Source organism: Thunnus thynnus, chromosome 8 (genome assembly GCF_963924715.1).
Source record: "Thunnus thynnus chromosome 8, fThuThy2.1, whole genome shotgun sequence".
NCBI lineage: Eukaryota > Metazoa > Chordata > Actinopteri > Scombriformes > Scombridae > Thunnus > Thunnus thynnus.
The window spans coordinates 32,929,011-33,217,368 of NC_089524.1; the positions used below are offsets into that span (position 1 = coordinate 32,929,011).

The 288,358-nt window shown below is 39.5% G+C and overlaps 1 protein-coding gene and 3 long non-coding RNA genes across 5 annotated transcripts in view; 2 read left to right on the top strand and 2 right to left on the bottom strand.

Annotated features, from left to right (window-relative positions):
• Positions 1-303, bottom strand: part of LOC137188483 (uncharacterized) — a 2,565-nt gene extending 2,262 nt beyond the window's left edge. Inside the window, exon 1 of the long non-coding RNA XR_010929423.1 lies at positions 23-303. This is a non-coding gene — a long non-coding RNA (uncharacterized lncRNA). The remainder of the gene's footprint in view (positions 1-22) is intronic.
• Positions 304-71,056: 70,753 nt separating this feature from the next.
• Positions 71,057-72,592, top strand: LOC137188484 (uncharacterized). Its single transcript, XR_010929424.1, has 2 exons — positions 71,057-71,778; positions 72,317-72,592. It is a non-coding gene; the product is annotated as an uncharacterized lncRNA (long non-coding RNA).
• Positions 72,593-96,281: 23,689 nt separating this feature from the next.
• Positions 96,282-198,535, top strand: LOC137188350 (cadherin-2-like). Its single transcript, XM_067597980.1, has 16 exons — positions 96,282-96,499; positions 101,259-101,400; positions 148,214-148,446; positions 154,824-154,997; positions 157,618-157,773; positions 160,967-161,111; positions 161,254-161,426; positions 162,892-163,029; positions 163,374-163,559; positions 164,947-165,200; positions 169,067-169,209; positions 173,027-173,260; positions 175,048-175,281; positions 180,398-180,537; positions 188,481-188,642; positions 194,416-198,535. Exons 1-16 carry the CDS (start codon positions 96,458-96,460, stop codon positions 194,620-194,622), a joined length of 2,763 nt encoding a protein of 920 aa, XP_067454081.1. The 5' UTR covers positions 96,282-96,457; the 3' UTR covers positions 194,623-198,535.
• Positions 198,536-214,115: 15,580 nt separating this feature from the next.
• Positions 214,116-221,716, bottom strand: LOC137188351 (uncharacterized). 2 transcript variants are annotated; one of them, XR_010929371.1, is made up of 4 exons: positions 221,579-221,716; positions 218,913-219,162; positions 214,889-214,977; positions 214,116-214,222 (listed from the first exon to the last, which is right to left on the bottom strand). It is a non-coding gene; the product is annotated as an uncharacterized lncRNA (long non-coding RNA). The 2 variants fall into 2 exon arrangements; XR_010929370.1 differs by having other exon boundaries at positions 218,913-219,010; positions 221,579-221,709.
• Between the last annotated feature and the right edge of the window lie 66,642 nt (positions 221,717-288,358).

Genomic DNA, 288,358 nt, shown 5'->3' on the forward strand with positions numbered 1-288,358 from the left:
AAATCATATTGTTTCTACCTACCTTATGTTATCTCTGGGTCAGTGAATTAGCCAGGTTTCTGCTGGTTCCATCTTATGGACAGAAGTGTCAGCATGTCATTGCCTCCTACAGGTACACAGAGATGAGTTCTGCAAAAATGTCCTTGTAATAATAGTAATGTCATTTATTGTATAAGGTACAATTATATAGCACCTGCTTTTGACATGTGCTTAGTAGTGACTGCTATCCTGGAGAGAAACGTATTACACTGTTCCACTTCCTCCCCTAGTGTGGAACCAGCACTATCTTGTACAGCGAATACCTCCAGCTAGGCCCGGTAGTCCCCTTTACTTCAACTAAAGTCTAATCAAAATTCCACAATATTTAATATGTTATTCCCCGGCCCATGCCCCACCCTTCCACTATCTAATGTGTAAATTAGTGAGAAACCTTATGAGTAATCCTGCTTACAAACAAATATATGCACAGACAGATAAACAGGTGAAAACATAAACTCCTTGACAGAAGTAGATATATCAATTACTCTGGTATATGATAGTTGAATATCATTTATAGGATTGCACTTCATTTGATAACAATGTACTGCACTACACCAACCTCACATTTGAAGTCATGGGCTTTAGCATGTACAACTGACGGGAAGGACCTCATGTTCTGAACGGACAGAAGTGCAGGTCTGCAATTACATGTTTGGTTTTGCTGTGTATGTGATCCACAAATATGTGTCAGACAGTGTCAAAGACACCTCAAAAGTATAAAATAAGTCTGCCTCATAAATTGTTGCGAAGTTGAGGGTTGGTGGGCCAGTAGCCACTGGCTATCCACTCCATCGTTCCAAGTAGCCTGTCATCCATCACAGGTTAGCTCTGGCATGTTGAGATCATACCATCCTACAAAGTAACATTTAAATCCACTGTAATGTTATGACTGCCAAGGTTAGAATGCTATGTAATATGTTGCATATATAGCTCAGTGGTTTAGTAAAGCTTGCTGACTTGGTGGGCACTATCATGAATAAGTCATTTGTAAATGGTATGAATAAATAAGTGGCAACTGTCCATTCCTCCCCAAAAAAGTTTGCATGACAACCCTGATGTGCGCATTTCTTTGAGACATTAAATTCTTGTGAGAGTTGTTCAATTGCAACACATCTTTTTTGAAACTGGACAAAGGAAATGTTTCAAATAATTACCATTTATTGTGACCAAAGCAACTGCCCTCCCTTGGATCATCCTGGATGCCTCTGGTGGACAGCCACAGATGTGGACAGGCATCTCAATAGGCAAAAGTTGTACTGAAAGACATAAACACATGTGAATTAGGATAATTCATCATTAGCTACACACACACATAAGGCAGTCCGTAACTTACCAAAATGTGTAAGAGCCTTATCCACAACACACCTGGTTGGAGGCAATGGCTAGAAGAAATCAGCACACATGGCATCCCGGTTGTGGAGGACATAGGTTTTGTTGTGGCTGCTGATGTTGTATTCAGCACAGAGGAATGGACACAGGAGGCAGCCTCAGCAACTGACAGCCGCCCAGTTGTTCCCACACTGGCTGCAGGTGTTTGTTGCCATGTTCCCCTGTGCCAGCATGCTATTAACAAGGTCTTTTTGCCCTTCATCTCTCAGAAAAGAGAGCATTACAAGTGCTCCAGGGAGCCAGAGGAGCTCTTTGGTCTGCTGCTGCTTCTTCTAACTTATCATCAGAGCCACTCAAGGAGTGCTGCAGATCTTCCAGAAGACATTCTATTACAATTGTAAAAGAAATACATGGAGTGGCTATAAGAGGCCCAAGATTTTTTTGCCCACTGTTTGATCACTGGCATACAATCTAGCCAAAAACATGGAATTCACATTGTAACAGATAAACTAGTGATAGATAAACTTGTGAATGATGGGTTGGCAATTCCTGATCAACAGCTTCAAAACCTCATATCTCAAAAAAAGAAAAAAAATCAAGAGACACTAAAAATTAATGATTAATTCAGATCAATTCACGTATCCTCATAAAGCTTGTTTTGGAGACTTTTTTTTAGTCCAAGAGTTGACTTTGCAGATACAGAGTACAAGACATTATATGCAGTACATACTGTATATAATAAACTACATATCAGCAGAGACCGTCTCTGAAGCAAAGGTCACTGTTAAATTAGGGTGAGAGGGGCATCAGTCTTACAACGGTGTTCAACTGTAATCCCAAAAACAACTTTTAAAGCAGCATTTATATATATAATCCTTACATTTGTTTTCAGAATACCTGTACACAGTCTACATTCACAGATGATGTTTTGAGTCAGACTAATGACTGACTGACTAATATTTGTTGAGAAATAGAGAACATAATTGTACAGTTTTTCTTTTTCTCTTCTTTTGAATCTTCAACATCAAATGTATGCTTCAGTTTTTGAAAAGAGGTTCCTACACCAAAGATCACTTCTACCAAAACATTTTTCATACTACTCATGTCAGCTAATTCATGCTAGGACCAAAAAGCATTTCCTTATTTTTCAAGATTTAAGATGTTATCAAAGATGAGTACACATTGGTCTGACCTGGTGTAATTAAGCTTGAAATCTTGAAAAATAATGAACACACATTTTGTGGTTTTTTAAGACAATGTACCAAAATTATTATTATTTACATATTTGTGGGCACATTTCATTTCTGCGGTCAGCCTGAACCCAAATCTGTGGGGACTATGCAGAATAGAATGGTTAATTTGTTTAAAACCCCATAGAACTGTAGTAGATTTACAGTGATACATGCAATCCCCGGCAATGGCCTGCACTAACATGAAAGGACTGAAACAATTTAAACATTTAAAATATCGAGAATATAAAACACTAACCATGTCTGGATTGATTCCATGTGACTCTTGGCCTCTGGCACAGCATGTTTCCATCCATATCCCCCTCTGTCCACCTCATTTTCTGTGGTTGTACAGGTGCTGCTGCCAAATCCCCCGAAGGAGGTCAGCAAATTTGTTGTCCTAATGCAAGGGAATGGTTATGGCTAGCTAATATTAGGCTAGCTTGGGGGTGCAAAACTAATGTTAGCTAGCTAAGTTACTTCACAGTGACTAGAGTTATCTAACTAGTAGTATAAAATGGCATAAGCAAATCAACTAAGAGTTGTCGTTCCGAAGTGCATGCTTCGTGGCTGAATTTTAACACTAGAACTGCCAAGGGGTTATTTTTATCTTAAGATAAAATCCTTACATCTCTCAATGCATGACTTTTCCTAAAATGGGTTTGTTAATCTTCTAGTGACTTATGGGGGTGTGGGACAAAAAGAAAAAAAAAATTTATGATCATCTATACCTCGAACCACCGAGGGGTCATTTTACCCTTCACAGAAACTGTTGTATAGTATACGGCAGCCATGGTATCGCTACCGGAGATCAGTTGACATGCAGCAATACATTTAATAGAGAGCAACTGACATGGATATACATTTTCATGAATATTGCACATTGCATGTAGGAGATAAATGTCACTTCCTATGTCCACTATGTGGTGCTAGAAAACACACTCTAAACGTACATTATATTGATATATATCAAATGTAGACCACACACTTTAAATTTCATGTAAACCAAAGGAAGTTTGTAAAATAAGGCTTGCAAGCAGTAAGCAGGCAAGCAGTAAGTAAGTAGTTGCTATAAACATTGCTATATAAGTGGGTCATTAACGCATAAATACATTTAGTAGAGGTCGCCTGACATGCATATGCATTTTCTTCATTATTGGACATTGCAGGAAGGAGTTAAACATCACTTCCTGTGTCCATTATGTGGCACTACAGAAAACCAACTAATTATACTTCATGCTGTATATCATGTGTAGACCACACCATGTAAATTTCATGTAAATCGGATGATGTTTGTCACATAAAGCTGACTACTGTTGTCAGTAGGTGGTGCTATGACTATATTATTATATTGACATGTAGATGTGTTCAGGTCTGGACTCTTATCAAGCATGAGAAATTTGGGGCAGATTGGACAATGTAAAGTCGAGTTACAACAAATTGCTGTTTCATGTTTTGGGCAAAATTGACTGGCACGCCACATCAAGGGCGGTTGATGAAAACTCAAGCTTCACAATTTAGTGTCGCCAAGGCCTTTAGGTGTCACCTGCCGAATTTGAAACTACCAAATTTGTTGAAGTATAACGCCTATAAATGCCTTCAAACTGCAAAAAAATTGTACAGTAAATTTAAAATGGCTGACTTCCTGTTGTACCTTGGGTATGGCTTCAAGAGGCTTTTTTTAAGTCTGGAGATATAACATCTGCCTACCAAATTTAGTACATCTTCATCAAACTTAAAGGTGGAGGCTTTGACTTTGAAATTTCCTAGGGGGCACCCTCAAGCCATTTTTTTTATTTTTCATATCCAAGCCCAAGACGCATATCAGACATCAAGTTACGTCACTTGTGATGCATATGCAAAGTGGCCAACTTCCTGTCTTTTGAACAAATTAAAAAATATATGTATCATGTCCAGAATGATGAGAGCAATGATCCTACTGAATTTCATGAACATCCAAGCACCTTTATCCCAACATGAACCTGCGTTTGGGGGCACTATTGAGACTGCTGGCCATGCCTGAGCCCAGTCACTATAGAACTTTGCAATTTTTGCCAGTTCTGATATTTCTTCTGATATTTGTGCCAATTTTCATTTTCGTTTTCATTTTTTGATCATCCCAAGCCCCTCAAAAATGTAGTGGTGATAGAAAATAATAATAATAACCACTGGACCCTGGCACTTTCGTGCTCTGGCCCTAAATTTTTATATTCTTTAGTGTCAGCTCAACCATTACCAGATCCATGTGAGTTGCATGAGACTGGCAAGGAAATGTATGGAGACCTGTACAGCTGGGACAATGCACTGGGAGAGCAAAGTCACAAAACATCTTGACAGAAGGAGCTGGCCCAACTGCACCCACATGCCACAATACTGACAACTCTCTGAGCATGTTCATGTGTTTGATGAATCATGTGATGCTGCAGCATGTCTGTAACTGTACGGTGGCAGAGATGCCCGGGTGTGGAGCAGGAGGCTGGGAGTTGAGCCTGGCTGACCTGAAGGCATTCACTGCACACCTCTTAGCCAGGGAAGTGCATAATGGGAGGGACACGGACATGGAAGACTTGTGGTCAAAAGAATCGGGTCTTCCCTTCTTCAGCACCACCATGTCAAGGAACAGGTACAGGGAAATCATGCAATACCTCCAGTTCGACCAAAAAGACAGCAGGCACATTACACTGTTGAGTGACAAGTTTGCCCTGGTCAGTGAGGTGTGGGACAGGCTAATACAAAACAGCATTGCCTCCTATAAACCATTGGCAGAAATGACTGTTGATGAACAGTTGTTCTCCACAAAGTCATGCTGCCCCTTTACCCAATACATGCCCCATAAACTGCAGAAATTCGGCATTAAGTTCTGGCTCGCTGCTGATTTGGAGACAAAGTACATGCTCAATGGATATCCCTATCTGAGGAAGGATCTGAGTTGCCCTACAACGCAGAGCCAAGAGGAGAGTGTGGTCTTGAAAGTGATGGAGCCTTTTTTGGGGAAAGGGAGAAATATAACAACTGGCACGTTTTTTACATAACTCCCCCTTGCTCACAAACTCCTGACCAAAAACACCAGCCTGGTGGGCACCACCAACAAAAATAAACGGTCATTGCCCTCTTCTGTGCACCAGAAAGCTGGACTGCACAACACAAAAGTGATGCAGAGCAACACGGCAATGCTCACTATCTATCAGGGAAAAGAGAAGAAGAATGTCTGCACCCTCAGTACCACAAACAAATCAGAGGAGATACGCGGTGATGCAAAAAAGGATCCAGAGACAGTTAGTTCACTATTACAACAGGACGAAGGTGGGAGTTGATGTGTTGGAAAAGTTAATGTTAACCCTCATCCTACCAACATAATTAACATACAAGGACTACTGACTAGGGACCCTGGGGACCCCAAGACCATCATAGCAAAATGTTAACTTATTTCTTCTCGAAACACTATAAGTTATGTAATTAATGTCATCTAAAAAAACAAAACAAAACAGATTGTTGTTATTTCTGGAAAGTCACAGTTAATTTGCATATATAAAAAATATTTTCTTTTAATACAAATTCCAGCTTTTATCCCAAGTACAGTTTTTCCACAAAGCTTTAAAAATGACTGACAGAGTGCTCATACCCCCTCCTGATAGTGTGTGATACAAATTAGGACCCATGGCAAACATGAACTCAATAAATAGTCCCATCTATTAAATCTGCATAGATGTAATTGGTGCTTTAATTGGTCCACCAGGACCCCAGTACATTGGTATTTTTAAAAAGCACTAATTAAAATTGAAACAGAAGACAATGATATGAAGTCATCAGGTACAAATTGATTGAAAAAGTCATGAAAAATTGGAATGATAGAATAATAGATAAATATGACAAAAAGTATACCTCTGGGGTCTGCGGGTACCCCAGTCAGTAGGATTAAGGTTAAGGCAATACTCTGCCTGAGCCACTACCAGAAGATAGCCAGTCACGGGCTTCTACAATATACCGGACATGGTTGCAATGAACGTGTAGGTCCTATAGTGGAGCTGCATGGATACAAATACGACCTGGCAAGTGTTCATCCTCTGCAAGCAGTTACGCAGTGAACTAGGCCAACACAAATACTGAATAGGCCTATCTTTCTGACCATGCCTGAAGAGAAAAGGAAGAATTGTGGTGTAAAACGCAAACAACAAAAATGTGCATGTGCAAAAGTGCCTACGTGCAGTATGTGGACAGTGCATCACTAAAGTCTAAAGCGGGTGCGCCGATTGTGAGTAGTGTGCGTGCGTGAGTGTTCCATCTTTCTTGATGGAAGGGTGGGCAAGGCACAATTCCTCGACTTGATAAGAAAATACTTGTGAGTCTGTTGCTGCATATACCATGAGCTTATCTGGGAATTTTCCAGATACATTCCCTCATCATTTCCTTGCAGTTTTCATGCATACTTTAGTGTTTTTGACTGTGTAGGGAGAGAGAGAGAGAGAGAGAGCTCCATTTCTATATTGCCAATATAAAACAACATGTTATAATCTAAAATTCATTTTTTTCTTCTTCTACAATAATGAAATTATTTAAATATTATTGATGAATTTTCAAATGTATTTGACCTTTTCAATCTGTAATGACATAGCCTAAAGCAATTGTAAATTTAATAAACCCCCTGAACTGAATTTTAAATAGGTATTTTGTCAAGTCTTACTTATTTAAGAAATGATGAAAATAAACAATTTAACTGCTTCAAGAAATTACATCTCTGTGATTGCTGATGCTGTTATGGCCCCCCCCCCCCCCCCCCCCCCCCCCCCCCCACACACACACACACACACACACACACAGTGGTTCTAGAGGGTATTGGAATGTTGGCGGTTCTAGTGTCAAACAAAAACAACAAACAACAAAAATAAGCTCACAACAACAGCAGAGAAATAATGAATGAGAGATGTTTAAGCATTATTGTGCCCGTCAAATCACATGATTTGATAAATAAAATATGCCTCTATGTATGCATAGAGAGAATATTAGATTCCTGACCATTTCTCATTTGAAAATATAGGTCAAGTGTATTCCACTGAAACACATTGATTAAAACTAGGCTATTGAGGAGTATGTTGTGGAAATTTTCTGAAAACACTGAACACACATATGAAATAATACACAAAACACTGCTGGGTTGAAAAATTATTATTGCACAATAAGGAGCCAGAACACACAAAGATTTGCATCAGTTCGTCTCACCCAACAAAACCTTAATCTTTACAGTAGTTACAGAAGGAACAAAGAAATGATCTGTGATTGGTCAAATCATACAAACTTATGGATTACAGCCAATGGCAAACAGCCATGAGATATACATTTACATGCACATGTATGTTCCATAAGAGTCACATCACCTAAAGACACAAATCAGGGAAGAGCCCCAAGCCATATGTGGCCTTCGACCCCTTAACATGTCCTGTTTACTCCATGACCCAGAATATTACCTTCTTGGGCATGAAACAGGACAGAGAAGGCCAGTGGGCCCCTCAACAATAACAAAAGGACATGTCTGTCCAAAGGCAAACACAGAAAGTCACAGAGAAAATGTAATGATCTCATTTCACATTTGTATATTAAAATGAAAAGCCAATCCTTTGGTCTTTCTTTACTTTTACAAGTAATTAGCTGAATTTGACAAAAAGTACATTGGATTACAATTGCAGACTCTACCTTTGACTTCAGCCATCAGCCAACAGAATTTGCCTGTTGTCTGTGGGAGAATCTATACAGCCTACATTAATGACGTTTCAGGAATCCCATTTGTAAATGTCCCCAATGCACACTGTTGTTGACATGTAAAGTTTGCGTTTGTAATATTTTGTATATATATATATTTGTTATATTGTTCTTATTTTGTTGTTTCCTGTGAATAAGTTTATTTTAAAAAGACACTGCATGCATGTAACAAGCAGAAACTGAGTAGAAAAAGGAGAAAACTACAGAAACAGTTACAGAGCATGGGGACAGAAACAAGTAATAAGGATAAACAAGGAGAGTAGGCTAAGCAGGAGTGTAGCTCCAGTCGAGAGTGGCAACAAGCTCTTATGTTGGTCTATGAACTGCAAGGAAACAGAATAAACAGCATTTTCTTGACCGGAACACTACACAATTGATATCTATTGAGAAGCCCTGCATGTCCAAAACTGACGCTAAGCTGCTGAGTGGAGGCAAAGCAGACACAAGTTGGGAATGAGAGCGTGTTGGTCTGAAACAGGCCATTTTAGCTCCTGTCTCTTTAAGGCCCCCATACAGATGGGCCCACTCTGTTCTGATTGGCCAGCTTCAGGAAGCTGCCCTTCAGCAGACTTCTGGTAGCACCGACTACGGCAACAAACAGTAGTGTTCAGATTTCACTTCTTTTTCTCGTTTTTAACTCATAATGTCAACTTCTCAAATCCATCTGCACATGTCGGAGCCCAAATCTGATACAAAATATGAGAGTGGACAATGTGAACAACTTCAGCAACAAAGATTATAGAGTGGACAGAGGTTTATGGACATTTGCAACGAGGACATTTCTACTTTCCTTTCGTCAGGAAAGTAGAAAAAAATTGCAAACAAAGTATTCAGGGCAGCTAAAGCTGGAGTGTGGGACTTTTGTCTTCCCCCTTCTGACAGTGAGAGTAAAGGGCGTGCTTGGCTGTGATGGCCTGACACAGGTATGCAGCACGCTCTCATGCGCACCCAGAATGACAGGCGCACAGAGAGAGCCAGTAAAAACTGATGTGTTTTGATGGTCCAGTGGGCCAAAAACTTATTTTTAGACACCATCCCACCGAGATTTGTCCCAAAACAGTATTCCCGATGGCCAGCATGCACCACTGGCCATAACCTACTGTTGCTGTAAATATATTGATAAATTGTTTTGAGTATCACACAACCCCTGTGAAATGATTTGTTTCACTGTCCGAATTTCATCCATTCGGTCCTATAACATTTGGAAAGTCTAGAAGAGCTGCACAATTAACTGCCAATCAGCCAGGATGGGAATGTCACCCCTGACATGAGATTTAAAAACTTCATATACTGTGAAATACAGAGAGATCTATCTGGCAGTGGCCTTAATCAGCATTGTGTGAACTCTTTTAGTAAAGACTTAAATGTATTCATATTCATTTATATGTACCTGTTGAAACTCCAACAGGTTGTGCTATTGGTAATCTAAGAGGAAGATCTGCAGGCACTATATAAAAAAAAGTTCTTCTACAGTCTCTACATATTTTTTGTCTTCAAGTCTGTTGAAGTCTGTTGCTGAACATCAAAGATAAGGCAGTAAAGGACAGTTCTTTTTTAGTAAAGGTGCAAATACAACAATGAAACTTAATGGGATTTGTACATAAGAACAATAGCAATACAGCAATTTACATGCAACTATGTAATTCTAATGGACTACAATTATTATGGAAAGCACGAAAACAAATTTCATCATAATCTATGTTTTTGAGCTTTTTAGCATCTTTGAGCTCATTGTTTTGCTTTTAGGCACTGGTCTTATCAACTTTGCTTCAACAGGACTCACATTCACCAGATGGACACAAACATGACTCCTAATAAATGATAATGTTGCTCTGTGTCTGCTGAATGTGTGAACAGGCAACTGTTTGCTAACAAGTTCAACATATCAACTTTATAAAGTGATAATGTCAGATGTTGTATTTACAGCTTGTTCTGCTGCCCTCATGATGTTTAAGTAGTCAACCTTATCATGACAAAAGTTCTTCCAGTCCTGAGTTAACCGCTTTGTGTCAAACTTTCCTCCCATGCTGACGCTGCTTGAGCTGCTTGAGTTGCTTTATCTTCAACTCTGGCACTGAGTGTGCCCTTTTGACTCCCGAGCCGAAAAATTGTCCACAAGCAAGAATGTAAATCTGACCCTCCCCTCCTCCTTCAGACGGAGCTGCTACATTGATCAAAGCATCTCAGTGCTGCATACAAATACACTCACAATCTGGCTTAGCAGCATGCACCTGTTCAAGCACGGAAATATCAACAAAATGTCAAAAGTTCAGTTGCAGACCAGACTGTCATGGAGGTAAATTTCAGTTTGTGGAAGCAGATTCAGATTTTTCTGGGTAAGGGAGGTTGCTGAAGATGATGAAGAGAAATGGCTTTGAATAAAACATTACATTTACTGGGATGGTTTTCCCCGCATGAAGATTTCTCGTTCTCTTTCTGCAGGGAACCATGTGAGCAAAGCTGAGCGAGGACAGAAGCACATGGTCTAGTTTGGAGCCTTTTTAAAGATTAAAAAATCAACTTCTGCTTTTAAAACGCTGTTTAAACATTGATAACAAGCGTCTTGAGTAAATCAATGGCTGAGTGATATTAACCTAATTCTCTCTAACAGAAACCCTCTCTGGGAAACTCCGTCTGTTCTCCAACTCTCTGACACAAGCCAAACTCCAGGCTTCTCACAGACATCACAATTGCATGTTTTCAAGACTGAATAAAAGTTTGGAGTCGAAGAAACAGAATAGCAGTGTTTGATGTGACAGATTCGGCTGAGTGAGCTTCAGAGCTGTTCATCTCTGACAGAGCTGTCGCTGTAGAGCCTTGCCCTCCTCCCTGGCTGACACCGATGTGGTAATGAAGCCTGATGCTGAGCCAGGATCTGCAGATCCCAGATGACCCTGCTGTGCAGCATATGGTCGCCCTCACTGTGGCCCCCGTGGCCACTGGCCTGTGGCAGCATGTCACCAGCTGAACTGGGAGCAACGATCATGTGGGAATACTGGGTTTGAGCTACAGCAGGTCTGCTTGATTTTGTTGAGTATAAAGTGCTGCTTTGGTTTTCTGTTACATGTGCTTCTGAGAGAGGAGGATTTAAATGGGTCAGGCAAGACTCCAGTGTTTTATTTTGAAGTCTCAGATATAAAAATGAAAACGTGAGGCACAGTGTTCTCGCTCTTTTGTATCACATCATGATATCAAATCAAGCCAACATTTTTTATCAAATTGCTATACTTGTTTATTAGTTCATTGTCACAGAGAGGCTGCAGTCTATCCCAGCATGCATTTCACAAAAAGGCCTGCTTGTTTTTTGACTGTGGGAAGAAACCACATCACTCATACAAAACATAGAAAGACCGCCGGCAGCTGGTGGATTTAAACCCTTCTTGCTGTGAGGCAGCAGTACTAACCACTGTATTTATGTTCACATGATTATGGATTAGTGTTCTTAAAGAGTAAACTAACAGAAGGCTGAAATACTGTGTTTTGATGCTTTCTCAATCTGAAGCTTCAAGTTTGTTGCACCTGTAACCATGCCCAGCAGTGATGTCACATTATATGGACCACACCCTTGAGTACACTTCTAGATCACTAAAGTTAACCTGTTCAACCGTAAGGCGTTTTTGCTCATTTTTAATTTACCTCATTATATGTGTCACCCAGGCATGCCATACAGTGGGGGGTTTTTTCAGGAAAACTTAGCTTATTCCAAAATATACATGCTCAAGGGGACCTTTAATGGGAAAACATAAAAAAATGAAAGGTTTTGCCTTTATGTCCATAAGTTTTCAACATAGCACAAACATCAATATATAAACAGAAAGGAGATTATCAGGGTTCCATTGATATAAGAACCATGCCGATGGGATATTCTTAGCCTTATTATGTCAAAACATGTATTGAAAGTGCCAAATCAACAAAATACAGAAATCCCATTTCATTGATTTTATCTGAACACTTCTGGTTTCCACACAGGCATGGATGTAGCTGTAACAGCTTTTACTGAAGAAAATGTCATAAATTTGATGATTATGAATCTTATAACTGGAGAACAGTTATAAGGAGCAACTTTTTTCTATGACTTCAAAGTGGATTTACTGATGCTTATCCTTAACAGATCACAGAGAAACTGCCATCTTTGTAAAGGGTAGGTTCCACTGTGTGTATGATTCTGAGATTAAGGAGTACAAATTTTGTTGCAAATTGCATCCCTCAGGCGCAGTAGTGGAGATACCACTGAGGCTGATGGGAATGGCCTTAGTTTTGCAGGTAGTTGGTCATAAACAAAAGTGTTAGACAAACTGAAATCTTGTCCTTATGATGGAGCTAGATGAGAAGTTAATGGAAACCTAAAGTGGTTACAATTCATCCTGACGAGACCATGAATGAAAATTTGGCCCAACCAAGGCCAACTTTAGCCACTTTCAAATCCCTGCTGTTCCCCTGTGCCTTTGACTTAGTGAATTTCTCTACTGTATTATGTGACCACACTATAACTGTATTTTTCGTCTGGATTTTATTTAAATTGTGTCTACTTTTTTCTCATTTTATGCTATTTAATTGATTTTATTTAGTTTCTTATCACTTATTGTTTCTTATCACTTATTGTTGTTTGATGTTTTTGTTGTTCCAATGTATTTCTTTGCATTTACATTAAATTTATTTATTTGGCACTTTGGTTCAAAGTGACAAACAAATGAGGTAAAATCCAAGCTACAGTAGATCAAGGTGAGGCCTTTGAGAATAAGTGACACAAGGCTGCAGGAGCATGAAGTAACACATACTGAATACAAACACACCTTTGCCTACATGAATTCAGCTATACATACAGTTGAAGTAAAAAAAGGACAATATAACAGCCTAGATCATTTGATAACCCTGGTGACATGTGCGTGTCAGCATGTGAGTGCATGGATTTTGCCTGCTACATTAGGAAGTGAAGTTAAAACAGAGGTGCTTGTGTCTTACTACATCTATTTTGGAAGTTCCTCAATAACATCATCCATAACATTATGATAAGCCGCCTCTTTTTGGCCCAATTTCTAGCTGTTGTTCATTTTTTATGAGTTCCATTTGCAGTCTATTAATTCTCATAATCACATATTTCTTGGTGAGTACTTTGCAACACAAGATGAGTTAAATAAACACATCAGGTTCAGTAAAAGTACAATCACATGCTGTCAGTCACCAGAAAATTATTTTCACCAACAGGTCGGTATGGCACCACTGATGATGCAGGATGACATTAGCAAAAACGTCCAATGAATGAGTAACTTGTCCACATAATTTCATATTTACTCCTCTTGATTTGCCTGTAATAAGTCAGTGTCACCATGTGTTATAACAATGTGTTATATTTTTTTTTGATCCAAACCAAATGAACTGGTGTGAAAGAGACCGAAGAAGGCTGCTACTGTTAAATATCCCTTTGAACATTGGCTATACTTGGGTCTAAGTCAACCTACATTATTGTGTATTGATAATACAGAATGTTGAACCAGTAACTTTTTGACCAGACCTCGGCCTCCCTGACCAATTACAATAAATCATACTAAGTATTGACTCATTCGAAATTGGACACCAGGCTGACTAACAGCGCCATATGGATTGGACAGATGTAGGTGCCACCACCAAGGGACATCATGAGCTATTTATATGTTACCCGCTCACTCTCTCATTCACTCTAAACTTCCTGGCTGTGGGCTGTGTAGTCTTAGCGTTAGCAGTGAGAGAGAGAGCATGCAGCAGAAAAATCCACTCAGGTAAATTATTCATCTCAATCCTTGTATCTAATAGAGGAAGCTGGAAGTCTGAAGCACGTGGCCCAACAACAGCTTAAAAAACTGGGATAATATTTGTTAAGATCAAAGTGACACGAGCCAAATTATAATTGATGACACTAAAGGCGGTGACATTGCTTTGCTTAATGATCAAAGACAGACTAACAAGCAGTGCAATCAGTCAGGCCCGGCTGCCACGCAGAGCTGTTCCAGCAGGCTGGGCTGAGGTGATACAGGGTGGGAGCCAACATTCAGGGGGTCTGTATACAGACACAGATATCTAGGCACACGGTTCAAAAATGCATGAGCAGCAGATAAAAGGCCCTGCTCACAGGAGCTCTTTGAATAAAGACAGAAACAAAACCTCTTGGAGGTTTAACAGTTGTATTCCTCTAACACTATAATCTCAATGCTCATACCAGAATTTGACAGGTGTTCATGCTATTTGTTTTCTGCTACACATGAGATATAATTAAACTTTATAGCGCTATGTAGGGAGGCTGAGACACTGCAGCAAAATACTAATATTAAAATCAAAACAGTATGTCAGCGCACACCAGGATACTAGGATAGACACTATTTTATTAGGGGATTGCATTAAAAAGAGAAAATCTGATGAAGCAACCCGGCGAAATGCATAGTTCACTCCTTTTGTTTTTTAATGTAATCCCCTCATAAAATAGTGTCTATCCTAGTATCCTGGTGTGCGCTGAAATACTTTTTTGATTTTCTGTAATTTGCCCTGCATCAGCTGGCACCCAGGAGAGAGGCACTGCTGTGCGCAAGGTATCTTCATTTTTTTGACTAATATAACATACTTCATACTAAAAAATGAGAATAGAGTAATAAACTCGGTAAAAAATAGCACTATAGAATAATCATAAACAGTTGTAGGGTTACTGAACCTGTTAATTATGTAAACATATGCAGCCAATAATTAAACATGCTAAGCATGAGTGGGGAACATGGAAAATGGTGTGGATTAATTAGGCAGAAAGAGAGTTGTGAAAAATCCTCATAGCTGCAAAACAAGACAGGTCATCTTTAGTGCCTTCTGAACCACCCATATGATCATTCATATGAGTGTTCTCTGATCTGCCACCTCAATGATTAAAGTTTGGTTAGATTTAGCCATCTTACATTACTGGATATCTTTTAACCTTGAACACAGTTTTCCCTAATTTTGCCCTCTTGAACCACCAATCATCAGATGTAGTAGATTCACTGGCTTACCAAATATTGGGACCTATCAACCGATACCAGACATTATTTGCTGTGGAGACTGTTTATTAGGCAGTTAGCCTCCAAGCTGTCAACAAACGCCAGCTGCTTGCTGCTTACTAGTTATGCTAAACAAGCCTAAGCACCACCAGCCGGCTAGCAGCCTACCCCAGACCAACTAGTTTGCCTCCAGTCATCCCAAATATGCCTCCACTCAGCTCAGCTAACTTTGTGGACTTTTGGAAATGCTGACCTATTTGTATGTGATGGATGCCATCTAAACATGTCAGTCTGATGTCAACTTTTGGCTTTTAACATTTATATTTCACTGTGCTCTGCAAACTTCTGAAATGTTGCAGGCCTAGTACCCAATTTTTATTACAACCATAACCATAACAACCTTGTAGAAGAGACATGTAGCTCTCTAAGTGTACTACCCTTTACTCTACACAATAATCTGGTGAAGAGTGTTAGGCCTGCTCATTTGTATTCCATCCTTCTCAGGACTATACTTAGGCTAGACAAATTATTCAGTATTCTAACTGTTCTGCATTGTCATCAAATTTAATACCTTCACCCACCAAAATCTGAAATAACCCTCAGTCTCTAAAAGATACAAACAGTCTGGTTACTCCACTGGAAAACTGGAAGTTTACTTCATCCACAAAAGCTCGATCATCTAATATTTTGGTTTCTCAGACAGACCCTGATATTATTGTGTTATCTGAAACATGGTTTAACAAAGGTACTCAGGACTGTGAGGTGGCTATTGATGGTTTAAATGTGTATTGAATAGACAGAACTGGTGGTGGGGTAGCAGTTTATGTACCACCCACTGGCTCTGTGTTGCTGCTCGCATTAAGCTCAAGTCACTAATGCTCTCCTACAGAGTGGCCACTAGCACCCACCTACCTGAACTCCCTCAGTCAGGTTTATGCACCTTCTCATTCCCTACAATTTGCAAACAAATAACGACTAGTCGTACTGTTTCTGCAATATTACAAATAAATAAAAATTTATATGGATTGAATGGTAGTTTAGTTTTTTAATTCAAGCTAAAATCATATCTACTATCATACAGTCCTGTGGTTGGTCTGTTTGATTTCACACCATAAACAAACCACACCAGAGTACACTCAAAATGTCCAGTTGTTTGGTATGAGTTTAATTGATGAAACAGGTCAATCACATCTAACCTGGTTGTATCGGTTCTAATGTACTCTGGCCCATTTGCCAGTGTGGTTTGGTTTGGATGGACTGGTGTGAAAGCTGACATTTGAACTCTTGTGTGCAGTTACAGTCTACAGTCTAAGTCAATTTCCAAGTGAACTCTGGTTCAGTTCTTTGTGGTGCAAACCAACCACAGGATTCTGTGACGGTGTGATTTTAACATTAATTCAAAGATAAATTTACATGATTATCTGTTGGCTGTCAAGACAACAAATCATTTTTCATTGACACATCAGAAAGTGTATCATCCTTATTACTTCAGTGAAATCAGCTCTCTGATCTTACTTCTACACAGATGGAGTCACCTCTCCAAGCTTCCTGCCCGTTGTGCCCCAGTCTCATTGCTGCTCCTGATGGGCATCTCTTCTGCTTCGAGTGCATCGGATGGGATCATGCAGAGTGCGACATGATGCAGCCACCGCCCTGCATGCACTGCTGGGGACTTTCTATGACTCAACACTGGCAGTGGGACCATTTTTGGCTGTGTGACATCTCGCTCCACTGTAACGAGAGCAAACTAGAGGTCAAGATTGATCTTCATGGTGAGGATTATTTCACCGCTTCATCCAGCCCTCCATCACTGCTGAACGTCTCAGCTGAGACTCTCTGAGCAGCCAGGATTTCTTGAAGGTTATGGCCATGGTGGCAAAGTGTGTTGGGCTATCCTTGTGCCCCCCATCCTGCCTAAACTGGTCAGCCACCTTCATGAGGGCTTTTACGGCCCAGCTCAGCCTGCCTGTGTTTAGCCTCTTCTCCCAGACATTTGGCAGTGTGTCAAAGTGTCCTGGAAGGAGCCATTGAAAACAAAGTTACCAGTGGTGGGACTGGTTTGGACTGTCTGCAAAAGTGGTGCAGACCATCCAGGCAGTGAGAGTAGGATCCACTATTGCCTGCCCTGGTGGAAGAACAGTGGTTGGGATTCCAACACTGGTGCGGGGAAAAGAGATTAGACCCCCTGTAATGGGCAGTGGGAGAGGTTCTCCCCTTTCTACAGTATATGATGGAAAAGGGGCTGTTTCATGCTGCTATTGAAGTGTATGCAGCAGCAATTTCCTCCTGTCATGAGGGCTTTGGCGATAGACCTGTCTTCACTCACCCCCTTATGAAATGTTTCTGACAGGGGGTTAGGAGACAACAGCCAGTGATGCATGTCTCCGCCCCCCAGTGGGAACTACCGTTGGTGCTCAAAACCCTAGTGAGTGATTCCTATGAGCCACTGGAGTGCTCCTCTCTGAAGGCGTTGTTATTCAAGACATGTTTGCTGCTTGCACTGACCTCAGCTAAGAGAGTCAGTGAATTGTGTGCCCTGTCAGTTCACCCCAACTGTCTGTTGCTTTGTGGTTACCACAGTGGTGCTACTCTCAGACCAAACCCCTCCTTTGTTCCCAAGAACACAGGGAGTTCTTTTAGGTTGAGAACTATTCAGCTAGAGGCGTTTTGTTCTCCAACCCATGGGGACACCAGAGAGGCAAAATTGCATCTGTTGGGCTCAGTACATATGTTGGTATGTTATGTTGAACGCACAGCCCCCTCTCGGCACACTAAACAGCTGGTCGTGTGCAAGAAGCACCTAGCTAGTTGGCTTTGTGAGTGCGTCTCCCAAGCCTACAGGTAGGCAGGTAAGGACTCCCCAACCATGGTCGAGCGCATTCCACACATGGTGTAGCAGCGTCTATAGCCTTATTCAGAGGGGTGAGTGTCAAGGGCATATGCATGGCAGCGTCTTGGTCTACGCTTTGTCTGTTCATAAGGTTCTATCTCTTGGACATGACAGGCTCCTTTTCAAGGTCTGTGCTTGCAGGAGTGACTCAGGACTTGTGAAAAGGGTGATTTGAGTGTCAGCTGTGGTACACCTGACCCCTCCCCTGGGCAATCATATGCCTGCTTTCTCCCGTGATCCAAGATGACTCAGGGAATGGGGTGTGCAGGGTGTCTGTTGTGTGATTTGTGACCCCTGCAAGGTTAGGCCATGTTTTCACCCTGTTCATGTTCATGTTAACTGGGCTAGGTTGGGCCCCCTTCTGCTCCACTTACACAGCTGGGATTATAAAGTAGTATGAGGGCCACGGAAACTAATCTATAGGTGGTCGGGCTCAGTGAGGCAGTCTGATGATATATCGTGGCAGGGCTCCACCTACCGGACCCATGCCTGTTTGACATAGAACAAAGGTTACAATATTGTAACCCTCGTTCTGTAAACACTGGCAGAGCCTTCTACCTATGGACCCTGCTGCTCCTATGTGGTCCACTGGAGTGGTTTTGGGACATGAGCAGCAGCGAGATGCTGCCCTTTATACTGTGTGAGACACACATAATTGGTAGGCACATCCTGCTTGGCCAACTACGTACATGCAAATTTCAGTAGGCGATTGCGTGCATGCGATTGGAGGAGAGTATTACCCATAGAGTCCAGTAGAGAACTGATAGTATATGTCATTATTTATGATACATGAGGTCCAGTTGCAGTCTGGCTTTAAAGTATTATTGCTCTTTTGCACTAAAAAGTAATTGGACAGCAAAAAGCAGAATATTCCCTATGAATGTTCATTTATATTTATATATTCATGTTCTTTGAATATGAAAGTATGATTTTGTCACTTCAAGGTACAAGGTGTCGTGTTACACAGGTGGCAGCCCTTAAGGAACATATCAGTATCTTTTCAAAGGGGACATTTTCTTGTAACAAAGCATTAACTTTGGGGACATTATTGCTCATTTAGAGGCAAAAGGTGATATGCGTGTATAAATAAACCATGCCAAAGGGTACAATGTGTATCCCTGCAGGGACTAACCCCACCGACAGTCATATAGCAGATACTCTTGTAAGAACATGAACCTGTTTTCTGAGTGTACACAGAGTGAGTATAGTCAGAGATCTTTAACTTGTGTTTTTAGTTACATTTATGCACATCTTAACAAGTGGATCTGTGCAGCATCAGCAGTGATCCAGGCATTACACTAAACTACTTATACGAAAGAACTGGCATGTTCAATTCACAGTTTTTACTCTATCAGTGCAGCTATCAGCATAGCGTTCACCACGTCTTCTCCACACGTTGACTCTACGATCCAACTGCTGTAAGCAGAATCTGGACTCATCACTGAACATAACGTTCCTCCACAGGTTCCAGTACACGTGTTGCTGACACCAGCACAAACAGGCCTGATGGTGAAGGGCAGTCATGGCAGGCCTCCTGGCAGCCCTATGAGACCGGAGATTGGCTGCGTGCAGTCTGTAATATGTGCCATCGCAAAAAACTGACGCGTCCATTTTTTGGCTGCTGTGCATCAATAAAGAAGTGATATACATTTATCTGTGAGTGCTGACGACTTCATTTGTTATTTTTGTGATTACACTTAACTATTCTGGTGAAGAGCTGGGCTGAGCCTGAGAGCAATGCACTCAATTTATGTGCAAGTCAATTTACCCGTGGTCATGAGCTTTGGGAAATGACTTAAAGAGTGAGACTGCAGACTGAGTTTCCTTTGCCGGGTGGCTGAGCTCACCCTTGGAGATAAGATAAGGACCTCAGACATTCAGACTGAGCTCAGAGTAGCTGCTCCATTTCAGACTGAGCCTGGTAGATTGTCTGGGATGCCTCTTGGACGCCTGGAAGGAAACCCCGAAGGAAGACCCAGAACACACTGGCGGAATTATATGGGAATGCCTTAGGGTACCCTGGGGAGAGCTGGACGATGCAGCTGGGGAAAGAAATGTTTGTATAGACAAAAAGCCCTCAGGTGCCCTTCTCCCTCTGACTGGACATGCTTCAGTCGGACGTAAAACTTAGAAACCCCATTGCATGCTATTAAAAGAAACAGTAACATTTTTGAAAATATGCTTATTTTATTTCTTTCCAAGAGTGAGATTTTTTGAATGATAACAATCTCATGTCTTTTTGGGACGCCCAAAAAGACACCACACGCTACTGAGGCTCCTGTTTGTTAAATGAATAAATTGTTAAATTGCCAATATGTCTTGTATCTTCAAACTTCAATCATCCAATCTACCAAACACCAAACAAGAGTCAATGGCAGAATAAGCTGTTTGGCACTGGCAGAGAAGATTTGGCAAATTTTTCATGGGCACAACCCACATACTCAGCTCTGCTGCATCCCACAAACGCATGTTCCTTACAAATGTGGCACCATTTAAAAGGGAAATAAACAGGCTTTCCAATGGTATAAGATTTATTGCCAAGAAGCATTGTTACAACAAAGAAATAATCTACTAAACACAAATTTCCTTACTTTTTGTGCTAAGTTTATTTGATTGGTTTCTGAATGATTCTTTTTTTTCCCTCCTCTGCATCCTCTCTCTGCTAATGCAAATGTAAATTCAAATGAATGAAGCTGTTTTTTTTTCAGTGTTGTCTGTCTGAACACATCCCCAAGCTCATTGATTAACATAGCATTTTAATCCATTCTCACAAGAAATGTAACACCAGCACGGCAAAGTGACTGCGTAGAGCTTGCTGAAGTCTTGTCATCACAGTGAAGTGACCAGGTTTCATATCATCCTGTCTTTACAGAGACCGAGACCATAACTCACTGGTTGTATCTGGCATCAGTGATTTTTAGAGGTGTTGGTAGGTATATTACAACTGACAAAGCCAGGTTTCCAATTTTTATGCTAAGATAGGCTAACCATATCCTAGACATCTCACTCTTCGAAAGAAAGCATCTAACCATGTTTCCTAAAATGTTGAAAACATTCTCTCTGATTAGGAGGTGAGTTGATCAGTGTTTTGGGACCATTGTACTTGATTGGAATTTTATATATTCTGATTAGTGTTAAATGTTTTATGATTTAATGTATCCATTTTCTGTATTTATGTGTTTATCAAGATATTTATTGGATATCTGATTTCATATTCCTTATAATGGTATATTACCTGATGTTATTTTATCAGTTTTACAGTATCCTTTTGATCACATCTGTTTTGTTTCCTTCATATTTTATTTCAGTAGCCTTTTTTAGGTTTTGTAACTTCTATCTTGTATGTGTTGCTGTTATCATGGTCAGAACTCTCCTGTAAAAGAGATTTTTAATCTCAGTGAGGCAGACCATTAGTCTTAGACCTTAATCCCCATGATCTCTTTTGACACATAGTAAATAGTATCAGTGTTACAAGTGTGATGTAAGTTATGATAAACCTGTATGACAAAACAAAAACAAATTAAAATTTCCCAATCGCTTTCTTTCTTTATCATGATTTTATTCCTTGCACACATGAGGATTTGTCCATGTGTGCGTTAAGGCCACATGAAAAGACCCAGTGAGCAGCAAAGTGTGTCTGTGTGATTGCTGTTTGTTCTCTGCCCTTCACAGTACAGCATGAAAGCCTAGCTACCTCCCCGACCCACACATGGAACACATATAATAAACAACCCTGCCAGCTAATGTATTCCACTTTATCCAGTATCTGATAATATCTCACACTGCTGTAAAGCGTGCCCTGCAGCAAGCGCTCTGCATCAGGAGCTCTTGAGTAACCAAACTGGGTTGGCAGTGTACTTTAGAACTTAGTTTCATGGCTCAGGCTGAGACTTCTTGTTTTTACAACTCATAAATATGGAGGAACAGTTGGCAAAATGGGCCCCAAGGTAAAACTGTGGTTGACTTTTAAGAGTGCAAGTTGTTTAGGTGTGAAGACAAGCTAAACCCAAGAGTGTTCGCCAAGATGGCACAATTATAGCACTTGATAAAAAGGTGAATTAATATGCATTTCTTGTCTGCTCACATTAATCGGAGTGTTTAAACAGACTGTGCATCAAATGGGTTCCTCCTTCACAGTATGGGTTATTACTGACAGAGAAGCTGTAGCCAGTATTTTTTTTTTACTCACTGACAGGCAGTCTGGCTTGAGATTATGGGAGGTTTAGCTGCTGTCAGCTGGAAAGACAAAGCATGTGATACAGTATATAGAAACACAGGATAGCTAAGGACAATGGGTATACACTTCCCAATGCTGCCTGAAATCTTTACATGTACAGATATTGTGTGCAGACTGTTTATTCATCCGTCAAAGGCAAACTAAAACACTTCCTGCCACGAGTGACTCACTCAAAGAATCAATCCACATTTTCCACCTGCTGTCCTACATGACTGCAAAGACACTGTGTATAGAAGCAGGTAACATTTAATAAAGAGACATCATTTGATCTAGGCCAATGTTACATTTAAAAGTATGCAAATGATGCATGTTTGTTGCACATTTTTATCACCCTGGAAGGTGTATGCAACATTTCACTAAGATGAAACTGTTTTAACAACTTTTACCATTAGCCATTGTGGTATAATGTGTTGTTACATTGTGGCATACTGGTAGTTGAAATATTTAGTGCAATATTAAATGACATATTTTATTAAAGAAAATGTTACAAAGTAAACAAGAAAAATGTTCTCCTAAATGTGAGAATTTACACAGCATTTTCATATATCTTAGTCAAACCTTTGGTTTCATTATTCATTCGTTATATATTAATTGTGTAAGTTCTGAATGATAGCGACATTCTGTCTGTCTTGTAAAATATTTGTCTGTCAGCCTCAGATTTACACCAACCTTGAATATGTATAACATGACCAGTGTTCAAAGCTACTTTGAAACAGAAACTAGGGAAACAAACTGTTCTTTATTAAGTGGATGTAGTTGAGCTACAGCAAAACTACTCAAAGTAGCAAGCTACATTACAAGCTACATATAGCGCTGCAACTTCCCAACTCTGAGTATTGTGATGATCAGTACCAATCCATCTTTATCAAACCGCGATTTATTTCTATGGTCTCAAAGTGGATTTACTTTAATGTTTATCCTTAACAGCTTATGGAGAAACTTAGTCTCCATCTTTGTGAATGGTAGATCCCCTGATTTTCACAGTGTATGTGTGGTGTCTGCACAGCAAATTCATTGGAGTCAAAATTCTAGCGTTGGGCTATTTTAGAGTGTTGAGGTTCTGGTGCTGGAGGAATCTGAGGAATTACTTCTGTACCAGTGAGAGAACCTAATGTTGGTGTAACATCACAGACTTCATGGTATTCAACACCTGAGTGTTACTTTCAACATATGCAGCAGTCAGGTAGACTTGAAAAATTGACAGCCGCCATTTTCAGCCTCTTGCATTGAGCATGAAAAGCGGAGACTGGTGAGTATATTGAAACCAATTCTGTTTCTGTAGACACTGATATACTGCACATGAGGAACACGCCCTCTAAGCAGACTCCAGAAAGTAGCATAAACAGAACTAATCCGTGTACTGTCTGTGTACACATCCACTCGGGAGTACATCTGTGGCTTGCGTGTACGCCATCTGATGACGAAATTTATGTCATGCGGAACCTTGTGTACTCGCAGACATGGAAGGTATAATTTCATCTTCATGCATTGTTGACTAGCTTTAGACTGGCAGTAATAGTGGAGTAGGCGATGAATGGCTGTGAAACTTAATTGGTTAGTATTGATAGTTTAAATGTTTCAGATGTGACAGAATTGAAAATGTCTCAACTGCTAAGATGTCATAGTGAAAGATCTATCCTTATTCATGAAAAATAATACAAGTTGAAGTTTATGATATGATTTAAAAGATAGGTTTGAGCATTGTTGTAGCTCTGCCATTAAACTCTTCAGTTGTGTTACCCAATCACCTCATATCATTTAATGTATTGTAACAGTATTGTGTATTAACTTAACATTATCTCACGCTTGTTATGGCGTTTTAGATATTTGGCCCAACAGATGCAATGTAAAGTATAGCCTTCAATTACTCTTTTAAATGTTGTATTCAATTTGATGTATTTCAAGAATGAATACTGTACTGTATAATGAAAATATACAGTACTGTGCAAAAGTTTTAGGCACTAAAGGTAAAGTGAGAATGCTTACAAAAATATTGCTATAAATTGTTTTAATTTATCAATTAACTTCTCACAAAGTTAAGTAAACAGCAGAAACCTAAATGAAATCAATATTTGCTGTGAGCAGCTTTGCCTTTAAAACAGCAGCAGTTCCTCTCGGTTCACTTTAACACAGTTTTTCACGGTAACTTGCAGGTAGGTTGTTGTAACCATCCTGGAGAAAGAATGTTTTCTGTGGATTTATTATTTAGGCCATCTCAGGTGCTTCTTCATGTAATCCCAGATTGACTCCATGATGTTGAGATCAGGGCTCTGTGGAGGCCGTACCATACCATCTGTTGCAGGACTCATCATTCTTGTTGTTGCTGAAAATAGTTCTTTATGACTCTAGCTGTGTGCTTGGGGTCATTGTCATGTCATGTGTAAATTTGGGACAGATCAGACACCTCCCTGATGGTATTGTGTAATGGATAAGAATCTAAACATCTAGGGTGCCTAAAACTTTTGCACAGTACTGTATATTTGACTAATATTCAGTAAAGCTTTACAAGCCGCTATTTTGAAGAATTCATTTCTGAAGGTAAACTTCCCAATTGTTATATGACTACCCAGTAATTCAAACTGAGTTTAAGTCATTATACTGTATAATTTAAACACTTTGTCATACCATTTTGTCTCTTAACCTCATCCAGTAGTGAGAGGGTTCTCCGTCACTGTGGACAAAATCACTGTGGAAAATGATTGTGGCACTGAGGCTGATGAAACAGTGTTTGCAGAATTATCTGCTCTGGAAGGGATTTGTTCTGTCATCAAGGACAGTCATGATAACAATGGTAAATTTAAAAAAAAGCTCAGTAATATTTAACAGAATTGGTCATTGGAGATGTAACCATTGCATTGACTTAATTATCTTAAATCCAGTTTTAATATTAGCATATGAAATATTAATATTACACTTGTTAGAAAAACGTTAAACTTGAAATAATGGGTTTAATTGATTAAGTGAAGTATTTATAGCACAAAATGTAGCAGGGCAAAGCAAACGTTTTCTCTATTGATTCCTCATGTCCATGCTGAATTCAAGATTTTATCCAATATTCAACTGCAAATAAGGTGACCTGTTTATATCTTTTGTGATTCAGGTGCATCTCAGTCATCAACCATCCATACCACTATCCTAATAGGGTGGGGGTTTCCACCCATGTGTCATCAATAGCAGTGACAGTGAGATCTCAACGCCACCCAAGTGAATTAGAAGTGATGATGAGGCATTGCAGAGTTCTTCAGCCAGAGAGGTAAGCTTACTGTCTTTATGTCTCCATAAAGACAGTATAAATCATATCTGAATGTTGTTGTTGTCACCTTTTTGATTCATTTTATGTGCTTGAATGTTTTATTGCCATTCAACACACGGTAAGATAAAAAAAAAAAAAACATGTCAATATGAAATCTTGATATTATGTTCACAAAAATCTGGAGTAAGGAAACATTGTGTTCGTTCAAGTTTGGCTTTACTTGATCATCATTACCATCATGCTATAATGATGACTGAAACTAGTTTGCTGTTCTTGGTCTAAATCAGAAATATTTACATTTGCCTTTCCTTTATGTGTATGCTATTGGAATTGCTCATGTTTTGTACTGACCTTCATGTAACTCTGGAAAGGTTCCTTGCGATCCAAAGAATAACCCAATAATTTTGATAGACACAGAGCCATTTCCAGACCATACTGTTTGACCATATTAGAGGTATACATTGTATTAAGTGCCACTGTAATTCATTGTTGTCATCTGTGTGGCTGATAAAACAGATCCTGCTGACAAAACCTGGAGGGAGAAGAGTGCTTGAAGGATATGAAGAGACTGGGGCAGTAGAAGAAGACAGATGGTTAACATTCTTGCAGCACGCATGGTTGAGACTGAGAGGTACGTTGATGATAGCAGGATATAGATTTGACTGTAAGGATGAGCAAAACTGTGTGAAATAGCACAGCTTGCCCCAGCGGTTAGGCAGTTACAGCCATTTAACTGAGCTTTTCTTTTTTCATTTTAAATGAACTCCCATACTGCATGATTACTAAAATTAAGGAAGGTAGTCAGAAATGTGTGGATTTGTCGCTGAATTACCAGTAGTTTGTTACTAGTCACCTTGTTGGATTGTAAAAGAACATCAGGAGAAAAAAACAGCAATGACAGTGTTGGTCTCAACCCTGCAGTAGGCTCATATTACTGCAGTAATGTAATAATTGTCTCATCCCTATGAAGTGCTATCAGGTACTTGGGTAAGTGAGCAAACAGCAATTTTCCTGTTTTTTCTTTGCAGGAGAATCCTACATGAATTACTAAAGAGAAATATGCACTGGGAATTGTCACCTTGTTCCCCGCATTAAAAGACCCCCTCTCCAGGAAAGAATATGTAAGTTGTGTATTTACCTTAATTGTATATTATTTTTAGATTTAATTTTGCATTAAGAAATTATGGTGTCAAGATTACTTAAGGATGCACTTGACACTGTTCAGGGCCCCTTATTAATGCTCAAATACATTCAGTTGCCAGCTTATTAGGTCCACCTAGATAAAATTAAGGCAGTCTAATACAGTCTTTAAATAAATCATCCCTAATGTTGAAAAGAAAACTGTTTTAGAGAGGTACTCTCAACTTTATGGTTATTTTGGACACTGTAGCACTGTGCTGTTGTTAAATCATTATATTATACAGAGAGGTGTTTCAAATATTTTTGAGTACCCTCACTGATATAAATGGGGTGGACAAAATATTGGAAATACCTCCATTATAACATAATGCAATTGAACAGCAGAACAAACAGCCTCCAAAATTGGTTTCAACAAAAACTGAACATTATAACCTTCATGGTGGTAGGATGTTCTGCTGAACTGTTGAAATGGACTACATTAGATTTAGATAGCTGCATTGCTCTCCCCATTCACAGCAGCCATAGCAACTTTGTTTGGCCACATTGTGAGGGGGGATAATATCGCGCGAAAAAGTGGCATGAATGCATACTCTCCATTGCTATTGACATCAGCAATTACAGAGGGATGTCTATTTCAGAATCACCCTAAATCCTGATTCTTCTAATTCTAAATTCTGACTATTCTGATTCCTGACTTTTATTAATTCTCTGAACAAATTGTTAAAAGGGGGTTGCTGCTATTTCCTGATTACGAAGTTGACCTTGTATTATGCTTCTGTCTTTGCTAAGGAACACTTTTATGACAGCCAAAGTGGCACTGGATTTCTTGGAGTGGTTTCTCAAGACAATTCAGAGAAAGACAAAACTTGTGTCCCTTGAGCCGAAAACACAAACCACAGGAGGAGGTGGTCCAAGACAGGGAGCTGCCTGTGATTGGTGGTCAGCTAGATGAAGAGCTTTGTAAAGAAGTCATATCCTTGATGAACCACACCAGTGACAGAGAAATCATCCTGTAGAGGATGAAGGAGACCTTTGAGTATTAACAGTGCTTCATCCACAACCCCAATGAATCACACACTCTACTCTCAGTGTTTCCAAGGCTACTGGATACTATAGAAGGCTGGCAAGTATTAGCATCCTTTTCTGTTACCACATTTCATAGCTAAAAGTTCATCATTTGATTGCCAGATAATGTATATTGAATAAAAAATGTTCTTTTCTCTGTGTTGCTGCAGATAAGTAAATAACTTAAGTGAGAAGATTTTAAGCCTCCTCTCTGGGCCAGAAATAGCCACCAAACTGAACTGAACTGAAGTCTGCCAGGAAACAGCACAATAATGAATCCACTCAGGATCATCTACATATTCATTTATGGGCCATATCAAATGATTTTGAATGCATCAGGTCATACACAATACTTATAATGGAACTTAACACAGCTCAGAAAGCCTGAAGAGGTCATGGGCATTAGGTTTAATTGAAGTTTTAAAAGGGAACATAGTTGTGATTCAAATAAAGCTGACGCCGGACTTTTTTGCAACTTACAGAGTGGGACAGTGATATAGTATCTTTCCTACTGCTCTTATATGTCGTACCACTTCAGCTCATGAAAAAGAAAACAGTGAAGATCAGTGCATCCCATGCTATGGGCATCTAGCTGTGTTTTACAAGGTATGTGCTAAAAGAACACATTACAACGTAACTTTGTCATTTTTTTCTCCCTCGGTCCTGCAGGAGCCTAGAAGAACACCTAGAGAACCCGGAGTGGCATCAGCAGCCATACCTTCTTGCTTCTGGGACCAGCAAGCAGGCCATCAGCACTTTCTACACTGTGATAGATAAGAGGCTCATCTCGTGCCAGGGAACCACCTCTTTGGCAGCCTTTGATGAACTCTTTTAAGTGCACTCCATTTTCAGTGTAAGCTACGACGATGCTCTCATTCCTCCAGACAAGTCTACAGTATTGATGTCGACACCATTAAAGAAAGCCCAAAGGTAAAAGAATTAAGAGCCATGTTCATGAACAGGAGCTAAGAGCCAAGTTCTTGAACAATGTATAGGTGTCACATTTGTAGATCATTGCATAATGCACCTAGTGCATTAATTCAACGTCTTAACTTTTTGCATGGTTTATATCCTGGCAAAAATGTGTTCCTTTTTGTACTCAGTCTACAGCATTTGTGTTGAAACAACAAAAGAAAGCTTAAAGGCAAAGGTATTAGAGCCACGTTCATGAATAGGAGCTCAGAGCCAAGTTCTTGAACAATGTATAGGTGTGGCACATTTCTAGATCATTGCATTATGCATCTAGTACATTAATTCAGCAGCTTAAGTTTTTGTATGAATTGTATCCTGGCAAAAATGTTCTTTTTTGTGCTCAAGAAGGATGTTCATTGCAGTTCAAAAGTTTTGCACGTTTTTGAAATCATTTAAATAGTTGTCATAGCACTGTTAAAGTTTCAGTGTGTAGAATTTAGTGGCATTTAGCAGAACAGACTTGGCAGAAATGGAATATAATATTCATAAGTATGTTTTCATTAGTGTATAATGAAAATAAGAATCACTGTGTTTTTGTTACCTTGGAATGAGCCTTTTATCTCTACATATAGGGAGTGGGTCCTCTTCCACAGAGCCCACCATTTTGCACTGCTATGTTTCTACAGTAGCCCAGAACGGACAAACCAAACACTGCCTTTCCCGTTTTTTGTGGGTTTCATGGCCACCATAGGTTCTCCTACACACTTGGAAGGGGAGAGTGAGGGGAGGGGTAAAATTGCAGGGGAGTAGTGTGGCCAACAATGTTGTATTATCTGATGTTGGAAGGATGGAGGAGTATGTTCATGAAAATCTTAAAGAAAAATGTTAAGTGCAGTGCCTGTTGAGAATCCCAGTAGAAGTGCTGTGGAAGACGTCTTCAGTAATACTTAAAATCCATTTAACCTCTAGCTCTTTTATGCAGCAACAGTGCCAGAATGCTTTGGCTAATTTTTTCAACACTATCTGCTTCTCTATCTTTGATCATATTGCTCCTCATAAAATCAGAAAGAAAAAGTATAATCCTTCTCTATGGCTCAGTGAGCACACTTGGGCTCTCAAGAGACAATGCAGAAAAGCTGAACATATATGGAGGGCTAATAAGTCCCTTGACATCCAAAGGGGTCACATGGTCAACTATCAGACTGCTGTTAAATAGGCAAGATCAGCCTATTTCTCCAGTTTGATTTCCAGTAATTCCCATAACTCTTATTTTTGACTTCGATGTGAATGGTTGCTCCACCCCTAATACTGAACTTAGCCCTGAATTAGCAGAGGAATTTCTAACTTATTTTGTTAAAAAGATGGAGAATATTAGGACTCAGATTGTTTCAGACACATCTGTCCTCCCCTCAAACTGTACAGTGCTGACCCAATTTCAGCCAATTTCCCTCTCAGTTCTAGAAACCACTGTCTCTCATGTTAAACTCTCTTCCCAGTTTGATATGATTTCCTCTTAACTTTTAAAAGACGTATTTTTCCTTTTTCTTTTAAACATGCAGTTGTGCAACCCATGTTAAAGAAACGTAATCTTGACTCGCTAACCCTGAGCAATTACCAACCTATTTCTGAAATATCTTTTTCATCTAAGGTGTTGGAGAAAGTTATTGCCACTCAGCTGATTGCTTATATTCATGTTAACAGCATTTTTGACTATCAGTCTGGTTTTAGAGCTTTACACAGCACTGAGGTGACAAATGACTTTCTCTTTGCTGCAGATAAAGGTGAAAGCTCCATTCTGGTCCTGCTGGACCTAAGTGTGGTATTTGATACAGTAGACCACTCCATCCCCCTACAGCATCTTGAAACTTTGGTTGGTCTAAAAGGGTCTGTTCTCAACTTATTCCGTTCCTGTCTGTCTAATAGAACCTTTCTGTTGTTGTTGGATCTTCTATGTCCCAGTTCACTCATGGCCCTCCTCAAGGGTCCATCTTGGGGCCGTTACTGTTCTCCATTTATATACTACCCTTGGGTCAGGTCATTAACAAGCTTAATGTACAGTACCATTGTTATGCTGATGGAACCCAGTTATATGTCCCATTACAATCCATTCATCATAGCAGCCTAACCCAATTTACCACCTGCCTTTCTAATTTAATTTGCTGGACTTCTCAAACTTAACAATGACAAAGAAGAAATTATCTTATTTGCCACACCCAGTTCTTTCAGTCAGATAGCCTGCAATCTTAGAGCTCTAACATTAAGCCAACTGCAAGAAACGTGGGTGTTTTATTTGATTCTGGCTTTTGTTTTGATGACCAAGTTAAGAAGGTTGTTCAATCATGTTTCTCAAGTTAGTTTAAAAAATTAGATCCTACTCATCCTCTTAGGATATACACAATGTTGTCCATGCCTTTATTTTTTCTCGTTTAGATTTCTGTAATGCCCTCTACACAGGTATTATTTAGGCTTCCCTCTATCACCTTCAATTGGTTCAAAATGCTGCTGCTAGGATTATCACTGGTTCAAGTAAAGGAGGTCTTATAACTCCAATTCTGGCCTCCCTGCATTGGCTTCCTGTTCATTTTCACATTGATTTTATAATTTTACTATTGACCTTCAAGGTTTTACAGGAACAGGCCCCTAATTAGATCAAAGATCTACTAACCCCTTATGCACCTATGCACCCTCTTAGATCAGCTGCTGGTGGCTTGCTAGTCATTCCCAGAACCCGGCTGGTGACGAAGGTTGATTAGGCTTTTGCAGTCCGGGCCCTCAAACTCTGGAACTACTTACCTGCTGAGATTAGGTTTGCTAAATCTATCACTGCTTCTAAGTCTCTTCTTAAAACATAATTTAAAAAAAAGCTTTTATCTCTGTGTGAATTTTATTTAATTTATATTTTATTATTATAGAAAACTGCTATATAAATTAAGTTTATTATTATAATAATTATTATTATTTAGTGACTTAAAGACAAACTCTGAATGGGCAAAGTATTTTAGTGAGAAATGGGGTGTTGTTGAACCAGTGGAAATTCACTTAGGAGTGAAATTTAATTCAAAGAGAAACAAAGTATCTGGAGTATATGGGCAGGTACCAGTAAATGAGTTCATTTTCAAGAATGAGGAAGTCTGTTATCAAGTTAATAAATCTGCTGCTCTAAGTGATTTATACCAAGATTTCTGTAATGGGAAATACTACAGACAACATCCATTATATTTGAGATCAAAAAATGCCTTGCAAATTCAAATTTATTATGATTTTGAAACATCAAATCCACCAGGGTCAAAACAAGGCATTCATAAGCTTGGATATTTATATTTTACACTCTGCGATTTACCACCTCGTCTGAATTCATCCTTTATGAATATCCATCTCATATTTTTACATCTCATGTCTCTTTTTCATTCCCAAGATACAAAAAATATGGCATTGACAAAATACTAACTCCATTTGTAGAGGAAGTACAAGAGCAAAAGGCTTTATGGATAAAAAGAATCATCCTGTGCACATAAACATGTTGTGCACTGGCCTTGGTATTGGGCTTAATGCAAGTCAAACATTATGCCTCATTTAGAACCTCCCACAAATCTTTGATGTTGTCCCAGAAAGTGACAGACACTGGCATCTGTTGATACCGTTGTTGCATCATTAACATCGTATTTTCCCCATGTATTACAGAGGCATGACGGTATTTTTAAAACATCTTATTGAAGAGCATCAACGGTTATTTACAGATTTCAAAATAATTTGATCCCAAAACATCACGTCATGGTCCCTATCCTGAGTGTATATACAAAATTGGTCCTTTATTACGTGTTTGGAGTATGAGATATGGAGCCAAACACAAATTCTTGAAGTCCAGCATTAAAAATGTCAATAACATAACAAAGTCCCTCACCAAGAAACATCAAATAGCTGTTGCCTATCATTGGGAATCACTATCTGCCAAAGGTATTGAGTCTGGGCCTTTCAAAATGAAAAAACTGACTGATGTTGAAAATGGTTATTTGTTTATTTGGTTAATTGATATGTCAAGTGAAATAAGTCTCTCAACTTGGGTTAAACACAATGGTACTGAATATCACATAGAGTTGTTTGCAGAGATTTTGTTAATGAGATGCCAGTGTTCAGTAAGATTCTTTGCATCTTTCTGAGAAATGAATTATTATTTTTTGGTAACAGAAATGAAGACTACATTTGTGGAGTATTTTCATGCGTTTCATGTTGTTGACCAAGTGCATAAAATTTCAATTGTTACACCTCATGGGTTGTGATACTTTAAGCCCTTTGATGTCCAAATGTCTTATGGTACAGACTCATTTTTTAGGTTGTGCCAGGCAGCTGCATTGTATAGGGCAAGCAACAGTAATGAGCAACCTCATGTTTTTGGCAGTTCAAGGTCCCTGCAGGGTTTTTTTTTTTTTTTATGAGTGCTCTGTTTACCAAATATAATATGAAGCCCTTGTTACAGGAAAAAATGAAATTTCTTTCATTGCAGTACCTATTTGGAGTGATTATTGCACATGGGTGGTTGGAGGGCTAGACTTACAGATTGTACATTTTAACTGTAACGATGCCAATTCCAGTTGACCATCTACCCTGTAAGTACATTACATAGACTTCACCACGAAGTGTTAGATGAACACCAGCGCAGTGTTGATCAGTCACTCCATGAGTGTCTCTAATGAGTGAACTTTGAACACTAATCAGTGGTGGTGTTATCCATTATGGTGTTGATAATTTACACTATAAGAGTTTTTTAAGTAACACTGCTGTAGTGTTAATTTAACACTTCCACAGTGGTTCCCATATAAACACTGGGTTGGTGTTATTTGAACTCTGAGAGTGTTAAATTTGCAATTTCAAATTTGCAGTGTGTGTGTTTTGGTTTGAGAGAGTTATGTTTTTTTTGCAAAGTGCAAAGGGTCAAAGTAGAAGTGCATGTGTTCCATCAGGTGTGCGTGAGACAGATGACTGAAAAATGCCCTCTGTATAGACAAGCATTTAAACTCTGACATCTCTTTCAGTGTGGGATTTTTTTTCCATAAAACTACTACAGGCACAGGAAACAAATCTGCTTTTGACAGCTGTATCAGATTTTAATATGTATTTGATGTGGATTTGTGGTTTTGTAATAATAATAGCTGTATCTCTGACTGCTTAATCTTTACAACACTATGGAATTTACTTTAAAGAAGAGAAACCTGATCCCTGACATTTCCTACAAATTTACATGAAACAAATATGTGTTCTGTGTTTTCTGGTTTTAAGCAACAATGTATCAACCACAAATGGCACTTGACAGATGTAAAGTAAGACTATAAAGCTACAAAACATACAGAGCTCTTAGTAGAAGGAGAAAACACAGCCAGCGCCTTTTTGCTAAATGCTTTGCAGCCTTTTGTGTTCTAAGGGTTAATAATGAGCACTGTATACAAACTGCTTTAAAAAGACACTCATCGTGTTGTGTGGTTTAGCGTATGCTCACATGCAGGAGGAGATGTGGAGAGGAGATGAGATCACAAGACCATGATGGTGAGATTTGTGATTCAACATGGTGGCCCTGGCTGCTAGATCTGATTCTACACTTCTGCTTAACTCCAACCAAAAGATTTATAACTTTTTCGTACACTACCAGACATTTTCCAAATAAACACAGGACAACACAATACATTTTCAGAGTGGAGGATTTCATGGAATTCATCGATCATTACTATTACAAGTACGTAATGGAGGAGGAAAGCATGAACCCAGACAACCAGACCAGTAACCTGGCCGAAAGGAAAAAAATGTAGTCTACACCGACAACCTGAACACCACTGACATATAGGTCAGTGTGCTTGAATGTATAAATAAAAGACTGGATGTTCTTGGCATGCTCCACCAGGAGATTAAAGACTTGAGAAAAAACTTAGAGTTCACTCACCAGCAAATAGGCAGAGAGACAATACTGAACTCAAACACTCTATCTTCCTTCCTAGATGGATGCAATACAAAAAGAAAAGAAAACACTGAAGGAGACAGTCCTCAACATACAAACCAGAAATATGTGCAACAATCTCATTTTTTCTGGAATCCCTGAAAGCACAACCGAAAATCCAGAAACCATGGTCAAGAAATTCATGCACACCGTTCTAAAACTCCCGTCAGAAACTGTCAACAAAATAACATTTCACTGCATACACCGACTTGGACCCCACATGGAAGACCGACCACATCCCATAATTGCTACATTTCCAACAGAAATAACTGAAAGAAAGTAAAGAGCAAGGGACGTGAACTGAAAGGGACAACATTCGGCATCAATGACCTGCTCCCCAGAAAAATAATCTCACTACATGGACAATGTGAACATTAACATCTTATACATTAACACTCACTCTCCCTCTTTCTCTCTCTCCCTTCTACTTTCCTCTGTTTTTATCCCTCTACACTCACATGCACAGACACACTACACCACCTCATCTTTCACCCTAGCACTTCCACCTCTGTCTTTTTTCTGTCTTCATCTACCACCATGTGTTTGTGCACTTACAGTATGTTGATGAACCTGTTTGTTGTTGTTTATGTTTTTTTTCCTTTTGTTTGTTTGTTTTGTTTCTTTCAAGCAGACCGACGAATCACCCACTCCATTACACACACCATCTCACTGCATCAGAACTTTGAAACTCACTGAGTCAAACCATGCCGTGTTGATTTACGTTTCCATTACCAGTCTTACTGTGCCGAATTGAGTTGCGCCCGAGATGGAAGCGCACCTGACCCACCTCCAAGCGAGTTGCAGTGAGGTCTTGCCGACCGCGGCCAACCTGTGACGACCCTCCTTCTCCCTGCTTTTCATCATCAAACAGCTGTGTTACACAGCGAGACTCAACTCATGTCTGTGGAGACCAGAGATAAAACTGTTTTTAAGTCTCTTTGTGTTCAGCTCTCAGTATTTTTGTAGCTTCTAACTGAATCTCTGTGGTTTGCAGTTTAGTTTCTCTCCTGTGTTTCTGTTTGTACTTTCAGAAATCTGCTTTATTTTACTATTTCCTGATCATTTTCAGCCATATTGGAGCTGCCTTAAGTTACTGCTGAAAACATTTTCTGCTGCTGTTTCATATTAAAAGCTTTCCACTGACAAACTAACAGAAGGCTTTTATTATGAAGAATTTATCAGAAATGAAATGTGATTATCCACCATTTTACAACCACGACTTTGACCACTAGTCACAGCCATGATGTATACAGCCCACTGCTTTTTGACTGAAGACGTGTCATCAGTTAAAGACACACCTTCAAGCAAGTATCCCTGTTGTAATGAAGATGCAAATACCTGCCGTTCTGGGCTGACTCACCAAGTCAAACCAAGTCAAGCCAAGCCAGCACATGTGTATGGGAAAGGCCTATAAAATGGACAAACCATATATTTTCTGCATAATATAATATAATTCTAAAAAAAGAGGTGTTGCTATTTTGATAAATAAAAATGTTCTATACCAAAACAAAAATACAGTTATAGACCCAGACAGCCACTGTTATTATTCACATACTCATTATGAATGTGAAAATAACAATAGCCGACATTTATGGGCCCAATGACGACAACCCAGATTTCTTCCACACAGTATTCTTACACATCATGGAATTCTCTGACTCAATAATAATAATAATAATAATAATAAGAGAAGACTTCAACATAGTCCTCAAATCTAAACAGATCAAATACAGGAAATAACAACAGGAAATGGCACTCTTGTGACACAATAAAACTGTAGATGAAAGATTTGGATCTTGGTGATTGTTGGTGATCAAAAAATCCATCAGACAGAGAATACTCCTACTACTCATCCTCCCATCAAAGGTATTCCAGAATAGATTACTTCCTAGTCAGTAACTCTGTTATATCACAAATCAGCAACCCCAAAATTTATCCAGTTATAATCTCAGACCAGTCAATTTTAACCTGGTGCATGAAACAGACTCAACCCCACCAATTAGGTGGCAGTTCAACACCTCACTCCTAACAGACAAAGATTTTGACAACTGTCTTTGTAGAGAGTGGACATCCTTCATGGAATTGAATGACTCTCCAGAAACATCACCATCTGTATTTTGGGAGACAGCAAAAGAAATACAACAAAAACTTGAACTCAAACTTAAACACATGAACTCAAAACTTTCCGACTCCCTCACTGAAAAAAGCCACATTGAAATACAGAAAATCAAGTTTCAGCTTTAAAAAATTTCTAATGCAAAGCACAAGACTGAATTATTTTAAACACAATGATAAAACAGGTAAATTTCTTGCCAATCAATTTAAAAGAAACAAAGAAAAAGGACTGATAACAGCAATCAAGGACCCACATGGAAACTTAAATCATAACCCAAACAACATAAACCTGATCTTCTACAATTACTATAAGGAACTCTGCCAGTCTGACAATGAATGCCACACCTCTAGCATCCCCTCATTTCTTGACAACATCGAACTTCCTAAACTATCAATAGAAAAGGCCAACACATTAGACCAACCCATAACTCCTGAAGAACTCAAGAAAGCTCTCCTCTTCATGCCTAACAATAAATCAGCTGGTTCACATGGATATCCCATATTATTCTACAAACAGTTTTGACATCTCATATCTACTGTGTTTTTCAGAATGGTTAATGAAATCAAACCATCAGGAAATATACTACCACACATTAAAACTACTCTCATTTCAGTTCTGCTCAAACCCAACAGAGACCCAAAACTCACCTCCAGCTAAAGGCCAATAAGCCTAATCAACTGCGATCTCAAAATAAGTAAGTAAAGTAAGAAGTAAGAAAGTAAAGCACTAGCCAATAGACTGGAATTGGTCATATCCTATATAATCCACCTGGACCAACAGGTTTTAGAAAGGGCAGACATTCATCCTCCAACATGCGCCATCTATTCAGTTTAATCACCACATCCCAAAGAAACCACTTAGACATCATTATCACATCATTGGATGCCGAAAAAGCTTTTGATAGAGTAAACTGGACATACCTCTTCCTCACTCTTAGATTTGATTTTGGAGAGTCGTTTATTCAATGGATCTAAACACTCTATAATTCACTTTCTGCATCTGTTATTACCAATAATCACACCTCCCAATGTTTTATACTTTAACGAGGCACAAGAAAAGAATGCCCACTCTCTCTGTTACTTTTTGCAATCTTCATTGAACCTCCTCCAACATCCATTCCTCAAAACAATTACATTACAGGAATACAAACAAAACACTTACACCACAAAATTAGCTTATATGCAGACAACATACTTTTATATCTAACAAAACCAAGAACATCCCTTATAGAAGTCTCTAATCATATCTCCAATTTCTAAAAAAATTCAGACTACTCTATAAATTGGTCTAGATTAACAATTATGTCACTCTGTGGGGAAGCCTGGAATGCTGCAATGAAAAAACTACCTTTCACAATAACAAAAGGTAATATCAGATATCTTGGCATCAATATCTCCACCAAGCTGTCAGAGCTATTTCTCCTAAATTTCACTCCATTACTAAAAGCCATTGAGGAAGACCTCAATTCAACTTACCCATTCCTTTGATCGGAAGAATAGCAGCAGTAGAAATGACCATACTACCAAAAATATTTTTCTGTGACCCCAGTCCAACCTACATCACATAGGTTTAACACCCTAGACTCTATCATTAACAAATTGTATTGGAAACATAAAAAAACAAGAATCAGATTATCAACATTACGGAAACCCATAGATGTTGGAGGTCTAGCTGCCCCAAATTTCAGGTTCTACCTGGCAAACCATCTTCAATACATAACAAAATGGCTTCAAACTAATGAACAATCACAACACCCATGAATGGATATCGAACTATATGAATGCCAGGAACTACCAATATCAGATCGATCATTTCTTACACAGTCAGTTAAAAAAACATAATTGTTTCAAAAACCCATTTATAGTAGTGACTCTGCTAAAAATAAGCCAGTAATATTTAACACATGGAAAAAATTAGGTATTATACATCTGGAACATTTATTTGAAGATGACTCATTAATACCACATGAAGTGCTCAAACAGATGTATGATATTGGTGGTAACAGCTTCCTGCAATTCTCATAGCTGAAATGCGGTCTTAATGGTAAAATCATCAGCCTATCAAACAACACTCTTAAAGCACCTCAAATGATTAATCAACTTCAAAAACTAACCTTTCACAGAAAAATCCTCTCAAAAATCTACAAGATTCTGTTAAAAACCGATGACAACCTCACCATTCCAACCCAAAACTGGGAAAAAGACCAAGCTGTTACCACTGATATCAAATATTGGAAACAAATCTGCCATAACACTTTTTCAATGTCCTCAAAAACTAAAATACAACTCATCCAGTATAAAATCCTGTACAGTACACTACACTAAACAGAAAATGTTCGAAATGGGACAACAACACTTTCACACACTGCACACTATGGGTGACTACTATCATTCCACCTGGCTCTATCCCACCCATTCAAACATTCTGGGCAACTTTTATTCAGAAATTATCCTCCACTCTGGGTTGCCGAATTCCAGTCTCCCCATCTGTATGTCTTTTGGGCGAACTCTCCTCAGTTGAACTGCCCCTCAGCCATGAACAGCCAACTTGGATCATCTAACAACTGCCAAGAAACAATTCTACTCAATTGGAAAAATAGACACAACTTCTCAGCATCCCAGTGGCTTTACCCACTATCTGAATACATCACAATGGAAAGACTCAAAGCAATAACAAAAAATCAAGTTAACCAATTCAATTGCCATTGGGCCCCATTCACTCCACTTATCAATTCTATAGACCTAGACCTTGTTATCAACAAAATTACATGAATTATTATTGTTATTAGTATTATTACTGATTTTTCTACATATAGGTATATTTTTCTCTCCCTCTCCTCCTTCTGTCTATTTTTATTCTTATTTATGTATTATTATTAATATGTCATTAATTAACTGATTTGTTTACTTACTTGATATTTATTTTATTTATTTACTTTTACTTTGAGGTTTTGGAGTTGCATCTTTGGGCACCTCAGTAGTCCTCACAATGTACTACAGTAGCCTGGGGGAGGGGGGTCACCGGGCAGGGTGAGGGCAAGGACCGGGACCTCCATCTGGGAGAAAAAAACCCCCTTCAAAACACTTACCACTCTGTCCTGACAGAGCTGGCTCACACTGGAAGGTTTGGGGGCCTGTTCTAAAGAGGGACCATATGAACTGCACACAGACCAGCACCTAGTGAAGGGTAAGACCAGCTAAGTGTGTGACCAACAGGCCCAACCTACCTGACCTCTACCTGAACTCCGGCAGCCTCTGCATTTTCAATGACGATGCCCAAGAGTGCTGCAATCCTGATTTTTTTAAAAATTTCTGTCTTATTTCCTGTTTTTAATTGGTTTTTAATTTAATAACTTCATTCCTTGATCTTCCTCCTTGTTCCTGTTTTGGTTTTTTTTTGGTTTTGTAGATGCACTCTCTCACACACACACACAGACACACACACATGTGCCTTGAACAACTGACCCTCGTAGTGGAACCTGTTATTTGTTTTGTTTTTGTTTGCTTGTTTCTATCTCAGGGTGTTGGTGGGTATTGTCTAGTTCTTGTCATATTTTCTCATTTTATGTCTCTACCTCTGTCCTGTGTTTATGCACTCTGCACCAATAAAAAAAAAAAAAAGGAGAGAAAAAAAACGGGAATGCTCACACGCAGACACCCACTCATATTCAAGGCTGCAGGCTGAAGGAGGCAGGGGACTGTGGGAGGCAGCCATTTACTAGGAAGAGGTTTTAATCACATTCACACAGTGTCAAAGATGGAGAGGCTGGATGTGAGTGGGTGTCTGCAGAGCAGTGCGACACATTGTTAGCGCTTCTATCACAAACACACCTTGTCTCATTAGACAAAAAACACTCATCTGCAGCTTTTTTTTTCAGCAGGTCTATATTAGACAAACGTGTGAGGGCTTACTATATAGGATCATGTGTAAATGTACTCTTCTACTGCATAAAAACAAGCTACACTTTGATTTCTGTTTCAGGCCTAATTTCAGCCTTCGACACTAATTTGTGCTCTTCTCCTCTTCAGCAGGTGGTGGGTGAGGGTGAGTGGGCATGGAGGGTAACAATAGATCAGTGTATGCATGATTCCATTTCCACCCTGTAATGGATGAGACAGCTTGAGAAAATTAAAGATGTCCGCTTCACTGTGGAGGGCAAACTCATCAGGATGAATTACACTGTGTAAACCATGTTTCATGCAGCTGAGTGATAAACAATTTCCCTTTGTTTATCATGGCATCTTTGATCTGAGGGGAACAGTGAGGCAGGTTGCAGTGGTCCGGACAGCAAATACCTGGAGTGAAAGTCAAAAGTGTGGAGGCAGTGCAACTATACTGGGGCTCCATGGAAAAGTCTTCATGAGTAAATATTTAACTCTGCAAACATTAAGCCAGTTGCAGGAGAAGAAGGTGCAGCTCTTCTTGCCCAGGCCTGTTTTTGTCTTTTTGTCTTTTCTCAACTAGTACCTGCGCACTTGAATTATTCAAACCAAGATACCTTCATTTTAAATTCTAGTGGAGCACCAAATATGTCTGAATTTCTATGAAATGTATATGAAATTACCCAGAAGGCATTTAGAATATTTTATATGATAGAATGGTGCAGCCATTAAACATATGGAGTCTTGAGATTAAATATTTACATAGTGTAATGATCATATACCTTAAATGAAAAGCTGGAGTAAGCTAAATGTATATGATATTGTCAGTCTGTAGCCATAGTAGCAAGCAGTTAGTCAGCTGAGAGATGCTGAGAGTCAACTAAGAGACACGGAGTCAGCTGAGATGCTGGGAGACTCACCTGTCTCCTGGATGTCTCGGTTACATCAAACTAATCCAGGAAATCAAGGAGCTTCAAAACTAGGTTTCTCACACACTTGATCAAATAAAGGATGGAGAGGTGGTGGAAAAGACTCTGCTGTGGCAGGGTAACATCATAGGGGATGAGACCTCTCTGCCCTAGTTCCACTCAGTCTCTGCGATTCCCGAAGATCCATAGGTTAGGCTTGGCGCTAAGCCAAGATCACAGGCCTGCTAAACACCACATGAGCAACTGTCTGCAGTGGAGGGAGAGCTCGACCTCCTCCTACCCATCAAGTGTGGCTCCAGCTGTCAAACAAATTCTCAGTGCTTGAGAATTTCCAGGAGACAGATCATCCAGCATCCCCACCGTTCCTTACTCTGGCATCAGCATGTAGAAGCCGACCGATAACTCCAAACTGCCCCACTCCAGTGCCAGAGTTACCAGCTTGCAGGCTCGGGAGACCAACCAGCTGCTTGTCCCGCTCAGATGAGCTCCCAGTCAGGCAGGTGTGCACCATGCCAGCGGGAGAGTGGTTGCACGGGGCCTGCACAGCAATCAACTAGTCCTCGGCCAAATTCTCTGGCATTGTCAAACCCAAAAGCACTGGTTGTGGAATCATCTATGGTCTGACATATCACTCTCCCTCAGGCGAGGACCTGCCACTACCCTGGAGCTTAAGTGTCCAATATTGATGCCAGGATTCCTGATCTTCTACAGAAATATCCTTCTGCTGAAGCAGTCCTCGTCCATATCGGAGTGAATGATCTCAACCTCCAAAGCTCTGAGAACCTCAAACAGGATTTTAAAACACTCCTAAACAATTTACTGGGCTCCTACAAGCACTGTATTATATCTGGTCCACTGCCTTCACCTCACTTTGCAGATGTAAAGTTTAGCCATGTTCGCCAACTTCACATCTGGCTAAAGGGCTACTGCTATGCACTGGGAATTCCATATGTGGACAACTTTACAACTTTCAGGAATAGGCCAGCTTTCTTCCGACGTGATGGATTTAATTAAAATAGACTTGGATCCAATCTGATGGCGATGAACATGCAACCCACAATTAAGTATTATAAAAACAATTGATGCTGGATGAATCCGTATCTTCCTAACGCTGTTTCACAAAGTTTTGATATCCTTGTTATCATAAAGCATAGGTCTGTCAACCAAAAAGCGCACATCCCACTCAGAAATATGAATAATCTATTAAAGATTCGGACAAATGCATCAAGTTCTGCTCCCCGCACAAATACTTAAAATGGCACTCATCAGTGTGAGATCTCTATCCGATAAGACTTTCATTTTAAATGATTTTATTTCATCTGAAAACTTCGATGTTATGTTTTTAACTGAATCTTGGTTGCAAGCCGATGATCATAACCAGCTTGTTGAATGGTGTCCTCTGATTGTTTCAACCAACCTAGGTTCAGTGGTCGTGGTGGTGGCCTAGTCCTGGCATAAGTTTATAGGAAGAGCCTCAAATGTTATCAAATACCTTGTGATGAATTTTCTTCCTTTTGAACTTGGCGGTCTCCATCTGATCAAATATGCCATTATTTATCGCCCCCCAAAACCAACTGACAGCTTTTTAGCAAAACTCCCTGAATTTTTGTCTACTGTTGTTTTAAATTATGACAGAGTTGTTCTTTGTGGCAATTTTAATATCCGTGTTGATGACTCCACTAATGCTCATGCTACTGATTTTTTAAACATTGCCACTTCTTTTAACTTTAAACAGTATGTGTGCGGACAAACACATAACTATGGTCATACGTTACACCTGAATCTGAATATTCCCACACCAATGAACTGGCTGACTGTTTTATTTCAATCTGCTTGTCTTCTCTAAAAATGATTGCACCTCTTAAGGTTAGGTCTAAGTCCTCAGAAAGAAAGCAGCCTTGGATAGACGACAGTATTCATAGCTGTAAAAGGAAATGTAGGAAAGCAGAGCGCAGATGGAAAAAATCTCCAAGTCTCCGAGTACATTACAATATTATGAAGGAGTTATTACACTACAGCAATATGATTAAGGATGCAAGAACACACTATTTTTCAGAACTTATTTCTACCCATCAACATAACCCTAGATTTTTATTTAAGACTGTCAATCAGCTGGTAAATCCAGCCCCTCCTTGTGCCCTAGCTTAAAGTGATGCTGATTGTGAAATGTTTTTATCTTATTTTATTATTATCTTATAATGTGGAGTCAGTTAGTGCCTCTATTATCCCCAATGTCATCTGATGTCCCTAACATGCAACAAGATAGTTTAAACCAGCTTTATCCCATTACCTTGTCTGAACTTTTAGAAACAGTATCATATGAGAGAGTGTCTTCCCGCCCTCTTGATCCTGTTAGACACACTGAGGCTCTGGGTGTGGATATCTGGCACAGCTTTAGAATTGTTTCCTATCGAATAGGAGGTCCTGTGTCTTTGAACAACTATGTTGGTTCATTTTCTTCTGTTAAGGCGTTCAGGTGTGCCTCAGGGGTCGGCTTTGGGACCAATTTTATTGTCTTTATACAAGCTTCCCCTCGGGCACATTATTCATAGACATAATGTCTCTTTCGATTGTTATGCTGATGACACGCAGATATACCTGTCTGTTAGATCCACAGACTGGAATGTTGAGTGTACTTAATGACTGCCTTTGCCATGTCAAAAACTGGATGTCAAAAACCTTTCTTCAGCTGAAGTCAAACAAAATGGAGATCCTTGTCATTGGGTCCCAGTGCATGGCGAAACAAATCTTGCCATCTGCTGGTTCCCTAGTGGAATATATCAAGCCTGTTGCATGGAATCTTGGCATCTCGTTTGATAGTAATTTAAGTTTTGAGCAGCACTCCCAAAGCTTGTGCAATCATGTTTTTATCATCTTAGAAATATAACAAGTGACCTTAATTCACAGAAAGACATAAACAAATGAAAACAATTGGGATGCATCTTGACAATAAATGCGTATACTATTATCATTATTATGACAAAAATAACCACAGCTATGATAGACTAAGAGGTAGTTTGTTTAATTTAGTGTTACCTATGCCTCCCCTAAATACAACTAATTCCACCATTTACTTTGAATCAGTCACCCTCCTAACATTAGCATTAGGATGGGGAATCACATTAACAAATAATGATAACAGAAAAATGTAATCCCATGTATAACTGCCACTTCAACATAATAAGCAATTCAGCACAGAATGTTAGAGGTTACCGTTATCAGGGGAGTAAAGCAGACGCCACTTTCTGTTGACTTTCTGTTCCTGTTGACCTCACTCTTTTCTTCCTACTTGTAAAGTTCGACACTCCAGTTGATGTATGTTGCGATCGCCTTCCCTCTTGCTCTTTTTATCTTTTATGGCAGGTATGAAGTGACTCCCTCCCTCCACCTATTTCTATGACCTGTCTATATATCCATCTTAGTTGTCATTGCTTTTATGATTGCTATAACTTTTACTCTCCTGTTTTATGTCTAATTCTATTTTAGCTTTATTTCCAATTTAACACTTTAATTGTATTTAAGTGTCTTTTTATATTGCCTTGTTGCTTTTACATTCTGTCTTGATGCCTTTTATGTTTTATGTAAAGCACTTTGAATTGCCTTGTTGTTGAAATGTGCTATACAAATAAAATTGCCTTGCCTTGGAGGGACAAAACAGACATTAGTAATGACAGTATCTATAGCTGTCGTGAAGCAGCACACTGTAGAATTGTGTGGATATATAAAGTTTTCACATGTTACTTTCTAATTTAGGTAATTCACTGAACTTTTAAAATCTGCAATGTAGCCTACTGTACAATCTCAATGCAGAGGGACGTGAACTCACATCCTAAACCAAAGTGCAGTCTGTTTACCTGTTTAAAAATATGTGCAAACTGCTGACATTATACTGTAAGACTTGCTATGCTGTGGCACAAGTGTGCTGTAACCATGGTAAAGGTGCGCCATTTTCGCTGTAGGGTTGGACACTTTCAAGTGCTACCGCTGTAACACTCATATGAATAGTTGTGAACAACCTATTTTGTCATTTATATTGGAGCACTTTATGAAGAGTGTTTGTTAAACTGATCTGCTAATGGCTTGGTAGCTTGGGTTTGATTTGGGTCCTGGCTTTGGTCTTTGGTGACATAACCTGGCAGCAAAGAGCAGCCAACGGCAAGTTAAAGCTGCAGTGCAGGACTTTTGTCTCCCTCTTCTGGCAGTGAGAGTAATTACAAAAACACTTGTAAAGCACTCGACATGTGCTTACATCATAGGTTCCGCTATAGCCTGCTCGGTCACTACCATTGCAGCTGTTAAGTTCCCCACCTTTCAATTTTAACTCAGACAGATGTGAGTTCAGGGGGGGGTTGTTGTTTGTAAAAATGTCATTCAGATCTGTTCTTGTCAATCTGGTGAAACTGCAGTCATGGTTTCTGGCAGAAAACAGGTAGGTTTTGGGAACTGTATACTCTGTTTACTCTATGAAGAAACAAAGATAGGTGGTTTAACAATCACGAGACACAGAAAGTCAAAGCTATTCTCCAGTGGCTGTCTAGCGATCCAGCTCAGCCAGACAGCCACTGGACAGCTTTGACTTTTTGTGTCTGTGTTTACATATGTGCACCAGAGAGCACTCATCCAATTGGTCAACATCAAGGAACATGTCGTAGGAGATGTCAAACTAGGCAGGAAAATACAAAAAATTCTGACATGCTAGACTTTTCGTTAGAGTGTCATGGGGCATCCCAGACGCCACATTGTTGTTCTTTGATTATGTCACATCACAACACCCATTCGTCTTTCCAGATGTTCATAATCAGGCCTGTCAGTGGAAATTTGTCGGTGACAACAAAATCGTGTCAAAATTGGGATGAATTCATGCAGTCTGATCCCAGCATAAGAGACCTATGTGGCCAGATATTAGGAGATTTGTGCACACTACAGTGCACATACAAAAAGACATGTTGCTGCGAAATATGGTCACAATTACTCCTGCTCTTATTACAACCCACATTTCATTCTGTCTTTTACTTTATCAGCGTTCTGCTGCAGGGGTCAACACTCATTGTGTTGTTACTATAACCAAGACACAAGAGATGTGAGTTGCATGTTAACCAAACTTTACTGAAGAACCAATCACTGTCAACCTTGTACATGTGGCCAGCATGTACCACCTTCAGCATCATCATCATGTTTAGTCACCGGCTGTTCCTTTCCAATGTTTTGTAGCTAGCAGACACAGGCAAACTTGTTACAATCATATGCACATGTCTCTGTATCTTGATCATCTGCTGCTGTGCCTGTTATGTAAGCTCTTAGCTTAAGGCATCTGCAACTGATAGTTGCCTTGCAGGTCAACATTTCACGTTCATCTGGTACTTTTGTGTTCTCAACAGTAACCTCTGTATTCTTGCAGTTGCAGAGCTGAGTGGCTTTTTTAGAATGACTTCTAGTGGTTTGTGATCAAGTTCAACTTCAGTTTCTTTGCCTTAGACAAACTGATGAAATCTCTCAAGTTCAGAAACTATTGTCAGAATTTCTTTCTCAATTTGTGCATAGAGTTGTTGTGTTTCACTCATGGCTCTTGAGGCATGGTTCTGTGAGCATGGTTTTCAGCTTGGTATAATCTTCTTCATGCTCCTTCTCCCAGTGCCACACCACATCATCCTGTGTAAGTTCTCTGAGCAGTGCTGTATGGTCAGAGAGATTGGGAATAAATTTCCTAATATATGTTACTATTCCCAGGAATCTTTCCATGTCTTTTTTGCACTGTGGTGTTGGCATGTTCTTTATTGCCTCAACCTTGCTCTGGTCTGGGTTCAGTCCATATTTAGATAGAAAGTGTCCCAGATATTAAATTTCCTCAAGTCCTATGTTGCATTTTTCTTGATTTAGTTTCAGGTTCTTAGGCTTGGGGTTCTCTGGATTGTACTGAAACTTGTTTCATTCTCTTATTGTGTTGTTCTTTAGTGTCACCCCTCACCAGGATGTCATTGATGTTTCCACACCATCCAGTCCTTCAAAAACCTGCTTCATCATCCTATGGAAAACCTCTGATGCAGGGTTTATCTCAAATGGAAGACTTAAGAATCGATAGCATCCAAATGGAGTGTTGAATGTGCATAGGTGAGAGATTTTGTCATTGAGTTTGATTTAACAGAAACTAGAACTAGCATCATGGACTGAGAAGTAATAGGCGTTTGCTAGTTTGAATGTGATTTCATCCACAGTTGGAGGCTGATAGTGTTGCAGAATTTAGATCTTGTGGATCAAGACAGATTCTGAGACTTCCAGTTGGCTTGCCTACAACATTCAGTGGGCTCATCAGTTTTCTTCACATCTCCAATTTTTTTTCCATTTTTCAGAGCTCCTCTTTCAGTTTATCCCTTAGCAGGACATGTATTTTTCTTGGAGGGTGTACTTTTGGGACAGCAGTCTCTTCTAGTCTTATGGTGTGTTCTCCTTCCAGGTATCCCAGGCCCTGACAGACATCTTTATATTCAGAGAGTAAATCATCTGTGTTGACTGCTTCAACTCCATTTATTCTTTTTATCATGTGCATTTCTTCAGGCCTAATATTGGCCATGCCTTTCTTTTTAACACAAAGAATGTGAGCACTTGCACCTTTTCATGTGTTTCAATTGCAGATTGCATCTTTGTTTAAATGCAATTTTCTGTCCAGTGTAGGTTGACAGTCTGACTTTTGTCTTTCTCATTGTCTGTGTTTTCCATTTTCACATTGCTGTCAACTCAACTATTTGTGTCATTCTTGTCTGTTTCATCCGAATGGACTACACCACAAAGAGCTCTTTTTCCTCATCAATAGCATCACTTATGGTGACTTCATGCACCTTCTTTGTATTACACATCCTAGCAAAGTGGTTCATTTTTTCACAGTTTTTGTATTGGTTGCCAAATGCTGGACAGTTTGGTGGTGCATGTTCATTTCTGCACCTTTTGCATTTAAACTTTTCTTTTGTATTTCCTTCTTGTGACTTATGTTTCTCTTTCTTTTGTGGTTTGTGTTTTTCTTTTATTACATCCATACATTTACTCACCTGTGCATGCTTATCTTCCTCACACATATGTTTCTGTGGTGCCTTGGTCATTTCCGATGCTTGACAAATGCTTATGGCTTTTTCCAGAGAGATGTCAACTTCTCTCAGCAATGTCTCTTTCATGGAATCAGAATTAATCCCACACATGATTCTGTCTCTAATTAGGGACACCTCCGAAGCACCAAATTCACATGACTTTGCTGTTGTTCTGAGTTCAGTTACATACTGATTGATAGTTATGTCTCCCTGGACAAACAGGGAAAACATGCATTGTTCGTATGTTAAGTTCTTCTTTGGATTGTATTAACTTCAAATGTTGGCATTATGGCCACCAAATCTTGTCGTTCATCCGGATTTGCAAAGGAAAATGTGCTATACACATCACTTCCAGCACTTCTTTTCCAGCCACATGCAAAAACAATGACGACTGTACCATAGCATCTTTTTCCATATAGCCCATAGCTTCCAGGTACAGCGTGACCCTCACTCAGAATGTTTTCGAAAATGCTACCTGACTTCAAGTCAGGTCTAGAAGGTCGTTGTAAACTCTGCATTTTCTGATATTACTGCAGTCCACTCACTTCTGACACCATGTTGTGTTGTTAGTATAACCAAGACTGAAGAGACAACTTTACTGAAGAACTGACCACCAACCAATCACTGTCAATCTTGTATCATTATTCTGCGAAGTGTTACATTATCATGACACTCATTACTGATAAATGTGACTGTTTCCAGATTATCAGCAGGTCTTGTGCCAGCAATCCCCTGCCTCCAGTACTGGAAAAATACAAACAGAGATGGACAAAGATAAATCAAAATGTATTTTATTGTAAGTGCTCCAATGTGACAGAACTCTGACAGAATAGGGTTTTTGATTGGAAAACTGTTTTTTAATTTAAAAATACTTAAATGTACTTTCATGCCATGTTTAAAACTTGATTGATCAGATGTTACATTGGCCATTTACTGTATTTCTCTCTTGTATAAAAATATTTTACATGTTTTAGGCCTTTTTCCAACAGAGTACAATGGCAGAAAGGCATACTTTCATAAATCACAGGCATCAGTGAGATGTCTGTATTCCTGTGACCTCAGGATGTTAATGAAAGGTGAATAAGAAGAAAGACCAATGAATGATGGTAAAAGCACTATATGTGTAGTAACTCAGTGGGAGTAGGGTGGAATGACAGTGGAGATACTGATAAAGTTAAAAGTTTGGGGTCTGAGTATGGCTTCTTTTTAGCAGCAGCTGAGGAGCTGAAAGGACAAAATGTTACCTGACAATGCTGTCTCCAGACAGAATGTTGATATAAGATGATTCTACAATGTTCATGTGTTTGTGCCAGTTCAACACATCAACTTAAAAGGTGATGATATGTCACTATTGTGTTCTCTTCTTCTTTTCTACTGCCCCCAAGTGGCCAAAAAAAAATCAGTTAGCGCAGGTTTAAGGCTTGTAAAAGATTGTAGTTATGGTTTTTAAAAAAAAGCACATTAATTAAGTCTGTGACAGGACACAATTTTCAATCCCTGGCATGAAAGTCAAATGTGCATCCACTACTCTGACCACACCATTACTTTGTGCCTGATTATGTCAAGGTAACATTATTTACTGCAATGGCACTTAATATTGACCTTGGATGTAAGTCATTCGATATGAATGCAGTAACTCCAAGGGATACCACCAAGATTATTGGTCTCGGAGCGTCCCAGTGGCTTACTGGTTAAGATGATGACCATGAATCACCACGTCCTTGGTTTCAATCTGGCCTGGGACCTTTATTTATATATATATATATGTGCAGACATGCATAACCAGTCTGTGACTTTACCTATAACTGCTATATATATATATATATATATATATATATATATATATATATATATATATATATATATATATATATATATATATATATATATATATATATATATATATATATATATATATATATAATTTTAAACTAGTAAAAACAAACCCATTAACCTCAATTTTACTTCTTTTCATGTATACTTCTGAAATGTATCTAACTGCTAGTGAAAATCAGACTGTTCACTTATGATAATAATAATAATAATAATAATATTGGCATTTTATGCCTTTCATTAGATATATATATATATATATATATATATATATTTTGTTGTATATTTGTATGTTTATAATGGAACTGGAGCATCTAAACAATCATTGTAGATATAGGTCACAAAATATAGACAGCAGGAGATTTGTGTGATTTGAATGGCTGCCTTTGGGGTTAATGCTTCATCAGGCATGCAAGAGAAAAAAACTGGGAGGTAAAGTCACAGACTGGTTATGCATGTCTGCACATCATAATGCACATACATTGTGTCTCACTGTGCGGATTGACAGACATTAAAATGGAAGCAGATGTGTTTAGTGAGACGTCAATACAAATACTGTTGTGTACATGTTCTGCAAATACAATCTTCATCACTGTATCTGCTACCAAAATCTCCCTGGAGACACCGAGGGCTATTGAATGCTGCTCCTGCATACAGCATGATCATCACACTGATAAGGAAATACGTCTATAGACACATTCAATAGAACCGAGTTGGACACGTGTATAAACAAATTTTCAGCCAGTGTGTGTGAGGTCCATTAGCCTGATTAATGCTTGGCTTGTGCAATAATCGACAAGAGTGATAATTAACCCACGAGCAAACATTACTCCACAGGATTTATTGATCATCTTTGTGGGGTGTGATTGGGAATTGAAGGTCAACATGTATGTAGCTTTGTGTAAATGAGAAACTACAAAAACAACCAACTCAAGCTATCTTAATATTACAGAGGTAGCACTGTATCTGAATTTCTTTCCTTATGGACAGAAAATGTCTTTTTTTTCTATGTTTAACCATGCTATATAGTCTAAAGCATCATTCATGTGATAGATAAAGAACCAACTTTTTTTTAAAAAGGAGTCTAATATGTCTAGCTTCCTACGTCCTCCTCAATGTAGCCTGCAGAGCCTTGAATGCAAGTGAAGATGTCCTTGCACATTGTGTCTCTTGTGTACTGCCACCTCAATAGCACAGGCTTTGTCAATCACACATTAAAATTAAAGCTTGACATTCCTTTTAGAGAAATGTCTGCCAGACTGCTTTCACTTTCTGGTATGAAGTTCTCTATCACTTATTTGTGGTATGGGATTGCTTTCAAAATGAACAAAAGCAGTAAGGTTAGACACGACAAAGCACAGATGTTCTCAAAGCCAGGGCACATTTTTTTACTGACATCCACTGGCGGCCATGATGGTTGTGAGTTCAGAGTAGCAGCTTCTATCGATCTTAAATGCACATTTATCTGAAGTGGAGATAGTTATTTTTCATTCCTCAGATGCTTCAATAAAACTAATAAGTGAAATACTAGCAAAAAATATCAGAGTAAATTGTGTTCAAGTTCAACATTCAGTATTTTAAGTTGGAATAAAAATATTTAGCCTACTTCAATTATAATTTTACACTAATAAGATAAGCAGGGCAGCAGTATTATTTAATGCGGAGGATCACATTAGCCAGGTTTTCATCCAAATGCAGTGCAAATTCTAACTGAATAGCAGTGCTCATCAAGATTGCAGTGGCTGCACCACATGTGAGCACCAAGTGTTGGTAGTTTTCTTTTTAACACTTAACATACAAACATTGCAAATAATGACAGCACACACTTTATTGTTGACAGTTTGTTTGCTAATTTGAGTGCATGCATTTTGGTTAACATTCTGTCTTTAATATTTCTTGCTTGTGTTAAATCATGTTTTACCTTTTTGCCGGTGAGTCCTCCCGCTGGCCAAAAGAGTCAGCGCTGGTAAAGATGGCCTTTTATAATGTGGCACACAGGAAGTGGAAGAGGCCAACCGGGCCTGCCAGAGGGGGAGTCTGCCTTTTGGGATCCAGTTAACTTTAATTACTTTATTTTATTTTTCTTGCTTTTGATAGTTAGTTTGGTTTTAAAAATGTTTTTTATTTCAATCTTTGTTGAGATTAAGGTGAATTTGTGATGTAGAGTTAATCATTTGTTCCTGACCCCTTGTGTGTCTGTGTAGGCTAGCCTGTGTGTATATAAACCCCCCTTATGTGTCATTTGTCAGGCCTGTTATGTTCAATTCAGGTTGCTGTTTGTTTAGTTGACTTCAATTTGAATCAAAGAGCCCTAGTTTTTGAAATTACTTTCTTCTCGTTTTCCTATTTTTGTATTTTGAAAAAAAATTTTAAGTTGAAATTAAGTTGTAAATAAATTACTATTTCTTTGCTTTATACACCTGGTGTTCCTGAGTCTCAATGCTTGGTCCCTGACAAAGAGAATTAGTGGTGTGAATTCTCCAGTCAGGTGCCATTAAACCATTGCATAAGAAGAGGATGCAACAAGGTGATGTAATTAAAAGAACAGTAGTCAAACCTCAAACAATGGAAATATGGTATTTGTTTTCTTGTATCAATTTTAGGAGTGTTACACAGTTCTGATGTTCACGTCTGCCAACATTTTTCATCTCTTCAGTGGAGCGAAAACTTGAAGTTTAAGTCACATGCTTCATGTACATCATGATTTATTCGCTAAGTCTGTTTCTATTGCACTGTGTTGCATTTTGGTTTTTTTTGATACACCAACTTCCCCACCCATATTTCCCACCCATAGGCATTTTCACTCAGGTTTTGGATGCGCAGATTGAAAATTTGCATAAAACAGGTGGATGGAAAAACATCTTGTGTATTTGCATTCAAGAAATTGAATTCTATGGCCTTTATAATTTTACAAACTGAAATGACATTAACAAGAATCGGGGAGCTTGGGGTGTTATTACTGTTATTACTGCTGTGATTGAGACTTCAGATTACTTTCTCATTGTTTTACTATTATTTGAATAACTATGAATACATTTACTAGTGAAATGCTAAAATTCTAGCTGACTGGCAAAAGGCAGGGATCAGTAGTAGTGTTAAACAACGTATGTAAATTAAGGGGCTAATTCACAAATAAGGGATTGCAGCCGTGAATTGTACATCCGGGAGTTTTGCAGCTGAGTGCAGTTTGCTCTTGTTTTGCGTCTGAGTGAGCGAAGCAGTTTCCAGTGTTTCAGGCTTTTCTCCACATTTCAGCACACAAATTAGTCTGTAATGAAAACTGCAGAGAGCACAAAAGCCTAAAATTGTGTGTCTTTAATTAGCAGAGGTGTGCACACACAGAGCACTCCACAATCACAAACCAACTTCCATGTATGCTGCTTCTTTTACTTCTCTAGTATTTCACATCTATAACATAATCTACTGAATTGTCAAAATACAGCATTTGTGTAATGTGACTCAGGCAGGTCTGAAACTCATTAGATTAATGTCTGAATCTTACAGTAATGTTGTTCAGTAGTCACTGAATGTATCTGGGATTTCACAGAAACATCAGTACAGATGTTCTGTTTGTTGCCCACAGCTGGCTGCAGCATCACGCAGCAGCTAAAACAATAAGTGCGTCTCCAACCTGAGAAAGAGGCTGTGTGCATTTACGCATGCGGCGCAGCACTGGTAACTTCATTAACACCAGATCTTTCTAATGTTAATTTCTAATGAAATACTAAAAGTGAACGCATAATTTATGACCACTTTCAATACGACAACAAATCAGGAAAATATTTGGCAAATCCAACCAAAATGGATTAATAAAAATAAGCCATTCATCAAATATGAAATCAAATATAAATAAAACAATAATTGCATCACTATAAATATCATTTATGCACTAGATAAAGGAACTTTACTCTTCATCTATGGCAACAGCCATCACAAATGGAACTACTTCACAAAGGTTTCACATTGCACAGTGGTACTAGTCAGGGACACCTACTCTCACCCTCTCTGTAAGCCATATTTGTAGAACCACTTGGTGCAACAATACAACAGGACGACAACATCAAGGGAAACATCTGCAACAACACTCATCACAAGATCATTCTTTGTGAAGATGATGTCCACTCCTCTCTGTAATTGACAAAATAGCAACTACTAATACAGCAATCCTTCAAAAAGAAAAACAAATGTTTTTACAATGATTCCATCTCAACCTGCTGCCAACAGGTTCAACTCTTTGGATTCAATAATAATCAAATTGTACTGGTGGTCAGTTTAAAAGTCTTTGATCTGGTGCACCAGGAATCACCCATAAGTCCAGAAGGATGTGTGTCTGCAACTTCTAAAAGCAACGCTAAAATTATTGTTGTTCCTCTATTGAGAACAGATATCTTTAATAATGCATTTTGTTTTCTGATCCTGTCAGTTTTAAACTTTTCCTTCAGTGATGAAACTCGTCTTTGAATTGGTGAAACTCTTCACAACAATTGTTTGAGAAAAGTTCATGTTCTCACTCAGTAGATGGGGGCTCCTGCTCTACTGTTAGCTCAGTTGGTCCTGCTCTCAGACATTTCTGCAGACACACACATCAAACTTTTGAGCCTTCATATTTGTTGGCAGCTTCAATTTCCTGCTGTTTTTCCTTCATAGCACCTTGTCATAAACACAGTGGGTACCAGCACTTTAAATGTGCACCTCTGGTGCATGGAACCAAAATTTAGACTTCACTCACTTATTACCAATGACATTTTGTCATTTTCTGTTTTTTGTTTTTGTTTTTAATATGCCAAATTAAAAAGGAACTGAAAGCTAAATGTTAAAAACTTGCAAGTGAATTATTTATTTATTTATTTATTTATTCATTTATTTATTTTTTTACAGGGGGACATATACCACAGGTAATTTATGGTAGATTTCCAGTCAGAAGTTAGAAGTCTGTCATAGCTCAAAATACATGATGAAAATGTTCTTGCATGATGCCCTGTGTTATTTGGAGTGAAAATACACTAAAATTTTATTAAAATATTTGGATTTGATCAATATGTTTTAAAACTAAATTAACATCTTAACACCCAGTTGGCAGAATGAACTATTTCATTTGCACAATAATGACCCTACCCTTAGTCATCAACTAACAAGAGCACAGATGGTGCTTTAACATTATTTAACTAAATCTAACAAAGCCACCTCTGATACATGATTAAACATGCTAAAGGACACTTCTCCGGCCAAATGTTAATCACACTGTGAAATCCAATTTTGAGTTCCACTTTAACCCACCTAATGAGTTGGCACCAGTATGTAAGCATCTATTAAATATACTAGAGAGCTGGTGTTTACTATTGTACTTCACTGTTGGGTTCAGGCTATAAGATAGATGGCATTCATGACTGTTTCCAGGACAAGCTGGGACCTGATGTGCCAGTAGCTTGCCTTATTTCTGTCTTGACAATGATGGGCTCTACTCAGGCATCAAATCTAGCTAATCTGTCGTGGAAAGGGATGCATCTGTCTGTCTTCAGCCCTATCAAAAACAAACTTTAAATTGACAAATTTTTAACACACTATTTTTAGCCTTATCAAACAGGTCTTTGGCAGGCAAAAACATTTTTAATTAATGATTTAATTATCAACCACAATCTTGATTTGGTGTTTTTATCTGAAACTTAGTTAGGCCAAGATATGAAGCCAAACCCCTCCCATCTTTATTTTATGGGTGAAGCTACAGTGCATAAGAAAAGAGATGGAGTTGGTGTGTTTTATTCTTTCTAGCACAAGCAGATGTCTTATGGAAAATAGGAGTGTGCCCAAATACAAATACGTCATTCAGCAAAGCACAAATAGTGGGTTTTTTTTTTTTTACGAATATTTGTGTCATACAAATATTTTGAAAAATATCTGTTTTCAGGAAGAAAAAAAACCCATGTCAAATACCAGCATGCAGGTCGGTTACATCACTATCTCAATCTCTCTCCTTTTGCTTTGCAGGTCTCAACGAGGGGAGTCACATCCACCTGCTACATGATGCACATTTCCTAATTTGGACATCACTCCTGGAGTTGGGGATGTTCCCCAGAGATAAAGATGAGCTACTGACACATGTGAAGTGCTCCCAAGGGACTCTCCATAACCTGTTGTTCCCCTTCTCCTTTCCACAAAGTTAGGTTGTAAAAAATAGGCAATAGATGAAAAGTGCAAAGCAAGAATCGCCTTTGAAGTTCTTCCCTGCACGCTACACACTGTGCTGTCTCTGTGTTGTGGGTGTATAAATAGGTAGAGGTCTGTCTGCAATAAGCAAGGAGTAAAGTTTGAGCTCAGTAATCAGCGCAGTTGTCTATGATCTGGGAGACTCCAGGTCAAGACCTGGTGTGGGGACCTCCTTCATAAGGTAGTTTATTCATGAACACTTTAATTTTCTAACATTAAAAGTGTTAGAAAAACAAAAACAGGATTTTTAAGCCTCTTTCCACTTTTATTCAAATACAAATACAAATAATTTTGCTGCCTCAACAAATACAGGTACAAATACAAGTACTGGGCTCTCTGCACATCTCTAATGGAAAATTTGCTTCTTTGGAATATGTAACTGTTCAGTTGAATTCCTCATGTCGAGCTGTCTTAAGCATCTACAGGCCACCTAAATACTGTGCAAACTTGTTTTTTTCTGAACTGCTGTCTATAATGTGTATTGACTTTGACTGTGTAATTATTTTTGGTGATTTTAACATCCATGTTGACAACCCCCAGGACAGAGGGACTTACAAATTGTGCTGTGTTCTTGATAACTATGGACTGACTCAGCATGTGACAGAGCCCACACACAACAAGGGGCACACTCTGGATTTAATCATCTCCAAGGGTCTGAACATTTCTAAAGTTGTGGTGACTGATGTTGCTCTCTCTGATCGTTCCTGTGCTTTCCTTGTGATGAATACCTCAGTGCATACACCTGTTCAAACAAAGGTAATCAGTATACAGTACATCAAACACCAGTGAATTCTTTAATCAGACATTTTCTTCCACACCCACCCTCTGTTGGGTTTCAGTCAATTAACTTGCCGGTAATTTCAGCTAATTATAAATGTTATTGACATGTTGTCATTGCTGCCTCTAAGGTAAATGTGGTCTCCAGTAAGAAGAGCTCAATGGAGAAATGCTACACTGGTAAAAATTGAAAAAGGTGTGTTGAAAAGCTGAATGCACGTGGCAAAAAACAAATATCCAGGTTCATTATGACATCTATAAAGAGAGAGACTTTGCATTTATAATTAGGAGTTGAAAGACGCAAGATAGTCTTTAGTTTTTTCACGTTTCTTCCTTGTTTTTGGAGCCAAAGAAGAACAATTTATGGACTAAATTTTAATAGCCACAATAAGACAATACTCTGCTTTAAATAATTAGTGTCTGATTATACCACAAAAAAGCTGAATGACCTCATTATAGTTCTTAAAATAATATCCTTTGGATGGATGTGGAGGATGTGGTGGTGAATTCACACCAGGAAACAGCCGTTATGAGTGCACGAAGTGAAACATCTTTCTTTCTGACAGAACTGACACTATTTTGTGCACCAAGGAGAAAGCGAATGTTAATCTTTTATCACTGCCTGAATGTTGGATGAGACAGCTGAGGAGCAGATGGGACAGGACAGCAGACCTGGAGGCAGATGTTAAGGTCTAACCACACCTCCATTCATTCACAAATGGGCGTAGATTTAGGTATGGACAGTAGGGGCATATCCCTACCAATATCAAGGTGTTGCTGGATTGTTCCTACCAATGTTTTTACTGATCTCAAACAATCTAACTGCTTTAACCCCACCTAACGTTAATGGTAAGATCTCTGCAGAGTTGCCAGATTTTGTGCGTATCTGCAAAAAGGTGAGCTATTATGATATATAGTGATAGAGCAGGAGATGAGGGTATGTGGAGCAGAGCAGGTGGACCCAAACTCAGGAGACTGCAGGCAGAGCAAAGATGAAGAATAACGTCTTTATTCTGGCTCAAGTGCAGGCAAAGTAAAACTGAACTGAACTGATCAACACAGAACAAACAGAGCAGAGCAAAGGATCCAACAAGACTGAACTGAAAACCAGAGGCCTGAACTACGAAACATGTGTAACATACCCAGGATATCTTTTCGTTATCTGGCTTCACTGAGCCTAACATTGCCAATCCAGATAACCAGTACTACAAAGCTGGCTATCAACTAGATCAGTCAACTCTGGGTTTTCCAGCTACAAACGTGTTCATGTGAAAAAGGCGGGGTTGTTAATTATGAGCGACATCATCAGAACCATGAACGATGTACTTCATATGATTCATATGAGATGAAACGGTGATACCAAGTACCTGTGGAAAACTTCTGTTTTAGTGACAGCAAAAAGTCATATTCAACAAAGTGAAATGTAAATGAGCCTGTAATCATACAACAGAATAAGAAGATGTAGAAACACTAGAGATAATTTCCACATATTAAAAGTTGTCTAAGGCTTAAAATACATGTAGGAATTTTTATATATGACTTAAGTGGAGAGTGAGTATTCTTGCTATTTAGTTGGATGATGAAGAAACCATTCTGAAAAAAGAAAGAGGTCATATTATACCCCTTTTCAACAAGTTAACACAGTTCCCTGGAGTCTTAATAAAATGTATCTGACCTGCTTTGGTCAAAATACCACAAGGATCAAGCACCACTGCAGCCCTCTCATCTTATCTGTGTAAATAAACTTTTGCTGTGAGTTAATTGCAACGGATCAAAAGGATGCAGAAATAACTACATCATGATGTTGATTTGTAAAAAGCCTGAATTCATCCTTTGTCAGGTCTGTCCGCAAGAAAACAAGCAAACAACTGTTAAAATTTCTGAATGGAGTTCAGATCGCTCCCTCCACACTCAAAATAACATCATCTAAAGGCATAAATACGGCAGCAATGTTATTGTTTATACACATAGATATCTACATACTGTGTAACTTTATTCTATAAACTCACCAGCATTTAAGATGTTTATTACTGATGACAGCAGCAGAGGTGGTGTGTGACTCCGATGTTAGTTTAGCTCCAGCTAGGTTGAGAGGGGAGATTGAAGATAAATCCACTTAATCCCAAAAGTTTAAAAAACAAGCTGCTCCAGATCAGAGCAGAATTGGGTCTTTATTACACCAGAAGACAAGGAAGCAGTAGCGATGCAGGACTCTTCGGCTCTACTCCCCGACCGCCTCTCTCCTGCAGAGCTCACCGGTACTCAGCAGCCATCTGTCAGCAAGCAGCAGCTCTGTCCCCGGGTCCAGCCCCGCCATACAGGCGAATTTTTCGCTCTCAGCTTAGCCGAGCCTAGCCTTAGCCTAGCTTCGTCCAATGAAAAGAAGTAAGAAGGGGCATCAAATCTGAGTGGTTTGTTGAATCACATGAGTACAGAGCAAGCCAGCCCACACCAAACTGACTGGGTAGTCTTATTTCACAGCTTGTGTGTTAGTAGGCACATCAGAGAGCCAAATACATACACACAAGCACTGAAAAAGTGAGTTTTTCATAATATGGCCCCTTTAAAAGTAACGCCAGACTGTTTCTGCTACGGCAGCAAAGAGTGGAAAAGAAGTTAATGACTGATGAGGTCTATCTGACCCAAATGTTGCATCTATAATCATGGGAGCCAATTAACAGTTTGTGGATTATTTTTCTAATAAAAGACAATCTTTTGTTTTTATTTCCACTTATCATCACACAGTTGTCTCATGTTATTCTGAGCTGCAGTGATGGAATCAGAGTGTAAAATCATCCACACTGTCAGCTGTCACTCTGGAGATAAGTAAACTTTGCACAATTAAAATGCAGCTAAAATCTTCATTACGTGTTTAGTGTCATAAACAATCTCGACATTTGTTAGAAAGCTCTGTTTTAGTGGAAATAGAAAGCCTGGAACAATAACATGTTTCCACTGACCTATAAAAATATATATTGCTCTTTTTTACTTATCACTTTATTGTACCTCAGGACTTTTGTCCATGTCGGGATCCTGTATGAGTGATGACTCTTTTTTTTACAGTGATCTGATTGGTCAGTGGTTGGTTTGTTGACAGGCTGTGATCCAATCCTCTGAAGTTAACCTACTCCGGAGTAGTTTAGCTGTTCACCATAAGTTGCCATGGTGATGAACCCAGGTAAGAAGTGAACCACTGTTGTAGGACTGAAAACCCAGAGTTAAACCTGAAGTTACCTCACTATCCCCAAATCCTGCTTTGTAGTACAGGCCTCAGGACTTCAATATAAACTGAACTAATGAAACAACAAGGAACAGGTTGCAAGACACAAGGGCAGGCTGGGAGCTGATTGGCTGGGGAAGACACAGGGAGCAGGGCAGCAAAAGTTGAGAGTAAAACAGACAATAAAGCAGGGTATGCTTTAGCGTGTGGCTACCTTCTGATTTATGAGTCGCTACCATGGCAACAACACTGGTTACTTACATTACCTAACGTAATGTAACCCCAGATTAGAATATGAGTATAGGCATAGCTATCGCTATTTTACTGTGTTTTCATGAATGTTAATTGTAACTTTTACCTAAAAAGTCTCATTCAGTTTTTGGTTGTACTAAAAGACCCTCTAAGGAGTCAGCTGTTCAGTTTTTCCAGTAAGTACATTTGTTTTAAGCCTGTTTATTGCTAGCCAAAATTAGCATTAGCATTAGAAATATCACAGTTAACCATAGACTGTAAATGCACTGTGCCAAACAATGCCAAATTGCCAAACTCCAGGCTTCAAAACAGTAGTGGACAAACCTATGGGTGACGTCACAGTGGCTGAGTCCATTATTTTTTACAGTCTATGATTCCTCCCAAAAGCAAATTAAGACATCTGGTTCTTTTTTAAAGATGAACCAAAGTGTCAGTAAGAGTTGAACTTAGTTAATAACAGTGTTCTGTAATCAATCCAAACATAAAGACAGTTATTCTTCATATGAAACAATGGTGTCTAACATATTACCGACTTACTGATTTAGGCAAACCCAACAGCCGAGAAACAAAGGAATGGCCTTGAGGCGTAATCTGCATAGTGAAACCGAGATGGTCTGAAAGGAAGCTCATGTTTGGTTAAAGAAGAGCCTGAGGAGAAAGAGAATCTCTCTGATGTGGGACTATTTGTCATCAGGCATTTATACTTGCCTCAAAAGACTGTCTTATGGAATAGCTAGATATTCTAAGCCAGTGCTAGTGTCTGTGATTCTTCTGCCTACAGGGGGAAAAATATATCTTAAGAGCTGTAATGCAAGGACCCAACGGGGAATGGTGAAAAAAAAAAAAATCAATGACAAGACTACTCACAGAAGATAAAAGACTTTATAAGTCCAGTCCACCTTAAAGTCCCCCTCCACTCAAATGTTTTTCTTCCTGTTCCTACGGTTGGCTGTCTGAGCTTCACTGTACAGAATGATGTATGTGCAGAGTTTGACACTAGAAGGCTGTTTTCACATTTATCTGCTGAAAGTGGAGAGTTTGTCTGTTCTGATCAAAAATCTGATTTTTAGGGGTGGGCCTAAGAGCAGGATTTGTGACCTCACAACTAATTTGAAACCCAATCCAGGTCTGATAATTGACTTTACAGTTAAGTAGGAGACATCTTGTGTTCCAACCCAGTCTCACGGCAGTTCGTGAAATAGTCACAAAATTTAATCAATTCGTGTACATGGACATGAATTTTCCACTTTTTTCGGTGCAGGCACGAGAGATATTCCAATTGAATTACATTAGTTTGAAAGTCGTGCTGAGCGGCACAAAAAAATAAAAAACCTTTTCACCAGCCAAAATGCATTGCCGGCAAGTTTAGCACTGATGGGTATTGACGTCCTCAATTTGTGCAGCACTTTTTGGGTGAGGTAGACACCCTGCTTTCCCTGTAAAAAAGTTACCATTTATTTTTATGGCACTTGTCAAAAACCACAGTTACAAGGTGCTTTACAGGTGCACATAAAAATGTAGTACCATTAAGAACAAAAAATTACATAAACTGAGAAATAAACGACAAAATACATCATAAAACCATTTGGGACATAGCCTGACTGATAAAAAACAGGAAATGGAACTTCACCTCACTAAGTAACACTTTTAACAGCAGGCATACAAGCCAAACCAAGACTAGAGAGAGGACTCTTCTTGCTTCATGTGTTCTTACATATGGTGTGGTGGACTGGGATTGGATGTCAGATAGGCCAATCAGGAGTGGATCTGGTATGAGCAGGTGTGTGGAGGGAAAATGGAGGGAAATGATGGTGAGTAAGCAGAGATTTCCGAGACTGATTCCTTTTTACTACCCTCTACCACAAAGTATGACTCCACATGAGTCTGTCTTCCAGGTAAACTGTTGGATGTACTTATACTGAAAGACTTGATGCTCACAGCTGTTTCATTATATGTCGTTTCTCTCTAAATATGCTGAAATAACATGGGAAACAGAAAAACAAGTACGGCACATATTCCAACTGGACAAGATAATATTGCTTCAATACAAAATGAACAGAGAACTGCCTGGTGACTGTGTGGCTCTAAGCAGATTAGTACACACTTAAGGGGCCCTGTGGAGTTTTCTTACAAACAAAAGTTAAGTTTGCATTGTGTTTCTCAACAAAACACATTGTGTGTGTCCTTGAAGATCCTTGAGTGCATCCTTATAAAACTTTTGCAAAGCCAATTTTTAAAAATATTTTAAATAGTGCACTGTTAACTTACATGTAGAGTTCCCACCATGCTCAGAAGAATCGGTGCATTCACCTCATTATATTAAATAATGATGACAGTGGAGGAGCACACTCAATGACAAGAGATCACTTTATTTACAAAAGACAAAACGTTTTTGGCCATCCAGCCTTCATCAGTGCCACAAACATGCAGTAACATGCAACACACACACACAGGTGAGTCCCCTCAAGGTAATTAGCATTGCACCTGGTAAGGCACTCAAATACATGACAAGCAGTGAGCATCCAGTATTGAAACAAGAAATAAGACAGAAACCAATTCACTACGGGGAAATGTGGGATTCTTTAAATGGGTCCACCATTCACTTTTTTCCATATCAAATATTAACAGACATTCCAATAATTATTAGATAACACAGTTAGGTTAGTTGAGTACATGCCAGTTCCCTTTAATTGTGTCCATGTTTCCCTAACTTGTGTCTTTTCCTCGCATCTTGGTTCCTTCTCACTGAAGACATGAGGAGAGATGCGAGGAGAGAGGAAACAAGGAAGCAGACTTTTAGAGCAAAGAGATATCGTTTCCTCTGAAGCAGTGTCTGTTTCAGATGATGGTGGCACAGCAGGATCAGCTGTTAGTCGGCTTTAACAGCTCTGTAGCGACTTTTGATTTAGTTTGCAACTTATGCACTCCCTAAATAATAAAGACGCACAGCCACCAGAGCAGTGTTGTTTATTCTCTGTATGTTCACTTAAACTGACAAACACCATTCTGTATGTGGAGATCAGTCCTGCTCAGACGCTTATTTAATTCAATTTCAGTTCAATTCAGTTTTATTTGTATAGTGCCAAATCATAACAAAAGTTATCTCAGGGCACTTTTCACATAGAGCAGGTCTAGACCGTATTCTTTAATTTACAGAGACCCAACATTCCCCCAGGAGCCCTCTTTAACAGGAAGAAACCTCAAGCAGAACCGGGCTCTAGGTGGGCGGCCATCTGCCATAAATCAATATGATAATCTGAGATTAGATTGTTTATTAATACAGCTTTAGATGACAGAGATTTAATTTAAAGAGTCCACATTTAATTCTCCTATTCTGTTGTACTATTGCAGTGTTGGTGTTAACTTTCATTAGATTTTTAAGAATGAATCCTCTTCTGTTTACTTTAGATTTAATTAATTTAAGTGGTCGGAGGACAGACACAGTTTTTATGTGGTTTTGGGTGGGTAACTGCTCTAATGGAAGCACAGAGAAGCGTGTAGGACTGCAGCTCTGCCTCCTGGTCTCAACTCTGGGCTGTCATGGTTTTGGTCTACTAATAAACTCAGTTATATTTCTAGATATGAGAGCAGCTCCACCCAAAGTGGGATGTACGCCATCTTGCCTATTGTCTATGAAGCCCACATCGTTTGCTGGACACCACCTCGACAGCCAGTGGTTGAATGATGACATGCGGCTATACATGTCATCACTGGTCAGATTAGGCAGAGGCTAACTGTCACAGTACAGAAGTACCTGTTAAGACCACAAGAGTGTGGAGGTTTATCAGAGCTCACTGGGACACTCTTGATCAATAGGACCTCCCATCATTGACGTACATACAAATAGCCTACTGTACATGGCCCAATCAAGCTCCTATAACTTGTTGAAGTAAGATTTGGACCAACCAAACATTGTTACAGTCACGGTCAAATGACTCATATTCAGGAGCTGACAGGAGAAATACAAAGCAATTAAATCAAGTTACTAGAAACAGGTATGTTTAATTTAGGCTACATAAAAGAGACGTACTACAATATAATTTTGACTGGGACACGCTTGCCTACTACGTGGTGGTGCGTGAACATGCACTCAAGTGTTCAAGACTATTAGTGTGGGTACAGGGACGCACCCTGGATTAACTTGTTTCTTGGTGCATTACCATAATAAATGGTTGATCAGCTGAATAGCATGAATGTTGTGTTGGCAAGCCGCCCACACAACAGGGACCTACTTGTAAAAAGAAGTCCTCACAGTAATTGAGTTCAAAATCTGCTTTTAACCTTTAAGGGGAAGGCTATAAATAAACAGGTAGACTGTTGGGCACACTCATACTGATAGACTTAATGCTCACAGCTGCTTTTAGTGTTTGTCATTTCCCCTTATATATGACTCTAGTCCCTAGCTTGAACCTTCCAGAGAGTATATGTATGGGTTGTGTCTTTTCACTCTCAGTGTCTGGTCTCACTTCCTAAACTGAAGTCTAGGTTAGCAGGAGCAAGATGAGGAGTGTGGATTATATAGTTCAGGGCCTCCTGTGCGGCTTCTCGAATGTCTGCTCTGTGCACACAGGATCTGAGTGTCTGGGCTACAGGGTGAGAGACAGACAGAGAAAGGGAGTGTGTGTGTGTGTGTGTGTGTGTGTGTGTGATGGTTGTGATGGAAACCTTTATCCTGAGAAATTAAACTATAAGTGATGATTCTCAGGTTAAAAATATTTTGATTATATTAGAGTCAGTGATGAGAAAGAACAACATATTTGTATCCAAATTATAAAAGGTAAAACTCTAAAATACTGCCTGTGGCCTTTGTTTACTTCAACTGCTGAGAATTGTGCCTTCATCTGAAACAGGCGTGTATTAGAGATAGGCATTTCTTACAAATATTTATTTATAATGAATATTTCATCACATTTTAGTATGACGTCTCCCTGTTTCTGATCTGCTCCTGTTTTTATTTCATAGATAATTTCAAGTTCTAAGACCTTTCTTCCCTCGCCTTTGACATGCAAGATGAGAGCCTTTGGGACCTGATGAAGGAGAGAGAGTGGATTCCATTGACTTTCAATGAAATTCGCCTTGTCACGCATCAATTACTTGTGGCATACAAATCCCTGAAGGGTATTGGCATCCTTCGTACAGACCTAAAACCTGACAACATCATGCTTGTCAACCACAAAGACTAGCCCTTGAGGATGAAACTAGTTGAGTTGTAGTAGTGGTCAGAATGACCATGCAAGCTTATGGATACAGGGCTCGGGGGTGACTTTGGGCCTCCCCATATCTGAAGCTATCACTATGTGGGGACTGGAATGTGTCATGGCATTCCAGTACTTCAGAACCAACCTCTTCCCTGGAAAGTGTGAATACCACAAAATGGAAGTTATCTCCAGGTACTCAGTCAACCTGGAGACCACCTCCTAAGTGCTGGAAAGCACACCTGGCAGTATTTCAGCACGGAGCCCATCAATTCAGGATGGAGACTAAAATCACCTATGGAATATGTGGAGGCAACAGGTGTTGTGGTGGCACTTTTGTAATAAAGACTCACAAGAGAGAAGACGTCTTTGAGTTTTATTCTCACACTTGAAAGCGGACACAAAAACCTTTAACAGTTACAGGAGTTGTCTTAGGCAATGAGTAAGATTTTACTCAATCAAATTTTATGCACTCAGCAGGCAAATCTACCCATTTATTGGAACATTCTGATTGGTTATAACAAGTCGTACTACTCAACAGATAGACATGTTGCATAGCTCTTCATCCGAAAACACCTAACATGTGCCTGTCGGAGCACTTGCATTAGCATACCCTTAAGTGTTTGTACAACCCAATGTTCAATTCAATTCAGGTTACACAACCTTGACCAAATGTCAGCATGTCAGTGTGTTCTGTACTTTTTCCATAGGTGTTTGGATATAGCTATAGATTTAGTCAATGCGGTCAAGAGATTCAGAGAAAATGGTGATGATCATCAGTATGAAGACAGGATGACATTTTTAAGCCTCTTTAACTGGTTGTGGCATCTGGATGCTGGAAGTAGAGTCACCCCCCCAAGGCAAGCCCTAAAACATTGTTTCATTACAATAGCTCACCTGGGAGACTCCATGGATAACAGCTCCTATGCAGATGCTGCCCTTGATTGTATGACCATGTCCCCATTTGATTCTGATGATTCCAGTGACCCATCACTAACTCAAGTGGTGTGTGACTGACTGACAGAAAGTCCCCCAAAAAGTCCAACTCAAAACAGAAAAAATCTGAGGGCATCTGATGGATAATGACAACCAAGGAATTCAAGAGAACAAGAACACAAAGAGTCCAAACATAACAGAATGTCCTGGCAGGATGTGACAAAGCCCCCCCCCCCCCCCCCCCCTCAAGGGACGGATTCCAGACATCCCACAACATTGCCAAGGGACACAGGACAGATGGCCATAAGACGGCCAAAACTGACAGTACAATGGCCAGGACAAAACACAGGTAGCGCTCAGATGGGTGACTAGAGCGCAGGAATCCAAAGAAGCAGTGCTTGGGCAGGGGGCCAGAGAGCATGGGGGAACCAGGGGACTGGCACTCAGGCAGCTGACCAGGACACTGGGAACTAGGGAGGTGGCGCTCAGATGGATGGCTCGGGGGAACAGGAGCACAGCAAAAAGTCTTAGCCAAGAAGCTTGGGGTCAGGACCAAGGGAAAGCTGAGGACCTCTGGTAGGCAACCAGAGGGCAGGGGCAACGGTTGACACCACTCTGAAGGATGACCAGGAGGCAGGACAGACGGCAGAAGTCACTCGGGAGGGTGACCAGGGCACAGGACAGATGGCAGAAGCCCCTTTGGACATTTGCAGCGAAGGCAGAACTCCTCTGGAAGTCGGGCTGCAGGCCAGTGGTGAAGGAAGAACCCCTCTGGAGGCCAGGCAGGAGGCGAGCGGTGAAGGCAGAACCCCTCTGGAGGCTGGGCAGGGGGCTAGTGGCAAAGGCGGAACCCCTCTTGAGGCCGGGCTGCAGGCCGGTCGCGAAGGCAGAACCCCTCTGGAGGCCAATCTGGAGGTCGGGCTGCAGGCCGGCGACAAAGGCTGGGCTGCTCTGGAGGTTGGGCTGCTCTTCATCTTACCTGGTGCGAGAGGAAATTGGAATATAATGGTACAGCCAAAAGACGCAGCGTGACACTGAATATGGAAGCCGCGCACACTGTGCAGCTCATCTCTTTTTTTTGCGCAGCTGGTCTATTTTTTTCTTTACACACAGCTATGTGGCCCTCTAACAGGTACAAACTATAAAGAACTGTGTAAAAACACGAGAACAAACTGTTGAAAAAAATGATTAAGATCAATAACTTTTTGTACCAGAGGCAATGCAACGCAGCAGTGCAATCTTGTGGGTTTTTTACATTGCATATTAAAATGAATCAATCAAATCAATGTGTATCCCTGATACTGTAGTTAAAATCATCTAGTTAATTAATTCAGTACCATTTAATAAAGCCTATGCTTCCAAACCCCATATAACTAACTGCATTATCACTTGGAAAAACTCAATATGCATGCAGTAATGGAGATGGAGTCTGTGTAGCAGGTAGAAAGCCCCGCTCCGCCTCACCCATGTGACGTATTGTGTCCATGCCCAGTGTATTTCAGCTGTTACTGTATGCTTCTTTTTGTCTGTGGGAAGTTGTTGTCACTGAGTAAATTATTGCCCCCTGCTGGTACTTTAGTGTGATACTTTTAAAGCCCCAGTGAGTGTGTAGGCTCTTTGAAATGTGATTACTATGGCAATCCCTAAATCAGTTCATGGTATTTATGGCTGCTGGCACAAAAGATTTGCAAGAGGACTTTTAGTTTTTAAATTGGTATTGAATTCCAAGCAGCATTTAAAATGTTATAAAAGTGTGGTCCTTAAAAGCTGCAGATAGATCCCCTGTTATAAGGACATGACAGTGCTGACTGGGAGGCTGACACAAGCTGACCTGACGGTCTTTATTGCTCTGCTCCAAACTGCCGCTGCTCAGTCAGAGGAACAGCTACAGATGAGAGCTGCTAGCAGAGGAAGCTGTGGATGAGAGTTTAACGGCACAGCAATACCCCAGACCCCATTAGAAGCTATTCAGTGTCAGATCAAGTTTATGTGCTCTGGCCACTTACAGAGAAGGCAGACCATACAGTAAATTAAGTGAAGCTCTCTATAGCTGGGCTCCTAGCTGGGCTGGCAGTGAAGCTAACTGCCATGAATCCAAAGTATTATACCTTCAATCAAAGCACAGTGAAGGATAATAAAAGGTAACTATCTATGCATTGGTTTAGACTGAGCTCAGACTCTTTGTCCAACATGTAATGCTCAGCTGCTTGGCGAGCACACACACAGAGACTAGAACCCCCGCCCCCCCCAAGGTGCAGATGAATGCACCATGCCTGGAGGCAAGATTAGTCATGGCCTTCTCATCTCTTAAGGCTGGTTAACCATTTAGCGCTGCAGCCCCGCAAGGCTCTCTGATAAAGTAGGCCAACTTGTATAGACATTTCAGTGCCATCACAAATCTCCCAGTTGTTGTGTGTGGTGCAGAAAACTGTGTAACAACCATTAGAAAGAAAGAGACAGCTGAGAAAGATGTTGTGATGGTCATAGGTCAATCTATGAAAGACCATTTCTGCCAGAAAAAGAAATGACCATGAAATATGACAAATGACAAAATAACAAAGCTCTTATGTGAGTCAAAATTATGGTATATTAAAAGAGTACTCCACTAATTCAGCGTTGCCCTGCTATAACACTTTTAGGCTCACAATGGACAGTTTTTTAAAAAAAGGATCCAAATTGATGCGGCAGAACCAGATATATCATCTTTTTATTTCTTGTCAAAACCAAAGCCTGCTTTACCCACAATGCAAGGCTTCAGAGGTCCCACACCAACAGATTTTCTTCATTTTCAAACTTGTAGTCTTCAGACCCTGATGCTGACTCAAGTGACATCACTTGAGGCAATTTATCAGTTGCCTCTTGAGGCACAAAAGGCTTTATACTACTTTTTATATATATGCAGTACTCCCCAACAACTGGAAACACATGCTAATGTGTAAAATCAGTGGTGTTCACTTATACTAAGTCCCAATTATAAGATAGTTAGTCAAAAACATGAGTAAGTCAAAAACAAAATGATGATATCATCATTTTGACTAACAGTGACTCATGTATTTTGTATAATGTTACCAGATGCTCTTATTAATATTGCAGCTTTGGTTTCCGCCACACTGCTCAGGTATGTGCAGATAAATACAGAAGTACTAACAATGCATCAGTGTTTGTGTGTGTGTGTTGTTGAGGTAAGCATGCCTTAGAACAACATAGAAAACATACGACAACATAAATAATAGAAACAGAAGAATATGGAGGTGACCACATTTGAATTAAGTCAATAATATATTGAATATATTTTTTGTTTGTTTTTTTTTATCCCAGAGGACATTAAGATGTAATCATGTATGAAAATATTAATGTGTGTGTGTGTGTGTGTGTGTGTGTGTGTGTGTGTGTGTGTGTATTTATGTATGTTTTTATTCATTTAGCATTCACGTCAGCAGCAGCAGTAGCACACAAATAACAATAAAATTAATCCAATTTGCTTTGCCAGTTCCGTGGTCCTGGTACTTTGCATGATGCCTCACTGCTATGGCTTCCTGCTACACTGGAACTGAACCATCTGTAATGGTATTTTGAATGGTATTTTTTCTTTTTTTCTTGTATGTATTTATATTTCTCTTATACTTTTTCTGTATCCACTTTGAACAGATTGTATTTATTTTTTAAAAGCTGATGGTAATGTTGTTTTGTATATTATTTATGAGATGTGATTAATGTGATCTGTAATTCACATGATTCATCAATGGAAAGTTTATAATAAACTGGAAAGAAATTCAGACACCAGCCTAAAACATTTGGTAAGTTTGGGGAATGTGGCATATTTTCATTTTGATGGACCTGCACCAAAGCTCACCATGGTAACTGTGTGTTAGAGGTCTGCATGGTTCCAAAGTTCCAATCCAAAAACCGATCGATGGAAAATCTAACCGAACCTCACATGCATTAATACGTTTTCAAAAAAGAGAGACTTGATCCCCAGAGGACTGGGACACAGTCAGGATAGTTAGACCTGATCAGAAAGAAGGACAGAGAGAGAACAACAGCAGCAGCATGATGCTGTATCAGTTAACAAGCAGCCATGGTGGAAAAGAGCAGTAGTTGCTAGTAAGACTAGTTTATGGAAATAATAGAAAATCCTGTTTTCACCTCCTGCACCAACAATAAAACACTGTTGGTCCACTCTGTGTGTGTTCCATGCTTAGTGTTATAAAAGTTATGTAACCCACAGTAAAATTACCAGAAGTTATCTCTGGCGATGCCACAAGTGGTTGCTAGAGGGAGCTATAGTGCGTAGTAGTGCTATCGATTCAGACTCAGATCGTAGAGAGCAAGAAGCAAAACAACGGAGAAAGAAACAACACACAGCTGCTGCTGAGATAAACGAGTAGAGAGAAATCTTAAGAGTTACACAAGCATCTTTCTCAAGACATTTCGGATTTCATTTCTCGTTTTTTGTCATTTTGTTGATTGTGAGGCCGAAGGATTATTTTGATGTTGGTGTACCTGCTTTTGGATTTAATCCATGAATCTCCGGTGAGTTGACATGCTAAATCAGCATATTAAGCTAGCAGTTAGCCCAGTGTAAACATCCGTTTTGCGTTGTTGTTTTAGATCACTGCGTTTATTTTTTATGTTCTTTACCTTATGAGTACCTTAAACCAATCGGAGATGTTTATATAAGAGTGAAGAAATGTTTTTTTGAGTGTTTTTTTTCTGTTGTGCTACAAAGGAGGATGTAAACATGAGCGGTATTTGACTAGTGACACCGCAAACGCCATTTTGTTTTCCTTCGTATGGTAACGCGGCAGGTTATGACATTAAGAGAGCAGCTGGTTTTACTGTGGCTAGTTTTCACGGAGGATACACAGTTTAATGTGAGATGTTGCATTTAAGTTCAAACAGGGCTGTAAGATTTGTTGTTTTTTTTCTGTGTGCTGTTTAAATATTGTTGATTCACTAATTAATTGAGTTAAGCCATTCATACAGATAAAGTGTAAGAGAAATATGGTTACTGAAATGAACACAATTATTGAACAATAGTGATGAGAGATATTTTCCCCACTGTGTGCAGGTTGTTTTTGAGTCTGAGGTTATTTCCGAGGAGGAGGTCTGGTTTTGCGAGTCAGGATCCATACCAGGGGCAGAGAGTATCTGGCCTGCTTTCTCAACTTACCTGGAATGACAATAACCTTCCTCCTGGACAGATAAGCATATGAGATCTCAACATACACACTACCCAGGTAGCAACAACAACACACACATACACACACCTGAACTGAGGAGAACTGAAAAGAACTTTGAACTGTGGATTCTTTCTACAGACTGATAAACAAAAAGACTAAAACAACAGCAATTCGCTATAAGAGACAATTTGAGTTGAAAGTTTATTTTCTTGTTTTTTGTTGTGTTGTAATAAATTGAGTTGTTTTCTTTAATCCCTAATTAGTTGTGTCCCTCGTTCCTGAGTCGAAACCTAGATGCCTAAGTGTCATAAAAGATCATAGTTGACTATGCATACATGAGCAGTTGAGTATACAGTGTTACAATTACATATGATATTACATAACTAGCCCACCGCATTTGAATTGTAAAAAAGACAATAAACAAACATTAACACTGAAAATACAGTTTTTCTCAATTGTTTGGCATATTTCTCAGAACATTTTTTGAAGTTGCATTTCCCAAAACAGCTCCTACATGCTGCAAAACACTATAGTTAACCTGCAAAAGGCTGTAACTCACCCAAAAGCTTTCATTTATGTTTCATAATGAAGCCACCAAAATGACACAATCCTTTGACACTGTGTCAAACCAAGATGGTCAAAATGTTGAGATGTTTTGTCAGAATGACAGTGGACTCTGTGTTCCTCATCTCTTAAGTTCCAGTCTTGTGTGTCATGTTTTCACTGACACTGAATGCCTGCTGTACCAGACTGTTATTTTTCTGAAGCTAACCGACTGCTATTGTGTATTAAAGTGAATACTCTTCAGACACTGATTTCAACAGTGCAAGGTTTCACATTCCTCTTTGTAAAGTAAAAGAGTTCCTGCAATGGTCACACAACCCACAGTATAACACAGAGCCTACTACATAGTAACAAAATACAGTTACAGTACTGGGAATCAGGAGACATCCTGTCACTCCTGTCTGTTTGGTTGATTCTCATCCACCTCACGCCTAATGCTCTCCCTTCAATGCAACAGGGGAAGAATCGTCTTATATGCCGCAACCATCCTCTGCACACTTCCACTGTTATGTCATCACAAGCAGCATCCACTGCAGCGAGCGAAGACATTTGATTTTGTGGTCGATGATCGTACGCTTTATACCTCCACTTTATACACCTCTGGTGCCCCCGTCCAATGAGCAGCCTCCTCCATGTTCACAAATTAGTAACTCTGTCACCCTCAAGCTTTATAAATGTGTTTTACTATACCCATACTCATGACTTACACCGGTAAGCTAACTGGACAGCATGTGCCATTGGCTGATATAAGATGAACCAAAGTCCTCAGTTTCACCTGACAACAAATCCATCAGTTTAGCAGACTTTACAACCACTCCATATCAATACCATTTATGAAACATGGGCTCAGCAGATTTTTTGCAATTAGTTGGACTATTCTGCATGTGATGACTTACACAATGAAAGAATTCTAACATATTTCAGAGGGTAAAACTATTCAACTGAGAAGAATCATAATCTGTTTTGATCACAAAGACATATACAACCAATCATTGTTCAAATTGTAGACAACTGTACTAAATGTGCCAAAACATTTAGAAATGGTAAAAAGCATGAGAAATGCTCTTTCTGTTGTACACAATTAACAAAATCATAAAAATAAATCACAAGCTATAGTGGGTGTATATAGATTATGAAGAATATTGGGCTATTTCAGCTGTTACAGTAACATTTATAAAATAATTATGATGATAATAAAACAATTACAAAACTTGAACTTGACCTGCGTTTGCAGGAATATTTAAATCCATTTTTTAAAATTTAGTTCATCAAGTAGCGTGATATTTTCACTCTTAGCGATGTGATGTCAAGTTCATGGACACATAGGAGATGTGATCATATACAACAAAATAAAAGGTTAAATGCTAACTTAACATGCCAGAATTAAATCCCCCACCAACGCTCCCTTCACTACTGCAGACTGCACCCCTCAGCCAGACGTCAATACACATAATGTCATTCTAGCAAGTCACTGTTTAATTCAGCCCTAAGGGCAGCACGCAGTAAACTTCAATATGGAACAGAACATAATCACAACATGCTACAGTATAAGCCTATCTGTCAGACTTAGAAAGTCTGCTTTGATGACTGACCTCTGTCTTTATTTTATGTTTTCCTGTGGAGAAGTTATCTGCAGTGTGTTGCCCCTCTTTTACCCACATCTCTGCAAATCTCAGAGCAGGGAAGAAGGCGACCCCCTGGTCTATTTACTGCATCATCACGTAGCCTAGACACCATGTCATCTCTACTGTCACACTTCTGAGAGTGAAAGTCCATTTCTGATTTGATTGTTGTTTGCACTATAGACTGTTCTCACATTGCAGCAGATGTTTTAAGATGTTTTTAAATAGCCTATTTTTATTTGAGATATTTTATTTGGTCTATGAGTGAAGCAGCATCGGTGTCATCAACATCAGGCCTCTGGGGCTTAAGCTGGGAATGTTTTTTGACTAGCCCCAAATCTTTCTGACAGAGGAAAATAATCTATAATCATCAGGATGTGTAATTAATCTAATTCCCGACCACTACCGACGCTTGCTGCTGCCTGTGTGTAGATGTAGTAGAGACTGAGGGAGTGGGTGGTGCTGGGTAACGTCCTCTTGTATACAAGCTCAGTCCATCTGCAGCCCTCTTTGTCTCGGGTGCTGTGTGTGTGCCCATGTCCTCACCTGCACCATGGTATGGACGCTTCATGCTGTCGGGCTCACACAGCAGTATCAAACACTACACCAAAAAGGTAAGGTACACACAAAGGTCCCACTACCAACAGTGCTGCCACCTAGATTTGACAACCACTGGTTTATTCACTATTGTAGCTAAGCTAACCCTAGCTACATATCATTTTTCCGGAGAACGTGGCTAAGCTAATGTTACTGGTACATGGCAACAGGCTAATTAGCATAGGGTAACGGCATTGCCTGGATATAGCTGATTATTAGCCAGCTAGCTAATACAAGCTGCTGAATCATTCAGCTCCTGCTATGTAAGAGTTTATAACATTATGCTACCTTTGTTTGATAGTTGGTCAATGGTCATCATGTGCAGGCCATTCAATTTCAATGTATTTTGTTTTATAGATGGATATACAGATTTTTTTTCTGTAAAGGGAGAGAGCAGACTAGCAAGAGGAAGAAAGAACACAGGTAAACTTTGACAGTAATAATAATACATTTGAAATAAAGTGCCTTTCACAAACTCAAGAACACTGTCAAGTGTAAAAGAAACATAGAATAAAAAGGGACTAGAAATAATACTGTCTGTCGCTGAGGTTCTAACCGGTTCAGTTTGTTGGAGGGAGGTTCGAGGCATCTCCTCAAACTAGAGATTCTGTGGATTCCATAGAAACCACTAACAGCTCCATGGTAAATACCAGTTTTGTGGTGTCCTGGGTGTGTGTCATCATTCGTGCATCTCCCTGTTTGTCAACAGATGAGCATAGACAGTTTTGATTGGTAACTAAGTCATCTTTGGTCTGCCTATACTGTAATTATCTTATCTGTAGTGTGTCGTTAGTTAATAGTTAGTTAGATTTCCATCTGAAGAAAGACTTTGTTTGGTTATTTTTCAAATTGCTGTTGCTGTTTCACTGCCTGTAGATCAGTTTTCACACTTTTTCCCCCTGGGCACACACATTTTCACAAATGTTTTTTTTGATCCCAAACTGATTTGGCAAATTATTGTGTAGGTTAATGAGACAACATTTATCCTGCTTTTAGACCGCTGAACCACCAGCTCACAGTGTTTTATTCAACATGTCTATATTTCAGTGGACTCGAAAGAGCTTTGGCTTCACATCATGCATCCAGATGATTTGGGGACCTATTTTAATCTTCCCAAGAACACACTACCATGTAAAACACTACTAGATTTTTGTTTTGCAGTGTACGCACCCATTGCATAAAGGCCACTACACTATATTTTTTTCTATGTATGTATAAGGATATAGGACACTTGGGGAGCTGGTAACACAATTTGGAGAAAAGCAAAATGGTCAAAACACCTGATATTTCCTTAATGGTTGTTTGAATTCAATCTACTGTCATCAGGTTGCTGGTTTATTTCATTTGTACATCACAAAGTGCTAAACATTACAGCAGTCAAATAAAAATGTAAAAACAGAATAAAAATTAAACACTGGTGCCATGGGTTTGAGAATTCACAGCTTCTCTACAGATGTCCATTTTGTCCGGAGCAATTGTCTTAACATCACTATTAGAATTTCAAATGAAATGTTATGTTTGAAGTATTAATACAATGCAGTAAATTAAATAGCAGTAGTGTTCCAGGCAGAACAGCAGGGACCACCCAAAAAAAAAAAAAAAAAAATTCAGCGTGTGCTCTGTGCGTGCACATACTCTGACCACAGCACCAGATGGTCTGGGCTTAGCCCCAGACCTTGTCAACTCTTAGAAACACCCTTGTGAAGCAGCATAAATCACTATGAGGGGGATAATTTTTTGTCCCCACCAGGGATAAAAAATAATTCAGCAGAGGCAGGGATATACAGACCAGAGGGAGGGGGGGGGGGGGAATCCCAACCATCCCCCCCGGCAAAGCACATCCTGCAAGTAGGAATATATCCTTTTTCAAAGTCAGTGGCAGCCACTTAGCTAACGTGTCTCCTCGCTTCCCGCGCTTGCATCTCATCCTCGCGTCTTAGCTATTCCCAGCAAGGATGCGAGAGGGTTATCCAAGGAAGAGACACAAAGATTGATGATCCTTGCTCACTCCAGCGTCATACCTCTAACTATTCATGACACACAGCTTCTCAACTGTGAACTATCAATATGTAGAAATAATTAAGTAACAGTAACGCCTGCTCCAAAACTGATTATACAGTTAGTTGTGTCTGGCCATCACAGAATGAGACAGAAATAACACAAATAGATTTCAAAAACACGGGATTAGATTTCAATATCCTTTGTGCAAGCACTTACAAGAGAGTCTTCTTGTTAATGGTGAATGCAACAATGAAGTTATTGACAATGGCAGGTTGACACAGAGGAGTTTTAAGTAGGCACACTTCTTCTTTGACGTTTCGTTGATGAGCCTGCGTTGCACCCTCCTCCTGATGGCATAGTTCCTCCACCACCATCTTTCTCTGTTCTAGTGCTGTGGCTTTATTCCAAGATGGACAGCTAGTTGTTAGCCCAAGGCCTCCTCTTCCTTGCTGAACATGTTCCACAATGTCCACATGTCTCAAAGCTGCTGTTGCCTGTTCCACTGCTTTGGCTGGTCTCCATATACATCCAGATGCAAAGGTTAGCGCATTGTTGCTCACTGCTAAATTTCGGGATTCGTTCAGTGTCATCTGGAGTCTTGCTTTTGCACACTTGAACTCCTCCGTGAGACAGGTAAGGCACCATGGAACTCTGAGCCATTTCTTGATGTAGCCTGTGATTCCTCTTTCCTGTTTCTCTACTGTTGAGACTGGGACCTCATAGATTGTGAGGGGCCACAGCACCCAGGGGTAGAAGCCCAAAGTTCTGAAATGCATATGTTAACTAAAATAGGCCACTACAACTATATGTGCCTCAATGCACCACAGTTTAATCATACAAGCCTTATGCATCATTGGAGGTAATGTTACAGGCACCAAGACAAGCATTAACAGCATCGCATAACCTGGCACGGTGCTCACATATTCACACACACACACACACACACACACAGCTGACAGACACAACAGCATCATTAATCAAGCATATGGATAGAGATACACCGGCACCAACATGCTCAGCAACGTTAAAAATGACACCTGAACATAGCCTGGCACAGCGGCCTCATAAACCACACACACACACAGAGATGGCAGTCGCAGCAACATCAGCATAAAATCCAATTGTATACCCAACAAAAACTATACCTAATTAACAATAATCTTGAATTAGGCAATAGGCTACTACAGTCCAAAATTGTAAATTAGTTTACTTTTGATGATCACAGCAGGAGACGATGGGACTTGGTGTTGAACACTGAAATGATTTCAGTATAGTGAAGGATTCAGTCAGTTCTCTTTCAAAGGAGAGCAGGGAGATAGAGTTCAGTCTGTATGTCATCATTGATGCCCTGATGCCAGTTTTTATCTGACTGACAGTTGAAAAGAGTCTTTCAACAGTACAGCTTGTTGCTGCTGAATTAGCAGCCACGTACATGTCGTTACTACAGGGCACTTATTGAGGAGAAACTGGCACAGGAATAGGAGTCTGGGTTGAGAATGATGGCTGAACTTGAGCTGAATTGTCTTCTTTATTCTCCTCACAGCTTCTTTTTGTGACTGCTTTGTTTCTCCATGGTTTTTTTTTATCTTAACTTACATTAAAAGCAGTTAACTTGTGGACAGTAGTCTTCTGTTCCTCTGTGCAATGTGCAATATCTGATCTATCAACATCATCATATGATAAACAAGAAGCAAGAAACAACAATTGTTTTATTTTTATTGATCACATAGTCAGATAATTGAAACAATACTGATTGACTGCTATTCACCGAATGATCCAGCAAATAAGGAAGCCTTCTGATTGGATGGGCCTGAGTGCTGCATGGGCTCACCTAAACCCACCCACAGCTACGCACCAGTAGTCAACGGACAGCTGGGTTTAAAATAACTCATGGCCCCATTCACCAGTAACAGTGGATTAACTGTCAATCCCAGTTGTCTCTGATGAAAGTTTGTGAAAACTACCTGGTAAGTAACCCGCATATTTCAGCAGAGAAGTGAGTAATGTTAACACCAAATTCCATTGAAAAAAATTACAATTTAACATAACAATGACTGGTGATGGATTGCTTGTCAACTAGTAATTTAAGTTACATTTTTACTGAAATAAGTCCACATTTACCTACAAAATAAGTGCCGAATTAATCATTTTATTAATCACTTTATTTTTAAAATATGATCCATGTTGCTTGTCCTACACTTACAAACAAGGTTTATTTTAAATTGTGTACTTTTATAAGGGAGTGTGCCATAAGCCCCCAGTGTTTCAGAGAGGAGAATACTGCTTATTTTTTCACAATTTTGAAACCTTTTTTTATATACTTGGCAAATTTTTTAATCATTCAAATTTGGCTGGGTGATTAATATCACACTTTTCTGTGGTGTGACAACCTTAGAACACATATTTATTATTGCTTTGCGCAGACTTAAAACTATGATGACGCACTATTACTTTCCTGCAAATACTGTGTTGAATCCCAGCAGCACCATGTGGGACACCATCAATCTATCCTATAATGATACACGTACAGTTTAATCTTTTTTAAAGGAAGGGTATTTATGGCATTGTGTTTTCACTGTATGCTTTATAGAAATATATTGTAGAAATACAATCCCTGTTGTTATTGTGTGATGATGTTGTTGAGCTGCAGACATGAGTGGCATGTTACAGCTCAGTAGCTCCTATAATGTTTACTTCTGGCTATTAAATAACATACTCTGTAAAAGCACTGTTTTACACTATTTTTTATGCATTGATTATGAAAGATACCTCATAGAACATATCAAATAATCTTTACCCATGAACCGATGAACATGGGTTGCTTTACACAGAGGAGCAGTGGGCTTTCATTTTCACTTAGTGCTCAGATAAGAGAACCAGTAGTGTAATGATCATCTTCACATGGAGAGGGAGTGGACTATCAACACTTTCCTCTCAAACATCATTGTAGCTGTGTCTGGTAAACAGCAGAAAATTGTGACAGCTTAACATATAAATGTGTAATTTTGTAGCTTGAATTCCACATTGCCAGATGTAAAATATCAGTATGTCAGTATAAAAAAATCCTGTAGCATGACTTCAGAAAAGTAAAGGTGTTTTTCATAAAGTCACAGGACTTGAAATCCACGTATGGACCAACACACAACATATCCAGACACGTTCATTCTCCTAAAGGGATGAAAACAATGTGTTTCATGATGGTGGAAAACACTGGTCATGGCTTTACTCCAAATTCTGGCACAAATGCTCATTTGGGTTGAGATCTGATCCCTTAAAGGCCAAAGTAGATGATTTACATCATGAGATGACAGACAACATATCACATGATTTACACGTGTTTCCTGTGCATTTTCTTAGTATACAGAAATATATAAAGTATCACAAAGCTTATAATGTGATACAGGTTCAGATCAGTGCTGAATACTAGAAAGACTGAACACTAAAAACATTCACAGATCTAAAAGTGTAGGTTCACATCAGAGAGTATTAATGCATCAATGTATCAAATACATGACTTACACACTCTTATCTATATGCACACATACAAAATATCAATTCCACATGATGAGTGAGTCCAGACAGCTCACTGTAACTTCACCAAGCAAACTACCTACAACACATTATATGATCTCTGCTGCATGTTTGTTAAGGAGATAAATTCACACAACAGCCACACAGAGACATTTAACCATCAGAGAAGAAATTAGCGACCAAAGAGACAGAGAGAGAGAAGCTGTATCTGACTCACGTTATCTGACGTCTTCTTTCTTTCATGAAGATGAAGTATCCTTGTCATAACGTCCATTTGTGGCTGTTGGTCAACTTGTTTGTTAGATAACAGAATTTTGTGGCTGCTGGTTAACCAGTCTGATATCATTAGCAACAAAGACAAACAAGCTAACTCTCCTGTTTGCCCTGCTGTTTCCACCAGTTACCTGGAGCACTGAGACTCTGATCAGAGGTTGTTTGTCATTTAAACCCAGTATTAGAACAAGCACAAATGTGTGTTATTTGTATTAGGAAGCCTTGCTTTTCTTCCCATACCAAACTGCTGTATGTTGCAGTCTTAAAGGGCAACTGCACTGCTAATGTAAACATTAGCTTGTGTTTCCAGGTGTTGGGGAGTACTACTGCATAAGTGTAAAAAGCAGTATAAAGCCTTTTGTGCCTTCAGAGGGAGCTGTGTGAAATCTCAAGTGATGTCACTGGAGTCAGCATCAGTTGGGGTTGAAGACCACAAGTTTGAAAAGTAAAAAAAATCTGCTTGTGTGGGGTTAGAAAGTAGTGAGGTTAGCAGACGTCTGTAGCTCCTCATCTCTGATGGAGGCTAGCAGCTCCAGGCTACATTAGCTGCTACTTAACACACTCCAATCTCTGACTGAACTGCTGTCGTCCAGGTTTTGACAAGGCTACTGCACCAATTTTGCTTAGAAAAAACTGTCCATTATGAGTCTGACAATATTAAGGGAGCTTTTAAAATGGTTTAAAAAGGAAAACTACTGTGCCTTTTACAAAGTATCTTCATATGCGGTAGCACTCATATTATTATGTTATTTTTCACTTCTATGACTGTTCTGGCCAGTGTTATGTTTACCCAAAATATGTTTACCCATCACTAATGCAGAGTAGATTCATGCACTTATAATTCAGAAAAGATTGAGATGGAGGAAATCACAGCCAGACAATACAGAATAAGCAAACAAACTGCTAATTTGACTATTCCATGCAGTTAAAATGGTGCTTTTCAGCAACCAGCTGTTATAGTGCTGTTCTACATCATTAATACAATAAAGCATGACTGATGCATCAGTATCTCTGCAGTTTGGAGTTAAGTGACTTGCTGAAGGGTACTTCATTAGTGGCTGTGTGTAGAGGTGAGTGTTGGGCTTCTATTCTTTTATGCTTCTGTTTTGCTTTAAAGATGGTTTGTGTTTTAACTTTTCTCATGAAAGTGGAAAAACATTATGTGATAAAACTCTTTCCAGCCTCAAGTGCCATGTGTCCTTACCATGCAAACACACACACACACACATACACACACACACACTCTCTCCATCAGGGTGTACAAACCCAGCCCATCAGCTGAGATTGTGGTCTAATTCAAGTTGGCAGATAGGAGTCGGGATGAGAGCAACGAGTAATCAAGGAGACAGACGAGGGAGCAAGAGAGAGAGAGAGAGGAGGAGGTAAGTGCAGAGAGAGAGAGAGAGAGAGAGGGCAAACTATAAAACATGAAAGTAGAGGAAGGAAGAAATTTAACTCGACAGAATCTGAGTCGGATTTAAGAGATGGAAGAGAGAGGTTGGAACAGAATTAGAAGCACTTAATTTGCCAAAAACTAAAAGAACCATGCTGCAGTGTGTGTGTGTGTGTGTGTGTGTGTGTGTGTGTGTGTGTGTGTGTGTGTGTGTGTGTGTGTGTGTGTGTGTGTGTGTGTGTGTGTGTGTGTGTGTGTGTGGGTTGTGTCACTGCTTCAGAGATGCAACAACAACTTTACCTAACTGAACCTACTAGTAGGTAGAATGCATTTTGTTAAATTTCTAGTGAGAGATATGCATGTCATTTTCATAATCTTGGTATAATGTATATGTACGGTATATGTGGTGTAATGTATATGATGTTTAGTTTGTCATTTATAACTAAGATTTTTTAAAGTTTGGATGACATGGCTCGTGGAAGGGCATTGCATTGTGGGCAGATTTGGCATGTTCGACTCCTGTTTTAAGTGTGGATTAAGTGTGCTTCATGTTGGCATTTTTCAGATGTGGCCTCCTACCTAGTGGCAGGCTTGGGTATTAATGGAATCCATGTAACAGCATTATGTAATAAGGATACAAAAAAGGTCTCTGTATTCTTTTACAGTTACAGAAAAGAAAAGACGTAATCAGAAAGTGGATTATTAGTAGGAGTATTAGCAGGAACAATTTGCCAATCTTCCATGGTTTGTTGACAAGCCGTGGACAGTCGGCAACAGCACTTGTGCTTGCAGCCGTGTCTCTCGATCTATCACCATGAAAGCGGCAGCATGCTGTTGGCACACCCACTATACCTGCAGGGAGTAGAAGCAGAGCGCTGCACACACTGCTGACCTGCTGTCACGCTGAGAGTAACTCACGTTATAGTAACAGCATGAGAAGACACACTCTGTTGTAGTCAGCACTTGGTTCAGTTTCAGTCATTTGCTAAGAGATGAGATGCTTTGAGCATCAGTCCCATTGGAGAACTGAGGGTGGGAGGACTCACCACCTGGAAGTATTTTCCTCACTGTCAATTCACATGTTAAGGTTTTCTATCAAAGATATGATATTCTAAACATTTCTCACCACGAAAAACACAAAAGTCTCCTGTCACATCCTGCCTGGACTTTCTGTTTGTTTTTTTGGACTTTTTGAGTTCTTTCTTCTGTTGTCAAGTCCTTCTGGTCCTTTCTGATGACGGCGCCAGCTGATGACAGCTGGATCAGCTGTCATCAGCTTTAACAGCTGTAGAAACCTCTGATGGAGTTTGTGTCTGCACACATGTGCACTTTGTTAATACTAATAAAAGGTGCACAGTTATCACTGCCAGCAGCTGTTTCCTCTCTGCAGCCTGTTACCTGTTTAACAAACACCTAAATAAAACAAACATGAATAACAACCTGCATTATGTACTATGTCCTGCTCAGAGGCACAGAACCATTTCTACTGGTAGGACGCGTTTATACTATTTATTGATTCTTTGCATCTATAGCCTATTTTTTGATATTTTGACTGTGAAATCGTTATTTAATAACCCAGAATATGATCAGGGTGTCTTTTGAACACTGGAAAATCTGTATTTGGCTAAATGTTTCAGGAGATTATGTAACTCATATCAAACCTGACGCTCAGGAATTTTCAGCCTCACATGTGACTGAATGGAAATGACGATAAATGATGTAAAATATAAATGTGTTTAACTGTTATTATGGATCAAATTAAAGTCAGAGAGTCTGTCTGTCAACAAGAAACAGTTTAACGGAGGAAATAACATCATGAAAAGAAAAATCTTTCTAATAATGGTTCTCAGACCGACAATTAACAGATTTTTTAACTAGATGATGAATCAGAAAAATAAAACATAAAACTTGGGAGTGATACATGTAAATTTAATCTGTAATCTCTCCAATTCAGTATGAAACTGCAGTGATGTATCAGATCAGGCTGATCAGCTGCAGCGTCCAATCAATAACTGATATCCAGTAAGGAGGCGTGTCCACTGGTAAAAGACTTCCTGTTCGCTCCTCAATCCTTACTCCTCGGAGCAGAAATTAGAGATGTCTGTGAAAATGGCGCACCAAGAACAACTTCCAGTTTAGGCGAGGAGCAACGAAATATCAAATAAGAGACCTGAGATGTACCCATTGTCTTCTCAGCCTATCAGCTCTCAGCCTGCCCCTGTGTCTTCTCACCTCTTCCTTGTTGTCTGATTAGTTTGTATTTAAGGTCTGGTTTTCAGTTGAGTTTTGTTGGATCATTGTTCTGTTCTGTTCCGTCAAGTTTGCTCCTCTCCGCTCAGCCAGCCTCTGTTTTGCCTGCCCAGTCCTTCTGACAGGGTTGTTGCACAAAAAAATGTTTCAAATCTGTGCTAGCAACAATATATCTGCTGTGCAAGAATACAGTTTGAAGCAGAAGCAGAGCAAATCTGCATGCAAGCAGGGGCCATTTGAGTGTGAAGGCAGGGTTTTGAGGGGAAGAATTACAAAATCTGAACATGAAATCAACAAATCATGCTCTCAGATTGAAAGACCATGCTCTTGAATAAAGATAGGAAAAAAGCCTCATAGCTTATTAAGTGTTGGATACAGCCTGAATGTTATTAATTCTGTTCAAACACTACACAACCTTGATAGATGGTTATCACTTTTGTATCAAAATCAGTCCTTCTTAATGAGACTGATAAGAATTTGGCACTGCAAGATTAAATATAAAATATGTCATTTTATTGATTGAATGAATGATTTCCTAAAAAATGTCATGTCTCTTCTTTGTACAGTAGACCTAAGTGCTTCTAGATAACTCCGTTTAATTGATTTAATAATTCTATTACTGCCTCTCAGCTCCTGAATGTGTATTTCTTACAGTCAGCTGACTGTAACCATAATTCTTGTTGTTTATTTGTTCTTCATGTAGAAATTAAATAAGAGCAATAAAGACCGTGAGTTTGACTGAGCTGTATTTGTATTTGCACAAGCTACTTGATGTCCTCCTTAATCAAGCGTGTCCCAGTCCAGTATGCTCTGATAAGCCTCCACATGCTGTGATCTTTACGGGCACTTGGGCACTGTGGCAGTTACAGGATATATGTCACACAATGAACACATGACTACTTGCAAGTCCTGCATGAGTTGATACTGGGAGGGACCCTTGTTTTCAGTCCCAACCTTGTCTCCTAAAAGCTACATTTATATACTATCAATGTGTTTTCCCAGTTAAAATTTCAATGGGAAATGTAATAGTTACCTGGATTAGGTTTACTGGCAACATAATTGTTATTCAAGGCAGTGCTTTGTTTTTGTAGAGGAGCACAGTTGGCAGCACTGAGACAGCAGAGAACAGGGTTCAAGTCTTGAGTCCTAACCCTCATACTTCAAGTTACTGTTGACTTTTTAAATATTAATCAAAGAACACAATCTTTTCCCAATATTATCCAAGGGCTTTGAGTTAGTTAAATATAACCATTACAAAGTTAAATCATGCTTTACTTGCAATGAGTGAATATTGTAGGAAACTAAATGAAAGTCAGTGAAAATTTTGCAGATATATTCGGAATCGACATTTTGCATCTTTATGTTGATTTTAAAAAATGTAACAGTAATGTAAATGTAGTAGCGCTGAGCTTCTTTCAAAACATATCTGCTGTTGCAAGTATGTAAACCATATGGCCACCACGGCTTGAAGCAGAGGCCAATGCAGAAATACTTAAAGTGCAATACCACCAACAGCCTCCTGTTCAAAAAGTCTCAACTTCTCTTCAGTGAGTCATTATGGTCTTATAATAAGTGTGCTGGTGGTCATTTTGGAAATTATTGCCCCGTTCATAAGATTTGAAGACTTATAGTAGCTTTGATGTCTGCTGTGTGGGTGTTGGAATATTGTTGCAATATTTCACTAAGTTTAATGTTACTTGATAACCATACCTACCCTGTTAGCACAATTTAGCTAGAGTAGCTAATGTTAGCCCCAGTGTGCAGCGCTGCAAACGGAAAAGATATAAGCTGCAAATCTGGGCTTCAAACCGGCTCCAATGCAAACCAGTGGGTGACGTCAGACAATGCTACGTCCAGCTTTATATACAGTCTATGATGTAAACAGAATTTCTAGGAACCAAAGTGGTCTGAAGAGAATAGTTGATGAAAATAAAAACAGCATTAGCCTGTACGTGTATTCTATAGCTGTGTATCATATCACCATCATGCCATGTAACTTAAAATATATAAGTACCAGTCAAAAGTTTAGACACACCTTCCCATTCACTTCAATGAGAAAGTGTGTCCAAACTTTTGACTGGTACTGTATATCTAACTCGCATTGCATTGAAGCAACACAGCATCCAGTGTGTTTGCAGCTGATGGTATGAACGCAGGGTGAGGAGAAGACATTAGAGAGCGAGTGGAAAAAAAACAGAGAGGCAGAGCAGTCGAGAGAAAATAGATGTGGTGAGATGAAGAGAAAGAGACGCCTGGGGGGAAATGGAACGATGGGGAAGAAAAAGGCTTTAAGAGAATGAAGGCTGAAGAAATGGAAAGGACAGGAGAGATGGGGGAGAGGATGTCTGAGATAAAGAGCAAGCAAGGGGAGAGATGGACAGATAGACAGTATGAAAGAGCAGCAGAGGGGGGTGAAGAGAAAGGGAGAAAGTAAAGAGGAGGAGAGAGATGAGAGGAGCGAGTGAAGTGGAGGATGGAGGAGTGCAGTGATCAGTGCTGGGCTGCGACCCCACTTAGTGACCAGGCTGAAAGCTTTCCACTTCAGCAGCCTGCTGGCAGTGCGCCTGCTACCACATACACTCACACACACACGCTCTGTGACTGATGCTTACTTCAATACAGTCACACACACACACACACATACACCTTTTCACATCACAACACAGTTTAAAGCCGTGCAGGCAAGATTTTTGGATGAAATCCCAGCTTTCTTATCAGGCCAAATCATAACATCAGGCTCCATCCCATCTCCACTCACAGAGACACCACACATTCCTCCTACACCCAAATGAAATCCTGCTATTGTAGTATGTTCCCAAAGCTGATGAGTCAATATAGAAAAGTGCCAGAGCTGTGGCAGTTTTCTGATGTTACCTTTCAGGAGGTATGGTCATTGAAGTCTTTACAATTCTGTTAGTGCTCTGCCATTTGCCAGTATGCCAGTATGTGAAGCTGCTTTGTGCTTTAAAGTACACTGCAGGCAATAGCTGGGTAAGGTGCAGTACTTTCCATGTTTAGTCAAGTCAAAATCCCTACAGTCTCTACAGAAAAATGACACCAGGCAGAATTTATAACCATCATTATTCTAAACAAATGTCACATAAACTACATGATATGTTGATATCATGAAGAGAATTCACTGCTGACTGATGTGCCCAGCATGTAGCACTTACAGTTGTTACTGTATACTCTGTTGATATGCACGTTAAGGTTCAGTCACACCAGTAAAAGGATGAGTTAAAAGATGGTTCACCAGGTGCCCAAATGAACACTGAGACAGGTTTTTCTTGCTGTAATCATTCCTCTTGTTCATACTGACCACTATGACTGTGTGGACACACTGTTTTAGCCTCCATCATTTATATTGAAAGCACATTGGAAGGGGATCTTTTAATAGTCAGTATGGACAGGAGGAATGATAACAGCGAGGAAAACCTCTTTCACTGTTCCTATGGACACCTGACTTTTAAGACACACTTGAAAAATTGTGAACTTGTCCTTTAAAAGGGTGAGTTTTTGTGGCAAAGTCAATTCATGTCAGTGGAATCAACACTATCTGTATATTTGCTGATGGGAGCAAGGTAAATCTATGCCAATCTTTTGCATCAAGTTAAACACTGGTGAACTCTGACATGCAAATTTGCGCAAATGACCAATAGCAAACAGTCTTCTCAGCAGTGACCATTTAAGGAATGGAAAATGGAGTCCAAAATGCAGGAAGCTATTGAAGCTTACAGTTGTGTTGCTCTGTTTACTTCTATTTAACCCTCCCCTCTGTCAGAGTATGAACTGCTCCACAAAAGAGACATGTTTTTTAGTAAGGATGTAAACAAATATGAATACATATTTTGATATGAGCAGATAATGCGCTGAACTCTCTGAATGGATACAAACACACAACAAATGTCAGAGTCATAACTCAGTCATATCACAACATTCAGATCAGGCAGGATCTCTGACATCCATCCTTTGCTGTGCCACTTACTGGTGTGACTGGGACTTAACATGAGTAGCAGAAGCCAAAATATTTGCCCACTACAGTGCAGTTCTATCCAGCATGAGTACCTCTGACTTCGTCATGCACTCCAATAGTCACAGCCACTCAACAGGAAACGGTTAGACCTGTACATCTACTTCCATCCCCACCCAAAAAAAACAACACCCCCAACCACTATAACCATATCCAAAAACAATGAGGCCGAGTTAGGAGCTGACAGTGTTGAAAAAATAATTAAATACTTTTGAAAAACATTATTCAGTACTTTTGAAAAACATACACAAGACATTACAAAAAAGGTTTAAAGCTGAACGAGTCATTTAGAACATGTGGGACCACTGCATTAATTTATCTATACAGAACTTTTCTTTTTGAAACAGAAGTTTCAGGAGGTCACCACGCATCAATGACAACTGTTCAAGGCCAACAAACTGTAAAGAGAAGATGAGCCATTGCTTCCATTAAGTGTTTGGCCATAGCATAGTCTGAGTTTTTGGTTCTAATTGCAGTTTTGTGTTCATAAATTAGCAGCTTTGGTATTCTTTTCATCTGGCCAATATACATTTTTGAACAAGGGCAGTACAACATGTAAACAATGTTGGTGGAGTCTGCTGTCTATGATGAAAATTTTGACCAGTCAGGATGCTTTAAGTATGTACAATCTGTTGTTCTGGCAGTGGGAACACTTTCCACACTTGCCTGAAAGTTGCCTTTGAGTGACAGTCAGTTGTGGTTTTCAGGCTTCTTGAAAGAGTGTATCTGGTGTATCCATGATTGGAACACATCTTGGTAGTGTTTGTGGGTGGCAAGCTGGTGAGGGATCATGTACTTTGGCATCTAGGGGGGATATTTGCATCTGTTTTGCAACCCCTTGGTCAAGCTTATTGCTTGCAGACAAATTAAGTGACTGGTGACGTCGACCCTTTCCAGGTCAGCGGTTCTGTGAGACAGTCAGCAGAGCAGGGGAATAGGTGGGGATAAACTCTTGATATCAGACATTGATGCTCTTTCCTCAAGTTCAGCCCCACAATGCTAATAGCAAAATCATCAGGATGATGTTAGGTCTGTCCAACAGTTTTGTTCTTTGGGCTGTAATTAACATCACAGTCTCTACTGGAGCTTTGAACCTGTTAATAAAAACCCATCATCTCCCCATATCAGTCAAATCCCACATGCACATTGGTTCCTGTTCCTTTTACTTCATGTCTACAGTGCCTGTTCCTCTAGTTCCTCATCACCAGCACATGTCCACCTGGGTCATATGACTTTTCTTTTGACAAAAATCTATTTAAAAAATGTTTTTGAAAAGACCAAGAATCAGATCAATGGTTTACCACTGATCTCATTGTTACCACATCCATCTATCCACTTTCAGCCCCTTATCTTGATTTAGGCCTTGGTCAGACCTTGCTCTCTGGCCAAATCAACAAATCAAAAACAAAAAAAATAGCGTATACCTGAAGGAAGGAAGAAAGACATGCTTGAAACATGAATAAACAGATAAACAAACGGTGAAAAACTGAGATTAACTTGTAATTACAGAGAGGCTGTGTTGAGCTGACTGGCTAACTAAAATGAAAATAAACCAGAATGCTCTACATCAATAGAACATGTGCTTTGTATGAAGTCTGCACACCCTGCATCTCAGCACAATGTTATTCAGGAGTGGTAAAAAAGGAGCTCTTCACTAAAGTGAAAGCAGCTTACCAGTTTCAGTCAAGTATTGAAGAGCACATGGAATTCGGGGGTGACTTACTGTAATGAAGGCCATTTTTAATCCTCAGAGAGTCAGGCTGTAGGGGCAAGAGCCTTCCACCTTGATAGTACAGTACAACTCTACTCCAACAAAGTTACAAAGGCCACAAAAGTGGTAGGACTCTTTGGGATTGACTCTGAGAAAGTGAGAACATTTCAATGGGCATAGGAGCACATTTGAAACTTGTTACTGTTGAAAATATCTCACTCCAAACACTGTATAATGATGAACAGACCCAGAGTTTATGTATGGAGGGATTTAAATTTATGGTTTATATGAGTGCTGAGTTGGTTGTGTGATGGTTATAAACACTGCGTATAAACCATATAGCTCTATATCTACTAAATTGGGTTTAATTAAGGCTGCTTTAATCAATGTTTTAATAATAATGATGAATCAAATAACTATGGGCCACATCCACAAAAGGATTGCGTGGCTTTTGCGACTGCTAAACCTGTAACCTGCAAATAAGGCAAAAAGATGGCGTGTAATTCACAGCACCAGCAAAGAGTGAAAAGCACCACAAACTGCGCTGAAAAGTAAATATCGTCATGATGCACTTGTGCCATTGGCATGTATTTAAATTAGGTAATATTCATATATTTGGTGCAAAATTGGCCCCTTTCTATGCAAATAAGCCTAGTTGCAAAAGCAGTCTAATTCACAAAGACCAGCGCTAATTGCCACATATAGGCCACAATAGGACCTTAAAACAGGGCAGACTGCAGGAACAGATGCTGCACAATTCACGGTGCTGTTAGCCGCCGCAAAGCAGAAAACAGCTCTAATAAACCCACTGTACACTACTTGCTCAGCATCCAATGACAAACAGACAAATTACAAACTGGAGACTAGCTGGTGAACTTAGTGTAGTGTTTAATGTCAAATCTTCATCTGAAAAGTAACTAAAGCTGTCAAATAAATGTAGTGGAGTAGAAACATAAAGAAGCATCAAATGGAAATACTCAAGCAAAGTAAAAGTACCTTGAAATAATAGCACTTAATTACAGAACTTGAGTAAATGTACTTTGTTACTTTCCACCACTAGCTATTCCACAAAAAGTTCAATTACCTTGTTCAAATCCTTAAAATGACATCAACTCTTTTGCCCCTATTAAAAATCCAGAATCTAAGAATATGTTAATATATTTCATTTCAAGTTTCACTGAGAAGATAGTAGAAGATGTCTTCTACTTCACTGTAAATTACATTCTGCATAGACAAGAGAACAACTGAACAACAACAATGAAGAAGGAGAAAAACATATTTTTGAGTGGAGGGGGACTTAAATGTTTCTCTGTTTGTGCTGAATGTGTGAATAGGTTTGCTAACACATTGATTCCATCGTTATAACAGATAACAGAGGATGAGTGAACTTCTTTCCGGCTGGTTAACTGAGGCTGGTGCTGCATGCACATTGAAATCATGACAGGAAAAAGAAAGTAATTTTCTCTCAATGAAAAACGTAGTCTACCTGAAGCTTATGACAAACGTCCAAAAACAAGCCAATGAGATGCAACAGCAAAACAACAAGCGTTTGGAACAGCTGTTGCGATGCTGTCCTTTTCATTACTTTATATTCATGTAATAAATATACGAGTGTCAATCATATGGTAAGACGTTTTCCACTGTATAATCATTTGTAGAAGGATACATGAAATAGAAACCCCTGTATGATGTAATATACTTATAATGATCTATTTATATAATTGTATAATTGTATATAGTTGGGAGGTGGATGAAATATCAGACACAGTTTGCCATATAATACAGTCCACTACATCACCACCATAACCACCACAACCTATTAATGCAGCCTCAAAAATGACCATATAGCTGAGTCAACACGCAAGCAACTTGGTAAGTAAGGTAACTGGTATTTACCGCTGTTCCATTAGCATTGTATTACATTGTACAGGTGTTTTGTATTTTTCATGTTCCGCTCTCTCTGTACTAACTACAACTATTAGTGTAATGTGCAGCAGTAAACACAGCGAACAAACTTAATTTCAGTGGTTTTCTTCCTCTATTGAATCTTTCTGTAATGTAGTTCTGTTAGCTTTGAGTTAAGTGCATAGAGCAGTAAACTGAGCTAAATAACATTATCCTGCCAACACAGATGAGTTTATTCCTGTTTTCCAGCTTCAGATGTTAAACTCTGACTGGTGTTTTCACTGCACTCAGTGGGCTGTGGCCCTGAATCCACTCTGCCACTCTGCTCCTCCTCTCTGACGCGCTGCTGGATGCAGAGTTACTACTACTCAGCACAGAACTATTTGAAGCATTTGGATGCGTCTGTTTTTCATGATTTAATTTCTTTTCTTGGACCTCTTCAGCACCACCATAACGTTTTTCATGTGAAGTGAGCCAGTGGGTCAGTGTGACAAAAACAATGTTAAAAGATACTTCCACAGAACTGTAGAGGTGGGTGGGGCCAAGGGACCCAACTGAACCAAACTTAGTTGGCTGGGGTGAGGGAGACAGATGAGAGGGAGATGACCGTCACACAGAACCACTCTGGGCCATGCAGCCTGCTTGGCTGGGCCTCTCTCTCTCTCTCTCTCTCTCTCTCTCTCTCTCTCTCTCTCTCTCTCTCTCTCTCTGTTGTGTTTTAGTTTTATTTTTCTATGAGCCAATGCACCAATTTGTGTAGAGGCACTCTGGAAAACCCTGCAGTGCACCCGATGGCCACTCATCCCTAGGGTTCTACTATCAGGAAAAATCTGTTTTTGAGTATCACAGATGTTAGATGTCATCACATTATCATTGTGAAGCTAACAGTGAATGTTCCTCAACAAATGGAACCAACAGGGTTATCTAAGGATATGAACAAATCAATATGTTGCCCTTTGCAAAACAATGTATCATTATCACACATAACAAGACTTTCAGCTGACTTCCTTCAGTGGCCACATCAGATTAGGTGAACATGCAGTTCAAGCCTGATTTATTCTGCTGCATGCTCGTCAAATATGTGTAAAGTCGGTGTTAAGAGCCACACAGTAAATCTGTTTTTATTCCAGTTCTGTGAGGTCATGGTTAAAACTGCACTCCCACTTGGCAACACTTTGAATGTGACGACTGAATAAAATTTTAACAATGATTGTTCTAGCTTAGCATTATAATATTAATGTTGACCAAATTGAGTGTCTTGAGTACAACAACTCCTTAAAACTGCATTATGGGTAACATCCATCTCAATAAAATACTCACATGCCTATGAAAGATTATTATTGGTCATTGTAATTGTTCCTTCTGTCCATATTAACACTTAAGATGTTACATTCTTTTGTTTTTACTCATCAAATGAAAAATAAACCTAAACTTGAACTTACAGGGAACAGTGAAGTTTCATCTCCTGTCAAAATTTCTGAATTTCTAGTGAAGACTCTGACTTCTGTCTCTTCAACTAGCACTAATTAAATAAAATTGAGATTTTGAAAGTGTGCCAGGTCCGGATGTGCTTGGGGATTATTTGGATATAACCCTAATAAGGTTATTTTGAAGCTGAAGCTTTTTTTTAATTAATTGAGTTGTGAGAAAATGCTGCACCAGACAGTGGTAGCAAATTGTCTACCTTAATTAAAATTTCTGGGTATTTTTTTTAGCTTGATTTTTTTTTTTAAATGGCCTATTCTGTTGCTAGTAGTGATCAAAAATATTCTCTACTTATATGTGACATCATCAATGCAGAGCAAAGCATTGTTCACATAAAAAAGTTATCACATTTTAGATCATTAATAAGTAGAATGGGAGAAGAATAATGGCCCCAGGACACTCCCCTGGGGGACACCATGAGTTCTGGTTTTAGGAGTGGATAGGTAGCCTGCTCTCATGTAACAGTGAAAGTGGAGAGGATGAGGTCATATTTGTTTAACAGGAGGAAGGAGAGTACTGACTGAATGTGATGTTAGACAGTGGGAGTCATTCTGCCCCTTGATATTGTTAAGTTTAATTAACCATTGTCACCAGTGTGCTATGTGCTCTACCAAAGACACACATGATCACATTTCAGTATGTAGAGGGGAAATCAGTCTAAACAATTCCTCCAACTGAAACGACAGAGTGCATAATTTGTTACTGTGACACAGAAGCATTCTCTGATCTGATTTTATGATATCAGAGGGATGATATCATTTGTCGGTGCCTTTCAAAACCATTCCAAATCACCAGCCTCACTTCTGCTCTGTCAGTAATAATAATGCAAGAAAACTCATCAGACATTTTTTAAATCATTGATATTAATGACTGTGTCATTGTAAATGTGGTCATACAATATGCAAAAAGGGGCAAGGTACTAAAATTATTGTCCAATCAAATTGTTGCACTTTGAATCAACACCTAGTCAAACAGTGAGCTATCAAGAGATTTTCTACCATATTCAACCGTGTAAAACTGCTGAAATCAAGAGTGAGTCATAACAGCAACACTGGAGCTGTAATTATGTTAAAGGTGTTCCCATTTGATGTAGAAATACAAGTGTAATCATTTATTTCACAAGAAGTTACATTCTCAAAATTACTTCTGACATTTTTGGGAATTGTTCCTCCATTAAATGGGTATAGAATCTCAAGAAAAAAAGAATGGTCAAAATGAATGCAGCATATCCTGCAGAAATATCCTGAAATATCCTTTTAATACCCTTGATTTGTGTTTTCACCTGGTATTAATGAGCATTCTTGTTATCTTGATTCTGCCCGAATTGTGATCATTTCTCAATATGCAAATTATGTAGGCAGAGCTGGCAAACATTAACGAGAAGCAATGCAGTACATTCTCAAGGGACCACTACAATATACAAGGGTCATGTGACAGACAGAGAAATGGGGTCTTAGCCCATAGTCTGGGTCAAGCTCCAAAAATGCTGGATCCTACAATTCCCAAAATGCATCTGATAACATCTTTCTGTTCATCCGTCCTTTGCTTTTAAGCACCCATGATTCTTCAGCTCCATACTTCCAGTTTAGAACATAGGGATTTTTGTTATAAAACGGCTGTAATTATCTCAGATTTGAAAAATCCAGAGTCACCGGAGACATTAAACAACTGTCAACTAACTAGTCAACTAACTTTTATGTGTAAAATTGGTGAGGTTGGCCTTTAAGGAAATATTAGGATTAAACGAAAGTACAGAGTATTTACACAATGTCTCTTTTTATGTGAAACTACTCACTTCAGTACCAGTGAGGACTGAAACAGATCAACTGTACCAGACAGTCAGTGGTCTATGGTCTAACGAAACAAAGCTATTACTGAGTGGCATTCAGGGAAGTGTAGTATCCGCTGTTTTTGGACTTCACCCATGAGTCAGAATATCTCAGCCTCTGCTGCTTTCATTTTCACTTCATTTTAAAACCTGCCTCTGGAAAGTTCCCAAACATTATGAAACTGTGATACTAAATCGCTGGACTGCCCGTTTAAAGAGAAGCGTTTGCTTGATTGTCAGGTGTCTCTGCCAACTACAGGCATCTTCAGGTGCCATCAGGTTTCCTTACTGGTGCCACAAGTGGAGTTTTCTGGCTCCAGTAATTGACAGTATCTCTTCTGAAACTCGGTGGTTGTGTTGCATGTTTTTCCACTTTGGATGGAAAAATATGTATTAAGTGTAGCAGGAGCCAACCATTGACAACTCGTTTGCTTAAAATCACTTAATTGCTAAACTGACTGATTAATTAATCACAAACTTGCTGGTGTATCCCTTCAAGCAGTGATCATATCAGATATGTTTCATATATTCAGTCTCAGTAAACTACCCAAACAACCACCTATAGCCTGTGTGGACTGTCCGTCTCTGCAGCCGGGCTCAGTGTTCCTGGTGTCCGTTAGAGGGCGGCACTGAGGCGCGAAGGGGCCGGCGTTAAGTCAGTCGCAGGCAGGCTGGAGTACCGCTGTGCCGGGCAGATCAGGCAGACACAGAGGAGGGCTGGTGGAGGAAGGAAGGCTGCCTCATGCCGCCGGGGTTTACAGGGAATTAAATATCTGACGTCCAGCGCTGCGCGAAGGACTCTGTCGGTTCTGGAAAGGAGGAATTTATAACTCAACAAAATGCATCTTTTTGGGATTTGGATGCTGATGGCGGCTCTGCAGGTAAAAATATTTCCAATTTTGCACAGAGTCAGCTCCGATTGGCGGATGCTGCGGTAGGCTAGAGCAGAACAAACAGAGACTGATGCCCGTTAGAGGAGACAGAGAGGAGCGCTGCAGGGGAGGGGAGGAGGACAATGAAATTATTATTGACTCTGCATATGTGCTGCTTTTACTCGCTTCAGCTGAGTTTAATTTTTTAAATCTTTGCATTTGTCGACTATACGGGGGCCGACAATAGCTGCTTATATTCACACAGTGGCAGTAAAACGCTGCTGATCCCAGACCTGCTCCGAGTCATTTATCAAACTAACAAGACAAATGCATGTGTAACCGTGTGCTTCTGAGAGTTTCACATGAAACGGCGGCTGTAGAAGCAGAGAAAAAAAGGCATAAACGAGGTGTGTGTGTTGTTGAACACACATCCATCCATCCTGGATGACCGGCTGCTGCTGTCGCCTGTTCCAGCATCTCATTTATGACACAATTCATGTTGCTTTCAGCTGAAATCAGATGGTTGACTTTTGTTGGGCTGTAATCCAGTTTAGCCTGAGTGAATCGAGACCCCGATACATCGTTTTTTTTTTTAAATCTTGTGGCGAGCATAAACCGATCTCCATTTAAAAGATGGCAGTTTTATGTGTCCTCTTATAACCGGGTAGACGTGATGGGACAAGGTTTAAGACGTTTTATGAGTCGTGTCTGGTCCTCAATTAAGCAGTCTATTCAGCACTGCATCTATTTTAATACTGATTCTCAAGCCTCCTCATCCTGTGCTCTTAACCAAATCCATTAAATGTTAAAAAAACACCCTGCTTCTATCATGTTGCTGTTCTGAGCCAACGTTTAAATATTTCCCCTGCTGCCACTTGGTGAAAGTGGACATTAGGCTGATATGTTTGAATTAAAGAAGACTATTTTCATAAGGTCTGAAATCTCATTACTTGGAGGTTTGGCGTGAAGCAAGAAGAATTCCCCCATTTTCAAACAGAGTTGAGTGTGTGTTTGGCTGACAGTCAAGACAGTGATGATGTTTGTATCAAAGCTGTTCAGCACATTCCCAGAAGTAAGAATATAACTTTTAAAGGACCATACCAACATTTTTATGGTCTGTTTCATTTACAAGCAACATGCAACTTCTATTACTGCTGGCCGTTTTCCTCAGTCTACCATTCATTTCAGATGTGTTTTCATACATTTCCAGTCATTTTAGCAACACACCAGACACCAATGGCTGCATGAAAGGCATGGAAACCTGTGGTGTATGATGGGTAAAGACTGGTACTCTGCTTTAGGCGAATCATCAGCACTGTTGTTTTCATGTGTGAGGATTTATGAATCCTTAAGAATGACTGTATATTGGTGCAGATTTCATTTGCCCTAAGCTTGTCAGTCATAAAATGTTATAGCAAAATAATTTACAGCCAATCAGCTCCTCCATTCTTCTCTCCTACACTCAGAAAGACTTCCTCCTCAGTGCCAGTGTATAATCGACCGCATGGATGCAAAGACCTTATAGCCAGCCATTGATTGGAAAGTAGACTTTGACCATACAGAATTCTACGCACATGCTGGACAGTTATTCAATCCACTCACTGAGTATAAAGAGTAGTGTTGTATGAATGTACCTTTTGTGTGTTGACCCAGTCCTGCTACAAGAGATAACACATGTAATCAACAAACAGATGAGGTCTGGGACATGAGCTGGACCGGATGGAATATAAGTCCAGGTGTGTTTAGCTTTCTGTCTGCATCATGGATAATATTCTTATGTACGCCTTTTAATTCCATTGCCAACTGTGCCAGATTAATAATGTTATGTAAGACAGGTATCTCTCCTGAATACACTTACTAATGTGGAATATGTATGGTTGCGGTGTATGATTACATTTTAAATAATATACTTTTAAGAAATATGATTAACTGATCCAGACAACAAAAAGAAGCAGCAGGAGTCCAGCTTTATGAGACTGCATGGAACACATCCTGACACATAGGTTGCTCATAGTTTACTGTGGGGCTGAAATAATTAGCTGATTATGGAGATGAAACAAGTCGATTAATCTCCTACTCATTTGACAGAAAATAAATTGGCAGTCATTTTGATAACTGATGAATTCTTAAAATATTTTTGAAAGCAGAAATGTTGAAGTAGCCTGTAGCTTCAGTTGAGTTAATTGAATATCTTTTGAGTTTTGGACTGTTGATCAGACAAAACAAGGAATTTTCAAAATATCTTCTTGGGTCTGGGAAAATATAATGCACTATGATGAGATTTTATTGACCAGAAGATTAATCAATTATTGAAAAAAACACATGAACTAAGCAAATAAGCAAGGACATGTTTCCAAAATGTTAGGCACATAGGTAACATAAATAAGACTCTGTTGTTTGTGCCTTTAAATAGTGAATTCAGTTCATTTGTGTTAATGGATTATTCCAGGAGAACCAGCAGAGAGTCTACTTCCTCATTTTAACTGATCACATCAGCGGGTGCTTTCCCTGAGGAGTTCCTCCCCTCTGGAAGCTCATCAGTGGGTGGAGTCATTGGTTTGAATGAAAATCTGCAAAACTGTTGGCTCTCCATGGCCATCCCTGGATTAGCCAATCAACAGTCAGTTAATCTCACAATTATAATGAATTGTTCAAGTCTTTTTGTTGGGACAAAACAAACAACCTGAAGATGTCACCTTCAGCTCTGTGAGCTTGTGATGGGAATTTTTCACTATTGTCTGACATTTATTGGACTAAGTGATCAATCAGTGATTCAGAAATAATGAGAATAATCTTTAGTCACAGCACTAATAATAGTACGAGAGTCATTCTTTGTGCCAATAGCAAGGGAGAACAGCTATTGTTCAACTCATCTTCTTTTCTCAATGGGCGACCTGTGTGACAGGTGGAACCTTACAAATGAAATTCTCTAATTGTCTTCAGTATAGGGTTGTGGACGGGAAGCATAGTTGATTCGGGGTCTAGTTCACAATATGTCTTTCTTTTCTTCATGGCTTTCTTTGTTTGTGCTTTTTTGATAACCTGTTCTCCATTAGTACTGTGCAATCTGTCTCCCGCATGAAGCAGGTGCAACTTCATGACATGATGCTGTAGGACATAACCCAACAGATCACCATGCATATGAAGCTGATGCTCAATCCCAAGCCTGTTACCTCTCTTACTTAAAGCATGTGCTGATGGCAGCCCTGCCTCTAATAAAGAGGTCAGGTGGGTTGTGGAGGTTTTCACTCCAAGCAAAGCTTTAGAGGGTCCACATCCATACAGAATGAAGACCAAGAAGGCAACAACAAGAACTTTATTTGTCAGACGAAATCAGCATTTGTAGCTAAAAAGATTATTAGTGTCCTCATTAATCATCCTAGTTAAAGCATTCTTATCTGTATGTGTAGATGTAGATATGATTATGGCAGATTCTGTAATACTTGATGAGACATCAGGACCTGAAACATAAAAGTACAGCAATAAGTGTATGTATGCAATATACAGTTTCATTTTTAATAAACTAGGGCTGAAACTAAATGTATTTTTATGACTGATTAATCTGCCTATTAGAAAATGTCCATCACATTTCCCAAAGAACAGATTCTTCACATATCTTGTTTTGTTTGACCAGCAGTCTGAAACCTCAAAGTAACTAACTAACTACTCTGAATGGATACATTTTTGAGCTGGAGTAGAAACAGCCCTCGCATGACCTCTGGGTCCTCTTCCCGTTTTCTTCCCCATTTCACTTTTGCCCGCCCTCTAAATGTCAGCACTGAAACCTGTGCAGCGTTATGCAGAAACACAGCATCACACCAGAGTCTTGCTATGTGTATTTACTTCCTCCTTCCTTCTGCTAATAGGGGAAGAGATGAAAGCCAGCCGTGCTAAATCCCCCCTCCCCTCCCCCACCTTTTCCAAACATGTCAGGATGGGCAGCGAGGACGTGAGGGTTTAAAGTTTTTGGGTTAAGTGGAAGCAAATCACGGCACCCCTCTTGGCTTCATTGCTTTAATCACAGAGGAACACCGCCACACACTAACACACACTAACACACACTGACACACACTGACACACGCTAGCAAACTACAGCAGATGCTTTTCTGCTGCACTGTGGAGCCGAGGAGCGGGGATATGTGTGTGTGTGTGTGTGTGTGTATGTGGCACAGGAGGTGGAGGGGAGGGGAGTGGTGGTCTGTGTTCGAACAACAGGAGAGACAAAAGTCTAGACGCTAATTATCATCAAAATTAATTGACCCAGTTGTCTCCTGCTCTTCATGGTGATTAATACTGGTCTCTTGGTTTGGACTGGTGCTGAACTGGATTTTATTTTCCCCTTGACAGAGACCATTTTCCTTCTGCTTCACTCTTGAAAGATACAATCCCAATTTAAAAAATGTGGAAAATTTAAATCATTGGTTTGTGCTAATTGCTTCTCTCCTCGTTATTTATTTATTTTTTTTGCCATATTTACCTTCAACCTTAACAACGGCAGAGAGCTCATGTTGCTTCAGTCAGAACTCAGCTTTTATAAAGTAGATATTTTATGAAGAATTTATGATTTGCAAACTTGTTTTATTATCAGCTGTACATGTTTCCAGATTACAAATGGAGTTTTGAATGAGGTTCTGAATCACCCTTCTGTTTGAAGAAGACAAAAAGTTACAAAAGGTTGTGAGGGCATCGAGATTCAGTTGTCTAATGTGCGTGCAGATATCTGAATTTGTTTCTCATTCTCTTTCATCTTCCTGTCTTTTCCTTTCAGGTTGTTGTTCTGGGTGGAGAGGCTGAGGGCTCGTCTAGCAAGCAGGGGTCATTGCCATGCATGAGGGGCTTCACACAGGAGGAATACATCATCGAAATGGACCAAGAGCTGGCAGAGGGACAGGCCGTCTTCAACAGTCAGTGTACGTGCACACACACACACACACACACACACACACGCACACAGACTTGAAGCGAGGACAGCTCCAGTAATAATCCCCTGCTGTTGGGTGGGGGTTGTTTAAGAGTCCCGCTGATATTTGAACCATAATGGAGCTTCAAGAGGACTGACCTTTGCAAAGACTGAGTGTGGAGTAGGATTAGATTGATACACTGAGCCGATACTGTCCCTCTGTTAAAATAAATGTGGTCTAGTCTGTGTTGTCCTTACTATAATTTAAATACTGTGATGAAACACAACTGTGACTGGTGTATCAAGCTTCTTCTCATTGTCTTGTTAAAGCATGGCTGAGTGTTTTCTTGTTCTTCCCCTGAAAGGTTTAGATGTTGGATGGTGGTCTAGAGGTGGTTTTAGAGCGTTTTTATCCCCTGACAAGTGCACAGTTCTTGGGGAATCTCTATTACTTCAACACCCAAGAAAAGATAATGTTATATTGGTGTAAGCATCATGAGTATTAAGAAGTAAACTTATGGAGAACTTCTTGTTTTTCTTGTGGAGCTTTTGATTGATGATCTGAATGCTAAATCTCATTATTTTTTAGCCTGTACCAAGTAGTTTTTATTCAAAATTCTAACTAATGTTTGAGTGTGAGAAAAATAAAATATTCAATCTGTAATGAACTGTCTGAATTAGAAATTCATAGTGTATGTAAGTGCAACAGGCCATGCCTTGTACTCCAGCGGGGGGCGTTCGTTAATTGCATGTCAGTCTGATCTACTCCACGCCCTGTTGCTCTATCAGTAAACTAAGCAATTGTTGTTCTCTTTGTTAATGCAAAACAGAGAAAACTAGCGAGCCGTGAACAGATAATCTCGGCGCCAAACCATCTGAAGAGTAATGTGTGGAAGCGTTTTAGATTTGACACAACAGATGGAAAAATTTTAGATTAAGGTAAGGCTGTTTGCTGCCTTTTTAAAAAATGCAATTTCCTTAACATTACCATAACAACAAACCTGAAGTCAACTGTTAGACACTCAAGTGAAGCAGCATGAAGGAAAGGATGAACGGAACCGTGTCAATTTTACAAAGTAGTTTAGGATTAGGATAAGGTGGGTTGAATTCGAACAAAATTGAATGAGTTCCATGTTAGATCTCATTCATTCAAACTAGATTTTGTTAAAAAAAAAGTGACAGTCCTAATACCAAGAACACAAAAAGAAGGAACTACATGGTCTGGCACAAGATTAAAGCAATAATCCACCTAAAATCTGTCTTTGGAATTTCAAACTCCATGATTGAAAGGTTGCTGCAAAAAGGTTGTAGTTTCTTCATTTGTGGAGAACTGCTGCTGTGGTCAGCTTGAATTCTTGTTGGTTAAAACGGATTCCAATGGTGACATGTTAGAAATATAATGAGCACACAAATGGACAGTGGAGAAGAGGATTATGCTGCAGGAGTTGTTTGAGAAGGTTATATAGATGCTATGGTATTTTTCTCATTGCAGCTTCCAGTTATGATAACTTTTTACTCCCCAGAGTAATTGCTGAGATGTTGGTTTGTGGCAACTTTGCTAAAAGTGCGTCAGATGGGGCAACAAATATGAGCAGTCAGATAATCAGATAGGTTGGGGGGAAAAACGTACATCTAAAAAAAGTGGTTCACATAATCTAGCTAAACTGTCCGTTACGGTCTGGTTGTCACAAAACTGTAAACTCAAGTTGTTATAAATGTTTTCTGAAAGACTATGTAACTCCTGCTGAACAGTGGCCAGTGTGGCAACTACAAGACATTGGTAAATTGAAGTGCAAGCAGAGAAGAATCATAATGTAAGTGAACTGACTCATTGATATCAGTTATACAGCAATATCTAGGCTATCTAAAGTTTGCTAACGTTAGCTAACGTTAGCCACCATAGGCCACTGGTCTTACCAGATAAAGTAAGTCTGTAGCACCAAATCCTTGAGTGTACTGAATTGAACGGACATTTTATTGCATATGAATGAAACTTTTCATTTGCTAGAGGAAGACTGTGTTATGTCTTCTTTCAAATGTTATGTAGGCTCACTGTAAAATAGACTTAGACCCATATAGGTCAAACCCTAGTCTGCAGTAATATGTTAACATGGATTACACAGCCAGTTGTTGTTTACCCGATGAACCAGAATCAATGAGCGTGATATTTCTGTATGCTGTGTGTGTCAGAGGGGTTGGAGTGATCAGTATCATTGACTGGACCTCGGGGTATTAGCAGCAGCCTGATCAATAAGCAGTGTATATTTGTAGATAGGATGAGAGACAGCTCTGCTGAACCTGAATGGTGTTGGCTTTCCCACTGGTGAAGATGCTGATTTGAATCTTACATCTGCGTTTGTTTTTAACAAACCTCGTGGAAGTTAGCTCTACATGTAGTGAGAAATGAAGTGAGTGTCCCAAACCATCAACTGATAGCACGAGTGAAAGCACTGAAGCCCCCTAACACAAATACCGTTAGCACAAAAAAATAAGAAACTAACGTTAGCATGAAATTCCTAATGTTCGACTTCTTTACAAGTTCTGGTTATGTTTGTAAGATCAGCATGTATGAAAATCCTGCTGTTTCCACAAAATATACTAGACACTTCACTGCAGTGTATACCAGCAAAGCTTTAATCATAAGAAACTATGTTGATATAGGATTTAATGAGCGGTGACCAGACGTCCTGGTTTGTCCCGGATTGTCCCAGTTTCAAGCTGAGTGTCCTGAATCCCAACAAATATCTGTAAAACACTAAAATGTTCCGGTTTTCAGCATTCACTACCAAATTGTCTTGGTTTTCACCATAATTAAAATAATAATTATAATATTATACCTGTTTTCAGCGCTTACATAGACATTTATCATGTTTTGTCTCACTCATTATTACCTAACCCAATATAAAAACAGAAAAAGTGCACCACGCATCTGAATTCAACACTGATTTGTCTGTATGTGTGTCAGTCATTTAATGTGTCATTGTCAAGGCTGTCGCTAACCTATGACACTTGCAGCTCTTTCTGACAGTATGCTAATGGTTAGCTGTCATGCTGAAGAGAAAGTCGGTCTTTTCTAAAGAGCTCCAGGAGGTTTACTCCTTCCCATGTAAATTACTCAGCAACAAAAAAGCTGTGTTCTGCACACACACTGCAAAAACGCAGATATAATGCAGATATAAAAGATCATATCAAGACAGCCAAACCTAAGTGGTGGTTTCCCTGAGAGCTCCAGAAATGAAACTCTAACTAAGAAGAAAGACTGCAAAGCGTTAAGTAGGGTTGGGCCAATGGGCGATGCCATTATCCATCGCTGATGAATGACAGTCCTCAACCACTGAAGCTCTACCATCGTAACATCATGATTTAAAAGCTCTCCGTCGTCTTCTGTTCATCTTTTGCGTGGATTACATTACTCTTATTGGCTTCTTACTCACAAAGCTTTTATTGCACTTACAGTAATGCAACAAGTGTGGTTAGGTGTCGTCAAGTTGATCTGGTTCACTGTCTCTCCTCTGCTCCGCTCCGAGGACACATACTCAAACATGCATGGAGCGCTCAGCCCCGCCCACGGTGAAACAGGAGAGGAGAGAAACTTTGCACGAACATAAATGACAACAAAATGCAGTCGACGCTCGGAGCTGAAATGAAATGAGTGCACATTGGGGCGGCTGTGGCTCAGGAGGTAGAGCGGGTCGTCCATGAACATAACTTACATCATAGTATAGTTACAGACTCACACACTCTCCTACCAGGCTCTTGGAAATGATTTTCTCCAGCAGTGAGAATTCATAAGACTGCCTGTTTGTCTTTTTGAGCTCCTTATCATCTGTGACAGTGGTATTTGGCAGCTTGACATATTCCATTTCTGCAGTAGAAACATCAGAAGACTCTTTGGACTCGTTTTCACTCGTCATGAATTTATTTCCTCTGTGGCAGAAAAAAGACGTTACACAAGCCTTCAGAAAATCCTGCACGTTAAACTGGACTAACGAAACTCTTTAGGGCTGACTGACTAACACACTCACTATAAACAGACTTTAAGACACGTACTAGCCTAGCAACATTGAGGCTACAAACAGCCTATAATGCAACACTGTGTGGGAGTTGGTTTTACACCGCTACTTTATCCATTCAAAAAGAATATCTGATGTTATGAACACATAATTGTCTAGAATATAGATGACTCCACTTTTTCAGATGTATTGCCAGGAAAAAAATTCATATAACATCTTATATTTTATATAAAATTTATAAAAAATCTTATATTTGGACCAATACGGTGAACTTTTCGAATGCATTTATTCTTGTAGTAGTCTATTCTTTATAGCTTCTATAGTTTCAATGTCTGTCTTTATTCCAGTGTTGTCATTAACAGGCCGTCATTCTTTATGTCAAGCCTGACAGAATAACTAATGTCCCATCACTTGAGCCACTCACTCAGCAGTGAAGAGGTGATCAGATTGACTTCTGTGGTCGGCTTGACGTGATTGCGTTACCGTGGTAATCTGGTAACCGCGGCAGCTCTTCAGATTGCTGAAGTTAATAGCTAAACATGCACTCTGAGCTAACCCGGAGCTTTTCTTGGGATAATAAACATTTTCCAACTATTACATTTGCAATTCTTGCAGTTTAAGGCACAAAAACAACTTCATGTGTTGATCCTCATATATGCTCTCATACATTCTGGTTTGGTTTCTACTTCCCCATATTTTACTGATGACATCCCATGGAAACCCGACTTTAATTGGACAAAAACTTGTTTTTCTCAGCCTTGTGTCTACACGTGTCTGTATTAGGAGATGTGTGATGATAATCAATATCTCCACACAAATGTCTTGGCCTGCAGTAGCCTCTGCTTATTCTCTCCATATAAGAAATGCCTTGATGTCTGTAAATTGTCACTGTCGAGAGCATTCTGCCTTTTAATATCGTTGAATGGGAATTGTAGTTATTGTGTTGGAGCTTGATTGTGTTAGTTGACTCACTGCAGCACCAAACACAGATAGTTTAGCTTCAGTCTGCTCAGATGAGGGTTATGTTGACTGGAAGGTTGCCAGTTTTATCCCTTGACTGTAAAAATGTCTCACAACCTCTACAGCTGAGAAACTCTTTAAAAGAGGACAGGGCAGCTCCCAGTGTGAACATGTATGTAACCCTGTATGAATATGAAGCAGGGTTATGCTGTTAAGTTTCCCTGGAGAAATTAAGGTCAGAAAGTGACTTTCCTCTGCTGGAATTCATCTGTTTTTGTTGTGATTTTGTGATTTTATTCTGAAGGAATGTATGAAACAATGCTGACCAGCCAGTCTTCTAACCACACCGAATATGTATACGTAAACAAAGCAAGGACCAGGCAAAAATCCTACAATAATACATAGCTGAGATGGTGTGTGTGTGTGTGTGTGTGTGATCACGTTTGTGTGCTTCAGTGGGCTTGTATGGGCTCTGTGAAGTGTAACAAGGCAACAGTGACTGAAGCTGACAGAGCGGCTACAGATACAAGAAGAGAGAGTGTTTCAGTGTGTTTGTCAGTGTGTGTGTGTGTGTGTGTGTGTGTAGGTGAGCTGGCTAAGCAACAAATTACAAGGCCATGTTGTTTATACAATGTAACAAACACTAATTGCTACATCATATGCAGTCAGGATGCTAGAAACACCAAGAAATGATGTTGTCTGTCATTTTCGATCCATCAGTCTGACTTCCTGTGTCTCACATTGCTCACCGTTTATACTTAAATATGCATACAGAGGGAATCATTGTTAGCTCACCAATATGAAGAACACTAGTTGAATCTTGGCCACTGACTTTAAATGTGGCTAAATGTATATGTTGTACTATAATAATTAATGTCATGTAAAATATTAATAGGTAATGCAAAGTTAACAATGCTGTGTTGTCATGATAACAACTTACTGGCCTGCATTAGAGTTCTCGTAATTCTCAGGTTAGCATAAGTTACGTTAGCCTGTCAGTTAGCCTTTTAGATCTGACGAAAGCATTAGCCTTAGTAACGTTTTTCTGTAAGTTGTTATGTTACAGATAGTCACGCTAGCCTGCACTTTAGCATTTGTCAGGTTAGCATTTCGTTCTCGTGTAAACAGTTAATCAATTTCAAATTTTTCAAAATCAAATTTTCTTTTCAATCACAATTTTGTCTTCCAGTGATTATGAAAACAAAATAATTGAGATAAAATGATTATTGTGCTACATCTGATTCGCAATGATGGTCTTGTTTTGTCTTGTATACCGCTTCATTCACAAAACAAGGAAGTACTCTAGTACCAATTTAGGACCAGTTTAGGGAGCGGGGAGGACGTTTCTCTTTGTTTGCCATGAAACAATCAGGAAATAAAGTTTTGGTGTGATGAAAAACTTGACTGGAGTCTAACAAATTTTCATTTTAAGCGTATTGTCTTACAGATGTACTGTAGCTATATTCTTTTTGGTAAAATTAGCTGGTGAACTCATCTTTCTTAGAAAAAAGTACTGTAGTGTTTAAACTGTTGACCCAAACTTCGCTTTAGGTGTCCCACTATTTAATTTTAACGGACAGCTGCCTGCCAATCAGAAGTGAGTGTGTCCAATAGTTACAGTATAAGTTCATTTAGCTATTAGACCAACTTCAGAAACCTAGCTTTTTGCTCCATTTCTTTTTCTTTTTTGTATGTTTTCAAACTAAATAGAATTTTTCTCTGCTTCACCATAATTTCAAAAACACAGTAAGACTGGATGATGATGGATGATAACCTTGCTCTGTTTGTAGCAGGATGTAAGGGACTCACTGAGCTGTTTGAAGATAATTTGGGGGCATGTGCATGGTGTCTTTGCTGGGTTACAATCTGATGGCTCTGGGTGCTGTTAATTATTTAATTGGAGCAGAGGAAAACTGAATTATTAATGAGAGGATGGAGGGGAGAGACATAATTAAAAACAGACAGACAGAGTGTCTGGGGGATGGGTTGTGAGGGAAAGGAGGTTAGAGGTGAGATCAGCCTCTATCAGACTGATAAGAGTAGGAGGAAACAGGAAGTAACACTGAAGGTTATATGATAAAGTCCATTGTTTGGAAATCTGTCTTCTGGCGTTTTTCTGGAGTTCTCTAATTTTATAAAAAGCTTACAGTGATCCATCAAAAAAAATGGTCCAATCCTGATCTTTGGGGTTTTTTTTTTATATTATTACAGATACAATGTCAAGCTGGGTATTGAACCTCAACACAGATTTCTCCTGATTCAGGTCAAAATGTTGCCAATTTTAGATTAATTGTTTGTACAGCTGCTTGTTTTTAAGACATTTAAAATTAGAGAAGTTTAGTTTCTTTTGCTAAACGAAAAAATGGGTTTGTAGAGGAAGATGTTTTTCCTCAATGTAGAGTAAAAAAGTGAAATTGTTTTGGTATCAGCTCAAAACTCAGCTATCTTCCTGGAACTAGTATCAGCAAAATTAAAATTAAAACAAAAAAAAAGCAGTTGAATTTTTCATTCAACACTTACAGGAAACCGCCTGAAAGTATTCGTGACTTAGTCAGGTTTCTGTTTCCGTGCAAAAGGAACAAAAATAAATCTGGGAATGGAAAGTTGATTCAGCTGTTGTCAGTGTTTTAGTCAGTGGATAGTCCCTCCCTGTGTGTGTGTGTGTTTATAATGACTATCTATCTGTTGAGAAAGAGATGATGGTTTTTGTTTACTTTCATAGCTACCATGGAAGTGTGTGTGTGTGGGTCCTCATCCTGTTTGTCATCTTCAGTATGTGTACGTATTTGTGTGTGTTTTTATTTCTCCAGATACAGTATGTGGGTGTGAACATTTGAGCTGCAATACTTTTGCTGTGTTTGCATGTGTGTACAGTATCTGTGTGTGTGTGTGTATGAGTCAAGCTGAGGTCAGTTGCTATCCTGTACTTCCTGTGGAGTGCGGCAGGGCCGACTGCTCTGACCTTCCCATTTTCCCATCCATCCTTCCTATTAAGGCAGTGAGTGTTAGTCAGTGATACGGCCTCATTCAGCCGGCTGCTGGTCAGCGCTGCCATACACAGCCGTGGAAAAACCCCCCATCCCATGAGCCAGTACACACCAAACACATTCATCTCCCCACATCCTCCCTCTAAATCCCCCTCTTTTTCTGTTCTCTTCCCTTTCTTCTCCCATTTCTTTCTTTTCTCTTGTCATGCAGGGGATTACCCTACTTTATTCTAGCCTCATATATCACTGTCTCCCCTCACAGCCGGATTCGGGAAGGGCAGCCGTGATACAGAATGAGAGCTCTCTCTCTTTTTCTCTCTTTTCCCCTTTTCTCACTCATTTGAATCAGTCCCACTCTCCTTTTTTCCCCTCGCAATTGATTCCTGCTCCTGCCGTCGTTTTTTTTCTCAGAGGCTTGTTAACGTCTTAGCAACGGGATGCTCACTGCTCCTAAATGTTTTCACTTCTGTATCTAATGTAACGTAGTGTCTGTTACTTAAAACTTGTTGTTTGTACCATGTCAAGTTGTAAGATAAAATCTTCCAACAAGCTATATATAAATATATATATGATATGTATGATACTGATATACATAGTGATAAAGATTTTGACAAAAAATTTTCACGTTTAACCTGATTAGAATATCTGCTTAAGTAGCTCTTTTCCTGCTATTGATATTGATATATCCCGTCATTTATGACAGAGCACTTCCCCGCCATTGAAGAGATTTGACGTTTTCACTGCTACACCATAGGGGGCACTGTTAGGGTTAGCATCTGACAAGAATAGGTCACCCGGACAAGAAAAGGACCACCGGAATGGAGTGGAAGAGAAAGAAGAGGTCTTTTATGCACGGCTAATGCTACTTGTAGCCTAACGCATGGAGAACATTATGCACCAGCCCACCTAGAAAAATGCCCGGCAAAAGGTTTATGGCTGATCAAGCCTTGGAACTATTGAAATTGATATTCTGCTTGAAAATAGTTGCTGAAAATGACCAACATTCAAAAAAATATAAAAAATGAATGAATGAATCTAGAACAAAATTGTTATTTGTGACTAAAACTAGAAGATTCCCTGTTTACGTAATCATAGAACTGAATAGTCTGAGGTGCTGGCGGTGGCTGGCAACTTTTAAAAATTACTCTGGTGGGGAAAGAGTTAAATATGTGATAAATCAAAGTACTTTATCACATTGATGCTGTAAATCCAATGCCATACAGGCCAGCTCACTGATTTGTGACATTGTCTGCAATGGTCTAAAAGATATTAAAGGGATAGCTATTCGGTAGAAATGGAATAAATCTTTGACAAATCTCTGTCATTTGTCTGTGTATATTGTCATGTCACCCGGCCCTGCTGCCAGCCAGATGGCTGTTAAAATTGATCTAGATGTCTTTAGTGTTATTGGCAATCCCCTGACATTTGGCTTTTGTGCCATCATGAAGCAAACATGTTCACCCACAGTACACACAAAATGTCAAAATCTTAACTGCTGGATTGAAGTGAAATTTACTGGACAGACTAATGCTGTGCTTGCATCATATTGTTCAGATTGTAATTGCGAGCAGCTGAGTGGGAAAAACAGTTTGAGTCAGCCTCATACTTATAATGGTGATACTGGGAATGTCAGACAGCTACAATATCTCCCATGTAGTGAACTACAAAAGTGTTAACAAATTGGGGACCAAATGGCTGTAAAGCCTCCATCACTGACAGTTACATCTTAGTAAAATGATGTACTATTGAGTCAATTCAGCTAACTCAAAATGAACTGTATACTTTTTATTTGTGTCTGGTTTCACATGTTAACAAAATGCTACTGTATATTTAACTATATTATTTCCATTAATGATTAATATATTATTTTCTTGATTAATGGATCAGTCATTTGGTTTACAAAATGTAAGAAAATGGAATAAAATGGAGTAAAATGTTGATCACTGTTTCCCAAAGCCCAAGATGCAACCTAAAATGTCTTGTTTTGTCCCAACCAACAGTCCACAACTCAAAGACATTCAGTTTACTGTCATAGAGGATTAAAGAGACAAGAAAATATTCACATTTACGAAGATGGAACCACAGAATTTTGGCATTTTTACTTAAAAAATGATTCTGTGATTAATTGATTATAAAAATAGTCGGTGATTAATTTTCTCTTACTGTTTTATTAATCGACTAATCGTTGCAGCTCTATATGTAACACATTAGAAAGAGTCAATATAGGATATTAATATGGGAAAACGTGTTGGAATAACAGAATAATAATAAAAGGAAGAGTGACATCAAATTTGCTGAGCATATTAATGCTCCCAAGACAGTAAACCCTTTTCAGTTGAATAACCTCATGACCTTTCCTCTAGCACCACTGTCAGAACAAAGATTGGTTTTGGCCCCACTCAGAATAAGGCTTTAAGAATAGCAAAGCCTTGTACACGTGTTACTGTAAAGTGTCAGGCTTTTATTTCTAATTTCCCCTGTTCCCTTGTTATTGCAAACCCAACTGTTGTCTTGATAAATTTAGTATAATGTTCATTTTCACAACACTAAAACCATCAGTGCAGCAAGAGTCCTGTCAGGCGTCCAACTTTTGACTTTTTCCCCAAACAATGTTAAGCTACCATGACTGAAACTCAACACTTCCTCCAGAATTTCTGCATTAAAAGTGTTCTAGCCTCCCCTTGATAGGAAGGCTTTTAATGTGAATAAATATCAGGAAGTGTTGAGTTGATGGTAGCTTACATCAATCAGGAGCAAAGAAGAAAGAAGGTATACAGTATATCAGTTACACCTATCAAGCTTACCTGAGTAAAAATATCTGTATATTATCATTTCTGCCATGTAAAGAATTGTCTTTAAAATGAAGTACTAACTGACCTTTACATACAATTTTGCACATTTTTTATCCAGTGATCTAGAAACTTATTTTACCAGTGCACTCACTGGAAATGCTGCTGGATCAGAGACAGAGAGAGAGAAATTAATAAATGTAGTAAAGGGGACTGCTGTCAGAGAGGTGGGAGGCTTCTGTCACCACCAATCAGGAACAGTGGCCTTTTATTTTACCGCCAGTGGTCAGCAGGCAGGGCCCCTCCTGTCATAGCCAATCAGGGGTTCATTCATGTCCTCACTGGCTAAAACCAAAACTATCCTCTTTCATCATATCATCATTATCATCATCAATAAAAAAAACACTTACAGTCAGTGAACCATAAACAGGTGGAACAACTCCACGCCCTCAGTCTACGTGAATGTGAGTGTGATGCCTCCTGTTTCGAGGTGTCAGGAGGGTGGCTGTGGTTGGCTGAGATTTTTTATGGTGGCAAACAGGATGTGGCCTAGGCAACATTAAGGTCATGGTCCCATCAATGTAAGGAATATGCTCTTCACAAATTTTTAGAAAGTGATTTACATCCTTATATTGCACAGAGGTAGTAGGGAGAAGGTCTGGTGGATGGTGAGGCCTACAAAGCACTAAAACACTTGTTCAAAGCACACCCTGTATATAAAGATGGACGTAGAGAGTGTGATATCACCCGTTTGAAGGCCAGAGTTGCTGCTTATGGTCAGCGCCATCTTTTCCCTTTGGAGCCAGGAACTTCCAAATAAGGAGTGTGGGGTGCCTTTCACGCTCAGGAAACACACCCCGCTAACTTGGACCCAGGCTAACAATAGCTTCCTGGAAACACCGAGCGGTGCACACTTGGACTAACATCAGTTGCTTTAGATAAATTATGCTAACAGGGCAGGTATCATAATCAAGTAATTTGGTGAAATATTGTGACAATAATCTGACTCAGTGTGAGGCCCGGAGCTGGGGAGAGCAGCAGGTGAGCCAACTGTCAATCACAGCTGTCAATCACATCTACTCCCTGATAAACACCTACACAGCAGACATAAAAGCTACTATAAGTCTTCAAATCTTATTAACGGAGCAATAATTTACTTTCACCAGCACACTTATTAGAGGGTCTGAATTTAGAGATTGAGACCATAATGACTCGCTGAAAAAAATGATTGACTTGGTATTTCTAGAGAGAAGTTGAGGTTTTCTGAATGGGAGTCATATTTAAACATACCTTGGTAACTACTTTGAGTTAGTTAAACATAAGTAGGAAAATCATTCTTTGGTTGTCAGGAGCAGATATTATAGGAAAACTTAGCATATATATTCTGTATAAACATTTCACGTTGACATTGAACAGTCTCGAGTTTGGTCTAAACACGTCCTCTCTGTTATCTTGAGCTTGTCTCAGTCTCGGTCTTGTTGGGGTTTTTTTGCCTTTCCTGTCGCTGGATGTTCTCACAGCAAATTGGAGAATGCTGTCAGTCAGCTGTCAGTTTCTCTTTCTCAGACCCACTGTTCTGCACTGTCATTTAAAAATGTTCCATATTGTTCTCTAGTTTCCCAGCGATGTGGTATGGCAGTAGCCGTATGAGCAATGCTGGTGCTAGACTGAAAAGATGGGGAGATCATGAACCTCATCACAGTTTAACACATTATCTGTACAATTTCATCTCACCACTGAGATCCATCAGCCTCCAGATAAACCCTGGAATATGTTAATATGATCTGTAATGCACACTGTAATTGAAAACATATAGACAGCATCATTTCTAATGCATATTGATTGTATGTGAATTTTTGGGTGGCTGTGTCTGAGCACAAGAAGGTAGTTTCATTGAAAATGCTGCCAAAAGCCTAGATGTTATCATCACTGACATAATAGAAGCATGTAAATGAGGAAGAGTTTTTTCCTGTAGGCCTACAGTATTCTCCTCAGTGAGTGTTTCCTCCGTGTGGTGTCCGAGTTGGACCACTGGTATGCAGAGGTTGTAATTACAGCCTAGCATCCAGGAGTTAGTGACATTTAATCTGAATGGAACGCAGCCATAGTTTTTCTTGTTTTATGCTCATCACTACACCGTTTCTTAATTCCTGTGCATGCGACGGATGAGAGACTGAAATCACAGCTAAATGTGAAGATTTATGGTGCTACAATGAATGGTTTCTGCCAAAGAATGATGAAATTAAAGTCCAGCTCTGAATGAGTGAAAAGTCTCCCTGGCTGAGTTAGGCTGTTAGAAACTACAGTGTGAGGAGTGAATGGGAGGTCACTCTAGTTCAATGAAGCAGAATGTGTATGTATGTGGTAAAACTGGAGGAGTGTGTCTGTGTGTTGGAGCAAGGGGAGCTAAGCCGTGTTGCCATGCAACCATTCGGGCCAATAGACAGATAAAGTTACCATAAACAAATGAGACCATAGTCCAAATGAACTTGAACCATGTTACTTCTACCCACTTGAAGAGGACAAACTCGTTGGAAGTAATTTTGCCATCTGCCTAGTTTTAGTCCTACCATCTGCCTTTAGAGAAATCTGTGAAAGCTCGCTTTGTGCTATAATGATGTGCTCAAAATAAATGAGAGAAATTTTAGAGGTGGCACAAGTGAATGCAAAGATGCAAGTGGACTCATCCTGGGCTATACAAATTGAAGCTATGACAAGTCTGCGTGAGTTGAAAATGTTTAAACTTGAGCGCAAAATTTGAGCATAGCCTGAGGTCTTATGACTACAATTCATGAACATACAAAGGAAAGCAAGAGAGGGATATGAAGGAGAATAACAGAAGTACTGGAGTTCTTCCTCTCAGTGATTCTAAATGAAGTCGATTTTTTCTTCTTCACATTTGAATTTAAAAATAGCATTAATACTTACAGAAAATATATCTTCCAGGAATTTGTGAAAGTTTTACAATACCTCTTCATCTGTAGTGATGATGGTCAAAGTTGTAGCTATTTAAAGCAGCACTAATCAATATTTTTATATTAACAATGGCACAAATTAGTATTTGGAGTGATGGGGAGGTTGTGGTTCCTCTTTTTCCTTTTTCCTTTTCCTAAAAACTTTCTACTGGTTTTCATTGAGAAATACTAATGAGGTGTGGTTAAGCTGTGTGTTGATAAAAAGGACGCGCATCATTATCTAATGACGTGATGAGGCTCAGCTGGGGGAGTGCGACAGTTGAATGAGTGGTGCAAATTGAGTCAACATGAGAGACGCCAGTTTTTGGAAGTGCTACTCAGGACACACTGCAGCTTAATACCTTTCCTGCTCATGGACTTTGGTGGAAAACCAGCTGTTTCATTTTGGAGATCCATCCTCCAATAATCTAAACTGAACTGAAAGGCCTAGACAGAGCTTGCCGCTCTTGAGAGCAAAGACCAGCATTGGTGAGGTGTCTGAGGGACCGACTAACTGCTAACCTGCTAACAGGCCCGCGCACTCGATAAGCTAAACCACCTCCCGGCTATTTCTCTGGTCTTGGAAATCAGTCCATCTATTTCTGTTTCCTCCCTCGTTTTCCCCTTTTTTACACACTCCAGGTTAGGACTATTATTGATACTTAGCCCTTAACTCCTAGACTTGACTAGTCTGTAATATAATTTGGAGGCTTGTCTGGGATATATTTGAAGATCAATAGCTATTAATGTTTGATAAAACCAGTTTTGCAATTAGACTTTAGTTAGTGAGTTACATCCAAGCATTCTGTTTGAGAGAAGAGGCCCAACTGAGTTGAATTCAGCTCGGGAAAAGCTGTATGTTGCCAGGCTTAGAAGTAGGCCACAGACTTATGGTTACAGGCAGAATAGCTGCATGGTGCTAACTTCTCGCTTAAAACAGATGGTTGTGTATGTATGTAAAACTTAGTTAGCTAGAAGGGAAGTTATTGAATACATTTATGGTGTGTTTTGACGTTAAAGATAGGGATATGGGCCTATAGGCTGATGATAACAGGTTGGTTTAGTTGGTTAGCAGATAGCTACTTAGCTAGTTGTGGCTGGTGTTTTACTGGTGTGTGCTGCAAACAGTCTATCGGTTTGTGGTCTGTCTGCGAGTCTGTCTGTCATGAGCAGTCTGTGTAAGGCCTATATTTGTATTGATTTCTGGGAATATAGTGACCTATGAGCTACCTCTTGTCAGAAAATGTTAATGCAGACACCCTGTTAAAACAAACACCAGCACCTATCTGCACGATAAAACAAAAGGAGGAAAAAAATGTGTAAAAAAAAACCCCCAAAAAAACATAAAAGCTGAGCTGCTGGTGGATGAAGTCATCGTAGCATGTATGACATTGTCTAGCCTACAATGCTGTGTGTCTAATATGCAATTAGCCTACTTAGACAAGTCTTGCTGGGTTTAAATACTTATGGCCCATAGAATAATGAATAGATGGGAAATAAGCGCCTTTCTTCCATAGATTATTGCTGGAGGACCCATTGACACTTGTTGTCACGGTGGATGCCAACACATTAGTGGGCTGAACGGAGATGATGTTCGGGTGGTGGTGGCAGACTGGCAGTTGAATAAAATCATATGGCTAATAAACTGCTTTTGTAGTTGGAAGAAGTCATCTCAAGATAATGTTATATGTGCCGATATTTTCATGACTTCATACCACTCGCAGTCGCCATCTTTCTCAGCTTAGCTGCCTGTTCCACCAGAACTACAGTATATCACCTCAATACAACATCTCTGTATCAGTTAACAGAAAGAAGAACATCTGAATTTTTGACCGTTTTGAAAATCATACCCTCAGGATGTCTAAATACCCTTATATACCATAATACAGTGGAGAGAGAGAAAGAGAGAGAAGCAGTGGCCAAGCGAGCTAGAGAGTGGATGAGAAGAGCGAGCAGTGGTGTCGCAAAAGCTGGTGAATGAGAGGAATAAAACATTATTTTCTGATTGTTTCATGGCGGGTTACAAATAAACATGCTCACAACCACACCCCGCACCTCCACACAACCCTGCGGAGGTGTACCACAACACCTGATGCTGCTGCTGCAGCCGCTAATTGCGTTTTATATGTGAATCATGGGAGTAAAATAGAATTACTGTTGTTTCCAAATTTTTTTCCATGTTTTCATGTATGAAAAGACCAAAAATGAACACTGTCAAGGGACTACATGATTACTATAAGCAAATTATTTAATTTGTATAGGAATGATTCAGTCTTGAGCTTTTTGATCCATATAAGCGGTTGATCACTGTAGTCATGATCACTATAAGCAGTTTCCACTGTACCTTGATACTGCCCAAGCCTAGCACAAATGACTATTTGCAATTTGAAAAGCTTTTCTTTCCGTGACCAATCTACTGAGAATTTGGTTCCCCTCAGCTATAATAAGCTTTTTAGTCTCTTTTAGCTCATTGTTTTGGTTGTCTAGACAGCAAAGCTCTGATAAACCCACTGTACACTACCTGCCCAGCACCAAACAGCAGACAGACACAGTTAGAGACTAGCTGATGAACACAGTGGAGCATTTAGTAATGCAGCTCTAATGTAAACCATAATTGATGCTTCCATCTTAAGGTAAAAACAACAGAAAAAAAAACCTGGTGGTAGCTGCCAGGCCAACAATTAGTCTTACAGCCACAGCGGAGATATTTCTAGAGGTCATAGATTTCACTGACATCTCAGACAGTCTGAAGCTACTCTAACTTTTTCCCAGGAGACTAAACCATACTTGACAAATGGCATAAATTAACATTTCTTCAATGATAAATCCAATTTACTTGTTGTAAAAATGGTTTCGCTGAGGTTGAGGTTTATCTTTTTTCGCTCTGCTTTTCTAATTCTATTTATCATAACTCACGTAAAAATACTCAAGACCCAGCTAGACACAGTTATGGACCACAGACTGACCACATAGTGTAGACAGAAAGAGGCCCGCTTTCTCCAGAACTTGCGTTGTGTTTGTCTATGTACTGTATGTGTGTGTGTGTGTGTGTTTGTGTGTGTGCGTGTGGAGATTCCGGGTCTGGTTCTCATTATAATGTCTGTATGTTGAATTGACAAAACCCAGGCAGTGCCACTCTCCACTCCACAGATATGGCTGGAATGTGAGCGCTGTGTGTGTGTGTAAGTGTGTGTACTCCCACGGGTGCTCTTCCAGTTGTGGTTGTTCATGTTCTACTAAATCCTGTCCTCCCATTTGTCTTTCTCTGCCTCCCTCCCATCTCCCTCTGTCTCTCAGCCATTTTCTGTTAAATGAATGATGGCTGCATGCCTGACCTCACATCTGACTAATGAATGTGTGTGTGTGTGTGTGTGTGTGTGTGTGTGTGCATGTATGAGTGGAGCTCATGGTTGTGTGGGTACCTCAGTGTTAGCATGACGGGAAAAATTGCTGTTCATCTGCTGTTTGATGTTTTGCAGAGAAGATGTACTTTTCCACAGCTTAAACTGATGTAGAGTGAAATCATAGAATTTAGGGCTGCAACTAACGATTTTTTTTCATTAATCAATTAATAATTAATCAATTAAGAACTGGCCCCACACAGTCATCCTCTTCTGAATTTCTTAAACCACTGCAGGTGACTGCGTGTTCCACCAATTGTCTCTCAGCTCTCCTGGATGATTTATGAGACAAAGAGAAACCCAGTTTTGCACATATTTAAGGATTAGGCTCACCATGAGCCCATCCATCACAGAGCTAACTTTTAGTACTGTGGTCTCCCTCTGTGCTCCTATCCTTCACCTCCAACAGAGCTGGCCAGTCACATACTAAAAAGGTCTGTAATATATTCCTTGATAAAAACATGCTCTTTAAATGCACTTACATTGCAGTGCAGCAAAGTTGATACCAGGTACAGGAGCAGACAGGAGTCAATCTGATGGTGCAGTCTGGAACAGTGTAATGATACATGTATTAAAAGGGTAAAAGCATGCGGAGAAATCAATGGAGTCTAGCTTATCTTACTCTGGGAGACTGTTGATCCGTTTATGTAGTACTACCAGAAAGACAGGGAGTTTTGTGTTTGTTAAAAGTCCCCTCAGGCGTGTGTTAAAATATATAAAAATAGTCTGTTCAGAACAATAATGTGAGTCTGATATGGTTTTTACACAAAAAAGCATCATTACCAATTTAAAATCCTTAAAATGACATTTATTACTTCTCCCTCATTACAGATTCCTGAATTTATGAATATGCAAATGTATTTCATTTTAGAAGTTGAACTGCTTGACACAATGTGTCTCCTACTTTTTTATGCATACTATTTTTTTTATATAAATAGTATAACATTAACATGATTAAATCCAGTGTTACTGTATGTCAATGACAGATTGTGTGGTTGTTCCTCTTAAAGCCTAAGGTTGGGTTATGCTAAGAACTAGTTTGCATGTTGTCTGAAAAATGTCTGAATGCAAAAGTGTTTATATTTGGTCCGTATAGCCACTTCTGTCAGCTAGTGTACCTGAAACAAACAAACAACAGGACTGGAAACAGATAGTTTTTTATGTAGTCTACACGGATCCATCAGAAATGCCTGGACCAGACCTCATCCCCATCCTGGGAATATTAGGTCTAGATTAGTTTGATTGCAGCTACTTTTTTGATACTAACTAAATATGTCTGTTCAAAAACTGTCTAGTACCCAATGTTGGCATTGAATTTCTGATTTGGTTGATTGATTTGTTTATTCAAGTGTCCTGCACCTTTCTGTTGCCCAGACAATATCAATTGGATCTTTTCAAACAAACAAATCCTCAAGTCACTGTAAAAGGGCAATGAAATACAAAATGACATTATCCTCAACAACACCAACACACATAAATGTTGCTCTTCAGGAATACCTTTATATCAGCCTACCTCAATAGCCAGTGGTAAAGTACCAGTTCTTAACTGAGGACCTTTGCCTTCTCTGTAAATTTCATTTTATATGTGGTTCTGTATAGTAATCGTCTTTGATTTGATTCAAGATTCAAGATCCTTTTATTGTTATTCAGCAAAACATCAGTGATGCAAAGCAGAACGAAATGATGAGCATGGTACCGTTAAAAACACAGTGTATAAAAAACATATATAACGTATAACACAAAACAGTATATAAACATTTGAATGTAGTTTCTAAGCTTTGACTTCTTACAAATGTCCTCATATTGTTCCTTATACATCCTAATCATTTTTTTTGACTGTATTTATGCAGTAAATTATTCCTGAAAATAAAATTCAAGTCAGAAAGAGAAAATATTGCAGCGACCTCTCTCGACTAAGGATAATTGTGTTATCGATCCCAATTAAAAATCTTTTCACTCAGTCGTTCTGGCAACTGAATAAGGTGGTTCCACAACCTCACCATTTCACCTCTCTACTTCACATGATCTGGTCAGATTCAAATTTTTTTTTTTGCATATTTACATAAAAATTTTGCCAATCTTACACTATTGTTTTTAGGCAAAGTCTTTGTATAGCTGCTTATTTTTAGACAACCTTATTGACCATGTTTATATTCCCTAAAATAAGGTATTGAAAAAAATATTTGGTATTTGTACTGATGCACAGGTGTTGCATCGGCCCTTGTGTCAAGGAATTCAAACATACCCAGCCTTACAAGCAAGTATGAGATTAGATTTGAACTCCCTTTGATAAAGATGTTGTAATGGACTCAGCTATTAACCTGGAAGTCATGATCATTTAGTGGCATGGCTTTATGTGGTGCAGTGTATTAGAGACAGAAAGAGACAAACTCCATCAGTCCTCTCTGATGTGTTTATTTGATTCAGACAGGTCTGTGTCTGTCCTGTGACTGACAGCAGCTCTGTCGTACCCATGTGTGTGTAATGCATCGTGTGCTCCCTTGTAAACCCGAGAGAACTCAGCTGTCTGTCTGTGAGTGTGTGCTCCTGTGAGTATGCTAGTATGTTTTTGTCTAATAGTGAGGTAATATAATCTGTAGGGCCTGTCATGGTCTATTAGAGCTCTGCTGCCACCGTCCTTGTCATTGTCCTACCTTAGACTCTGGAAACACGTTAGCACACACACACACACACACACACACACACACACACACACACGGGTATATAGCATAATTAATGTTAAGGAATTCCCAGTCAGACAATTCCACGCCCTTCAAGATGGGAATAGGAACTGAATTCTTTGCCATTAATGGTTTTTATTGCCAATTTAAAAGAAGTGAAACGAAGAAATGTAATCGCACACTCAGACAATGACCCCATTGGACATCTGTTGATTATTTTCTTGATTAATTGATTAGTTGTTTGGTCTCTAAAATGTCAGAAAATGGTGAAAAATGTCGATCACTGTTTCCAAAAGCCCAAGATGACATCCTCAAATGTCTTGTTTTGTACCGACCAACAGTCCACAGCCCAAAGATATTCAGTTTATTGTCAATGAGGACTGAAGAAACCAGAAAATATTAACATTTGACAAGCTGCAAACAGAAAATTTGGAATTTTTCTTTTTAAAAAATGATTCAAAATGATGAATCAATCAGCAAAATAGTTGGAGATTAATTTAATAGATGGTAACTAATCGATTAATTGACTAATTGTTGCAGTTCTATCTGACAGTTAGTTCTTGACCTTGGAAACAGCAGTTAACAAAACAATCTCACCTCAAGGTCCAGTGACTTAGTTGTTCTGGAGGTTTCAAGCTGAATTAATTAATGTAATCAGTGCAAAAGGTCAACAGATTCCAAATGATGAAAAACATTGCGGTAAAGAGTGTGATTTGCAACACGAAATAAACGATAGAGCATGATATGAAACAGTAGATGTTTTGCTATCATTACATGATACATATCATATCATATCACACAGCCCTACCTCAGAGTTTTATGTCTCTGACCGTCTGATTACATCATCCTTTCTGCTGGGATTTAGAAGCCCTCTCTATCTTCCTTTGTTCAATATTTATCTGCTTCAATGGGCAACTGGTTTCCCCACAGGCCTCGCTAGTCAGCTGACAAGCGCCAGCCTGTGCCCTACGTGTGGTCCTGTATTAACTGCTGGAGACATCAGTTGAGGTGGGCAGGACTTCACAAGACCCCCCAAAAATCCTAACCCTAACCCTAAAACGAGTCAGACTCTTCCCTCTATCTTTTCCAACACACACACACACACACACACACACAAATGAGACCGGTTTCATTTTCTAGGTTCTGAGGAAAATTCTTGTTCTCACCTCTGTCACAGTTCATCCGCCCTACATGTTGGAAAATCAATATCGGCAGCAACCTTGGACTTGTCAGTGTTAGAGTTAAGCTGCATCCAATTCACTGCTTCTACCAACCGAAAGAGGTTTCTGAGAATCAGACATAAACAGAGATATCCAGTGTATCCTAAAAGCAAAGACATGGGATTCATTTCTAGAATGTGATGTGATGCTTGCTGGTGGAGGTTTCAGTCTTGGACGTAGCATCCAATACCCAAATATTTTGTACCAGAGTCCAAAGCTAGCGGGGTGTGGTCCCATGTCTGCAGGGAAGGCCTGGCTCAGGGAGGATTACGGGATTGTGCTTGAAGAGGAGGGGCATGGAGGGAGGGGGGGGGGGGGGGGTTGTTGATTTTATGATGATGCAATTTCAAAGCCAGCATTCATTACATCCATAATCCAACTGTGTGGTATATGGCTGGAAACAGCCCTCACCCACATTGTTTGTGTGAAGTCTCTGTGTGTGTGTGTGTGTGTGTGTGTGTGTATCAGATCAATGAGGACGGGGCGACAGCTGTCCTATGAGGATTAGCTGTGTGTGTCTATAGTGTGCATGTCCTGTCGCTCTGAGTTTAGTCTGCTCCTCATAGACAGACAAACAGACAACAGGCTGACTCTCTAATCTTGGCCTCCAGATTTCAGTCATAATTACTTACATGCACTCAAATGTTTATCCTTAACCTTCAGTCTTACAGTCTTCAGTGTAGCTATAAAGTGTGACTCATATAACCTGTCATTAAAGCAAAACTATAGCTCTAAACATAGAAATAGCCTCCAGTAAAAACATCAAATCTGAGTCTTTCTATAGCAGCACAGTGAGGTATAGAGGTCTTAAATGCATGTTTTTAGACATGTTTAGATGGTTTTAAAAATGAGGCTTTGGGCTGGAGCTATGTTCACAACATACTGTATTGTAAAGCATTACTAACTGGAGTTTACTCCAGTTATTCCCCCTAGGTTGACCGCAATTATAGAGGAAACACAGTACTCTGTTGTTATGTCTGCAGTCTGTCTTCGTCTGTTGAGGAAACCTTTGAAAATTTGGCATGCTCTTTAATACCTGCCAAAATTAATACTTGTATAAATGTGTTTTCTTTAGATTGCTTGACAGGTAGAAATCACTGGTAAATGCATGGTGTATGGTGCCAGTGGTGCACTCTGCAAGCATCTGGGATGTTTCCTTACATTGCATGTCCAATGTACTGTTGGACTGTAAGCATGAAACACTTCATGCAGTAGTTTCCAACCTTTCTTGACTTGTGAACCCTTAATGATTTTTGTGATTTTCTGTTATTTATATCCTGTTATAACATCCAATATCTATGCTAAGCATGGTCAAAGTTCCAAAACTTGAGGTAAATGTAGAAATGCTCCCTGCAAGACAAAATCCAGGGCTTCAGTCTGCAGTAAGCTAAGCCTGCTAAGGTTTTTCCATGTGTTGTTCATGTTGTCTCATTTCTATCAAGCTGTAATAGAAATCACCCAAAAATATTGAGGTATACAACAAAGAGATGTTAATTGTAGTGTGAGAGCATGAGACAATGGCTGACAGTGTGTCATGACAGTTGCCAGCCCTAAATTAAAACTGGCTGATTGCGAAATAGACTTGTTGGCTAGTTTGCATGTGAAGTTTGTAGAGGATGACTGAGCTCAGTCTGCTGGAGCTCCAGCTCAGAGAGTTTAGCATGAGAACTGAAGACAGCGTGTCACACTAACCTACATTTGGAATTAAATCTGCCTTAGCAGACTATTCACTTTGACTTAAGCCAACAGAAACTACAAACCAAAAATCAGATCAGATCAAAATTCTGTAGGAAGATGACCAGTGAGTTAAAAAGTCTGCTATGATATTCTGGGATGGGAGTGATTGTTTTTCTTGTTTGTAGATTGATAATAAATGAGCATGATGTGACCTGTGGTTTGCACACTTACCAGTGAATAAAAAAAAAAGCAAAACAATGAAGGATTTGATTTAGTAAGGGTCTAAAAACTGAAGCATGGATTATGATGGATTATGGATTATGTCTCTGACAGAAAATAAATGTGATGTTAAAAGTTAAACAAAACACAAGCAGAGTGTTGTAATTTATTCCAAATGATTCACATAGCAGCGATTACTTTTTGTCCGGTTATAAAAGAGCAAAACAACTGATGGCAACTGGAGTTTAGTAAAAGAATAGAGGATTTACTTAATATATAAAAAATATTCAAACACAATGGAAGTCATTTTGGCTAGGACAAATGGTAATTTTAGCTTTGTTAAATGGTTTTGCAGTAAACTGGCAGTAGATGTAGACTAGGCTGGGCTGCTTCTGATGGGGGATGACATCATTTTACCAGAATGTTTTTTTGGGGTTTTTTTGTGCACATTATTATCATTTATCACAGCACAAATCTGAAACATCAGCAACAAAAGCTGTGTAAAGAAGAGATTTAGAAGCTCTTCTGCATTCATGCCACTTCAGGCATTGTCAGCTATGTCTTTGTGAGGCATTATTAATTAAAACGTGACTCTCCAGTCATCAAGGAGCCTATAGGACATTCACATGTACACAGGCTGTACGAAATCTCTCATTGTTAAAAGTAAAAAAAAAAAAAAATGCTAGGGACAGACAATAAACCAAAAAAATATAGCTCCCAAATAGAATATCTGACAACTGTGGATGTGGATGAGTAGAGTTGGTTGGCTGTGTGAGCACAGTTTGGCATCAGTCAATACAGAACAGAACAAGATGAAGTGAAATGTAAACACTGTCTGAGTTGCGGCTTTGAGAGGAAACTTGAGGAATTTGTTCCATCACCTGACGAACAACCATGTCCAGTGTTTCCCCTAGGTTGACTGTTTTGGGGCAACATTTCTCCATTCTTTGTTGAAGAGCAGCTGAGATTGACACTAAAATGACAATAGCTGGTCCATCATAAAGGTCAGTCCACCTTAAGTGAGCCTGGTCAGGTTAGGCTAACCCATTGTCACTAGCTTCGGGGCTAACCCCCTTCACTTTTCCAGCAGTTGAGGAAACAACAGACGTGACTTTTCTTGGTCTTGAGAAGCTGCAGCTCTGTAGCCTGTACTGTACATTTACTGCCAGATTGAGAACTTACCGCTAACCTTTTCCTCTGCTAATCTCACATTCACTGTCACTTTTCTGCCACTCGCTCAACCACAGACTCTCTACACACACACATTACGCACTGCCCTATTCCTTAACAGAGCTACGCTACTGTTCTAACAGTACTTTTCAGGTAGATGTCCTTTGAAGAAGGAGGAGAGGGAGGATGACTCAAAACAATTCCAGGGTAACGTAGGGTGTTTAGTAGCCCAATGATATTCATGATCGTGTGAAATTTCAGCAGCGACACTTCAGAATTATGAACATAAGGGAAACACTGATGTCACATAACATGACGAATACATGGCCAAAAAAAAAAAGCGTTGACAGAAAATTGGACACTGGACCAGGGAACATTTCAGATGCAGCAGTCTATTACACAAGCATTATTAACTTATATTACTCCATATAGAGGCCATATATGTATGTGATATTAAATCTATTTATTTGAATTAAGCTCATTTGTCAAACTACCTGCTCAGCACCAAACAGCAGACAGACACATTTAATGACTAGCTGGTGACCAAAGTGGAGCATTTAGCAGCTGAAGAGAGGAGGTTGGTGGAGACCAAAGCAGAGCAAATTAGCTGGTTAGCTAAACCAGGCACACTTATATTGATACTATGATATATACAGTACCAGTCAAAAGTTTGGACAAACCTTTAGACACAACTATTCCCTCGAATAAGATAGTGTGTCCATACTTTTGACAACTTACATCTGTCAGGCATCAGGGACATGACTCCAAAGTACCCAGTATTCTGAATAATTATGTCCATATGTGTGTGGAAATTGGGAATTAGATTGGCATGTACCATGTCTGACTTTAATGCAGAGGACTGGAATTCGCCTCCTGTTACCGAATTGCAATAAGTATTTGCCTTTTTTATTAAGATCTGTCCATAATCTTAACAACACCATAGTTGCCATGTGCAGTAACTGTAGGAAGAGAGAATGTTAAAAATGTTGTCATTGAATGTAATCCACAGTTTTGCAGAATCGTCCAAAATCGACATTGAAGTGAATGCTAAAGTTGTGTGTTTTTAGGATCATGATATTTCTATATAAATGTGTATATGTGTGTTTTGTTTACAGCTGGTTCCGCTGCTCTCGAGTGGCGAAAAAAATCAATAAATGCAGCGTTAACTACTGATTATGTTAAATAAATGCTACTCAGATTCATAATCTGTGATTTTCAGCTTACTGTTCAGTACAAAGAATTAGCATTAGGTCCACTGTGAAGATGGAGAATCATTTGCAGAACTGCATTTCAAAAAGTTATCGTTTTATCCTTCATATCCTTGAGATAAATGTGACAATTAATAGCAGTATGGATTTCAGGTCATATTTCCCAGCTGTATTATCCACTGCCTAAAGCACGTCAGCCCCTGAGGTGCAGACACGCTGTGTTTATCACTGTGATGATTCGTGGTGTGTCAGCTCCTTCCAGCGCTGCAATCGATTTCCTCCAGAAACTAGACTTATGTCACTTACTCTGAGGTCATACACACTCATACTGTTTGCATCATACAACCTGATACCAGACTCATTTCTACCTCAAAGATTTCCCTGAAGCGTTTTCCTCTGGGATCTGTGTGGTACATGCTGCACTGCCCAGAGGCAAACGGAGTAGAGGAGAGGGTGTGTGTGTGTGTGTGTGCTCACGGTGAATCTAAATGCCTGTTCCTGGGGTGGATAAAAGGTTTATTTCACATGAAACTCCTTTTTAGTCGACAGATTGGTGCTCTGTTTCCAGGGCCATGTAGAAATTCAAGAGGTGGTTGTGGAGGATTTTGAGGGGGGGAACAGAGGAGGGAGAAGACCTGTGAATGGCTTCATTAACACGGAGGAGGTTCATTAACACCCAGCAGCCCTGCTGACAAGGGGAGCCCCACTGGTAGACTAGGGAGGAACAAGGAGTGCTACGTGTGTGTGTGTGTGTGTGTGTGTGTGTGTGTGTGTGTGCGTGTGTGTGTGTGTGTGTGTGTGCGTGTGTTTGCGTGTGTGCCAGTGAGTGTGTGTGTTTGTGTGTTGGCAGGTGCAGGAGGTGATAATTGGTAGTAGTCTCATGTTTGCCGAGGCACAGATCTAAAAGTGGAGATCTTCACTGTCTCATTGGCTTTGAGATCCCAGATTCCCCCGTGGCTGTCTGTGTGTGTGTCTCTGTCTCTTCTCTTTTCTTTCATTTTTTTTTCTGCCTTTTTTCTCTGCGTCTCTGGTGCTCTCCTGTGTCCGACCTTCTTTCTATCTCTGATGGGATAGACTGACTTGTGTGCCGAATTTAAACAGGTACTGGGACTTGAAGCATGGGGCTGTGCAGAGATGGAAGAATAGATTTTTTTTTTGTAGGAATGTTACAGTTTCACATAGTCGGACTTTTTAATATTAGCATGAAATGTACTCTACGGTTAGGGTTGGGCGGTAGAATGGACATGAATACAACAAAGACAGCATGAGTTCATCAGTCACAAAAAACTTCAATGTAAAGAATAACCTCTGTGTGTCTCACCTAAGATGAGTTGAAGATTTCTGTGTATTTTTATATGATCTTTAAGCACAATAGACATATTGAATTGATTTATATTGTGACATACTGATATAAATGTAATTGTCATCCAGTCCTATCCACAGTTTTCTTCAGCAGGGCTAACTGATGTGCAAAATGAGCAAACTGTTCTGTTATTAATGCATTCAGTGCTGAAACAATGACAGAAAATATAGATAGATTTTGATAGAAATGATAGAAAATATCACCAATTTCAGTAATTAAGATCAATCATTTATCAAGCAAAACATGTTTAAAACTAGCTGGTTCCAGCATATTTTATGTTAAATTATTGTGGGCTTTATCTTACGCCCGGTGCAAAGCGGCGCCAAGCGCGACAAAAGTGTCTTTACTAGTTGAAGACCGACGCAGTTGTCATTTTCCCCTCCAGCGCCCACGTTGTTTAAATAGTAAATGCACTTGCACCCGTCAGAGCGTCCATGGTGTTGGTCTTTAAATGAGGTGTGGTCAGGCGCCTTGTTGGTGCATTGCTATCTTGAGGCAACAGAGAGTGACTGCGCTATTGACCAACAAAACCCTGGTGTGAAGTCAATGGTGCAGTGTTTCACTGTTGTTTTAAGGGCGCATTATCAAGATAGTAATATGCGGCTACACAGGCGGCTGAACAAAACGCGTAACTCTGCTTGTTACACACAGACACGCAGCAGTGCACAAACATGCAAAAGATTACAAATAAAAAGATTACAATGTGAAAGATTATTATTGTGTACATTAACTTGTTTTAAAAAATACATGTCATAATGGTTTTATCAGAATTAACTAATTGCAGTAATGACGGATAAAATTGTCTAATTATTTGACCAAATCGCGGAAAAACATGTCAGTATTTAAACAGACGGATCAGACACAGATCAACTTTCCTGCTGCATCAGTACATGATGACATGAGGAACATATGAGGAAATAAATGAGGTGAAAACAATGATTCAACTAAAGAAGGAAATAAATCTGCACAGCGTCTAGCTGCTGCCAGCAGCAGGATCAGAACCTTGGAGAGCTGATCAAGTCCTGATAACTGTGTATGATGATTCTTCACATGATTAAAATTAATGATTTAATTTGTGAACAATATTGAACAAATATTCTTTAACATTTTTGAGAGTACAGTGATCAGGTTTCCATACTTTCAGTAATTAAAACCCTGCTGATTTGAACTGTTACTCTATTACTGAACAAAATGATTTTAAAGAAACCAAAGCTGTCATTAAAAAATAAACCATTTCAAAAACCAAATGAAAATACATTTGCAATAAATGAATGAACAGGATCTTAAACTGGTGATCTGGGGCCACGGGAGGGTCCAGAAGCAGCAGGGGCCAGTGTGCTCGTTATGGATCGTATGTGCAGATCCGTTTCCTTCTTACTACTTGGCAAATGTGCCATAATAACAGCAATCCACCAAGGTGCAAGCGCACCTGGCTTTTAAAGGGAATCAGAGATGACACTCTGATTGGTTTATTGCATGTTACGCCCAAAACACACTCATGATTAATTAGGAGACTAAGGACAACCCTGTTGAACCATGGGCCTGGCGCTGTGTGACCATTTTTCCGCCATTAAAATAGCAGAAGTGGATTTGGACACACCCTAAATGCACTTGCGCCATGTGCTTCAGACTGTGCACTTTAGATGGTTAAAATAGGACCCTTTGTCTTCTGGATTGTTGATTAGCGATTTGAAGACATCACTGAGCTGTGGGAACTTGTGATGGACATCTTCTGACATACTGTCGGTTAAATGATTCTGGAATTAAGAAAGAAAGCAATAGATGAACTGATAATGAATATAAATGTTGGCTGCAACTCTAGTTGTGTTTTAATATACAGTCAATAACTGCCTTCATGCTAACAAATAAATAAAAAACTAGACTAATAGACTAAAACATATCTACACATATTTAGTAGCATGATAAAAATGATGCGTTTGCACACTCAAATTTCTCGTTCCCCACTACATTTTCCTCCCTGCTCCAGCTGACCAGACAGGAGGCTGGGTGGACGGATCAGCCTTAACATGGCTGCTGTGTGCTCCTCTAAGCCACTCAGCTAATCCATCAGTCTGTTTGCATGTCTAATGTGTGTGTGTAGTGTGATTAGTGGCAGATCAATGCGAGGATTGATCAGAGCCTTTACAAACATAACATTAAGAATTGATAATGAGTGGATATGCTCAGTGATTGTTGTAGGGCTGTTTGCTGACTGGAAAGATTGTATACTGTGGAAAGTAGCCAGGTTCTCATTCTCTCACATTCATGATGAAGAATGTGGCTTTTTAACTAAATAACTGCTGTCCTGAATGTCGATGAAAAAGCTCTGATGGACAAAACATTGAGAGTCTGAAACTTAATTCAAGATTGCAGAAGTGATGGAAACAATATAGATCAAATATATTATTCACCTTGAGAGTAAATGGACAGTTTCTGGAATTGCTCTATTAAAAATGGATTGGAAACACACTTAGTGACTGCAGGTCTAGTGGTCAGTTAGATTTCTCTGGGGGCTATTTTGTGGTTCCGTACTGGCGCTGCTACAATTAAATAAAGAAGTATAATGAAGTAAATCTCATTTAGCTGTGAGAGTCCACCAAGACTATCAGCAGTTGTCACAGATCTGCGCTACAGATATCGATTGTCTGTCCAGGACTGTAGGAATAACAGATGGGAGCTCTGTTTAAGATGAGGCTTTCCTTAAACCACTTCACTATGTACTCTGCCTGCAAGCTCACCAGCACTCCTGATCTCACTGTGTGTGTGTGTGTGTGTGTGTGTGTGCGCGCGTCTGTGTGTTAAATGGAAAATCCACCGTAAAGCAGATTTATATCACATTCATAAAGCAGATTTATATCTCCGAGCAAGTCAGCGATTCAGTGTGATTGTGTTAATTTATGCTGATGCACCACAACACCAAGCAGTACGATACAATACACTGTAACCCAACACAACATAGAGACCCCTCTGTGTGTTGTTTATGCTCCTTGTCATCTTCAAATTCCAGCAAAGTACTGGTTATAGTGCCTGGTCTGGGTTAGGGTCTAAAACCTAGACCTGAACCCATCTTGTACCTACCTGGTAGGATTTGAGACCAGAACTCAACCTGAGACCAGAGGCTTTTGTTTATTTCAAAGTTATATGCTTGCTTTGGAAATGCTTTAACAATAAAAGATGGTTATTCTGATAACGGCAACAGAACAACACAGAGTATGGCCTGGCAGCTGACCAACACATAGCATTATAGCTTCTACTAGCCAGTAAGCTGAAGCTTCAGTAGCAATACACACATTGCAGTCAATTACTAGTATACTAGTACGTAACACAGTAACTTCTCAAAATAATCCATTGTCATATACAATTTTGCCTCAGTCCAAACAGTTATAATCCAGATGAGAACTTTGCTCTTCAAGAGTAGGAGTTGTGGAGGAAGGCTGCCATCACAACAACCATATTTTCTGCTGCAAATGAATAGTACATAATTATAATAATGAATAGTCTTTTCCTATTTTTCATGCAGCCGTTGGTTTCCATTCATTTCATTTTTCTGAGAACATTTAAAAAATGTGCTTTAGATAATAAAGGCATCATATATATACTGAGATTCTGAGATTCTTCTTCATAGTAACACTTTCAGAAGCAAACATCTTACTGTATTACTACAGGACACTACTGTACTATACAATTATAACAATGTGAATACATAAAGATGATTTTGACAGAAATGAAAGCAGACTTAATGTTCACTGTGATGAATTCATTTCATCAAGAACATTTGAAGTGTCTTCAAGTACATTTTTAACCTGCAGTGAATGTAAAGCAGTGGCTGAGAGGCAGGAACAACACAGTCAGCAATCTATGATCATATGTATATGCATTACACATTACACATTCCAAGGAAGTATGATAATATTCATGATTTGTATTTATGATCAGTTACAATACTGTGATATGTCAACATGCATCTCTCACTATTTAAAGCAACGGGGAAAACAATGAATAATGGAAATCTTTGATTCAACTGTGCCAAAAAGAAACCTACAGCCACAATGTTTCTTTAAATTAAACATACTGCTGTCGTAATACTGTTTCTGAAATGATTAAAAATGCATGAATACCAGCAGCAGAAAACAACCCAGTTTCTTTGTAAAGCTGCCTCTCTGCTGGACTGCAGCCATGTGTGAAGTGTGTTTAAGGATAGATTTTTCCTTTCAACACATATCCAAGCGCATTGAGGCTGCCAACTGTTGAGCAGGAAGGCATGGTTGGTCAGTAAATGGATGGACCTGTGAACAGCAGGTGATGATAGCGGTTGAGCCGTGGACCTCTCAGAGGCCGCTAGCTCTTATTGCCTGTGATTCATCTATCAGCCCTGTGCTCTCTTCACATGGTAATACCCTGACAGAGTGTGTAATGCAGGTATGGGAGCTCTGACTCTTTTTGTCTACCACCAGCTCAGCCTTGCTCTGTCTGTGTGTGTGTGTTTATTAGCACCATATTGGCCTTTCAGGGCCGTAGCTGATTGATTTTGCATGCTTCCCGGTTTCTCTCAGGAGGGGTGGCGGTGAGGGATGCAGCCCCGCCCACCGAGGCTAGAGAAAAACACCGGCTGCCTGAGCAGGGGCAGTTGCTAGGAGAAACTGGGGCAATTGCCAGGGGAAACCAGGGTGGCGCTAAGAAACCGTGTACTGTACATTCCACTAGTGAGGGAGTATTGTTTTAAACTCAGGGCGGGGGATACCACATATTTCACCTTTTAGATCATGTAATTTGAATGCTTGTAATGAAGTGATTTTGCAAATCAAAAAGAAAAATAAGACAAACATGGAGGAGTGAAGTGAGATCTGGTAGTACTATCAGAGAGTAGCAATCTGCAGGTTCTTCTGAAGTCTCTAAATGTGATTTAGAGCTCAATTATTAGTTAATAAAAGGTTTATTTAAGCTACATAGCTGGACAATAAATGATATATGAAGATTAGCATGTTTCATTAGCTGCGTAAGTTCAGGTCAGACTTGTAGCCTGGGGCATGTTTAGCCTAGCTTAGCAGGAAGGAGAGGTCTTTGTGGGTGTAACTGTAAACCCATTGTAATTGTGCTCAGGTGGGTCTTGTTCCATTGCTTATTTAATATGTAAAAATAGAAGAATAAAAATGAGACTTTGTGTTTTTTTCAGCTCTTAGCGTAGCAGCATCTTGCATGCTAAGAAATTACAACATTTAAGGCAATGTATTTTTTTCTTTGACTTTTGTTTCATCTATGCTAGCTTTCTTGCTTCTAGCTATTGTTCTAAGCTAGCTAACACATTCCATTCATATCTATATACTGGACTCAGATGAAATGATATATTATTTGTGTATTTCTTTAACTGTAGGTTTCTTTTAAATTTAGAGTCTTGGAATAGTAATTTGTCTTTCATATTATATTAGAGCTGCAACTAATTAATTTTAGGAATTAATCAATGAGTTGCCAACTATTAAATTAATCGCCAACTTTCGATAATTGATTCATTGTTTTGAGTCATTGTTGAAGAAGAAATTTTCTCATTCCAGCTTCTCAAATGTGAAATGTTCTCCTTTCTTTCGTCCTCTATAGTGAACTGAATATGTTTGTGTTGTGGACTGTTGGTCTGGACAAAACAAGACATTTTAGGTTGCATCTTTGCTTAGGTTTGGTTTAGGTTGCTTTGAGAAATGGTGACATTTTTCACCATTTTCAGATATTTTATGGACCAATAACTAACTGATTAAACGAGAAAATAATAATCTACAGATTCATTGATAATGAAAATAATTGTTAGTTGCATCCCTACAATATATCAGAGTTACTGTAACTGCCAGTCAAAGAATTGATGAGACTGAATTTTTTTCTGAAAGATGGGATATATACTACTGCTTAATAATAGGGAGGTGCCTGTAGAGCAAACATACATGTATGCCAGTCCAATGCAGTTATACCCCAATTTAATACCCTTTAATAACCCTCACAAATCATAAATATTGGAGTTGTGTTGGTCTCCACCATCCTTCTCATATGTCGTGAATGTGGCATAAGATATTCAGTTATTATAAGATAATATGAAGTCTGATGACTTAGTGATGACCAGCAACATTTTGTTAAAATGATTCTTTGCAGCTGGCCATGAGTGTACATTGCGGTCAGCTCCATCATCTCTATAGGCATACTGCTACAAGCACATGCTGTGTGAAAGGTCAGCTCCAGTGTTTCAGATAAGTTGTCATTATAAATGACACGGCCTGGCAAGAGCATCTTAATTTAATTTAAATTCATGAAATATTATATTCTCTGAATTCTGTGTGTATGGGTTGGGTTGACAGAGAGGAGATGGAACTTGGCCTCTGGCTTCGCTTCAAAACAGAGTTTATCTAGCAACACCCAGCTGTCACTATGAGACACACACACACAGACACACACACATGCATCAAGAATGCCGCAAGCCTCGAAGTTCAGCAGTGTTTGTGAGTGTTTAACACACAGAAAATTGTTTTGGAAGATTCACTAGTGAGGCTTTAATCTCGTTCAGTTCTCTTTGTTGTCTTTTAATCTTTGCTGGAGTTGGTGTGTGTGTGCATGTGCGGGTTCATTTATGTAAATGTGTGTGTCCTTTTATCAGCATGTGGACTAAGCCTGTCACAGCACTGCCACAGCCGGGCCTCCACACCGTGTCACAGGATTGTGGGTTTGACTGTCTCTGTCAAAATGTCCCGTTCATGACTTAATATTCAGCTATATAATACGTTCTCAAATGTGCCAATCATCACACAAAGGTCACACGGTGAGCTGCAGCAGGTTCGGTGATTCATGTGTTTTCTTGATCAGCAGTCCGAGTCCTTCCTGAATCCATCAGATTAGATGGTAAATCCCCTCAGGTCAAAGTCTACGTCCATCCCAGTTCAATCACCTCAAGCTGACCCTCACAGCAGACACAAGATCAACACACTGTTTGCTTTATTCTCATGGCATTAGTTAATGTTTGTCAGTGTGTGTGTGTGGAAGATTAGCCCCACATCAGTACTGGTGATGATGATTTTATATTTATGTCTTTATATTTATATGAGCTAATTTTAATAATTATCACCAGTGCTGATGTTAATCATTGCTTAATATAAGCAGCCAGCTCCATTAAAGCATTAAAGCACTTGAATTTGATCCTGATAAGAGTTTTCTAAAAACATAAAGGCTAGTAGCAATTAGATTGTAGCCATACATGTGGTACTAAGCGAGCAAGCAAAGATTATTTATATATCACCTTTCACAGACACCAGTCACAAAGTGCTTCACAATCAAAGAGATCAAATCAAATACAATTAAATCAAATCAAATAAATGAACAAAGACATCAGATGAAATATACAAGGGGAACAGAGATAAGAGACAAATTAAAACATAAAATATCACATGCCACCCAAATGTCTGTCTGAACAGATGAGTTTTTAGCTGCTTTTTAAAAGAGTCCACTGTGTCCAAGGACCTCAAGCTTAGTGGGAGACTATTCCAAAGCTTAGGGGCTGCTGACTGGAAAGCACAATCTCCCTGAGTCTTAAAATGTGCCCGAGGTACACTTAGAAAACCCCCGCTCTTGCTGTGGGGGTGCAGAAGGTTCGTAATATACTGTGGAGCCTGGCCATGTTGGGCTCCATCAGTGAGCACCAAAATTTTAAAATGAATTCTAAAATGAACAGGAAGCCAGTGCAGTGAGGTGAAAATAGGTGTAATACGTGACCATCTGTTGGATCGTGTTAAGAGCCCCGCAGCAGCATTTTGGACAGTTTGTAAGCAGACTTCCAGTCCAGACTTACGTATCTGAACTTTCATGGTCCCCAGAAGGGAATCCTACTGACTTTGGTGATCCCAACTTTTCATCAACTTTTCATCAACCAGCAGGTTGATATTTTTGGTTTTGAGTCTCAAAAACCTCCCACAAGAGCGACATGAATAATAGGAAAATATGTTCTAAGTCATTTTGTTTTGAGGTAAAACAAACAGTAAAGTTGTAGTTTACGTGAGAGTCTGGAACTTTTACCCATTTAAAATTTTTAACTCAAAATACAATTTGATTGTAAAGACCTGTACCCGGGCTCATAAGTGGACTGGTAACTGGTAATGCTAGGGCTAACGGAGCCAGTTGGTAACCAGTCCGGTGTAACCACAATATTCAAGATCACTAATCTTGGGTTTAGTTAATCCAGATTCCTTAAAGCTGGAGTGTGGCACTTTTGTCTCCCCCTTCTGGCAGTGAGAGTAAGGGGGGGCTCAGCTGTGATGACCTGACACAGGTATGCAGCACGCTGTCATGTGCACCTCAAACGACAGGTACACAGAGAGGGCCAGTAAACACCGATATGTTTTGATGGTCCACTGGCCCAAAAACATAGGATTCGCCCCATTATGCCCAATGGCCAGTAACTACACCTACTATTGTGGCTGTAAAACGGTGGAATTGTCAAAAATGGTTTTGAGTGTGACACAACCCCCGTGAAATGACTCGTTTCACTATCAGAATCAGATTCATTCAGTCCTATAACTTTTGGAAAGTCTAGAAGAGCCGCCAGCGAGGGAACGTTGCACCCAACATGAGATTTAAAAACTCTGTATACTGTGAAATACAGAGAGATTGATCTGGCGGTGATTCAGCAGTGCTAACCACTGAGCCACCGTACTACACACAAAAGAAGTGGAACTTGCTTGATGAGACAACCTGGCAAACTTTGTTTGTTTTTTTTTAATGGATGACACAGATATCATTTCAAATCAGAATGTAGAGGACTGTGAATTTTCTGTTCAGTCTCACCTTATTCTTTCCTCACCTTGAAAAATTCAACTCAACTTGTTAGCACTTGGCTTCTCAAGTTGTCAGTGCATGTAGAGAACAGGGAAACTCTTGGAAATTTGCATAATGTGACACAGAGATCATTATTGTCAAATTTGAATATTCAAACCATTTCCAGTTGACTGGTTATAATTAAAATCTTGGTTTGGAGCACCTGTATCACCTGCTTTTATCTATTGCTCTGTCTTGTTCTCTACTGCTGTATCTTTATGGTAAACACTTGCTTCCTCCGTCTTCCCCATCATAATGTAAGGCTTGTAGTGAGGAAGTGTGTGTGTGTGTGTGCTGTTCTTTTCAGAGGAGAACTGTTATTGAGCCTTTTTTCCTAGCAAGGTTATTGATCAGATCCCGGTAGCGCATTGATCAAGCTGCTCGTGTGGCACATTGAAGATTGGGGAGGGTTCTTGGGAAATATGCCTCCGTCATTACCGAGCAGCTCTTTGTGATTAGACGCAGGGCCTCCACTCAGTTGATTATACTAATTTATCTCACCGCCCTTCTCCTGCCAGTACTTTGTCTCAAAAATATCAAAAGTTCTTTCACAATTCACAAGACTTGAAAATTTGATAATAGCCTTTTTCAGTTATCAGCCACTATTTTAGATAGCAAATAAAAAAGTAAAGGCTCACTGATGTGTTGAGAGGCCAATATTATGAGCCGATATCTGGCTTTCACAAATATGCTGGTATCAGTACCATTTGAAACAGGCTTATATTAAAGGCTTTCCCTGTTTTAAAAGAATATACTTAATTAAATCTTACTTAAGTAAGAATTCTTTGGTCTCCTTCTGTTTTAATTAGCTGGTAATACAAACTCAATACCTCCTCCATGGTTGCCTGTTATCCTGATACATTTAGTATAATGTACAGCACATTACCGCTGCACTACTTCCATCAGAATCAGTGTGTCATTTTTAAAAAATGCTGTTTAGTCAATGAAACCTAACACTAACACACAATTATCATCTTGAATTTATTGTTAGTGTCACTTTGATAAAATAGTTTACTGTTCAACTGTAAAATAACTTTACTCAGACATATCTTAATCATGAAATATTCATGTTATCTTAATGTTTCTCTTCATTATTTATGCTATGTTTAGGTAAAAAGAAGATTATTATAATGTTATTATGGTTAGGGCCAGGGTAAGGGTTAGGGTTAGGATTAGGGTTAGTATAACCCTAGTATTAATCTCAAGTATCAATATCAGCACCAGCTTCCAATATCCAATATTGGTCGGGTTGTGTAGAAATGATTAAATAACACATTAGAATAGAAATTGTAATGAAAGTGTGAAAGTTATTTAAGCAGCAAATAGTAATCAACCCTGTCTCCAAACAAATTACATTCATACAGTATGCTACTAAACTACAAGCGCACCTATGTTTAGAAAGAAGCTTAATGCCGCCCTAAGTATGCTTCCTGTCTACATAATGAGAAAAGGTTGTTAATTAACATCTTTTTTTTTTTACCTAAATGTCAGATCTTCATTTTTTATGGATATTTAGGCACTTGCAGCACTTGGTTGAGGTTAGGGAAATATCATTGTGTTGGTTTAAAACTGTCTGCAATGACTTGAAGCGCTACATGTTAATTAACATTTAAGTGAAACCATCTTCTCTCACTAACTTTCAGGATCCTCTGCACTCACATCCACCCCGACCACCTCTCTATGACTTCAGTGTTACATAAGCCTGTGAACATAATCCAGGCAGCAATTAATTTTGGTAATGCAACATAATTGAGAGAAACAATTGAATCGTCTGTAAATGTAATTTCTAGGGGACATAGTTGTCACAATAGGATAGAAGAAAAACTGAGTGAACTTCGTCTTCTCTGCAGCAGCTTCGGGTTACATTTCTGTCTTGTTGATGTTGTTCCACATGATCCTGGTTGTGTTTATCTCACTCTGTGATGTGTGGTGTTTTGATGGTTGCGTTGAGCTGCCTGGATATGAGAGGATGAACTGGGAACCTCCCACTGCTGCCCAGCAACATCTGAAAGCCCTGTGCTTAGTTCTGCCCCAGTTCCCCCCTCTGTGGCGGACAGGAGGGGGGGTGTTAAACCAGACAGCTCTAACATCATGTAGCAGCATGAGTGTTTTTGAACATGACCATAGATAATGTATGAGCACTTACAGTACAGTGAGCAGGTAGAGAGCATCAGAGAGAGTGGAGGATGTTAGGGGATGTGTGAGGGGAGGGGTTGGCGGGTAAGCACTGGTTTTACCACTGATTTTACACATGAAGATCAGTTTACTTGTCGTCAGGAGTACTACTCTACCTATTTGCAGCTGCATCATGGGGAATGGATCTCTGCTTCTGCTGCATCCATTTTATCCATTCAGGAAAGTGCAATACGAGGATGATTCCTGATGGTTTTGTACCTTGACTTTCTAGTCCCACTTCCTGGTCACAGTTACCCCTCAACAAAAATGACAGTTTATGATAAGATTTGTTTTCATGAGGTTTTGTATGGATTTTCATGGTCCCCAGATGATGGCTCCTATTGTTTTTGGTGACCCTGTGACCATCATCACCATAAAGAAAGAAATATTAACTGGCTCTTAATCATGAAATTTACTGAGCACATTCATGCTCCCCAGAGGATGAACTTTTTCCACATTGTTTCTTGTGTTTACATCACCTTCAGGGCAATTTAAGGTCAACTTAATACATAAAATCTGATAGCATAAGATTGCTATGTAATGTTCGGATCACATTCATGCTCCCAAGTCATCAACCCTTTTGATTTTAACCCATTCATCCATTCTTGAAGTGCCACCCTCAAGACGAAGGCACTGGCATAGAACTGGAGTTATTTTCAGTGTCTCTTGACAGCCACCAAGACTTCAGACTTCTCTTGTACTTGCAGCAGGTTAGCAGGTTAGATAAACCCTAGTTTATAGGCTGAAATAAACAGAAAATTATCATTTTTTTTGTTTATATGTGAGATCAAATATGAGATAAAACCAATAGTTTTCCTCCTAATATTTCCAAATGACAATACGACCCTCCTGACCCCACAGCCACACAGTCACAGTGAGACCATCAAACAAGAATCATATTTAAATGACATCTAATGTACTTTGTTCCGATGGCTATGATACAATTTGATAGATTTTTGCAGCAGAACTCTTCTATGTGTGCTATTGGTTTTCAAACTTTTTGGGCTCGTGACGCCTTAAAACAAAGTAATTTCCACCCTGTCAGGGTGTGCATATGGTGAACAACTCAGCCAGAAAATGATTTTGCCTTTTCAGCTTGTTTGATTTGATTCATCATCACAGGAGGCCTGGAGGCTGAAAACTCTTGAATATTTCAAAAGAACATGGAAAAAACAGAAAAAAGCGGCATGATGTGAATTTATAAAATTGTTTTTCTATCTCATACAGTATCTCACAGACTCAAGACTCAGACTGAGAACAAGTCAACCATGACCTAAACTGTGTTGCAGGGACTTTGATGAGAATAAAAGTGTGTTCAAAGTATTTCAAATGTGATATGTTATGATATTGTAATGAGACAGGATTTAAAAAGGTCTGATCACTGTAATTCCAACTTCTCAGTGTTTTAGCCTGATGATGGTAGAATGTCAAATGTAGAGCTGCAACGATTAGTTGATTGATTGATAAGTTGCCAACTATTAAATTAACTAAATTTTTTAGGAAGAACATTTCCAAATACTTCGATTCCAGCTTCTCAAATGTGAATGTTTTCTGGTTTCTTTAGTCCTCTATGATAATAAACTGAATATCTTTAGGTTGTGGTCTGTTAGTCGGGACAAAACAAGACATTTGTGGACGACATCTTGGGCTTTGGGAAACAGTGATCGACATTTTTCACCATTTTCTGACATTTTATGGTCCAAACAACTAATTGATTAATTGATTTAATACACAGCTGTTTTACACAGCGCTGTCTTTAGTCTGAATGCAGCTGAGGAGTTCTGTATGTTGCTGAACAACGAGAAAAAGTTGAAAAAGAAAAGCGACGGTTTAATGACAACAGGAAACAGTATGTAGAGTCCCCTTTACACAGCCCATTGAAGGCAGGAATACTGTGCCTTGAATCCGCCTCACTCGTCTGTATAAAAGGTACGGACACGGAGTTGAGGGGCAGAGTTGCTCCACCAATAAGCCGGCTATGGAGGTAGTCAGAGCTGGAGCGACTGACTGTGTAAATGGGACAGCGAGCACAGCAGGACAGGGAGCTGACGCTTTTGTGTTATCAGGCGGTGTGGCGTACAGCTGCAGGGTTGAGCGGAGGTGTTTGAGGGTGTTTGTGCTTTAGAACGTAACCACTGTGAAACAATCAGAAAGTAACGTTTATTGATCTGATTCACCGGCTTCCTCACTACCAGCACTCCCTCTTTTCATTCACCCTCTAGCTCACTCAACCACAGCTGCTGTCTCTCTCTCACTCAGGCTAGGAGACAAACGCCGTGCTGCTTTAAATGTTTGGTAAGATTTGATGTGCAACCTGACTTACAGCTAATTAGCTTGACTCGCTTTTGGAGCCAGCCTCAAGTGGCCATTCAAGGAACTGCAGTTTTTGGCACTCCCACATTGGCTTCATTTTTCAGCCACGGAAGTTGCCGCTTGTGTAGCCATGCATGCTCGTATGTAAACAAACCGACACACTGTTGTGTTGAAGCAGGATGGAGACAGGTCCTGGCAGATATGTAGCACGTTTAGGAACCGATAAGCAGAATCAAAATTAAATTTTTTTAACGATTCCTTTGGAATTGGAATTTTGGAACCAGTTCTAATTTGGAACCGGTTCTCGATGCCCAACCCTAGATATAATGGATTCTTGCTTTCTTTAACAACTCTTTGTTGTACAATTCAAATGGACTTTTCTACTGAGTGCCAATAACTTTCATCACCCTTGTTAATGAGTTTTTCTGTTCGAGGTTGAGAGATGTATACCAGCAAATGAAAGAAAACTGACTCTATAAAACAATGTCATCAGGGATCTGTCAACCTGGAATATGACTAGCTTCCTCAGACAAAAAAGATGCTGCTGCCTTTTATTACTTAATCTCAACATCTTGTCCGTTAATGATAGTGTTTTCAGTAGTTGGGTGGTGACATCTGAGATCAATGCACATATCCTCGGTATTTGTCACATTCGATTCTAAAAAGGCTTAATTATACCAATTCAAAACTAGTTGAAAACAGGACCATGAGACATTTCAGCATTGTTCAGCGGGCTCACTGTAAATGTATCGTCTGCAAACTTCACAATGTGCTGGTTGTCAAACTCACTATGACAGTCATTGATTTACATAATATATAAGAGAGGGGGGAGAGGACAGAGCCTGGGGGGAGACAGTCCATATAGATGCACCAGCAGATAGATGCACCAGCAGTTGGGGCTGTATGGTGTTGAAAGCAGATGAGAGGGCCTTCTAAAACTAACCTTTTCTTTGCTTTGTCATTTAGCCAACCGTTGTTCTGACACTGTACAAAGCTTGGAGCCTTTTTATTGCTTGTTTATTTGTACCACAGTTTGTCCCTCCTTATTTCATGTTTAATCTCCTGTAAAGAGTTTAGTACAGAGAGATTGCCCATCTTAAAAGCATGTTTTTTTCCTTGTTCAATAATAATTTAAGATGTTTGTTCACCCAGGGTTTGCTGTAAGGGTAGATCTTAACTATCTTGTCAGGACAAACAGCGTCCTCACAGTATGATATCCATGAGCTGACAACATCTGTGATTTCATCCAAGACCCGGGATGATTCAGTGAACTCCTCCAGACAGCCTCACAACACCAGTGTGTAGCTTCCTCTGTCCAGAGTTTCACCTTTCTGGTGAGAACTTTCCCTCTCTGTAGGCAGGTGCCATACATTGGAATAAGATGTTGTGATCTGCTTAATGGGGGGAGTGGTATGGATTTATACGCTCCTTTAACTGGGCCATAGCATTGATCTAGTACTTTATAAGTATATACTTCATAGTATCTTCCTTCAAAAACATATTTTTCATGGCTGAACTAAACATTTTAATATGAAAACTCTTGCACAGCAGTACAATTCTGTCAATTCCTGGTCAAACAGGATGCTACACAATCAATCTTTTTGTCATTTATTGAAACATTTTCTGTGGATGAAACAGTGACCAAAGCATTCTATATATGTGTCATCAGGCTCATATCATGTGAACACAAGCTACATTATCATGTGGTGGAAACTGAACTTAAGTCACATTGTGTGCATGGTCCGACACCTTAATAATTACAATAAACAATGCAGTTATATCCACACACACACACACATATACACAATGACTGAATCTCAGCAGCTCTTATCGCTGCTCACCACAATGTTTTCCAGCATCACCATCTCTTAGTTTTCTGTCTCTCTCTCCTCCTGACGTTCTTTCCTCTGTCTGGTAAGTGCTATTTCCATCCAACCATCAAGCACGTTTCAAATCAGGTTTTATAATACCACTAAAAATAAACTGTGAATTAGGTGTGTTTCTATCAGCTGAGGAGAAGGGAATAAATTAGCATCCTGAATGTGAAAATAAGGTAATACAAAAATAGGTACTGATGATCCAATCAACCAATGTATTTGTAAGGTATTCTGTATATTTTGAACTAATTAATGGTGATTCATTAGTGCTGATTAAGGGATGTGTTCCAACAGCAGGTTCCATTTTAGAGCCTGTTATTCCTAGCTGGCAAAATAGCTGTAGTTGCTAAGTAACACATCTTTATCAAATCTTTTTACTGTTTTTTTGTTCGCTCCTTTTTTAATTCCGGTAATTTTAGCAGGCTTCTCATTTTCAGCTGTTCCAGTCACAAACATCAGCAGTCAGCTGTAGCTGTTTCACGTTAATGTCATAAGTAACTTGATCAAAGGCCAAACAGAAACTATTGCCTGATGTCTAGTGTGTTCTCTGCAAGATGGTGTCTGCACTTGTCAAAGATTGCTTGTGAGGAAAAAGAAACATCACTCCGTAACACCAGCGTATGACTATGCGTGTTTTTGTAGTTCAACAAGACCAACAGAGTGAAGAGTTACTGAAACAATCTAACACATCACATCACCTTCAGAATCTCCCAGTTCAACTTTTATGCATATCATATCATTATTGTAACTATTTTTACTGTAACTCCAAGAGTTTTAAATTGGGAGCTCAAGTATTTGGATGATGTAGTCTGTGAAACATAAGTTGTACAAAGTTACTTGACTAAATCTGTCAGGTAATCAACGTTTTCTATCCTCTGCTGTTCATCTTAGTTCCAGGTTGTAGCTTATGTTTGTGAACTTTAATAAGACTAACAGTGGAAACTGCAGTATCTCACTAGTAGGTCAAGTTATTTATGGCTTTAGTTACTTCCTAATGTTAAAAGCCAAACCTAATTAGATTTCATAAGAAATTCAAAAGGCTTCAAAATTGTTACACGGATTCAGTCGGTTAATCAGTTAAGGCCCGAGCACACTGGAAGCGTGAATCGATGCTCCTATGGTGCACTGCAGGCATCAGATTTGAAATTCCATCTCAGGTTTGTCATTTTGTTCTTTGTATGAACCGCTGCAGTAGTTGGATGTAATGAATGAATGAAAAGGAGAAATGCAGAGGAGGGAAATGAAACTGAAACTAAGAGTCTTTATGTCCAAAGTAAATCATCTGTTGACTGTTTGATGCTTATTTATTTGTGCTTTAAAACGTGACTGCCATGAAATAACCAGAATATAACGTTTTATTTCTCTCATTCAGAGGTTTTGTTCTCACTACCGCTCGCTCTCCTTACTCGACCAATGCCGCGCTGTCTCTCTCTCTCGCTCGCCCATGCTCGGCTGATTTGCGCTATCTCTCTCTCTTTTTCGGCTGCAGAGAAAACCGTTTTGGTCGCTTGGTCCTCATTTGACGCTCTAAAATCGAAACAAGGTCGGAGTTGGAGCGTCGAGGCAGTTTGACACGCCGCTTTTACTGAATGTTCGGCCATTAAAAACAATGGGTGTACTTCAAAATGCCTGCGTCAGATGCTTCCAGTACGTTTAGGCCTTTAGTCCACTGACAGAAAAATGATGAAATGATTACTTATTAAGTCATTTATCAAGCAAACATGCCAAACATTATCCAGTTCCAGCTTCTAAAATGGCAGAATTTGCTGATTTTCTCTATTTTATCTGACTGTAAATTGAAAATATTGAGGTTAGAACAAGCTATTCAAAGACATCGCCTTGAGCTCTGCACAATTGTTACAAGCACATTTCATTATGTTTTGACATTTTATAGACCGAATTAAATAAGACTAAACTTAAATAAGACCAAGTAAATAAATTGGTTCTTTGAAAAAGTAATCAAAAGATGAATGTATAAATGGCATCAATCCTAAACTGCAGCCCTGCATACAACTGCAGACTTACACGTTAACAGAGACATTTCAGAGGCTGTGTTGGACAGACATTCTGAAGACATCTGAGAAAATAAAAGCTTTCTTATGCAGTTCCTGCTGGAACCGAGCATCAAAGCATTTTGTATTACTGTATAAATTTTATCAGATGTCTCGTTTCCATTCTCTTTTTCTGATTTGATACTCCATCTTGTCAAAGAAGTACTTGGACAGAAACCAAGCTGCAGCCTTCGTCCTTCCTCTTCTCTTTCCCAGCTGAAGAGGAGGAAGAAGACATTCTGGATGCACTGACTTGTCGTTAATGTGCCGAATGTGATGAGCTGACATTTGCCATTGACAGCTTTGTTCTGCATGAGTGTGCTGTGCCGGCTCATATCACACCGGAGACAAACTTGCGATGATTTCCGGCAAAATGCAGTCACAGCGCCGCGTACCTCCCCCCAGGCTTCACAAAAGCTATTTCCTCTCTGAAGGTAGGCTATACTTGGCAAACAAATAAAGAGGAGAAAATTGCAGGGAGAGTACAACCCTGCTGCTTCTGCTGAAAGCTGTTCCCGTTTCTGCCCGTTTATGGTTTTACTTCTGCAAATCCCGTCTTCAGCTTTGGGATTTACAGGCAGGCTAAACTCTCTCTGGCCAGGTCCATGGATCTTTCCTCTAATGCTCATCTAAAAGCAAGTCAGGTTTTACATGACTTTTTTTCTTCACTCTGATACTCCAGCATCCAGTTTTTTCTCCTTCAACCTCTTAAAACCAATTCTATCCCTTAAATGTCCCCTTAAGCAGCTTTAGAGAAGGAAAGAACTCACTTTTCCTGCACTGTATGGCAGCTCCACATACACTGTACATTCTGTATCTGTATCTGTTCTATGATGAGTGAATAATTCAAACCCAAGACAGCATGTCTTTTTATGGGTCAGATGGAAATATTGGAGAAATCTTGCATGCTCTAAATTCACTTTGACATATTTGGTATCTTGGGACATTTTTAGGTCTTGACAAAACGTTTCCTTCGTAGGATGGCTGGGATCACCCTTTTACCCCCAGTTCACATGTTCACACCTCACACTTGTAGGCATGTTCAGCACTGAACGTGTAATTTACATACTCAGCTCTGATTGGGAAGTTGTTTTCTCCAGTTGCAACTGTACCAGTCAGTTCCTCTAGTAAGATGTTCCCATGCACCACCACTACAGATATTCAGGGTGCCCAGAGGATAAATCCTAATGACTTCCAGGATCCATTGAGGTTTGAGGTAACAAACAGTTGTTAAAGGCATTTGAGGTTACGACTGAATTATCTTAACATCTGTTGGATGGATTGTCATGAAATTTGGTTCACACATTCATGGCCCCCTTGGGATGAATTGTAATAACTTTGGTGATCCCTTAACTTGCATCATCTGGCCCTCTGTTTTGTAATTCAGTATGTGCTAATGGGGGACTAGAGTTAGGGCTGGGCAATTAATCAAATTTTATCTTCAATTACAATTTTGGCTTCCAACAAGTATTAAAACAAGATAATCGAGCTATAACGACTATCGTGCCATTCAATTTCACAGTGATGCTCTTGTTTTGTCTTGTGTTATGAGAAATCCAGCGTGCCCCTTTCCTTTACAGCAGTGTGCTTCCACCCCTCCTGAACAGCCCAAACTCTCTGGGAATCCACATAGTAAGCAAGACTTGAGCATGTTCTGTCAGTTCTCACAGACTGGGAGCCTCGATCAATCAATGTAGATACCGTCAATAAGTTCAAAACACATATACAGCAGATTCTTTCTGTGTAGTCTGTGTGGATTGATATATCTCATAAAATGGAAGCATTTCTGTTCCATGAGTCAGTGAGTATAATCATGTCAAATAATCATGATCTCAATATTGACCAAAATAATCACGAGTATGATTTTTGCCATTATCAAGCAGACCTAGCTAGAGTTAGTCTGTTGAAGTAGAATTGAGAAACACAGCTGGTTAAGGTGGTTTGGGCATTTAATCAGGAGGTATTCTGGGCAAGTCCAACTGGGAGGAGAACTGTGGTAGACCATATTTCCCAGTTGGAGAACGTGGATAGGGAGAAGGGCAACCTTGCTTAGCTTCGTGCTACAGCAACCTGGCAGGAGTGGTGGAAAATGAATTTGGATGAATGTTCAATACTCTAGATACTTTTGGTCTGGGGCTGTTCAAATCAATAAAAATCTTAATGCTACAGCATACAATAATATATTAGATAACAGTGTATATAATAGCTTTGTGTTAACAATTTGTTTTTGTCCCTTTCCTGGTTCAACATGACATTATCCCCCATACACAAAGCCAGCTCCATGAAGAAATGCTTTACCCAGTTTGGTGTGGAAGAACTTGACTGGCCTGCACAGAGCTCTGACCTCAACCCCATCCAACACCTTTGACTGCCAGCCAGGCCTTATCACCCAACATCAGTGTTGGACCTCACTAATGCTTTTAGCTGAATGGGAACAAATCTCTGCAGCCAGGTTCCAGCATCTGGTGGAAAGCCTGAAACCAGAAGAGTGGAGGCTATTACAGCAGCAGATTAATACCCATGGTTATGTCCACAAACTTTTGGCAATGTAGTGCAGATATTGTGTATCTGCTTTTCCTTGATGGGTTGAATAATTCACACCAAAGAGAGCATGTTTTTATGGCACAGATGGGAATATCCCAGATGTCTTGTACATCCTGTAACATACACATTCCTGAAATTCAACCTGACATGTGTGGTATCTGTCTGAAGTCTTGACAACATCTTTAAATAAAATACAATATGTAAACATGAACCCACTGGTGGGCTCAGCAGGAATGGAAAAGTTAAACACCCTGTGAACTTGCTGCTGGGTGTATTTAGACATCTAACCTTATCACAAACACAGCGCATAGCACATCGCGCAGGTGATTGATGTGTTTTTCTACTCAGGCTGACTTCTGTCTCTGTGTCTCTGTCTTCCACAGTGAGCTTCATGAACTGCGGTGGAGGGAAGTTGTGGTTTGAGGTCGGAGATGCGTCTGATTTCAGGATGAGTGAGGATGGTGTGGTCTACGCCCTGCGGCGCCTCAGCCTGGCGGGAAAGGAAAAAGAGGTGGTGGTGGTCGTCTACGCTCGAGACCTGCAGTCCAAACAGATCTGGAAAACCAGAGTGCACCTTCTTCTCCGACCAGATGGCAACAGAGCGGGATCTGAACAGGTAAAAGAGTAGCAGAGGTATAGAAAATAGTACCCATTTAGTTCCATTTGTAATTTTCATAATGATACATGGAGTGTACAAACGTTTATATTGTGAATAACAAGGACAAAGCCTTTCAATCAAGCATTTGGTTTTCAGTATAACATACATTTCCACAGAACTAATTCCATCAGTACAACATATTTAACAAAAATATTGTTTTTATTCATAAAGCATCTATAAGATCATAATCCCACCATTTCCTGATATTCTTTTATTGTGAAAATTCTTCAGGAAGTGTTGACTTTCTTTGACTATAGCTTTAAAGAAACAGAGCAATTAAAAATACAACTGTTGAAAGAAAATAGTATGTTACTTTAAAAGAGAAACTCGGAGTAGCAGAGTGGTGAGTACGACCTGAGCACACCTCAAGCTATTATTTGACACTATTTGAATGCTGATTTTTAATGTGGAAATGTACTCTTGTTGGCTGTTATCCAGGATTTCTTTGACCACTAGAGACACTGCAGTCTTTGCACAAAAAACTGCCTCCAGTCTTTGTGCTTGATTTTCTTAAAATAATTCATTGTGGTCGTCACCATATGCTGATGCTCTGTTGAAGTTTATAAATCTACTTTCAAAAACATTTGATGTAGTTAATGATCTTCAGTGAAGACACATTTCACATGACTACATTTATTGCTGTTTTGATAAAAAAAAAAATTGATTGGCTTGTTTAATTGAAACAGATTGATGTATCAAAATTTCTTTAACAACTTAAGATCAGTGAAGTCTGTAGATGATCTGACTATGTTTGAGGACAATTAGCCCAGTGGTTTCTGATGAGATGTTGAAAATAGGATTTTGAGAAAATTTAGAAAAAATCATAAAATCTGATATTTTTAGAGAAGACCAGATGACTTGAGAGATTAAAATGGTGAAAAAAATCTGACTCTAGGCCAAACATAAACTTGTAGTGGATGAAGTTTGCAACCCACCTGCCAATCTTGGTATTTCTCTGTCTTAGGGTTTTTGCTGCACGAACACTTTTAGCAGAGAACAATAATAATAACAATAATAATAAGAAGAAGAATGAAAACAAAAACAACAGTGTTCCTGCAGTGAAGCTTCGCTGCTTGGACCCCTAATAACTGATTGTTTTGAGTCATTTATCAAAAATAAAAATCCAACATTGTCTGGTTCCAGCCTCTAAAATGTGAGAAATTACTGCTTTTCTCTGTTTATCAGTTTTGGCAAAAAAAGCATCTTAAACTTTTTTGAGAACATTTAGATGAACCAGTTCATGGAAAAAATAATTGATAGAGAAAACAAGCAACAATCAATTAATAAAATGATTATTTTGAGTGCTAATTTGCTTATTAATGCATTGATTAACTTGTTTAATATACCCATGGTTATGTATGATAGTATTTAAAGCAGGGCATTGGGCACCTTAAGCGCTTATTGTATTTATTTATCATATTTTGTTAAGTCTAAAGTAAATGTTAATCATCCACTGTGAGAACACAACCATCACTGTCTCCAGGTGAACACACAGTGCACACAAATCACCTGTCACTGAGTAATTAGATACGTGAATCACCAGTTCATTAACACATACAGAAAGTGACAGTGTCAATACATACCTGGATCTGAGTCTGAAAATGCCAGTGTGTGTGTGTGAACCCTTTCAGAGAGAGAACTGTGATTTTTGACAGGCAGAATCATTAAACAGTCTGAGAATGATGGACTGTTATCTCCCCCGAAGGCCTCAGTAATGTTGGATGAACTATGTACAGATATAAAATCACAGCTTTTCTAGCCCAGCAGGCGTCTGAGGTTGGCCAAGTGCTGATTGCGGAGACAAAGCGAGTCAAACGGGCCATCTGTTAGTTTGTTTCATGTACAACAGTGATAATAAGGCCCTCTGCATGTATTTAGACAAGACACTGGCCTTGATTGGCTGTTCTTCTAAACACAGGCCAGAAATAGCTGGCTGCCATATGCTTTAGCTGCTATCAGCATCGCTCGCTGCAGTCGGTGAGGAGGCGAATCACAGAGAGTGAAAGAAGCTGTCAACAATCCTTCATAAGGAAAACTGGTGAGGGGCAGCCATGGCGGTTAACAGCCAGTCATTTGCCAGGGGAGCAGTGTCAGCACTGTGTCCTTCAACTGAGAGCCAGGACCAGGGTTATTATCAAATGAAACTGAAGACTGAGACAAACAGGCATCACATTTACAGCCCACTAAGCTCCAAATGTCAGTAAAATCATTCTTTGGTTGACAGAAATGGCCACATTGTAAGAACACCTTAGTTATATGAAGTGTTGAGTCTTTCCCATATTATAGAATACGGCAAAGACTAAAAATATTGTCTACCGTAGACCTGCCGGGCACACAGTACGTCTGGTCCCAATGGATAACCTGCTCCACAGCTTCTCTCTAACCTGCTGGCTAAGGCTTTGGACAGGGTTTTGTAATCTGTACAGAGGAGAGACACAGGGCACCAGTTCTTGATATCCTGCAGGTTAAAACAGCCCTACGGCAGGACAGTGGCAGTGAACCTGAGACCAGACTTTCATAAAAAAACATCTAAAAGGTAATTTGCTAAAATATCCCTGAAGGCTTTGTAAAACTCAACAGTCAGGCCCTCAATGCCCTTTAGTGTCCAGCAGGTCAGTTAAAGCCAATTTTTAGATTTGAGGATTTGAATGCGTCCTTGATATCCTGTGGATTCACTCATTGTCTCTAGTCCTACGATATCAGTCTCCAAATCTTTTATAGATCTGGTGATGTCTCATGTAACATTGAGTGTGTGTTTAATTTCAGTCTTTCCATGGTCCCACCACTGTCTAAGACAGGTAACATTACTCTACCTCTGTCTAAAAGCAGTCCAGAAATAACCAAGAGCATTCCTAAACTTTTTACTAAGCGTTAACACTGAATTAAAATGCCAGTATGCACTTTTAGGTAAAACGTTAGGAGTAAAAACATTACATAAAAGCAGGGAAATGATCTGTAAAGCCAACTGGCATGATTTTACACCTTTTAAATATATTTAAATGATGTTTTAAAAACAATAAAACCGGTCAGGTCAGGCTAAGGAGATCTTATCCTCCCTTAGGTAGGACCATTTGTACTGTCTGGATTCCGCATGCATCCTTCTCCACACATCCACCAGGCCATGAGAGTAGACCACTTGCCTCAGAGCATTCTGGGAAGCCGGATGAGGCTCTGCATGGTTATGGTCTAAAAATTCATTTTCATTACAGTTAAAATCCCAACCCAAAAATAAAAAATCCTCTGAGCCACAGCCATTCAATTTGTCACTAACCTAATAACAGCTTCTTCTCTGCGCTGTTGGTTGGAGCGTAGATGTTGATAAAAACAACGATCAAAATGAGCTTTGGTTAAAAGAAACCTCCGCTCTACTATATTACTGAAGAAGCTGGAGTGAAAGTTCTGGAAAAGAGGAAAGCCAGTCCTCCACTGAGTGTTGTCTTATGGTATAAAATCACTTCCCCTTCCCTTTCTCTAGTCCAGTCTGCCTTATTGCGTACATCATTTTGCATTTCTTGTGTTTAATTGCTGCTGTTTCATATATTTTGGCCCTTTTCTGGTTCAATTTACATTCAGACTTCACACTCTAAAAATATCCATTCAATGACAAAATAACCAGTAAGGTAAAGTGCAAAGTGAAGTCTTTCTCATCATCACTGATCAGCTGAGTACAAGTTTCTTCAGTCTAAAGACTTCCTGATCAGTGAGGTCATGTGGAATCATGAGGAAAATATTTGTTTTTTGTTTCTAGGAGAAAAGATTTTAACATTTTGGACGTATAAGACGTTCCGTCCTGGTTACCACTCAGTTTAACAAAGGACACATCACTGCTGTCAGACACACACTCCTCCTCACTATCACTGCTGTCTGACTGCACCTGCAGTCTGTTTGTCTGCACCCACTCTGCTTGCTTTTGCCTCACAACAAACATTTACAACTTTACTCCTACGATTACACAGACATGGAATAGGTTTCCATGCTGCCTCCTCTTCTACCATCTCAGCATCCTCGACCTGTTCGCACCATACTTTCACCTGTCCTTCCTGCCTGTCCTACCTAGGCCTACCTGTGTCTCACACACACCATTTCCATCTGTGCCACAGCAGAAATGCTCTGCAGAACCGGGCCGCAGTACTGGACCACTCGCCACCACCGGTCACTCCACCCGAGCCAGGCGGAGCCGGCTCCCCTTGCTCACCGCAACCCAAACATTACATAACAGACGAGGTAGCAAAGATAATGTTGTCAACCTTCAAATGGAAGTGAGATTTAGCTCCTCATCCCGATCGTTTAAGATATGTAAAATTGTCTCTTGGCAGACACTCCATGTTTCAATATAGGAGATTTACAGCCAGAAAGAATCTTTTTAATAAGAGAAACATCTTCCCTGTGTTGGGAGAGCTCTCTGCTGAGGAACTCACAATTACAATTCGAGGGACGTTTGACATAGTGATCTTGGTCGTGGGCTGCGTCAGTGGCAGCACCAACACAAACATACCACCCTCACCCTCTCTGCCTGGTCCAGGAAAAGGATTTCATGCTGAGTTTGACCACCTCCCTAACAGTCAACCCAACTTCCTCCATGCTCCATGGAAAGCAGTCTGTTCCCCCCTCGAATAACGTTCCGCTCCTGTAGCACCATCTCCACAGTTAGGGTTAGGACTTCTTAGGTTATGGTTATGGTTATGATTAGGCGTAGCAGAGATAAGTGGTTGGGGTTAAGGTAAGCCTGGGGTCAGGTGAAGTACCTCAGAAGACGACTGGTTATGGATAAGGTTGGGTGCAGGTTAAGGTTAGGGGACACACATATCAAACCAGCCAACCAGCGGACCAGCCAAGACACTGGCACAAGCACAACCTCCCCAACCCAACTAAACACAACAAAATACACCAACAATCAACTAAATAAACTAATCACCACACAAAAACTATATGAAATTAAAGCACATGACTGAAAAAGACAGAAAAGATGGAAAACTCACTCCGTAGACCGACTCACTCCATGCTCACGCATGCGCTCAAAGAGACAGAGAGAGAGAGAGAGAACAGCAGTGGTCGAGCAAGATAGAGAGCGAATAAAGAGAGCGAGCAGCGCAGACGAAAAACAAAGCCGTGACTCAGATAAATAAAACATTATATTCTTATTGTTTCCATGGTGGTTACGTTCTAAAGCACAAATAAACACACCCACACCCCCACACAACACTGAAACTAAATATCTCAGTTACACAGCAGAGAAATAGAAGAAAGAATCAACTCATCAGTGGAAGATCAGTGGGATATTCAGGCACAAGTATACATTTCCCTCAGCGTTCCTGGCTCACAGGTCAATGAAGATAAAGAAGAAGAAAAATCAAAGAAAGAAAGAGATATTAGGGAGAGGAATTAAAAATGACGAGAAGAGTAACAGTAAGGAATAGAAACAATAACAACAGCAACACTAAACAGATATGCAGTGAATGATCTGGGTCATATCACTTTGACTGCCCTACATTCATTTTGAACCGAGCTAACATACATTCATGTGAGACAAAGCCTGTTCAAGTCATCCTTTCTTTAGTTGTGTGCAGTTATATTTTTCCAGTGGTGTCAGATCATTTTATCTGTTAATAAAACTACAGAAAAAAAATCAATTCTTTCACTCTTTGACATTAGATCATTTCTTTGCTCTGCTGATTGGATTGATCATGTTTTTTTGTTTAATTTGTTTTGTTTTTAGTTTTTTTGTTTGATGTAGTTGGTAACAGGATTACCTCGCATATAATGACCCTGATCTCTCAATTATTCTTGTTTTGTACATGCTTTTTACAAAGTGTTCTACAGATTATTTATTCTTTACATAAAGGGTGGATGGTACCAGATTTTGTTTATTTCATAAATAGCATTTAATTGAATGAACGACTTATAAAACTGTTGAAAATATCCATCCCTACCTCCGAGGTCATTGCTGAATTTTCCTTGAGCTGCAGGTGAATTCTATGAGAGTGAATGAGCAGCTCTCTTCTTTTTTTCTTTCTGTGAATCCTGCAGTGTACTGTACTGCTCAGTGGCAGTCATGCAGATCTGTGGTTGCATAGGACACACATATACGCACACACACACACACTCACACACACAGTGACAGGTGGTGGTCATTTATCAGACGGACTATAATGAGATCATTAATCCAAGCCACTGGAATGAGGTCAGAAATACCCCAAGTCATCAAGCCGTCCCAGTACGATGTCTCCGCAACTCAGCCGTGCTGTGTGTATGTACGTGTGTGTGTGTGTGTGTGTGTGTGTGTTAGTGTGTGTGTGTGTATCCCAATATACAACGGTTGTTTACTGTCTCTGCAGGTAAAGCCCAGTGATGCAACACTGACTCAGCGGGTACCAGAGATCTTGTTTCCATGGCACAGCGTGGTTGTCAAGGGTGATGGCACTCTAAGGCGGGTGAAGAGGGACTGGGTCATTCCGCCTATCAACGTCCCCGAGAACTCACGCGGACAGTTCCCCGAGGACCTAGTCAGAGTAAGACACACATACATACACACACATACACACACATAGCCTTTCTTACTGTAGCTGTGAGGACCCTTCACTGACTAACCCTAAAGCAAGGAAATAAGTACATTTCATTTTAAGGGAAATAAATTGAGTTTAACAGGAAAGCCAAGAACATTAAAGGCACATATAAACCGAACTGTAATTAAAACAATTAAATGCAATTTAAAAATACAACCACAACAAAATGAAACAAATCAAATGCACAGGAAAAACGGAATGTTTTTTAGTCTTCTTTTAAATGCTAACAGTGAAGCAGATTTAATTCAATCTGACAGAGTATTCCAGCAGCTGGGAGCATAAAAACTAAAAGCAGCTTCACCAACTTTGCATTTAACCCTTGCAACAGCCAAAGGGCATGTACCAGATGACCTTAGAGGTCTGATTTCTGACACGCATGTCAGAGATGTTCTGCGAAGCAAGGCTGTGCAGAGCTTTGGAGGCAAGATGTGAAATTGTATTATTAATTCTACAAAACTGATGTAGAGATCTGAGAACTTATGTGATGAAATTTTCTCTTTCTTGGTAAAATTCTGGAAGCAGCATTCTAAATAAATTGTAGTTGGCACAGTTTCTTAGGTGCACCACTGAGAAGGGCATTGCAGTAGGCAAGCTGAATATAGATAAATGCAAGTTTTTTTTTGTGCATCCACTATTGACAAGTCTCACCTTAGATACATGTAAAGGCAGTTTATAGTCACTGACACAGCCTGAAAAGTAAGATCACCATCAGCAATTACACAGATTTCTGACTGGTACTTATAAAGGACATGGAGGCCAAACATGAACATATCTCTTGCCAGTAAGGCTTGGCACCAACAACAAGAATTTCTGTGTAATTGTTAAGTTGCAGGACATTGCGGGACATCCATTTATTTGTCTTGAATGCACTCAATTAACGACTTAACATGAGTCATGTAGGGTATCTGCAGGTCTTGAAAGGTCTAGAAAAACACTGAATTCAGTTCCCTCAAAAAAATGCCTTAGAAGGTATTAAAAAGTCTTACATTTCATTTACAAAGGTGCTGAATATTTCCTGCTGTAGACAGCAACATTAATTATAACTTTTTTTGTATGTGTTTTTGCGGGCTGTTGGGAGACATTCTACTTCTATAAACTATAAGTGAGACTGATGCAACAGTGAACTGTGCTGCAGGAAGCTGCTTGATAGTTTTTTGTGGAGTTTCAGTAGCTACAGTAGCTAGGAAGTGTTGATTTTTGCAAAAACTAGTATTAATTTTTTTTTAATTGGTTAATCCATCCATCATCCAGGTCAGATGAATTATATCACTAAAAATTATCGTTGTACAGTATATTCCTTGGAAATACTGACAAATATGTGATATAAATATCAACAAATATGCACAATAATTGTAGGCCTTATTGTCCGCCATTCTTTGACCGGTGTGACAGTGAAAAAGCTATTAAATTGCATTCTATATGGTACTATAAAGTCTTTGAAAGTCTTTTAAATTTAATTTGGTGAACACCGAAGAAACTCTGTCATGGAACAGTAACATGTTCAACCAACACAAGACAAAAAATCAACTAAACAGCAGTAGACCAAGAATAGACCCCTGGGGGACCCCGTCTATAATGTCTAACTTTCCAGACATAGAGAACAGGTGCAGAAATATATTACCAGGTAGGATGTAAACGCAACACTGACACAGACAGGCCCATCTACCCACCTCTCAAATCTCTTACAGAAGAAGCTCTGGCAGTACCTGTTAAGCCACACACCATCTCCTGTGGATGTGTGCGCATGGTTTGCAACAATTAGTGTGTGCATACTCACGCAAGTTACAGTACTTCTATTAGCATGAACACAGGTATGAGCAGTACTTCCACATATACCCTTCCCCTCCCAATTCCATACAAAAGCCCGCTGATAACTTTGGTTACTGTTTTCTCTTTAAGAGGATAAGTCAATTATATAGTTGCAGTTAAAACTTAAATGACGATTCTAGTTAAAAGGTGCTGGATTGGATTTTACACTTTTCTCCATTTTCTTTCTTTTTTTTTCCTGTTGTGCAAACATGTCTATGTGTTTGTCAAGACCTGTCCTCACAGTGCTGCCTCTCTTTTCTTCTGTATTAATCTTATGGACAGCATGCAGGATGTTAACGGTGCACCAGGCATCACAGTTTATTTTGACTTCAGCTCAAATCAGGTTTTCTGTAGTTACGTAGCAGCAGCCTCAAGCATTTGCTGAGTGTTGCCTGTGCAAGCCTAAAGTCATACTGACATATGAGACACATCCAGGTCAAACTCAGAAAGTTTAGCTTCACTTGTATTTTATCATATTCTTACCTTTAAATAGGCAGCTGTGCTGACTGGGAGGAGATATTTCCCAAAATACACAGACAGAAGTAGATGCAACAGATGACACAAAAAAGTGAAAAAAAATGCTGTTTATCTTGCGCAGGTACTTTCACATAGAACATGCTTTTTATTCAATTACTCCACATTAAACCACATTAGTTGATGTTTCAGCTCGGTCTTCTACTTTGCCTGTGTATAGTAAATTAACTGTAAATACTTCCCTGCCACGCCCTTTCTCTCTCCTCCCCTCTCTGTGCATCAGATCCGCTCAGACCGGGATAAGAACCGGATGCTGCGTTACAGTGTGACGGGCCCCGGGGCCGATCAGCCTCCAACGGGCATCTTCATCATCAACCCCATCTCGGGCCAGCTGTCCGTCACCAAGCCTCTGGACAGAGAGCACATCTCCAACTTCCATGTAAGACTGTGATAGCTAGGTGGCAAAGCTAACACTGCTCACTGTATGTTTGGATTTATACTGTTTGTTCTTACTGCTGAATCATCTTACCTCTACTGCACCTTAAACACAGAGTACTATGTTGCCAAGCACCTCACAGTGTTTTGGTGAAGACGATGGGAAAATAAACAAGTCCAAATTGTGAAAAAGAAGTAGAAAATCTGGAAAACATTATAGAAATAACAATTGAGCCCTCAAATTGGGTCTAAAAATGAGCAAAGCTGAAGTAAGTGTGCTCACAGTTTATTTTCAGAAACTAAGATATCCTTGTTAGAGAACCACAGGGACCTTGGAGTGTTGTAAAGACACAAAACAGCTCAACATTTTGGGAAATTACACTTTCTTTCCATGGATCGATACCACACTCACATCTGTTTGTTAAACACAAAGCTGGAGCCAGGAGGCGATTAGCCTAGCTTAGCATAAAGAAGCAGGGGAACACAGCAAGCCCGGCTCTGTCCAAACAGCTGAAGCTCACTAATTAACAAACAACATCCTGTTTATTTATTCCATATTCATTCGTAGGTTTCTCTCTTTGTTCTTTTTACATAACCAAAGAGAAATACAAAACATTCACATAGCAGGCATTTATTCTTTAGCTGGTGCAGACCGTTGCTTTTGGGGGTTTAAATGCTAAATTTAGTAACAAATAAGTTAAATAAGTGAATTCCATCGCCAGAAGGCCAGAATGGAGCTTGGCTGTTGTCTATAGTGTGCACTCTGCAAGCAGGTCAGACAAGATCCTTTGGAGGTAAAAGAAACAATGATCAAGAGTGAACTGTGTTTTTGCAGTTTAACATTAGAGTGGTGAGTCTTCTCTACTAAAATAATCCAGCTGATTGCATCACTTTCATTAGCCAGATTCTCATGAATTAATCTCAATAGTTCTGCATCAGGATCAACAGTATTTGGAGCAAGTCATGAAAAATGTGGCCTTCAAAAGTAAGTAGTTCTGTACTATGTGTCTCATCTCTGTTTAATTTAAGTTTGTGAACATTAATTAGCCTTAAAGTCAAAACTTTAGTAATTCTCCCTTTTGATTCAACAGAATTTGATCTTAATTGAATGTAACTTTGGTGACTCACAAATGTTGACAGCCAAACCAACATGTTTGATAAGGAAACAGAAACAAGATTCAGATGATATAAAAATTCAACTGAAACACAACCAAAACACTCATATTTACAGTTCAGATGATTTACCTCTGGGCTTCCTGTTTCACTTGATGGGTGAATCTTCTTCCAGTCTGCCTCACCCCTTCGCTCACATGTCAGCCCCCCTACCCCCTCTGTTTTTATTTTCATCTTTGCTGTCACTCTCTCCTGGAGATATTCTCTCTCATGCACAGAGATGAAGAAGAAATTAAAAAAAAAAAAAGACTCTTGGTGTTTGCTCACTATATCTAATACAGTCACATACACCTCAGAGAGCCGAGTCTAACCTTTTGATCTGAAGGAATGCACACACACAACTCACACAGGGGAGTGGAAATCTGGAGTCGCAGCAGGGTGATTTGCATTTAAGCCGTCTGATGAATATTCATGTGATTGGATGTAGTTGTCAGAGCTAGGAGCTGGGATTGGCCGACATGTTTATGCATGAGGGAGGCTTTGGCTCTTTGAGAGCCTCATACAGATGCTACATACACTGTAAAGGAATGACTTATCGAGGGTCCGAGGCCAATCAATAGCTATATTCAGCATCTTTGACCATGTTATGCTAAATAAATAAATCTTGTTATTCTGCCATCTTAATTGGGAGCATCAAAGACTGAATGACTGAATTATGTTAACTGAAGTTACATAAAAACTGGAAATCTTTTGTTCTTAGATAGATTTTCACTGCTCTATGGAGATTGCTTTTTTGCATTTTTCAGTAGTTTTCATTAATTTGATATTTCATATTATACATTGTATGCACATCAGCTGATTTTAAAGACCAATCTTGATTATAATGTATTCTATTGTGTAGATGACTGTCAGACCTGCAGGGGTCATGCTCTGCTGCACACAACCTTTTTTGTTTGATGTACCCCCACAGCCCAATTAGTTGGGGTCAAGTACTCCTTTACTGTATCTCTTCAATAGATGGAAGTGCCTGCATGGAACCCGTACAAGACAAGACGATTCTGGAATTATCGATATTTAGGCTCGGTCTCTCTCTTTTATTCAGTAGGTTTGGTCAAGTTTGGAGTTGTATTACTAACATTTATGTAGCAGAAGCTGGATGTTTCAATGATTTCTCCATTACTTTATACTTATCAAAGGTTAAATATCAGCTGCACACCATTTTTTAATCCTATTTGTGTTGATTCTTCCCCTAAACACAAATATGTGGATATACTTTATATCTATTTTTTAGCAAATCACTTTTTTTTTCTCTTATTAGCTGAGGCACACCACAATATGTCCAAGTTTTCCTCTTGGGCACCAGCATGGACCCCTTGCTGGGAATCACTGCGCTACTACACAATACTTCCTGATGAACATTGGAAGCAAACACGTATAATAAGTTGACAGAGAAGCAGAAGCACTTAATAATGAGTCATATACTTCGAAGAAGGCACCTTATTTTAGAAACACCAGCTTCTTAAGTATTTAAATGTGTTTGCCACCTAATATTGATTATAATACTTTAGAAACATTAATGGCGTGGCTCTAGGGATGGCAATACTGGTTGGTTGGTCTTTTGTATTACTATGGAATGAATTACAGACATTCATGCTCCCTGTTGTATGAATCCTAATGACTTTGGTGATTGCTAACTATTGGATGGATTGCAATGAATTATGTCAACATTCCCATTCTTCTAGTGCTGCCAACAGATCAAACAACTCTATGAGCAAATACCCACAAAAACAAATCACATTCCTATCAGCCTCAGCTGTACTTTCTGTTTAGTGCTGATTAGCAAATGTTAGAAAGCTAACAACTAGGATGGTATAGTAAACAGTATGCCTGCTAAACATCAGCATGTTAGCATTGCCATTGTGAGCATGTTAGCATGTTGGTGTTAGCAAGAACTGCTGTGCCTGAGCGCAGCTTCACAGAGCCGCTAGCATGGATGGAGATTTCATACTTTTGCCATTTGAATTAAAAGTGGCCCTAACCCTACTGCTTGACCTGATAGGGAGTGTATTTGTGTGTGTGTACAGTTGCGGGCCCATGCTGTGGACCTGAATGGGAATCAGGTGGAGAACCCCATTGACATTGTCATCAACGTCATTGACCAAAACGACAACAGACCAGAGTTCACGCACACCACCTTCAATGGCTCTGTACCAGAGGGATCCAAGCCTGGTACCAACACACACACACACACACACACACACACACACACACACACACACACACACACACACACACACACACACACACACCTTGTCGATTTAGTCTTTGCTTCACTGACATGTCTGTACTGACTTGTGTTGTTTCCCTGCAGGATCCTTTGTGATGACAGTGACAGCAGTGGACAAGGATGATCCAAAAACAGCTAATGGGATGCTGCGATACAAGATCCTATCCCAGAATCCCCAGAGCCCTTCCTCCAACATGTTCACAATTAACAACAAGACTGGTGACATCATCACTGTGGCAGCAGGCCTCGATCGGGAGGTGTGTGTATGTGTGTGTATGTGTTTGGCTGGACATTTTGTAAAGCTCATCCCCAAATCCATATGGAGCAGCTGCTTCTCAGCCTGTGAATATCTTTCAAGCCTGCAGTGTTTCCTACAGTGTTAAGACAGATTGTGTCTCATTTTAGTATATTCTGACATCAGTAGATCCTACCAAACGTCCTTACTCTGTTCTGAGGGCACACTATTTGTACTCGGGCTGCTCGATATTGGAAGAAACTGGCATATCCTTTTTTTCTGTGATATATATTGCGTTGGGAGTAGGTGAGGACTAGACAGCCAGACATTTCTCTATTCTCTGTTTAGGAGCGGCTGATATTGTCACTAAAATGAGAATAGCTGGTCCACCTTAAAGGTCGGTCCACCTTAAGTGAGCTTGGTCAGTTTCCAATGGGCACCAGTGTAGCTCATTTATGCTCCGTCACAAGAGGCTAACTTTGCTTGTCACCTTCGGGGCTTCACTTTAATCAGCAGATGGCAAGCAAGACATGGGATCTTGGCTCGGGTCTTACATAGTTGTAGCATTTATTCACTGACAAATAAACTAGACTGTACATACACTGCACTGCTACGTTCACAGCTATGCAGCTAACATTAGGGCATGGACCAGCCCTGTGACAGTAACTGTTTAACTTTTAACCAGCAACGGGACAAGATGCCACTGATAACAGGAATAAACACGCTCAAAAGCTGCCTCTCAAACTGAACGCCTGCCTCTGGCGTCCAGACGACATTATCTGTGACAGCAGCTGCGTCATGTGCATGTTTACAGGCAGGTGATACACAGACTCTGCATGCACAACAATCAGTGTGCTCTGGTGAAGGGGTGCACTTGATCAGTTTATCAAACAACCAAAACAGGCAGTGATCATTATCAGATAAATTGAAGAAGTGCACCCCTTCACCAGAGCACATCAGAAGTTGTAGCATGACGAATTTGAGTTAATTTTCCTTACTTGACATTGTGCGTCCTTGTTGATTTTTTTTTTCCATTGAAACAATATAATTATCCTTTTTGAGGTCTTGAAAAGGTAACTAAATTTGTGAAGGGAGTGTGCAGAACCTGTTAAATCTAGCAGTCATTAGTGCTCTGAACACACAGCAGAACTGATTGACTCACCAGCTATAATGGTGTTCTGACAAAAAAGGCATTTTACAATTGTCAAATGGCTTTAATTACATTTATATCTAACTATGATCTTTGATATTAATATTTTAATTCAGGCTTGTTTAAAATATATTTTATATCAATCTATAAAAAATCACTTCATTAGCTCCTGTGAAAGTTGTGTGAACGTGAAAAATGGATGGTGGGATGCTTGATCTTTACTTCCTCTCTTCATCTGTCTTACTTGGCCCCGCTCTCTGGAGGAGAAGAAGAAGAGGAAGAATTAAAAGTCCATGTTTACAACTGTTCAGCCTCTTTGTTCTCTGTCTGTTTCTAGAAAGTCACCCAGTACACCCTGATCATCCAGGCTACAGACATGGAGGGAAACCCCACCTATGGCCTGTCCAACACTGCCACCACTGTCATCAGGATCACCGATGTCAACGACAATCCCCCGGAATTCACCACAGACACAGTAATGTCCACACACACACACACATGCACAGAGGAACTCTAATGGCTCTTAAACAGCAAACAGGGGCAAGGCACTGTTCTTCTAAACAGCACTAAAGCTCTCGCAGCTTTTATTGGCAGTGGCAGATGGTGGAGGAGTGAAAAGCCAATGAAACGTCCAATATGTTTGTCTTCCTCAGTAAAATCTAACAGGTTGGGCAGGAAGCGGCAGTGTTTGTAGGAAATGTGGTAATGGCAGTAATTTTTTACCACAGTGTTCATTTATTGCTGTTCATTTTACAGTCACCTATTGATGCTCAGCAGCAGTCATTAATAACAAATCTCTCTTTGTGTCTTGTGTGTCAGTTCTTTGGGGAGGTCCATGAGAACAGGGTGAACGTGATCGTCGCTAACCTGACTGTGACAGATAAAGACCAGCCTCACACTCCAGCCTGGAGCGCTGTGTACCGCATCATCGCTGGAGACCCCACTGGACGCTTCTCCATCCCCACTGACCCCACTTCCAACGAGGGCCTGCTCACTGTGGTCAAGGTGGGCACAACACACTCACACATACAATGGAATTAAACCAATAAAAGTGTAAAAGCATGTTTATACTGATTTATCCTATTTGATGTGCATGTGTTGTGCGTGCTGTTCTCCATTTTGTCCATGTTTGGGGTTTTTTTGTTGTCTTCCAGTAAAGTTCTAGTACTTAAGATTTCATCCCTGGTTCATTTGGCAGCATCTGTGGGTAACAGCAAGTGTGTTTTAAAACTACAGTTCCCAGAGTTCCATTGGACAAGACATGTGTATTGGCCACTGGAAGGTGTATCAATACCTGGAGTGGCTTCCCTGTCCCAAAGGCAACAGAAGAAGCTGGAACAGCTGGTGTTTCTGTTTACAGCACTGTCAAACAAACTACACAATGCTTCATCGCTCCACTTTGTTTTAATAAAGAAGAAAGTCAATAATTGAATTTTTACCATCATACTGTGAGCCACTGCAATCTGATATCATGCTGCAGGCACAGTGCTAGTAGTTTCCATACAACAGCATGCCATAGTACAATGACTGGTTTGCCTCGATGACATGTTGGAAAAAAAAAAAGAAACAAAAATATGCAAAAATTTGCAAAGATGTTTTGTAGATGGATCAAGAGCTAACCTCAATGACAAATACATTGCGTTTGCTGTGATTGCTTCACAATAAAAGCCACCCTGTGGTTTGTCAGTTGAATGCTGTTAATGTGAAGCAACAGCAGTGGGAAATGTTGGGTTTGCATTAGCAGTAACAAATGCAGCACTGACACAGCTGTAGGAGAGGGAGGGAAGCTTCAAACAGCCTAATGTGAGCATTCATTTTGGAATAGGTGTGAATCTCTTGTGCAGGTAGTTTGAATCATGTGCATGAACGGTGGTCTCTGCCACTAACAATGAACACTACAGCACTATATGGAGAGGTATTTATGGAATACAAATGCAATGAATGGCTATTGCAGAACAGTATCAAAATTCGGTTTGATATCATAAAAATCTTAAAGATTATAACTCTAAAGGAACATTTCAACATTTTTACAAATAAGCTTCTGATCCTTCCCAGATCTTTTGTTGGTTCAAGGCACTAAGTGACTACAGGAGTTGAAACAGCTAATTTGTGAAGTAGGTCTTAGATAGAAGATATGACTAATACTAAAATGTTAAGACAAATTAAAATGTTACTGATCAATTTTAGTCTAGATATGTAAGATGTCTTTGATCTGAAAATCATAAAACCATTGCTTAATGGATACCAAAGGACAACTTGCCGCTTAACCTCTGCGCTATGTGTGTAATTTACCCCAGCTAGCACAAAATCTGGCAGTAGGGGAAACTACTAACATAGCCCAAAACTCAGTATAACAATGTGTCGCCTCTTTTCCCTTCCCTTTTCTGTCTAGCCCATAGATTTTGAACTGACCCGCTCTTTCATGCTGACTGTGGAGGCAGAGAACGAGGCCCTGCTGGCCCGCGGTATCCACTTGCCTCGCCAGTCTACAGCAACCGTCTCCGTACGAATCCTGGACATCAACGAGAGTCCGGAGTTCAGCCCCAACCCAAAGCCCATTAAACTGGAGGAGGGTCTACCTGCTGGGTCTCTGCTCACCACCTTCACTGCCCAGGACCCCGACCGCTTCATGAGACAAACCATCCGGTAAAGCACCCATTGCACCTTGGAAGCCATTTCATATATATATATATAAATAAATAAATATTTTGTGATTAAAATAAATAATTCAATTACGACATGTTGAGATGGTTCAAGTAGAGATAAAAAATATCTTTCAATGTCATTTGATATAGATCCTTAAAATACCTGAAGGCCTTTTCAGTTTATCATATTTTAAATTAGCCTTGCATTTATTAAAATTAATTCAGAAGACACTGTCATTGACAAGGTACAGTTGAAACCAAATTAGCTTATTAGTATGTATTTAATACAACCTTGGACACAGTTATAATATGTTTTATCTATTCATACAGTGGAGCTTCATGTAGCTGAAACACTGTGATTAGATTAAAGGCAGAATTAGCATGTAGGGGAAGATGCACCATTCTCCTGCTAGTTTAAAGAGGTATTTTTCATATGGTGGTGACACCTGAGTGTTGTATGTGATGTATGAGGTTGTGAACATGGCAGTGATCATTTAGCTCGTTAAAACTTTCCCGCGACTGCAGGAGTGGTGATATGGCTCATTCTTGGCATGCCAGTCTGGGAACATTAGCTAACTGCGCTACAGGAGCAATTAGCGGTGCTGCTAACAAGCCAATTAAATATATTGCACATCTTTACCCTTTGTAAACTTGTTTTAATTCTAGCATTTCACAAAAAAAGAGCAGTGGAATCTGAGTTTATCCCCAAATGAATGATGTTGAAGAAATACAAAATGAGAAAAAAAAACATCCAACAACTTTATTTAGGAGTTAAAAGTGAAAATAGTCAGAGTAAAATAATTGCCTCTACCTGCTCAGCTATCATATCCACTTTACTAATGATCATTTCAAGTTTCCTGTGTGTGAAAAACATCAGAAAAGACCAACTGTTATGCCCCAAAAACCTTCAGTTACAGAGGCAATGATGTACTCCATAATGACCCCTCAAGGGTTTAAAGAGATGCGTGATATGAATTAAACTAATAAAAATGAGAGAAATAAAGCAAATGGACAGCATAAAAAGTAAGACTTGGAATTGCATGCAGAACCAATATAAGAAAAATAAGAAAAAAACCTCAAGTGTGCAAAATTGTTACTTTAAACCTAGCTAGATTTGTTTATCAAATTTAACAGTGGTTGGTCAGTTATATTTTTAAATAATTAACTTATTTCTGTCTTCACTGGAAAAGCATGTTTAAGGACACTCATCATCTTGGTCACCAACACGCCAATTGGCTACGACCCCCACACATCAGCAGACACTTTGCTTGATGCTCTGCCACGACTGCATTGCAACCATTTTCTCTTTTTGCTAGTTTTACTTTTTGATTTCAGTCTGGTATTCAGCAGTGAAGCACATGATTGGTTGAGGTCAGGTGACTGATCAGGAATGTTCCACCATTTTGCCATAAAATCCTATTGATTGGGTTGTCTGTACAGTGTTTGCCCTAGGTTGACTCAGAACTCAGAAGAGACTCAGCAGCCAGACACTTGTCCGTTCTTTGTTTACAGTAGGAGCGGCAGAGATTATAACTAAAATGACAATAGCTGGTCCACCTTAAAGGTCAATCCACCTTAAGTGAGCCTGGTCAGGTTAGGCTAACCAATTGTGACTAACTTCAGAGCTAACCCCCTTCACTTTTCCAGATGAGACTTTTGGGGAAACAACAGACGTGACTTTTCTTGGTCTTGAGAAGCTGCAGCATTTATTAACTGACACACTGTAGTCTGTACTGTACATCTACTGTCAGACTGACAACTTACTGCTAACCTTTTCCTCTGCTCCGCTCACATCACCGTCACTTTTCTGCCACTTGCCCTCTCCAATCGCTCAACCACACACACAACCACAGCTACATTACTCTTATAACAGTACCTTACACGTAGATACCATTTGAGGAATGAGGAGAGGGAAGATTCTGGGATTTGATGCGCTAGTCGATGACTCAACACAATTCCGGTAACTGGGGTGTTATTGTGCTTGCGCAATGTGCGAGTGTAGCTTGTTGATGTTAATGATTGTGTGAAATTACTCATACTCATACTATGAGTATAGGGGAAACACTGCTGTATGTTTAGGATTGCTGTATTGCTGAATTGTCCTGCTTAGTGTTAGCTGGGAAAGGCTCCTCTTCTCCCTGCCAAGAATAAATAGATGGCTGGCTGATAAAATGGGATATATGTTCCTATAGGACTACAAGTTGTACACTGTTCACTCAGTAGGGATGTGAACACCCTCAATACGCTTTAAAGAGTACTCCACAAATTTAGAATTGCCTCCTATAACACTTCCAGACTCACGATGGACAGTTTTTTAAAAAAAGGATAACTTTCATTACTAATAATACATCTTGACTTGATTCACTCTCCAGCAGAGATGAGGAGATACAGAGAGACTGTTGACCTCACTTCTTTATAACCCCCAGATTTTTTTTTATTTTCCAACTTGTAGTCTTCAGCCCCAACCCACGCTGACTCAAGGGACATCACTAGAGGGAGTTTATCAAATTTCACACAGCTCCCTCTGGAGACACAAAAGGCTTTGTACTACTTTTTTTCACATATGCAGTAGTACTCCCCAATACCTAGAAACACACACTGATGTTTACAATCTGTAGAGTTCCCTTTTAAACTGAAAGTCAGCACGTCAACCCCATACTGTAGTTACTGTTTGATTGCTGAATGCTGGAGTACAGAGCTCACACAGTGAAAAACATCACTGTCCTAATAGATTTTAACTGCACTCTATTTTTCTAGAAATATTCAGTGTGTGGTTTCTCTCCCAATAAGCAGGAGTTGGGATTAGTCTTTTCTCGTGTTGAGATTTCCCTCCAGTGACCGTACTGAATAGCACAATTTAATTTGAGCAATAGGGTGAACATTTGCCTTCTCAATTAGTGAGGGTGGCATGTGGCTCTATGTTGCAGCCCCATTGTGAGATAAAAGCTGATAAGATGGCTGGGTTTTCTATAAACATCTTGTCTAGCAGAAAATGTGTCTTTCCAGATCCTGCAGCAGTGAGCTTACGACAACAACAACCAGACCAGAGTGCAGAGAGCCTGCAGGACTGCTGCTTTTTGTCCCCATCTTTCTTTCTTTTACATCCCACTATTTGTTTCTAAATGTAGTCCTGAAGTCTTTGTAGCCTAGCAACAGCCAATGGTGGACTCACACTGTGTTCACAAAAAACATGCGAGCGCACACGCACACAGACATTAAGCGACTGTATTGTGTACTATAGAGCAGGCCAGGGAGAGCATTTTGGTTTTGTGATTTTTCTTTTTAGTTGCTTTGTGTCTTTTAGTTGGTGTCTGTCCTACATTTATTCATAACTGTGCCTTTCTACTCTTTATCTCACCAATTAAAAATATACAAACTTGACAATATTCCTCATTGATGGGTGGTTCATGGTGGCTTTATGGCAGCCCTGCTAGCATCTGTTGGAAGCTGTGCTAGTTCCCTGTTTATTCACATTATTTCTCAACTGTGTGCCATATTTGATACATGACTATTTCTGCTGTTACAGCAATGCAGTCGTTTCTGAAATACATGGCAAGTCACAGTGATTTGCAAAGCTTCACTCTGTTTTATGGGTATGTTTCCAAGTCTAGAAAATAAATGAGACAGATTTTAAGAAAACACATTTTCAGTGACAAATATATATGTTTTATATAATTGTCAAAGCTGGTAAAAGAAAAATCATTTGTAGTGAGACGAAATGTAAATGAATGAGTTGTGGCTGCCTCGTGAGAGTACTGCAGCCTCCATATATCAGCTCCCCAGTAGCTGTTTGGGCTGCAGCCAGGGAGGCAGATAAAGAAGCCTCTCTGTGGTGGTTTCTCATGCTGTCTCTCTGACTAAATCCAGGTACGCCAAGATGTACGACCCTGCCAACTGGCTGGAGATTGACCCGGTTAACGGTCGGATTTCCACCATCGCCATCCTTGACCGAGAGTCTCCCTACGTCAAGAACAACCTCTACAACGTTACCTTTATGGCTTCTGATAACGGTGAGACACAACGGCTGCACTGGTGTCCTGCAGTAACCCCATCCCCCCACATACAGAGGTGGATTGTGTTCACTGCGCCTCAGTGCTCTTGCAAGAATTGCAGTAGTGCTGGTTACACTGAAGCGTCAGTCCAGCTTCTGCAGAATATCTGCAGTGTTAGGTAGGAAATAGCTGTGGAGCTCTTCACCATTGGCTATAGTTAAACTACAGCAACACTTCACTTCTGTTGAACTACTAGAAAAGACAGCTTACCATACTGAAGCTATTTCACATCAAGAAACATGAACAAAATGACATATTATTACAGATATTATTGTTATTGCACTAAAATAACCAAATGATAAGCAGACTTTTTTCCCCTCAAATGAAAATGAAATTTTATTTAGTGGAATAAAATTGCTTAAAAAAAAAGTAGATACACTACCTTGAATGCTATGCTGTGTAAAGACTACAAGGAAATGAAGTCAAACTTGCAGCAATGTACGCTGGGTATCTACAAGACCCTGAAAAGTCTAGAAGCATCTTAAATAATAATAGTAATATAATACACTTGATTTATATAGCACTTTTCTTAACCAAGTTACAAAGAGCTTAACAGATGGAAGAAAAAAGGAATTAAAAACAGCAATTAAAACAAAAGAAAAACAGATCATAAAACAGAGGAATAAAATGAAGTTACACAAAAATATAAATTGTCAGAAGTGGGATCATAAAACAGCAACATGTCAAACATCCATAAATGCTTTCCAGTAAAATAATGTTTTAAGGAAACATTTAAAAGACACTAAGGATGACCTCATAGGCAAACTGTTCCACAGTTTGGGTGCTCTAACAGCAAAGGCCCGCTCACATTTGGTCACCAGTTGAGACCTACAAATAACCAGCAGATAGACTCCCAGTTTAGCCTTTCAGCTGGAATTAAATCACATTTTTCCTGCTATAGCATAACAGATCTGGTCAGTAAGTTGCATGTTCTGAGCCCTCTATCTATGCAATAACCAGTCAGAATGTAAAGCACTGTTCTATGATTAGCCAACAGTGACAACAACTAATAGCCAGACAGAGACGGAACACAACAAGATCCTCAGACTTAGAACAACAATCAAGATGAGTTTTTTTAGCTTATGTCTGCTTCTCATCTACAAACATGAACACTTTCTTTAATCAAACACATTCAGCCCACCACTCAGACTCTTGGAGGGTAAAGGAGCGTTTCAGATGCATCTCCAGGACATTTTTTTTTTCTTCCTTTGAATAACAAAACATTTACACAATCATTTTGAAGATTACATTGATAGGGTTTTTCACTAGAAGAGCTGACTTTGTGGAGTGGTGTTTATTTGTCCTTGTCAAATTTAATTAATGTTCAGTAAAAAACTGTTTGGCTGTGTTTATTTGTTTGCCTTAAATTTGCCTTAAATTTGATTCCAGGTATCATTAAAATAGTTTTAACAATAATATGACACCACACTAACGTACAGTAGGATGCCACATTAGTATTTGCCTAACAATTGCATAAGTGACACTAAACACAACTTCATTTGTCTTTCTGATGGAATGAATATATATGGTTTTTTCTTTTATTCAGGCTTTTTTGCCATGATGGCACATTCAAGTTGAATACAGGAAACTCTTAATTTGGGATCCTGCACATCATGACACTATGTTGAAGTCAAGTTCTTATTCCACATAATGGGAAGAGGAAGACTTCTTCCTGTAGACAACAGTTTGTACTGTCCATCTTTAATTACATTTCAATACTTTATTCCCTCAATCAAATGTCCTGATCAGGGATGAGATTTCCTAAGGCAGGTTTGTAGGATTAGACAGTGTTTTGGACACAGTACTCCCATTCATTTCTAATGGAGATGTTTTCCTGCCTATTTGGTGCATCATTCCCAGAGTCTCCCTTTTGTTCAGATCACAAATGTGCTTTATAGCCACAGAAACGAGCATTCTCTGTTCAAAGTGGAAAATTGTTGAAGAGGAATGTCATTCAGCAGCAATTCCACCCAGCCCATCCACTCTACCCTGCACCCTCTCCATACAGAGACCCCGCTGTGCTTTGAGCTTCCTGCTAACTGTCTTAGTACATTCCCTGCCCTTTTTGAGCACACACACACTGTAAGGAGCTCACTGATACAAACGCACACTCAGACACAAGGACAAACACACGCAAGCTCATGCAAGAGGTTACATGTCTGCAGTTTTTCAGCAGTCACCATATGCTCACCAGTCACCCACTATTACTGAGCATGCTGTAGTTTATACTGTGTCCATGAAGAATACATTTTTGATTTGCTGGAGGGCATGCATTAATTTCAGAAAACTGATGTAGTGGTCTTGTCATTGTTAATAATAATATGCATAGCTGGAAGGCTGTGCATATTCTGCAGTAGCAGCCAAGCTTGCATACATTATTTTTCAATAACTACATTGTTGATTATCTCCCATATGCTGTGTCCAAAAATCTACTGGGGATGATTTGGTTGTCTTAGTTGTGTATTCTGACGCTTAGCGTTATGAAAGTAGACATTCACTGAAAAAATAAGGCTGGTGATATTGTAAATTTATTGTCAACAAATCCCATGAAGAGACCAAAACCACAATGTGTCAGTCTGTCTCTCAATACTGTCTGACTTCTCTACTCTGTCTGTGGCTTTCAGCCCCAAGCCCTTGGGTTCCTACTGAGGGAGTGCATCCTTGAAAACAGCTCACAAATATATAGTTCCATTTTTAAAAAGGGCTCAGTAATTTGCTAAAACAGCTGGTGACTGTAGTTTTAAGAAAACGTTGCTCAAACAGGAGGAAATGGTGCATTTGTTGGGGACTATTTTCAGAGTCAGAATAATCCACATTTGGTGTTCTAGTGAGTATTTCTGTCAGCAGGACAGTGTGTGTGGGATAAGAGTTAAAATAAACTAGTGTGTGTGTTCATGGTAATGAAGGAACATTGTCAGCCAGTGCAACGGTGTGGCTCATTGATGTGTTTTTAATAGTTTTTGAACAACAACGGAGCTCAGTGACACAGAGGAATAACATATATCAGGCTTTGATACACACGCAATACTTGTTAGTAGAACAATTCGCTGTTGATTTGGGTCTGCTCATGGGAGTTGTTGACTGTAAGAAATATATGGTGTTGAATGAGTTTGGTGACCACCTGACCTATTTGGTAGCTCCACAGTGAGGCCAAATATACCCTTTGGGCAGTACTTTTCTTTCATAACCTTTTCTTAAACTGCTGGCCGGTTTTCCCTGAAATTTTCTACTGATGTCCATAAACCCCAGAGGATGAATACTAATAATTTTGGTGGTCTGACTTATTCTCTGGGATCCCCATCAGGCCGAAATTTCCATTTGGACATAAAAAACATTAAAATCTAATGGGCAGATTGCTATGAAATGTCCTGGGTATAGGCATCTTCCTCAGATAATGAAGCTTTGTCATTGTGGAAACTCCATGAGCTATTGTGCCTCTCTCAGGCCAAAATAACTTTACACATACGATAGCTTTAAGTTTAATAGGGCAGTTAATAGGACCTGTTGTCAAACCATGGGAATAAACACCTTTGGTTATAATGACCCCATTACCTTTTTCTCTACCACAATACTCAATACTAAGTTATTATGTGGTTCATTATGAGTTGTAATGAACAGCATTTACCTATCTTTTTAGAGTTTTCAGGCCAATAGAGAGAAACATTTTCCACCATCTTCCTTAGTAATGCCAAAGATATGAGCGAAGGGGAAACAAGTAGAAGGTGTTGGTATGAAATGGAGACATATTGAACATGTTTTCATTCTGCATGTCCAGGTATCCCACCTGCCAGCGGGACAGGCACCCTTCAGATGTACCTGATGGACATAAACGACAATGCACCACACGTCTTCCCTCCTGAGGTGGAAATGTGTGAGAGGCCAGACCCCAACGCCATCAACATCACAGCCAGCGACCCTGACCTGAACCCTAATGCTGGGCCCTTCGCCTTCGAGCTGGCCAATCGTCCATTAGACGTACGCCGCAACTGGACACTTAGTCGCCTCAGTGGTCAGTATGAGATAATGTGTCTGTGCCAAGTCAGTTTTCCCTGACTTCATTTTTTGTAGCTGCTTAAAGGGAAGAGTAAAATATCAAAATCCTCCTTGTGAAAGAAATGTAGTCATGTGGTTGAGCATGAAAGTACTTTCTTTACCTTTTAAACAGTAGTTTGACTTCACTCAACTTCAGCGTCGCAAGATGCAATTGGGCCGTTGTCATCATGTGGAATTTCGGTCACATGATAACAGGTGGTTGTATATGGTAACCACTGTCTCTGTTAAAATTGCTCTCTGATGTTGGATGGGAATGTCCTCCTTGAACTTTTTTCGGTTGTCCATTGACTCCTGGTCCATGACCTTTGACATATTTCCAATAGAAGCTGTAGTGATTTTGGTCTGGTGTTCACAGACAGCTGATATTGGCTGTTTCCACTTTTGATACAATCTCTTGTCCAGGATTCTTGCTGTTTCACTGATGTAGTGTTTCCCACAGCTCTCCACAGTCCCTGTCAGGGGGGAGTTCTGTCTTTAGGGTGTACCGGCAGAGATCTTAAGGTGTTGGATGGTTTGTGGTAAGTGCTGACTCCCTGTGACTTGACGACTAGATGTCCTAGGGTTCCACATAAGCGTTCCCATTGGGATGCTTCTGGTGGCCCCCACTGAGTTAGCAGTCCATTTTGGTCTGAAGTCATGATGGGTTGTCACCATTCACTCCTTGTACCCCTTGGCCTGGAGAGCCCCCCGGATCTGCTGCACCTCACTTTCCCTGTCCTCTTCACCAAAGTTATGTACTTAAGTCACATGATGACACTTGAGCAAATACCATTTGCTGAGAAAGGCTTTTGGTCCAAAACTCTAGAAAAAGCTATCAAGTGCACCATGAGTTCACAATATTAACCACAGATATGTGTTCCCAAGGTCAAGAATGTATCTCTAGTCTTAATGACTTGAGACTCGACTCATATCTGTCACAAAAGACTTCAAAAGAGCTCTGATTGTATCTGTTATTTGTGTAGCATGTCAGCCAGAACAATAAAGCAGAAGCAGATGATAACATCTGCTGGACTGCTGTACACGGAATGTGACCTGAGCTTGACAGGAGTTTGCAAATCATAGATGGCATGTGGTCTGAGACTCTGAATTAATTGGGGGGAAGAAGAATATGCTAAGAATGTGATAAACCAGAGAAACTACAGGTGATGGTTTGAGAGCCTCAACTGGTTGAGCCAACTAGCATGCAAAGACTGAAGCCAATGTGACCGTTTTGTGTTTGATTTAGTTCCAAGTATACTTCCAAATTTAGACCGGAAACTGTTTTCTCTATTACTGGCTATTGTTTCCAGCCCATTTCCTTGTTTCCATTCAGAACACTATACAAGAAAGAGAAATTAACCAATTTCTTCTCTTAGGTAAGAGCTACATAACAAGGTAAATCTGGGCCCATTGGACCCTATTGAATCAATTACTCTACTTTTCACTTAAATAGTTTGTGCAGGTTACCTCACAGTAACTAATGGATTTTTGTGGGTTCGGGCTTGGCGTAAGGTTTGGGTAAAGTATATTTCTATTTTAGTTAGTATTTTTGAAAATCTGTAGAACTCCTCTCTTCATCAGCATCTACTGTTGAAATGTTTTTGGCAAAGCAAAGAAGCCCCTGCTGCTCCAGTGACCATCATCAGCAGACTTTAGCCATACTTTGCAGCTCCCAGTGTAATTGAATGGAAGGGTGAAGCACGATGAAGTCTGTATCTTTCAATTTCTCCATCTCTCTACTCTTCCATCTTCTGGCACTCTCAGGCGAGTATGCCCAGCTTCGTCTGCGGATCAGCTCCCTGGCCAGTGGAATCTACGAGGTTCCCATCATGATCACAGACTCTGGCAACCTGCCCATGTCCAACACATCCTACCTGCGGGTCAAGGTCTGCCAGTGTGATCACCATGGAGACTGTGTGGACATGGAGCGAATCATCGCTGCTGGACTGGGCACCGGAGCCATCATTGCCATCCTTATCTGTATCATCATACTGCTAGGTGAGCCTCACATGCACACACACACACACACACACACATACAAGCAGACTAGGTAATGTGGGGAGGTGGGTTGTTGTAGAGGCAATTAGTAGGATAGAGCTGCATAATGTTGAACCTGACTCAGAGTAGAATCGAAAGAAGGTATTCAAACATAACAACACAACAATTTCAACAGCAGTGAAACATTTTGAATTGTATGAGTGTGAAAAAATTATTACAGTGTTTTGTAACAGTATTTTCTGCTGTGACTTTACAAACCATGAAAGAAAGAAATGAATGTGAATGAAAATCAAGCTTAGATATAAAGCTTTCAACATTCTGTTGCTGTTTCCAGCGGTAAGAAGTACAATCATATTAAATCTATAGCTGTTGTGGAAGGCTGTATGAAAGCCTGCAGTTTATTTCAATCAGTCCCTACTAAATCTGGAACATAGCCGATGAAGAGTGATTCCACTGGGTTGAAACTTGACTGAAAGAGTAACTAGTGTTGAAAAAAACAATAGAAACACCTCTAACACCAGTACTGCTAACCCTAAACCCAACTGGCTGGATTACCAACTGGGCAGAGTGGGCAACTAGAGGTCCCACACCGTCAGGGTCCCCAAAAGCTCCACGCTGGGTCTATTCATTTTTTCACCATTTGATTATTTGCTTATTGGTTAGGGATACATTTGAACTAACATGAGTCCTGAATTATTAAGTTATGTCTCAGCCCTGTATTGTAGAGGGAGCCTGTGTCAAAACCTAGTTTTAAGTTAATTAAAAAAGTACCATAATTTCAAAGCTTGGGTCTATCAGTTAAGATAACTTCAGGGTTAAGGGCCCTCACGTGAACCACAACATCCCTAGTTTGTTGCATGTCCCTCCCCATCTCTCTTTCCACTCATTTCCTTTATGTCTCCACTGTTGTTGTCCAATAAGGGCCTAAAACAGGAACACTGTACTGACCAAAGTAATGGCTGAGATTTTGGGAATGTGGTGACATTGTAAAAAATAGGTCCAACGTGGTAACAAATGATGATCATGTAGGTTGTAAGCCAGCCTAAAGGTTAGTCAGACTTACTTGGAAGAGAAAACAAAGGTGAACAGTAAAATTACTACCCAGTGTAATCAACACTCACATTTTACAGACCTACTTCCTGCTTCAATGTTCAACTGTACTTGTTCAGTAGGGGCCAAGCAGCATTTTTTTTGCAGATTGATACCTTAACCCAGCCTTGAAGAGGAAGCGAAGGTATCATTTTACTCTATTATTTAAATTTAAAGAAAAATAAATCACAACTTTCCCCCAAATGTGGCAGCCAGCAGCTACAGTAGCATCAGTCACTGTGAGTGGAGCTTGTTTGGTAAAGCATAGGTTTGCCATGGCAGAGATCCCAGGCTCTAATCCCAAGTGTGAGTGTCAAACTGGTTGCAGTTTTTCATGAATTATGTGCTTGTTAACAAGTAGCACTTCATGTGCTTGGACACTGGGCCCCTTATGAGCTGCTTCCTCATAATAATACTACATCACCAGGAGTGGACAAACAAAGGAACTCACTTACTGAGTGCTCAGCTGGGACCATGATGAATGATTATGAACAAGTAATGGCTTTTACTGTACTGGGATTTACTGTATCAGACATTAAATATAAAGTGCATCAGATCATGAACTTTTTTTGAAAGGCTTTGCAAAGACTGTTCAAGTACCTGTTAGGGATGCAATGATTATAGATTTTGTTGGTATATTATAGTAAAAACCACAGCTTCATGATTATTATGCATTAATTTATTTCACAATAGTATGGATGAATAAAATCACATGAGCATGTTTTGTGGCACACTGAGCACATTATAGAATGAGGCCAATTGTGGAGTCTGGCACAAGCAGCAGTCTTGTTATTTTAAATAGACTAGATGTGTTGTCTGTTGTCTGGTTGAAAGGCTGTGAGGCTGCTAGCAGCCAGCCTTCCCTGTTGGTTTCACAGAGGAATGTTACTAATGGTGACAAGCCATTTTTCAAATCGCCTCTCTAGGGTTTAAATTGTCTTCACTTAGAATTTCACTCAGTGTCCTAATGTATTTTGGCCCTTGCAGGTATAGCAGTGTGGGTTTACAAACACGTGCACAGCCTGAGCTCTCCTGCCTCATAAATCAATGCAGATAATATGATCAAAAAGAGAGATTCACATTGAGTTTTAAAAACCACCAGTTGTCTTAAAATGCTAAATAGAGCTGTGTGTTACTGTCATTCTTTAAAATACTTAGTCCCTATGAGGGGATTTCAGTTGTTGTCTGGTGTTGAACTGCAACTGTTTACAACCTTCTTGAAGACATAAGAGAGGCTTTGCAGTTGTGATACAAATCTTGCATTAATGATGGTGAACAAGGTCTCCTGGAGCACCATCTCCTGGTGGAGTTAGTTGATAGTGTCTGAACACAGAGCTAGTCAAGAAAAACACAAATACTGTAAGATGTGTAAGATAAGAGTGTTGCATTGTGGGTATAGAAGTCAGTAATATTAGAATTTCATGAGTGTTTCCAAATGTTGAGAGATGTTTGCTGTCACACAGTACACTGCTTAACACCGCTTAGCCTATAAATGATGTTGGTCCTCACAAGCATTTACTGTCTCAAGAATAAACATTAAATACATAAATCATCTGACAATTAGAGTTTTAGATCATGTAAAATTGGAAATGATGGTTGAAGATTTCTGATGTTCTCTGATGCCTGTCCCCTGATGGACCTTTCAAGAGTTACACACAAGTCAACATACAAGAAAATACTAAACACAAACAGTAGAGCTGGGCGATTAATCCAGTTTTATTTTCAGTTACAATGTTGGCCTCCAACAATTATGAAAACAAGATAATCATCTAAAATGGTTATTGTACCACATTCCGTTTCGCAATGATGCTCTCGATTTGTCTTGTGTTGTAAGAAATCCAGCGCACCCTTTTCCTTTACAGCAGTGCACTTTAACCCCTCCCTATAAACCCAAACCCTCTCTCACTGGGAATCCACATAGTAAGTAAGATGTGAGCAGCCTGTCGGCACCGACTCTGACCTGTGTTCAGGGTCTCTATCCACAGAAACTGCTGTCTGTCAGCTGCAGCTCCTGGGGACAAACTGCCTTCACCAGGCTGACTGACAGCAGAAATTTACTCAACCAAAATAGTTTTCATGTGGGCTCCACGGGAAGAAATCGACAGTGTCTGTATTTATTGATTCATTGATGTTATTTTCCTGCCCACCGTAGTGAGTGAGGGGAATCTTCCTGTAGTGAAACAGGTGGCTCACAGACTGGGAGCCTTGACCAATCAATGTAGATACCATTAATAAGTTCAAAACACATATACAGCAGAATATTTGTGTGATTTAAACAGCTGTCTGTGCAGATTACTCTTCATTAAATGCGACAGAAATAGACTGGGAGCTTAAAAAAAGACGGCCGTCACTCACGCGTGTCTCGCAGTCTGTGTGGATTGATATATTTCATAAAATGGAAGCATTTCTGTTCCATGAGTCAGTGAGTATAATCATGTTAAATAATCGTGATCTCAATATTGACCAAAACAATCGTTATTATGATATTTGCCATAATCAAGCAGCCCTAACAATAAAAATACCATAACAAACATCGTAAAAACCAACAGATGATTCAGCACTAAGTGGCTGATCCCTCTTTAAAATCTGTTTTGAATTGAGTTTAAAATGATCCATTTTGAGTTGTGTTTAGTTGCACACATTGATCCCTGAGCAGAGAACTACAGCTCCCCACAAACACACCCTGAGTTACTGAGCCAGAAACCCTGAGAGGTCTCGCCATGTCACTGAGCAGCTGAGGAGCTGGGTATGAAGGAATTCATGGATAAGTTCAATATTAATACATTTAGCAACATATTACGCTTTTGAAGAACAAGACAGTGACGACATTCTCTTAATGTGCTATGCAAACTTTCACTTTAAAGATTATATGTCATCTTATAAGGGTTGATTGTTGTTGAGGCCATTTTTGACCGCAATGTTGCACAAACACTTAAATGTGAAAAGATCATGGAATGCATATTTACATTTATATTTGTCATGTATAAACAACTTCCAATGCGTTGAAATGCATGTTAGTTGGTATTTGCAACCCTACTGACTATTTGTACATGTTTTCTCATTTTAGATGGTAATATAATATAATACTGAGATATTTCACCCCCCAGACCTGCTCCACACATCGTCCATTAATCTTTCATTTTGGCTTCTGGCAAGGGACGACTGTTGGAAGAAAAAACATATTGACGTGGTTTTCTTAATGTCAAGTGTTAGATTCAGTAGTAAAACTGAATGAAAACTGTGGAAATAGTTCTAGAACATATATACTGTGTAACAGTAGGGAAGTCCTGAGCTGTATTGTAAAGTTAAACCCATTCAAACTTGATCAAATGCTGATCCTTTCTTTGCTGTATGAATTAACTATAATAACTATATTTTCTCATTTTCAGATTGTACTTCATGTAAGCATGGGTAGCTGTGTCTATAGATAAAAAACCTGATTAAGACATCCCTACTTAACAGCATTACCATAATATTTAATAAAAACTTTCATGCTATGCAGAGGATCACTCCTAATTGTTCTTAAGCACCACTGTCGGGCCTAATTTTCAGCTTTGTGTGTAAAATCACTAATGGAGAGAAGGGCATGAACTTTGCTGTAGAAATATGTGCTTCCCAGAAGAATGACTCTACTGATTTAGATGATTCTGCAAGCTTAACCAGCCTTGAGTATCACATAACAGATTTCCAATATATTTGCCAAGCACATTCATGCTCCCCTGAAGAGGAACTGTTTTGAATTACATGATTCCATAGGCTGTTTTGTAGTGCCATGCTGAGGTCACACACTTTTTTTCACATAATAATTGTCAGTACAGTGTTGTTTCCTTCTTATTTGTGAAATGTATCAAACGTTTCAGCTTTTTGGGGTGTCTAGCAAAAGACTGCAGGATGTTGGACCCCTGGAGGCCTCTCATTAACCACTGGATGGTCTCAGAAGACCTGCTATGGAAGCTCAGTGATGTACAGTGAAAACATGAGTTGTCCCCTGTATTAAACAGCATCTTCATCTTCTTTCATCCTGCAGTGCTTGTGCTGCTGTTTGTGATGTGGATAAAGAGGAGGGATAAGGAGCGTCAGGCCAAGCAGCTCCTCATCGACCCAGAGGACGACGTCCGAGACAACATCCTCAAATATGACGAAGAGGGAGGCGGAGAGGAAGATCAGGTACAAACACACACACACACACACACACACACACGCACACTAGAAAAATAACAAGACAATAAAAACGCCCAGGAAGCCATCCAAACTGATCACTCCTGCTGTGCAGTCTTTACAGTTATTTAATTGGTGTGTCACTCCTGATTAGCTGAGTTGACTATAGGTTAGTATTAGGTTATATCTGATTGGTGGCTTTGTGTCGAAGCTTATCTTTAACGCCACTGACGGTTGTGACAGAAATCTGCCTCAAGCTGCACTTACGTTTATCACTGCTAAATAAACAAACATCCTTTTAACAATTCATGCTAACACTCTCCTCCCCCTATCACACCCACACACACACACACACAAACATATATTCTCAGAAAACAACCATAAAAGACACATAATGTTGCCACACAGACACACACTCCCCTTCTCTACAGTTTTCAATCATCTGTCCTCCAGCTAAGATTAAGTGTACTACAAAAGAGGACCTCAAAACAGGATTAATTGCTTTCTGTTGGAGAACAATCCTGTGTCCCTCCACGCAGCTCCTCTGCTGGTGCCAAGCACATAAGCTGCTCCGCACTTCTGCTGGAAAGATGTTTAACTCTGGTTTAACCAGCCGACTCCACTAAGAGCATGTTTTTATAGCAGAGGCTCAATTGAGAGGCTGCAGACTTCTATTGTATATGTGTGAACATATACACACCTGAAGTGCTGTTACACCTACACTTCTGTACTGACGCTCACATAAAGCAGTGTTTGGCAGCTGTAGACTTTCTCAGCTTTAAGGGAACAAAGACTGAGATTGTGTTCCCAAGGCGACATTCAGACTGCCAAAATTGTTTTTTTTTTTTTTTTTACTCATGGGCCACTTACTAGCTTTTCCCAGAGCTTTTCAACCACATCTCACAGTCTTCATCAGCAAACTGAGGTAAGATTATGTGTGTGAACTGAGACAATCACACTATATTTGACATTGTTACATTTGATTTGGGCTGCTTTATAGATAAATCCTGGTTAACACTCCTTACCTAGGATTATGAGAGAGAGCAGGAAAATCAGTGTCTAGTTCATTTAATTGCATTTTCATTGATTTATTTGTAAGGACAACACACATTTATCAAAACTTCTGTAAATGTGTCAGTGTTAGCCAGATGGCTAATGTTCAGCAGCAGTCCTTTAGTAAAATGTTCTGAAACCAGTGTAGTGACAGGTTCAGAATTGACAACAAGATGCTATAAAGACAATAGCGACAAAATAAGCATCCTCAGTTTTGCTGACATGACTAGCATTCTGCACCAGAGCTGAGAGCATCAGAGCAGTGAACAGAAATGAGTTGCTCTGCTCTCTATTTCCATCACAGTTTGTTATCTACTGATGTGATTTTGATATAAGACTGGGTTTGTAAAGGTGTATAACCCGATGTGCTGTTGTTGTACTGGGGGGGGGGGGGGGGGGGGGGGGGGGGGGGCTTCTTGACTGAAGATTCATGTCATCTATAGGAGGCACCTCCCATTACAGTCACTGTTCTGTCATAACAGTTTCAGCTTTGTTAAATAATGTATTTCATCTGGGTGGAACATCTGTGTTATTGCTCTTTTGCTCATGTGGGTCACTTGAAGAGTGAATCTGATATTGTTTCTGGTTTAATCTACACCCACACAAACACTTTTTTCCACCACTTTCCTTGATATATTATACTTGTTTTTATATTTAGACATAATTTGAGGACAGCCAGTTCTTCACTGTACCTCCAAGATGGTGTCACACTTGGCTGATATGAGCAGCTTCTGTTGCTGGCTACTGAGCTTGTTCCTCTGAAAGAGGGATGATTAATTTAGGGGCGTACCTGGAACTGGTAGTGACTGACTCAGCATTAGCTTTTGGTTAAGGGAAGAGGATGAGCTAATATGTTTTGATACAAACCATGTGGAACTAAAAAGCACCCAAAATGCCTCTGAATGTCAGTGAGTTCATCCTAAAACTAAAATTTGAAAACATAAATCAGAACATTATGTACCAAAAAATGGCCATTTCACACATGCCTTTCTTTAATGTCAAGATGAGGATGACATAAAAATATCACTTTTTTTCATATCAGAATTTGCCAGTTGGGTTTTCTTTCAAATACACACATGATCAGAGAGGAATTGTAAGTTTAAATCATATTGAATTCAGTAAGTCCAACATCACAAAATCGATATTTTGTGTACAAAAACTGTGACTAAATACATTCATTAATAACCTTTTTTTCCCATGTAGATGAAATGTTGACAAGGCCAAACTGACTATGAAACAAAAGTGTGACTAAATCTTTATATGTTAAAAAAAAAACTTGCTTGAAATTTTTGAAAATATAATTTTTTTTAAAGAGCATAAAGAGAATACAAAATTACACAAAACTTTCCATGACTTCTTATCCTGAGCATCTTCCTGGTAGTGAGAAGGTGATGGGAAAAAATCAACAGAAGTATTAGGCAGAGATTTAAAAAAAAAAAAACAATATTTCAATCAATATTTGGAGCAGCTGTTGCCACAGAAAGAAAGAGTGTGACATAGTGTCAGGAGAGATGTTCCATGTCTATAAAATAGCTTTAAAAGTTCACTGAGTCTTGTTACTCTATCAGAATTATGTGGGATCTTGACATTATTTGTGTAGGTCTGCAACTTGGGAGCAGGACTGTTCATCAAATGTGTTGTGTACAGAAGGATGCCCCCCTGAGGCCTCAGTAGCCAAGAAAAACATACATTTAAATAAACTTTAAACATAGTCTGCGTTGTGTTGGCTGATCCTGACCAGACTGCACCCATCACTGTCTGATATACTGATCAACAGAAGCACTGCTTTCCTCGCACTAATTTATCCAGAAACAACCGGCTCTCTCATTAAAAAGTAGATACACCAGACTTAAACAAATAATGGTTATAGTGAAACTTTCACAACTCCTCAAATATGACTTGGGATATTAATCATATTTGATTAATAGGTATGACTGCTGTGACATGACAGGCTCTAAGTTCATTTAAATGTATTTATTAATATTCATAATGCTTTATAACAATAATCATAACACATGATAAAGCATTTTATAATGACTTATAATGTCAAGTATCATAATACTAATAGTTGGTGGTCACTCACTGACATTTCTTTACAAGGATCATAGTGTATTGTAAGTGTATTGTAGTTATAATACATTATAATCATGTTATAATGCATTATAATCACTGTTATAATGTATTATAATGTGATTATAAGTTACTCTAAGTGGTCATTGGGTGCTTTAAGTAAAGTGAGAAAAATATCAATAAATCTACGTGTAGTGAAGGAGGGTTCCCACATCAGGTCTCCCAGACCACAGACAGCTATGCTAACCAGTCAGCCAAAGAATTACGCTCCTGGCAAATGGCCAGCTTGTCTAGTCATCCGGGGTCATTACTCTCTAGAGGGCATGGGCATGCACTGTGACACTATGTAAGAACAACACACAAAACGTTGTAAAATTAATGTATATGTTTAACGGGTCATAACAGAAACTGAGCACTACAATTACTGTTGGAGTCAAGGCTACTTGGTCTAGACTAAAACTAGATAAAAATGTCACGTTTTTGTTGATAACTGACTAAACTAAGAAGGATGAACAAATAAAACTAAAATTTACATGGACTTTTGATCTCAGGACTAAGAATAATTGACAGAATTAACACTACACACACTGGCTGTGTGTTTATTCTCTGGACCAATAGCAGTGGTGACGTGTATCTCATAGAGCGTTGTTGTGGAGCAGCCAGTAAGGATGTGGAGAAACAAGTAAGGCTAATGTCTCTTAGGCAATGTCAACTTGTTCTGACATTAAACCAAATTAATGGCAACAGTCTACATGCAGAAAGATCAAATCATAATCTGCTATATAACACTTTAAAATAAGTGTTACACATAAAATGACTGCATAATTCAGTGGTGGGTTTGAGTTAATAGTTTATTTTCTGTGTTCAGACTGTGTACACGGTTCAGTACATGAAAGTAAATACCAGGAACCAACCTTCATGTAATCTCTCTGCAGTAAATATAATAAATAAAATTAGTGAAAGGAAATCTTAGTTTGCTTACAGTAACACAGGCCTTGGATAGTGTCGGGGATCTATTTTATTTGATTAGATTTTCATGTTGGTGGGTTTTTTCATCCACTGACAGGCTGGGTCTTTATTTGTCTGGATTTAAGCCTCAGATAAAAAGCAGACTCAGTTCCCAGGAACACACTCACAAATACGCCTTATTAGACCTTCATTCACTGCAGTTGTTCACTCACCTCTAATCCTTACCTATAACCTTAAATACCACTTTCACCTCAAACCTTTTATTAAAGATTACATAATAAAATGGAATGGAAATGTCTGTTCTCCTGGAGCAGAATATGACTGGTAAATATCACCAGAGGTTTCTGATTAGCAGAGAGTCAAAGTAAAGTAAAGAACCCCTGGACACTTTTCACCACAGACTGCTGCCGTTCAGCATGTTGAGGTTGTGTTCTTGCTGTTTAAAGGTCATCTAACCTGAGGGCCCTATGCGCTGTCACTGCCGTAACAGCAATCTTACAGGCTCATGTGTGAGAAAGGGCTAGTAACATAATAATAAAAGTCTAATGCAATCTCAACTCATTACCCTCATGTTTTGAAAATGCAGCAAAAGACAATATTTGACCATAACACTGGCATCTTTTTATTTTTGGTAAAACTTAATTCAAAAATGCTGCTTAGCATAGATATAAAAACACCAAGGTGGTATATGTGTGTATGTGTCGATAGGGACTCTCAATATGTGTCATTTCATGTTAAAATGGTAAATGGACTGTACTTGTATAGCGCCTTTCTAGTCTTCCGACCACTCAAAGCACTTTTACACTACGAGTCACATTCACCTATTCACACACATTCATACGCTGAATGGGTGCAGGGGCTACCATGCAAGGTCCCAACCTGCCCATCAGAAGACATCTAATCATTCACACACATTCATACACTGATGGCACAGCCATCAGGAGCAATTAGGGGTTAAGTATCTTGCCCAAGGACACATCGACATGCAGACTGGAGGAGCCGGGAATCGAACCTCCGATCTTCCGATTAGTGGACGACCCGCTCTACCTCCTGAGCCACACTGATTGATTTGTGTCACATTCTGAGAATTTCGTCCTAAATTGTTAAAATTTTGAAACAGCCAGTTTTTGGTCTCCAAAGCTCTAAAATAACTTTTGGTGGCCATACTTCTACAGTGGAAATGTCTTGAAACTCAAGTGGTGAAAAAGCATCTGCTGTGTAACAGGCCAAAAAAATCCACTGAAGAGCAATGCCTGTGTTCTTGCATAATTTAACCCATATTGTAAAACTTTATACACTTTATATTACTGCCAACTAAAACACACCATTGTGTTTTCAATTTTGGATGCCTTTCCTACGTCTAAGAAGTCATTGTTTCCTATTAATTTCCATACAAGTATATAAAACTTACAAACACTTTAAACTTGACCTTGAGTTTAATCATTCACCTCAGACACTGTATCTGCTTTTATGTGTATCAGTGTTACCTTATAATAGCGTGGTAATGCAGTCTGGGGCTCTCACTTTGGTCTGCATGTACAATTGTGCGACCACGAACAAGAAAAGAATAGACAGATATCAACAAAAACTAATGGCAGGTAGCCTACTGTAGGACAATACCATTCATTCAAAATATTAAATACAGAGTCCTTGACAAATCCTGTCAGGTTATAGCAGGGCTCTCAGCAGCTCTTCAGTGAAAAGTTTTCTGTTGGTCGGCCATTATTGTGAATAAAGCCCAAGGTCAGTCCACAGCATGCTGTTATTGTCCTGAAAAGACTGCTTTAGTCGATTTCCCTGAAGACCAGAGAGCATGAAATGGTTTCTGGATGGTTGCTGTAGTGATTTAGACACTACCATTTAACATGAACAGATCAGAGGCCGTGACACACACTCCCCTTCTGCCCGGCTGACTGTGCTGATGTGGTGTAAGAGAAGGTGAGAGATGGACTGTGGATGCTAATTAGATCGCATTAGAATGGGGTTGACTCCTCCCTGAGGACGGATGATGCAGGCGAGATGGTAGACGTTGCATCAGAGGAGCTCATGCTGCCCCTTTGAGTCATTGAAATTCTCACTACATCAACTGTTAAATACAGCAGGAACATAAAGGTAGTTAGTGTCAAGTTATAGCTCCATTTACTGTAAGTGTATGTGTGTATGTTCCTCCAAATCTGTCCTGATGAAGATTGTTATTTCCATGAAGCAGTTAAGTCTCTTATGAGTGCTGGCACAACCAGAGCCTGCAAAAATACTGCCATTAGTGTTGCAGTTATGAAGAATACATTATTATGCAATTATAGGTAGATTTGTTGGAGTTTGGTAATGAAGCTGAAGCCAAGAAGCAGATTTTTCTCATTTAGTTTGAGGTACGAATGTACAGCAACCCAAATATGCTGCCAAGGAGAGATTATGTCTCTTTTTAAGCAGAGGTGTTGAAGAGTTGAATTCATGTTTCAGGATGATCCAGAACTCACTGTGTCTGCATAAGAAATCTTTACGGAATTTAAACAGGAAAGTAGGATAGGTTCACAATTCTTTAAGTCCCTTCCCAATGCCTTTTCAATGTGAGTGATGGGGGACATATTCCATGGTCCTCGTTTTGTGCAAAAATGTATTCAAAAGTTTATCTGAAATAATATGAGGCTTCAGATTTAGTTAAATCAAGTGTATATCTTCCAAAGTAACTGTCTTTTTTAGTATAAATTTCCCTCCATATCCCTCCACTGATGCTCAACAGGGAAACAAAATGAGGGCACAACATTGTATGAAGTGCTTTTGATGGCACAAAATGTGGTCAGTTGTTGTGTGTGATAGATTGTCAGGCAAAATCCTCCTACTGTCACTCTCCCCCCATTGCGGTAATCACTCAGATACAAGAAGAATGTGTGGAATAAAAAAGAACATCTCTTGTTCTGCTGTATCTGTTTTGATCTCTCTTTTTTTTTCTTAAAGCAGACTTATCATCGACCAACATTGTATTAATGCCCAACACCCAAGCTGCTGGTGTCAATGTAAATGTCAGACGTACAGTAACAAATGTCATTACAGTGATGTCAAAGATATGTTTCAGGTTATTTAGAAACAGTGTCTCCAGTATATATAGTTAGTCCACAAGAGAGCACTGACAAGTTTATGTCCCACTCACTACATAACATAGCTAGGTCACCAAATATATAAGGAATGCTTATTTACCGAACCATGGGTGGTTTGGACACAAACGCATAACTTGAAGCCTGACATGATGGATTCTCACATGATGTAATGATGTTGTGATCTTGTGAATCCAGCTGCCTCACAAGGTAACATATTTTTATCAATTCAAAAATCCAAAATCAAGTATGGCATTGTCCTCAAACATCCAGCATTAGTCGAGCTAAACTTCAAATTGTGAACAGGTTAGCAAACACTTCCATAACTTTCCTTACCCAATCAACAGAAACAGAACAACTCCTGGTCCAGCAGCTCATAAACAATACCTGTTTTCCTAGTGGTCATGATTTCTGGAGTAACCCTAAAGTTAAGACAGGAAAGCATACAGCAAATAATTTTGTGCATTTCATATGGAAATTTCAGGGCCTTTTTCGAGGAAGGTTCACATGGATTTTCCAGTAATCATTTCTGTCATACAGTCATGACATGGTTTAAGCCTCACTGGACTGGAAACCGGGCTGAAAAACAACAAAGGAAGGTTTAACAGTTCTGGTTCATAAAAGCATCATGTACAGTTTTGAAAAGGTCATGGAATCAGAGATGAGGTAATCCTAGTAGTAATGTGTTTTAAACGCGATGTTGTGAGTTTGAAGTCAGTTGAATGTCTTCATAAACAATTATATGTGTGGCTTTGTGTGTGTGTTTAGGACTATGATCTGAGTCAGCTGCAGCAGCCTGATGCTCTGGAGCCGGAGTGTGTCAAGGTGGGGATTAGACGTCTGGATGAGAGACCCCTCCATCATGACCACCAGTACCCCCTCCGCTCTGCTGCCCCCCACCCAGGAGACATAGGAGACTTCATCCACGAGGTAGTACAACACAGGCTGTGTATGTGTGTGTGTGTGTGTGTGTGTGTTTGGAGAGGGCTGTCTTTTGTCAAGTTAAACCTCTCCACGCAACATCTTTGTGTAAAAATTCAGTGTTCTTGTCAGTTGCTCCTCACAGCTATTTGGAGCCAACCCACTGTAACATTCAAAGACTTTGATTGCACTTAATTAAAACAGAATGAAATGCTCATATTCAAACACAGAAATCATAAAAACGATGCAGATTTCAAATGTATTCAGTGTTAAGCTCAGTAATACATAGTCTGCCTCACTGGTATGAAACAATACACAAGTGTCAGTGATGACGGTGATGATGGTTGGCAGAAGGACACTATATGCAAACTCAAGTTTGTTTAAGAAACAGACATACTGTAGCTAGAGAGAGTGGCACACAGAACAGTGTCTGTAATTCTTAATTAGCTTTGCTAGTGGTCAGGATTAGCTGGCCTCAGACATGGCCACAGCCTGGACACCTAATTGGAGGTAAATCCATTGAGTTTAGTTAATCCCACAGACTGGTTATAGGTCATCTTCAGCCCCTTAAAGGGACAGTTTGGGGAAGTCTTTTAGAGCGTCCCACTTTTTTACTATTTACTGTCTTAATACAGTACTGACATGTCATTATGTAAATGAGTCTTGGTGTAACAATTCCTACTCTCCATACTGACCCTGAAACTGTTCTCTCTAACTACCCTAGCTACACTGTAAGAAATGGGGGCAAAAATCCACTGCCCTTAATCCAGCCCAAAGTTCAGCTGAAGCCAAAATCAGGCAAAAATTTAGACTGTAACTTAGAAGATACGACTCGATGTAGCTAACTCAGACTGCTGAAGCAGCAGTGCACACTTTTTATATGTAAGCTACTATTTGTAACGACATAATACAAATTCCACAATTGAAAATGAGCAGGAAGAAGAAAAAACAGGATCTTCCACTTTTGTGGGACTATAACAACTTCACAGAGTTTCCTTGTCAGTGAAATGTAAACATGATGTTTAGGCATTAGAACAAACTACTGGTGCCATTAAAGGATTTGTGTGGTGCTTTGGTTATGATCTGTCCATATGGGCGTTTGAAGGCCAATTCAGATATTATGGGACTAAAGCAACCAAAACCAGATATTTGCTACCATATATTTAATATCTTTACATCTGATGGTTATACCAAACACTGCTGAGTAAAATCTGCTGATAACGTTCTAGTATTATGTCTCTGTTTAGATGTGTGAGTGTTCAGGAAAGAACCTTCAGGCCTCTGTAAGCTTCAAACTAGTTAGTATGATGTGTTGTTTGACTACGTCTATATGTTCTACAGGATCTCTTTGACAGTTTTTAGCAAAAGTGTTTACAGTGTTACACATGGGTGTATAAGTGAGGTGCCACCACAGTGATAGCGATTTGTCTATTTACCACCTACAACCCAGATTCATCTCTATATGATGAATCCAGGCCACACTCAAAGGCAAAGCAAAAAAGCCTGCCATCATAGCTTCCTCCTGGCCACTGCCTCTCCGTCTCGCTCCAAGAATTCTCTGTCTTTGTAGTCTCAACACAATGAAGTGTTCAAATGGGGATAAAGGCGCACGCTTTTGGACAGTCTCTCCTCGAAGCCATTCATGGTGTTTCACTTGTTTATAGTCATGAAAAGTGACAAAAGTAGCTGCAGAGAGAACAAACAAAGAGAGCCCGAGAGAGAAGGTTGGGTGTGGTTGTTGGATTGTGTGGAGGAATACAGAGATTGTGGCAGACGCCGTTAGACTAGCACTTTGTTTGAAGCATACCTTTATCATCCAACACTAGACTGACTGGACTGTAAAAGATAATTCATAAAAGTTGAGCGCTGACTCCGTACATACGTTTGTGCAGCTCTAGAGAGAAGGTGAACATCCTGAATTTGAAAATATGTTTTCATCAGTTCTGAGTGTGACGCTTAGCTGGATGAACATGACTCTCACAGTTAATCACATAGGCTTCTTGAAGAGACTGAACTCTTCCTGTAACAGGGCCGAGAACCGTCTTCACATCTGGAGTGCATGGCTCCACAGTGGAGAGGCACCTCCGAGGCGTGAAGAGTCATCATTGTCAACGTGAGCTGACGCATGGCATTCTCTGTGCGCTATCTGCTTCCATATTGTTTGTGTGCACAAGCGCGCGTGTGTGTGTGTGCGTGTGTGTCTTTTGGTCGGGGCTGCATAAAGACATCTGCCAAGCGGAGCTATGAATAATGAGCGGGAGCTGTCAGACATGGCAAGCTGATCTAGACAGCTTAATCCGGCAGACATGACAAGCCGATGCTTCTCGCCCTGCCTCTCCCTCTCCCTCTCTGCGTTAATTCTCTCCTCCCATTGAGTTTCCGAGTGACAGGAGCGTCTTCAGTCAGACGACAGACGCGGCCCACAAAACATTTCCACAGCTTATCAGATTTATTGCTTTCATTTCCAACCACTCTGAGTGGTGAGGAAGGGGAAAAGAAACACCCATTTTCTGGACTGCTAGTTTTGGAAAAAAAAAAGTTTGGATGTTAATTGTAGATGGCACTGGAACAGGTTGAAATTCTTAGAGTGAGGTCATTAGAAATTGTGCACGTGACTACGTATGTGTGCGTTTGTATGCGTGGGAAGGGTGGGTGGTTTTAAGTTCAGGCTACGCTGGGTAATCTGCTGAATCTCCTCCTAGAGATAGAGGCAGCATCTGTCCAGCCTGACCCAAATCCTCCTCTCTTCTACGCTCCTCTATAATCCCTCCTTCTCTCCTTCTCCCCCAGCACTCCCTACTGTCCATCTCAACACCCCCACACACACACATGCACACACTAGGCGTATAGCCACGTTTGAAGGGATGATTGACAATTGTTTTTTCTTACGCTGATATTAAGGAAATTTTAACTAACTTACATAAATAAAATGTTATAAATATAATCTCTAGAATCTGAGCCTTACTGTGCATTTAGAGATGTTTTTGGTGGAGCGGCATGTCCGCCCGCTGAGCCCCATTAATCAGCAAGAGTGACGAGTGAATTTCTCTGTTCTCCATATGCCTGCTCACCAAAACTTTGCCATCCCATCGGGACAATGGTGGCTTGAAGGTTAGAGAAGCGAGCTTGTGACCGGAGGGTCGTCAGTTCAATCCCATTGACTGGCAGGGTAAATCTGGGTGGGGAAGGTGACGAAGCAGCACTTGCCAACCACACCCTCCCTCATTGCCACCATTGAGTAAGACCCTTAACCCCAACTGCTCCAGTGGAGCTGCTCAGTGGCTGCCAGATCAGACTGTGGATGTACTGGGCAGCTTCCAGGTGTGATCAGGATGTTCTTGAAAAGAGAGCATTGCTCTCAGAGAAACTCCCCTGAATAAATAAAGGTTAAAAAACATAAGAGCAGTTAACATTATAGATATGATTTGGATTGATTGATTTGGAACATGATGCTGTGATATTGTTGCACCAAGCACAGACACAAGGACGGATGCTGTGATATAACTCTCCCGACTCCCCCCTACTACCGCCGGCCCCTGGCGATCGGATCGCCTATCGGTAATCTCAAGTAACCACGATTGGATGATATGAAAAAAGGAAACAATCACCCAACCGTAGCACACATACACACTCTGGTGCCTGTCCTCTAGGGACTGACGTAAAGGAGGGTAATTTGGAGGTTAGAGATTCTGGCTTTTGATGGGAAGTTTGACATTTTGAATCCTAGTTGTGAAAGTGAATTCTGCTCCTCTGAGATGCTCTGAATGGTTCAACATGGGCAATCAGATCTGGTTTCAGGGGTTTAACGTGGGTCTTACACTGCTCTGCTTTGGTATGAAAGTGTGAACACAGCTTTCTATACTACCTTACTATACAGTTACTATACAAGTATTATAGGATTACTGTAATCCTGCATTAGATATAGTCTGAGTCTTGTTGCTCTCTCAACCATAAATTCAGCTTCTCTCAATCTGTGGCTTGTTGCACCGTCATGTGCTAAATCTCCGATGCAAACGCGGCAATGTCCATTTTTAATGAACTGAAGGTTGACAGCTCTGCTTAGCAAATATTTTAATACAATTTTTGAATTCTCTGGTGTAGAAGTGATGAGTATGGAACTCCAGGGATTAACCTGTGACATCAGACTGATATGACGGTGCATGGTCATTATCCCACATCAAACGCAGGCTCTGTATGTGAAGGTTTTATCAGTAATATAACTGCAAAGCCTCAGCAAGTACTATTGAGGTGTCATAGAGCACCTCAATAGAGCTGATCCAGCAATGATGTGTGGTCATCAACAGTAGAATGGAGTCCTTGAAAAGTCACAGTGAATTTCTGAAAAAAAATATGAGAATGATACAGCCTAGTTAAAATAGAAAATGAAAAATCCTTTTCTGATCCATTTTTACCTTTTTCACTCACAGCAGGCGCACCGGTGGCCTGATGGTTAAAGCGCGTACCACATAATCTTCATCAACCAGGGGACTCTTGTTGCATGTCATACCTCTCTCTCTATCTCCCTATGTGTCCTGTCTCCCTACACTATCTAATGGTCCCTATAAAATCAAATCAAATAAAGGCATAAAAGCCAGAAAAAGTTATTTAATTTTTTTAAAAAACCAGCCAGCAGTAATAAATGATCATAAAGGCCTCTTCATACTCATTGTCACTGAAAAGCTTCACCGCAGCAGGCACAAAGGACCTTCTCAGTCTTTCTGGTGAACACTGGGGCATGAGCAGCCATGCACTAAAGGAACTGTTCAGTCCACTAAAGACACTATTGAGTGGGTATTCTTCATATTTTAGAATGGTCCTCAATTGTTTTTTAAAAGAAGCAGAGCTTTCCCCTCCCTCATTACCACCACTGAGGTGCCCTTGTTGAGCCTTAACCAGTGGAGCTGCTCAGGGGCCAGCAGATCAGACTGTGGTTGTACTGGGAAGCTTCCAAGTATGAATGTCTAACTGAGTGAATGTGATCAACTCTCTCCTGAAAAAGAGAGTATTGCTCTCAGTGAAAATTCCACTGAATATTTTTTTTTTTGTAAATAAGAGCAGTTAGAATAAAAATAAGAAAGAAAAAAACAAGAAATAGTTCTCTATTTACATCAAAGGACCTTAGTTTCCTCAGAAAAAACAATCTGAACTGATGTTGGTATTTTCCATCAAGTTTAGAGTTTTATCCAAATGTACACCCACATATTTGTAAGAATAAGAAAAGAATCCACCTCTTGACCATCAATAAAAACAGGAGTAACTTCCTCCCTCTTCTTCTTCAAATCAATAATCAGCTCATTTGTTGTACTGATATTTAGGTTTAAATAATTAGCTTTCCATCATTTTAAAAAAGAGGTGACACCCTCACTATAAGCTAAATCATTTCCCTTTGATATCAGGCCAATATTCAGTGAATAAAAAGGGAGATAAAACTGATCCTTGCAGTGCTTCATTTTTATATGTGTACAGCTGATTGTAGGCATAGTCATAGGATATCAAAAGGAAATGATTTAGTTTATAGAGAGGAAATCAACTCTTTTATAAAATGATGCAAAGCTAGTTATCTAAACCTAAATATCAGTAAAACAAAGGAGCTGATTATTGACTTACATGGTATCCCCGGATCGACCGTTAATTTCAGATGCGTGTTCACTCCTCCACGTTCTGGAAGTCCAGAAGTAGTACTTTCATCTTCAGCAGGACAAGGTTGCCCTTTCTTGCCACTATCATTTGCCGCTGCGATGCTCTTTGCTCACCTCCCCGTCTCCTCCGTTTTTATTTCCAGGGCCTGAAGGCAGCAGACAACGACCCCACCGCTCCCCCCTACGACTCCCTGCTGGTGTTCGACTACGAGGGCAGCGGCTCCACCGCTGGCTCCCTCAGCTCCCTGCACTCGTCCTCAAGCTGCGGAGACCAGGACTACGACTACCTCGGCGACTGGGGGCCACGCTTCCGCAAGCTGGCCGACCTGTACGGCGGAGGGGACGACTAGCACCCTCAACCCCCACCGACATCACCCACCCCTTGCCCCCACCCGTGCTAGAATGCTCAGGTGGTGGGGTGGGGATAAGGAAAGAGGATATTATGGGGTAAACATGGGGATTTGAATTGGGATACGCAAGCGGCACTTCTGTATTACCACGGGACAGCTTGTAAAGAGACTCGCTGCCTCTTCAGGACAGTTGATGACACTAGGGACCATGCTGACTCCTGGCTGAGAAAGGCCTGGCAGCGGCTAGCATCCAGGCTGATGGACATTATCATCGGGAGCATTAGCAGCCAGAACAGTGCACTCAGTGGGGGATGTTGTCACTATGATGGTTAAGAGCTACGACAGCCATGCTACAGACGCTCATTTACACTTGAATCTCACAGTACAGGAGCACTGGGGTCAAATGTGCCTTTTTGTACATTCTTTTGATTGTGTTCAGTCTTGATTCTGTACATTGCTTTAAAGCTCCCAGTGTTTTGCAACAGCAACTGGAGGAGCGCTTCGCCATGATAATGAGTGTGTGTGTTTTTGGGTTCCACCTCATTACCTGTATGCGTGTGTGTGAGTGTGAGTGTGAGTGTGAGTGTGAGTGTGTGTGTGTGTGTGTGTGTGTGTGTGTGTGTGTGTGTGTGAGTGTGTGTGTGTGAGTGTGTGTGTGTGTGTGTGTGAGTGAGTGAGTGAGTGTGTGTGTGTGTGTGTGTGTGTGTGTGTGTGTGTGTGTGTGTGTGTGTGTGAGAGAGAGAGAGATAGTCATTTCCACAGAGACACACTGGATGGACACTCTAAAGGGCAAAGCCTATCTTGAGGAGCTTTGGATGATATTACCAGCAAAAACATGGCTTCACTGTACAGCTCTGGGTCTTTTTTTTCCATCTGATTCCCAAAATATGTTTTACAGAGATTAGCAGGATCAAATACACTTATTTAGATTTGAGCTAACCAAGTTTTGTATTTTCATGAGAATAATCCCTGAAGTGAAATGATCCACTCACCGGACCTTCTTTATAGCTGCTGTTTTTACATGGAAGACACAACGGAGCACCTTTCTCTGCAATAGTGCAGATATATGTGTTACATCATCTGTGTGGTTTTTGAAGCACATGTCTGTATGCATAAACAGCAAGTTCATTTCACTTCACTGGTCTGGTATTAATGTGACTGACTGCCTGTGTTAACAAAGCCTGCAGAGATCAGAAGTTTTAATTTCCTCTCCGCTCTCCCACACTGATTTTACTCTGATCATTCAACACCACATCACATCAAAGCTTTGATTGAATTGCTATAAAGAATTGCTGGCTTTCAACATTCCTACATAGTCGAGAACATTTAGTGCCACAATGAATTTAAATAGCTTTGTTTCTCAATCCGGGAGGTTCCTACAAGCAGAAATGTTATTTGTAGTGTGGTTGAAATATTGCGGCTATGTCCCTGCTGCTCTTTCACAAATGGGAACTTTAAATGAGATGTAGTTTAGCTTATTTGGAGGATGACAAAATACAGAAGCAAAGTGGTGAAACATAATTTCCATGTATGTGTTTGTGCAGATGAAAGAAAACAGAAAGCAAAAACAGCAGCAGAGTTTCAAGGGGACAAGCAAAGAAAACTCAATCTGTGAAACTGGAGGCAAACAGCAAGATCTCTGAAATGACAAATTACAGTTCCCATCATGAACAGAGTGAAGTGAGTAATGAGTATGACAGCGAGAGCAAGAGTGGATTTGTGTAGGTTTGACGCATTGTGGATCGATTTCTTTTACAGATGCATATGTGTGTTTGGTGACCATCTTGTGAACAGAATATCCAACACCTTTAGTCTGTAATGGTAAACAGGCTCATATAGCGCCATTCGACTCTTCCGACCACTCAAAGTGCTTTACACTACATGGCACACTCACGCATGCTGCCATGCAAGGTACCAACCTCTTCATCAGGAGGAATTCTAAGTATTCTCACACACACACTGTTTGGGTTCAATATCTTGACCAAGGACACTTCGACATGATATGAATGAGCCGGGGATCAAACCACCAACCTTCCGATAAATGGAAAACCCGCTCTACTTCCTGAACCACAGCCGCCCCATAATGTCCAGTTATACAGTATTGTGGTAGACCAGAATGTGAAACAACAAGCCGTCTGATATCAGATAATGAACTGCTAATACATCTTTCAAACAACTATGCCTGACAAACAGAAAATTCAGAAATGGAGTTGATGTAAGTTCACTGAATTTGCTTATTGCACTGGAACAGTTGCATATGTTGCAGCATTTCTTTATTGCTTTTTAAAATTTGGAACCATCTGGAGATATTTTAGCAATGCTAGCAAAAAAATCCATTAATCCAACAGTTTCATTCTGACAATTTCTGGCTAGATTTACATGAAATTTGAGATATATATTGATGTAATATTAAAGGTACAGGAAACCTGATTTGGAATTTTTCCATATCTTTCGTACCTATATATGTATGTATATATGTACGTGTGTTTGTGTACACACACACACATATACATACATACATACATGAATATATGAGACACTTATGTTAAGACACTTATGAGACACTCGTTATGCAGGGGAAAGTTTTGCTGAGATACTATTAGCCTTCCCTCTTCTCTCTTCTCTATTAGCCTTTCCCTCTGTGAAACATCATTCCACATCAAATCATTCCAATAACACAAATCACAAGTGCGTGTAGCTTGTTTAAATATTTTTTCAGGCACAGTTAGTTGTTCATTCTGTTTATCAGTCACATTTTCTACAGTCAGGAAGCATCAGAATGATTGTGTCTGGCTGTTATCATTTTCCAGACTCCTCATCATGACATTCTGTGACAGTCGTAATTTTTGGAAACTTTACAAATAATTTGGTCCCCAGTCTGTTTCTGCGATAAAGACGTACAGAGATGCTTTCCACTTGTTTTCATTTGTCATTAATTTATTTCCTCCATGGCAACAAAGCACGCTACATGAGCTGTCAGAAACTTCTGTAGGTTGAACTTGTATAACAAAACACTTTTAGGGCTGACTAACTCTTAAAGACACACGGTAAAAATGGTAAATGAGAAACTTGGTAGTGTAGCAACATTAAGGCTACAGACAACCTATAATGCAACACTCTCTTAATGTAACAGGCTCTATAGGAGCTGGTACTCTCTCTATTCAATGAGAACATCTGCTATTGTGAATATAATACAACCCCTAAGGGAAAAAAAGACCACAAACATAATCAATGCCTATTTATTTACAAATTCACTATTTTGAGTGTCCTTTACCTTTAAAATCTAATGAGCAGATTGTCATTTAATTTACTGAGCACCGTCATGCTCCAAAGGGGATAAACCCTTTTCATTTTAATGAGCCCAACACAACTCTCAGGACCAATGTTACATATGTATGAATAGCATTTTTTCCTGTTGAATCACAACCTTTGAACCTGTTGTGGGTTTCTATTCATGAAGAGCAGACACTGGTCATACCCAGAGCTGTACAAAAGAGCTGCATATTTTTGCCAGTTTGGTATTCCAAAGCTATTGAGAAGACATGTACAGTAATGCTAGACTCTAGATAGATACCTTCTGTTTTTTGTTTTGCTTTTATCACAATGTAACTTATGCAGCTGATTGCTAATAAAGGGAGTCATCAGTCCTTGTTTTGTAGCAAAGATACTTCTTGATACTCTGCTGTGGTGGATTAAATACAAAAAAGGCAATGTTTCTTCTGTCTGCTGATGATTTGCCTTAGTGTTCTCTGGTACTCTCCAGCTGGCTACTCACTGTAAACTGAAATATGTACAGATTGTATTTTTTTCTCTTGTTGTTCTTTTGGCTGTGGTCTCTGAAAATGACATGCTAATATTCTGAATCCTTGTATATGTGTAATTTGGATTACAAATTAAACATTTTTTGCATGTTTTTATCTTTTCATTATGGGAAAACAGTATTTTTCGGATGTTTTGCAGGCACATTAAATACCAGTCAGACACTCTAACACACACAGTAGAAGATCCAAAGCTTGACCCTGGTTCAGAATGTGTTAGAAGCTCACAGAGATCGCTTGGCCTTCATTCCACTTAGGGTCCTTATCCACGTAGGGTCAGCAGAACAAGCTGTAAACACAACAGTGATATATTAACACCTTATAAACTTGATTGTAAGTTGAATATTCACTCTCCTTTTACCTCTGCTTTGGTCTCCACCAACTCCTGCAAAAAATGTCTATGTCTCTTTAGCTACTAAATGCTCCACTATGTTTATCAGCTAGTCTCTAACTGTGTCTGTCTGCTGTTTGGTGCAGGGCAGGTAGTGTGCAGTAGGTTTATCGGAGCTTTTTCACTGAAAACCACGTTGATGAGAGCTGTGAGACTGAGCCAAAACAGTGAATTTGCAGGCCAAGAAAACAAAACAGTGAAGAACTGAAAGAGGCTAAAACGCTCTATAGAGCTGAGGGGAACTGCAGAGTTGGTGATTTTCCTCCTTGGGTTCGTCAGTACAAGTGACCCCTTTCACATTTAAATGTAGTAATTTAACCCATTGTTCATATAAAAATATTGATTAGTGCTGCTTTAAAAACCAACATTGTCATCACTGAGGTAAAGAAAATAGTGTCAGTAAAGTAATTCACAAGTATTCAATTAATTTAGCATTGCACTTCTATAATGTTTGGGGATTTGTGGGAGTCATTAAAGAAATAATTGTTGTAATCAAAACTGCAGAGAAATCCTGACTTGTAGTCCAAGAATGAGTCAAACTCAAAAAACATTGGATCCAACATTTCCCATAATGCAACCCCATAGCTTCTTTCATTTGGCACTCCCTGCCTGGTAAATGGACACTTCTTGTGAATTGATGCATCCAGATTGCAGGCTTTCTTTTATAAATTTGTATGACACTAAGACATCATCATGTTTTTTTTCTCAGATGACATTTACAACTGTTTTTACAGGATGAGTGTTTACACTCGTGAAGAGTAAACTGATCTTGGTATGTAAAATCAGTTGACATGATAATAACGTTAAAACAAATTTGTTTTAATGCAACTCATTCTGTTGATGCCATTGATGCAGGTTCTGTTGTGGGGAATTAGATTGTAAGGCTGTTGTCTAATCCACACTCCGGAGCAGACGGTGGCAACAATGTACCAATAAGCTGGATACCATTGTGAAACAAAAAGAAAAAGAAGGTTCTGTTATGATCAAGCGGGTTTGAAAAGTGAAGCCAATACGGAAGTGCCTTAAACCTGCATTCTTTCTAATGGCTCGCAGAGGGCGACTCCACTGGCTGCAAAAAGAAGTTTGATTGTATGGAAGTCTATGAGAAAATGACCCTACTTCTCACTTGATTTATGATCCCAGTAACTTTCTTAATGAGTTTATGGTCTTAATCGCTAGTTTCAAGTCTTCAGTGCATCATGATGTTCATTTTGTAAATTATGGCAGACTGAAATAGACAATAAAGCAACATATGCTTTAGGGCATGGCTATGTTGTGATTGACAAGTTGATACCACAGCAACAACATTGATTACGTAATGTAACCATGGTGTAACCCCAGATTCACAGAGTATAGGTGTAGCTGCTGCTATTTCACAGTGTGAAGTTTGGTTGTGATAAAATATCCTCTAAGGAGTCTGATGTTCAGTTTTTTTGGTGAGTACATTTTGTTTTAATGGTTTTATTAATTTATATTTTATTATCTATTTTGCGCAGAAATTAGCATTAGCAACGTGCTAACCAAGCTTTCAGCTAGCGCTATGGTCAGCTTCACCCTCTTGTCCAAATATGGTAATTTCTGGCCTCAAATATCAAACATGGTGACGATCAAATCCAAGATGGCCATGGTCAAATCGCTAAACTCCAAGCTCAATGGCAGTTCGCAAACTAATGGGTGACGTCACTGTGACTACATCCATATTTTTTACAGTCTATGGTTATAATGATCTCTTGCCTCACTTGTAGTTTAGGCCTCTAGCATTAAGTCAGATGGCAACTAGCAAGAAACAATAGATTTTATTTGTTTGTTTATTTTGTATCCCATAGCACAAGGGGATGTTTTCGTTAGCCTTTATTTTTCCCATTACATGGTGTGATTTGCTTTTGAAGTGAGGGATCCAGGGAGTGATGTTTGATCAATACTCAAGTAATGCAAAATTTCGCTGGCCAATGTGCCCATCTGTTGCCTGTTGAGCTGGAGTGTGCCATAAGATATGATTTGAGCCTATTTTTAAAAAGCTAAATGCTGTACCTGTGAGAGTTTCTGACAATCTTTGTCATTGTTTTGTGTTGTTAATTGATTTCCAAAAATAAATGCATACATTTGCATAAAGCAAGCATATAAGAGTATTAACACTTAAAAAAATATTTTTAATCGATTGACAGCCCTAATCAATACATTTGGCCCTCACACAGAGGACAGAGCACTCAGTATACACTGTATGATGTCATTCTAGAGCCCAAATGACCCAGAAACATTTAGATCTGCCTGTGGATTGTCATCATTCATTTCAGGTGGTTGAAAATACTTTTAGAATGTTGTCTGTTTAGTATGAAATACCTCTCTCTATTTATGCAAACAGCTTACAGCAGTATAAACATACAGACAGAGCAGAGACCTTCAGCCTTCAGTTTACTAAATGAGTCATTACCGTTTTTTGTAGTATTTATAGTTTACAATGAGGACTTGATGTGAATATAATGGTTATATGCATCTGTGTCAACTACACTACCCAGATACCCTAACAGCCATGATCTCTGTTAACAATATGATGGTTTGGAGCAATTTAAAAAGTAATGAAAAAGACATCTGGCTGTCTCCTTGTACTTTGGTATACCAGACATTTTAGGCTCAGATATCTCCCAGAGAGGCAGGACTCAAAACCAGCTGAGCACACTCTCCATGATGCTTAGGCTGGAGAGAGTGGACAGGAGGACCTGGTGATTCACTATGCCGAATGCAGCAGACAGGTCAAGCAATACAAAAACTGATGACTTATTCATTACTCTCACTTTTCATACAGGAAAAATACAAATTAACCAAATTGCATCCCTAAAAGCCATGAGAGAACTCAGCTCATTGGTTAGTTGTGTCTAAGGTGGGAGCAAGAACACAAAAACAGGAAGAAGGTCTTCTGGCCAAATACAATGTACTTCATTGTTAGTCATGATTGGATCTCAATTCACTCTCCAGCTGCTAACAAGTGTTGAGTTCACCTATCCACATCACAGTATGCAAAGTGCACCTGGCTACAGAAGCCTCATTGAAAAATCCAGACTCTATTAATATGCAAATATTGTTCATATCAAAAGTTTAACTGCTGGATACATGCTGTCCACTACATCACTGTATAGTGAAATGAAAACACACAGTTTTTAAGTTGCGTACTGGACCATAATTGGCACTAAACTTGTTGTGATGTCACAAATCATGTTTGTAGGTACACGCTGCACACTCAGATTTAAGGTGAGCACAGAGAAACTTTCCCTGTTCAGCAGTGTTAGGATGGCCGTGTTGCAGCTGAAAAACAACAAATACAATACATTGAATAATTAAAATACATTTATACTGCACTACTGTCAAATATTATTATCTTAAACGCAAATGCATTATCTTAATTTATGTTACACATTACATAATATCATAGAAAATCTGAACAGCAGATTAAAGTACACCCCTACACTAATTACAACATGGTATCTCCTGGAACCTTTAACTGGTGTTCAGTTGCCCTGGGGACTTAGCCCTGGAACACCCTAGAGAGGAGACACAATAGGCAGTAGCCCCTACCCACTACCACTTCGTCACGGAGTGCACTCTGTTTGTAGTCACACTCACAGCTGAATGAAGTTCCCTTCATTAAGTTGTAGGGTATAAATACAGTGGCAAGCTTTGGGACGAACTTCACTCTCTCTCCGGTGGAAACAGGAACTGTCGTAACTTTTGTCAGTATGGTTTCCAGTCAGCATCTCTCAGGATCTTTAACTTTCTATAAATATTTATGTACTTATAATAAATCTTTATAGATAGTCAATGGTCGGGAACGACAACAGTTGCCATCATCCACCAGCTGTTGCAAGATGAGAGAAGGAGATTTTCCAGAAGGTGTAGATGTTTTTAAAAAATACATTTCTTGGGTATAGACCACATCACTACATTCCTTGCATAGTGATCTTTTTGTACGTGGTGATGAGCCATTTTTCAGACATGCTATTGAAAAGATCCATTTTTAAAGACCACTTGCTATGATGCAATTCAAAACTGTTTTCCTTCTAGCTTCATTATTCATATCAAATATCCTGGGTTATATTGTCATTTGCTAAATGTCACATGTAAATGGCAATACAATGGTACAGTAACACTGCAAGTATTACTGGAAGCCTGTTGTGCATTAATATAATTTATCTGTGGTAATTACATTTGTGCATAAACGTTAATGAATGTTTTCCCCCTAAAACAATAAATGTGTTTAGTTTTTCCTTTATACATTTGTAGTCAGAAGTATATTTAGCTCCTGCCACTAACTGGGATATAACAACCAGAGGTTGTGAACATTGTTGTCTCTGGAGATATGAAGGATACACAAAGGTACTGTCAAACTTTTTAAAAATGTATTCATGTTCCATTGGAAATAAATTAAACAACTTACAGAAGTTCCTGTCAAAACCAGTTTTGTTTAAATAAAAAATGACACTACTTTCAAACATATAGCTAGACTTCATCATATATAATACTACATATACATATATTATAATACCAAAATTACTCCCAAGCCTCTTTGGTTGCATTTCTTTTCTTTGTAAACATCCTCTCCTTTTGCATTCTTATGTTTATAAGCTGCTTGTTTTTAGCAACAGTTCCTGTAAATATAAAACACCTTACAATCAAATAGACACGTCTGCCGTTTTCTAGACTAGAGAACGGTATATTTGATCCTAAATACAATGTAGCCTTTAAGTTTTTAACATCTGCGTGGCAATATTAAATGTCCATGTTAGTTTGAGCAGTTTACTAGTAAATGTTTGTATATGTTGTTGTACATTTGTACACAGCGCCATGACGAACACAATGGGCGTCGCACATGCTCAGTAAATCAGCATCGATGCAGGCTCGCTGTTGGAGGGTTTTACAACCCACTTCCACTCCCCGCTAGTTGGTTTGGAATGGTACTTAATATGGCGGACCCTCCAGATGAACGTGCAAACGGAGTGGAAGTAGGTAAGGAGAGGGTGTAGGGGCTACTTTGGAAAAGGCCCATCAACAGAGGTAAGTGACCTGAACACACACATTGCACATTATATTATTGCACAATCAAGCAACAGTTAACTATACATTCAGTTAAATCATCTGGGCTTAGGTAATACAACAATGAAAACATTATTCCATGTTGAAGTAACCAAACCAGCCAAACTGAGTGTGTATCCTTTCTTTCACAGAGCTGCCCTTCAGTCAGTTCCAGCTGAGAGGCAGCTACAACGTCTACAAAATACACATCATTAATGCATGTAACAATTTCAATCACAGCCATCCAACCCAACAAGTTTGTGCCTCATTTCCTGTACTAGTGATGTATACAAATTGATATAGTGCTAATCTATGCAGTGTGCTACAGTACTATTAATGAAGAGGATCTTCATTACAAGCAGATAAATGTAAAACAGTCTTCTAGTGTCAAACTCTGCACATACATCATTCTGCACAATGAAGCTCAAAGATCACAGTGAAGTGAGAAGAATAAAAACATATTTTTTGCCTGTAGGTGGACTTTAGGTAAATCATCAAAAATCATGCTGTAAAGTCAGCACGGCCTGTCATAAACAATATTTGCTGATTTCCTAAACTCTAAAAGGGTGACGAGTGCCCGAATACATCATTAGTTTTATTCTCAGTCAGTGCATATAGGTCAGTGTGCTTAAGTAACCAGGTTACTCAGAGAAACCAGGTTAGGTGGGGAATATGTGTGGCTTGCTTATTTGAACTATATTGATGGAAGATGCTGCTTCCTGACTTGACAAATGGTCAAATGTTAAATACAAAGATACATCCCTCTGTAATGATCTCTCCTTTCATCCAGCTGCTCTGCTGTTACTTTCTCTGTCTGCAGTCTTTTGTTATGTATATGTTACTTGTAAAAAGCTGATTAGAAATCCAGTTACACGTATAGATGACAGAGGAATCTGTGTTCTGCAGGAAAAATCAACCTAAAGAAACCAGGTTTCTCTAATCCTCTACCCCAATTACAATTCAACTTAGTGGCGACAGTTGCCCTCAGGGATAGGTGCTAAAGTAGCTTGGGATGGCACTGATTGAAGAGGAGGTAAATATGAGTGTAAGAGATGGTCTCTCAGGTTTTTACCTATTTTATATACCATGAGAGGTTGAATCAGATTCAAGTATATGCCAATGTTTCGTTACTATTTCCTTTATCTGTTCTGCACTCTTAGAATACTCTGTTGTAAATATTATACGGTCATTCAATTTCACTCTAGGTTCATTTTTAAAAAAATCAGACCTAGAGAATCAACATGCATGAGAAACCAACCTAAAGAAACCAGGTTTCTCTAATCCTCTACCCTGATTACAGAAATTGGGTTTCTTGTTAAGAAATCAACTTACTGGAGAAAGTTAACTGTAACCTGGTCACTGAAATGCAAGTAAACACACTGAATGATGCTGCACTGTTTCATTAGGGGAGAAGGTCTCAACCTGCCCACAGATCCTTTGTGGCCGACATACTTAAAAAGATACATCCACCGAATTAGGACTAAAATTGCTGTTTCAATTTCTTTTTTCATCTAGTGATAAAAAATAATAATTCAATTGAATTACAATTATTCTCAATACATAACATTTTGTAATTGGTTCAATTAGGTCATTGCTAAATTGAGCTTTTAGCTACATCATTGACAGAGATTGTATAAGTAATATTATTTGATAAAGAATTTGATCTCTCCAGTACCTGTAAAAGTGCACCTTCTTGAATTTACTTATCAAAAGATGGCATTCGTTCTCATCTGGAGGTTTATGTTATCCTCTAGAACAATCGATCTCTCTCTCTGGTTAATAAGTATTTGTGGTTTCTGTCAAAACTAGCATAAGGCAAAGGTTATGGCAAGGGTCAACAGTGAGGTTCAACCATGGTGTTTTTTTCAGGATTTTTCATGTTTTTTATGTTTCAGTGGAAACTCAGGCCTTTATGTTTTGTTTATTTCTTCGAATTTATTTAAGAATAAAATTGATTTCTAACAATGTTTAGGGTTGTATTTGAGGGCAGATGTCATTTCATTTCTCATTAGTAAGTTAAGGCTAATACAGTTACAGCTTATTTTAATCCTCATCTAGCTAAAGATGATACATGAATATACTGTATGTTCTGTGTTGCACTTGGAGCTTAAAGACGTACTTTATTGGTTTTCAACACATGATAAACAGCAGTCTGCTTCATTTATGGTTAATTGAGAGTCTGTTGTTGTTGCATCGACACACCATTTCTACTCTGTTTATCTGTTTTTATTTGTGAAGAACAAATGGCGCTCTGGTCCAACAAGATAAAGTTTGCAGAATTATAACAGTCTTAGAATTCACACATTAACACTATTGTAGGTTTATTAGACTTAATTTCAGCACTATGCACTGTTCGATTAACATGGCACAACCATAGTTTAATTGCCTATCCTTGTGTGAGGGCAGTATTAGATGTAACAAGGAAGAGACAGGACATGACGCAAAAAGTACGCTGCAGTTGTAATTCAGCATTTTTTAAGATTTTTACCAAAAATAAAATGGCTTTTATTTTATGAGAAATCACAGGAGGTCTTCTCTCCCATTAGCACTAGCTTCACAGTGGTGCGTTAGGCCCAGTCAAACCAGTGCAGCTTAGCTGGCTGTGTTTATCCAGCACCAGCCACATTTGTAAAATATAGCAGCTGTTGATGAGTGGGGAGTTGACTGCTGGAAGTCAAAGACGTCATATTTAAGTTTATGTTCTGCTTGTTCAACAGTTGTTTGAGGAATTGCTATTAAACACATTGGGAGAGGATTTGAATTTCTATTTTTATTCTCAATTCTTACCATTTTGGGACTGGTGATTTTCCTTTGGCGCTGGCTAAAACCTCTTTGGGAGGCACCAAAAATTTCCTCTATGCAGGAAAAACCCTGTATGTAACACTATGAGAGCAGACTATAAATGGGTGAAAGCAGGTCTTATGATAACACTGGTGAAGGCCAGAGACTGACACAGATCCCAGCATTGGTATTCAGTTGAGTCCTCTGCAGCGTCTTGCTTCTCTGTGGCAACTTTAAACCCTCTTCTTCTTCCTCTGGCCTTTTATCTCCAATCCGACATTAAACACACAGAGCGCCTGTGGTTTCCAGGCCCAAGGGCACGTCAGCAGTATCTTTCCCCAGCAGCCAGCTATCCACACAGGCACAACAACAGTGATGAAGGCAGAGAAAACAGCAAAAACCCTTTCTTGAGATCACACACAATTAGACAAACAGCTTCTGTCTGCTGCACTGCCCTGTGTATATGTTCAATCAAAACAACACATTGTGTGTGTCTGACAGTGCATGGGGGTTTTGCAGCTGCATCAGAAAAACTATGAAGCATGGTCCACTGGAGAGTTGACAGAAAGAGAGGAAGGAACAGTGAATTAGATTTCTTACTGTGGCAGAGAAAATTATCTTTTGTAATTGTAAATTATAGTAATAATGGTAATATTTGTGGGTAATACATATAGAATACAATACAATACAAAATAGAAAAGGATTTTTTTTTAATCTAACCCACTGGGGACTAGCACACTACTACATAAATACATAAATATGATATCAAATCCTTAACATTTGTGCAGGTCATCTCCTCTCGTTGGTGTTTTTGCTTGTTTAGTTGCTTAAATTATGAGGTCCACCACTTTGATTTAGACTGAAATATTTCAACAATTATTGGATAGATTGCTATGGAGCTTTGCTCGGACATTCATGGTCCCCAGAGGATGAATCCTAATGACTTGGGTGCGATCCTGTAACCTTTCAGCTAGTGCCATTAGGAGGTCAACATTCCAATAAATAAACCAATACATTGGTTCGGGAAGTTAAACCTCAGCTCTGGATGAACATCATAAACAACTTAATTTAAATATCTAATAAATAGAGGTAGATAACAGAAAACACTTCAAGTCATAATCCTTATTTAATCCATGGGGTGATAGGGTTCTCAGACAGTGGATCCAATAGTGTTCCCTCCTGGAAAGTAAAACATCCAAGTTAACTCCTCTTGGAAGAAGTGATATTTTCTCAATACCAATATATCTTAAAGAGTAAATAGGATGATTAAATTCAACAAAATGTGCTGCTACTGGATAATTCATGTTTTTGCATTTAATAGTACTTCTGTGTTCAGCAATTTGAGTTTTCAGTGCTCTACTTGTCTTTCCAACATATGACTTACCACAAGGTTAAGTGATAAGATAAATGACCGACTTAGTGTGACATTAAATAACTCCTTTTAAAGGAATCTCTTTACCTGTGTGAGAATGTTTAAAACTGTTACGACAGTAAGTATAGTTACACTGACTACAACAACCACAGCGATAGTTGCCCTCAGGGATAGGTGCTAAAGTAGCTTGGGATGGCACTAGAAGAGGAGGTAAATATGAGCGTAAGAGGTCTCTCAGGTTTTTACCTCTTTTATATACCATGAGAGGTTGAATCAGATTCAAGTATATACCAGTGTTTCGTTATTATTTCATTTGTCTGTTCTGCACTCTTAGAATACTCTGTTGTAAATATTATGCAATCGTTCGATTTCACTCTAGGTTTATTTTTTAAAAGATCAGACCTAGAGAATCAACATGCATGAGAAATCAACCTAAAGAAACCAGGTTTCTCTAATCCTCTACCCTGATTACAGAAATTGGGTTTCTTGTTAAGAAATCAACTTACTGGAGAAAGTTAACTGTAACCTGGTTACTGAAGTGCAAGTAAATACACTGAATGACGCTGCACTGTTTCATTAGGGGAGGAGGTCTCAACCTGCCCACAGGTCCTTTGTGGCCAACATACTTAAAAAAATACATCCACCGAATTGGGACTAAAATTGCAGTTTCAGTTTCTTTTTTCATCTAGTGATAAAAAATAATTCAGTTGAATTACAATTATTCTCAATGCATAACATTTTGTAAGTGGTTCTGTCAATGTCCATGATGTAGCTAAAAGCTCAATTTAGCAGTGTAGGTCACTGAGGACATATAAGAGACATCGTACAAGAAATATTATTTCATATAGAATTTGATCTGTCCAGCACCTGTAAAAGTGTACCTTCTTGCATTTACTTATGAAAGGATTGCATTTGTTCTCATCTGGAGGTTTATGTTATCCCCTAGAACAATCGATCTCTCTCTCTGGTTCATAAATATTTTTGGTTTCTGTCAAAACTAGCATAAGGCAAAGGTAATGGCAAGGGTCAACAGTGAGGTCCAACCATGGGTGGTTTTTTTGGAGGATTTTTCATGCTTTTCACATTCCAGTGGAAACCTAGGCTTATATGCAGGCCTATGGTTTCCAGGCCCAAGGCCTCATCAGCAGTATCTTTCCCTAGCAACCAGCCAGCTATCCACACAGGCACAACAACAGTGATGAAGGCAGAGAAAACACCAAAAACCCTTTCCTGAGATCACACACAATTAGACAACACATTCTGCCTGCTGCACTGCTCTGTGTATATGTTCAATCCAAACAACACATTGTGTGTGTCTGACTTTGCATTGGGGTCTTGCAGTTGCATTGAAAAAACTATGAAGCATGGTCCACTGGAGAGTTGATAGAAAGAGAGGAAGGAACAGTGAATTAAATTTCAAGCCAGCTTCTCATCATGTCATATGAGACTTGGATGTAAAAACAAAATCTAATGTGTGGCCATGGTTATTTGTTGGGTCAGAAACAAGCTGCACAAAGTTAAAAGAGTCCATAATACCAGGAAATTCAGTGGCTTTGACGTTTGATGAGAGGTCAACATGAAAATTAAAATCACCACAGATTAAAATTTTGTCATGATTCACAACAACTGAAGATAAAAAGTCTCAGTGAGGAAAATGGCATCCATCCTAGGAGGGCGATACACAACTACACAGAGGAGTGGACTTGAATCACTGGTGTTAAACATCAAGACTTCAAAGCTAGAATAATCATTAGTACCAATGGGAGTGCACTTACGGCACTTTCTGAAAATGACAGCCAAGCCTCCCCCACGGCCATTGCGCTGAGGGGAGCTATAAAAGTCATATTCAGGGGGACAAACTTCCAAGAGCTGACTGTGTTTGCCAGGTTTCAGTCAGGTTTCAGCCAGGTTTCTGTCAAAAATAGGACATCTACGTGGGTGGAAGAGATAAAATCATACGGAATGAAAGACTTATTTGAGAAAGACCTTACATTTAGAAGAGCCAGAATACACAGGGTTGCAGGTGATGAGGAAGCAGGGACACTGTGTTTTATTTAAGAGACGTTATTTTTGCTTTCAGCTTTGCAGTTGCTATGTTGACAGGAAAACTTGTCAGTGGCAATATTCTGAATGGGGAGACCAACAGCTGAGGGGGGTAGTGACAGGTGGGGCCTGTAGGGGGAGTTCTCATGGGAAACAGTACTATGAGGTGGCACGGTAGAAGAAGAGGGAAGTATCGATTGCAGGGCTCACAATAGTGAGCCCTGCAATCAGACTGGAGCCTGTGGAGGCTAAGAACTTTGCTGAATCGTTGTGATCCACAGCCAAGTGTAGGAAGTGTATGATCACCGATAAAATCAAACTTTCCACAGCTGTTTAAAAAGTTTAAAAGTTGGTTAAAATTGATTTTGAATTTGATTTGCTGGTACCAAACATTTGCACCAAGATGGGAGAAAAAGTGCAGCTGAGGCTGTGTTTACACTGATTAGGAGGTACAGTGCAATTTTGGTGTTTATTTTGGCACAAAAATGATGACATGTTATTGAAATCTTCAGAAAAATCAAATAAGTGGACTTTGAGTTACATTTTAATTTGCCAAAGATATGGACATATGTGGTAGCATTTGGTCAACAGATCAGTTATAAATATTTTAGGAACAGAACAAACCATGAGTGTGCCTGAACCTCACTTTGACTCTAGTTTATCATCCAAGCCTTCCCTCTTTTCCTCTCTTCCATTAAGAATATGAACTAATTATTTGATGTCCTTGCGATGTGTGTGTGCAGATGTTTGTGTAGGTATGATACGTAACGTTTCCGGACCTGCTGTTTGGAATTCCCATGTCATTTCCTGCATGTACAATAGTGGTGGAAGGTGTTGCAGTATAGATAGGGTCCAAATAAACCTCTCATCTCTGATGAATGTACAACACAGCTCCTATCTTAATCCTCTTTCCTTTTTCTCTATTGCTGTCTTCCTCTCCCACTTGCCTGTGTTTGTGTGTATGCTTGCAAATGTTTGACTGATATGGGTTGTTGAAAACAGATGCTAATATTTTTCAGTGAAACAGCTGTCATATAATATTTTTTTGCATATTATATTCAACATCTTTTGTCTGTACAAGGAGGAATTTTTGTAGCATGATTTTCAAAATGCAAGTATGGACTTTAGTAATACCCTGGTGATTAATTGAGGGTTGTATCTTTAACTGATATCCAGCTTTTGAATGAATCACCATTTCTTTATTTCCTAGGGACTCAGATCTTCCATTATCCCCCTTTCTTTCCCTGACTGGTGTGTTTTTGGGGGTTCATACAAATATTGCTGTCTCTGGATTGCACATGCCTACCACTGCAACTTTCTGCTGCTACTCAAAGTCTTTCAGCTTTCTGTTTTTCAAGCCAACCACATCCAAAATAGGATTTCCTCAGAGTGCTGTTTTCATCCAGGCCACTGAAACAGCATTTTCAACCACAATGAAAGAGTATAGCTCAAACTATACTTCTGTGTCTGCATAGTATGGAGCTAATGTTTTGTTTCTTTGTCAAGTTTTGGGAGGAAATTAGCTCCATAGCTTGGTCCATGTCTCTGGTGCTTCACGTAAACACCCGACTGTACACGCCAACTGCACTTGTGAACGTCTACCTGCTGACACCCCATTCTGGAGCAGCCCTTAACCAGAACTTAAAGCCAGCAAATGTGTCATTTCTGAAAAGCAACCACTGTAGTCACACATGACAATTACAGGATAATGCTAAGTACTAAAAAGTAGCATACAATCAGTAGACTGACTCAGTGATGTAATAAAGGCCCTGACTGTACTGAACTCAGTAAATGTGTGTTGAATTTCTTATGAATTAAACTTTTCCTTTGTAAGAGGGAGACTGTGTTATGCCTGGTTTTAGAGTGTTCATCCAACTATTGATATGGGTTTTGTAAATGTTCCTTCTGCTGTTAAAAAAATGTTCATGTCTAACAAAGCTAGTCAACTAACCTTTTATTTAAGGGGTCAAATATGTGTATACTGTGAAAGTTGTTTCTCACAGCAATGATCTCAAAGAGATTTATCATCACCTCTGCAGTTCTCCCAAGCTGTTTTAGCTTCGTTTAGTTCAGTGTTTTGGTTTTACATCCCAAAAACTCAGCTCTCATTACTCTCGTTTCCAACCACAGCAGGCAGCTGTTTTCAGTGAAAACAACATCAGTGGTTTGTACAAATACGTAATAACGGCACACTGTATGTTGATGTGTAACTAGTAAAGACCACCAGTGGCTGTGTGAATTATGAATTATGTATCTGTGATTTGTAACCATTTTGAAAGCTGCTGACAGGTGATGATGTACAATGACAATTGACACATTTCGTCATTTAGTTTGGAGAACTTGTCGGATAAACCCACTGTACATTTTTCGATTTTGCAACTAAAGAGACAGATATTCTTCTCAGGAGTTGGTGGAGACCACATAGAGCTAAAAGAGAGTGAATATTGGACTTACATACATCAAATGAACACAAGCACAAATCCAAATTGAAGCTGCAAGCAATGATGAACAGGCCCTAGTAATTGCGTGGGAGCAACAGCCATGGTATCACGACAGGAAGTCGATTGATATGCTCTGAACTGTCAGGATTATCGGACACGGTGTGAATGGGTAAAATATTATTTCCTGTATGCGGTACATGGCGCTGGAGATGACATTTGTGTATATATTTGATGAACTAAGTGTCATTTAGGCTTCACTCCCTGTTGCCCATAGGCAATACTACATAAGTTAAATATTGATACAGCAATACATTTCCAGAGAGCAACTGACATGGATATGCATTTTCATAAATATTGAACATTGCATGTAGGAGATAACTATCGCTATTTGTGTCCACTATGTGGTGCTAGAGAACACCTACTAATTATACTCATGTTACTGCACATCATGTGTAGACCATACCATGTAAATGTCATGTAAATTGGATGATGTTTGTCACATAAGGCTGACTTCCTGTTGTCATGACTATGACTCAATATTGACATGTTGATGTGTTCAGGTCTGGACTCTTATCAAAGGTCAAAGGTCTTTAGATGTCACCTACCAAATTTGAAGTCACTCAGGTTCATTCTGTAGGTGGAGTTTGCATTGCCTGTCAATGGCTTCACTTTGAAAAAATTGCAGAGTAAATTCAAAATGGCTGACTTTCTGTTGGGTTTAAGGTATTTAATTTAATCTTTATTTAGTCAGGCAGTCTCATTGAGATTAAGAGCTCTTTTCCAAGAGAGACCTGAGAACAAGACACATTCATTAGACAAGAACACAATCAGCAGACAGAAACAACACAACTACACAATAAACAAGAAATTGATAAAAACAGTTACAAGAATCATAAAAAACATCAGATAATCAAGCTTTAAAATCTCCAAGGAGGAATATAAGACTTAAGTTTGAGCGCAGTTTGCAGTTCATTCCACTTAAAAAGGTGTATAGTAGCTGAAAACAGTCCTGCCAACATTAGTGTGAACATGAAGGATATCTAATGTTAAGTAGTTACTGAATCATGTACTGTAGTTACTAGATTTAAATGAAAGAAGAGATGTGAGGAAGTTTGGAAGATTCAACAGTAGAACTTTATAGATGAATAACATGAGATGGTTATTTCTTCTTGTCTGTAAGGAAGTCCAACCAACCTTGTGATACAGAGAGCAATGATGAGTACGAAATTTGTCATTTGTGATAAAACGTAATACACTATGATACACAGGGTTTAACTGCTGAAGTGTAGATGTGGCAGCATGACAATAAACAATATCTCCATAGTAAAGGACAGACATGAAGGTTGAGTGCACAATTGTCTTACAGTTGGAAGAAGACAAACCATTAATTCTATACAAGAAGCCCAATTTCATTTTTAATTTCTGAATCAAATGTTGAATATGAATCTTGAATGATAGTCTGCTCTCCAGCCAAATTCCCAAGTATTTATATGACTCAGCAAGAGTAATATAGGTGCCATTTAAACTTTTTAATGGCAGGATAGTCAAAGTCACTGGTGAAGGTGAGAAAAAATACCATGTACTTGGTCTTTTAGCATTTAATGTGATAATTGGAATGCATCAAAGGCAGACTGAAGACGAGTCAGGGCCTGGGCTGGGCTGGAGCCTGGGGTATATAACACTGTATCATCTGCAAAAATATGGACATTGAAGTATTGATTAGGTAGAATGATGTTATTTATGTATAATGTAAACAGCAGTGGAAAAAGGATTGACCCCTGTGGCAACCCATTTCTGATGGCAAGAGGGCTTGACTGAGTACTATCAGCAACAGCAGCATGGCTTCATTTCAATCTATAAACTTTAGTTTATGAAGTAGAATTTTATGATCAACAGTATCAAATGCTTTTGAAAGGCCAATGAACAGAGCTGCACAAAATAGTTTTGTTTTTTTTTATCTAGGGAGGAGACAGTGTTATCAGTAACTGAAACTGCAGCTGTTATTGTGCTGTGTCCCAGGTGAAAACCAGACTGTTGAGGCTGTAGTAAGTTTAGTGAATCAATAAAGGCGTGCAGTTATAAATTTTAGATTTATGACTGCATTTTTAGAAAGTTTAGATATTGGATGGTAGATGTTGAGATCAGAGACATCACCACATTTGTGTAAGGGAACTACTAAGGCGCTTTTCCGTGAAGCTAGAATCATGCCTGTTAAAAAGGTTTGGTTAAAAATTTGTGCTAAATGTGGACAGATTAAGGGGGCACTCAGATGAAGACATGGGTCAAGATTATCTGCACCAGTGTTTTTGCATGCTTTTAACCTAAGCAGAGCTTTGTGAACATCTGCACTGCTTACCAATCTAAAAGAAAATTTGCAGGCAGAAGAAGCTGAGGCCTTGGGGACTCCCTCTGTTGGACAGATGTGGAAATTGTCTACAGTTGAATCTGCAGACACATTATTAAATAAAAGACCAGAGGAGAGGAAATGGTGATTAAAAGCTTCAGCCATGGATGATCTATTGGAAATATGACCATATACTTGTTTGATATGTGGTAGGAGATGTGAATGTGATGAATTTTATAGTGTTCCAAAATTAAGAGGAATTATCAAAGGCAGAGAAAGCTGACTGATAATTTGATTTAGCCCTCCTAATCATACTGGTGCAGATAATTCTTTGTTGCATAAAGGTTAACCAAAGGAGAACCAAGGACTGCATCTATTTTTAATTCTATGTTTTTCATAAGCGGCGTGTCTGTCAATACCATTGAAAGATTGAGAAGTTTTCCAGTGCAATGGCAGGATCAGTAATGGAGAAGGTGTTATCAATGTCAGAGATAGACAAAAAATTTAAAAAATCCTGAAGATTGAAATGCTTGTAATTTCTTGTGGTCATAATTTGAGATTGAGATTTAGGGAGTTTGATGTCTCTGACACAGGCAACGGGACAGTGGTCACTAACATTGAGAGAAAAACTCCAGAGGCAGGGTATTTGCGTGGTCTGTTAGTAAGTATGATATCAATTAATGTGGAGTTAAGAGGATTTTTGAAATTTGGTCGGGTGGGTTTGGCTATGAGCTGAAAAAGATTAAGTTCAAGGCACTGTTCTTTTAATTTGTTAGAGTTGTCAGAGAGCCAGTCCAGGTTAAGATCCCCTATTATTATTAACTCAGAGTAGGCATACAGTGACCAGAGCTTTGCAATGTCCTTCAAAGCATCAAAATGTGCTGGGGGGGGGGGGGCGATGCATACCAACAATCGTCTTGTGCATGTCCCTACCAAAACAGAGGTCTAACACAATATATTCATATTCAACAATAGGTTCCTCGCACTTTCAGTGCTAGGGACCGTTGAGCCATTGCACTTTTGTGCTCTGGCCCTACTAATAATAATAATAACAACAATCATAATTATTATAATAATTGAAGCTGCATGCAGCAATGATCACAGATTGATCGATTGTGGAGTAAAATGATGCAGCGAAACATTTATCAGATGGCAATCGATATATATATTTATCTTCTTAAGTTTTCTGATGATAATGTACTGTTGTCTTTCCTTCAAAGTCCACAACACCATATCTGTACTCTTGCTTTGGTATAGTGGTGTAATAATCAACTGATTCTTGTAAGTTGACGTAAGATGGTACATAAGAACAGACATGATTACTGTGTGGCCGGCAGAGAGTTTCTCTGATTTGAAAACTTAAAAATGCTTCAGTGCACTTATGTTTGTTTCTTCCATCATTCTTTTATTGAAGGTCTTTGAACTTTTCTTGGTCTGCTAGTTTCATAACTTATATGGCTCAGAAAAAGCTGGAGGAACTTAATTAACATCTTTTCCAAGATTATTGGAGTGCATCTGAGGGACTTACCATCTTTTTATGATCAGCAAATCTGAAAAGTGTTGTGAATATTCAGTCGACCAGAGCACATCTTTGTTCTTTCTGCTGCCATGACTGTGTTGGTATGCTTTAGCTGTATACCTCCAGTGATATTTTTTTTCCCCAGGATGGCGAAGTCTTATCTGGCTCTGATTGGCTTACACTGATATTCTTACCCTATCTAATCTCACTCCTCATGCCTAAACCTAACCAACCCAACCAACGAAGGCAACAAGTGCTAGCCAATCAGAAGCAGAGAAGGGCAGGTCATGACTTTGCCATCCTGGGAAAAAAATTTGGCATACCTCCAGGTGTATCAGTTATTCCCTATGAGACCTGTCTAACCCATGCTGTAGGCCTTCATTTTTTATGGCCTACAGCTTTTCAGCTGTCCTATTTGTTTCTAATGCATGTATTTTGATTGTGAGGTTGTGTTGTGTGCTGTTAGCTGGCATGCCTAATTGCCTGTATAGGTATATATAGTTGCGAAGTGAGAAGACTTGCCGATTTTAGAAGGATTTTTTCTTCACTGTAAACTCAAATTTCAAAATTTTTAAAACTTTTAACAATAGCTTAATGTACATCAATGAAGAAATACTGAAGTCTCCTGGATATTTGATTAATACCATATGTAAGTGTTATGGTTATCAGTTTCCACTATTTCCGAGGAATAGTAATGTTGCCCAATGATGATAAAGAGAAATGGACAGGATATCAAAGGAAAGTTATAACTCTGTTATATTTAACTTTCATTGGGTTGTCTGAGAGTGTCCTCTATGTTTTGACCATTCAGTGGTTTCATACAGTGATGTAAAACAGTGATTGTGTGTTGGGCTCTGTGGGTGACCGACACTCAGCACTGTGCCACAAATGGAGCAGTAGCTGCTGCTCTTCCAACTTAATAATTAAAATATTAGCATATCTTTTCCATCAGACATGTGTGCGATGGATGAAAAACGAGCCTGAAACACTTTCTGTGTAGACACAGTACAGTGTAAGGCTGGAATTATGTTTCCCTGAGTTGCACGTAGGTATTGTGCATGGGGGTTGCTCAGAGATGTTTCTTCTATACTTGTATGTACTTGTTTTCATCTCTGCCAATCAACGTGACTGACACAAAGGTCCAGATGATGGGTTATTGAGATTTGGAAGGTGTGCACATTGGCTCCTCTGCAAAGTTCTGTCACCTACCCATAACACCCTTCTCTGCATAGGATCAGAAAGATGTTTACTCTCTGTATCTTCGGAGAAGCATAATTTCAGTTTAACCTCACCCTAACCCAAACCAATCTTCTCTGCAATGCCAACCATAACCTAACCTAAGACATAACCACAACCACAGAGGATACGGGAAACACTACTTGAAAGGGAAACATACTATGATATAAGACCTGTAATGCATGATAAACATGTGCACAATAACTTTAAAACCGAGGCCATGCTGCCTGTTGCAAAGTCAAGTCCATTAACAACCAAACAAATTGAAATTGTATTTTGTTGAAAATGTATTTAATAAAACATAAAACCGACACAGGTGGAGGCTGTAGAGACTTCAGTGACCTGTCAGCAGCAATACATGTCAGTCCACACCTATTATGAGTTATTCTACAATGGTAGCTATATTAGAGTGTGGCTTGCTTAAATAGCTTTAAATGTTCCAATCCAAGCAGGTATGTGGTGGGCCTGTGTATGTTTGTATGTGCCTAGCTGTATTTGTGTTTGGTGAAACCAACTCTGTTCTCATTTTTCTTTTGCAGTACATTTTTTTGTACTTATTTAACTGGGTTGGATGCAGTTTGCTTATTTGATGATGAGGCAGTTGTCTTGACAGAAAACTGGAACTGGTTGACCTAACGTGATGACGTCACATTTGTATACATTATTTATACAGTATGTTTAAGGCACCCACCAGGAAAAAAAAAAAAAGATTTATTTTTTAATTGATTTCTGAATTCATCCAAAATTGTGACTGAATGCAGTGAACTGGTTTGAAACCAAGGCTATGTAATGCCCTATAATTGGCTTCAGCTCACTGTTAACAACACAATTTAAGCTTAGTGATCAGATGTTTGTTATTGTAATAGCAATCGGAGTCATAGTCGCTTCTCTCCTCCAGGTAGAGGTTTTGGTAGGTGTACTTTTGAACTTTGGACAGGGTAGCTGTTTCCCCCTTCTTCCAGTCATAATGCTAAGCTAGGCTAATCATCTCATGGCTCTAGCTTAATACTTGCTGTATGGAAATGAGAGTCAATCTTCTCATTTGTCCCTAAAAGTTAACACCTTTTCCAAAATGTCAAACTAAGTTTTACAATGCGTGTGTATCATATTGGAGGAGTGTCACACTGACTGGACAAGATCAAATTTTTCATGGAACAACCATATTGGGCCCATATATCAGTAAACCTGTGTGTGTGTGTGTGTGTGTGTGTGTGTGTGTGTGTGTGTGTGAGAGAGAGTGAGTGAAAGTGTGAGTGAGAGAAAGGCAGTGTGTATACATACATGCTGGAGGCCAGTATTCTGTCCTGGAGATGAATGTTTAACCCATAGCACCTCATGGTTCACCTTCCACTCACAGCGGGGCAGCAGCTCCTCGCTCTCTATGCAAAGTGAAGAAAGTCATTCAGCAAGAGATGAAACAGAAGCTACATCTCATCACTACTCCTCTGCTGCCTGTGACGGAGGAGGCTGATAACAGGACGTGCTGGGGCTGCTGTTTGGGATTTGGGCCACTCTCTCTTCTCTCGACTATCTAGAGGAAGGTTTAAGAAACACACTCATTAGCATGCTAAGCTGGAAGTCTGTCCATGGCCTCTATGCTTCAATAATCCTTTTTAAAAAGAAAAAAAAAAAATCCCCTCCAGCTCATTCCATTTCTTTTCCCCGAACTTCACTCCTATGTGATGGTCACCACCTGACCTTTTCTATTTTAACACATTTCTGAGGTAGCATGTAATGTTGGTGACCTGCTGAAGCATATCCACCTTCCTCCACTCACCGAGATAAGTGAAAGTGAGATTAAAATGCATCTCTCTATTCACATGGATACAGTCATCAACCTTTAATCTCCATGGCTTTTTGTCTAATATTTATTGCCCTGCTAATTAACGTAAATATAATGACAGTAAAATATAATGGGTTTTCTCATTCTTATATATATATATATATATATATATATATATAGTACATTAATCCTCCCCAGGTGATGAGCCACTTTGAATTTGGTGATTCTGTTCTGTAGTGTCATCCATCAGTAAGATTCAGGTAAGGTTTAGATAAAGGGATGGGTCTGACGATATTCTGCTAACAAGTATAATGTGTGTATCAAAGCCTTGTATATCTTCTTCCTCTGTGCCATAGAGCTTGACAGTTGTCTAAAAACGTTTACCCGTCCACCCAGACCTCCTCCCTCCGACTTCACTTTTGGTATAAATATAGGGCTATTTACCTTGTTCATCTTTAAGTATAATGTGGGGAATTAATAAAACATACAAGTCAAGGAATCGCCAATCAAATCTTCAGTTAATATCTCCTAATGAATATTGTCTGGTCCTGTTTTGGTTTAAAAACTGTAAATGCAATCATATTGCATTTACAGTTACAGTACATTTACTTACATATACATTCTTCACATACTTGTGATAGTGTACATTTTTACAGTGTAGAAATTATGTCTTATATCTTTTTCTTTTGTTATTTAGTATACTTGTGACAAAGTCTTCTTGCGTTCTCAAAGACATCATAATGTCAAAAGAACAGATTATATGTCAACCAGCAAAAGCATCTCCTGCTAACCTGATATAGCTTAATATCAATTCAATGCACCTGAGTAAACTTGATGAGTCTGAATGAGGGCAAAACTAATCAACTTTGTCTTTTTCCACAGTGTAGCATGTAGCTCAGTAAAAGCAGCTCAGCTGTGACTTCCAACACAAGGGCTTTGCATCTTATTAGTGGCCAAAAACACAAGCCTGTCTTAGAGGATAATTAAGAAAGGGAATTCTCACAGTCACTTGGCCTGCTAATGATTTTTAAAGACTCAAGCTGGCTCAGTCTCCTTCATCCCATCTCCTGTCCTTAAAAAGTTTGCTGCAGTGGAAAACTTTGATGAAAAAAAAGAGCTAAACTCATCTGCAGCCAGCTCTCATTCATACTTTGCTAACTATCTGTTTCCACCAACTTTAACAGTCGCTTTCTTTTCTCTTTGCCAGCCATCAGATCACCTCACTCCCACACAGCCCCTATAAAGCAGCAATTAGCAGCACCTCTGCCTGTAATTGGCTCAAAGAGTTCTGCTGGCCTACATTCCTGTCCCAATATATGGACAACCCCTAACACACACACAAATACCATCTGGTCTAGTCATTCTCATCCAACTCCCCCCTTCTCTTATCTTGATTTGTGTGTATTGTGCATATAAAAGACATGGTTAGGATATGGTTAGCCTAGCTTAGCATAAAGCAGGTGAAAACAGCTAGAGGTTTTGGTCTCTGAGCAGGCCAGATGATACCAAACCTCACTGTGATGACAAGACTGTGTTAAGCTGCACTCTGGCATTGTGCCGGGCTGTTTTTCAGCAAGCAAGTTCAAACACCTAACTTCAGCACTAACTGTAAAAGAAAGTCACATCATATGGTGGTTTTCTGTGTTGCTAGGGAAAATGAGCATATGGATTTAATTTGTCATCATTTTACCACAGAATATGAATCCTGCATGAGTGATTCATCACAACTGGCAAGTCTAGTCATGGTTTCAGTTTGCGTTCATGCTGTGTCAAAAACAGGAGACATGGAACTGCACATGTCCAACATTCTAATTACAATTTTAACCAACCGCCATTAACTTTATAGAGTGGATTCCTGTGGAATTTGGAATGCTATATGCATATAACCCTCACAACCATCAAAATTAATCCTTAAAAGTCAACTTCAACAAGTAACTGCGAAATCTTTTGGAGTATGAAAATCCTCTTGAACAGCCATAAAAAGACATCCCAAAACTGTTAACTTTAACATAGTCACAATTACTTTAAGTCTTGAAATTGGGTTTAACTCAGCACAAACGCAGTCTCAAGCAGTACTTTACTCTTTAAGTTGTTCTTTCATTGGCCACACACACGCTTACACAACATAAATCCATTTCTCTGTCTTACTCCTTCGTGCACTTACCTGGTGCTCTTGGAGTCCAGTCCAGCACCCGACCCTCTCTCGCTCTAGTGTGTGTGTGTGTGTGTGTGTGTGTGTGTGTGTGTGTGCGTCCAGCTCCAGCACACTACTGCATGACATAGGAGAGAGCATAATTAGCCAACAGGTAACACCTGTGCCAGACTAACCCTGGTACTGCTCCCATGAGCCACTCCCACCTATCTCTCCCCTGTAGCTGAGCCCACACCATGTTCCACCACCTCAAGTCTAAACTGTAAATATATTACATTAGTTGTGCCTGTTTTGAACTTAGTAGGTTTGTAAGCCATGAGGAAAGGCTCTGTTAGGCTGTACTTGCACACAATGACAATGTTAATATGCTGATATTTAGCATGTATAATGTTTACCATGATCAACATTGTAATTTAGTGTTTTGGCAGCTGCTGATGAGAATGCCATAAGTTTCGCAGGTATCTGGTTGGACAAAATGTTGATCTGCTTGGGATGCTAGAGGAAAAGTCAGAGGATCACTAAGTCATTTGAACACATTATCTGGGAACTATGAATTTCTGTACAAATGCTTGTGCCAATCCACCCAGCAGATATTTCGGTGGATGAGTGAAAACCAGGCCCTGATTATGGCGCTAGATGAAAAGTCAAAATAATATAAATTCATGGCAATCCAGCCAATAGCGGACCAGATATTTCACTGAAAACCAAAACCGTCAGCCTGTTGGTGGTGCTAGAGGAAAGGGGGATCACCAAAGTCAGTACGCTTCACACTCTGAGGAACATAAATGTCTGTACAAAACCTTACATATTACATATTACAGCTGTTTCTGTCTAAAAATAGTAATCTTATGATTATAATCATCATCACTGTATAGCCTTCCAGCTCTGTCACACATTCACCACCACTTTGACCTTTTTCACCTTTTTATGCCTCAAGTCTAATTTTTAACTTAAAAAATGGATTAGAAGTATATAAGCACCATTAAAACACTATGGAAACTAATTTCATACTTGGTCAGACACATACCTTTTAGAACAACAGTGTGATGAAGCATGCAAGAGTTCAGACATGAAGCAGCAGGTTGGTGTGATTTGTTCAAGTGCACACAAGAATTTAAATGTACTATGGTCTTTTGATGTTTTGAAAATATTATCCATATTTTAGAGTTATTTTATTTTTTTTTATTTAATGCAAATAGTAAATAAATAAATAAATATAAATATATACTGTCCCACCTCAAAACCATCATGGACCCACTCTTAGACCCACTCCTGCAATTCACCTACAGAGCCAGCAGGTCTCTGGATGATGCAGTAAACATGGCTCTCCACTTCATCCTCCAGCACCTGGACTCTGCAGGAACCTATGCCAGGATCCTGTTTGTGGATTTCAGCTGCACCTTTAACACCATCATCCTGGCCCTGCTGCGAGACAAGCTCTCCCAGCTGCACATGCCTGACTCAACCTGTGGATTGATCACCGATTTCCTGTCTGACAGGAAGCAGTACGTGAAGCTGGACAAACTCGTCTCTGACTCCCAGACCATCAGCACTACTTCCCCTCAAGACTGCATCCTTTTGCCACTTCTCTTCTCTCTGTACACCAACAGCTCCACCACAAGTCATTAGTCCATCAAACTCCTGAAGTTTGCGCATGACGCCACCTTCATTGGGCTGATCTCTGGGATGAGAACATTGAGACTGCCTAGGGGGGAAACTGACCACCTGGTGACTTGGTGTGGACAAAAGAACTTGAAGCTCAAAGTTCTAAAGACAGCAGAGGTGGTTGTGGATTTCAGAAGGAACACAGCCCCACCCATCCCCATCACCCAGTGTGACTACGCAGTCAACACTGTGGAGTCCTTTTGCTTCCTGGGAACCATCATCAGCCAGGACCTCAAGTGGGAGCTGAACATCAGCAGCCTCACCAAGAAGGCTCAGTATAGGATGTACTTCCTTTGGCAGCTGAAGAAATTCAAACTGCCAAAGTCTGTGATGGTGCACTTCTACACCACCATCACTGAGTCCATCTTCACCTCTTCTATCACCATCTGGTGAACCAACTGCTGCTGACTGCAGGACAGTTGCAAACTGCAGCATATTATCTGCTTTGCTGAAAAGGTGATTCAATGCAATTCAGTTTTATTTATATAGCGCCAAATCATAACAAAAGATATCCCAGGGCACTTTTCATAAAGAGCAAGTCAAGACTGTACTCTACTTTAATTTACAGAAACCCAACAATTCCACCATGAACAAGCACTTGGTGACAGCAGCAGGGAAAAACTCACATTTAATGGGAAGAAACCTCAAGCAGAACCGGGCTCTAGGTGGGCGGCCATCTGCCTTGACCAGAGGAAGAATGAGGGAGGGAAAGAGGGGGAAGAAAGACACAGGGAAGCATAATAACAACAATAATAACAATGATCGTAATAATAGAGATATGACTAGTAATAATAATAGCAATAATAGCCAGGGAAGTTGTCAAGGCAGGACACCCACAGGACCACGCCATCATCCCTGCACCATCTCCATGGCCATGGCCCACGGTTCGGATTCTGGAGTTTCCTGTGAGACGAGAAAGCACAAAAACTCTAGGGAAGACGCCAAGTTAGTAACATGCATTAATGGTACATGAATGCATACAGATGGAGAGGAGGAGGAGAAGAGATGAGCTCAGTGCATCAAGGAGAGTTCCCTGGCAGTCTAGGCCTATAGCAGCATAACTAAGGGCTGATCCAAGGTAAGCCTGGCTGGCCCTAACTATAAGTTTTATCAAAAAGGAAAGTTTTAAGCCTACTCTTAAACTTAGAGAAGGTGTCTGCCTCCTGGACCCAAACTGGATGAAGATTCCACAGGAGCGAAGCCTGATAGCTGAAGGCTTTGCCTCCCATTGTGCTTTTGGAGACTGTAGGAACCACAAGTAAGCCTGCATTCAAGGAGTGCAGTGTTCTAGTAGGGTAATAGGGTACTATGAGCTTTTTAAGATATGAGGTTGCCTGACGATCAAAGGCTTTGAAGGTGAGGAGAAGAATTTTAAATTCTATTCTGGATTTTACAGGAAGCCAATGCAGTAAAGCTAAAATGGGAGAAATATGATCTCTTTTTCTAGTTTTTGTCAGTACACATGCAGCTGCATTCTGGACCAGCTGGAGAGTCTTTAGAGACTTGTTAGTGGAGCCTGATAAGAAGAAATTGCAATAATCCATTTCAGAAGTAACAAATGCGTGGACTAGTTTTTCTGCATCTTTTTGAGACAAGATGTGCCTGATTTTTGCAATATTACATAAGTGAAAAAAGGCAGTCCTTGAAATTTGTCTTATGTGGGAGTTAAAGGACATATATTGATCAAAGACTATTCCCAGATTTCTTACGGTGGCACTGGAGGCGAGGATACTGCCATCTAGAGTGACTATATCATTAGATAATGTGTTTCTAAGGTGTTTAGGGCCAAACACAATAACTTTGGTTTTGTCTGAGTTTAGTGGCAGAAAATTACAGGTCATCCAGGTCTTTATGTCTTTAAGGCATGCTTTCGTGAACTGATTGGTTTCATCTGGCTCCATTGATAAATATAATTGGGTATCATCTGCATGAGAATGAAAATTTATGGAGTGTTTCTGAAAAATATTATCTAAAGGAAGCATATATAGGGTGAATAGTATAGGTCCAAGCACAGAACCTTGTGGAAGTCTGTGTCTAACTTTTGCGTGCATGGAGGATTCATCGTTAACATATACAAACTGAAATTGATCTTATAAATAGGATTTAAACCAGCTCAATGCAGTTTCTTTAATGCCAATTAAATGTTCCAGTCTCTATAAAAGGATGTGATGGTCAATGGTGAATTAATTGGATGCAATCTGCTGTTCCTCCGGGACCTGAGGTGAGCAGGAAAGATCATGGCTGACCCCTACCACCCCAGACATAAACTTTTGGAAATGCACCACTCTGGCAAAAGGCTGAAGCCTGTCAAGAGTAAAACCTCATGACACTACAACAGTTTCTTCCTATCTGCGGCCTCATCAACAAGGCCCGGGACCCCCACTGACACAGACCTTTGCACATCTGTCATCTTTGATCCTACATATAGCATTACATTAACGCAACTTGTATTGTTATTATTATTATTATTATTATTATTATTATTAGTAGTAGTAGTAGTAGTAGTAGTAGTAGTAGTAGTAGTATTGTTGTTGTTGTTGTTAATAATAATAATGATAATAATAGTAATGATGCACAGTGCATATACTGTTTACTCCTGATCAATACATTGTACATTCATGTCACTCTCTTCCATTTAATAATTAATATTTAAACCTGTAGCTGCTCCTCTCACTTAGAATATACTTTACATTTTCCTTTTATTGTAAATTCCTTCTTATTTTTACTATTAAGGATCACTTAATTTTTTTGAATATTTTGACTGTTATGCATCACAACAACACCAAGGTAACTTCCTTGTATGTGAAAACCTACTTTGCAATATAGCTGATTCTAATTCTGATATATGCATACACAGAGCCCAAAGGATTCTAAAAGACAAAAGCCACCCTTGCCACAACCTATTCACCCTGCTGCCATCTGACAAGCGATACAGAAGTACAGTATCCACTACCATGCCATCAGACTACAAAGCAGCTCCTTTTCTCAAGCTGTGAGGCTCCTCAACTCCACCCCATCCTTTGCACCTCTTCTATATATGACACTGCATCTGTGAAATTTGAAATGTCCTGTCATTTTTGGCCCTCTTATGCACATAACATACCATTACCTTTGGACTACCTGCACTCCCACTACTACTACAAGTTTTTTTTTTTGCACTATAACTTCCATATTACATTTAATTTGCACATATTGTGAAAACTTGTACTTGTATGTACAGTACATATGTAACTCTATATTCCTTGTATATAGACAAAGAATACTTTCCTTTTTAATTTCTTCTTTAGTGCTCGTAGAACACAATTTCATGAATTTCATTTTTTGTGCAATCCTGTGTTGTATAATGATAATTAAAATGAACTTGAACCTTGATATGTAGTGCATTGAAAGAGAGATTAAATGGACTGAGCTCATTGTAATATGAATGAATACATATTGATTTAACAATGACCGAATATCATCCTTACATTTTATCCCCTATTATTTGATACTGTGCAGTATAATACTGAAAGGTGTAGGTGGAAATGTGAGCAGAAACAAAGAATGTGAGCACCCTGCAGTACTTCTGTGAGGCAGCAGTCTTTGTAGCTGCTGCTGAATATGATTGACTTGTTCTTCATCTTCATTATTTGTAAGAAGGATCATGTTCATCCCATTATGGATTTAGTCATCTGGCAGAAATTCTTGCAGAATGGCACAAGTCCTATTTACAAGGCCCACTTTACAACCCAGCACAACTCTGGATATTATTTTTATTAGGGGTCCAAGCATCAAATCTCGCTGCTGGAGCCATATTTTATTGTTCTCATACTTCTTCTTCTTAATTGCAGCAGAAACCATAAGACCAAAAGTCATCAAAATTGGCAGATGAGTTGCAAATTCCATTCACATAAAATGACACACATTGACCTCAATGAGTGCTGTAATAATCAAGTTTACGTTTTTGCAATTATCTCGGCTATCTTGCAGTCATAATTCTTAATCATTTTAACCTCTCAATTCATCTGCAACTTTGTTCCAATAGTCTTCTGCTCTAAAAATGTCAAATTTTGCGACTTTTTTTTTTTTTTTCTCAAAATCTTATTTTTGACAAGACCTCAGAAACTGTTAGGCCAATCATCCCAAAACTTTGTCAGGATCATCTATGGACTTCCCTGAACTAAAGTTGTCAAGGAAATTTTGATATGTCAGTCTGTTTTGGAATTATACATTTTTGGACCTGTTTCTTTAAGTTCAATTTTAAATACAAATTAAATAAATCAAAATTGGCTTGAGCAATTGTAACCAAACTTGGTGCACATATTCAGATACTAGGTCTGAGCTTTGCTATGCAGTTTTGGACAATCTACCACTAGGAGAGCAACAAATGCAAAAAGTTTGTATCTCGTAATCAGCAGCATGGATTTGTATGAAATTTGGTTTGCACCATTTAGGGTCAATAATATGTGTCAGTTTGACACATATTTTCCTTCGCAGTATGTCTGTTCGATTTACAAGAATCATCCAAAGTTAGAAATTTAGATGTTGTACTTGGAGATAAAGAAACTGGAGAAAGATATAAGTACAGTGGAGACCGCTTCTAGTGATCACGTCTGTCCGAGTCAAAGAGATCACTACAAGTGGATGGTTATTATAATTTTTTTTTCTTTATTTCTCATGCAGATTACCATCTAATTGACATTTCTATATTCATTATCCTACATGAATATAAATGTAATGAAGCAGACAGCTTCGCTATTTACCGAATTTTGTTGACTGTTTCAAAATATGTGCAGCTGCTTCAAATAATTTACTAACTGTATGCAGAAATCAGTTAATGTTTAATGTCAGCTGCTTTCAGAGTACTATTGACAGACAGAGAGGGGACTGCTGTTTTGAACTGCAGCTGCCTGATAATTGTTGGAGCATCATACTGCTGCCAGTGTTGCTGTTCTTTATCTCTATTTATATCCTTTCTATCCTCGTACCAGACCTGTAAATCACTGCCCACATCTCAAATTTGTTAAGTCATTCATATATGATGTATGTTTCTGCCAACTGGAGAAACAGTTGACCGATTAGAACTTTATACTGCAGGAGGGATTAGGAATGGGAAAGTCATCTTCCTACATACAGTATCAGTCAAAAGTTTGGACACACGTGAATGGGAAGGTGTTGACTGGTACTGTACCTATCTAGCTAATGGCGACAAGAATGGATGAGTCAGCTGTAAGAGTTGTTGAAAGTCCATGCACAAAAATAACAACTCTTAACTCGACAGGATTAAGTCACTTGTGCCTAGCAAACACTACTGCAACCACAGTGTAAATGAAAAACAAAAGAAAATAACTCCCCCTTCCAACAAGAAAACTGTAAACATGAGCAAAGTGTCAGACTGAATGGAACTGGTATGAATAGGCAATTCAGTCTATAAGGCCTGGTCTTTTTGACTTTACTTTAAGTCCCCCTATTTATTTGTATAACACCACTTTATGTATATGCAGTTAAAGTTCTTTAGACTGAGAGTAACAGAGAAAAGAGCACAAACATAACAAGTTCAACAGAGACGGAAAGAAATATATATATTATATCCGAATAATAATGATTAAGATACAACTAACTTATTTAAGTACACTAAACTGACTAAAAAAGTATTGATGATAACATTGTCGCTGCCAGTCTCTTATCAGCAGAATGGCCTGTCCATGCTTTCTGTGCATAAATGCTAAATGCTCTCTAAACATATTTGCAGAAAGCTCTGGAGACCTGAAGGAAGCAGTTGCCTTATAACGTGAGACATCTACTGTGCTTATGAACTGAAAGTGTGTCTGATATGTACTGCGGAGACATTAATAGGTTAACAAGTAACCAATGGACAGGATTCATCGAGGTGCATTAAGACAGAATTATAGTTATCCACTCACCGCAACAAATGTATGTAGATTTTTTCAGATTGAGGTGAGTTAAGGCTCTGATTTTTTAAATTATTCCTCAGACAATAAAAGATGACTAAGTGATGGAATTTTCAATGCTGAGATCAGAATCCCTACATTTTTTATTAAAATGCATTTTAAGTGACCATGACTTCAAATATCCACAGACCTCTATAGTTACCGCTTTGGGTAAGAAACGCAGTAAACAACTAAGTAAACTAATCACTGCTCAGAAGTGGGAGTTGATAGAAAACAGCTATTATAATGACACAAATGAGATGTGGTGAAGAATATCTGGACCCACACACTGAGCAGTGAGTCAGAACATAGTGATTTTTTGATGAAGAGGAACACAAACTGGATGGAAATTGGACGGACGCCTCCATCATCCGCTCTGACTGACAGGTGGCCTGCTGGCTCCAGTACTCTCCTCTGGGAAGCGATTTTGCATTTTTGACTCTTGGAGGATTTGTTTGGACATGGCATCACTGTCTATGAGGCAGTGCAGCATCATAATCTGTTTTGCATAGCGTACAGCAGAGAGAGTGACAGCAAGGATGGGAGAGGAAGGGCAATCTAGGGACAGCTTTGCATTTCTTTTCATGAGAGACATAAGAGGACTGTAGGGCTTTATTGGAACCAGTGAACCAAAGATAACACAAATACTACTTTTTTGCTATTTTCTTTTCTTTTTATAGTCAGTAGTTATCAGGATGGTTGACGTATCAACTTGGTAATGATTTTATAGTGTCTGAATGAGTTTGAATCTCACAGTTTGGATATCAGGTAATCTGGATAATTAGTGGCCACTTTGACACTCAGTACAGACACTGCAAGGATTTTTGATTAGCCATGCTAGTTGCATGGCTCTAGGGAAGGCAAATTTTAGCCAAATGTCAACCAATTTAGTCCTGTCCTCCTCTGTAGTATATGGCTTATTATCTGCAAAATTAATGACATTCCCATCAGCCTCATCTGTATTTTGTTTTTAGTGCTATTAGCAAATGTTAACATGGTAAACATAATAAACATTATACCTGCTAGCATGGCTGGAGACTCTTCTAGATGTAATACTTCCAAAAACAGCATGGACATATGAGAGTTTACATTACCAGTATTTTTGGATTGGTGCTACTGGTAGCTGATATTCTAATATTCATTATTTTATGTCACTATTTTAACTCTATTTACCTCCAGGATTTCACAGAACAATGCTCTGTGTAGAAATTCTTGAATTACCATTGATTTTCTAATTGGCAAACTAAGGTTAAAAGTCTTGTTTTCAGAGCTGTATGCTGTTCAGGTTGTAAAGTACCTTGAGGCAAATTTGTGATACTGGGATATACAAATATAAATGGGCATAACTTCTTTGACTATCTTTAGTCAATTTTTAAACTTCACTGATTTTATTTATTTCCCTTTTTGCAGAGAGTACACATTGGGTTAGGGTTTGTGTTATAGTGATTAAAATCATTGTAAATATCAGCCAAACAGCTAATTTAAAAATGGTCCCCAGGCCAGATGTTGAATCCTCCAGGGTTCTATGAACTTTACCAGGGGCCCGGGGACCCAGGAACTCAGGAACGTTACCTGCATTTCGACCTGAGGAACCTGAGTATAAATTTAGTTCTTCACCCAAAGTTTAGTTCTTCGCCAAAAAATAACCAGCGCTCAGGAGTTGGTACTTTTTGATGGGCTGGGAACTGTGGAATTGTTTTTTCTACAGCAAGACTTAATGTCTGAATCCCCACTATAGTGGTCCCTAGAGGCTAACATTTTCATTACACTCAGAATAAACATTCGGATGGAAAAAAAAAAACCAAAAACAACATACTAATGATTTTGATTTTTGATTTTAGCCCCTCCAGTACTGGAGCTATAAATGTATTGCATGCAAAAGAAACATTTTGTCCTGAGGGTGGGGGTAGAGGAAAGGGTTAATCCTCTGGGGAGTGTGAATTAAATGGTCATATTATGTGTACAAGTGGAAACCTTGGCTTGCTGGCAAAAAGGAGGATAGGTCAAGAGATCACCAAAAATGTTAAGAATCATCCTCTGGATATTCACAGCAAATAACATTTTTGCTGCATTTTCATTTTACAGTTTGGCTAGTGTTGCCAAGATATCTTGTTGTGGACCAAAGTGTTGGACTGGTTTGGTTTGGTTTTATTCTGCCATTTCCATAACAAGAAACAAAAGCACACAGATTCAAACCATCAATATAAAACATGGACATGCAGAAACACAAAACAAACTACATAAAATAAAAACAAACAAACAAAAACAAACTGTAAATGGCATATAAAACAAAATATTAAGCATAAAATTGATGCACAACAAATATAAAGACATTAAATGTTAAAATAACTTATTTCCATAGTGGTTCTGGCCTGCCCCAATCCATGATTATTATGTTATAGGTTCCACTGCTAGCAGGATTGTATTTCTAACCATGGCTGAATTGATCAGCTAAAGGGCATTTCGGCAAATATGAGCTACTGGGCTCTCTTTTCCTCCCATGGTGAATGCAATATGTACAGTTTTCCAGCGCTGGAATACCTGGCCCCAACTAAAATAATGAGCTCTTAAAACTATTTTATTTTGACACCAGACCTTTAGATTACGTGGCTTACTGTGTCCTGTTTTGTTCTTGACAGAGAAAAATACTCTGAACCGGTCTTTACTGTAGACTGGGGTGGGCGGAGAGTTTTCATTTCAACCATACAAGCTTGTAATTGAGATGAATCATTTATCTGCAGCCCATTCTCACTCCCAGCTCGTCACATACTGAGTATGCGGTCATTCTTGACTGCAAGGTTCAGTTTTGGGCCCTGTGCAGTTTTCTTTGTACATGTTACTATTGGGACACCAATACATTTTCCTTTCACAGTTACGCAGTTATATCTCTTTTTCAAGCCTGATGATAATGGCTAACTGGCCTTCCCTACTTAGATGACAAAGACAGAGGTCCTGATCATTGACCCAGATCACCATGCTATATACATCCATGCTATATACAACACTGAGACTATTTTACATGCTTTCATATCATTGCACCAAGATTACAGTAATGCCCTGTTCACCTGAGTTAATACTACTGCACAACTTAAACAACAAACAGACCAAGACAAAGCATTCTTCCCACATCACCCCAATTTAGCATCATTGCAGTGCCTGACCCCCAGTTTTTTTTAGAATAAAGTTGAAAGTCTTACTAATCACAAGACACTACATGGTGGTGCTCCTGATTATATAAGTGAACTGCAGAAAGAGTTGATTGAGAAGACCATGGTCCGGAAATTGACTCAGTAATCTGCTACTTTTAGCTAATCATCTCCTCTGTAGACCTGTTCACTGAGATCTCGACTCTATGAATGAATTAATGAACATGGTGATTGCACAATGGAAGTTTCCTATTCAGTAATGAGACAAGACCAAAAGTAATAGATTACCTGGATGTAGGTATGTATGTGGCCCCTGTCACTCTGTATCATCAAATAAATGAGAGAATGTAAACACAATTACTGTGGAGAATATAATTAATATGACTTGATTATGTACAGTATATGCATCTAGTATTCAGGAGTGCCATCAACTGTGAAATATGATGCTCATAAACAAAAAAAAATCTAAAGCATCTGAAGTATTGTTTTACTGTGATTTTATTGTTTGTTTTCTTTTTAACCATCATGGTTAAAAAGAAGCTCCATTTTCCTGCCTCTTGAAATCATTTTGTACACCCTGCTTTAAAAGTGCTCTAAAAGTTAATTATTATTATTAAATTACAGCCTTATTATATACGCCCATGTATGTGCCTATTTGCATGTAATTTTCCCAATATGACTAATTAGAAAAAGCATAGATTATTAGTCAGTGTATTATTGATCATTTCTGAAATGAATGTGTCATTAATCAAACAAGATGATATCTTCAGTATCAGACAGAACACAATTACAGGAGATTTTTCATTTTTAAAGGAAAACATTGACATCACAGATGAATAGAGGAGATTTTCTCTTGTAAGAATCCCTTAAAGCAGCAGAAAACGGCTGCACGCTGACCACAGTATGAACATGTACTATAGGAAAACCCTTCTATATGTGCTTTAAAGCTTTAAAGTCCCTGAAAGATGGAGGGAGACACATGGCAGGTTCACTTCTCTGTTCCTTTACGCTTGACTTCATTTGAGAATCTAAAAGAACAATTTTATCCTGGCGCGATGTGAACATCTTCCTTCTCCCTTTCATACAGACTTTTTAACATTACAGTCTGACTGTAGGCAGAGTGGGACGTCGGCTCTGTGAACTCTGCCACAGGAGGTCGTGATTCTGTCAATTTAATTATACAAGACAATGGTGAATCTAGCGACCATCTCCCCACTGCCTGCTGTTGCCTCTGTCAGCAGGAGCAGAGCCGAAAGGCTGCCTGGACCACAGCCCTGACATTTACTAAATTCTGTGTGGGCGCACTTGTGTGTGTGTATGTGAGACAGAAGCGAAAGCTATTCTCCAGGCTAATGAAGGAGGTTGACAGGCTTTTTAGCTTCTGGACTCCAGAGAGGCAGGAGGCTGAACACTATGACACTAATTGCAGGTATATAGTCTCTGAGTGGACCAATCAGAGCTCATTATCTCTGCTGGTGTGTGTGTGTGTGGTGTGTGTGTGTGTGTGTGTATGTGTGTGTGTGTGTGTGTGTAGGTGGAGGGCAGTGAGCAGTTGAGAGTAGAGATTTTAAGAAGTGATGCATTTGACAAAAATATAAATTAGATTTTGTTTTATTAGAAATAAAAGGAAATAATCATAAACATCTTAATGTTACTGAAGCTGATTTTAAACAATAATTGTTAAATTTAGTCTGTGAGATTATTTCTTTTTACACATTTTGAAGGTGAGGGGATCCAAACTCAACTAAAGGAGAGACTTAAAGTGACAAGGACATATTGAGTATAATTAATATTTTTTAAAATGAAGTGATTATCATCAATTTCTCATAAAATTGCTCATAATCAATTATCCCTAAAGTCAGACAATGTAATGAAAAAAGTTTGTTTTTCATTTGCTGTTTCCCCTTGCTGTTTGATACAGAATGTGAAAATATGTTGAAATGAAAGTTGACCAATATTGAATTACAATTTTAATGTGACATGATTTGACTGCTGTAACTTGTAACAACTTTTTAAATTAAGTTTCATTTTGTAGAATGGAATCATTTGAGTAAATTAACCATCCAGTGGGGCAGGTCATTTCCATTTCCAGCAGGACTGACAGAGGATGTGAATATAGTACACAAACACTGAAATGCAAGTTGTCGCTGTAAATGTCCTGATACGCTGTGATAACAGTGGGCTAGCAGGTTCATTGCATGTCACACTGTCACACTGAGCTATATACTATAAATACTCAATTCTATACTATATTGTAGCCTATATACTCTATAGAGTAGTGTCACGATCAAAGTAACAAGTAGCAATGTGTAGTTGCAGAAGAGCGAGATGATCATAGAGACACTGCTGCCTGTAGTATTCCTATAATATTCCTATAATATGATCAATCAATAGTGTCTGTTCTGCTGAAAATAGACCAAGCCACCTCTGTAAAAATGTTTTAGAGAAGACGTGACTACAGACATAGTTTTTACCATCGATGTTTGGTGTAATCTGGGATTGGAGCAGGTAATGTGACTGAGGAAATTAACCTGCACTGACTGAACTGCGTGTAGCTGCTACAGTTACATAATTTGAGTTTATACTGTCAAAATTACGGTGTGTTTTGAAAAATAATAATTTTTTATTAGCAGGACATGTGAAGTACAGCTGAGCCTGATGGGAATGTAGTTTCTCAGATATTTGGTCATAAACCAAAGTATTGGACTAATGACCTGATGGCACTGTTACGTTATAACTATTGGCTGAATTGGACACAGCTACTTCTCAACATAGTGTAGGTGTAGTATAGGAACATTACTCAACTACAAACACTGACACTACATCAGTCCTGGCGCCAGAGGAAAGTAACTGGACAGGCATTAGGTTTTTATGGGCGTAAGTTGGCAGCGCAGATGTAGTCTAACTTGAGATTTTATACAGTTATCCTCAATTGGAAAGTGGCCCATATTCAACCAATTAACCAGCTCTGTCATTCTGCACACACTAAAAATGGAGTTTGTGGCTAAATATTGTGTAAACGGTGTGGTCACCCGGTTTGACCAGCCTACTGTCTGTTTAATTTTGACCATCAGTGTGGATACTGTAACAAGATTCAGTGTTTCCTCTCAAGCAAGCAATTTAAAAATACTGATTTCAGAAAAATAAGTGGATAAATGTGAGTGCCTCTTGTTGGCGACACCATTTAATTTACATAATGTAATACAAAAAGTGCCAGACAAATATATACTGTGCTGAACATACGATAATTTAAGACATTTAGGAGGACACCTACATGGTCTGTTCATGTTTTCAACAGCTGCCGTCACCATGACAACCACAACACATTCAGCTGAAAGTCACCAGGTAACACACTCTATGGTTAAACTGAAACACCGGCCAGCATTCTAACCTCAGTTAGCTGCTTTCAAACTTCCTGCTCCACCGTCCCATGCTGACAAACAGCCGCTGGACGGTTAAAACTCTGAATAACAGTTACTTACTGCCATAAAATGAACCTCAGAGGATTAAACAAGCTTCTTAGAAACAGAAGGAGATGACAGAAAGATTAAAAAAGGTGCTGGTTCCACTTAGGAGCAGCAGATACTGAACACGAGGACAGATGTGTCACTTTTCACTAAATCCAGACACCACAAACAGACAAAAACTGTACAAATGAGGCAGGAGTTTTTATTCCTCCCTGTGAATTTTATTTAATTTTTTTCCCAAACCTTGAGGGCCCTTTCATGTCGTCAGGCCTGGGGCTTGAGCCCTGGTAAGCCCATGCATTAAAACGGCATTGATGCTGATTCTCCTGGGAGGGCCAAATTCCTGGATGGGTGGGCCTGGCCCCTCGGGACCGACCCATAACACCAGGTGTGCACTACATCCCCCCTTCTGAGTGTTTTTTTCTTCATCTCAATGTGATAACAATGTGACTATGTCATTCGATGCCACTTTGGTCCACACCAGTGTGCTGTCATTCTTGCATACATACCTGTGGAGGTAACCTATTCCCAGAGTAGTTGAGCTTTGATCCTACCTCACTCCTTAGCTATTGATAGCAAACACCCTACACAGACTGAGCTGAACGCTTGAACTCTGAGATCATCTATGACCATACCTGGATACTGGTGATACTGGTGGTTATTTTTTTTTAACTTTGCTTCTGTATAAAGGCATAAAGATGTTTGGCTGTGTGCCAGTGACCAGACAAAAGGGCTGCAATGGAGATGGCTCTTCTCTCTGGATATTCAAAAAATCATTCATCTGTAATTGTTATCTGTTATCTGACTTCTCCTATCTTATAATGTCTCTCTCATCAGAATACAATGTAGTTATTCTGATTTTAGTGTGCTCTGATTACACTACTTCCGATGTGTTTTGATTGTACTGCTTCAACAACTGACAGCGCTTAATGCTCTCTAATGTGTCTTTGTGTTCTTGAGTGAGCGATGCAAATTTCCCCACAACATGTCACAGAGCAAGTCCATAGTTTCTATTCATCTATTGTCTATTAGTAACTTCCCATTTTTTTGTTCAGTCTTTGACTAGATAGGAATTATTCCCAGCTGTAACACAAACTCTAGAACCAAAACAAAACTTATGTTTCTCCAGTTCTACTGAACAATGTCTTTAACAACTATGTTCAATTATCTATTTTCAACCTAACTGTGAAGGTGGGGTGGCCTACCCATTCCTTCAGCTGAGTGAGGGGATTATTCTGCCCCATGCAGGTCACTTTGACACTTGAGAGTATCTTTTATCTAGTTTAAAGTCCTTAAAGGTACAGTTCAGATTTTTTGAAGTGGGGTTGTATGAGGTAGTTATCTATAGTTAGTGTATTATCTGCAGTATATTTGGGTTGGCACACCTCCAGTTTGGAGAAGCAGGCAGGAGTAAAGGCACAGAAGCTAAGCAATGTACTGCTGTATGTTTTGTTGCTGACAGGGCCAGCAGCAAAACGTATTTTAGCTGCCTAAATAAAAGCCCACTTAAAAAAATTAATATCAGTTTAAGTGTATGCTATATTTAGAATATTTTCACTGCTTTACCTTGCCGTCAGTCAGCCCTTTCCTATGGCACTACATTTTTTTAACTGTAGAACTTCTGTATTTCTACACATGCATCATCATCATCATCATCTCCGTCTTCATGCTCCTTGATTCGTTGCAGTTTTTGCTCCGTGGCTGGAAGACTTGACATCACATGATGTGCATACAGATTAATCTCCGTCTCCAGGTTTTTGTCACCTGTATCCCTTTCCGGCGCTCTGGACAGCATGTCAGCAGTTGCTATGTTTTTGCCTGGAACGTGTGAAACACAGTATGAGTATCTCATCAGGCTCATTCTCAGTCTCTGTAGATGCAGAGGTAACTCATCCAAGTTCTTAGATCCCAAAAGTGGTGCTAGAGGCTTATGGTTGGTTTCTATGTCAATGCCAATTGGGAAGTCTGAGAATTGCTCACATGCCAAGGGGCCTCATTTATAAGCACTGTGTACACACAAAAGAAGGCATATGCCACTTTCTAAGCAAACTTTGGGATTTATAAAAAACAAACCTGACAGCAGAATGTGTGGTCCTCCACGGAAACTCTGACCCATGTATACGCACATAAACTGGAGAAATGAGAAACTGTGACTCCGATGGCAGAAGAATGAAATGTTAGAAATTGTTTTAAATTGATACCATTGTGTAAAATAAACTGAAATATTACCTCTCACGTATTATATAAAGACTTCATTTGCAAAAACAGATAAAAGCCATTCTTAAAATGAATAAACAAACACCTGTTTGATTGATAATCCCTGGAGTACACACACACAGAAAAAACATGATTTAGGATAATAAACAGAGATATCTGTTGTTGCAAAACAACCCCTCAATCCAAACAGTCATTTGAGCCAAATGCTGCTGCTGTGTACCAGTGTGTGGATGTGATGTGTTGCTTGTAAAAACACAATGTATGGATGAACATGACACTATTTATTAAGTAGATATTTCAGTGTACAGCTTATCAGAATCAGAATTGAGTTTATTGCCAAGTACATACAGGGAAGCACATACTAGGAATTTGTCTTGGTGTTGTTGTGGTGTGCAGCAGTCTTAGATAAACACAAAAAATACTGAAACATAAGTAATCCTAAAATTGAAAAAAAAAGAATGAATTTCCAAAAGAAGAAAAATGTAAAATGATGGTGGGCAAAATGATTTTACAATGTAACATAAGAAAGATCATAATAGAAAACTATTAGTTTTCACTTTTTGAAGGATATTTCACAAGCAAAGCTTATTAATTTCATTCCTTGTCAGTTCACAGCATTGTTTTGTGACAAGCAAATATCTCGTTTAAATAGATCTATTTCTCTCTTCATCTCTTGTTAATGAGGGTTTCTCTGCAACTGGTTCCCTTTCATCTCTGTGTCAGTACGCCACTGAGACAGTGACACAGCAGGGCTGTGGCTTGGCGCTGTCCGTGGTGCTGAACTGGACGACAGCCGAGACCCTAACAGCGGAGAGGCAATTGAAAAGTCTATTTTCTCTCTCTCTGATGAACATTCACTTATACAAAAACATTAACTGACACGGATATACATCTTTGGAGGATCCCTGCATTTATTTAACTCAACTCAACAACACAGGCAACAGTCTGAGTCAACAATATTATGGCCTATCTGCACCACAGAGTAACTAAACTGTCAGTGATTAATCATTTTAAAACATTAAATTGGAACACTGTGGGCCCGGTGGCTGCAGCCTACGGCATAGTTACCACTATCTGATTCAATGACATCACGTATGCTAGATCTAGGCTATAGGCTACTCACAAAACATTAAAACACAAAAAATAAAGACTTTGTCTACTTGCTGTCAAATAATTAGGGTATAGACTCCATGCTTTGACATTTGTAGAGCAACATAGCAGTTATACAATACATAAGCTAATATACATTCGAACCGTGGTTGCATCCACAGACATTCCAACATTGTAATAAAGGTAACCTAATAGGCTATGTTCAGAAATACTTATACACAGTTATATACGTGTAACAGTAAGGCTATTGGGCTTGTTTTCTCGACAGGGATGGAGACTTGTCCAGGGCGGGCATAGGTGACTCAGTCAGGAGGCCAAGATTCACAATGTCTGTCCATGCCACTGGCTGTGACTCAGTAGCTCTCTCAGTGGGTGTGTCTTTTCTGCTAGGTGAGGGAGGTATTTGCCTAAATGATTGAACATCCCCAGAAACCTTCTCACCTCACTCATATCTGTAGGGTCGTTCATGTTGTTGACAGCTCTCACCTTGTATGGGTCTGCTTTTACTCCAGTCCTGTTCATGATCTGTCCCAGAAACTTGACGGCGGTTTTGGAGAATTCACACTTCTCACTTTTCAGCGTCACACCTGCTTGCTCCAGCCGCTTTAGCACTGCCAACAGTTGTGTGTCATGCTGTGCCTGTGTCTCTGCGTGGACCAGGATGTCATCCATCTGGTAAACTACTCAATCCACACCCTCTAGCAGCTGAGACATTCTTTTTTGAAAATGTTGCTATACTGAGGAGATGCCAAAGCAGCGTCTGTTAAAGCAGTATCTCCCAAATGGAGTAATGAATATGCTAGTAGAGCCAACTTCTTTGAGGATTTGCCAAAATCCTGAATTTGCATCCAGTTTTGAGAATACTTTGGCACCCTCTAACTGTCTATTGGTGTGTTCCACTGAAGGAAGCATGTGTTTCTCACATTTGCCTGAGTTGTTCAACTTTGTCAGGTCTACACATATGCAAACCTCTTTGTCATCAGGTTTTGGTATTTGGACCATCACTGCACACCAGTCTGTAGGTTGCTCCACTTTGGAAATCACTCCAAGCTCTTCCATGCGGCTAGTTCACCCTTGACTTTTGGTAGAAGAGGTAGTGGGACACACTGAGGTGTGGACAAGGTGAATGGCTTGGCATCCGCTCTTTGCTAAATTTTTTACTTCCCCTCCATTCTACCTCAGCCACTGAATAGTTTTGGAAACTGCTGTTTAACAGACTCTATTGAGTTCAGTGACACTGTCTCCACTCTTGCTACTAGTCTGAGAGTGACACTTGCAGGAACGGCTGAGTAGCCCCTTCGTCAGACCCGCCACTATGTACAATGATGTTGCTACGTTTTTGCTGACTGTACTCAATTTAGCTGTAAATTCCCTTCTAACTGTAAGAGGGGACATGCCTGCACCATACAGTTTAATCTTTGTAGGCTGCAACTTTGGTCTCTATAGGGCTTGATACTCATTCTCTGGAAACACAGTTACATCTGCTATTGTGTCTATTTTGAGTTTGCAGTCATGGTTGTTTACTCTCACCATAGCAAACCAATGTGTCATCTGAGGTCACAGAACCTAGAAATGCAACTTGGCCCTCATCATTCTCACATGCAATCCGGATTTCTTCTACATCCCCTGACCTGCACACTCTTGCATAGTGTCCTTTCTTTTTGCACTTATTGGAAAGTACATCTCTGGCTGGGCACTGGTGTTTGCTGTGAGATGGTGTTTTGCCACAATTATTGCACTGTCATGTCTCTCCATTACTTTTTGTATTTTTCTATTTAGCGGGTCTTTAGTGAGTCTTGTTTTGTTGCACTTATCTCCCAGGCCTAAATGGTTTTGCCTGTGCTTTAATGCCATCCACATTAAAAGGATGACTGTCCGACTTGAAATTATTCTTGAGTAGGTCTTGTTTTTTCACAAGCTCACTCTGGTGAATCTGGGTGACTACTTTTGACAAAGTCAGCTCTGGGTCCATTTGCAATTGTTCCGAGAGTCTTTTGTCCCTTATTCCCACGCTGAGTCTGTCCCTAATCATTTCACTGTGCAGTGCTCAATAGCCACAATGCTCTACTAAGCAATACAGAGCTACAATGACACAGTCTGTGTTCTTTGCTGGCTCTTGTTGTCTTTGGTTGAATTTTGCATGTTCAAAAATGACATTTCTTCAAACTACGAAGTGTGCATCCAGTTTAGCTTTTAATGTGTTGTACTCACTCACCTCCTGATTCAACAGGCTCAGTAAAGTTATCACACCCGTATCTTTGACTCCCATCATGCAAATCAACGTGTTAACTTGGTTTGCATCCGGCTGCAGTTCTAGCCCTGATGCTATCCTAAATCTCTCTAAGCGGCAAATCCACTTCTGTCATCCTTACGGCTTGGTGAAGCAGAGAAACTTGAAATCGTTCCATGTTGCTGAATGGGCAAGGCACTTGTGCACTAGCTTGTTAGCTTGGCCCTTGCCTGTAGAGCTGGTAAAACAATCAGTTGGAATTAATGCTATGTGAGCTTTCAGTCACCATGAGCAAGGCACTCATCTGGCTTCTTACTTTCCCGTTACAGAGGTATTCTGACACCATATTATGCCATGACTGTGGGCTGTACTAACCTAATAAAGCATCAGACACAGATGGCTACTTCTCAACATAGTGAAGTCCATTTATTTTCTCAGTTGCTTGGTAACAGGAAGTAACTAACCTCATGCAACTACTAGGAAGTGGTATAGGAACATCACTTCACTACAAACACTCTGACACTACAGGCACTAGAGAAAAAGATGGGAGATCACCAAAGTTATTTCAATTCATTCTGAAGAAAGCATGAAGTACCAGATTTCATGACAATCCATCAAATAGTTTTCAAGATATGTCACTCTACACCACCAATGTCAACCTCATGGTGGCACTAGAGGAAAAGTCAGAGGATGACTAAACTCATTAGGATATCATCTGGGGACCATGAATGTCTGTACAAAATTTCATGTAACCCATACAATAATTGTTAGGATATGTCAGTCTGGAACAAAGTGGTGGACCCACATTGCCATACCGGCTGCTAGCATGGCTAAAAATGCAGCAAAACAGAGAACAAACTTTGGCCACAGTGCTGTAGCCACACTAGCCATGTGTTTTACATTTCATGCTAGTTTGTTGGTTTGTAGACATGCAAATTGTGACGCTATTTTTGGCCTCCAAATCTCAAATCTCTCAGCCATCAGTGGAGGTACCTCCCAGTGAGATCTATAGTACCACCAAATATTTCACCAACTTCCTCTCACATTTGCCAGCTTCAGTGTGAAAAAAAATTACCCAATACCTCACAAACAAATTGGCACTTTCATACTACTGCTATTACAGCAAAAAACATACAAACAAAAACAAAACACTTGAACAGTTGAGTGTTAAATAAAAGCTGTGCAAACAGACTGGTTTACTTTTCATTGCATTGCAGTGTCAGACATAATATTCCAATTTAATGGTCACTGTATCTAACTGAAGATAAACAGTCTTCCTTTAATAGCTTCACATCTCAGGCCTGACGACAAAAACAGCTTTGAAATGACACTCGTTTCCATGCACAGTGGTTTCATGGTCGTTGTTATCAACGTTTGGTGGTGTGGTGGCCAACAATTAGTCAACTCTCATCTTATTTTTTTCACAGAGAGAGAAACTTTTGCTTTTGGAGTTATTCTACTATATCCCTTGACTTGAAGATATGCTGGTGCAGTGTGCTTGGAAAGCTGGAGAAACCCGGCATATTCATTTGTTTGGGTTTTTGAAGATAAGAATAAGGTTTCCATGATGTTTACATGTACAGACTGGTAAAAATACTGTCATAACCAGGATACTATCCTCATATTTTCCATATTTTCTTATGCACTATATTGTATTGCACATCACTGTATGTAAGGTAAACTAACTTATACAATAACCACTGAAAATTCTGAATCCTGATTGACTGGAAGGTTACTATTAGTATAACTGGACACTAAATAGCTAAAATTTAATTTCCAACATGTTTGATATTTGCATGAATGTGGACATCCCTATCAACGGTAGGAGTAAAAAAGATAGGACTTGTGAAGTAACGCTAGCTGTGGTGAAGCTGCAGCCTGCAGGTCTGAGGGACATTTGTCCAAAACTGAACAGAAAATAAAGAGATGAGGCAAGACACAGATAAGAGTGAGAGAGGGAAAGATAGAGAGTATGCTAACATGTCTGTCTGAGATGGGGGGTTATGTAGGTTGAGTATGTTTAAGATTTGAGAGCTCTCAGCAAAATTTCTCCTTCTCTCTTGATTTCAAAATATGTTAGGATTTTAAAACTACTCGCTCAGCCCTGCGAACCCCTTCTGGTTTAGCTGGACATTACTTGCAATGCAAATATCAAAAATTCTGATGCCCAGGAACTATATTTTGTGATATTTACAACAGAAAAGCTAGCTCAAAATTGGTCATATTCAGTACTATACAGTACTGCATAGTACTAACTGTCACAGTAGAATGTGAATGCTTGTCAATATTCACACTACTCGTGGCATATCTACTATATAGATATGCCATGATATCTACCCGTGGCAACAAAATATCTACTTGTGGTAATAAAAGCATTATTAGTATTTTTATGGTAATGTTTACACAACTCAAAGCCCTTAGGTTAAGTGGTTAAGCTTAGGGAAAGACAGTGGTCTTGGTTAAATACTGAAAAATTCAACAATGAGACAGGACAAGGAGGTTTATACTTTAACTGTTTAACCAAAATTCAAAATCTTGTTTTAGTGGCCTGGTCAGAATCCTATGCTTTGTAGACCCATAATCAACATGGACCACCTCACTACAACCTATGTGTGGAACAATGACATTGCACTTCATGGACTAGAAAAAAACTTCGCCAGTGAACATAATCCAGGCAGCAATAATGTTTCCTCCAAGACATTTTTAACAAAACCATTAAATAGCATATAAACATCCTTTTAAGGGAGTCAGAATTTTACAAAAATACTGCCTTCCTCTCCCTCATTCCTTCACTCTTATTGCTTTTGTTCTTTCTCTCTTTTGCCGCTTGGATAGTTTGATCAGCTGATGTTTTTTTTTCTTTGTTTTTTTTCTCAGCCAAATAGGATTATAGATTCCACAGTAGCTTCTATTTGCAGCAGCAGCTTTTGATGCATCAGGTTCAGCCAAGGGTAATGATGTAACAGTACAAATATACAGTACACTTGCAGCAACACAAACACACATACATTCATGAATACTACATGCTCATTAGATGCTACTCATGTCTATTGCACGAGTGTTGTAATGTGTTGGTTTAAAAATGGCTGCTGAGATTTTTAGCAGTGAAGTTTGTGAGAGAGTGATACACATCCTGCAAAAAGTAAGAGACATTCAAAGAAAAAAGGGTCTTAAAACCCTTCAAACATTGGTCAAACCCACAGAACTCTATTATAAATACTAGTGGTGATCCCAATGCTTACCAAATATTCTGGGGAAATGTGGATAAAACAATGCACAAGACATCTTGTGCAGGCTTGATTTTATTTCACCTGAGCTTGCAGCAATGGTCCTTTAGAGGATTATTTTAAGCAGAAAAGGGTGATGATTGGTCACTTTTGTAAGCATTCTTCCAGTGTGACCATTTTTGTGAAATTAGGCAAGGACTAAATTGTAAGAAAAATAATGTGAAATTTGGCAGCATTTGCCTTAGTTATAGCAATTGCAAGAACACAATTTCGTGAAGGACTCACAACAGAGCTGTGTCCAGAGTATTCATTCTTCCTGAACCTCAAAGCTGCTTCCATAGGCGCCCCCCTCTCCTCATGCTCACACTCACTGAAGCTCTGAATAACACAGATCCTATGGAGAGCTGCCAGAGTGTGTTACAGCTGTCGTCCACCGCTGTGGATGGGAAGAGTGTTTGGCAGTTTTCTATTCATACCAGGCTCTGCCTCCTCCTCCTCTTCCTCCTCATCTCCTCCTGCCTTACCTTGACTTCCTGTCAAACAGAACACCTGACAGCACTGACAGGTGCTAGAGGAGATATGTTCTAAAGTTCTTGATAAACCTGCTTCATTTGTATGTTGGTCTGCGGTGGACCCAGGAGTTTTCATATAGGATCATAAACAGAGATGTTAATTATTATTAATTATCTATGTGATTACAGCATCTTTATTCAGATGGCAGAAGTTCTTTAGAAAAAATCAGACATTCCTAGTGAAAATTGCTGCAGCTTTTATATGTTTCCTGCACATTCATCTCCGTGTTATATGAGATGAGATAAGGTAAACTTTATTGATCCCATGCAAGGAAATTGGAAGTGTGTCACAGCAGTGAAAGATAGATGGACAAAGTAAATACTAGAGAAGGTTTAGAGTTTTAGATGAGTAACATAGAAAAACTAGAATACTATATAAAAACATGTACTATTACAATATGAAGCATAAAAACTAAAATAAAATGTACAACATACACAAGACATAGATCATAGAACTATAGAGTCTTTAGTGCCAAAGTCAGAAATGTTCAAACAGGCTGCAGGCTAGGTAACCTGTTTAACAGCTCCGCTAACTGACCCAAACCCAAAGGGTCCCGACAAAGTATCAGGTTTCAGATCTGTGTCATTTTGTTGTGTAAAGCCTCAAGCTTAGGCAAAAATGTATTTAAAATTTTTTAGCCATTTTTCTCTCCTGTAGTGATCATCTGTGTCCATGCATGTCATGTGAGTTCAGCCTGTGTTACATTAGCCTGGCACTCTAACAGCCAGTAATGGATGAAAGTAGAATGTAGCCTTGGGTCTCGGATTAGATTTGGCAGCAGCAGTTGGGTTTAGCGGGGCAGGTCTTAAAGGAATAGTTTTACATTTTGGGAAAATACACTTATTCGTGGTGAGAGTTATATGAGAAGATTAATACCACTCTCTTGCAAGCCCCCAGGAACAGCACTGAGCTGTGAAGTGATTTTGGCATAGTGGCCAACCATGGATGTATTAAGGAGAACTGGATACTGTGTTACAAGATGGTGCCCCATCCATTCCTATGAAAGCTGCTCAGTGGTGCACAAGCCAAAATATTCTTATATATTCCAGCCATAAAAATTTCCCAGGATGTTCTGCACGCTTCCGTGTTTTTATGCCCACAGAGCACAAGAGTCCTTCTCCAGCCGAGCCAGTTAAGAGCATGCACTGCCGACACTTGAGCTGGCCGAGCTGACTTCCTGTGGCGCTACTTTTGGACAAGCTAGCTGTTTCCTCATGTTTCCAGCCTCTATGCTAAGCTAAGCTAACCAGCTGCTGGATCCAGGATTTTATTTATCATACATACACAAGAGTGGCATTGACCTTCTCATCTAATTAAAAGAAAGTATATCCTCTGGGCACAGGTCAGGTTAAGGGACCAGCTGTCAGAAGTGCTTGTCGGACAGCCATATAGCCCTGTCCAGTCAGAGGGCAGATGTTTCTGTTGCATTCATCACCTTGCAGGTCTTGAAAGATGGTCAACAGTGCGAGCTCTCCCATTACACAGGTGGGTTTAATTGTTCCTGAGGATGCTGTAGATAATAATGGTAAACATTTAATGTGTTGTGTATTTAGCTTGCAGTTAGTTTGCTGTTATTGTAAGGCAACACAGTTGTCCAAATGCAGTAATGTAGCTTTAGGATGTTAGCATATGTCCGTTAGTGTTACCAAAGTAGCAGCATCAACGCTGGCAGGAACTTTGCAAGCTGAAGGCAAACCAAGAATGGAGACATGTACAGTAATTACACATAGTTAGACATGAACACTAGCCCACTTCTCTGTACAGTCAACAGTCTTTGACAGTCTAGCTCCTGTGGGATTACAGAAGCTTCATTGTAAATTTGAGGATAGTATCAGGTTCATATTGACTTGCTTACTAAGATAAAGTTAGTGTTAGCTATTAGCTTAGGTAAGGTTGATGATAACAGTAAGCCAGTAAATTTGCAGGAAACTGATTACATTTTCTGTGCTGCAATTGGTTTGCATTTTAATCTGATTCTGTTTGTTGGCACAGGTAGAGCTGTATGAATTCATCTCTTCAGGTGCTTCTATGAGCCGATGGTCTGGTGGAAGTGTGAGCAGTGGACAGGAGCACAGCAGGGGCTGTGGAAAACGGTGCAGAGAATGTTGATGATCCTAAGGATCATGCTCAGTGTGTTGGTAAGAAATGCAGGGAAATACTGACAGCTGTAGAGAGGAAATGCTACGACAATTGACTAGAGACAATTTCAACAATGCTGTGTATGGATGCACATATATTCCCGGAGGGAGTGTTGCACAGAGGATCACATGTATGAATGACACCCAGGTAATAGCTGACCTGCCAGACACGGCGGAGGATAACAGACAGTATTTGCATGGCAGTGTGTCACATACTTGTCATCCCAAATTGCTGTTTTTGGAGAATGATATCCAGAGTATCACAGAAAGCACAGTTTCATCTGTACGATGATGTAGGTTCCATTAATAGTAAATAGTTTGAGGTACTTTACACTGTAAATAGATACTTATATATGTTTCATTTGCTATGTATTATTTCTTGTGCTATTATTTATTTTACAATAAAATGACTACAGCAAATTGTTTCTGAGCAAATACATGTTTGTCACATCATTGTACCATTAACTATTTTTACTAGACCCTCACCTTCATTTAGACTAATGGCATGGACAAATCAATTAACAGTTAATTATGACATGCAGTTATTAAGTAGTTAAACAAAATGAATTATGACTTTTTAGAATTGTAATTATTTATTTGGCTCAAGAATAAAGATATACAGAAGGTTGGATTACAAGTCACAAATATAAATGAACAGCTATATAGAGGGCAATTTAATGACAGACATGTAGTTTGATGTGGTGACTGTTGATACTTCACAGGTGGTCTTCATCTGATGCAGGAGCAAACCTCTGTCTCTGTGGTCTCTAGAAAAAAAAATACAATTAAAAATCTCAAAGAATCCACATATTGAGTCTTTACATGCAAATAAAAAAAGTTAACTGTTTGGAAACATTAATAATACACAGATGTTGCCTGTATTGTTTTGAAATACTTTGTTCCTTTTCTGTTTTCAGAAAGCAACACTGACAGTTTGACCAGAACTGATGCTCATGTCAAATAGATTAACTGGATGAAAAATATTCATATTTTGTATGTATGACTTAAGTGTAACAACCACCTCTTGCACAGCAGTGGAGTCAGTGATACATTTTCATACATGTCATACCTGTCATGGCTCCTCAGTGGTTGAGGCTGGTATAGCAGGCTGTAAACCAGTCTGATGTGGATCATCTGGCCTTCTGGATCAAAGCTGTAGCATCCTAGGCCCTGATGACACTCATTTATAACCATGGCCCTCTGAACTTTCGGGGTGGAGCTGTAGTCTTTTGCCTCCTTCAGTATCTGAAATATGAGAATGACAACTCATATCTACTAGCATATGAGTGTTACCAGTTCACACAAATTATATGTCTGCTAATACAGCACTGCTTCTAATGGATGTATTCAGCAACTACACACAAAGTAATTTATTTTAATTATTGGCACAGGGGAGGAATGGATATTACTCTTATTAGAAAGATCTTAGAAATAGAGCTTCAACTTCATCAGTGGCAGCACAACACATTATAATCATACAATAACGTCATCCGTTGATCCATCTGGGGATACAACTAGCTCAGGGCAATTTTTCTCAGAAACATGTTTTAATGATTAGCCTAGCAATGCTTACATTATTTAATCAAACATGCTAAAGCAGAGCAACAGTATGTAATACAGCTTGAGTGAGTGTTTGCCTTCAGCTTGCAAAGTTCCTGCCAGCATTGATGCTGCTACTTTGGCAACACTAGTGGATATTTGCCAACATTCTAAAACTACATTACCGTTTTAATCGGAGTACATAAAGCAGCCTTCTTGAAATTGAAAATATACATTTGGAAAACTGTGTTGCCTTACAATAACAGTAAACTAACTGCAAGCTAAATACACAACACATTAAATGTTTACCATTAATATTTACAGCATCCTCAAGTACAATTAAACCCACCTGGGATGCAGTAGAGCCTGCACTGTCGTCCATCTTAAAAATCAGGATCTGCAAGGGAATGAATGCAAGGGAAACATCTGCCCTCTGATTGGACAGATTGACTCTCGACCAATTGGATTCGGCTGTAAACACAGGGTGAAAATTTGTACCTGTAACTTGTAGTTTGTAGCTTGTAACTTAAGTGTCCCATACACAGGTAGGAAATCTTTCAGCCTTTGTGAAATCTCACTGATGCAAATTATATGTGTGCACAAAACCTTTTCACACATGCACAAAATATTTCTACAGCTGCAAAACTTTATTACACATTCACAAACCATTTCACAAGCTCAAAATCTTAATGACCACAGACTTGCTGCTTCATTTGGAGGACAGACTTCAGTATTGGTAAATGTCATTAATGTCAAAAAATATATTGATAGGGTCAAACAAAAAACAGAAATCCCATTTTCATTTATTTATTTTTATCAGTCAGCCAGGCATCAATACATTTTGTGACATCATTATGATTGATATCAAGTTGTGATATCACGGTTTTTGGGAAAGAAAACAGTCTTTTTTTTTACATGATGGTGAATCTGCTCCACAGAGTTACTTGCTGTGTTTGCTTCTCAGCACTTCTGGTTTTCACACAGGCATGGATGTAGCTGTAAAAAGTTTTACTGGAGAAAAAGTCATAAATTTGACGATTATAAACCGAGACCTCGAGTTATAAGGAGCAACGTTTTTCTCATGATTTCAAAGTGAGTTTACTGACATATATCCTTAACAGATCATGGCCATCTGTGTAAAGGGTAGATTCTGCTGATTTTGATGTGTGTGTATGGTTTCTGCATTCTGGTTTGACAGAGTTCTGATTTTGAGATTAAGTTGTACAAATTTTGATGCAAATTGTTAAAAATATTCAAAGGGTTCAAATATAAGGAGCAGAGAGAAGCAAGAGAATGAAAAGAGGAGACAGAGAGAAATGAGCTGCAGCTCTTTGCCATTGCAGCATTAAATGCCATGTGCCTTACTGTCAAACATGTCACTGTGCTTGACAGTCACACTGTAAAACCCACTTCTGAATTATTATTATCAACTACGGGGCTGTGTAGGTTATGAGATGAAATGATAAGTACTAGGTTTTACCAGTAGCTGTATGGGACTCTTTTTTTAAGGCTCTGGCCTCAGTTGAATTTTTAAAAGAAATCTCTTTTACTGTTTCAGTTTTTTCATCTTCAAGAGCACCTTAACATTCTCTGGACTGCATGCGAAACTGACAGAGAACTTGGCCTTCTCATTTTTCTAAGCCTCTTTTACTCTTCACTCTGTCCTAAGCCTCACATTATTCTTTTGGTTCACAGACACTTGTAAAAGTGAACACTAACAGCAAGAGAATTTAGATTATGAGTAAATGTAAGTTTATATTGTTGGATCCTCTTGGATCTCATCCATTGAGTTTGAGTGAAGCCAAGCAGATGACTTCAACTTGTGGCAGGAATTTAGCTGCAACATCTCAACTTGAGTGAACTCTGCCTTCTGTAGCACAGCTTCACTGAGTTGTTATAGTCTTGTCTCTGAATTATTCAGGTAGAATATAAATGGTGAAGCACTTTCCCAGTGAGTGGGCTGTGGGGTTAAACTGGTTCTCAGTGTGAGCCTCTGAAGGTGAGCTGCAGTTTTAGCTCAGCAAACACAGATGAGACCAGGGCGCCATGCAGCTCCCTCCAAGAGCTGTCAACACGGCTTTGTTGAATGATTCATGCTCTCCACTGTCTGCCCTTGTGTAGCAAACAGAATGGACGATGTCTTACTACAAGAAGTACTTCAAACCCTTATTATGTGCTGACCCACTCAGGCCTGTTCTTTGGCTCTACCTCACACACATGTTGAACATTTGATGCAAAGTTTCAAGCACTGACATGCACACAGAACACACATGTAGCCTGTCAAACATATTAATATAATGTTCAAGTTCAACTAATAATTTGAAAAATGCTCCTTTAAAGTGAATTTTTTGTTTATCAGTCACTGATTCCTGGGGGCCTTGTCTGTAAAAAGTTCATTGTTTTATCTGCCGAGAGGAACAGCAGCTCTGTCCAGTTTTAATAGATAGTATGCATGTGATGTCACTGTGTGTATAGCTGCCACAGTCACTCCCCCGAGTGTGAAAAGCTCTACAGTCAGCATCTGCCATTGTGCATGTACACAACGCACAATACATACATTTTCAACCACGAGAAAATAAATGTATTTTCTCCTATTTTTGTCATCTGTGACAGTGGTAATTCTTGACTGCTTCACAGATCATTCAGTCTGTGGTCAGATTCTGCATTAAAGATGTTGAAAGAAGCTTTGCATCTCTGGTACTGGCACTGGTACTGTCTCTCAATTCAAAAAGGATGTCCAATGCTGTTAACAAATAATAGTATAGTCTTTGACTGTTAAACAACTCACACTTTAATTTTGTAAGACTAGTGAAACCAGATAGGCAGGGATGGCAGCTGCACAACTGAGTGGGCTGTGGCATTCAGATGAAAGTGCCTATCAAGCTAGTGGGGCCTGCCAATGTAGGTTAGCCTAAGCAGATACAGTGTTGATAAAAGGCAGCTGAGTTGTCAGAGCCTTGAAGGGTAAGTTCACAATTTTTCAAGTGTGTCTTAAAACAACAGTCAGGTGCCCATATTTACACTGAAAGAGGTTTTCCTCACTGTAGTCAAGTTTGTAAGCATTCTTCCTGTTCATACTGGCTATTAAAAGAGCCCCTTCAAATGTGCTTTCAATGTAAGCGATGGGGGCCAAAATCCACACAGTCGTTTTGTGCAAAAATGCATTTAAAAGTTTGTCTGAATCTTATATGAGGCTTCAGCAGTCTAAGTTAGTCATATCAAGTGGATATCTGCCACATTTACAGTCTTTTTAGCGTCAAAGTCCCTCTTTGTGTTTCCCCAGATGCACAATTTGATATCGCCGTGTTGATGTTGTTCCTACAACATCATAATAGATGTTGCTTCAGGACCATCATTGCAACTGACCAATCATGTTGTTGTGATGTCATAGCTTTGTGATAGCTTTGTAACCAAATCAATATTGATTTGGTTAGGAATATTTCAGTCACAAAACCAATTTTTCTTGGATATGAACGAGATTCTCAGAAACCTAATGCTGTAAATTGTACAAGGAACCCTTTAACCTGGTGCATTATTAAAAATATTACCGTTTACATTAAGAATTGACCCCAAAGCAGTTACACTAATGTTCTTTTTATTTGTTAACTCAGTTAGCCGTTACCTTGCTCCATTAGATCCATTAGGTCTGTTAGCTCTGTTTGCTCCGTTAGCTCTGTTAGCCCCATTAGCTCCATTAGCCATTAGAAATGCATGGTGTATTTCAAACAGCTAACGCATGTTAGCTATGTTGTGGTGTCCACACAGCTGCTGTTAAGCTAGAGCTTCACGTATCTATGGGAAAAGGCATATATTAAAATATCTATCTTGGGACTAAAATGTCCTATCATGTTATTAAAGAAAGTATTTTTAATGCTTACCTTCTGTTCCCCACCGCATACAGTATGTGTGTGAGTGGGAAAAGAGCCAAGCTTTAGTATTTTTCCTCAAGTTGCAAAGCTATGACATCATAGCTTCCATAACAGTTTCCATATCAACTAAAACACTATGATGGCAGGGCAGGTATGTCACTCGCTACTGACTGGTTAAGGCAATCAGTCACCTATCACCTATTTACAACAGGGTTATAGCATCATCGTTCTGTGTCTTTCACTGAGCTCTAACAAGTAAGTAACATACTGTATATCAAGGCCAAGCTGACAATAGTACTTTCAGTCACCAGGGAGAGTAGCTAGAGAGTCAGTGACATTGGTGATTCAGTGTAGTGAGCTCAGCTTGAGGATTCAGTATTATAGCTGTGCTTTCTGAGTTCTCCAAATTAAATGGCCAAATACAAAGTTTGACCACATGCACTCCACAACAACACATAGCAGTGTTTTTTAATCTGGCACCTCATATCGGCAGTAATCCACAGGACAAACACCATTTGTCTGTGCTTTCCAAAACTGTTACAAATCACTGTTAAAAGTAATAACGTTTTATGATGGGACAATGCTGTGGTTAAGGTCTGGTTAGGTTTAGGGAAAGATCATGGTTTGGGTTAAAATGATCACTTTTTTAAGGTTTGAGAAACATGGTGTGGGTCAAAGTTCCTACTTCCTTAAAGTTAGACAACCTTCATCATCATGGCAACAATTTATGGTTTTAAAAAACTGTCCCAACTGGTGGTTGGAAATGTGACACCCACAGTTGGAAACAGGAAACAGTCTCCTGTTGCCAAGTCCACCCAACCCGCAGTGTCCGAGACAACTGTCAACTTACAGCGGGGTCCAAAAGTCATGCATTTAATAATGATGTGGATAGGTTTACATTGGAGTTAGTTGAAAGCCCAGTGTGTCTCATACAGGCGCTAAAGAGTGCCTTGAGTGTTTGGGAGCTTGGGAATGAGAATGGGCTGTAATATTTAAGATTCTGCACTATTCCTAGGTCAGCAATTAAATTTAGGCAAAGTTGTGGCATTGACCAACTTAACTCCTTTGTAGGAAAGGTCAGATTTCTTTGAGTGGTATCCCTTCCATTGAAGCATGTGTTCAGATGGCACTCAGGTGGAACTGATCTTCTCATCAGAGGCTTGTTCAAGTAACTCAACTTGCAGCCAGTGTTCACTCGTTATAAATATGGCTGTGCCTCAAGTTTCCAGCAGATCATTGTAGCATTGTGATAGTAGGAAACATGGCATCAGAGCTAAGTGAAAGTGTCAGAGGTGAAATTGTTATTCTAAGCAAAGGGGGCTTTCTCAGCATCAAATCATGGCTAGACTAAAGGTTTCTAAGGGGGCAGTGCATTGAACTCTATGACACTTTGCAGAATCTGGATCAGTTGTATCCACAGCATGATCAGGCAGACCAAAAGTGACCACACAGTCAGAAGATCAATACATCAAGCTTAGTTCCCTGAGAGATAGAAAAGCAACTTCATCACAGATACAGAATTTGCTAAATAAAGAACGCAAGACTCCAATCAACAAAAGAAGGGAGTCTTGCAGTGGTCTCTGAGGATGAGCAGCAGTTTCTAATCCACTTCTAAGGAGGGGAAACAAGGCCAATGTTTGGGGTGGGCTGAGAAGTACAAGCATTTCACAGTGGATGACTGGAAAAAAGTCCTATTTATGGTATAAAACCATCAGTGAAACATGGTGGTGGGAATGTTCAAGTCTGGGGGTGTTTCGCATACTCTTGAGTTGGACACCTGCACCAAATTGACTAGACCCCGACCAAGGAGAAGACGCTCCGTTCTTCAGTGACATGCTGTACCCTCTGGTTTTTTCATCTTCGTGGAGAAGGATTCATACTGCAGCAGGATAATGACCCCAAACACACCTCAAAGCTTTGCAAGAACTACTTGAATACCAAAGCAGACTAAGGAGTCCTAACTGTCATGGACTTTCCTCCACAGTCACCTGACCTCAACCCCATTGAACATTTAAGGGGACACATGAAGACTGAGAAAGCCAAGAATTCTGTGACATCACAAGAAGCTCTTTGGAACATTGTCAAATCACGCTGGGATAACATGGGTCATCAGGTATTGCACAAACTTGTGGAGTCCATGCCAGCTCAAGTGCATGTGGTCATTGAAGCAAAAGGGGGACATACCAGATACTAAGATATTCGTAAATTCATGTACATTTTTCAAAGATTCAACTTCACTCAAATTGTTGAGCTGATATTATCATTTGTAATGAAAAAAATAGTGTTGCATTCAAAACAAATACAAAATAGAAGTATGTTGACTAGGGGTCTCAGACTTTTGGACGCCACTGTATGTCTATATACATCATCTGAGCTGTACCACTTCCTCAGGTCATAATTACTACATCCACTAGGTGGCATCTGTCACTCAAACGTAACTATAGGATATTTTTGGGGGAGTGATAGTACAACCTATTGTGCTGTTTTTCTTGGGAGGAAAGGCTCGTGTTTACACATGTACTGAGCACCTGTACTTGGCAGAGAGAGACAGGCATGTTTCTAGATTAACTGCCAGTCAGTATCAAAAATAAGGTTGCCAAACTGAACACAGTACCTTCATGTCACCATATCCTTTTATTATTGAAAAGAGAAATTATCGGGAAAAAAATGAAATAGAAATTTAAATTATTGAAAAAAAAATCACCACCAAAGTTGGGTGTGACCAAGCATTTTGATGACCAACTGGAGATTTTTTATTTTAACTTATCATAATGTCATAAATATCATAAAACACACACACACACACACACACACACAGTCTCTCTTGAGAATTGGGACTGAACAGAGAGAACAAGTGCTGCAGACTGTGGCAAAGAACTATAATTCAAGTGAACTAATGGAACAATAAAGGTAAGTAAGGAAGTTGTGAAAGCAATTGTCATCATTCCCATCCCTTTTAAGACCAAATGTTAAAATGGAAAGTGAAGGTAGGCACTGAAAGTAACAAGAATATCTCCTTTAAATAATAGAATTAAGAAATATACAAGGCAATTGTGGAACCTGAGCAATGAGTCCCCAAATGAGGCTCATTATGCTGAAAAATTGATGGATCTTTAAAGGTAATGGAGTAATTCTTCCTTTGAACTTTCCATTTAGATGAAAAGACAGGCAGAGAGTGGGCGAGACATAAGGGGGAGAAGAGAGAGAGTGATGTGGTGGCAAATAAATGAACTTTTGGAAAACGAAAATCATTCAGAGGCGAAATTGTCAAAAAAGTATAAGGTCTTAACTGAATTGACAAAGTGGCAAAGACCATGAGTTATTCTGCGCAGAGCAACTAACATTATCAGGCAATACAGTGTCATTTATAGTTTCTAGTACTCACCACAGTGAGAGAAAGAATTCATATGGAAAGATGTACCTGCCATTTCTGAGATATATCACTCATCATTAAAATGTTATTATTAAAGAGTATTTTTTTAGCTGTAGATTTAGAATAAAAAAAAAAAAAAACTACAGCTTGACTTCAACAAATTAAGCTTTGGCATAAGCTCAATAAGGCTTTTATTATTATCAGTTGTTTTTATACCAGTATTATCTTTTTTCTCTCCCTATGATGTTACCTCTTTTTTATTCTTTTCAGGTTTTCATTGTTTACTGCTTTTTTTTATTGTTTAGATTTTTCCTATTTTTAAATATCTGTCTTTTTGTTTTAATAGCTTTTCTTATAAAGCATTTCTAGCTGCATTTCATGTTATATGTGCTCTATAAATAAAGTTGCTTATTGTTATTATTTGCAGAACAGAGATGTTTTTAAGTAGTTTTTTAGTCCCTTTAATACAATATTAACATGGTTCTTTATAAATATAGATTCCAGTCACCTGCATGTCTCCGACTGAGGGAGAGGACTGCGTTCCAGTCTAGCAAGGTATATTGTTTACTTTTACATTGCATATGTTTTGTAAAATGTTTCTTGTAAAGTTTCCTTCTGTATATTAATGTGCTTCAGTTTCTTTTAGTTTTAAACAAAGACACTACTAGAGGAGCCAACCACTGTTTTTTCAGACTTATTAGATTTTAGTGTGCCTTTAACTCATCAATTGAATGGGCCATTTTCTGTTTTATTTTTCTTGTGGGGCTTTCTGCTGTGTTAAAGGGGGGGACTGAGTGGTAGAGTAGCCATATTGCATGTGTGCTTTATTGTGTGGTTTGAATCACCTTAGCTTGCTATGAGCAGGTAAATTTGGAGTGTTGTACACTGGGAAAAAAAAAAAAAAAATTGTAGAAAGTATGGCAGCAAAAGTTGCCAAACACTTACCGTCAAATTACAGTAAAAAACCTTCAGTTATTCTACAGAGACTTTTTAAAAAAAATACAGATATTTACTGTGAAAATTGTCTGTGTTTTTACAGCCAAACTGTTGTAAAATTAAAAAAAAATCTCATTATAAAACATTGCTTGAATGTTAAACAAAGGTATAAATCTGCTTTGGGTTTTTACTATCTAAAGGCGTGATGTTTTTTTGGTTTAACCCCAAATACAATGAATTACAGTAATCTAACTGAGATGAATTAAAACCTTGGATGACTTCCTTGAGACAAAGCCAAGAGAGATCATACCTGATTTATGAGATGCTCCTTAATTGATAAAAAACATGATTGAACAACGTTTGTTAACATATAATCAACCTTTAGTACTGTAAAAACAGCCATATTTATTGTTGGCCAATACCTTGTTTATCACTCTGTCAAATACTTGTGATGTTTGGTCAGGCTGCGTTTGTCAGGAAAAACTGTGTTCTTGTCCCACTCAAGGAGCTTATAATAGACAGAGGCAGTAGTGGTATTATTATATATTTCCTAGGACATTTTCATCATTTCCTGGGCAGTGTGTCACAGTGCCTCCTGAAAGCCTAGGCATTTGGTGATTTCATTAGTGGCCAGTCAATGCCTGGCTATTGCCTCTTAGTTATAAATAAATAAAATTAAATGAATGGCTGTTTACCTGAAAGTAAGGATGGGAATAATTTTGTTCTATTTTTAGTTTCCACTGCCTATTATTAATTAATCTATGAGCTAATGTTAACCTAGTTATGAATAACTTCAGGTTTTTGATAGGAAAGCTTAATCTAAAGGGAACTTCTTTTGTTTGATTTAATTTGTCATGGAACATCTGCTGTTGTGAACACATAAGCTTTGTGTGAGTAGAGTTGTCAGATGTGTTTTCTTCGTCACCTTCTTTAGCTTAGCAAATGCTGGTATTATGCTATTTTTCATAATGCTAGCTAACCAACCTCATGATGATTGATTGAGCTTTGTGCTTTATCCACCTAATTGCACCTACACTCAACAGTGATTATGTTTATAATGGTGATGTTAGTTGTCAAGGTAACAAGCCCAGTTTGCTCAGTTTCTCTTATTTATATTTTTTGCTAGATTATTGTGTCCCTTGTCTTTCTGTTTGTGTATATTACAGAGAATCCAGATACATCAGGACTGGAGGAATAAACAAAGAAAAACCAGATACACCAGCACTGGAAGAAACTGAATGTTCGTGGTCGTTCCATAGATACCAATTTTAATACAGCACTTAAGACCAAAGTGGTGATTTGGTCTTCATATTTTTTTTTGTTTTGTTTTACTTTTCATTGTCTATTGTTATAAACTGTTGGCGGGTTCAAGGAATCTGCCATGTGTTGCGATGTGTTCACTTTTGTCGTTCACATGCAGTTTGCTTAAGATGGTTTTTAAGCATCTGTGCTACCAAGTTGTTTTAACTGTTTAAATGCAGTTTTTAATTTTTTTGTAACAGTGTTTCACTGTCTTTATGCCAAGTCTTTGTATGGGTTCAACAGGGGTCTGTCTCCCTGAAAAAGAATTCACTTTATTCAGACCTCTTTGGAACGTTAACTGGTTAAATAGGAATTCAAACCATATGAGGTAACCTAAAAGAAGCACCAAAATCTTGTGTGCAGTTAATAATGCTTTGAGGTGATTTTAGAGCATAAATGCAATCTTTTTTGTTTTATGTATTCCTACAATTGGAATAATGTTATTATTGTTGTTGTTATTATAACAATAAATATTCTTGCAAAAGATTACAGCATTGTAGTGTCTGCTGGTCCTATCTGTCTCAGTACCACTGTTAACCCCTCTTCAAATAACTGCCAAGCTAAATACGAGTCCTACTCCACTGCTAGGAGTTGGCAGACCACTACACCAACATCTGTGATTTATTCATGTCTACATAAATTACAAACAGGCAAGGGACATAATTGTAAATGTCAATCATAAAGAGATCTTTCAGTCTCAACAACCAGAATATAACATGGGATACAACCGTAGACTGTATAAAATATGGACATAGTCACTGTGACGTCATCCATTGGTTTCTGAAGAGCGGTTTTGAGGCTCAAAGTGAGCTCAAGTGGCCATTCGAGGAACTGCAGTTGTTGGCACTTTCGCATTGGCTTCATTTTTCAGCCCTGAAGGTTGCCGCTTGGATACAAACAACAACATTTTATGACTATTTGATTTTGATATATAGCCCCAATATGCTGTGCATCAAGACCTAAATGCAATAGCTCCATTTGGTCTCAAATAGCCTGTAAGTGGCAGGTTTTGAAGAATGATGTGTGGGTGCATTCAGGCTTCCAGTACTGTACAGTACTGTGTAATGTGTACACACATTATACTAAAAATATCCCCCTGAAAAAGAGCCTATATACAGTAAATCTCATACATTAATGGGAAAAGTCTGTAGATACATTGGATAGTTGCTTGTAATTGCTGTCAAATACTGTTTACATAAAGTAATATGTTTTTGTAAGCTGTTATCACACAATATTATTTTTGGTACAGTATAAAAAAACAGTATTTACCAGGAATTTACTGTAAATAGACTGGATAATCGCATAAAATAAAAGCCTAAAGCTCTAAAGATACATTAATTGGTGTTAAAGGAGGGTAATTTGAATGTAATTTTACATAATTTTTTTGTATTTTACATCAGACATCTGTACTTTGATGGGGTGTTCTAATGAATGAATGGATAATCCTATGAATTTAAAAAATAATACTGAATAAAAACAAGCCTTTATATAAATTAGGTAATTTTAATGTATTTTCGCAATATTTTTCATTTTTTGTGCACTTTCATACTTTTGTTTAACACTCTAGAGATGTTTTATAATGACATTTTTTGTTTATTCTACAATAGTTGAATTGTAAAACTACAGACAATGTCTACAGTAAATATCCGTATTTAAAAAACAATTCTCTGTAGAATAACTAAAGGTTTTTTTTATTGTCATTTAACGGTAACTGTTTGGCAACTTTTGCTGCCAGACTTTTTTTTTTTTACGACTTATTTTTTTGCATTTTTTTACATGAAAGTTTTGCTATAAAATAACAGAAACTTGCCTTAATTTTACATTCAGCAATAGGATGTGTATTCTTTATATTTTTACATTGAATTCAATGTAATTTAACATTAAAGACCATTAAGAAATTGAATAATGCTGTTAAAAAATTGATAATATTCCAGTGTATTAATATACACATTACAGCCTTTATTTTATGGTTAATATTTTTTAATAAAATGATTTACTGTATTTTTATAGCATTTACACTTAATGTAGAAAAAACAAAATAAACTGTAAAATAATACAGTAAATTTCTATGAATTTTTTTTTTTTTTTTTTGGTTTGATTCGGTTCAAACTGGTTCATGTGTAGTGGTGGTTTATTCATATTTTGTATACATATTTTGCAAGAATTTCCTCTTTAGTTTTTGTTCAGTTATTTTTAATTTGATTTATGTATTAACTGTCTTTAATTAGTCTTCTATTTCATTCATTGTAAATAAAATGTATATTTTTAATATAGCAGTCTCTGGCTTCAGTTTGTTCTGGGTCTTGTGTATTGAGTATCTTTTGGTCACATATACTGTACATTTAAATATACAAAAACAAAATATCTAGGTAATGGTGAACTCACTGGTGAAATACTAACTAAGAAAACAATTTATCAAATAACTCATTTCTGCAGGACAGAAGAACCTATGTCAGAACAGTTTACAATGTTTTTTCATGACGATTTCTCATGTTCTGTTGAGGAGCTGGCTAAAATAGTCATGCAATGATGTGCTGCCACTCTGGACACAGTAGCTCCCTTTAAAATGTCTTGTCATTTTTATCTCATGCTTGTTTAGAGAAGGTAATTCATGCTTTTATTTTATCTCACCTCGCCTATAGCAACTGTACACCTGCCTATTATTTACTCTTATGTCTCTAGCTTGTTCAAAATGCAGCAGCTAGTATTTTAACTGGCACCAAACACAGGAGACCATATCACCCCAATCTTGCCAGTTAGATTTAGAATTAATTTTAAGATTTTATTGATTACTTTTAAAGCAAGGCATGGTCTAGCCCCTAGCTATATTGCTGACCTGTTAACCCCTTATGAGCCAGAACATAGCCTATGATCCTCAAGCAAGGGCCTCTTGGCTGTTCCACAGTCCAGGCTCAAGACTAAAGGTGACTGCTCTATTCAGGCTTCTTCTCTATTCAGGCACCTAGACTGTGAAATGACCTGCCTGGGAAAGTTAGACTAGCTAAATCAGTTTCTTCTTTTATATCCCTTCTGAAAACACACTTATACAGACAGGCCTTTATGTGAATCACTCCTTATGCAGTGCTGTTCAGGAGTTTTGGGGCCACTGAGGGGTCTTTGTGTTTTTCTGCAAGTTTCCATATGTTTTTAATTGAAGCTATTCAGCAAAGTTTCAGGAGCAGGACCACACCTCAATTACGCCACTACGGGCATTCCTATAAATACCACCTAACCCTCTCCATGAAACCATGGTGCGCCCTCCTCTCAATTCAGCTGTCTTTACATCCACAAACAGAGCCCGACATCAGAGACTGAAATGTTGACCGCCTCCAACTATTCCTGTAAGGGTAGGCATTCCCTTCAACCGCAGCAACAATAAAGTCAGACTGTTTCATCTCTATTCAGCGTCAACAACAATCACTGAACCTCCTGCACTTCCGGATTCATTGCCAGAGCCCATCACCGCCAGAGTCTGCAAGCGTGACGTCACAGACCCACTGGTGTCTCCACAGCCACAGCCTGCATCGTCAGCACCCCCCGGCGGGGGCCAGCGTCAACAACAATCACCGATCCCATGACCAATCCTCCCGCGCTTCCTGATTCATCGCCAGAACCAATCACCGCCAGAGTCGGTAAGCGCGACATCACAGACCCGCCGCTGCCTCCACGGCCACAGCCTGCATCATCAGCACCCCCTGCTGGGGGCCAGATCGTATTTCCCCCTGTGCAGCAAACATCGCCAATGCTTTTCTAGAAGCCTCAAGTTCCATCATAGTTACCAGACTGGCGTGCCTTTTACTAATACAATTGATCTAACGTAACTTCAGTAAATTCTATCGCCATGTACACCGGATTGCAAGTTAATAATAACTACTCAAACATTGTTTCAGTAACGTCTGTCGTCACTTGCACTGGGTTGCAAGTTACTAATCAAACTATAATGTCACTTGATAACATTAGTAATTACTGGCACCAGTTAGCCAGTTGCTAATTTATGTCACTTCAGTAAGGTCTATTGTTATGTGTATCGGGTTGCAAGTTACCACTACAACTAATCTAACGTCCCTTCAGTATGGTCTGCTGTTACGTGCACGGGTTGCCAAATACTACAACTGCTCTAACATTATATCAGTAACATCCATCATTACATGCACCGGGTTGCAAGTTGCCACTACAGCTAATCTAACGTCCCTTCAGTATGGTCTGCTGTTACGTGCACAGGTTGCCAAATACTACAACTACTCTAACATTATATCAGCAACATCTATTGTTATGTGCACCGGGTTGCAAGTTACTAATACTAAATCAAACATCACTTTGGTAACGTTGCAAGTTATTAATACAACTAATCTAATGCCATTTCAGCGACATGTCGTTGCACACACCGGCTCGCAAGTTACTAATACAATTAATCTAACGCCACTTAAGTAACATCTGCTGTTAGGTGCACCAGGTTGCAAGTTCCTAATTCTACTAATCTAACGTCACTTCGGTATCATCTGCTGTTATGTGCACGGGGTTACCAAATACTATCATAACTACTCTTACATCATATCAGTAACATCTATCGTTACGTGCACCGGGTTGCAAGTTACTAATACAACTAACCTAACCTCACTTTAGTATCGTTTGCTGTTATGTGCACCGGGTTGCAAGTTACTAATACTGACTCAAATGTCACTTCGGTAACATCTGCCATTGCATGCACCGGATTGCTAGTTAGTAATGGAACTAATCTAACGTCACTTCCAATCAATCAATCAATCAACTTCCATCGTTATACACATCTGGCACTGGAATGCCAACGCCCCCACTGCCGCCTACTTCCAGTTACTGCAGCAGCAAACTCGAGTCGGAGCATCTGGCACCGGGATGCCAGCGCCCCCCTGCCGCCTACTTCCAGTTATCGCAGCAGCAAACTCGAGTTGGAGCATCTGGCACCGGGATGCCAGCGCCCCCCCTACCGCCTACTTCCAGTTATCGCAGCAGCGAACTTGAGTCAGAGCATCTGGCACCTGGATGCCAGCGCCCCCATGCTGACTACTTCCAGTTACCGCAGCAGCAAACTCGAGTCGGAGCATCTGGCACTGGGATGCCAGCACCCCCTGCCATCCAGATGCAGCAATCTCAACAGCCAGCCTTATCAGGGGAACATGGCACCGGGATGACAGCGCCCCCTGTCGCCCACTTCCAGCAACCTCTGCCGCCAGCTTTAATCGGGGCGTCCAGCACCGGGTTGTCAGCGCCCCCTGCCGCCCACTCCCAGCAACCACAGCAGAACCGCCCAGACAACACCAGCTCTATAAAGGCGCTGTCCTTTCTGCCAGTTTTTGGGGGGTTTCCATGGTAGATGATGATTCCCCTCTAAATGGCCAACCGAGATCACGCAGTTGCAGGAAATTCTCTAAAATGTCTCCAGTTGTTCATGAGATCTATCCAGCGTCATTGCTTCACAACATGTACAGCATAACCTACCCATCGTTTGATCTCATTACCGTGACAGTTTCATTACCTACGCCCTTCCGTGATGGCCATCAAAACACATACCATCCATGTTTACCCGAGTGGCAACTTCTCTAATCTCCTAACGGCCGGCCGGGCCTGGTCTCCAACCATTCTTATTTAATTTCACTCCTCATAGAACTTTTACACCAAGAGTGAGCTAAATATCCTCGCCGCCTTCCTCTTACTGCTGACTTGCTGTCAGTCAGCATTCACACTATGCTCCAGATATCGCATTCCTCACGTTGCTCATAATTTAGAAGTCACATTCTCATTTGCATTCTTCGGTTAGCCCATATGCTCCGAATTCACTGCCTCAACTCTTCACTCCGACCCAAGCTGCTACTCCTGCTTTTCAGACTTGCCTTATTTCTCGGATGACACCGTCTCCCTCTCTCAACCCAGCCGGTTAAAGCAGATGGCTGCCCACCTAGAGCCTGGTTCTGTTCAAGGTTTCTTCCCGTTAAAGGGGAGTTTTTCCTCGCTGCTGTCGCTAAGTGCTTGCTCATGGGGGAATGTTGAGTCTCTGTAAATTAAGAGTATGGTCTTGTCCCGCTATATACGAAACACGCCAAAAGATAACTTATTCGTGATTTGGTGCCAATTAAATAAAATTGACCCGACTACTCCAATTGAGCCAAAACAGATCAATCCAGTCAGCCATACTTAATTTTACTTCTGCTAATCCTTCAGAGACTAACGCATTACTTGCAATTCCAATTCATTTCGCTGGACACTCCTTCAAGACCAGAGCCGCCACTTTCAGCCTTCATACAATTCATGTGCCATCTTTCCTCCTTAACGTATCATCGCTACACCCATCGAAATCTCAAAGATCTCAGATTGACTCAACCTTATTTTAAGTAACTGGAGGTTTTTGGGGCTCCGCTGTTGCCCGGGTTCTGCGGCGGATTCCCCGTAAGCTTCCCCACAACGCAGTCAGCAACTGAAAGAACTATGTACATTAATTGTTTTCCTCAATAAATCATCCAAACGCATCTCGTTGATGGTGTGGTCCTTGCTAGTGAATAGTTTGTTGTTTGTTTGTTTTTGGATATACTTATCTCTTGTATTACCTTTCATTCCTGTTTTTATTAATACTATTATTGTTTTATTATTTTATACTCTATTACTCAGCTCCATCATTTATTTAATTGTGGTAATTTTACATCACTGTCTCCTTGGGTTTTATTGTAGCCTATGTAAAGCATTTTGTTGACATTGTTTTAAGAAAAGTGCTATACAAATAAATTCTATTATTATTCATTATTATGGTGATGTTTGGGCACTGGCACCACATGGTTAAAGATCCCCTCTAGACCTGCTTTAAAACATTTAAAAATATTCTGCCTCAAATAATAATTTGTGTCTAATATGGGTTTTCCAAAAAAAGTTCAATGACCTAGTTAGAAATTCTTAAATTACATCACCTCCTCAATCATCCAAAAAAACAAGAATCTGGGAATATGTGAATATTTTTTTATTTTAAAAGTTTAACTGCTGGATACAAGATGTCTCCTACTTCACTGAAAAGTCTAATCTCAGTGTTTGTGCACTGAAGGCTTCAAGTTTCCACATAACAGTGTAAGTTGCATACTGGACCACGATTGGCTCCAAACTAGTTGTGATGTCACAAATCTTGCTCCTAGGTACACTCCTTAAACTCTTTCTTCCTTCAGCAGATGGATGTGAGAACAAACTCACACATGACCTCCTCCATACAGTGTTTTGTGGTTCAGTGACAATGTCATGCTGCTTCATTCTTCAATCAGGACAGACATGGCTCGTAATTCACAATGTTGCTTGACATAAACATAAATGTGAGGGAGATTACAATTATTTGCTGACTGTTGAATGTATTTCTTATGCCAAGGCTAGGGCAATGCGTCAGAGAGCAGCAAGAAAGAACAACACCAGATAAGGAAATGTGAGAAAGAGGTCAGATCCATCCTCCCAGCAGACATGTGCAGAGATCCACTCAATCCATGGTCGATCCACTTTATTTTATGATGCACATTATTTTATTTTTAAATGCAGCCCTTAATTTACTTAAAATGAGAAGATTTATTTACTATTAGAATACTTATGTACGTGTATGTGTATATACTCATTCACACATCAACTGTATTAATTTTTCTATGCATTGAAGCAGCAGCTGGAGGCCAAGCAATTAGCCCATTCCGAACAGGCAGGTTTGAATGGGCACTGCAGTAGTATATGGTGTTACAATGTTGGATGTTCATATTAAACATGGCCAAAGTGTCAAATAATGAGGTAAAAGTATGTAGAAGTACGTGAGCAAAAAACATCGGCTTCAGACTGCTCTGAACAGTTTATATTTACAGCCAGAGCTGACATTGGCTCGTGATGGATTTCTTTATATGGTCATCTGCTCCACACACAGCGTGTGAGTTCACTGTTACGCTCTGCTAACATTATGGCATTTTTCCATTGTTTTGGGGGTAGTCATGCCGAGCCATGACTCAAGTCAAACTGGCACACTGTGAGTCTTTTTCCATTACACAGCAGGGCAAAGTAAAATAAGTAGTTTACCTGTTAGAGGTGTGCTGGTCGTCTGCAGCTCTTCATCAAACATCATCATCACTGTGGTTGTTACTGCTTGTACTATTCCTCCCTGCATTATTTCTAACTGATCCGCTGAACAAATAGTTCCAAATATCATAATATGTTGTTGTATCAACTGATTTTTAGTGCTGCTAACAAAGCTCTGCTAATTCAGTGAGGAACATGTTTCATTTCTTGTAAATTCTTCACAATAAAAGTCTCCCATTATTTAGTCATTTAAAAGTTTTTAATATGATGCAGTAAGGCGGGAAATGCTGGGTTTGCATCGGTGGTAACTTAACATGACTCTGATACGGCTGCCCCTCAGCAGGCTTCTGGAAAGCTGCTCAACCAGAACAGAGTGGGCTCATCAAGAGGAGGGCTTTTAAGAGACAGGAGCTAAGACTGCCTTTTGGTTAGTTCAGCCTGACAGAGGCTGAGCTGAGGGGCTGCACAAAGGGCCAGTATAAGATAAGTTTTTTCAACTGTGAATCATGCAAAGCTACTCTTGTTAAGTCCCAGAATAAAAACATAGAGCTGGAAATGAGCATAATAGGTCCCCTTTAATGTCAAACCATTTCTTTTAAGCTTTCATTTCTCTTTTGATTACTTCCAAAAGTTGTTTCATGTTTCCCCAGAGCAAAATATATTAATGTTGGATTGGCAGAGAGAAACAGAATACAGGCAGAGTAAACAAATACATATCAGACAGGGTCCACTAAAAATCTGTGCAGTGTCTCAAAAACATAGGGCTCTCGGCCTGGATAATGCCAAGACTCCAACCACAGCTCCCTCCGCTCCTTCCCAAACTCCTCAGCCTCCGCCATATGAGAGAAAATATCCAGACCCAACATCCATGCTGAACTGGAGTCCCTTAAGTCCATTTGGGACACACCCTGAGGCTGCAATATCAGTGAAACAAGCGCCCTCTGCACCCTCAGTGCCTCCAACCATCTGAACCTCCTGTGGCTGACATTGAAGAAGACAGGAGCATAACAGGCAGGCTCACGAGGGCAGCTGGACATTGGTTGAGCCCTCCAGCAGGACAGACAGGACCTGCTCACCACACCAGAAGAGAGACAGGTGGATACCTGCCTCCGGCACTCATCTCTCCCATGCTCAAGCGTGCGCTGGAGCCAAATGGGACTGTAGCAGATTATCTGGTGGTACTGCTTCCAGAAATCGAATCTGAGATAAAGATACATTGTGTTGACTGTGATACAGGAGGACTGGCAGCATATGAAGGATATGCTGCACATACTGAATGAATGTGCCGAAGGAAGAAGAAGAAAAGACCAAAAAGAACAAAGACACAGCTGCCAAATTTCAAATGGCACAGCTGATGGTGTTTGAAACTCAAGCCAAGGGTCGTGGCAGAGGGAGAAGACGAGGCTACTGATGTGGTGGAGGAGGAGCCAACAGAAAGACTGGCCATGAATGCTTGATCTGTTAGAAGGTTGGACCTTTTGCCCGAGACTGCCCCCAAATCAGACTGAAGGAGACTGACGATTCAGAGTTGGTGACAGGTGGAGACCCAGATAACTAGGGCGACAGTAAGAACACTCACCAAACACAGATAAACATCAATTACTGCAAGAAGCCAATAAAAAATTAGAACAAAAAGAAGAAGGTGATAATAAAAACATAAACAGTTCAAGTTTTGAAGAATTTTGAAGTGTCAACTTTTATATGAAGCCTACAAGCTATGCTCACATTAACACTACAGGTTTCAGGCCAAAAAAAAGAATGGACATTTTAGTTGACTCGGGGGCAACAGAATCAGTAATTAAAAAGTTTGGGGTGTGGCTTTCACTATAAAGATGTTTTCACTGAATTCTTTGCTCTTTGCCTTTGCTCGTTGTCATATGCATATGGCTTTGAGTCCGTATGCATATGCTGTGTGATTCTGAAATAAACTCTTAAAAGACAATTCTCTCTTTGTGAAATCCATCTCTTCTATGGAAATTTCCATGACAATAAACAAGTCATTTTTAGGCATTTTAACAAACAGCAGATGCTTAAAATAAACCAGAATGATCCTTTAACATCAGAAACAGTGTGTATGACATTACTGGAGGTTGTTGCAGACGGATATTTGGAGACAGTATTTCATAAAGTCCACTTCAATGTTGAGACTTCGTCAGTATTTACTGTCTTCTTCACTTGAGCACCTTATAACTTTAGCACACATTCTTTTTTCAACAGAAACTTTTACTGCCATTTTTGAGCCAATGTGAAAGATTTGTTTTTCACTCTGGAGATTTTGTTTTTATTATTCTGCTGTTTCTGCAATTTGTAGAGGAAATACAGGGCGAAAGTGAGGTTGTATGAATGGATGGGCTGATGGGTGGATGGAGCTCGCAGCAGTGTAGCTGTGAGCAGTCAGGCTGTGAGGGAAAGCAGCACTACAGCTTTCCACTTTACAGGCTCAGAAGACTCTGGCTCTGTTCACAGCTTCAGCACTTATCTCCCCTGAGCAGGTGTGTGTGTGTGTGTGTGTGTGTGTGTGTGTGTGTGTGTGTGTGTGTGTGTGTGTGTATGTGTGTGTGTGTGTGTGTGAATGGATTTATCTGACTTGTTTTCTTCAACATTCACATGGGTGTTTGTGCATTTGCAAGTGTGGATTTGTGTGTGTGTATGTGTGTGTATGTATAGTGACTTTGTATGTGCGCTGTTTCTCCATGTGTGGATGTGTGTGCACATTTATATGTATGTATACACACACACACACACACACACACACACACACACATATATATATATATATATATATATATGTGTGTGTGTGTGTGCATTTGCTCCATTTTCTCCTGATTGTGTATATGGAAGTATTTAAGTATTTGATTGTGAGTTCTAGGAGGAGGAAATTGTGCTGATATGCTGGGTTGCTCTTATCACAGTGGACAAGGAAGAAGCTGAGGCAGAAACAGAAACAAAGTGGAGGAGAGAGAAAACAGGCTTGACAACACCACACTTTCAAAAAATACATCCTCGTCACTTGCTTTTTTCTCCTTAAAGAGACTCGATTGTAATAGCCTTGCAATTTTCTTCAGTGAACAATGCAGCACTGTACTGTGTCAGGAAAGTCAAGACACTATTGACTAAAATGTCCGAGTGCTGCTTCACACCAACATCTTATTTCAGGTGCATAGAAAACCACATATTGATGCTGTTATGTACTGTATTGTTCTCACTATTACACACAGCTCCACCACCATATTCTTTTCTGTTTGAAATCAAATTGTTTGTAGTCTTGGATAATGTCAATTGATACCAATTTTAAAGACCAATATTGATGTGAATAGTTTTGGAAGTTGCACATAACTTATAATATATTATGAGCTAATTGTGGAAAAGTAAAATCCAGATCAGACCAGAGTTCTTTTCATTTCAGTCTTTTCTCTCCCAATGAGAATATTAATTTCCCTCTGTGCTGCAGTCCCTGACTCCCTCTGTTGCCCTGTGGAGGGTGCAGGCTGTCTCCTGATACTCAAGGAATCATTAGCTGCTCCTTTTCACTTGCCAGTAAGTACAGTATATGTTTCCAACCAATTGTTTTTATGCATATTTCAATTTGTTCAAGTATTTATACAATATGTATAAATACTAGAAATGTCTTAGTAAGTTGAAATACCCAAAAAAGATAAAATGTAATAATGGTTGAAATGGACCACTTCTGCTGCTTCTGCTATTGTAGACAATTAATTTGTGTTCTGCCTGCACTCTACCATAAAGCCCAAAAAAACAAAATAAAAAGAGTGGACATGTCACCGGTAAATGCAACTTCCCCAATCGATTCCAAGGTTTCTAGGTCTTGTTACATGTTATTCCCCTCTCTGTCACTCTAGCGGGTGATAAAAACACCACATGGTATACATGGATCTGAAGACACAGAATTGTTTTTTAGAAAAAAAAGGAAGGAAACACAAATACCATCTTAGGTGGGAATAAGCAAATGTTATTATGTGTCAGAGTTACTGCTGCTCAATGAATTCTGTAATCTTGTCATGTCCTCTTGAATATACAGTATTAGCTCCAAGGCAGCTGAAAAGTGACGCAAAACCACCCTGACTCAGGGATTTTTTAAACATTTTTTCCAGAAATTTGCTTAAAATCTATTGTACACTTTAATGGAAACATAATTTAGAAGCTTAAAGGGAGGATGTAATGTGTGCAGATCTTCACACTGTTATCAGAATCAATATATATCATGATATAACACCTTTTCTAGAAAACCACCTAAGACCTTTTTATGGATAGGGTTGATTTTTTGGCAAATCCAGCAGACTGTAACTGTAACGCTTTATTTTACAGGTCCTTTAATTTCATACAAATTTCCTGGAAATTCTCTGAGAAAGTGCAGGTATTTAACAGTACATTTTCAGGACACTTTATAGAAAGGGTGGTGAAGTTTGGTACAAATTATTGAAAAAAAAAATGGAAAAAAGTGATAGGTTGGTTTAGTCAGCCCCTCATTATATTTGGGTTCATGCACAGTTGTTAATTTGCAAAAATTCTTAATAAATTAGACTCTTAACAATTCTTTAACTGACAGAAAATACTTAGTTTTCAGTGTGTAGTTTTGTGTGTCAAACTACATTAGATTCTTTCTTAAAGACGGTGAGTGAATGGGCACTTACCAACTAAACCAACACCCTTTCTATAAAATGTTCTAAAAAATTACCATTAAATACTTAACATTAAATACAGAACATTAGTATAAAATTAAGGGACCTGTAAAATAAAGCGTTACCTGAAGTACTTCATGACATTGATGGAAAAAGCCTGTAAATCCAATCCAGCAGTCCATTAATTTTCAGTATTGTCTAAAGTAGAGGGATAGCTAACATTCTATAAACTGAATGACAGATTAATATTATCTTATGTTATATGTTGTCATATCACCCACACCTAATCAATATGATGCTTTTTGAGATCCAGAATCTCATAAAATCATAGACCCGTAGAGGTGCTCAGTTTATCCTCAAGCTCAACTGAGTGTATTGAGGACAGGACAACTGATTTCAATCGTCTTGTTTCTTTTTTAGATTTTATTCTTCAATTACCTTTTTTTTCTAAGTTTGTGCCTGCTTATTATTATTATTATTTGTCCTCTGCCATGGCTCAAATTGTTATGAGTTGGAATGAGCGAAAACCATGAAACCTAGCCCAATAACTGGAAATGGTGTGCGATTGCTTCCCAAGAAATATGAGCCCAATCAGCCAGATGATAGTGCTGTAATTAAGGCCCAAAAATCCTTTTTTCAAAAGGCCACGCCCCTCACACCATCAGTCTGATTGCCTTGAAATTTCACACACAAGTCCGGCTCAATATGCTCTACTAAATTCCTCTTGGATCATAAAAGTCTGCCATGATGGATTTTTTGCTGATTTGCATAAACTGAAAAACAGCAATATTTTTTGTCTCATTTACAGTTTGGTTTTCTCGTTCACAGGTTTGGTTTTACATTTACAGTTGAATTTTCTCATTTATGGCTTTCATTTAACATTCATGGTTTATTATTTTTTGCATTCAAACATTCTGGCCCTAAATTACCCTCATAGTTATCAAGCATATCAAGCGATACAAACATCCACCCTTACTGAAGTAGAATAACTCAAGAGTTTGCAGGACTTTCAAAGCTCTCTCACCTTCAGCTCACCTTAATAGTGGTTTGGCATTTTTTGGAATTCATGCTAAAACCCCATATCTGCTATCACACAGTCATGAGGCTGGTCAGATTGGCTTCTACACCACAAATGAACCACATCAGAGTACACTTCACACAGAGTACTTCTTGGATGCCAAAGCTCCATTATATGGGTTATGTCAAAGCTCTGTTAAAGCCACAGAAGACATTATAGATCTGTTTTTACAGTTTATATTGAACTTGACATGACTCTTTAAGTGACTTTGTGTCCCTACCACAATTCTGGACTAACCACACAAGACTGTGCTCATGGTTACAGTAGAAAAAAAATTGAAAGTTGATCTGTGACCAGATACAAACTCTGAAGGTTGAGTGCCCTAAATGGTCATTTGCTACCATGACCTCCACACCATGTAGTATTTTCTGCCTCATTACAAAGAAAGGACACTACTTTCTTCATTGGCACTGACTGTTTGCTTTGTAAAAAACTTGTCTGCTCCAAAATCCTACAACATGAGCATAATTCCTTTAGGATAGAGGGGGAGTGTAAGTGCAGCTGACTGATGTTTCTGAACCATGACATATTGTGTTCTCCCTTTTAAATAAGGCAAGGTCTTCCTTCATTGCATTGGCATAATACTCATTTTTAGTAAAGCCTGGTGATAATTGAAATCAATCCTAAAAAACTACATGATGAAAGCAGGAACTGGAACATATGCAAACAATTTATATTTCTAAATATTTATTGGAGATCTACTGGTCATTTATTACTGTATGTGGTTGCAGGCGTATGGATGTCTATGCTATTTGAGTGTGTGTGTGTGTGTGTGTGTGTGTGGAGTTGTTTGTGGGGAGTTTCTTTTAAGAGACATGTTTTATTGAAGGATATCAAAACTCAAAAGTCTCCCTCTTTCTCTCCCTCTCCCAAGCCCACTACATCACTATGGCAACCAGACCAATCAGCTTCACTGAATATGCCAGATAAGGCCAGCTTGAAAGACTAAGAAAATCCCTCCTTACCTCTCCTCCCTCCCTCCCTCCGCCTCTCATCTATTCCTCGCCTTCTCATTCTCTGTCCTCCCTTCACTCTCTCCACGCAATTTCTTTTCTTTATCTCTTCCTTCACTGCCGCACACATCTTACTATTCTCTATTCTTTCATCCTTCCCTGCATGGCTCTCCCACCTCCTATCTTATTCCCTCTCATCCTCTTTTCCTCTTTCTCCTCGTCTGCTTTACTTCCCTCTCCATGAATTTCTCTTCCTTCGCCTTTTATTGCATTAAACATCTCTCCCTGTTTCCCTTCTGCTCTCTCTGTGCAATTTCTCTCTTCCCTTCCTTCATTGGATTAAAAAGACACACCCAGACACACTGCAAAGACATCTCTCTCCATGGCAGAGGCCCACAGTGAGATATGAGGACTGGCATGCTGCTGACACTCACCATCTGTCCCCGAGACATAGGACCCACAGAGAGAGAGACGGGCAGAGAGAGAGAGAGGGTAGGCTTATACGAAGCCGCCAAGACAGCACTGATGATTTCTGCCTCTCAATTTGCATTCATGCTTCAAGGGCAAAACTGCTGCTCTACTTTCAGTATATGAAGCAAAGCTTTAAATTTGGCAGTGAAAAAGACTTCTTATTCTTCCTCAGATATGGGAATTGATATGAACAAATGAAAGCTAGTGTGTTGGTGAATGCTGTAATGTAATCGTTTTTTTTAATGCTAAATCCAACCATTGGAAGAAGGTGATCAAACACTTTTCACTTCTAAAGTGTGGGTTGAATTGCACACATCTAGAACTACATCAGCTGAGCATTTCCTTCTTCAAGAGTCCAAACTGATATATTTTTACATCCGCAGTTTGGGTTCCTCGGTCTAGACCAGAGTAAACATTGACCCATTGTTGCTTTTAGGTTTTAGTCCTTTCATGGTTCACACCTTTTAAGGGCATTTTCAAAACCTGTATTGTTTAGTCCGGTTGAATGGGGCTGTGGCTGGTTTTCCTCCTTGGTATGAATAACTCGGGCAGATCCAAACACAGCAGTCGTACTCAGGTATAGACTAAAACAAGATACCCCTTAAAGTGGCCTTGGTCTAGCCCCAAACAAATTCTGGAGCAGTTTGTTTGTGGTGGGAAAATGATCCGACCTCCATCTGACCCAATTACAAGGTCTTCTTCAGGACCTTCTTCCTGTGTTTATGTGTTTGGTCCTGCCCAGGACACATCTGACCAATGAAAGGAGTGAACGTTCTCATGTGGCTTTTAGTGATGCATTTTGATTAGCTTGAATCAAACCAGACTTAAACCAACTATAGGTGGGAAAACACCCTAAACTGCTGGTAAAGATCACACCAGCTTAGGGCATCCAAGAATCAATCAAAGTCTGGTGCAGATTTAACAAGTGCACTCTGATATGGTTCATTTGTGGTGTAGAAGCCAATCTGACCAGCCTCATGACTGTGTGATAGTAGATTTAGGATTTTGGCATGAATTCCAAAAAATGCCAAACCACTATTAAATCCATCTTCATATCATGAACTGTCCAGGAACTGTCCAAGTAATCTTTCCATAACTAGTTAATCCATAACTTTGCAAGATCATTTGGTAACCAGGGTAACGTGCATGCTAGTCAGCTAGTGACTGAAGGGATTTTTCCTGATGCATCAGAGAAATAGGAGATTAAACAAAGATGTGTGTTTGATTTTGTATTTTGACAGTTCCTCAATCAAAGCTGAGTGAAACACAGCAACGCTTGTTTCTTGTACTGTTTCTACCAATATGTCATATGAGGTCCAATTTCAGTCTTAATCTTAATCAGTTATTTGTTGCCCTGTGACACCAGAAAACATAAATAATCACATCAGGTTCTGTAAATTGCTGATGACCTGATGTCAGTCAGGGTTTCCATTGAGTGCTGATGATGAAGGATGACATCACCAAAACTGTCCATCAAAAAAATTTGTGATTTACACACATCAAAAATTTAGATTGAACCCTTTCTACTTCTTCTGCGCTAGATGCAAATCTGGGTCAGCTCCACTCCGGTCAGGGTGGTGGTAATGTATCTGAAGCTGTTTTAGTAACTGCCAACAAAGAATTATCCATACTCATAGCAGTTTGGCTGGCTAACCAACAGCTGTCAGTCAACTAATCCAAACACATGGATGACTCACATGGATATTTTCTAGATATTACAACTGCCATGAATAAACTGCCTTATTTACACTGTGGTATAGATCCAGACCCATACAGGGGCATGAATCTTATTGTATGTATTTGTATATTGTGTGGATGTCTGTATGTTTCTGTGTGGAATATGTACAGGCACTGAAAATAAATCTCTCTCGGAACAATCAAGACTACATCTTTTTACTATGGGCACTCACTCACACTTTCTCAGTCATACAGATCAATGCTCTCTCATCCAAACAGATTATTCAGTGGTTAAACTGATCAGGGAAAAAGAGAATAAAGATTAGTGTCTCACTCTATCTGGCAAGATGCTGCCAGGAGTGCTACAGTTTTAATTACAACACAGGTGGATGTGTGTGTGTGATAAGCAACATTATGTGGTAGAGCTGAATCATGACTGTTCATATAACAATGGGTTGGTTAAACCGGCAGTACGGATCTTTTACATAAAGGAATGTCTGTTACATTTAAACCCTTGCCAAACGAGTTCACACAATGCTGATTAAGCCTATCACCATCAGATAAATCTCCCCTGTATTTCCCACGCTGGCCAGATGAATACATGAATGCAGACTTCTGCCGGCTGAACCGGCTAACTTCTGGTTAGCTCTCTACTAACTTGAATGGGGGCAAGATACTTTAATTGTGCAGCTCTTCTAGACTTTCCAAATGTTATCGTACTGAATGGATCAAATTCTGATAGTGAAACAAATCATTTTGCAGGGGTTGTGTGACGTTCAAAACAATTTATCCATGTTTTACAGCCACAACGGTAGGACAGAGTAGGCTACTGAAGCCTATGATGTGAGAATGTGTCAACAGTGTTTTTATAATTACTCTTGCTGCCAGAAGGAGGAGACAAAATCCCGCACTCCAGCTTTAAATGGTTAAATTTTGAAGTGACGTGACTGCAAATAAGATGCTTCTTCGTAGGAAAAAACATATTGTTTGTTTGGTATATATACAAGTGTCTGTAGGGTGATTTCTACCAGTGTTTCATGCAATAAAGTGAGCAGGCAAAACTTGTGTCCTGAGCAAGGATCGGAGCCGATCGGGGGTATTCAAAAGAATCGATATGGGCTATAAAATAAAGCCGATCAAATGCCAATCCTTTCTTTACTTTACTTGAGTACTCTACTAGTTGTCCACCTCAGCCTACTAGTGTTGCAGTGCTGATGTCGTTTACAAAAGCTGGGCCCTATATTGTGAGTGTTTCACAGCATATGTGAGTGAAAATTGTGTTTGCATGTGAAAAATTACTTCTGACATCCAGATTGGCAAAATACAAGGAAACTCAGACGCTAATGACCATGTCATTGAATCTTTTATTGGCAGATCCCCAATGTTAAAGGTGTTCATGTTACTCTGTCCACCCGTGCACTGCCTCTTTATTTCAGTTGTACTACTATAGAGAAAAACTACAGTGACTGTATTGACTCTTAGCAGCATTATTATGCTGCTGTATATACTTTACAGGAGAGCATAAATCAAGACATGACATAAATCATGACATGTGCTGAACCACACCATCAATAACAGGTTTATTGAAGTGTCAGAGGGAAAAATATCACAAAGCACAGTAATTCACAAGCTGTATGAAATCAGATATTAAAGCCTCATCCAGCATATTGATTCATTTAAAATTATACATCCTGCTAGTCACATAGATGGTAGTTTGAAAAAGAAATCATTCAAGCATGAGGAACCTTTCATCAGATAAGTCTGGTATACCGGATTCATCATTATCATTAACACAGGATCAGATATCCAAGGATCAAAAGATATGTGACATTACTGATCCACAGGAAACTGGGGGAGGAGACAGGCTTAAAAGACAACACAAATCAATAATACAAGTCATGTAAATGTGGCTTTAGCTGGGTTTGGAGTGTTCTTCTACATTAAAAAAGGAGAAATCAGAAAAACACTGTCTTGACACTGAAAATAAAAACTATTTGTTTAAAGGGGACCTATTCTGCTTTTCCTTATTTCCAGTCATATATGTAAATGTGGCCAAAGTGTCAAATAATGAGGTAAATGTATGTAGAAGTAATCCCAAACCATGACTCGAGTCAAGCTGGCCTGCTGTGACAGTTTTTCCATTACACAAGAGGGCTAAGTAAAAAAAGTTACCTGTTGGAGGTGTGCTGGTCATGTGCAGCTGTTCATTAAACATCATCATCATTGTGATTGTTTCTGCTTGTATGATTCCTCTCTGCATTATTTCTAATTGATCCACTCCACATAGAGCTCCAGATATCTTCATATGTTGTTGTGTCAACTGGTTTTTAGCACCGCTAACAAAGCTCTGCTAATTCGGTGAGGAACACATTTCATTTCCTGTAAATTCTTTATAATAAAAGTCTCCCATTATTAAGTCATTTAAAAGCTTTTAATTTGAAGCAGTAAAAAAGGATATGTTGTGTTTGCATTGGCGGTAACTTAACACAACTAAATTAAAATGGCTAATACTGCCTGTTAAGAGACTTAACTGAGGGGCTGCATAAAGGGCCAGTATAAGATAAATTAGTTTTTCGAACTGTGAATCATGCAAAGCCTCTCTCATGCAGTCCCAGAATAAAAATATAGAGCTGGAAATGAGCATAATAGGTCCCCTTTAATTTTTATTTTTATTGCACATATGAGACTGCAGTCCTGAGGGCAGTAGGTGTCATTTGCCATTCAAAAACTTTTAAGATAGAGATAAGCAACAACTCTAGAGTCCATGCAAAAAATGTGGACTTATTGACATCAACTGTTGCTTTCTTGGTTGAGCAAAAGTTACATTTCATGAATGGTCTATGCATCAGACCTATCCCCCGCATTACCCACACCTTGGACCTGACTAGTTCCTGTATTATGCATTTGGTGTGCCTTCAGCCTCACCATCACCTGTAATGGGCCTCGCTGTCTTGCTGCTCAATCCCTGCCAGCCATATCTTTATTTATAGCCTGTGTTGTTTGCCAAATGGATGTCTCTCCATTTGTATTTAGCAAACAGAGAGTCAGACTAATTTGCTGTTCTTGAGTTAAAGGTGCGCTGTGCATTTTCTTCTAAAAAAAGGAAAAAAAAAATTATGTCAGTGTTACTCACCTATGCACTTCCTTTTGAAACCTGCAATTTTGAAACATCCATGTCCTCTTCCCTGCCTTTGTTAGTGCATTTTGTTTCTTAGCACATTACCACCACATGTACATCAGTGAAATAGTGCAAAACCATTGGCAGAAATGTGTATTGTGTCACCTGTGCAGAGTGTATGTGCATCTTCGTGCGTGTACATAAAAACAAAAAAAAACAGGGACCCACAACTAAAAATGACTCCATAACACTACATAAAAAACTCCAAATGGCACCTTTAACTAACTGTCCTTTCAATTAGCACTCAATTGGGAGGAGGACCAGGTAAGATTGGGGTACCTCTTATACTGCATGTAGGTTTTATTTCAGTTAAACACAATTATGGGTGAGTTTTACCCTCAGTATATCCTATTTGGCCTTGTCAAAATAGTTAGGTTTTCTTTTTCCCACATTTCTTTTACAGTCTTTTGTACAATTGTGCTCTGTTTAATTAGTTGAGCTTTGTGTTGTCAAGGATTGTGATTCGGCACCACCTGTGCTTCAAACTTCTGATTACAGTAGGTCTACTTTTCACTGTTACAGTATAAATATTGTAAATTCACTGCAATTGTTTGCCAAAAGTCCAATTTCTTCAAGTGTTCCTTTCCTCAGCCCCCAGATAGCCACAGTGTTGTGTTGTCACACATTCTGGTGGCTCATCTGCATCTGTCTGACATATTTAAATAAAGATGTGGCTTGCAGGGATTGGACACCAGATTCTGAACTATCAGGCCAATCCCAGCAATGGGTGAGGTTGATGGTGTGCCAGATGATGAACACATCAGTTGGGGGTCTGGATGGATCCAATGCATGGACCAATCATGGAAGGGAACGTGTGTTAGGAGAGGATGGCAGAGGTCAGACAAAAAGGATATGCAGTATGACACAAAAACATAGTGGCAGAATACAAATCCAGGGAAGTTCAGCAAATAACAAATAAACCCCACAACCTCAACACATACTGATACGTTTTCCCTTACTCTAGACCACTGATAGTCCTTTGTCACAGCAGACAGTTCAACTTGTCATAGTAGGAAAAGCACAGGTGTTACTAATAACATTAACAATGGTGCTGTTTGATTCAAGTGTCCCAGTAAGCCATGAAATGTGACAGTGAGTCAGCATGCACAATACCAGAACCCTGAAACAGAAGCAGCTAAATGATATTCAGCCATCATTCATTTGATTACTTACACATGTGCTTTTTTCTACTATGACATGTCAAAATGTCTTATTGAGGCTTATTGGCATTATAACTTCAAAAGTTTCACCTAAATTGAAATCTATGACATCTGCTTGGATAAGGAACGAGTAACAAGCAGGTACAAGCATTGAAAGGATATACAACAAACTGTAAACATCTAAAGTTAGCTATTGACACACACAAGGACACACGGGTGCCCCTAACAACAGAATTTAATCTAAAGCAGAACAACTTTAACAGCTCCTTCAACCTGCTGACAGTATAGTCACCCACTGCTCAGAGAACATGATGATGCACTCTGTTTTCAATATCACCAAAGTCATCAGTAATGAGGTCTTAATCTGCAACAACCACAAGAGCAGAAACAAATATGCAGACATCTAATTATCTCCAAAGTAATTGTGACCCTTTTTAAGGGATCACAACACTGTGGAACACAAAACTACACAAGACAATAACATGTTCTATTGTTTTAATTCAATTCAGTTCAATTTATTTATATATCGCCAAATCACAAGAAAAGTTATCTCAGGGCACTTTTCACGTAGAGCACGTCTAGACCGTACTCTTTAATTTACAGAGACCCAACAATTCCTCCTTGAGCAAGCACTTGGCAACAGCGGCAAGGAAAAACTTGCCTTTAATGGGAAGACACGTCAAGCAGAACCGGGCTCTAGGTGGGCGGCCATCTGCCCTGACCAGTTGGGTTGAGTGAGAAGGTTGCTTATTACTCTGTCATCATCGCTGGGAAGCTGACAGTGTAACCAAAACACAGGAACACAACAAATGCAGTTCTGGTTTGGGCTAATTCCACACACATGTGATCTTACCGGGTGAAGTCTCTGAACAGATGTTTTATGCTACTTCAATGCAAAATATACCTAATTTACCTTTTCAGTACAGGAAAAAACACTTGCTTCAAACAAAAGTGGAGAGACATAACTAATTACAATTTTAAAAAGCTAGCCCAGTAATTCAAATGAATAGTGGATGATTGGGTGGGAAAAGCTGAACGGGATGATTCTTTTTCCATCATGCTCGACACGCCCAAATATTTTGGAGGAACACACTTGTACATTTATCATATTCTTTTCACTACCCAGTCAGCAGGATGACTCCATCAGCTTCATCTGGGAACATACTTTACTGCCGCATCTTTGCAACTCATATGATCTTCTCATGTGGACAGTCAGTCCCCCACGACGCTCATGTCCCTCCTCCTCATGTAGCCCCATAGTATTCAGCCATTAATCCCCAGCCCCACCTGTCAGCATATGCCCCTCAGTTATGGGCCCATCCCAAAGGGTGCCAGCAAACTGGGAAAACTTTAGGTTATTTACATACCCCTGGTTCTCTGAGTAACATGAGTGAGATGTCTCATTATGGGATGCATGCCTCGCTGCAGACCTCAGCAGCATTAATCTCATTATGTCAATCCTGATTGGCTGGTGAACGTGTTTGTCTGCACCAGGTAGTGCCACCTACCTTAAATAACTGCTGCAGACGACACAGTCTCATTCAAGATAAGCACCTCTTCTCACTCGCCCAAGTTAGAAGGGTTGTCTGGGGAGACATCTCACTCATATTACTCAGAGAACTGGGTTTCTATAAATAACCTTAAGTTCTCTATCATAATATTCGTTTCGATGTCTCAATATGGGATGTGGTAGCTCCTGTATTGCCAGACAAGCTTATCTAGCGTCCACCAACCCACAGGGAGAGCTCCTCTGTTCCGACTAGGACTCCAGGACGCACATGCTACACACAGGGCGGAGATGTCCAGCATATAAAACCGGACAAAAGTGAGAGGCGAAGACAAACTTGCCGCAGCACAAATATGAACAGAAACTCCCCTGAATAAGGTCCAGGATGTGGCCAAGCCATGAGTAGAGTGCGATCGCAGACCCGCCGGCGGCTGCAGACCCTGACTCATATAGGCCAAAGCAATCGTCTCCACCACCCAGTGGGAGAGGCGTTGCTTAGTAACAGGTTTTCCCTTATGAGGATTAGCCCAGGAGACAAAAAGCTTATTGCTCCAACGGAAACCCCCAGTCCTATCCATGTGTGCACCGCACGAACCAGACATAACGCATGCGACCGCTGCTTGAGGATAGGGGAACATGAACCAACCACCTTGGGCACAAAGGTCAGGTTTGGCTTCAGGGTCATCCTTACATCACCCGGGGCAAACTGAGCACACGAGGGATGCACCGAAAGTGCATGGATGGCGCTAACTCATTTAGCCTAAGCCAGAGCCGGCAACAATGCTGTCTTGAAGGACAGGTGTTTCAGGTCCACTTCTTCCAGTGGTTCAAATGGAGGGCCCTGAGGCCCCTTCAGAACCACAGCCAAATCCCACAGAGGCACCAGCGGTTGGGAGACAGGGAGAAACCTGCACGCTCCCTTCATAAAACGGCAAACCAGCAGGTGTTGGCTCGCTGTTCGTCCCCCATATCCGACATGACAGGTGGTGATGGCTGCCAAATACACTTTAATGAAAAAGACTTTTCGTTTGTCAATCAGGTCCTGCAAGAATGACAATATCACTCCTACCAGACACTGAAAAGAAATGTGTCCCTCTCTGTGACACCATTCCTCAAACACTCTCCACTTACAGCCATACAGAGACCTAGTGGAGGAGGCCCTAGCATTTTGGATAGTGGAAATCACTCTCTGTGGAAGCCCCACAGCGGTCAGACTGAGCAACTCACAGGCCAGGCCCACAGCACGAGTCGTTCAGGGTGTGGGTGAAACACCGTCCCCCCTCCCTGAGACAGCAGGTCCCTGAGCGGCGGGAGTTGCCAAAGCTGAGCAAGCAGCAACCGATAAATCTCCGCTAACCAATGCATCGCAGGCCAGTGGTGAGGTATCACAATCAGTGTGTGGCCGTGTTCCCTCACTCTGGACAAAGTGGGGGGTATCAGAGCCAGTGGAGGGAAAGCGTAAAGAAGCCCATCTGGCCAGGTGTGCACTAGTGCGTCTACGCCCAGGGGAGCATCCATGCTGCACAGGGAGAAGAACAGCGTGCACTGTGCATTTCCTCTTGACGCAAACAGAACTGCAGCCCAACCATAGCGCGTCCATATCTGTTCCACAATCTCCGAGTGCAGAGTCCACTCCCCACATACTGATGCGCCCCTGGACAGCAGGTCCACACCCATTTTCAGGGCCCCCAGGACGTGCGTCGCTCTCAGGGAGAGGAGACACTCACTGCTCCATCAGTTTGCATGCCAGCATGTGTAACTGACGGGAACGTAACCTCCCCTGATGATTGATATATGCCACTGTCGTCGTATTTTCTGTCCTCACCAAGACATGGTGACCAGCGAGAGATGGGAGGAAGTGTTTCAGGGAGAGAAACACCGCCGAGACCGTTGGAGACCATCGCTCCAACGTCCTCCCACAAACCGGCCCTCGTCTATTCCGCCCCAGCCTAACAGACTTGTATCTGTAGTGACCACTTTCCTGGACAGGACGGAGCCTTTATCACGAAACCCAAGTCGGATAGGTGTTGTATGAGAGTCCGAGTGTGCGCCCTGGCTTCCTGCTCCAATTGTGCTAACAGCAGCCAACCGTCCAGATACCTGAACATCCTGGGGAGAGAAGAAGCTGGTGTGCTACTCTCATCTCCATCCCAAAAGGCGACAGAGGTCCCGGGCTGCACAGCCCAGGCCGGGGTAATGAAAATGTCATTGTCTTCTTCATCCTCTGATATGAGGATATCCGAGGCGTCATCTTCATCTTCTCCATTGTCCAATTCCAGGATGGTGTGCAGCAAGAAGATGCAGGTGAAGAAGGTGAAGGAATGAAAGAAATATCTGCCCCCACAAGCCCACGTGTGTGTTTCTGAAAAAGTGTGTGAGAACATGCCATTTGTCCCCATTTTCACAATCAGTGGCATATTGCTTATTAATTTAATCATGCGTGTTAATTGTTTGTTTTAGCCATAGTTCTATCATTATTCTGTAACTTGCAGACACACACTATCCCAGGTTTGTTGGTATGTATGGTTTGCATTATGTTTGGTTACAGTTCACACACTAATAACATTTTTGGTGTTTTAGTAAAACAGACAAGCGTTGTAAAGTTTAGTTTTGTTTATTGATTTAGTTCTGCATTCCATAAGATAATCATTTTCTTTCTTTACTACTTACCACACCCACCATGTGTTCCACAGACAAAAGGAGGAGGCACCCAACAACTTCCTGTATTTATACACTAGATGACATCATCAGCGATGTCACTGGGTTAGATCAAGTGGGGGGGAGGGGGTATGTTGATTGTGATCTGTTTGTGTATGGTTGCAAATGTATGTTATTTAGTAAGCTATGTGAAAGTATTTCTACTTGGAGGTTGATCATGTAACTGTTTTCAGGAGAGGCATTGGATTGACCTGCAGGAATGGTACAGCCCAGATTGACTCTGATTGGCTGCTGATGGAAGGCTCTATTTAAGCAGTTGCTTTTTGGATGTTACAGGGGTTGGACGTCAGTGTGTAGCTGTGTGCACATGATGGTAAGTTAATATAATTTGCGTTGTTATGAGTTGAGTCTTGGTCAGTTATGCCAAGTTAAGCAAGTTTTTGTTTTAAATAAACCAACTTTTGACATACCTGGACAAGGTTTCTTGTGTCTGCATCCTACCAAGTGTTGGGACTCAGCTAGGAGCAGGTTTGGTTATTAGCAATGGTTAAAAATTATCGACGATATTTATTAATTATTAAACATCAAAAAAAGTATATGAATTAATAATTACGGGGCACCACCCTGAGGTCAGGGACCAATAACCAAACAGTGAAAAAAGGGTTTTCATCCAAGAATGTCAACCTCTGGGAGATATTAATATTACGTGATGAACAGTGAAGGTTTGAATTTGAGCGCTGACCCCATCAACAAGCTGTTATCACAGTATCTATACACACAATCACAAGAAACTTTTCTTTCAATGCACAACATTTCTTAACTTTAGCAATATCCATTATAAATTAGTAATTTTCAAATGAATAAACATCTATCATACAACTATAATAAGCAAGCGATCATAAACAACGGCGGTTATTAAAAGCAAAATAACGTACCAAAGCCACACAGGTGTGTGTGTGTGTGTGTGTGTGTGTGTGTGTGTGTGTGTGTGTAGGGGAGGGTGTGAGAGAGGAAGGAGGAGGAACAAGATGGCGGATGTGAACCATGACCCTGAGATTTAAATAGTGGCTGTTATTAAATGGCGCACGCCAATTAGCCATATGCCTCTGATCACCAAAATGGCGTCGAACAAAGCTGAGCATCTCTGTTGCTTAGCAACATGAGTCTGACTGCAGAGGAGCGTGTGTGTGAGCATCAAAATGTGTGTGTATGTGTACATGCAGGTGAGGTTTGTAGAGAAAAGAGGGTGAAAGCACCAAAGAACAAAAGATGTCAGCGTTTGTGAGGAGAAGTGGCGCTTGCTTTTATTTCCAAAGAGATGTGGCATGCAAATGTCCTTATTCGCTGGCTGAGGCCTGATTGCAACAAATAAAATGTAACCCATGGTCTCACACATAATGGTAAGCTAGCACAAAGCAGTCCAAGCAGTTGGACAAGCACCAAAATCAGTTTAGCATGATAAACACAACCAAAACCAACAGCAGCAGCTGTAGTCCGTTGGTTAGGTCTAAACTCTGGAGAAAACAGTAGTTGCAAGTTTGCTAAGCCTGCTGGGAGCTGGAGTCCGTTTTGGACTCTCGTTATCTAAGTTAGCGCTCTTTTCTCTAGTTTTGGGCAATGAGAGCCCCATGAAGGCTTGTGTGGACACGCAGGCCTGGCCCTTTGTTCTGGCCACCAGCACGGCTCAACACAAGTCTACTGTGTCTACAGTGTGTGTGTGTGTGTGTGTGTGTGTGTGTGTGTGTGTGTGTGTGTGTGTGTGTGTGTGTGCGCATGCCTGCGTGTATGTGTTTTTCTGCCGTAGCTCCTCCCACTCTTGCCTCTGTGCAATGCAAGACAATGAGAGGGAACCAATCAAATAACGTGATTAATGAGGGATTAGCTGAGCAGCCAGTCAAGTTCATGGTGGCTTTTCTGACCAAGTGTAGAAAGAGAAATACAGTTCAGTAAGCTAAAAACAAACTTCATCCAATCATTTCTAAAGGCAAGTGTTTTTACATGTACCTGTTCTGAACGGGGTGAAAAGCCTGCCATCATAGCCTCCTTTTTGCTGCATCATATTGCCTCTAACCCCCTTATGTCCACTGGGTCCACCTGTGTTGCGTTCCGGCTGCAACACATTTATATTATAGTTCAGAGTTGTTTTTACCGACAACAAATACAGCATATTACATACAGGTTTTGGAGCTCATTTAGATGCTTGTGGCTGTACTTGAATATAACAATGCTTTGTTGCCTAATTTTCTAATGTCTAATTTTAAATATCAATAGATCTGATCTCACTGCACAGCTGCCGTCATCAACCTGTTTTTTTATTTGTTTTGTCAACGCAGCATTTTGGTAATAACTGCCGGTTAGTATTCAGTGTTTATGAACTGTGATCAAATTCCACACTACCTCTGACATCTTACAACAGAAACAGAAAATATGTAAATGAGAACAACTATATCTTGAATTCAGCTGCGTTAAAATGCAGAGTATGTGATCATATAGAGCAGGAGACTGAACGGAGGTTTGAACAGACCGTCTCTCTCCCTCACTCTCTCTTTCCCTCCCTCTGTCTCTCTCTCTTTCTCAACAAGAGAGAGAGAGACAGAGGGATGAAGCTACAGTATCAGTTATAATAATATAATAATATAGTTTGGATACACTTTCCCATTCACTTGAATGAGAGGGGCGAGTCGTGTGCCTCATAGACCTGGTGGACACAAACACTGTGGCTAGAATGGCAGCAGATTGTCTACAGCAGCTGTGACACAGCTGGAAGGCGACGCAGACACTAATACACAAAAAGTGACAGAAGTACTGTTGTTGTGTAAACCAAATCGAATTGTGTAAATCAAATCCTTCACACTTCTGCACACTTGACCAATTGTTGTTTAAAGAGAGCATAATTATTGTTTCCAGAGCACTGTCAGATGCAGGCACCCTCAATTCTGACATCAGAAAGGTGTGAGAGGAGGAGGTTTCAGACGCTTTTTGACGATCTGACCAGCACTTTGTTTGAAGAATAGGCCACCGACCCCTTCAAAAATAACAAAAGCACAACATCAAGGCTGAAAAGTTGCTATCTATTTTTGCAAGAAGAACACTATAAGAAGACAATAGAGTAATAAGCAGCAGACAAGAGAAAGAGGAAGGTGTTGCATAGCAGTGGGGGATTAATAATTGAAACATTTTGTGCACAGCTTAAATGCGTTGAGATCATTGTGATAAAACAGTCCAAGCACTTCCAGCTTACTGAGTTGAAAAGTTAAAAAAAGTAGTAACACTTATCGGATATAAGCTCTACATAGATGCTCTACATTGTTGTGTATTTTTCTCTAATGTCAAGATGGAGGAACTCAGGGACTCCTCTGCCCTCTAACAGGCAGATGACTATATTTTTGCACCTCACAGCAGGTACTGGATGGTTATACTGGTTGATGTATTAGATTTTTTGGTGTATTTAATACTTAAATATCTTGACAACTACTTGCCAGAACCCATTAGATTTGCATGGAAATCAATGGTCTGTGGAAAATAAATTCTAATTATTTTGGAGATCTCTTTCTATCTTTCATCTAAAATTTCTAATTTTCTTATATCCCAATTTTTACATATGAATTACCAAAATCTAACAGACAAATTGCCATTTATATTCCAATGGATAAACTGTTTCCATTTTGAGCTGCCTCTAGCACCTTCAGGTGAAATGTCAGCTTTGCACACAAGACATCTCCCAATCTAAAAGATGCTCTCTGAACAATGGCTGTTTGGACCAACAGCTCTTGCTGTTTCCAGGGAAATTGTTCCTTATAATTTGTTTAATCAAATTATAGAGCTACTTAACTTGTATCAATAAGAAAGCCACAAAAAACACCACCACTTGTAACTATAGTATGGCACTTTAAAATCCAATGCAATGACAGAGGAAGACAAAGAACATGGAACATGCCAGTGTAAGCAACTATGGTGAAGATGGCACCTTCAGATCAGAAAACATTTCTGTGAATCCAGAAATATCAAATTGATGTCCATAATGAATGACGAATTTGGTCAGAGATTGGTGGTGCCAGTGCACAAACTCTGTGGAGTAAGTCACCCACTCATAGACCTTACTCTCCACTATTTGTGTCTGTGTCTTTGTGTCTGTGGAGCGATTTGGCCTGTAACCTCTCCTGGCGCTGAGCTCTAATTACTGACATTTCTCCTGAGAGGTGCTACTGCATTGTGGGTGTTTCAGCACCTTTCATTCCATCAGTGGGAGCACTTGGAAAGGTCACACTTCACATAACACACTGTCTAGTGAATCAATGAGCTAACCTTTGCCTGACTGGGTGCGTGCGCGTGTTTGTGCATGAATCTCTGTGTGTGAGAGAGACATGCTATAGAGTGTGTATGCATACATTTAAGTGTGTGATTGTGTATGAAACATATTTTTGGGGCCTCAGTGGACTCATCAGCCATGAAACTTCCCAACTTCAATTTGGATTCAAAATGAAGGTGTGATGATTTCAGTTCATGTCTATATCTCCACATAAAGCAAACAGCACTAAAATGGGCCAGGACATAGCTGTAGTATTGCTGTTTATCATAGTTAATGTTATTATCAACAGCCCTCAATATCTTGGAAAGCTCTGAATATAGCATAGTTATCAGCAGGCCCATGTGTTGTGTTTACTACCACAGAAAATGAATAAATCTTTTCATG

Excerpts from the sequence above, each read along its gene's own strand:
- LOC137188350 (XM_067597980.1), top strand. The coding sequence starts at position 96,458 with ATGCATCTTTTTGGGATTTGGATGCTGATGGCGGCTCTGCAG. Across the intron at positions 154,998-157,617 it reads TCCCCGAGGACCTAGTCAGA|ATCCGCTCAGACCGGGATAA; the intron begins GTAAGACACACA and ends TCTGTGCATCAG. Across the intron at positions 180,538-188,480 it reads GAGGCGGAGAGGAAGATCAG|GACTATGATCTGAGTCAGCT; the intron begins GTACAAACACAC and ends GTGTGTGTTTAG.